Source organism: Megascapheus bottae, chromosome 10, assembly GCF_031878675.1.
Source record: "Megascapheus bottae isolate mThoBot1 chromosome 10, mThoBot2.hap1, whole genome shotgun sequence".
In the NCBI taxonomy this organism is placed as follows: Eukaryota; Metazoa; Chordata; class Mammalia; order Rodentia; family Geomyidae; genus Megascapheus; species Megascapheus bottae.
In genome coordinates, this window is record NC_143518.1 from 37,316,466 (window position 1) to 37,546,905 (window position 230,440).

At 50.1% G+C, this 230,440-nt stretch overlaps 11 protein-coding genes across 23 annotated transcripts; 7 read left to right on the top strand and 4 right to left on the bottom strand.

Annotated features, from left to right (window-relative positions):
• Positions 1-4,755: 4,755 nt before the first annotated feature.
• On the bottom strand, positions 4,756-24,915 carry Ntrk1 (neurotrophic receptor tyrosine kinase 1). 2 transcript variants are annotated; one of them, XM_090340707.1, is made up of 17 exons: positions 24,707-24,915; positions 21,205-21,279; positions 20,870-20,941; positions 19,344-19,412; positions 18,085-18,224; positions 17,793-17,935; positions 15,035-15,167; positions 12,578-12,904; positions 12,171-12,188; positions 11,960-12,015; positions 11,597-11,699; positions 10,989-11,135; positions 10,508-10,638; positions 10,175-10,347; positions 8,506-8,746; positions 7,903-8,061; positions 4,756-4,990 (listed from the first exon to the last, which is right to left on the bottom strand). In XM_090340707.1, the coding sequence occupies exons 1-17, from the start codon at positions 24,913-24,915 to the stop codon at positions 4,805-4,807; spliced, it is 2,382 nt and encodes a 793-aa protein (XP_090196833.1). In that variant the 3' UTR covers positions 4,756-4,804. The 2 variants fall into 2 exon arrangements, with proteins under 2 accessions (XP_090196833.1, XP_090196832.1); XM_090340706.1 differs by lacking the exon at positions 12,171-12,188.
• A 2,074-nt stretch (positions 24,916-26,989) lies between these two features.
• On the top strand, positions 26,990-43,132 carry Insrr (insulin receptor related receptor). Its single transcript, XM_090340708.1, has 22 exons — positions 26,990-27,322; positions 30,329-30,880; positions 32,710-33,013; positions 33,111-33,253; positions 33,459-33,603; positions 34,591-34,805; positions 35,061-35,187; positions 37,018-37,256; positions 37,581-37,748; positions 37,870-38,065; positions 38,404-38,445; positions 38,524-38,744; positions 38,988-39,124; positions 39,209-39,371; positions 39,531-39,636; positions 40,217-40,269; positions 40,460-40,689; positions 41,198-41,308; positions 41,444-41,603; positions 42,132-42,261; positions 42,416-42,550; positions 42,826-43,132. The coding sequence occupies exons 1-22, from the start codon at positions 27,217-27,219 to the stop codon at positions 43,064-43,066; spliced, it is 3,924 nt and encodes a 1,307-aa protein (XP_090196834.1). The 5' UTR covers positions 26,990-27,216; the 3' UTR covers positions 43,067-43,132.
• A 15,420-nt stretch (positions 43,133-58,552) lies between these two features.
• Positions 58,553-68,398, top strand: Sh2d2a (SH2 domain containing 2A). Its single transcript, XM_090339847.1, has 9 exons — positions 58,553-59,057; positions 59,694-59,854; positions 60,578-60,765; positions 62,133-62,222; positions 62,421-62,589; positions 64,560-64,709; positions 64,906-65,184; positions 67,329-67,496; positions 67,945-68,398. Exons 1-8 carry the CDS (start codon positions 59,024-59,026, stop codon positions 67,470-67,472), a joined length of 1,215 nt encoding a protein of 404 aa, XP_090195973.1. The 5' UTR covers positions 58,553-59,023; the 3' UTR covers positions 67,473-67,496; positions 67,945-68,398.
• A 6,481-nt stretch (positions 68,399-74,879) lies between these two features.
• Positions 74,880-105,142, bottom strand: Prcc (proline rich mitotic checkpoint control factor). Its single transcript, XM_090340709.1, has 7 exons — positions 104,118-105,142; positions 89,570-89,617; positions 86,364-86,930; positions 79,737-79,832; positions 79,213-79,356; positions 77,168-77,233; positions 74,880-75,322 (listed from the first exon to the last, which is right to left on the bottom strand). Exons 1-7 carry the CDS (start codon positions 104,583-104,585, stop codon positions 75,236-75,238), a joined length of 1,476 nt encoding a protein of 491 aa, XP_090196835.1. The 5' UTR covers positions 104,586-105,142; the 3' UTR covers positions 74,880-75,235.
• Positions 105,143-114,858: 9,716 nt separating this feature from the next.
• On the top strand, positions 114,859-124,673 carry Hdgf (heparin binding growth factor). Of its 2 annotated transcripts, none has more exons than XM_090340710.1 (6): positions 114,859-115,252; positions 122,726-122,802; positions 122,948-123,086; positions 123,714-123,899; positions 124,149-124,366; positions 124,544-124,673. In XM_090340710.1, the coding sequence occupies exons 1-6, from the start codon at positions 115,166-115,168 to the stop codon at positions 124,548-124,550; spliced, it is 714 nt and encodes a 237-aa protein (XP_090196836.1). In that variant the 5' UTR covers positions 114,859-115,165; the 3' UTR covers positions 124,551-124,673. The 2 variants fall into 2 exon arrangements, with proteins under 2 accessions (XP_090196836.1, XP_090196838.1); XM_090340712.1 differs by lacking the exon at positions 114,859-115,252 and adding an exon at positions 115,837-115,930.
• Positions 124,674-128,204: 3,531 nt separating this feature from the next.
• On the top strand, positions 128,205-132,211 carry Mrpl24 (mitochondrial ribosomal protein L24). 6 transcript variants are annotated; one of them, XM_090340723.1, is made up of 6 exons: positions 128,205-128,252; positions 129,789-130,029; positions 130,109-130,204; positions 130,392-130,495; positions 131,102-131,232; positions 131,532-132,211. In XM_090340723.1, the coding sequence occupies exons 2-6, from the start codon at positions 129,847-129,849 to the stop codon at positions 131,666-131,668; spliced, it is 651 nt and encodes a 216-aa protein (XP_090196849.1). In that variant the 5' UTR covers positions 128,205-128,252; positions 129,789-129,846; the 3' UTR covers positions 131,669-132,211. The 6 variants fall into 6 exon arrangements, with proteins under 6 accessions (XP_090196849.1, XP_090196851.1, XP_090196848.1 ...); XM_090340725.1 differs by lacking the exon at positions 128,205-128,252 and adding an exon at positions 128,276-128,384 and having other exon boundaries at positions 129,820-130,029; XM_090340722.1 differs by lacking the exon at positions 128,205-128,252 and adding an exon at positions 128,277-128,389.
• Positions 132,212-132,299: 88 nt separating this feature from the next.
• On the bottom strand, positions 132,300-141,522 carry Mettl25b (methyltransferase like 25B). 4 transcript variants are annotated; one of them, XM_090340714.1, is made up of 8 exons: positions 141,373-141,522; positions 137,908-138,032; positions 137,552-137,744; positions 136,508-136,570; positions 136,136-136,279; positions 134,541-135,022; positions 132,886-133,070; positions 132,300-132,621 (listed from the first exon to the last, which is right to left on the bottom strand). In XM_090340714.1, the coding sequence occupies exons 1-8, from the start codon at positions 141,439-141,441 to the stop codon at positions 132,500-132,502; spliced, it is 1,383 nt and encodes a 460-aa protein (XP_090196840.1). In that variant the 5' UTR covers positions 141,442-141,522; the 3' UTR covers positions 132,300-132,499. The 4 variants fall into 4 exon arrangements, with proteins under 4 accessions (XP_090196840.1, XP_090196839.1, XP_090196842.1 ...); XM_090340713.1 differs by lacking the exon at positions 141,373-141,522 and adding an exon at positions 140,870-141,330; XM_090340716.1 differs by lacking the exon at positions 137,908-138,032 and having other exon boundaries at positions 137,552-137,659.
• A 92-nt stretch (positions 141,523-141,614) lies between these two features.
• Positions 141,615-149,850, top strand: Isg20l2 (interferon stimulated exonuclease gene 20 like 2). 3 transcript variants are annotated; one of them, XM_090340717.1, is made up of 4 exons: positions 141,615-141,714; positions 142,327-143,295; positions 147,284-147,484; positions 148,732-149,850. In XM_090340717.1, the coding sequence occupies exons 2-4, from the start codon at positions 142,480-142,482 to the stop codon at positions 148,843-148,845; spliced, it is 1,131 nt and encodes a 376-aa protein (XP_090196843.1). In that variant the 5' UTR covers positions 141,615-141,714; positions 142,327-142,479; the 3' UTR covers positions 148,846-149,850. The 3 variants fall into 3 exon arrangements, with proteins under 3 accessions (XP_090196843.1, XP_090196844.1, XP_090196845.1); XM_090340718.1 differs by having other exon boundaries at positions 141,637-141,714; positions 142,296-143,295; XM_090340719.1 differs by lacking the exon at positions 141,615-141,714 and adding an exon at positions 141,758-141,822.
• Positions 149,851-164,546: 14,696 nt separating this feature from the next.
• Crabp2 (cellular retinoic acid binding protein 2) lies at positions 164,547-170,497 on the top strand. Its single transcript, XM_090339848.1, has 4 exons — positions 164,547-164,738; positions 168,887-169,065; positions 169,265-169,381; positions 170,033-170,497. The coding sequence occupies exons 1-4, from the start codon at positions 164,669-164,671 to the stop codon at positions 170,081-170,083; spliced, it is 417 nt and encodes a 138-aa protein (XP_090195974.1). The 5' UTR covers positions 164,547-164,668; the 3' UTR covers positions 170,084-170,497.
• Positions 170,498-186,513: 16,016 nt separating this feature from the next.
• Nes (nestin) lies at positions 186,514-195,879 on the top strand. Its single transcript, XM_090340727.1, has 4 exons — positions 186,514-187,403; positions 188,349-188,473; positions 190,263-190,336; positions 191,336-195,879. The coding sequence occupies exons 1-4, from the start codon at positions 186,621-186,623 to the stop codon at positions 195,514-195,516; spliced, it is 5,163 nt and encodes a 1,720-aa protein (XP_090196853.1). The 5' UTR covers positions 186,514-186,620; the 3' UTR covers positions 195,517-195,879.
• An 8,404-nt stretch (positions 195,880-204,283) lies between these two features.
• On the bottom strand, positions 204,284-216,295 carry Bcan (brevican). The gene is made up of 13 exons (XM_090340728.1): positions 216,191-216,295; positions 215,227-215,601; positions 214,747-214,921; positions 214,345-214,472; positions 213,318-213,611; positions 211,724-211,957; positions 210,283-210,909; positions 207,288-207,398; positions 206,644-206,802; positions 205,952-206,034; positions 205,494-205,638; positions 205,058-205,248; positions 204,284-204,651 (listed from the first exon to the last, which is right to left on the bottom strand). Exons 1-13 carry the CDS (start codon positions 216,279-216,281, stop codon positions 204,556-204,558), a joined length of 2,709 nt encoding a protein of 902 aa, XP_090196854.1. The 5' UTR covers positions 216,282-216,295; the 3' UTR covers positions 204,284-204,555.
• Between the last annotated feature and the right edge of the window lie 14,145 nt (positions 216,296-230,440).

The window sequence follows — 230,440 nt, forward strand, 5'->3', positions numbered from 1 at the left end:
GCCTGGGAAGGCAGGTAGAGCACCACAGGACAGATAAGTGCCGGAGGGAGGGGCAGGGGGAGCTCTGGCTGCAGGTCCCAGCCTGGAGCTGATGGATGATGGGCTGGGGGGACTTGACTCTTAGGAGTGGGACCATTTATTCTCCCCCATGTGAACTCTCATGTATGCAAACGTGCGTGCATGCACACATACACACACACACTCTCTCTCTCTCTCTCTCTCACACACACACACACACACACACACACACACACACACCTTAAAGCCAAGTGCAGTGAGCTACTAAAACCCAGCCTAGGACATCCACCCCTGATCTCCACTCCCTCTTCCCCTTCATTTTCAGAGCCCTAGCCCCAACGTTGTGTCTCCATATGCCCTCGCTTAGGCAGACCTGGACAGACAAACTTTCACTCTAGGATATGAGGTAGGGGCTCTATGAGGTTTTCATGCCCCCTTCCAAACATCCCCCTCCCATGTACCCCATTATAAGGCCAAGAGAGCCTGGAGACTTGACAATCGATATCCGTCAAAGATGAAGATGCTAATAACTTTATCCCCTCTTGTCCTCCAACTCGCGCCTACATTAGCCTTGACCACAGGCCCCAGGCAACTGAGACCCGCTGTGGGAGGGCCTGGAGTTGAGTAACCCCTTCAGATCCAGGTGGGAAGTAAGAGGGTTGACAACAGGGAGGACTTCCTGGCACTGAGGAATGGGAGGCCACAGGGATGAGGGATAGAAAGCCTTGGAATGATATTTTCCATTCCCATATCAACACTACCCAGGTCTGTAAGGATTTGTGACCCAGAAGTACCCTGGGTAAGGAGGGGCAGGGGTCCTTATCTAATCACTGAGTGCTGTCCAGTGGAGGACTGAGCAGAGAAGACAGTGGGATAGGATGGCTCTGGCCCTGCCCTCTTCACAGCACCCTAAACTCTCTCTCATGGAGGTCTCATGGGCAGCACAGAGTCTCAGAGCCCACAATCCCCTCCTCAGCTCACCTGCTCCCCTCAGAAGCAACTACGCCTCTGCTCACTGCCTGAAGCAGAGAGGAAGAGGAGGAAGAGAAGTGAGAACCAATGTAATAAGAATCAGGAACATTAGTGAGGCACTGGTGGCTCACACGTATAATCTTAGCTACTTAGGAGGGTGAGATCTGAGAGCTGCAGTTTGAAGCCAGCCTGGGCAGGAAAGTCTGTGAGACTTATTTCTAGTAAGCTACCAAAAAAAAGTCAGAAGTAGCTCTGTAGTTGAAATGGTAGGGTACTCGTTTTGAGCAAAAGAAGCTCAGGGACAGTGCCCCAGCCCTGAGTTTAAGCCCCCCCCCCCAAAATACAAATTAAATTAAAAATTTTAAAAATCAGAAACATTTTCACAGTACCTGCTATACAGATCAGGCCTTATCCAAAAGCTTTAGCCATGGGACTTGTTTAAACCTCAGAAGAGCTCTGATAAGTTAGCACTCTCGGGGCCGGGAGTTTGGCCTAGTGGTTAAAGTGCTTGCCTAGCATGCACTAAGACCCGGGTTCGATTCCTTGGTGCCACATACACAGAAAAAAGTGAGAAGTGGAGCTGTGGCTCAAGTGGTAGAGCTTTAGCCCTGAGAAAGCCCAAGGACAGTGCTCAGGCCCTGAGTTCAAGCCAGGACTGGAAAAAAAAAAGTTAGCACTATTATGCCCATTTTATAGATGAGAAAGCTAAGTCACAGACAGATGGAGTAAGTGGCCCAAGTCATACAGCTAGTCACCCAGCCCCAGAATCTAGAAGCTTTACCACCAGGGAATACAGCCCTGTAAGGAGAGGAAAGGAGCTCAGTGGAGTGAGCGGTGGGCTACAGTCTTCTGCTCAAAGGGTTGGATTCGAGACAGGGCTCAAAGAAAAACAAATTGCCTGTTCTTTCATATCAGGGCTCTTCTGTATCCCGGGCTCTCCTCCATTTTGGCCATGTCTTACTCAAGCGGTGCTGGGTCTTGGCTGCTCTGCTCTGAGTTGCTGTGCTGTTTATCCTGACCACTCAGCGGAACCCTGGCTTGCCTGTCTGTCCTACTGTGTATCTCTTCCCATTACTATGCAAGCCGAGCCCTTGCTGATGGCTGTCACATCTGGGGTGCTCTGAGAGAGGGTGTACACCGATGCTTGGTGCAATGGAGCCACCAAACTCCCTGCTGGGGGTGCCTAGTGGCTTGACACAGTCAGGATCCCCAGGACTTGGCTCCTCTGGGGAGAAAGCCCCCACAGGACAGCCTGTGGAGCCAGGAATGAGGCAGGACAGGCTCTCTCCTGGGGAGACCTGGAGGCCCGGGCAGGCACAGGGAGGGGCATCTCCCCTGGCAGCCCCAGTGCCCAGTCTGCCCGTTCCTGGAAGCTGAATGTGAACAGATGATCTGCTCTGATCTCCTGTCGGGAAGCCAGCCCTGAGGGAGCAGGGCAGGAAGGAGACAGAGACAGGGAGAAGCTCAGGGTTCTTTAGAGAGTCAGCCCCACGGAGCCCAGAACAAGGTTTACTTTAACTGTGTGAACTCCTTTCAATACTGAGCACCCCTGAAGAGCCATCCCCCCCCCAGCCTTTCTGAGACTCACTTTTCCAAACCGCTCAGCCCTGCCTGAGAAGGAGGGGTGGAGGGAGATGCCCAAGCCAGGTCTGGGGGACCCAGATGGCCCTTCACACAGCCTCAGGTCCTGCTCCTGCTCCCAGCCCCCCAGGGTTCTCAGGGGCCCCATTCCATTGATCCCCTGTAGCCATCCATCTCAGCTGGCGCTCAGCCCCTGGGGGTGCGGAGGGAGCAGGGTGGGAAGCTAATGGACTTGGCACAGCTAGGAGGTAATTAACAGGGAGGGGGCAGGGGCCACGACAGGATAGGAGGCACCGCCAGTGACAGAGGCGATGGGGAGGGGACACTGAGTCGGGCTGTGTGTGGTGGGCCAGGGTCCCTGGCAGTGTACACACCTGTAAGCCCATCACGAAGGGTACCAGGGCCTTCAGTCACAAGCCAGCAGGGTGAGCGTGGCTACCCCTGAGCCCCAGCACAGGGCTCCAGGTCCCTGTGGCCTGAAGGGATTGGCATGGGGTTCCAGTCCCTGGATCAATGAATGCTATCCAGTTCCTTCTCCCATGCTCTCCTGGAATTTCCCTTGATCCCAAAATTCATTCCCAGAGCCCCTCACATCACCTGCCCAGCTTTTCCAGCCATGTCTCCCGCTGCGGTCAGGAGCCTCTGAAGCTCTTACCCTTGACCTTGGAAACATTGCAGATGCCCAGGCAGGTTGCCACTTCACCTCCAGTACTTCAGCAATGACCCAGATCCTGCCCAGTATGAGCGAACCCCCTATGTCTCTCCCCACAGAGCTTCTCTGTCTGAAGGTATCCTCCATCCTTACTCGGATGAGAGCCTCAGGGGGCAGAGGCAGTGAGGCCTTCAGGAGTCCAGTCCCGCCAGAACCCACAGCTGGCTATGCAACCAGTCAGCCATCTCAGTCTTTCCCTCTGTCCTTTCTGCCTACCTGGGTCTTTATCTCTCTCCCCCTCTCCTTTCCCGATGCCTGCCTGGCTCCATCTGAGAAACTCCCTCCAGGCTGTCTGGAGCCCCGTCCTCCTCTCTCTCTTCATCTGTGCCTGGCCTCACCTGTGGGATCTGATCCTCTACACTCCCACTGCCTTAATCACAGGGTGGAGCAGTGCCCCCTACCCCAGGGAAGGAGTATGGCAGAAATGGAGGTGGGGATGGGCGGGGGGGGGGGGGAATCTGTAAACTTGGCCCTTCCGGACCAACTCTCCACCCTCATCAATCAGCCTGCTGTGCTGGGTTAGATCTCCATTAACAGTAACCAGCCTGGACAAGAGGCAGGCACACTGCCGGGCTGGGCGTGGGGTGATAAGACCAGATTGGATCATGGCTGGGAGGGGAAACTGGGCACCCAGGGATGTGAGACAGCTGCAAGGAGCCTGGGGAGCGGTGGGTGGAGGCATGCGTTATTGCAGGAGCTGGGCAGGTGATTGGAAGTGATGGGGCTGGAGCTGGTAGTGGGGGAGCCACTCTGCCCTGGCTTTGGGTTGGAGTGCAGCCTTTGGGGCTGGGGTGGGGAGGGAGAAACAGGAGGTGACAGGGCTCCTGTCCCCTGATAAGATGGGCCTGGGAGGACCTTAGTGTGACCAAATCTTCAGACCACTCAGTTAAGGTCACTGCAGTGCTCAATAGTGAGGGGCGTTCCCTCGGGAGAATGGGACAGGGCCATGCCTCTGGCATTAGGAAACAGCCACCTTGCCCGGTCCTGGCCTCCAGGGGCTAACTGCAAAGTGTAGAAGAGGGGAAGGAACAGGAGTCTTGCTTCCTTCTGTCCTTCATGCTCTCTCATCCATTAGTTTCACAGTATGCTTGCTCGGTCCTGGGCACACAGGACAAGAAGACTCACCCTACTGCTGTCATCCTGCCCCGCCCCCAGGCCCCTACTCCACCTGCCCATGGCAGGAACAGCTCCCTGAACTTGAAGCTGACTACAGCCATGCTGTAGGGAGAGCTGGGGTTGAGAAGCCCAGAGAGAATCCCCCCTTACCTGAGGCCCAACACCCCAATCCCAGAGTGACATCATCTCAGGAATCAGCAAGAGACACAGCCAGGGGTAATAAATATAATTGCTATGATGGAACGTGGCCTAGAGCAGCAGGAACGTTGTCCATTCCCAGCACCCCCACCTGTCCCCTCCACATGCTAGGGGCGAGTTAGATGCTTTGAGATCACCCTGGGGCTACTGGGAGCTAAGGAGGTAGCTGAGGACAGGCCGGGAATAATCCAGTTTCTGTCCCGGCCCCTAGCCCAGGATGTCCAGGTAGACAGGCGGTGCCTGGGCCAGGGCTTGCAGCCGGGCGTGCACATGCTTGATGCTGTGACGCTGCTGGGGTTCCCGCTGCCAGCAGCCTCGCATAATGGCGTACACCTCTGGTGGACAGGCACGTGGCCTCTCCAACTCCCGTCCCTGCGTGATGCACTCGATCGCCTGCAGCCATGGGAGAGACAGAGCAGACACACTAGGCAGGAGCAGAAGAGGGAGGCCAGCTGCACTCTGGTCCGCCAACCTCTGTGAGCAACAGCAACATCCTTCCTCTCCCGCCACCGCCCCCATGTCTCCAAGCTGGTCTGGACCCTCTCACTACCAGTAGTTTAATATACCTAGCACACCCCAAAATGCCTTTCGGTCCTGACACTGAGAAGTTGAAACTTGGGGGCATAGTTTCCAGAAGGCTGGAGTTAGACCCCAAGAGGTGTCAGGTGGGGATGAGGAAGAGGAGGCCCCAGGACATCTGCCAAGTCCATCAGCTTCCTGTGAAGGGCCATGAGGTGTGGAAGGGGTCTCTGCCTCCGCTCCAGGAAGGAAAAAGAAAATGAGGCAAAAGTGCAGTAAAACACCTTAAAAGGATGGAACACCAAGCCAGGCAAGGTGGCTCACACCTGTAATCCTAGCTACTCAGGAAGCTGAGCTCTGAGGATCACAGTTCAAAGCCAGCCGGGGCACTAAAGAATATGATACTCTTATCTCCAGTCAGTCACTAGAAAACAGGAAGTGGCCCTGTGGCTCAAGGGGGTAGGGTGGTAGCCATGAGCTGAAGAGCTCAGGGACAGTGCCCAGGCCCAGAGTTCAAGCCCCATGCCCATGACACACCAAAAAGGAGGAGGAGGCAGAAGAAGGAGGAGGAGGAGGAGGAGGAGGAGGAGGAGGAGGAGGAGGAGGAGGAGGAGGAGGAGGAGGAGAAGGAGAAGAAGGAGGAGGAAGAGGAGGAGGAGGAGAAGGAGAAGAAGGAGGAGGAAGAGGAGGAGGAGGAGAAGGAGAAGGAGGAGGAGGAGGGGGGAGGAGGAGAGGGAGAGAGAGAGGGATAGGAGGAAGAAGGAGGAGGAGGAGAAAATGGAAGGCCAGCTGGGCACTGGTGGCTCAGGACTATAATCCTATCTACTTAGAAGGCTGAGATCTGACGATGGTGGTTTGAAGCCCGCCTGGGCAAGTAAGTCCATGAGACTCCTCTTTCCTCCAGCTAACCGCCAGAAAACTGGGAATGGAGCTATGGCTCAAAGTGGCTCTGGCCTTGGGTAAAAAAGCTCAAGGACAGACCCTGAGTACAAGCCCAACAACTGACCCCCTTCCCCCAAAAAAGGGTAGGCTTCTATTTTAAAGTTCAAAGGACTTCTACTTCCTTCTCCCTTCTGTGGGTCCCACTCTGTGGAGATCCCCTAAAAAGCAACGGTAGCCCAGAAGATTAAAGTTAGACTCCAAGAAGGACCACTAGAGCTGCTAAAGGGATTCAAAGAAGAAACAGTGCAGATAAATGATTGGAGAAGGAGCCTGGTGCCTCGTCCCCCTTCTTTCCCCTCCCCATTAGAGGACTTGGTTATGGGCGGCACTAATTCCATTCCTTCTCTCAGTGCTTGAGAAAATTAAAATCTATAACCCTCTCCCCCACCCCACCAGCCTCCAGGGAACAGACTGCATTAGGAGGAGAAATGGAAACTGACAGCTGCGAGCCAAGGAGGGGGCTGGGGAGCTGCTCTGGGAGAGGGAACACCTGGGGCCTGCTTTGACTTCTGGCTAACCAGGAGCGCAGGAGGAAGGGGCAAGACCCAGAGTCCAACCTTCAGCCTTCCTGTTGCAGAGGCAGGCCATCTTTCCCATGCCCCTCCCTCCCACCTCTTGGTAACATCTAGTAGCTCAATAAAATGCCAGGAATTGAGGCCTGGACTCTATTTACAACATGCTTTGCGATTTACCAAGGAACCAGCTGAGCCTGAACTTAACATGGTCAGTGAGGGAAGGATTGGGAAAGAAAATAGGGGAGCTGGATACTGTGGCTCACGCCTGTCATCCTAGTTACTCAGAAGGCTGAGATGTGAGGATCAAGGTTCACAGCCAGCCTAGGTACAAAAGGACCTGAGACTCTTTTTTTTTTTTTTGCCAGTTGTGGGCTTGAGATCAGGGCCTGAGCACTGTCCTTGGATTTTCTCAAGGTTAGAGCTCTATCACTCGAGCCTCAGCACCATTTCTGGCTTTTTTCTATGTATGTGGTACTGGGGAATCGAACCCGGGTCTTCGTGCATGCTAGGCACGCACTCTACCACTAGGCCAAACTCCCAGCCTGGACCTGAGACTCTTTCTCCAATTAACCTCTAGAAAACAGGAAGTGGGGCTGTGACTCAAGGGTAGGGCGGTAGCCTTGAGCTGAAGAGCTCAGGGATAGCACCCAGGCCGAGTTCAATCCCCATAACCCACCAAAAAAAAAAGAGGGGAAGCTGGGCACTGGTGGCTCATAGCCTGTAATCCTAGCTACTCAGGAGGCTGAGATCTGAGGATGGTGGTTCAAAGCCAGCCCTGTGAGACCCTTTTCTTTTTTTGATCATGGGGCTTAAACTCAGCCTGGGTGCTGTCCCTGAGCTCTTCAGCTCCAGGCTACCACCCTACCCTTGAGCCAAGCCCACTTCCCCATTTTCTAGAGGTTAATTGATTGGAGATAAGAGTCTCAACTCCTTTTGTACCTGGGCTGGCTTTGAACCTTGATCTTCAGATCTCAGCCCCCTGAGTAGCGGTGCTAGAGTTTAAAGTGATAGGGCATTAGCTCTGAATGACAAAGCTCAGGGATAATGCCCAGGTCTGGAGTTCAAGTCCCACCACCCACGCCCACCCCACAGAAAAAAGGGGGGAAAGGGGGAGGGGAGAAAGGGGGAAGGGAGGGGAGAGGAGAGGAGAAGAGAGGGTGGAGGGGAGGGGAGGAAAGGGGAGGGGAGGGGAGGAGAGGAGAGGAGAAAGACCAGGGCTGTGGATGGGGAACAGGAGTGACTTCCCTGAAAAAGGCCCCCTCCACCATATCCCCACCCCCACCCCCGCCCCAGAGGGGCAGGAAAGACTAGCGATGGACGGGGGCTGACCTCGGTGTTGGAGAGCTGGTACCAGGGCTGCTTGCCGTAGGTGAAGATCTCCCAGAGCACCACGCCGAAGCTCCACACGTCGCTCTCGGTGGTGAACTTGCGGTACAGGATGCTCTCGGGCGGCATCCAGCGGATGGGCAGCATGGTGCGGCCTCCCACCTGCAGGCGGGCCCATGCCATGTCGCCTCCAGGCGGCGCTCTCCAGAGCAGCCCACTCAGCCCAGCCCAGCCCAGCCCAGCAGGGCCGCTTCTGTCCCTCCTAGGGGATTCAAAGCCAGATCCCAGATCCCAAACCGGGCACCAGGGCCTCACATCCTGTAATCCTAGCTACTCAGGAAGCTGAGATCTGAGGTTCACGGTCCAAAGGCAGCCAGGGCAGGAAAGTCTGTGTGTGACACTCAGCTGGAAGTGGAGCTATGGCTCAAGTAGCAGAGGGCCTTGAGCAAAAAGAAGCTCAGGGACAGTGCTCAGGCCCTAAGTTCAAGCAACAGGACCAGCACCAAACAAACAACAAAACAAAACCCAGATCCCAGAGGGTCTCAAGGACAAGGAAGACATGCCTGGCAGGGCAGGTGTCTGTGGGAAGGCGTGGGAGACGCTTACGCGGTAATAGTCAGTGCTGTAGATATCTCTGCTCATGCCGAAGTCCCCGATCTTGACCACTAGACCCTGGCCCACCAAACAGTTGCGGGTGGCCAAGTCCCGGTGCACAAAGTGCAGGCTGGCCAGGTACACCATCCCTGCTGCCACCTGGCTAGCCACTGCCAGCAGCTGCCCGAGGCCCAGGGGACCAGGAGCCACATCCTCCCCACCAGCCAGCAGTTTGGCATCTGGTCCATGGGACCTGAGTGGGAAAGAGAGAAGGGAATGGATGGGCTGAGGGGACATTCCCCCTCCCGCCCCCCGCCACACAAATACACTCAAAACCCAGCAGAGGAAGGGAATCCCCAGAGCTGGGCATGGTAGAAGAGGAAACTCGGGAAGAAATGAAAAAGGGAAAGAATGAGAGCAGCTGTCTGGGGGTTGGGATTGGGGTACCACAACCAGGGCTTCAATCGGAAAGAGCTTATACCTGCACCCTCTTCCAGCCCAGACAGGAGGAGCCACCGTTCCCAGCCCCTCCTCTCCTGCAATGAGCATTCAGTCTTCCAGACACATTTACAAGCCATCATGATTCCTTTCTCTCTCAAAGTGCCACTCAGCCCTTCTCCCACAGCCAGGAGCCCATTTGGGGGGCTCCCTGGCCTGCATCACCCAAGACCAACGCTGAGCCTGAACTAATGATCAAGAAGATGGTCTTCTTCCTGGCTTTCCCCCAGCTCGAACTCCTCTGCCAACCTACCTCCCTTATCCCAGGGCTAACCTCACCAGCTCTCTAGCAGTCCTGATTCTCTTAGGGTCAGCTCAGACTAGGAGTCTATCCTTGCTGAGCTCTGTAAGTATGACCCATCACTCCCCAAGGGGATGCTGGATACAGTGACAACCGCATCTTTCTTTCTCATCCACAACCACAACCCCATACTGTCTCTCCTCCTCCTGGCCAAGAAAGTCGAGTCAGAAAGAAAAGTTACTTGACAAAGAAGACCCAGGAAGTAAGTGGCAGCTGATTCCAAACCCTGACCCACTCTCGAAGGAGACAACCTCCAGGACAAGGACACAGTGAGGACAGCAGATGACTACCACAGGCCAGGCCTGGCTGACAGAGGTGAGTCCCACTCCCTCCCCACAGATCATCCAGGAAACAAGCGCATTTCTTAAAATGCTAGTTTTGTCCGAAGCCAAAGAAATGAATTGTGTATAACTTCCCTCCGATATATTGTCTTATGTTCTTGGAGCCTATGAAAAATAAAGAAGTATATCACTGAGCAAAACACACATGTACAAGCGTGGAGAAAGTAGTCATCTACAGGGCCAGTTCCTGCAGGCCAGGCTTCTACAGCAAGAATGCATGTGTATGTGCGTGCACGCGCGCACGCACACACACACACACACACACACACTTGCAAAGCCCCCCCATCCCGAAGTGGCAGTTCACAGCCTGAGCTACAGCAACCTGTTGAGGCTAACACTGTGTCTTTGCAGGGACTGTCCCCACAGTCACACACCTGTCTCCTCTCCCATGTTCCTGGATGCAGGAATAGTGCCTTCCCGATCCTGGTTAGGGGGACCCATCATCCTCAATGTCACAGAAAACAGGGACATGCTTTGAGGAAAGGGATGACAGGCTCAGACCAAGGGGCCAAGGGTCAGCACCAGGGCCAGGTGGCCATACCGGAGGAAATGATTGAGGTCCCCATGTCGCATATACTCAAAGACCATGAGCAGTGGGCGGCCCTCGGTGCAGACGCCAAAGAAACGCACGATGTGCTGGTGTCGGAGCGTGGTGAGCAGCTCAGCCTCGCGCTGGAAGTCTTGTCGGGCGTTCTCAGACACCTCTTTCAGTGCCTGGGGACAGGTGCAGGGCCAGGACTGAGCAGAAGGTCCTCCATTCTCTCTAACCTGGGAGCCCTCAGTCCTGCCTCAAGTCGCAGCAGACTTCCTGCTCAGGCATGGTAGTAGAATGGTCCTGACATGGTAGCACTCTGGGAAGAGGCAGAGGACTCACCTTGACAGCCACCAGCATCTTGTCCTGCTCAGGCAGCAGGCTGTGGCATTCAGCAAGGAAAACCTTCCCAAAGGCACCCTCACCCAGCTCCCACTTGAGCACGATGTCCCGGCGTTTGAAGTGATGGACACCTGGGAGGGGCTTGAAGGTGAGAGGGAGCCCCCATCTTGGGTGGGGTGGGGCTGTGGTAAGGGCAGGACTGGATACTGGGTCTGTGTGCTGCACAAGATGCCCAGCCAAGGGAAGGGCTGGGGGCTGGACTCCCAGTCCTTCCCCAAGCCCCATGTCATGATATGGGGGCACTGGGTAAGGGCTGCTTGCTGCCTGAGGAAGATTCGTCATAGCTGAGATCAGGACTGGGACAGACAGGCAAGGGAGGGAGGGAGGGAGGGATTCTTAAGACCGGGGCTAACATAGGGGTTTCTAAATACATGCAAGTGCACACGCCCACCCTTGCCCTTGACATAGTGTGACCCCTCACAGGCATCACTGAAGTACTGTGGGTTCTCGATGATGTGGCCTTGAAGCCCAGAACCTTTGCCCTCAGTAGGGGAAAGAGAATTGCCACCCAATGTCATGAAATGTAGGGACATGGCCAGCCCATCTTCTGGAGCCAGCACAGCAGGGCCTAGGGAGAGACCGTAGAGGGAGGTCAGAGCCTAGACACCCATCTTGGCCCTTGCCCATGCTTACCTGCAAAGTGCCAGACCAACCCCCACACCTTCTACTGTGCAAGAGAGGGACAGAGGAATTAGGGAGTGAGACAGCAGGAGTCGGGGGAGGGGAGGTAGCAGGGCCTCTCTATGACTGGCTCTTATCCAACCCTTGGCCTCATGGGCAACAAAGAACCCCCACCCCCAGTCCCCTACAGACCTCCCAGACCCACTTAATGTTTGACTACAATCCAGCCACCAATTAGCAGCTGCTACCTCTGAAACTACCCCCACACCAGCCCAACACACACACACACACACACACACACACACACACACACACTAAAACACCATGTGAGCACAGGCCTTCCCCAGACGTCAAGAAAAGCCAATAGCAAACAGCCAGACAGGACAGACAGACAGACAGACAACTTACGGTTGATCCCAAACTTGCTCCTCTGTCCACATTTGTTAAGCACAAGGAGCAGTGCAGAAAGAAACAGGCAGGCAAAGACAGCCAAGCCCACAGCCACCGAGACCTAAAGGCAGGGTTAGATCAGAGGCTTTTACCCCTTACTTTCCCACAGCAAACCATCTCTCCATCCTTCCATCCTGCATGAGCACCCAGAGCCACGATCCCTGATCTGCCACCTGCTCCTCCCGGACACCCGAGCCTGCCTATGAGGACACTGGACAGACTAGACCAGATTTGAGTGCTCTCCTTGCTCTACCCAGAAATAACCCACAAATGAGCCTCCTGTCTGACCGCCTCATTCCGAAGTGATACTCCCATGCTCACCCCAAAAGGTGTTTCATCCTTTTTCTCTACTGGATCTCTAGACGTGCTGTTAGTGTCTGTGGAGACACAGGGCAGGAACTTGGGGCTTCTTCCAGCAACTTCCTTCCCTGGTCCCAAGCTAGTTTCTCAGGGACCTGGTCAGTTGTCCCCTTGGTCCCAATCTCAGCTCCAAGGACCAGATATAACCTTCCCTCCAGCCCAGGCTACTCACCCACTGGCGAGAAGGAGACTGCAGTGGGAGGGAGGAGAGAGAGAGCAATCAGATGGAGGAGAAAAGCAAGTGTAACCCCTGCCCCTCTGGGACTCACCCCTTCAGGGGATGGAAGGAATAGGGAGAATGCCCTTTTCCAGCTGGACTCTGACCCCTTGATACATGGCTCTCTCTTCAGCCAGCCTCAATGAATGGGGTAGCTTGGGATTCCCAAGTCCTGAATCTGGGGAAATGGAAGGAGGCCAGCACAGAGCTAGACACCAGTTCCAGTCTGTCCAGGACCAAGCACTCCAACTTCCAGGGTCAGAGTCAGAGAAGGAAAGGGACCAGTCCTCCCTGGACACCTGGCTCTCCACCCCAAGTGCCACCCAGGAGTGGGGAAGCAGGGTTCAGGGTGGCTCTCGCACCGGGGATAGGGTCCTCGGGGTTGAACTCAAAAGGGTTGTCCATGAAGGCAGCCATGACAGAGGCGGACGCCTGACCATAAGGGTTGACAGCCACCAGGGTGTAGTTTCCATTGTTGACATGAGTAGGCTGGTTGAGACGAAGGCAGCCATGCTGCACTGTCTCGTTGGTCGGTGACTCCAGGAAATGGGTGTAGATGAAGCTGGTCTCATTGAGCGTGGAGCCATTGAAGAGCCAGCGGAGGGAGGGTGCCGGCTGCCCATCCACAGAGAAGGGGATACACCATTGGTGCTGCCTCACTGCAGTACTTAGGTGCACACTGGCAGGGACTATGGGCAGAGGACAGCTATGAGTCAGGGGATAATTGGAGGGAAAGGGACGGGAGGGGAAATATGGAGATCAGAAATGAGGAGGTCAGTTCAAGAAAAGCAGGTCAGCCGGTTCTAAGAAACTTACAAAGAGTGACATTTGCAAGAAAGTTGATGGTAAATTGTAAATAAATCTGGCAGCAGGTATACAAAATTCAGAGGCTAAAAGGATGTAAGTGGTAGGCCCAAAATAAATTATAGAAAAATAAATTGTAGAGAAAGTAGAGAACCAGCTTATGACAATTAAACATGGAGTCTTTGGGATACAGGATCTGGAAATGTTGAATGTAATCAAGTTTGAGAAGATGAGACGGAGACCTAATCATTACATATGTGAAAGGTATATATTCTATAAAGGTCTTACCCTCCCCCCGCTCCCAGTCCTGGGACTTAAACTCAGGGCCTAGGCATTGTCCCTGAGCTTCTTTAGTTCAAGGATAGCACTTTACACTTACACGTGAATTACAGCACCACTTCCAGCCTTTTCTGTGTATGTAGTACTGAGGAACCGAACCCAGGATTTCATGTATGCTAGACAAGCACTCTACCACTAAGCCACATTCCCCACTAGTGTGTATGGTTTATGTACATTTTTATGCATATTCCACAACAAAAGGAGGCCACTATAAAACAGAATATCTACAGGGTATGATGGCCCCAACTCTGTAATCCTAGCTACCTGGGAGGTAGAAATTGGGAAATCTCAGTGTAAGGCCAGCCCAGACCACCGTCTCACGTCTCCATCTTAACTAATGGCTGGGCACCTTGGCATTTGCCTGTCTTTCTCATCCATGTGGAGAAACAAACAGGAGAATTTTGATCCAGGTGGGTATAACCATAAACAAAAGACACTCTCTCGTAAAACAATCAGGATACACAAGGCTTATGCTTATAATCCTAGCTATTTTAGAAACTGAGAGCAGGAAAATCATGGCTCCAGGCCAGCCTAGGCAGAGAAGTTTGTGAGATTCTATCTCAAAAATAACCAGCATAACCCAGCGCCAATGGTTCATGCATCTAATCAGAGGCTGAGATCTGAGGATTGGGGTTTGAAGTCAGGACAGTCCAGGATGTTCTTACCTCCACTAAACTAGCGAAAAGGCTAGAAGTGGAGCTGGGGCTTAAAGTGGTGGAGTGTTAGATTGAACAAAAGGGAGCTCAGGGACAGTCTTAGGCCTTACATTCAACCCCAGGAAGGGGGGGGGGGTCAAACAAACAAGTAAATCATCGGCATAAAACAACGCTGAAGGCATGGTTCAAATGGGAGCACTTCAACTCAGCACATTTGAGACCTTGAATTCAAACCTCAGTACCAAGGGACAGAGACAGAGAGAAAGAGAGGGGAAAAGAAAAGGGAGCCTGCAGATTTAATGTAAGATTTGTTGGAAGTAGTGCTGTGGCTGCAAGTGGTAGAGTGCTAGCCCTGAAGTAGGGTGAGCTCGGGATCAGCAGCATCTAGGCCTGACTTCAAGGCCCATGATCAACCAAAAAAAAAAAAAAAAAAGATAATTTGCTGGCAGATTTAGTCTAGATAACAGGCCAGGATCAGAACTCTTCAGGAGAGAGGAATGCCCTGTTTTAAAACTAGAATGCAACTCTTGGATTTTGAAAATCTTTCCTGGAAGTCTAAGCCCTAACTCGTCTACCCACAAACAAATGCCAACTGCCAACTGGAAATTCAATTGTTAGCAGTGTTAGCAGTGACTTGTTTTGAACTGGTCATTCCCAAACCTAGAATAAAATCGTAAATGACAAAGAAAAACATGCAAACAAATCAGGTGATGGGGCCAGGGCCCTGAGGGGCAGCGTGAGAGGCACGTGAGTGCAGTGGGGACAGCCAGGCAGCTGGTGCTGAAGGCCTCAGGTAGCAAAACTTGGGCAGAGGGCCAGAAAGAAATCTATCTCTATCCCTCTGGCCTTGATGGGCCCTCAGGACATCCCCCAAGGATCAGGTTTTCATGGGAATCTGGAAACAGCTGGGAGGGAGCAGCTGCGAGGCTGTACACCCGTTCTTCCCTCCAGCCTCCACCCTCCTTCTAGGGGAAAAGCCAGGAGAGGGGGTGTAGCAGCCCTCCAGTCGTGAAGACTTACAGGAGACGTTGACCTGGACAGAGATCTCAGCCCGTCCCGCATCATTCTCTGCCCAGCATGTCACATTCTTCCTGTTGAGGTCACTAGTGACATTGGTCAGCATCAGCTGCAGAGATGGCAGATCTCCAGATGTCTGGATCAATGGAGAAAGGGAAACCAAGAAGGCTTTCAGTGGCTTGGGGCCAGAGGCCAGAGCCTGGACTGTGTGCGTGCACATGTATGTATATGTGTGTGTGTGCACATGTGTGCATGTAGGTTTGGGGGTGGTGTCTAGGTGGACACTAACTCCAGATTGAGACAAGAGGAGGGCTGGGGAAGGGAATGGAAAGGGGGAAAGGGAGTGGGAGGGGACAGAACAAAGAATTGCCTCCTCCTTTATAGTCTGTAGACCACCTCTTTGGATTATTGAGTGATCCAAGAAATCCAAGGCATAGACAATAACATGAACATAGGCCCCAAAGACCCCCAAAACAAAACCACCCATCTGAGGAGCTACCCCAAAGTATCATATTCACTCAAAGAACCAACCAAATAGAACCTTGCCTCCTGGTTAATTGTTTCATGCAGTTCTAAGAAACATAGGCTCAGCCCCCAAAATGTGAGAAACAAAAGAGATGAGGTATGGCTCAATGGCGCATGTCAATGTTTATAGCTACTCTGGAGACATAGGTGCCAGAGTCTCAGTCCAGGTTAGCCTGGACAAAAACTTAAGTCTCTGTTGGAAAAACATCTAAAGCAAATATGATTTGGGATGGTTCAAGTGGCAGATCACCTCTCTAGAAGCATAAGAGGCCCAAATGCAAGTACTAATACCACCAAAAAGAAAGGAGAGAGAGGGTGGTGGTAACAGGGTGTCATTAAGCAGCAGGCAGCACCTATGTGCCTTTGGGCACATAGACAGTGAGTGAGGCTTAGAGAGGCTAGGTGAATCAGCACTGAAGATTAGATCACATTCGGATTCTCTTCCTAAGAAACCATGGTCGCATCACATATAAATTAAATGATAAGACCTTAAGAAAACTATGGGGGAGGGGGTGTTCTACAAGAGGAATGGAAAAATCTTTATGTATTTTTAAAGCTGTTTTTATAACACAGTTAAAAATGTTCTAATGGATATGTGTCATTTATCTGGAAACTGCACAAATGTAGAGTCCCCTAAATACATGTAAGAGGAGAAGGAGTTTTTCTGAAACTCCCCTGGAAGATTCCAGAAGAGCTCCCTGGCCTTCCACCTGGGCTCCCACAGTGGTTCCCTCTCCTCCAATCAGGAACCAGGGGCTGCTTCCCAATTCTTCCTCCCCTGAACCACCAGGGTGTCCTTCCTCTCCCGACTAAGGAGACCAGCTTCTTTTCCTTCCACGTAATCCACTCACAGTGTGATTTCTCTATAGGAAATTTCATAAACAAATGTAAATTTCCCCAAGAGACAGTCAAAGTCTGGGGTTTCCCAAGCAGGCAGCTGGAGCAAGGCATCTCCACACCAAACCCTGGCCTCGGCCTCCATCCCTTTCCATCATTCCCTGGCAGCAGTCTTGAAGTCTTGAGTAGTAGAACTCCCCAGGGCCACGGTCCCTCCACTGTGTCTAGAATCCCTTGCTCAGGGCTCCGGCGTTCCCTCTTCTGACATCCTCAGCAATTCTGGATGTGACTCTCCTCCCAAAGCCAACACCCACTGAACACCAAACCTCATCCCCTTGATCTACTCTCTGGTCACTGGGTGTCTACTACAGGTGCAGCCAGCTTTAAGGGTGGGCACAGCTCAGTGTCAGAGCTTAGTGAGTTTGGGAAGAAGGCCTTCTGTAGTCAGCTTGGCTGCATGGAGCTGCTCACAGCCAGCCTGTGGACAGAGGCAGAGCCTGGGAAGGTGCCCAGAAACATGTCTGGATAACAGATAGAGGCCAGAGAATGCCCAGAGGCAGACAGGACCTCAGAAGGCCATCATGTCCACCTCCTCAGTTTGCTGATAAGAAAAACAAAGTGCAGGCAGTTAAGGGATTATTTTCTTCCCTAAAGTCACTAAGAAGTAATTAGAGCTGGAAGCAGACCTGGGCAGACTTTACTAATGTGTTCAGCACACACCCAAGAGAAGCCTCCTTCTAGCATCTCCAGGAAAAGGCTCCAAAGGCCCCTTGGAACAGGCCCTGGATGCAGGGCTACAGATATAGCAGCCCTTCCTGGACCTCAATTTCTTGATCTAGAAAAGTGTAGGTGAATCCCAGTGGCTCACATCTGGAATCCTAGCTACTCAGGAGGCTAAGATCGTAGGATCAGAGTTCAAAACCAGCCCAGGCAGGAATGATCATGAGCTTCTTACTTCTAACTGATTATCAAAAGCTGGAAGTGGAGCTGTGTCTCAAGTGGTAGGTAGAATACTAGTCTGGAGCAAAAAATGCTAAGGGGTAGCACCCCGACATGAGTTCAAGCGCCAGTACTGGCACAAAGGTAAAAAGAAAAAAAACAAGAAGAATGTATGGGAAGGGTGGTCTGTTAGGTCCCTTCCAGCTCCAGCATGAATGGTGACCCCCCACCCACCCACCTACTACAACCTTCTGTTTCCAGAGGACTTCCCTGAGGGATCCAACAGAGCTGGGCCAGCGCCCTCCCTGGGGTTTTGTGTGTGTCTTGAGCCACTCCATGCTCACTCTTTCTCTCTGTGGTTCCTTATGTGTTCTGTTATTTCTCTTCCCTGACTTTGTCCCCTGCACCCCGTCTTTTGTGGAGTAGGGGGTGGGCAGTGAGAGCATGCGTGGTTTCTCACCATCACTGTAGCTGTGCCCTCTAGCTCGGTGAGGATCCAGCCAGCCTCCTGCGGCCCCAGCCCAGACACATGGCACTGCAGCAGGACATCGTCCCCCACCTCCACGGAGGTGTTCGGCATCTGGACCTTCAGGGTGGGCACACCTGGCCACCAAGATGCCATAGGAATCTTGAGTTAGCTAGGCATTGCCCCAGAACCCCACCCTGGACCTGTTTCTTCCCCTACCCTCCTGCCATGTCCCCAGGCAGGCAGCCCTCTTCGCCCACCCCCTGGTTATTTACCCAGCACCTACCACAGCTGGTGTTGTGCCTGAAGGTGAGGGACCTGGCACACTGTAGCCTCTGGGCATGCAGTCTGCCCAGCCCCTCCTCTTCCCAGCGCTGAAGCCAGTGCAGGCCACAGGAACATTGTAGAGGGTTTCCCGACAAGTCTCTGGTGGGCATGAGAACACACCAAGAGAGTCAGGGAGAGATAGATGTGGGGACAGAGGAGCCAGAGAGATTCAATGCATGGGTCAGATGGCAAGGATGGGGATGGCAAAGGGGCAGGGCTACACAGGACAGGCACCTGTCACAGACCCAGTCCTTAAACTTCAGTAACTCAAACAAGTAAATGTGCAAAGCCAGACACCAGTGGCTCATATCTGTAATCCTTGCTCCTCAGGAAGCTGAGAACTGAGGATCGAGGTTTGAAGTCAGCTCAGGTAGGAAAGTCCATGAGACACTTACCTCCAATTAATCACCAAAAGGCTGAAGCAGAGTTGTAGCTCAAGCAGTAGAGTACCAGCCTTAAGCTAGATAGTTAAGGGACAGTTCCCGAGCCCTGAGTGCAAGCCCTAGTACTGGCAAGCACACCAAGGAAGGAAGGAAGGAAGGGAGGGAGGGAGGGAGGGAGGGAGGGAGGGAGGGAGGGAAGGAGGGAAGGAGGAAAGAGGGAAGGAAGGAAGGAAGGAAGGAAGGAAGGAAGGAAGGAAGGAAGGAAGGAAGGAAGGAAGGAAAGAAGGAAAGAAGGAAGGGCAAGAGGAAGGGGAGGGAGGGAAGAAAGGAGGAGAGGAGGGGAGAGGAGGGGAGAGGAGAGGAGAGACCCAGTGAGGGCTGCCATATCCTGGTTTCCAGCAAAACCCTCGGCGTGAGGAGCAGGAGGAAGAGAGCCGGCCCTCTGACAGTGAAGTAGGCCTTCCGTGCACACACAGACCACTGCTGCCCCCAACTCAAGTGTGAGTTGCCTTGAGGCAGCTGTGCTGTGCCTGATACAAATCCAGTTGGCCTGTGGTCAGCTCAGCTGGGACCTCACACCAGCACCCTGCCTTTGGCCACACAGGGTCAGCCATCCAGGCTAGCTCATCCCAACCCAACCGAGCCCTGAACACTCAGGCCAGCAACCCTTTTCAGCCGAGGTGGGCAGTCTGTTTTAATGGGGTACATGCACATAGTTCCCAGTGTCCCAGACACACAGACCCCGGGGAGACTGCCCACCGCCCAGAGACACGAATGCACACAGGACCACACATGCCACATCAGCCACCCCTGCCCAGGGAGCCCCCACACTCACAGCTCCTGTAGGGAGAGACCCTGCACTGTTTTCCAGGACAGAGACTCCAGAGCGTTGAAAGACAGATTCCTGTGGAAGCAGCAGACCCCTGTAAGCCTCCAACCTCACCGTGACCCAATAGGAGGGAGGAGCCAGGAGGAAGTTCACACTCAGGCCCCCTTCCCACCACCAAGAACTCCAGCCGGGGTGGGAGGGAGGAGAGAATGGGGAAGGGGAGGGGCTGGGAGGGGACTAGGAGATGGCTCTGTATTTTGAGTCAGGTTCAGGCAGGTAAACCTTTTTGAGTCTGCTCCTCTCCCTGGGACAACAAGGGTTAACCCCACTTAACCCCCTCCCCAGACCCCAGGGAGGAGATGTAGAGGAACAGCCGGTCCCCCTCCCCCATCCTCCAGCCCCAGCTGGCAAAGTGCTGAGGCCACAGCTGGGGGAGGGGCTCCATCTGTACTCCCCCCCCACCCCAGGAGGAAAAGGGCCTAGCTCCCACACGCCTTTGCCCCCTGCAGGACAGACCACAAGGATGGAAAGTACTTCCTCAGGTCCCCTCCTCCTCCTCCTTCCTGTGGCTGCACAGAGCTGAGGAAGTTCAGGCAGAACAAAAGACCCCAGAACCGTAGCTCCCTAGTTACAGTAAGAGCCCCAGCTTTGTGCCACACCCAGCTGTCATGCCCCGGACCTGGGGTCCCCCTCCTTGAAGCTGTGACTGCTGGGTTGGAAAGGCACCACCACACAAGGGCCAGACACACTGCTACTTTAGAGCTGGGTGTGATTTCACTTATTCCCATCACTTGCAGCTGTGTGGTCTCCACCCAGAAATATAACCTCTCTGATTCTCATCTATAAAAATAGGTACAGCACCATCTGGTACCAGGTTGATTGTAAAGAGACTCTGACATAGGAATTGTGAAATTATCACTGAACATACTACATTTTTTAGCCTAGTTTGTAGTCAGTGATGCAATAGTGTTTCAAGCAAACCAAACTTGTTAAGTTGCTGGACCCGGTTTGAACAACTAGGCCATCTCGCTAAGAGGGGCTTCTTCTATGAAAGAAGAGCTGACATTCAGCAGGCCAACTGGGGTTGCCAGGGACTCTAAAGTGTTACCAGCTCACTCTACATTACACTCTGTCCTCGACAGGACAGGTAGCTGTGATGAGTGGCAGACAAGGTTACCTGTATTTCCAGGCTAGCTCAGGCCTGGTCCTTTCCAACTAGAAGGGCTAGAAGATGAACTGCTGGCCAGAACAGGGGAGTCCTGCTCCCATCCCTCACTCCTGGAACTAGATTGTGCATTTGAACTTCATGCAGATACCAGGATGATATCCATGAGCTAAGTTCCTGAACTGTGGGACATGGACTTGAGACAGGAGGACCTGGAGGGAGCACTGTCCAAGGGATACAGGCAGAGACAGTTCCCTGACCAAACTAGAGCCTTCTTTAGAACAGTCCCTCTGGGAAGGTCAAGACCATCAGCAGTCTAAATCTTAGGGTCTTTCCCACTTCTGTCCCACCCAGCCTGGCCACTCACAGGTGACTGAGTCGAGGAGTGAAACGGAAGGCATCTGGAGCCACAAAATGCAAGCCACTCTTCACGATGGTGCTGCAATGGGTACAGGAGGATTCTGAGTACCTGCCCTCTCTACTAATCCCAGCACCAAGTCCCCAGTGTTGGGTTCTGCACCCCTCCCTGACCCCTTAGTTCCCATAACCACCCTGGACTCCTCAGACCTCTGACCTTCCTGACTACTCCAGCTCCCAGTTCTCAGCCTCTCATTTCCTCCCAGACCTTATGACCCTCCCAGACCCCCACATTTGGTCCTGGCCCTCTGCCCTGACTCAACCGGCACACACTCAGCCCCTCACAGATTTCTCAGCTCCCCCAGGCCCTGAAGATCACTGAGCTCCAGGCGCTGCAGATTCTGCTGGTTCTCCACGTAGCTGTAAGGAGAGAGGATGATAAGCTAGCAGTCACGCCCATATTTTAGCCCCCTCCAAGCCCACCACCTCCTTCACAACTTTTCTTTCTTTCTTTCTTTCTTTCTTTCTTTCTTTCTTTCTTTCTTTCTTTCTTCCTTTCTGCCCGTTCTTCCCTACTTTCTGCCTTCCTTTTTTTTTTTTTTTCTAGGAGGGGCCAGGCCTTAGCACTGTCCCTAAGCTTATTTTGCTCAAGGCTAGTGCTCTACCACTTGAGCCACAGTGCCACTTCTGGCTTTTTCTGAGTAGTCTTTTGGAGATAAGAATCTCACAGACTTCTTTGTGTGGCCTTGCTCTGAACCACAATCCTCAGATCTCAGTCTCTTGAGTAGCTAGGATTATGGGCTTGAGCCACCCGCACATGGCTTTCTTCATAATTATACATGTACATGTGCAAGCCTGAACATACATGCACCATTCACACACAGACCTGCCCGTGTATGCACATGCACAATATGGTTATGCATACATGTACATATATGCACAATACACCTCCTCATAAGTCACACCTGCAATGCATCCTCACACTCCTGTGTATTTGCACATTCCCACACACTCCTTGCACTATTTGCCCACCAAGCATGCATACACACACAGGGGCAAAAACACATGCACAGAGATGCTCTTGCTTATGTGTGTTCACACAGATACATGCTCCTATGCCCACATATAGGCAAAGCACAGCTATACTTCTCACACGCACACACAAATATAGGTGAGAATGTGTACACATCTGTTCATAAACACACACAAGACTGTTCTCAGCTTGCGCAAGCTCAACAGTGGGCACTGGCATTCACAAAGGGGGCCCCTCACCACTGCCACTGTCCCACTCATCCCAGAAGATCCCTGTGGTCCTGTGAATGTGTGCTTCCAAACACCTGCTCAGGGGCCACATCTGGGCTCACTCACACAGACACACAAATACACTCACACAAAACACCCCAGCCTCTCTACCCTCTGAAAGCCTCTGGCTCCTCCCCACACCCAAGCAGCAACCCTTAATCACCGCCCCCCCCCCACCATGTCTTTGCAGAGCAAGCAAGAAGTATGGAGACTATCAGTCAAGGACTCCCCCCTCCCCTACACTACCCCCACAGGGGAGCCAGAAAGGGAAGGGGGGCAGGGAGAGTGTGAGGGGGAGGGAGAGAGGAGGCCAGGGTCTGGCTGCCTATTCAGTGCTTGATGTGGAAAGGCTTAGTGGGGTGGGGAAAGGAGGGCAGAAAAACAGTGAAACAGAGAGACAGGGAGAAAAAGAAATGGACAAGAATAGAACTGGCAGGCAGAGACAGGGAGAGAGGGAAGGCAAGAAGATAGGGAAAAGCAGTCGAAGAGACAAATAGAGGACCAAGAAAGCAAGACAGGGAGATCAAGGAAAGAAAGAAAAGCAAGCAGGCACTGGGGAAGGCAATGGCCTGCCTAGCTTCTGGATCTGGCATATACAGAGTTCCTAAGAATTCACTCCCCTACGGTGGCATGCCCTGTGCTCCCCTCCTCACCCCCTCTCTGTGCATGCTAGGGACCCTGTGTGCTTGCTCGTGCCCCCCGCTCTTTCTTTCTCCCTTTCTCCCTCCCTCCCTCCCCCCTGGGGCTTTCCCTAAATAGGAAAGGGAAAGAGGGCCAATAAAAGTGACCCCTGAAAATAAAAGTGACCCCTCATTGGCCTCCTCCAGCCCTGGTCCCAATAGGACAGCCAGGTATCTGGCCCTCAATCCCTTGAGGCCTTGGGGAATAGCATCTAGTGACTTTGAGGGAGAGCAGGTCCCTCCCTGTTCTGGTCACCCTCCAGCTCTTGCCCAGAGGATTCTACACTATAGGGACCGAGGGAGATGGTAAGAAGGTGGTAAGGGTATATTCGAGTGAGCTGTCAGGCAGCATGCTCAAAGCTGCCTCATTCGTTTGGATTCATAATTAATCTGTCTGTTCAAGTCCATTATCTCCTTGTTAGCTCTGCGGGTGAAGGATGGGGGAGACAGCTGAAGGGGAGGGAGAAGACTGCAGGAGGTGGTAGGGAATCAGGAGGCTACCCCACCCTGCAGGGACATCTCAACTCATCACCTAACTAGTCTTCAGAGCCCCAGAACTCTTCACTTCCCCAGTCCCTAGGCCAGAATCACTTGAATTTTGGAAATTAACTGGGAAATGAAAACACTGATGGGGCGTAGTCAGAAGCTTGGACCCTAGGGTGAAGCCCAGGGTGAGGAATGGACAGAACCATAGACGACGACAGGTGGGCTCTCCGGGCCCCCTTGTGTGTGAAAATCTAGGCCCAGACCAAGACGAGACCCATCACTTCTCTTCCTGGTCTCCCTAGGGCCATTAGAGAGAGATACTCAGTACCTTCCCGTTAATTACCCTAAGATGTTCAAGTAACTCAGTGCCAATTATTGCAGGCTTCTCCAGTAACTTCCAGCCAGTGATAGCCCCCACCTTGGACTCTTTCTGGCCATGTTATTGCATGAGGCTCAGGTTCCTGATCCACCTTCTACAGCCCAGAGCACAGGAGGGGGATTTTTCTCTCCTTTTTAGGAAGTCTTGCTGGCCCCACCAGCCAGACAAAATACTCAGTATTTTGTAACCATCATCATGTGACACTTGAGTTTGAGTACTTTTAGTTCAGTTATTGCAGCAGCTAAAACATGCTTAAGTATTTTGTAAGGATTTTTGTTTTTTTTTCGGAATGTCAGAGTACTGCAGAATGCTGGAGGCTCTTTCTAGCTGCGGACCTGGAGATAGGAGGAACCTCTCCCAAATAGCCCAGACTCCCAGACTCAAGCAGGGACACCATCGTACAAAGAAAGGTGGGGGTAGGGAGAGAGAAGGTGGGAGTCAGCCAGCGGCACTGCACACATTCCAATCAAGGAGACCTGGAGGCAAAGAATGGTGGAAATGGGGCTAGGACAGCTCAACTCCCAAGCTAGGGCTCCTCGCACCTCCCACCCATCCCAGCTCAGTTCAGGTTCATGGGAAGAGCTGGGCCCACTGTAGGAGACTGATGTCTCCACAGAAAAGGGAAAAGACAGTAAAGGTGCCACACTGAGTGGTTCTCCCAGTTGATCATTCCCCTCCATGGGGCAGACATGGGCTTCTAGAAGAGTCCCCAGGAGGCGAAGGGGAACCTTCTGGATGGCTGGACTGTCTCAGATTTGATTGACAGAGATTCACCCTCACTCTCCCTCAAATCAGTGTTCTAGCTACTCTGGAGTTCCACAGAGACTCCCCGGCGGTGACAGAGGGACTTGCCGGTTTGCCCAGATACCACCAAAGTCTGCGCGATGCCAACCTTGCCGCGCCCACCCCTCCAGACCCAGCAAGCCAGCAGCGAGTGCGCGCCCTCGGGGCAGGGCTGTGCCCTCCTGTCCCCGCGTCTTCTCGCCCGATGGACACTCACAGATCTGTCAGATTCTTGGCGCCCAGCAGTTGGAGGCTACTCAGGTTCCCAGCCTGGGTGCAACGCAGCCCCGAGGGACCAAAGGGGCAGCAGACATCGGGGCAGGATGCGGCGCCTGCAGATGCCAGCATCAGCCAAGCCAGCAGGCTGCCCGGCACTGTGGCCCGGCGATGCCAGCCCAGCTGCCCGCGCCGCTGGCCTCGCAGCATCGCGGCGGCGCGCGCCTCGCTCGGGCCGGGCGGCCGTCCGTCCGTGCGCTCCCAGCTGCCGCGGCCGCCGGGCCTCCAGCGACATGTGCGCAGGGCGGCGGTGTTAAAGACCCAGCCGCCAGGAAAGGGCGGAGCCAGCGGTCCCCGCCCGGCCCCGCCCCGCCGGCTCGGGCCCCGCCCCAACTCCTGAAGCCCCTAACTCTGCCCTCTTCCCTTTCTAGGGCTCCCACCCCCAGTGCCAGCTTTCTGTCCCAATATCCCCGCACCTCCAAGAGTCATGAAAGGGCCGCAACAGAACGCCTTGGGAGTGTCTTAGGGGGCTAAGGAAGCTGGGAAGTTGGTACTCCCCCCCCCCCCGCCCAAGTAAAACAGCTGCATTTTTAGGTTAGGGGCTAGGGGAGGAGGGGAGATGAATGAGCCGGGGAAAGGTTGCGGTCCAGGTCATCCTACCCAATCCCCGGCCTCGCCAGGCGCTCGACTGAGGGGATGTGCGTGTCGCTTGGGATAAACTAGGCGGAACACTGTGGACTTCGGCAATAGAAGGAAGAGGACGGCCCAACAGGACCAGAAGCAGAGCCTGGGAAGGAAAACAAGAGCTGAGAATCAGAAGAGGTGATCCAATTACGGCCCGAGACCCGGGAGCCGAGGCCTCTCTGTCCAGAAGAGACCACAGGGTGGCGCTGGGAGCCTGCACGCCGCGGTGTGCGCGCTGGGCCGGGGTCCGGCAGGCGGGGGCGTGGTCCGTACCCCAACTGCGCGGCGCCTCAGCCCTAGCGTCATCTCCGACACTGGTCAGCCAGCGCGGGGTGGCAGGGGGTTGGCCGGGGCGGGGGGCGATGCTCCAGAGCCGAGTTGGGCCAGGCGGAGCAGAGCTGGCATCGATCGCCAACCTGACAAGAGCATCGATTTCTGCGCAGAGAAATTAATAGATCTTCTCTTAGCTCTTCGGACTCAGGAGCCGCCCGCGGGTGGAGCGAGGGACGGGGTCTGGCCTCGAAGGCTGAGCACCTGGAAAGCCCCGGGATCTCCGGCCCCCCTGCGCACCAGAAGGGGGAGCAGGTGCCAGCCCCACCCACACGCGGGCCTTGTGGCTGCGAAAGTCCCCCCGTGAGTCTCTAGCAGAGGAAGGAAGAGAGGTCCCGCAGCGGGGTCTCTTGGAGCGCGCAAGAGGAGACCTTCCAGGATCACACGCGGTGCTCTTTCCGCCAGGGTCTCCAAACGAATGGTCTCCCCCAAATGCCCAAAGCAGGGAGAGAGGCACCAAGCAGCCTGAATTCAGGGAGGTGAATGAACAAAGACGGAAGCCCTTTTCACGGGGATCTCGACCCGAATCGAGGCAGTTGGCGGGGTCTGAGCCTTGCGCCACGGGGCCACGGAACAAGGTGGCTCCCCAGCGGCGACAGGAAACGCTGTCTATGCTCTCTCTGGGTCCACACGATTGGAAGTTACCCCGCAGGTGCTAAAGCACCTGTTGTTGGCAGAATGTGGAGTCAACCACTGCTCCCCCGGGTGATCCCCGCGCTGGCTTGTCCCTCTGCGGTACAACTCCCCAAATCCACGACGGAGCCTGGGTGGGCAGTGGGGATGGGAGAAGACCCGCTTTAGCCAAGCAAGGTTAAGGAAGCTCAGTTCTTGGCTTACCCTCCCCACCCCCTTTCCAGTATCTCGCCTTATTTCCCCCAACAAGACCTGTTCCCCATCCGCCCCCCTCGCCATCTCAGTTATCAGGCTAAATATTTTGGCTTGACAGGGTGGGCGGAGAGAACTCAGAGGTCGGTGCAAACCAAATCCGTTTAGAACTGGGGGTGGGGAGGGCCCAAGCTGGGCGCGGCCCCGTGAACCCGCCCCGGAAGATCCCGAAGGGAGCGAGGCGGCTGGCGCCTAGCAGCCTGCGAACCCCTGGGGTCCGGGAGACGCGCTCTCCTCCAGTTCGCTGCGCGCCCCAGGAGCCCAGCTGTCATTCCCTGGGGTGGTCCTGGGGGCTTCCGCTCCCTTCCCTCCCCGGGGATTGCTTTTTGCTCTGAACCCTGGGTCCGTTTCTCTGAAGGCTTTCTCGGTTCTGCGTATGGGTCCTCATCTTTCTCTGTCTCTGGATTTGCACCGAGTCGGTTCCCAGCTGCCTGATACTGACTCGGTGTTTTTGTGCTCCTGGTTTCTTTGCTGTCCCTTGCTGACTCGGTGTGGGATTCCTAATCTCATCACCTGGGCTCTTCCCCTCCTCTCTGAAGCCTAGACCTCTGTAATCCCTGATTGTCTGTCAGACCCTTCTTTCTGGAGCCACCTGGAGAGAGCCAGTACTGGATGCTAGCCAGGCCTGCGACCATGGCAATACCCAGTCTGTGGCCCTGGGGAACATGGCTGCTTATGATCCTCCTCTCCTTGGAATTTGGCCTGAACACGCTAGAGGGTGAGTCCCCAGCACTGTCTCCCCATTTTCCTCCCATATGGCTGAGATACCAAATAACAGAGGCTTCTGCCAGAAACTCTTCTACTTTTTCTTCACTTCATCGTGAAGACTGAAGTTGGCTCTCTAGACTTCCCATTAGGAAGAAGAGTTCATTCTTGCCCACATAAAGGCATGGGTTTTCCCTCCTCCAGCTCCCTAGAGGTGAGGACTTGAAAACCAGGGGCTGAATAAATGTCCTCAATCTGATCCTGCCTGTGAAACCATAACTAGGTAAAGTCTAAATGAGAATCCATAAAATTGAAATAATGACCTCTAAATGAGGCTGTGAGACTTTTAGAGGTCATTTCTAGGGCCACTTGAATGGAAATGGACAAGACAGGGGCCAGTAGCCAGGAATCAGGCATCCTTAAGTAAGTGAACCTATTGTGTAGACAGAAAACAGAGACTAAATCTCGAATGTGCCCTGTTCCATGTTTCCACCCTTGGGCCTCATCTACTGGTTTGAGGGAGAACTTGCTTTTCCTCCAGGCTTGAGTGCTTCTCCCCAGATAGACATGGGATGTGGGGACTGGAGAGGGGACTTGGGAGAGAAGAAAACAGAGGGGAGAGAGTGAGAGGGGGAAGGATTTGTGGCACCCCCTTGCCTGATTCTACATTAAGGGCGCTCAGGAATCCAACACTCTGTGCCTACCTGAGGGGTTTTATGATGTCCTTCAAACTGGGGCTTCCGAGGGCAGGGCAGAGTCTCCCCTTCGTACATAGACAGAGAAGTGGTACACATAGACTGAGGTAGGGAGTGCTTCTGGAAGGGTAGGGGGGCTTCTGGAGCGGGGGAGGCTTTGCCTACAAAAGCACAGTGCCCATCCCACTGGCCTCCCTCCCATGTCCTTCCCAGGCTGGGCTAGGACACACCACTGCAGATGCCAGGCAGTAGCATGGTTGCCAGGATCTCATAGCACAGCACGTCCCTGGGGGAGGAAGGGGTTAGTATTTGGTCAAGGGACCCAGATGTTGGTTCCCAGAGTTGCTCTGCCTAGAGCTGTGTTCTAGGGGAAGGCAAGAGTTAATTTGCCAAGGTCTTAGATTTGTTTTTCCAAATGACTCTCATCAGGGGAGCCCTGGAGAGGCCAGGGCATGATGGGAAAAGGGAGCCTGAGAGAACCCCCCATCTGCCTCGCAGAGACTGATTGGCCTTTGTGGAGGGAGATAGAAGTGTTTTCTCATTCTCTCCCTCTTTTGTGAGTCTGTGTACCTGCTTGGGTAACACACACACACACACACACACACACACACACACACACACACACACACACACAGAGCTTACTGGGTAGAAGATAATTCAGGACAATGGGAGAGCCCATTGTCCTCCATGTTCTCCCAACACTGGGATTCCCAAACTATTAGGGAATAGACCTGGATGATATAATGTGTGTGTGTGTGTGTGTGTGTGTGTGTGTGTGTGTGATGTTGCTAGAGGGTCAGGTGGGAAAGAAGAGAGCAAAGAACAGACAGAGGCTCAAGATACTAGACCTGAAAGTCAGCCTGAGGAATCCAGACTTGCATCTTTCTTAATGAGGAACCTGCAAAGGCCCCTTAGGAGCAAATGTAGCAAGGCATCCAGCCCCCACAGGGGAGTCATCATAAAGAGAAAGACAAGTGAGCAGGCACTCTAAGGCTTAAGGAAGTTAGACACATCTGAGTACCCAAGGGGAGTGGATTTGGGATCCAGATGTCCATGGTCCACAATTCCTGGGTGCCCAGTAGTTCTGAGTCTTGATTGGACAATATGGGAGATGCGAAGCTGACCCAGAGGGGGCCCTAGCCTCCCTGGGAGGGGTGGTAGAGAAGTACACAGAAGTGCTTGGGGAGAAAGCTAGAGGTGTTCTTGCAACCAGTGCTGCTGGACTATATGCACTTATACCCAAATGGGGAAGTTACTAACTCAGTACTAGAAGGTTAGGAAGGAAGAGATCCAGCCTTTGAGGTTTCTGCAAAGGTTCTGAGAGGCTGGACAAATGAGTGAGGACCACCTTATCTACATTACACACACACACACACACACACACCAAAAAAAAAAAACACCTGGGAGACTGAAATGGGAGCCGCTGGCAATGGGGCACCACAGTTTCCCTCTGAGAGGAAAATAAATGCAGAGACCAGCCACCTAGCTCTCCTGAGCCAGTGACAGAAGTAGAGCACCTGAATCTCAGTGCTCACTACCCTGTGTGCCAGGCATTATACCAGACTCTAGAATACAGCATTCTACAAAGACTGGTGCCCTATGGCACTTACAATAAACAAAATAAAATCATGTACTGACTAGTATTAGGAGTTCTGGGGAAAATAAGTAGGTGGGAAGTAGGTAGGTTCATAGTTTAAGACAAAATGGCGAGTGAAGGCCTCACTGAAAAATGTCTAAAGGAGGAAAGGGAAGGACTTCTAGCCAGAAGGAAAAGAAAGCACAAAATACCCTGAGCCAGGAATTAGGCTGGCTTGTTTGAGGACCAGTGAAGAGGTCAAAGTGGCTGAAGAATGAAAGAGAAGGGACAAAATTAGAGCCATAGCTGGACACCAGTGGTTCACACCTGCCATCCTATCTACTCAGAAGGCTGAGATTTGAGGATCCTGACTTGAAGCCAACCCCAGGCAATCAAATCCCATCTCTAATTATCTGAGGGGGAAAAAAAAATCCAGAAGTGGAGGTGTAACTCAAGTAGCAGAGCTCCAGCCTTGAGTGAAAAATTTAAGCAAAAGACCTAAACTCTAAATTCAAGCCTCAGCACTGGCGCGCATGCACACACACACACACACACACACACACACACACACACACACACACACACACCCTAGATTTCAGGACCTCCTAGGCTATAGTAAAGGCGGATTCCCTGTATTGGTGATCTACTGCCAGGTGCTGCCTCTCCCCCAAAGCTGACAGGGTGGGGTGGTGACAACACTTAACCTGGGTGGTACTTCCTCACGAATGCGTGCCACTTGTGCCTACAGTGTGCCCCAGCCTGGACATCCGCTCAGAGGTGGCAGAGCTGAGGCGGCTGGAGAGCTGCAGCGTGGTAGAGGGCCACCTGCAGATCCTGCTCATGTTCACCGCCACGGGGGAGGACTTCCGAGGCCTCAGCTTCCCACGCCTCACTCAGGTCACTGACTACCTGCTGCTCTTCCGTGTCTATGGCTTAGAGAGCCTGCGCGACCTCTTCCCCAACCTAGCAGTGATCCGAGGTGCCCGTCTCTTCCTGGGCTATGCACTGGTCATCTATGAAATGCCACACCTGCGAGACGTGGGACTGCCGGCGCTGGGGGCAGTGCTGCGTGGCGCTGTACGAGTGGAGAAGAACCAGGAGCTTTGCCACCTCTCCACCATTGATTGGGGTCTGCTGCAGCCTGCCCCAGGTGCCAACCACATTGTGGGCAACAAGCTGGGCGAGGAGTGTGCTGACGTGTGCCCTGGTGTGCTGGGTGCAGCTGGAGAGCCTTGTACCAGGACCACCTTCAATGGGCACACTGACTACAGGTGTTGGACCTCCAGCCACTGCCAGAGAGGTGGGTGCTGGGATAGAACATAACTGGGGGCCAGAGGGAGTCAGACAAAGTGAGGCTGGGAGAGCTCATGACAGGGCATTGCTTTTTGTTTATTTGGTTTTTATTTATTTGTTTATTATTTTTGTTGTCCATCACGGGGCTTGAACTCAGGGCCTGGGCACTTTTTTTTTTTTTGGATCATGGGGCTTGAACTCGGCCTGAGAGCATTGTCTCTGAGCTCTTCAGCTCAAGGCTACCTACCCTACCCTTGAGCCAAGCCCCACTTCCCATTTTCTAGAGGTTAATTGGAGATAAGAGTCTCAGGTCCTTTTGTGCCCAAACTGGCTTTGAACCTAGATCCTCAGATTTCAGCCTCCTGAGTAGCTAGGATTACAGGCGTGAGCCACCTTGCCCAGCTTTGGGCACTTTTTTTTTTTCCCTAAAGGCTAATGTTCTACCACTTTGAGCCACAGCTCCACTTGTGGCTTTCTGGTGACTAATTGGAAATAAGAGTCTCATGGACTTTCTTACCCAGGCTGGCTTCAAACTGGGATCCTCAGATCTCAGCCTCCTGTAACTAAGATTGCAGGCATGAGCACCCAGCACAGGTGCTGATTTTTTTTTAATTTTCATAGGATGCTATGAGGCTGGACTGATTTTTTTTCCCATTTCATAGAAAAGGAAACTGGGGCTCAGGAAAATCAACTCATTGTTATAGCATATGGCAGCCAAATCACAAGACAGCATCAGGTAATCATAGAGTAGGTAAAGGTGGGCTTGGCAAGACAGTAGGCACAAGTGGACAAAAGGCAATGGAAGTAACAGTGGGGACAGTGGGTACTTAGCTACTTAGATGGCTTGGCTTCAAGTCTCAGCTCTGCTATTTACTATGTTCATTCGACATATCTGTGCCTCAATTTCCTCTTCTGTAAATGATCACAGAGTCATTATAAGAAATGACTTGGTACACGGTAAGGGTTCTGTGTTCTCAGTTACAGCAACTTCATCACAGGCAAACCCAGGGTGATGTGGAGGTGGGCACCAAGGGCAAAAAGAACTAGACAGGTAAGAGCAGATAGTGAAATAGGATCTTGTTTAGGAAGGAAGGCACACAGAATCAGAAGGAAGCAGGGGAACGAGGGAGGACAGGAAAATCTTTCAGAAGGTAGGAGCATATCTAGGCCCTCCAACCTACTAGGAGTCTTTTCCACAGGCCTCTCCCTCTCTCTTGCTCCCAGAAGTCATCTCCTGTCACCCCCACCACTTCCATTCTAGGCAGGAGAGTAACTGGATCCCTGCTGTATCTGTGGGGCCCACCTCCCTCGTGCTGTCCTGTTGGCTGTAAACACAGCTGTGGCAGGTCCTCTCAGACCTCTGGTGTACAGTGTCAACAGGCTCCAGCTGACCCCTGTCCCGCAGACATCCAGCCACCCTAGCAACTGCTAGGGTGGGGTTGCTTTCTGCGCAGGGCAAGGGAGCTGCTGAAGGAGGCACTTTGGGCAGGGGCATAGGTAAAATGACCAAGAATGGCCCTGCCTCCACAGGCTCCCAGGCCTACTTTACCCTGGGTCTTGATGCTCAGGGAAGGCCAGCTGACTCACCCTGGCACCATGCCCAATGATGTAGATCTACACAGGACAGCAGGCTGATGGGCAAGGTCACTGGTCAATCCTGAGAACAGTAGGCACGGTGGGAGGTGGAGCTACAGAAAGGAGCCACAGCCATTTTGCTCAAGAGCCCCTGTCTGAGGGAAGCAAGAGTGCGCAGCCACTGACATCTCAGTGCACACTGAGTGTCCCTGGAAGGACCCTGGGACCAGGACCAGGGAACATCTCCAATCTAATCCACAGTGTGTCCCTGCCCCCGTGGGCTGGCCTGCACCACGGGGGGTGAGTGCTGCCACACCGAATGTCTTGGAGGCTGCAGTAGGCCAGAAGACCCTCGTGCCTGCGTAGCCTGCCGCCACCTCTACTTCCAGGGCTCTTGCCATGGGGCCTGTCCTGCAGGCACCTACCAGCACGAGTCCTGGCGCTGTGTCACAGCAGAGCACTGTGCCAGCCTACGCTCTTTGCCCAGCCGTGCCTCCACTTTTGGCATCCACGAGGGTAGCTGCCTGGCCCAGTGCCCCCCAGGATTCACCCGTAATGGTAGCAGGTGAGCAAAAGGTGGGGAAATACCCTTGGGTCAGAGGGAAGGACGGAAGACACCCACACAAGTCCAAGGCTCATGCTATCTGCTTGCCTTCCACTAGCATATTCTGCCACAAGTGTGAGGGACTGTGCCCCAAAGAGTGCAAGGTGGGCACCAAGACCATCGACTCCATCCAGGCAGCACAGGACCTGGTGGGGTGCACCCATGTGGAGGGAAGCCTCATCCTCAACCTGCGCCAGGGCTGTCAGTATCCACTCCAGAGCCACAACCCTCTCCTTGGCCACTCTCTCCATCCCAGCCACTCCCCTCGCAGGATGGGCCCATCACCTCTTCACCTCACCTTAACTTCCACCCCGGAGTTTTCCCTTCCCTGCCTTCCCACCCCACCCCCCATACCCGAACCCCTCCCCTGAGAACCTATCATGTTTCCTGCTTTTCTCCTCCTCAGACAACCTGGAACTGGAGCTGCAACGAAGCCTGGGCCTAGTAGAGACCATCACAGGCTTCCTCAAAATCAAGCACTCCTTTGCTCTTGTGTCTCTGGGCTTTTTCAAGAACCTCAAACTAATCCGAGGAGACACCATGGTGGATGGGTGAGCATCGGGCTTCTGACTAGCTCCTTTTCTGATGGGCTCTGGAACTAGCTGTGTGACTGGATGAGATACCTAACTTCTTGGTCCACAGGTTTTTGCCATCCGCAAAATAGGGCTACACTAATTCTGCTTCCTTCTTAGGATTGTTGTAAGTAGCACCTAAGTCCTTACATGTATGCACTTAAAACAATGCCTGCAGCCAGGCGAGGTGGCTCACGCCTGTAATCCTAGTTACCTAGGAGGCTGAGATGGGAGGAGTCCGTTCAAAGTCAGCCCGGGCACTAAAGTCTGTGAGACTCTTATCTCCGATTAATCACTAGAAAACCGGAAATGGCTCTGCGGCTCAAGGGGTAGGGCTGTTGGTTTGAGCTGAAGAGCTCAGAGACAATGCCCAGGCCCAGAATTCAAGTCCCATGACTGACAAAAAATAAAATAAATAAAAATAAATGGCTGGAGCACTGGTATATACAATAAAAATCAAGGTCACCTATGAGTCTAGGAGGATGGGCTGTAACACTTATCTGATCTGAGCTGATCTGAGCTGCAGCCTGAGACTGGCTAGGCTTTGCCGCCCATCCTACCACCTACCAGTCAAGGCCTACCCATAATATAGGCATAGTTTTAAAAATAAAAATGACTGTTTAAAATGACCATCAGTCAGGTAGTTTCCTGTGTGGCTTCTCCTGTCTCCTTGCACATTATCATGTACCCTAGCTGACAAGGGTGGGTGTCATTCTTCAGGCACATAGCAGGAGGTTAGTTACATCAAGATGATAGAAGGAAAGGCTTGACACCACTTCACCAGTGGAGACACCAGAGAGCGTGGGTGACTTACTGGACATCATACTCCTGATCAGTGGACGGGGAGGGGTGTCTGAGGCCCCCACTCCCATGTACTGGACATGGGTGATCTGCACAGTGGCTGGCACAGTCCCTCCCGAAGGAGCCCATAAGCCACCCCCTTGCCGTTCCCCTGCCTTCCCCCAGGAACTACACCCTGTACGTGTTGGACAACCAGAACCTTCAACAGCTGGGGTCCTGGGTGACCATGGGACTCACCATTCCTGTGGGCAAGATCTACTTCGCCTTCAATCCACACCTCTGCTTAGAACACATTTACCGACTGGAAGAGGTGACTGGGACTCGAGGCCGGCAAAACAAGGCCGAGATCAACCCCCGAACTAATGGAGACCGTGCTGCCTGTAAGACCCCACCCCCCCAAAAAAAAATCCCAAACTCAGAGTGAGCAAGCACGGTTGGTCACAATGTGACTCATCTGGGTGCTCACGATACAGTCACACACAACAAAACATGACAGACCCATGTACCTAGGGGAGGGGACACTTGAAGAAGATAGCTTCTTCAGAGGTGGCTTTGGGGACAGGAAGCCACAGGGCCAAGGTGGGGGCTGAAGCATGTGAAGTGGTAGCAGGTGTTCACCCACGGATCCCCTCCAGGCCAGACTCGCACCCTTCGCTTTGTGTTCAACCTGACGGAGGCGGATCGCATCCTGCTTCGCTGGGAGCGCTATGAGCCACTGGAGGCCCGGGACCTGCTCAGCTTCATCGTCTACTACAAGGAGTCGTGAGTAGTAAGGGGTCACAGTCATCAACTCAGGACCAGCAAAAGAAGAATCCAAACTCTTTAAGACTCAAGGAGCTTAAGGGCGGAAGCCAGTGCCCAGGGCTACAGGGCCCACATCTGGCTGTCTCCCCTCATTTTTAATTTTTTGCTCCTTTTTGCCTCAGTTTCCCCTCACTAAGTGAAATGAAGAGGAGAGTCAGGGCTTGTAAAAGCCCAGGAGAGCATTCTTCTGGGAAGGCTTGGCTAATGAAAACTCCAATTCACTATGTTAATGTTCCATACTGACCACATGCTCCAGCCCAGTGGCGGTTTGGGGAGTGCCCACTAATTTGGCCAGTTTTATAAGCAGCTCTGCCAGCATTTTATTAAAGCCCAAGGAAAAGAGGGAATTGGGATCACCAGGGACCATCTGCTATTCTTTGGAGAGAGTGAACTGACCCTAGCAAGAGAGATAGTGATTAGACCACAAGAAGGACTTTTCCAGATGCATGCATGGCTAGGAATCAAAAGGAGATTTTTTTTTTTATGAGTAAGAAATAGATTTTGGAGTCTGGGAGGGCAGAAGGGAGGAGCACTATTAACAGAAGACAGAAGATAGGGTCCCCTAGCTTAGGAGCACTTCCTGTGAGCTCAAATTTGGGAAGTCTTGGTTGACCCCTAGCTCAAGACCTGAGAGGGTGGAGGAAGAAAGTCAGTGGTATAAGGCTGACGCTGATAGCCTAGGGTCTTCCAGGTCTCAACGGTAGGAAAAAGGTATAGCACGGGGAGATTGTCAATTAGGTAAATATTCCCTTGCAGTTTCTGATTTGGTTAGCCCTAAGTAGGATCTGTGAGTTTGACTTACTAAAATCTCTCAGCCCGCCTCATCTCTCAAATGCCAAATGTTAAAAAGCTGTTTAAGGGTAACTAAGATTTAACAATTAGTATTCATTCAGTATTGTCTTATCCCTGCTTCTGGGTCCCAGCAAAAGTCTGCAAATCTAACTGAGCCTTCAGTTCACTGTCCCCATCCCCTATGACCTCCCTCAAGCTCTGTGCTTAGCTCAGGATGAATTACGCATGCGCGTGCGCGCGCGCGCGCGCACACACACACACACACACACACACACACACACACACACACACCCTACCTCCCTCCAAAGAGACTGGTATCATCTGTGTAATGTCTCATGGTCTTGCCACTTTAATCTTCCCCAGGAACTAGCTCCCCACCCCTTCAAGCCTGCCCTTGCCTTCGCTCCCAGGCAGCCAGCACAGGTTGCCACAGTTCATTTCCATGAAGCAATGGGCTCTGGCTTTGGGAAATCAGGACATGTCTGAGAATTGTTGAAAGCTAGGAATCCTCTCTCCAGAAAATCCCACATGGGCAGAACCAAGCTTATAGTCTGAGAGGCTCATAGGCCTCCAAAACTTAAGTATGGGCCTGGTTTAACACTGCCCTTGTGAAGAGATGGATCTCTTGGTTCTTCCTCCAGGAGTGATCCCACTTGAGTTGATTAGAATAACCTATTACCTGTTACCCCTAGAAAGGGGACTCCTTCACACCCACTTCCTAGGTTTATTTATACAATTCTTTTTCTGTTCACCAAGACTAAAACTCAATACTTCCTACTAAGGTAGAGGAGATTTTCATCACAACTTTGGTTAGCAGTAGATATCACAGGGCCTACAGGGTCTGGTATTAGCTGAAATTACTGCTTTCAGAAGATAACAGAAGATGAGTAGAAGCTAGGATTGGCAACAACAGTCTTGAAGGCTCAGAGAGACAGGAGATGCTAAAGCTTAAGATGGGGCTGAGCCACTCCTCATCTCTGACGGTGGCATCTTCAGTCCATTCCAGAATGCCACCGAACATGTGGGTCCAGATGCTTGTGGAACACAAAGCTGGAACCTACTGGATGTGGAGCTGCCTTTAAGCCGCACCCAAGAACCCGGGGTGACTCTAGCGCCCCTCAAGCCCTGGACACAGTATGCAGTGTTTGTACGGGCCATCACACTGACCACCGCCGAGGACAGTCCCCACCAAGGAGCCCAGAGCCCCATTATCTACCTCCGAACCCTGCCTGCAGGTAGGCTGAAGCATTTGAAGGGGGTGTACATTTGGATTCCTGCATCCTAATGAGAGTGGGGGGAACCCAGGAACAGAAGCTGGGGCTCTGAATACCCGACTTAGAGCTTAGGAGGTCAGATACTTCAGTGCTAGAAAGAACGGGCATTGGCCTATGGTGAGTGAGGGTAAGAAGGGAATACTGGTGTCTAGGGAGGGAAGGAGGAGGTCACCTATTCCTCAGAAGGGAGTGGGGAGGGTGGACCCACATGGAGAGGGGCTCCTTCCCAGACCGTGTTTGGAAGGGAAGTCTCGCCCCTGAGTTGTACCCTCCTCACACCCTCAGCGCCCACCGTGCCCCAAGATGTCATCTCCACGTCCAACTCTTCCTCCCACCTCCTGGTGCGCTGGAAGCCACCGAACCAGCGCAACGGAAACCTGACCTACTACCTGGTGCTCTGGCAGCGGCTGGCAGAGGACGGTGACCTCTACCTCAATGACTACTGCCACCGTGGTGCGCGGGAGGAAGCCCAGGCCAGAGGGATGGGTGGCGCCCGGCCAGAGTCGGTGGGAGTCGGAGGTGGGGGGGGACGGGGGGAGGGAGGAGGGTAGAACACTTCTCTATTTTCTTCCAGGTTTGCGTCTGCCCACCAGCAACCACGACCCCCGCTTCGAGCGCGAAGATGGAGTACTTGAAGCTGAGACTGAGCCGGGCTGCTGCCCTTGCCAACACTCACCTCCTAGGCAGGCCCTGCCCCCGCTGGAGGCGCAAGAGGCCTCGTTCCAGAAGAAGTTCGAAAACTTCCTACACAATGCCATCACCATTCCCAAGTGCGACCTGGCACACACACGGGGGCGGGGGGAGCATGGGCGGGACCTGGGAGGGATGGGCCGGGGGTGGGGGAGGGCCTGGGAGAAATGGGGGAGGGCCTGGGAGGAATGGGTCTGTGCGGGAGAGGCATTGTGGGCGGGGCCTCGCTTGTGGGCGGGGACTCGGTGTGGGCGGGACTCGGTGTGTGGGCGGGGTCTGGAGCGGACCTGTGGGGGCGTGGCTTGGTGGGCGGGCATTGTTCGTGAGGGCGGGGCCTTGCTGGGATGGGTTTGGTCTAGGGGCGCCCAGGAGGTGCTTTTCCAGTCCAGCCTGATAGGGGCCCCCCTGGCCTTCCCAGATCCCCTTGGAAGGTGACGTCTATCAACAAGAGCCCCCAAAGGTGAGCCTGGATGGGACCAGGCACTGAGGGGAGAGGATCTGGGGATGTGGCGCTGGCGCTGACTTATGCCTCACACAGGGACTCAGCGCGGCACCGCCGGGCCTCCGAGTCTCTCAGACTGGGAAGCAACAGCTCGGACTTTGAAATCCAGGAGGACAAAGTTCCCAGGGAGCGAGCGGTGCTGAGTGACTTGCGCCACTTCACGGAGTATCGGATCGACATCCACGCCTGCAACCACGCGGCGCACACCGTGGGCTGCAGCGCGGCCACCTTCGTCTTTGCCCGCACCATGCCCCACAGTGAGTGGCTCACAGACGCGCTCCCCATCCCCACCACTGGCCCACAGCCCTCGGCCCAATCAGAGCTCTAACTGTCGGGTTTGATCTCCAGCTTGGATCCCCGAAGCCTGGCTTTGCTCTCACCACCCCGTTCCCATAATCCCACAGCCTCAGAAACCTCCCAGTTTAGCCCAGTTTCTCTTGGGTGTGAACTTGAGAGAGAGAACTGCTTGTGGCCTGGTTGCCGGATGTCCCCTTCTGCAGGAGAGGCTGATGATATTCCAGGGAAGGTGGCCTGGAAAGCTGCGAGCAAGAACAGCGTCCTCTTGCGATGGATTGAGCCACCGGACCCCAATGGACTCATCCTCAAGTATGAAATCAAGTACCGCCGCCTGGGAGAGGTAAGCTTCCTAGGACACCTTCTACCCCGTGCCTCATGTTTGCCGGCGTCCTCATCCCAGCCAGCTGTTCTGTGCTATCCTCAGGAGGCCACAGTGCTGTGTGTGTCCCGGCTTCGATATGCCAAAGTTGGTGGGGTCCATCTGGCTCTGCTGCCCCCGGGAAACTACTCTGCTCGAGTTCGGGCCACCTCGCTGGCTGGCAATGGATCCTGGACAGACAGCATCGCCTTCTACATCCCCGGCCCAGGTACAGAGACTCGCAGCTTGGAACAGCCCCATCCGACTGCACAGCCTTCCTTCCACCTCAGTGCTGCACCATTCTCTTCTCCCAGTGTTGGAAGATAAGCATTCCTTACTCTCTGCCTTTTCCATCTTTGACCCTTCCCTCTGCTTCTCTGACCACCAGAAGAGGAAGATTCCGGGGGGCTGCACGTCCTCCTCACCGTCACCCCCGTTGGGCTCATGCTGCTCGTCATTCTCGCTGCCCTGGGTTTCTTCTATGGCAAGAAGAGGTGATGATAAGTTCCTGGTTCCCACCGCTGCTCTCTCCCTGAGACTTCATCCTAGGGTCAGTGCAGTCACAGGTAGATCAGACAACAGAAAGGACTTCCTTAGAGGATGAACTCTTGCCCTGGGAATGACATGGACGTGAGCTATCTCTCAGCAAGGGTGCCAAATAGCCTGCTTAGACTGGGGCTTCCCTTGATTCCCATATCTTGAGAAAACCCTCCATCCGATGCCCTGAGCCCAAGCTGACATAGTGAAACTGGTGCTGCCAAAGAAGGGGAGAGGCAGGGGAGACTTCCAAACGAACACCAAGACAACTGGTGTCAACTCCCTCTGCAGCTGAATCTAGGAGGGAGGAGACAGAACCCTGATTCACTGAGCCCCAATGATTACCGGAGGGGCAGGGACCCCTCTACTGCTGTGTCTGCCTACATGCAATCTGCCAGTCCCAGGACTAAAACCAAGAACAGCTTAAGGCTCCACAGGACTCCCCCTGACCAGGGCCGGGGTTAGTCTGTAGCCCTTCTGGAGACAACCCTTCCTTCCTGGGGACCTTTTCAGTCTGACCCCTTGTCTCCATTGCAGAAATGGCACCCTGTATACCTCTGTGAATCCAGAGTACTTCAGCGCCTCTGAGAGTAGGTCTGGGGGGTGGGTGGATGGGTGGTGTGGGAAGGGAGATGAAAGCAGAGGAGAGGAGGACTTCCAGCAGACCTTCTTGGAGAAGGGGGTCTTTGGGACCAGAGTGCTTCACAAGAGGAGGCAAGAAGAGGGTAGAAGCATGAGAAAGAGTGCCATCCTTGTCTCTCGACCCCCACCCTCTCTCAGTGTATGTTCCTGATGAGTGGGAAGTGCCTCGAGAGCAGATCTCCATCATCCGAGAGCTGGGCCAAGGCTCTTTTGGGATGGTCTATGAGGGACTGGCGCAAGGACTGGAGGCAGGAGAGAAAGCCACACCAGTGGCCCTGAAGACGGTGAATGAGCTGGCCAGTGCACGGGAACGTATTGAGTTTCTCAAGGAAGCTTCTGTCATGAAGGCATTCAAGTGTCACCATGTGGTAAGGAAGGTCAAGGGCATTATCAGGACAGCATTAAGGATAAAGATCATATGGCAAGAAGGAAAATGTCAGAGATGAGACCAAGATTTCATCAAGGTCAGAGTTGGCACTGTGGTTAGGATCTTAATTGGGGCAGAGCTCATGATTAGTGTGAGAGTTAAACAGGGCAGAGGTCAATTAGTTAGGGTTAGAGTTAAACAGAGTCATGGTAAAGTCATGATCTGAGCTGAGATCAGTCATGGTTGAGTCAATATTGAATGTCCAGGATCATGATTGGAATCAAGCTCAGAGATGGGTCAAGCTCATGACTGTGATAACAGATATCTATGGTCAAGGTTATAAATGAGGGTCAGGTTCACAGGTAGGTCAGGATTAGGGTTACAGTCATGGTTGCAGAAAAGGTCATGGTGGCTCTGAGTCAGGTAATGGTCACAGGAAGTCAAAGTTTTGGCCATGTAGGCCAAGAGGAAGCAGGTAGAACTACAACCAAGCTCTCTGTCTATCCTAGGTACGTCTCCTGGGTGTGGTGTCTCAGGGGCAGCCAACTCTGGTCATCATGGAGTTAATGACCCGTGGGGACCTCAAGAGCCACCTCCGATCTCTGAGGCCGGAGGCAGAGGTGGGAAGCAGGGAAACCTTGGGCCAAGAAGCAGGGAAGTTGGAGAAGACTTGGGCACTATGAGAAAGGGAATCAGTCCTTGTGCCAGGACAACCTTTAGGTTCCTTCTTCACCAGTCTCTTCTCTTGGCTTCAGAACAACCCTGGGCTACCACAGCCAGCACTGGGAGATATGATACAGATGGCTGGTGAGATTGCAGATGGTATGGCCTACCTTGCCGCCAACAAGTTTGTGCATCGAGATCTGGCAGCCCGCAACTGCATGGTGTCCCAGGACTTCACCGTCAAAATTGGGGGTACAGAGGGTACCAGACAAACAAGGGCAGCCTGAAGAATAAAGAGACTCCCCAAAGCTTGGCATAGGAGACTTGAACCTGCACTGCAGATCTGTCCCTAATAGCCTGTGAGAATTGTGCCAAGTCCCCCTCATATCTTAGTCTCCTTGTGCCCCCACCCTTTTTCTTGTCAGTCCTGGGGCTTGAGCTCTGGGCCTAGGCGCTGTCCCTGAGCTCTTCACCTCAAGGCTAGTGCTCTACCACTTTGAGTAACAGCACCACTTTCAGTTTTCTGGTGGGTTAATTGGAGATAAGAGTCTCACGGACTTTTGTGCCCAGGCTGGCTTTGAACCATGATCCTCAGATCTCAGCCTCCTGAGCAGCTAGGATCACAGGCATGAGCCACCGGCACCCTGCTCTCTGAAGCCCTTTGAACCCTCACATTTCTGGATGCGTGGTGACTCTGGAGATCGAGAAGGTTGGGAGAGGCGCTCTGGTGGGGCAGGAGGTGGTGTGTGACTCCTACTCTCCTTCCTCCTCATTTTCTAGACTTCGGGATGACTCGGGATGTGTACGAGACAGACTATTACCGCAAGGGTGGGAAGGGGCTGCTGCCTGTGCGTTGGATGGCCCCTGAATCCCTCAAAGATGGAATCTTCACCACACACTCCGATGTCTGGTGAGGCCTCATTGGAGCAGAGGGCTCCAGGGATTGGAGGTGGCAACTGGAGAATGACCTAAGACATTTCCCTCCCTGAGGCAGTAGGGAGAGTAAGCAGTGCACTAAGCAGCCTAGAGGATGCTGGACTCAGGCTGTCCTGTGCATCCTCTAGGTCCTTTGGTGTGGTACTCTGGGAGATCGTCACCTTGGCTGAACAACCCTACCAGGGCCTGTCCAATGAGCAAGTGCTCAAGTTTGTCATGGATGGCGGCGTCCTGGAGGAGCTAGAGAGCTGTCCTCTTCAGCTGTGAGTCATCTCTGACGCCTCTCCTGCACTCTTGTCTTGCTCAAGCATAGCCCTGAGATTCTGGCCCACCTCCTCTGATGCTTCTAACTCATTCACCTCCAGCCATGGGCCCCCAATTCTAAATTCCTACTACACTCCCCATTTACTCCCCTCTGACACTCCCAGACTTAAAACCCCATCACACACACACACACTCGCTGACTGTTCCAGTGCAGGAGACAGGGGTTGAACACTGGGGCTTTGGACCCTCTTTCACGGCCCTGCACACCCACCAGGCAAGAGCTGATGTGTCGATGCTGGCAGCAGAGCCCGCGCCTACGCCCGACCTTCATCCACATCCTGGACAGCATACAGGAAGAGCTGCAGCCCTCCTTCCGCCTCCTTTCCTTCTATCACAGCCCAAAGTGCCAGGGGGGCCCAGCCTCCCTTCTGTCTACCGATGCAGAGCCTGACTTCCCTCCAGCCTCCAAAGAGGCTCCAGATTGCAGCCCCCAAAATGGGGGTCCAAGGCACTGAAGTTCCCCCCTCCCAACCAACTGGCTTCTCATGGGCAAATAGAGTCTGCCCTTGTGACCATGAGATGTCCAGATGTCCAGGCTCTACCCCTTGTCCTATACAAACAGGACAGGACTGGGGCAGAGAGTAGAGGCTACAAAGGGGAGGGACATCTACTCAGATTCATATGAGGAGATCTCTCAGAAGTCTGAGTTCATGAGAAGGCTGTGCCCACAGCAGTGGCATCCTTAGACAGTGCCATCAGAGTGACAGACCTGCTCAGAGTAAGAGAAGGCTATGCACCCTGGGGGAAGGATCAGGAGGAACCCAGTGCCTGAATCTCTGGATCTCCTGTGGACATCTGCAGCTGTCATCTATTAGAAACCAGATGAGCAATCAGAGGCAGGCTGGACCCTCTCCACCCACATGGGGATCGCCCACTGAACCAGCTTTCTAAGCTGTCACACTTCAGAGGGTTAGAGAAAAGCCAAGGCCCTGGGCAAGCAAGTTCTAGGCTGGGCCTGGTGGCCCTGCTTCAGTTCTTCCTCTTCCCTCCCCCCTCCCAGGGACCCCTAAGCTTGGTGCTTCTCCTTCCTCTTCCCTAGGGGCATCCCTTGGTACATATTCTCCCCTCCCCTTTTTCCAGTCTCCCCTTAAGATTAGCCTTGGATCATTAAGTCCTTAAGAGCCTTGTCTTCCTTCCTCCCCTCGCTGACCCCATCCCTCACCACCCCACCTCTCATGGGAAGACTGGAGAAGACACAATAAATGTGGAGGTCTGTTTGTACCCTGGTCCCTGGCAGCCCATTATCTCTCCATCTATATGGCATTGACACTGGATGAACTTCCTCTCTTCCTCCTTTGGGACTTGAGGTGCTGACCCTAAGGCAGCAATACAGGATAAATACACTGCTGCCACACACCACCTCCACGAGGACCCCAGCAGCCCGGGGTTGCCATGGCAGTGAAGTGTTGCTATTATCTCTCACTCAGAGCCAGAAATGGTTGAGCCCCTCAGGGGCCCCTAACAGAACCAGCCAGTCCCTTGTACCACATTTTTATTTTCACTGCTATATCTGACGTCCGGGCAGGCATCTCCTTCCCTAAAGTCACAGGACAGATTGTGTGTGTGTGTGTGTGTGTGTGTGTGTGTGTGTGTGTGTGTGTGTGTGTGTGTATGTGTGTGTGTGTGTGTGTGTGTGTATGTGGCTTGAACTCTGGGCCTGGGTGCTATCTCTGAGCTCTTTGGGTCAAGGCTACTGCCCTACCCCTTGAGCCACAGCACCACTTCCAGTTTTCTGGTGGTAAATTGGAGATAAGAGACTCACGAACTTTAGTGCCGGGCTGGCTTTGAACCACGATCCTCAGATCTTAGCTTCCTGAGTAGCTAGGATTACAGGTGTGAACTACCATGCACAGCTCAAAGGACAGATTTTAAGTGGACAATATAGGGTGGTGAGGGATACTGGAAATATCACCTATCTCAGCTAACTGTCCCTCAACGAAAACAGGACACATGCCAAAGCAGGGTTGCATCCGGCTCCCTTTGATTATTTGGGGAAGCTGGAATCTCAGCTTCTGTACTATGCATAGATATGCCTTTGAAAGGTATTAAGATGATTTGGGAAGTTATTATTCTGGCTCTTTATGTCAAGGCTGGGACATCTGATGGGAAGAGAAGTAGAATGGCATTAAACCTTGGGAAAGGGGTTTTGATTGTGTGTGTGTGTGTGTGTGTGTGTGTGTGCGCACAAGTACACTGGGAATAGAAGTACCCAGGGCTTCTCCCATGCTGGGGACACACCATACCATGGTGCTACACTACTAACTTGCCAGAGTCTTTTAGTTTCCTGTATCCAGGTCCTCAGGACCATGGCAGCAATGCTTCCACACTGTCACATGCATTGAACATCCTTGCTCACTGCATTGAACATCCTTGCTCACTCCAGTGAGCAAGCATGAATTTCAGGAATCCATCTCTACCACAGCACTACTCTGTTATACTGAAAGGGTCAGAGTGGACAACAAAGACCACCTGTGTGGAGCCACACCCCTTCTCTGCCCTGGTCCTGGGCTGTACTGGTGGCTGAAGCAACGCTGACCCCTAATGGTCCTCAGTAGAACTGCAGCTACCAGAGAGCCACATGGTGGAGGTGGGAGGTGGTTCTAACCTCATCCCCATTGCTGTTGTTGGTCTCCTCCAGGTGTCCAGGAAAAAGGGAGTGGGAAGACTACATAAAAGCTTCTGACCACACACACACACACACACACACACACACACACACAGAGGCATATCTGCACATGCGCATTAGGGCAAAATACAGAGATGGGTCAACCCCCAACCTCCAGTGCTATATCTCACATGCTTAGGAAGTGCTGGCCACCAGAGTACAGGGGAGCTGTAGGAAGGGACTGAAGGCTGAAGAAAACAGCTTTGTCAATGCACTACCTCAGGGCATCTGAGGTGGTGGCTGATTTAAGAAGAGCTTAAGATTGAGTTATAGTAAAACTAGGAGACAAGCTCTACTGCTATCCATGTCCTAGAAAAGAGTGAATTTAACAAACTAGCAAGCTAGCTGGAGGCTGGAGTATAGAAAGGACTTCCCTAGTATACAAGGAAGCTTTGTGGAGGGAAAACATCTCCCCTCGGGGCAGTCAGAGACAGACAGTAGGTGGATCTTGGAGGGAAGGATGTTCCCCTGCAGCAAGGGAAACACGTAGAAGCACCTTTTTGACTCCCTTCTCTATTCCAGATGCAGACAAAAGTTAAAATTAAACTAATAGCCTGGAGCTGGCTAGAAATTGAAGTATGGAATAGAGACACCATAAAGAAACTGAAACCTTGTGACAAGTTCCTTGCCTATGCAGAATGGTGGTCTCATTGACCATTTCCTATAGGCTTGTGAACAACTGATATATTTTTGCAGGGATAGGGACACACTGGAGACCTGCAGGGAGAGACGGGGAGAGACTCAGGGAGAGGGGACAGGTTGCCTGAGATTAGCAGAGCTGTGTCCGGAGCCAGGCCTTGGTGGAGGCAGAAGCAAGTTGGGGTACCCACAGCAACACTTCCAGCCACTGTGGCTCCTGGCTGTCACTGCATAGGGGATGAGAGGGACACAGAAACATGAAAGAGCAGCATCTACCCCTACTCTTGGTGGGGGAGTGTCTCTTGCCTCCTGTCTCCCCTCTACATGTACACTGTTCCCCCCAACTCCTGGGGAGCTTAGATGGAGGGCACCGTCCTTAGATGCCCAACCATGGGTCAATGCTAGAAGAAAACGGTCCTCCCTTGACCTAATATGGACATGCTGTGGAGCTTCCTCTCCTGGTCTCTCCAACTTCCTGCTAGGGGATAGGCATATGGCCACCAAGCCACACAAAGGCCTTCTTCCTTTCAATCAGAGGTTCCTATGCATAACACTTCAGGGGGATACTTCCTGCCCCCTACACACCCAGTAAAATGGGAGTTTTGGGTTCCTCTTACCTCAACCACATTAATAACCCCCCACACCCCCTTTCACACTCTTTGCCCAGGCGTCAGAACACTTGAATCATCTCCTGATCATCAACATGACATTGAGACATTCTAGGTCATAGTGAATGACCAGGAAGGTGGCATCAGTGCCCACTGGAGAGAGTGAAAGAGGGGCACATGCCAAATCTGGAGTCCGGGTATACCGGGGAGGTCTGGCTAGGATGGTTACAGACTAAGGATCAGATGACAGGAATATCTGCAGAGCTGAGGGTACTTAGTCAACCCTGGGTACACAGTAGGAGCTGAGATCAGGTTCTCATCTCAACATTAGCAAAGCTCTTCAAATGTGTTATAGCAGCCATGTGCCACTGGCTCATGTCTATAATCCTAAGCTATTTGAGAGGCTGAGATAGAGGGGATCACACTTTGAAACTAGCCTATACCAAAAAGTTTTCAAGAGGCTGGGAGTTTGGCCAGTGGTTGAGTGCTGGCCTAGTATGCACGAAGACCAGGGTTTGATTCCTTAGTACCACATATATAGAAAAAGCTGGTGGCCAGGCACAGTGGCTCATACCTGTAATCCTAACTACTCAGAAGGCTGAGATCTGAGGATCAAGGTTCAAAGCCAGCCCGGACACAAAAGGACCTGAGACCCTTATCTCCAGTTAACCCCTAGAAAATGGGAAGTGGGGCTTGACTCAAGGGTAGGGTGGTAGCCTTGAGCTGAAGAGCTCAGGGACAATGCCCAGGCCCAGGATAGGGTGGTAGCCTTGAGCTGAAGAGCTCAGGGACAATGCCCAGGCCCAGGATAGGGTGGTAGCCTTGAGCTGAAGAGCTAAGAGACAGTGCCAGGCTGAGTTCAAGCCCCATGATCCACAAAGGAGAGAAAGAGAGAGAGGAGAGAGAGAGAGAGAGAGAGAGAGAGAGAGAGAGAGAGAGAGAGAGAGAGAGAGAGAGGAAGAGAGAGAGACAGATAGACAGAGACAGACAGAGACAAACACAGAGACAGAGAGAGAGAGAGAGAGAGAGAGAGAGAGAGAGAGAGAGAGAGAGAGAGAGAGAGAGGAGAAAAAAGGAAAAAGAAAAAAGCTGGAAATGATTCTATGGCCCAAGTCATAGAGCTCTATCCTTAAGAAAGTCCCAGGCCTTGAATTCAAGCCCCAGGACTGGCAAAAAAAAAAAAAAAAGTTTCCAAGACTACTCATCTGCTAGCTTCATGCAGTGGCATGTGCCTTATCATCATAGCTACAACAGGAAGCCTAAAATAAGTGGATAGTCCAGGCATGCCCCAGGCAGGAAGCAAGACTATCTCAAAAAAAAAAAAAAACCCACAAAGCTAATAAATTGGCAAGGGAGCTAAAGAAAGACTTCTCAGAAGAAGAGGGGCAAGAATGGCAAAGAAACATGTGAGGAAACAGTCACCATCAGTGGCCATAAAGGAAATGCAAATCAAAACAACTCTGAGATTCCATCTCACTCCAGTTAGATTGCCCAATATTGTAAATTTGAACAACAAGTGTTGGCAGGGATGTTGGGTAGCAGGGAGGAACTCTACGGCACTGTTGATGGGAATGTAAACTAGTACAACCACTCAGGACAGCAGTCTGGAGATTCCTCAAAAAATGAACATAGGCCTTCCCTATGACCCAATCATACCACTTGGCTTCTACCCTGAGTGACATGCGCTAGGATATGATCAAGACACCTGCATGCCCCGTTCATTGCTGCACTCTTCACAATAACCAAGATATGGAAATAACCCAGATACCCCAATATAGATGAGTGGATCCAAAAAATATGGTACCTATACACAATGGACTTTTACACATTGATTAGAAAGAATAAAATAATGTCATTTGCAGAGAAATGGATGAGACTTGAGCAAATGAGGTGAGCCAAGCTCAGAGAGACAAACGGTGTACATTTTCTCTCATATGCAGAAGCTAGATCTGAAATACACTGGGACATAATAAATTATGCAAGACTCTAGGCATGCACCAACAGTGATACCAAAGGAAGATATTCTTAGTAGAACAGAAAGGCATAATGCTTATGTGCATCTAATAGTACAAAATAATATTTATCAAATGAAGTCCAGGAAAGGGAAACAAGAGTTTCTTTCTCTTCCTTTCTTTCTTTCTTTCTTTCTTTCTTTCTTTCTTTCTTTCTTTCCTTTTGATGTTTTATTTTTGTTATTGTTTCCTACTTGTTTGTTCATGTCTTTGAGAGTGTAATAGAAGGTACAAAAGGTGAACAAATTAGCAGTGGTGGCAGGGAGTTTGGCCTAGTGGTAGAGAGCCTGCCTAACATGCACGAAGACCAGGGTTTCATTCCTCAGTACCACATTCATAGGAAAAGCCAAAAGTAGCCAGGCGCAGGCCCAGTGGCTCACGCCTGTAATCCTAGCTATTCAGGAGGCTGAGATCTGAAGATCAAGGTTCAAAGCCAGCCTGAGCACAAAAGGACCTGAGACTTATCTCCAATTAACCTCCAGAAAACAGGAAGTGGGGCTTGGCTCAAGGGTAGGATGGTAGCCTTGAGCTGAAGAGCTCAGGGACAGCGTCCAGGGCAGATTTCAAGCCCCATGACCCACCAAAACAAAAAGAAAGGAAGGAAAGAAGAAGGAAGGAAGGAAGGAAGGAAGGAAGGAAGGAAGGAAGGAAGGAAAGAAAGAAAGAAAGAAAGAAAGAAAGAAAGAAAGAAAGAAAGAGCCAAAAGTGGTGTTCTGGCTCAAGTAGTAGAGCTCTAGCCTTGAGAAAGCCCAAGGACAGTGCTCAGGCCCTGAGTTCAAGCCCAGGACTGGCAAAAAAAATATTAGCAGTGGTATTCACTGGACACTATTGAAAATGAACTATACAACTTCTGAGTGAGATTGGGAGGGAAAAACTGAAATAGAACAAAGAAGGTATGACATCGCCTGAAAAGAAATGTACTCTTATCTTGGTGCCAGTGGCTCACACCTGTAAACCTAGCTACTCAGGAGGCTGAGATTTGAGAATCACCATTTAAAGCCAGTCCAGGAGACTCTTATCTCCAACCACTCAGAAAAAGCCAGAAGTAGGACTGGGTGTTTGGCTTAGTAGTAGAGTAGCACACACTAAGACCCAGGTTCCATTCCTCAGTACCACATACATAGTAAAAGTTGGAAGTGGTGCTGTGGCTCAAATGGTAGAGCTCTATTGAAAAACCCAAGGACAGTGCTCAGGCCCTGAGTTCAAGGCCCAGAACTGGCAAAAAAAAAAAAGCCAGAAGTAACACTGTGCCTTAAGTGATAAAGTGCTAGCCTTGAACACCAAGAGACTTGGAGACAGTGCCCAGACCTTCAGTTCAAGCTCTAAGACTACAAAAAAAGAAGGAAGGAGGGAAGGAAGAAAGGAAGGAAGGAAGGAAGGAAGAAAGGAAGGAAGGAAGGAAGGAAGGAAGGAAGGGAAAGGGAAGGGAAGGGAAGGGAAGGAAGGGAAGAAAGGAAGGAAGGAAGGAGAAAGAAAGAAAGAAAGAAAGAAAGAAAGAAAGAAAGAAAGAAAGAAAGAAAGAAAGAAAGAGAGGCCCAAAGATCCATGGGGTGGGTGTTCAGTGTGATTGTGAAGGGGTGGGGGTAGTTATTGGGCTTGCATGTCTGAGTTCCCCTAACCCATTTGTCTAATACCTCCGAAACACTGCCAAGAACTTTGCTGACTGAGTAGGTATTCCAGCCCAAGCTGGAATATGGCCTCATTCCACTAGGAAGGACAGCATTGGAACAATGTGGCCTCCCTCCCTCTATCTGTTCTCACTACAAACGGGGGCAGGAGGCACAGGACAAGAATAGGGCACTTGCTGGGCAATGATGAGCTCCAGAGTCCTACGACGAAAGCAGTGGGGGATAACTCAAGTGTACAGACTGTCCTCCCTGCCTCCCTCCACCTTTCCTTCCTCCACAGCTGGCCTTCTTATGTGGCCTTCCACAGAACAGGATGGGGGTATGAGAGAGGCTCTAAGGAGGGAGAGGAACACAAAGAAGAAATTAAAGAGACCCTTGAGTAGCTATGTGCCCGTGGTTCATGCCTGTAATCCTAGCTACTCAGGAGGCTGAGAGTTAAGAATCCTGATTCAAAGTTTGGGGCTGGGAGTTTGGCCTCGTGGTAGAGTGCTTGCCCCTAGCATGCTCAGGTCCTGAGATCAATCCCCAGGACTGGGAGGAAAAAAGCCCCAGTAGGAAAGTCTGTGAGACTTTTTTTTTTTTTACCAGAGTCTGGGCACTGTCCTTAGCTTTCTCAAGGCTAGGGCTCTACCATTTGAACCATAATACCACTTCCCACTTTTTCTGTGTTTGTGGTATCATGGAATCAAACCCAGGGCTTTGTTCATGCTAGGCAAGCACTCTACCTCTAGGCCAAACTCCCAGCCATGTGAGACCCTTATCTCCAATTAACCACCAGAAAACCAAAGTGGTAGAGCACTACTAGCCTCCAGTAATAATAATAATAATAATAATAATAATAATAATAAATTTAAAAGCTCAGGGACAACACCCAAATCCTGACTTCAAGCTCTACAACTGACAAAAAACAAAAACAAAACAAAAAAAGAAAACAGCCAAGTGAGAGTATGAAACCCTGAGTACAAGTACCCAGATACACACTTATGAGACAGACAGAGAGAGAGAAAGTGAGAGAGAGAGGGAAAGTTAGTAGACAGGGGCCTGGCTCTACTTGGGGTTTATACACAACAGGACTATCTCAAACACATTCTCCAACAGCATGTTTTTTTTGTCTATAGTCTGGCATGAGATAAAGTCCATATTCTCAAATGTAGGAGTAGCAGCATGTTTTTGTAACCCCATGATGTGTCCCAGCTGGGGAGACATAAAACAGGCAGAGAGAGTAAAGAAGATATTTTCCAGAGATTCCCAGCAACTCAGGATTTACCTCACGGGAAGCTGACATCTCTGTGTTTTAAGCTACAGAACACAAGGGGAGGGCCCAGTGCCAGGAGCAGCCTCCACCTGCAGTGTCTCTCACATACACCAAGTTTGGTTTGCCTCCCCTTTCCCTGCTTTCTCTCACCCTCTGCTCAACTTCTTCCAAGTGTGAGTATGGACTGCTGCACTGTGTGTGTGTGTGTGTGTGTGTGTGTGTGTGTGTGTGTGTGTGTGTGTGTGTGTCTGTGTCTGTGTCCATGTCTGTGTCAGTACTAAGGTGTGAACTCAAGGCCTGGACATTGTCCTTTAGCTTTTTTGCTCAAGGCTGGCACTCCACCACTTGAGCCACACCTTGACTTCTGGCGTTTTGTTAGGGAGTGGGGGGTGGTTAATTGGCAATAAGAGTCTCACAGACTTTCCTGCCCAGGCTGGCTTTGAACCATAATTCTCAAATCCCACCTAGGATTTCAAGGATAAGCCACTATTACTATTTGTCTCTGGATGCCCCTCTCCTGCAGTCTGAAACAAAAGGACTGCTCCCTGTGTCCCTCTCCCACCCCCATGCTTCTAGCTGAGCTGTCAGCCTAAAGTACCTGCGTTTCCCCACCTAGGTATCTCTCTGCTTCCCTGCCTTATTTATCTTTGTATTCCTAGAAACCATCCACCATCACATACATTATAGGTTTCCATAGATGCTGAATGAATTAATGATAACAAACCAGCTAGGAACAGAGAGTGGAAGAAAGAAAATCCATCTTGAAATCCAATCCTGAACTGAATGTTAATCGTTTGTTTGTGCTGTTATTGGTGATTTGTTTTCCAGTCCTCAGTTCACTCATCTGTCCAACAGAAAGTCCATCACACCCCTCGTCAGCCTGACCAAGACACCTGAAGGGCTGCTAGCCCACCTTCTCCTGGAAGGAGTCAGACCACATCTGAAGACCTCGGCCCCTGGGGCTGCACCAGCAAGTTTGCAGCTCACACTGCAATGACTCCTTTGTAACACAGAGTCTACCCTTTGGACAGTGCTGGAGAAGGGAAGTGGGACCCCTTATGTCTTCCATCCCCGCTAGCCCTCCAGCTCCATCCCTTAGTGTCTTCTGTAAGATCTCGGATTCCTGAAAACACTTGCATTCCTTTGGCTCCTCTGGTACTCTCAGCATGTTGTGAGGGCAGAACACCCAGAGCTACCTGGATTCTCTGAGGTGCCTTGAGATCACCGGGATCTTCTATATTTCTTCACTTGTTTCCTTTCCCCATTGCCTCCAGGAAGTTCTGGAGTCTCACTCTCAGGTCTTAAGGAAGCTCTCGCTCATCTCTCTAGATTCTGGGGTCCCTAGATCTCTTTGTGAATCCCCTCTGCCCCCTGAAGGCACTACCAGCTTCTGAATCACCTGTGAGCTCAGCCACCTAGAGCAGGGGTCCAGCTGCTTCTGCTGCCTCTGTCCTCGTACCAGTGCTGCCTCCAGCCAGCTCTTTTCTCAGTAATTAATACTAACAACACATTTGACCTGACACCAAAGTACCCATAGCAGGGTAGAGGAGAAAAGTAGGGAGGGCATCGTGATCAAACACAGTGTGTTCTTACCAGGGCTTCAGGAGACCCCTACCTCCCAGTCTGCACCAGGACACCTGGTAAGTTGGACATAAAAGTTACTTGAGGGGCGGGGAGTTTGGCCTAGTGGTTAAAGTGCTTGCCTAGCATGCATGAAGACCCGGGTTCGATTCCTCAGTACCACATACATAGAAAAAAGCCAGAAGTGGTGCTGAGGCTCAAGTAGTAGAGCTCTAGCCTTGAGAAAATCCAAGGACAGTGCTCAGGCCCTGAGCTCAAGCCCAGGACTGGCAAAAAAAAAAAAAAGCATTGAAAAGGCTGGGTGCCAGTACTTCATGTTTTTAATCCTAGCTGCTCAGGAAGCTGAATGTGGGGACTGCTGTTGAAGGCCACCCCAAGCAGGAAGGTCCAAGAAACTTACCTCCAATTAATCACCAAAAAAGGCCAGGAGTGGAGCTGTGGCTTATGTGGTAGAGCACTATCTTTAAGCAAAACCCAGGTCCTGAGTTCAAGCCCCAGGACCAACACACACACACACACACACACACACACACACACACACACACACACACACACACACACAGAGGGAGGGGGGAAAGAGAGAGAGAGAGAGAGAGAGAGAGAGAGAGAGAGAGAGAGAGAACATTGAAAAAGTAATATGCAAGGGTGCTTTACCCAGATGTGAACTCCAACATAATAAAGGTGAGTTTTTATTTTCTTTTGTATGCCTTACCCCCAGTATACTTTCCACCAGTGTGGGCATAGAATCTATGCTGACTGAACAGATACAGTATGGCCTAAGCTGATCAGAGAAAAACATTATGTGGAATTGAAAACATCACTGCTGCTTTCAGTGCTGTCGCGGGGGTGTTAGGATATCTCATGACCCTGGCAAAGCATGCCACACGGCACCAAAAGCCACATGCAGACACTATGGTTGTACAGTCTGTTGTGGGTTGAAAGGGTAGGGGTTGGGCTGTTTGGGTTAGGAAAATGTCCTAGATTCTGATTTCTTAAAGCTTTGGCCTGGTCTTCCGGGGGAAATTCCATTGCAGTAATCACTAAGTCCTTTCAAAGTCTTCCTCCCCTTCTGCTCTCCTCTACTATGTTTAGCATGAAATGATTCTGAGGGAAAGAAGTGAAGCAGATCTACCCATCTGTAGGAGGTAGTCTCTAACCCCTGTGGGCGGTTTTAGCCAAGTTTTGAGATCTGAAGGCATACCACCTGGTTCTAATCCCCACTTCTTTCTTGCCTGTGTGACCTTCCTGAATCCCAGATTCTCTGTGATAGAATAATAACGGCAATCTCCATCATGGGCCATTCTTAAGTATGTGAGTCCATGACTGTTCTGCATACAGCCAAATGGCTGCTCATGGCAAACGCTCAGGGTACAATGGCTAGACCTCCTTCCATCAACATAGCCCTGAAGCTCCAAAATGGAAGACCCAGGCTCATAGTGTGACTGTAGCCAAGTCTCTTGACCTTGACCTCAGTTGTCTCACATCTCTTAGTGCCATATGATCCCCAAATAAGGGAAGACAGTTATTTATCAAACAATAAAGTGGTTGTGCAACATAAGGTACAAATAAATGCATTTGTCTTGTTCCCTGAAAGCATAGGGTAGGATCAAAAATACATAGAATGTGGGGCCAGGAGTTTGGCCTAGTGGTAGAGTGCTTGCTTGGCATGCACAAAGAACCGGGTTTGATTGCTCGGTACCACATACATAGAAAAAAGCCAAAAATGGTGCTGAGGCTCAAGTGATTGAGCTCTAGCCTTGAGAAAGTCCAAGGACAGTGCTCAGGCCCTGAGCACAAGCCCAGAACTGAAAAAAAAATACGCAAAATGTTACCTGTGGGGGCCACTGTGTGTGCTCCCCTTGCTATGTGGGGCACAGTTCTCTGGTTCCTTTCTTTGATACATGCTTCCAAAAGCCCAGGTTGGAGCTTGCTGCAAAGACCAGAATGGTGCACATGGTGTTTCCTAGCACTGAGAGAGAAGCACAGGTTTACTTGGCTTTCCTGGGTTTTGGAGGCAAAGGATACTAGACTTGCTTCAACCCAGTTTTCGGAGTAAGCAGAAGGCTGCAGGTTCAAGTGAAGCTTATAACAGTTCAGAGCTATGATGCAAACTTCCCTGCCTTGCAGATCACGTGATCCTGCATGTCCTGTGGAGCTAAAAATAATTGCACTGGAGAAAGGTGGTATGTGGAGTCTTTGGCAAGCCCCAGTGAAGAACTGAAGCGTATGCGCTAAGACCCTGGAACAAGGTCATGTACTCTATGACAAAGAATATGCTTAAGAACAGTTAGTAGGGCCAGGAATGTGGCTTAGTGGTAGAGTGCTTGCCTAGCATGCAGGAAGACCTGGGTTCATACACAAAGAAAGCTGGAAGTGGTGCTGTGGCTCAAGTGGTAGAGCACTGGCCTTGAGAAAGCCTAAAGATAGTACCAAGGCTCTGAGTTCAAGCCCCAGGACTGGCAAAAAAAAAAAAAAAAGCCCTAGGCATGGTGCTATATACCAATAGTCCTAGCTTCTCAGGAGGTAAAAAATAGAATGAAAATCTGCCACAAAGCCCTAGGCAAAAATTTATGACATAAGCTGGGTGCCAGTGGCTCACAGCTATAATACTAGCTACTCAGGAGGCTGAGATCTGAGAATCACAATTCAAAGCCAGCCTAGGCACAAAAGTCCATGAGACACTATTTTGCCAGTCCTGGGGCTTTAACTCAAGACCTGAGTACTGTCCTTGAGCTTTCTCAAGGCTAGTGGTCTACTACTTGAACCACAGCACCACTTCCAGCTTTTTCTATGTATGTGGTACTGAGGAATCGAACTTGGATCTTCGTTCATGGCACTCTACCATTAGGCCAAACTCGCAGCCCCTGAGACTCTTATCTCTAATTAACTACCAGAAAACTGGAAGTGGCTCTTTGGCTCAAGTGGTAGAGCACTAGTAATGAACTAAAGAACTCAAGGACAGCACTCAGGCCCAGAGTTCAAGCCCCATGACTACCCCCCCCAAAAAAAAACCTCTAGTCTTACATAGTACAAAAGGTTAAACTCTTTGAACATTGACAATAAAAACCATTTCTTCCAGATCAGGTGTTACGTATATTTCTTCCCTTTGCTAGGGTATCGGTTGTTCCCTCGTTCTCTCTCATCTTCTCCATCCCATCATCACCCTTGCACTATTTAGTTTCTTTTCATCAATGTCTGTGCCACTGATGGTCTTGCTACTGCACTTAGTCACCTGCTTACCAATGTGTCTGTGCCCTCCTCTCATCTTTCCATGTATGAGATACCCAAATATACAGAGACATCTAATAACAATAAAGTAGATTAAAGAGGGGTTGTTTGTTTCCTTTTCTTTGGGATCCTTGACATTCTGTATATTATTTTGTGTACTTATGAAAAGGTACTTGTGTCTTAAACTTTTGTGCTTTTCTCCTGTGATTGTCTTCTTTTGATTTTATGGGGTATGGGGCAACTTAAGTCCTGTTTAGTTTGTCATGTCTTATCAAGTTTTAGCCCGAATACCCACATATCAGGGAGGCCATGTGCCATTTGTCTCTTAGTTCTTGGCTTATCTCACTCATCCATTTCACAGTGAATGCCATTATTTTAATCTTGTCTGGTGGCTATGTAAAATTCCATTACATATAGGCACCACACTTTTTTAATCCATTCATCTGTAGTGGGGCATCTGGGTTGTTTCCATCTCTTGGCTATTGTGAACAGTGCAGCGATGAACATGGCTGTTCTTATCATAACCTGGTTCATGTTGCTCAGGATAGATGCCTAGGAGTGGTATGGCTGGGTCGTAGGGAAGGTCTATGTTTAGCTTTTGTTGTTGTTGCTGTTGTTGTTGTTTTGCCAGTCCTGGGCTTGGGCTCAGAGCATTGTCCTTGAGCTTTCAAAAGGCTAGAACTCTACCACTTGAGCCACCACTTCTGGCTTTATATGTGATACCGAGGAATCGAACTCAGGTCTTTGTGAATGGTAGGCAAGTATTCTACCACTAGGCCAAACTCACAGTCCCTATGTTTAGTTTTTTTTGTTGTTTTTTTTTTTTTTTTTTGCCCCCTTTCTAGCTCAGGCCCCGCTCGCTCCGGCCCTGCTCGCTCTGGCCCGCTCGCTCTGGCCCCGCTCGCTCCGGCCCGGCCCTGCTCCTGGCTTGCTCTTGGCCCCGCTCGCTCCGGCCCGGCCCTGCTCCTGGCTTGCTCTGGCCCCGCTCGCTCCGGCCTCGCTGGCTCTGGCTCGGCTCGCTCCCGCACGCTCCGGTCCTGCTCGCTCCGGCCCCACCACAGTGCAGTAGGGTTCCTCTTTCTCCACATCCCCATCAGTATTTGCTGTTGTCTGTGTTCAGAATATTGGCCATTCTGATTGGGGTAAGGTGGTATCTCAAGTTTGGCTTTATTTGCATTTCCTTTATGGCCACGGGTTATGAGCATTTCTTCATATCTTTATGGGGGGGTGGGGGGGTGGCACCTGCCAGTCCTAGGGCTTGAGCTCAAGCCAGAGCACTATCCCTGAGCTTTTTCAGTCAAGGCTGGCACTGTACTGTTTGAATCACATCTACACTTCAGGATTAGCTGGTAAATTCAAGATAAGAGTCTCATGGACGGGGTCAGGAACTTAGCCTAGTGGTTAAAGTGCTTGCATAGCAAGCACGAAGACCCGGGTTCGATTCCTTGGTACCACATATATAGAAAAAAGCTGGAAGTGGTGCTGAGGCTCAAGTGGTAGAGTTCTAGCCTTGAGAAACTCCAAGGACACTGCTCAGGCCCTGAGCTCAAGCCCAGGACTGGCAAAAAAAAAAAAAAAAGAGTCTCATCGAGTTTTGTACCCAGGCTGACTTAGAATCACACTCCTCAGATATCAACCTCCGGCCCAGGTAACATGACAGGCACAAGCCACCAGCATCCAACCACCATCCACTTTTGAGACACTGAAAGATCCTGGCCAAGCTACTTGACTTCTCTGAGTTTTAGTTGTTTACCCTTCTAGGAAACGAGGAAAATGTACCCAGTCTCCTTCCCAGTTTTAAAGGTCAAATGAGAGAGAAAAATGGAATTGGTCTTTTTTTTTTTTCCCAGTGGTGGCAATGATGGTTCTGGGCACCATACTCTTTAGATAGGTGCTTTACTGCATAGCCACATCTCTAGCCCTGTTTTGCTATTTTGGGGGCCCTGCTGCTGGACCATGATCCACCTATTTCACACTTCCTGTTGTGACAGGAAGTGTATACCACAATACTCAGCTTCTTCTCTTGAGATGCTTGGGCTTTTCTTCCCAGGCTGTCCTGGAATCATGATCCTCTCCATCATAGCCTCCCCGTCAGAGGTGGGATGCCAGGCAGATGCACCATGCCTGAGACTTGATCTTCTGATGTGGCAGTGGGTATTGGGGGTTGAGGACACCTGCACCAGCATTGTCAACAAAGACTGCTAACGGAGCTGATGCTGATATGAATCTGCTTATTTGGAGGAAGTGCTCCCTTCCTCCAAGATTGCCTGGGTTTGCTCCACCTAGCTCTATTATCGGCTTGTGGTTGAAGGGCAGGCCCTCTTCTCTCTTAACTCATCTCACAAATCTCATATGACCTCAAAAGGTCCTTCCAGAAGTCTGACCCACATCCGGCTTCTCCCCTACACCTTCTTTCTTCATGTCTTCTCCAAGCACAATCCTAAATACGGGTCTTTAAGAAACCCTGGGTAACTCACAGAGTTTATCTGGGCTGAAGTGGTAGAAGAATTTTAAATGAAAAAGGTCAGAAAGCAGGGACGACTTTCCAACATTTAACCAGAGTGACACAAATACTCATCACCGCCATACCACCACCACCTTCAACTGTCTGGCTTCCGGGAGTGGAACAATGATCTTACAGCTTTCCGTGACGTGGGTCTGCCGCTGGAGCCAAGGCTGTGGGTGAAGTGACATTTCCTGTCCCTAGGGGCTGGGGTGAGAGGAGAGATGGGTTGCTGAGTGTGTATATCTTTCCAGAGTGCACACACCCTGCCCTGGGACCCTTATGCTGCCCTCATGGAGTTTCCCCTGGCCCAGATATGCCCTCAAGGTGAGTATGAAGTTCTAGAAAATGAGTAGGAAGGGACCCTCCTCCACACCCCCCCTACACCTGATCCTGAGATCCCACTTCAGGGGTGGGGAACCTACTCTAAGTTAGAGCTGGCAAAGCTGACTGGCAAGACATCCACCACCCCGTTCCTCTCTGTGTCCCCTTGTCCCTCCTTCTGAAATCAGTGGTGACCAGATGCTGAGTCTTAGAAAGAGGATGCAATGAAAGTGGGGGAGAAGTTGGCAGGCAGAAGCTCCCAAGCCAGGAGAGAGGCCTGGCCTGAAGACCTCTACCTCTCTGTGGGATGTTTTGTTTTGTTTTGTTTTGTTTTTTATAGGGGGCGGACTGGAGGGGGCAGCCTGATTCCCAGGCTCTTCTTGCTGGCGCTCTGTGTCCCTGACAATCTCTCTCACAGTGTCAACCCCTCTGCGACACTTTGGGTTCTTAGTCCTCCATCCTGAGACCCCTCCCCTTCAGCCCTCCTGCCTTTTCTCCTGCTGTCCTGACTTTCTCTCCCCCACCAAAGGAATACCAGGGCCACTCTGAGCATAAAGGTGGGGAGAGGCAGAGAAAGAGGGGGGCGGGGGGGGCCAGTCCCTCTCTAAGAGGCCCCAGTAACTTCCTTTGTGCTAACAGGGAGACATGAAGTCCCCTCCCCAACCTTCAGCACCTTGCAGTCCATGGATTTGGCTCGCAGAAGCTGCCAGGGTCTGAGCTCAGCCCCTGAGCCCAGACAGCACATCCTGAAGGCCGAGGAGACTCGACGCAATCCCAGGGCCCCCACTGTTCACACTGAGGTAAGGAGGAATATGAAGGGTGGGGTATAGCTCCCTTCCGCACTCCCAACCCTCTCATGGGTAAGGATGTGCACAGGGACACAAGTCACAAAAACAGAAAGTAGGGGTGTTCACGACACAGAGGCGAGGAGAAATGGGAGTGCCTCCTCCCGCTGCTAGGATGCCCACTAACTCCTGTGATCAGAGGAGCAGGGCCCAGAGTACTGAGTCCCAGAAGATTACCCATTCTATCCAGTGTATTCCAGGCCCCATCTTAGCCACTCACTCACCTACGTATCCAGAACTTTCCCTATAACCAACCCAGACAGCCTGCCATAAGAGAAGTCGTTGTCATACAGCCTGTGGGTGGCTTCCTGCGCCATCCTTTCCTCTGTCTTGCTAGGAAGGAGATCCTTGATCTTCTGCACATCTGGAAATCCTTGATCCTTGTTGCCCATGCCCACCCCCACCCCCACAACTCCTCAACTTAGCAGCTCACTGCTCATGCCTTGAAGGCCCTCCTGGCGGAGGGCAGGGGGAGGAGAGTCCCTGGAAAACAAACAGCTGGAGTTGAAGAACAGATTTAAGTGAGCAACCGTGGGAAGGCCTTACTGGGTCATTCTACCCTAAAATAGGCCAAGGGGCTAGGCATGAGGGTAAGAAGGCGGCAGCTGGCTCAGAGCCAGAAGAGGCTCTGATTATGGCTGTTTCTTCCAGCTTGACCTCTCTCTCTCCTCTGCCCAGGCAACTGCCCAGGCCCCAGGGGCTTCCTCCATTCTGAGGGATGCTGCGAGGCATGAAGAAGTACCTGGAGAAGAAGGCAGCCTGTCCCTGCAGGCAGAGACCCTAGCTTGGTTCCAGAAGACCCAGGCCCCCTGGCTCCTGCAGCATGGGGTGGCCCCAGCCTGGTTCCATGGCTTCATCACTCGGAGGTGAGACACAGAGGAAGATAGAGGCCACAGAGCACAGGAGCAGGTCCCAGGCCTGCAGCCAGGCAGGAGACTGTCCTATCAGCACTCCAATCTCCCAGGCCTGTCACAAGAAGTCACTGGGAAGGCTCCAGCTCAGCTCTCTCTCTGCCTCAGTGTCCCCTCTCTGGGCTTCCTTATGCTACTGCTCAGGCCTCTAGAACCTATGCCCTGCCCTGCCTCCTCTCCTGGTCTTATTCCAGTGTGTGTGTGTGTGTGTGTGTGTGTGTGTGTGTGTGTGTGTCTGTCTGTCTGTCTGTCTGTCTGTCTGTCTGTCTGTGTTCTAGTATGGAGGCTTGAACTCAGGGCCAAGGTGCTGTCCCTTTGCTATTTTGCTCAAGTATAGCATTGTACCACAGCTCCACTTACAGCTTTTTGGTGACTGATTGGAAATAAGAGTCTCATGGACTTTCCTGCACTGGTTGGATCTAACATTCTCAGATCTCAGCCTCCTGAGTAGTGAGGACTACAAAGACGAACTACCACCAGCACTCTCTTCTTCCATCTCTCTCCAGCCCACTCCTCTTTCCCCTCCTCCTTTCCTATCCTCCCTCCCCTCCATTTCTTGTTTGGATTTTTTTTTTTCGGTTGTTGTGGGGCTTGAACTCTGGGCCTAGGTGCTATCCCTGAGCTTTTCAGCTCCAGGATACCGCCCTACCCCTTGAGCCACTTCTGGTTTTCTAGTGGTTAATTAGAAATAAGAGTCCTCACAGATTTTAGTGCCCAGGCTGGGCTTTGAACCGCGATCCTCAGATCTCAGCCTCCTCAGTTGCTAGGATTACAGGCGTGAGCCACTGCACCCAGCTTTTTTTTTTGGCTCAGTCATGAGGCTAGAACTCTGGGCTGGACTCTGTCCCTGATCTCTTCAGCTGACGGCCAGTGCTGTACCAGTTGAGTCACAGCACCACTTCCAGCTTTCTGGTGGTTAATTGGAGATAAGAGTCTCACAGACTTTCATACCTGAGCTGGCTTTGAACCTTGGTCCTCAGACCTCAGCTCCTCAGTCTATTTGTGACTTCAGAAATCTAGAAGCCTAATTACCATTCCTGTGGCTGTAGGAACAGCCCCTGCAGGCTGTCCAGCCAGGGTGAGGTTGCATAAAGATATAGGCCTGGAGGTCTCCCCAGTGGGAACTTCCAGGTCTTATCTATATCTAGGCCTAGAAGTGGGACAGCAATGCTGCTTCTCTTGGCTCTCCACCTCCCAGTAGTCCTCGGCCCATTTGCTTGGGGATAAGGATGTCTAGTGAGAGCCAGGAAGGCAGAAGCTGGGGAGGAGGGAAGAAGAGCCAGAGCACAGTCCCATCATTTCTCTCCATCTCACACACACAGGGAGGCAGAGAGGCTGCTGGAGTCCCAGCCTCAAGGATGCTACTTGGTGCGGTTCAGTGAGAGTGCTGTGACCTTCGTGCTGACCTACAGGTGAGGGTGGAGGGCCATGGCTTGTGGTTAATGGAGGGGGAGGGCTTCTTTCTCAACCTCAGTGCTGACACCATCCTTCCTCGGAGAGGTGGGGAAGTCTCTCCACCTAGGGAGAGAGCCTGGCTCGGGGTGGGCAGGGGCATGCCTTGAGCTGGGTGGCCTAGGGGAGGGGATCTGATCCCAAATGGCCCCCTTTAGGAGCCAGACTTGTTGCCGCCACTTTCTGCTGGCCCAGCTCCAGGACGGACGCCACATAGTGCTGGGTGAGGACAGTGCCCACGCGCGGCTGCAGGACCTGCTGTGCCATTACACGAGGCGCCCACTCATCCCCTATGGGGAGACACTTACGCAGCCCCTGGCTCGACAGGTACCCGCCCTGACCTAAAACCTCAGCTTCTGCCTCCCCCTTCCCTACTTGACATATATGCCCAAGGAGACCCAGCTACATCTCCCTGGCCCACAGGAAAGGGGTGTTGGAGGAGAAAATCAGCCCAGCCTCGCAGCCTGCAGGCCAGGAAAAGGCCCTGTCACACAGTCATATTTCAAAAGTAGGCAATAGTTACTGAGTATCTGAGAGCCAGCATGACTGAGAGGTAGGCCCTGGGAAACCTATGGACCTTACTCTGCAGTAGCTAAGACAATCAGGTAATGGAGACTAAGATACCAGGGGAACAGAGTGCTATTTATCCTAGCAAGAAGCTTTGTCAAGAAGGGCTTCCAGGGGCTGGGAGTTTGGCCTAGTGGTAGAGTGCTTGCCTAGCATGCACGAAGACCCGGGACCCGGGTTCGATTCCTTGGTACCACATACATAGCAAAAAGCCGGAAGTAGTGCTGAGGCTCAAGTGGTAGAGTGCTAGCCTTGAGAAAGTCCAAGGACAGTGCTCAGGCCCTGAGCTCAAGCCCAGGACTGGCAAAAAAAAAAAAAAAAAAAAAAGAAAGGCTTCCATAAAAAAGTACAAGTAGGTCTTGTTGGTTGGTTGGTTGGTTGGTTGGTTTTTACCTGTCCTGGGCTTTAACTTAGGGCCTGAGTACTGTCCTTGGGCTTTCTCAAAGCTAGAGCTTTATCACTTGAGCCACAGCACCATTTCCAGCTTTTTTCTATGTATGCGATAGTGAGGAATCAAGCCCCGGTCTTTGTACATGCTGGGCAAGCACCCTACCACTAGGCCAAATTCCCGGCCCAATCAAATAGGTTTTTTTTGTTTGTTTGTTTTTTGGGTTTTTTTTTTTTTTTTTTTGCCAGTCCTGGGCCTCAGCTCAGGGCATGAGCACTGTCCTTGGGCTTTCTCAAAGTCAGAGCTCTACCACTTGAGCCACAGCACCACTTCTGGCTTTTTTCTATGTATGTGGGACTGAGGAATTGAACCTGGGTTTTTGTGTATGCTAGGCAAGCAATCTACCATAGGCCAAACTCCCAGTCCCTCAAATAGGTTTCTTTGTTAGTTTTTTTTGTGTGCCTATACTGAGGGCTTAAGTTCAGTGTCTCATGCTTTGCTGGAATTTTTCACTCAAGGCTGTCACTCTACCATTTGAGCATACCTCCACTTCTCCAAGCTGGCTTTGAGCCAGGATCCTCAGATCTCAGTCTCCTGAGTAGCTAGGATTACAGGTATGAGCCACCGGTGCCTAGATAAATTCAGGTAGTTCTCTGAAGAGCTACTTTGCATGGTTCTTAGAACTGAGAAAATAACGGTGAACAAAATTACCCAAAATATCCCAACCTTCATGAGGCTTTCATTCTAACAGGAGTAGGAGGAGGGAGATATAAGTAATACAGATAACAAACCAGTAGAGTATAGTATAAAATAATAAGAGTGCTATTAAAAAAGTTATGGGGAGTGATAGGGTTACAGTAATTTCACATATAGAGACATTAAGGGCAGGCACTGGTGGCTTATCTATAATCATAGCTACTCAGGAAGCTGCAGTCTAAGGACTGAAATTCAAAGCCAGCCTGTAGAAATAAGCAGCTTCTCTTCTATGGAAATCAGTACCTATAGTGATCTTCTAGAACTTTTAACCAGGTGCCAGTACTTTTGATTTTTTTTAACAATCATACGTACAAATGGGAGGCTAGGATGGCCCCTACATTCTAGATAAAAATTAAATTCTACACTAATCATAGCCTGTGACCAGAGCTTCCCCTCTCCTTTAGCTCCTGGCCTCCTTACCATCTCGATCATCTTTTCCTTACTCAGAGAATCCAGTCCAGGCCAAATATGTCTTATCTCTTCTCTTTCCCATGATCCTCTTGGACCAGATTGCTTTGTCTTCAGAGAGCCACCTGCCTACCCCCTACCTCCACCCCATGTCTCAGGCCTCCTCCTTTCTAAGCAGACTCCTGACCCAGCTGGGCTTTCCCTAAGGAGTGAAGAATCAAATTCTGGAAGCAAAAGCCAGGACCCCAAACCCCAGCACAACCCACTTATCAGACAGGAGCACGCCCCAGCCCTAGTGCACAAAGAGGGCAGCCTGGAGCCAAAGGAGGTACCATATTGAACTAGAGGGTCTGAGGGAGGGGACAGGGACTGAAGAAAGAAAGGGGATGGGCTACAAACCCAAAGGGAAGAAGCCAGCAAGGGAGGAATGGTGCCCCCAAGGCAGAGAAGAGGCCAAGGTGCTGGTGGGGGGGCCTTTGGCCCTGGCTCAGTTGTTCTCACTGACATTCTTCTTGCCTTTCCAGCCATCCAGGCCCAAGCCTCCCATCCCTGCCAAACCTCAGCTGGCTCCCGAAGTCTACGCAAGCCCCAAGCCACGACCCCGCCCAGCCCTACCCCCTAAAGCCCCCCACCCTATCTACCATGAACCTGATGAACCCATAGCATTCTATGCCATGGGTCGGGGCAGCCCTGGAGAAGCCCCCAGCAACATCTATGCCGAGGTAGAAGGACCACCAGAGACTACGTCCCTCAAGCACCCTGTTCTCCGGAAATGCCAGTCTAAGCCCATCTCAGGAGACCAGGTAAAATAGGGGTTCTGGAAAAGATAAGCCAAGAAGGACTTCCTGAAAGCTAGAATGGGGCAAGTGGTGAGATGTTCAGACAGGATGCTAGGCAGGATGAAGGTTAGAGCCTGCAGTGATAAGGGATGACAACAACCTTCCAGACCCGAGGACTGCCCCCTCTCCTCTCCCTCGACCCAAGCCTCCTCCTCACCCCTCTCCCACATCAACTTCACAGAGAAAATAGAGAACCAGTGCGAGAGTCTCCGTGTGTGCCTTGGCCCTGCCACCCTAGAGAAGAAAAAGTACTTGGGGGTTCTGTGTGTTACCTCAGATGGGGTTGGGGTGGTTCACCCACACTTCTGACTCCTTCTGCACACTTATCTCCCTCTCCTTCCCCAAGTTAAAATGTTTAGGCACACATGTTAGGGTGTGGCATTGTCATGAAAGGTGTTAGACTCACTATCCACGCCCTCTTTCTGCCTCTGTCCCCCCTCCCCCAGGCCCTTCCCAACCTTTTCTACTGGCTGAGACTCCGGGGTCCCCCCAATCCATATCTCTGTCCAAATCTCTCCAGGATAGACAGCTCCCCAAGAGTCCTACAGCCACTCAACCCCCACACAGCCAACACCACTCTCACCCTTGCTCACCAAAATTTTGTCTCTAGCCACCCGGCTATCCAAGCTAAAATCACAGCGCTTCTTCAACATCTCTTTCCTCTTCTCCCTCACTCCCTATGTATCTCCAACCTCTGCTGGACCTCTTCCTTAGTTCCTCATTCCCACAAGTTCCAGCCTCCCTCATTTTTAGTTGGGACTTAGCCAAGAACTTCATTTGTGTGTTTGGCAGAGAGTGGGCACTGGAGTTTGAACTCAGAGCCTTGAGGTCTTACTTGACTTCATCACTCAACGATGGCACTTTACCATTTGAGCCACAGCTCCACTTCTGTTTTGTTTTGGTTTGGTTTTGGCCAGTCTCGGGGCTTGATGAACTCAGGGCTTGGGTGCTGTCCCTGAGCTTCTTTTTGCTCAAGGCTAGCACTCTACCACTTGAGCCACAGTGCCACTTCTGGCTTTTTCTCTTTATGTGGAATTGAGGAATTGAACCTAGGGCTTCATGAGAATGCTAAGCAAGCACTCTATCACGAATCCACAATCCCAGGCAGCTTCTGTATTTTTTTGCTGGTTAGTTGGAGATGAGAGTCATAGGCTTTTCTTCCTAGTCTGGCTTCAAACTTCAATTCTCAGATCTCAGCCTGAGTAGCTAGGGTTACATGAGCCCCAGTGGCCAGCAGAGCCTCTTTGCTAAGTCTCCTAAGCACCAGTCTGGTCCACTCTAACCCAAAAAAACTAGAGCGGCCTTTCTGAAAAGCTGCCTGACCACTTGGGCCCTGCATATTTGGGTGAAGGAGGTTTCTACCTCTACCCCAGAATGATTCACATTTCTCCAAACTCATCAAGTGGCTCATCAATCCCTCTGCTTCTTGCAACTTCCTACAAGCTCATCCTCCTACTACCCCACAATCTTTTAATCATTCTTCCAGACATGCTTACCTTTCTCCTCTGGAAGAACTTCCCTGACCTGACCTGACCTGATCTGCTAACTGACACCTGTTTGGCTAGTACTAACCTGAGACACCCAATTTTTCCCATCTCCTTCCAGCTCCCCATTCCCTTAGCATTAGCTTGGTAGGGCAGAGCTGAGACTTATTCAGCTGTTTACAAAGCACAGATAGACAGGTACTTGGGAATGACTGTTGAATGAATTCTCATTCAACCCTCTCTCTAGGGTTTTAAACTTCCTCTCTGAAAGCCAAAGGCTGTTAGGACCAGATGTTGCTGGGTGTGGTGGCTCATGCCTATAAATGCTAACTATTCAGGAGGCTGAGATCTGAGGATCAAGGTTCAAAGCCAGTCCCGGCACAAAAGAACCTGAGACTCTTATCTCCAATTAACCTCTAGAAAATGGGAAGTGGGGCTGTGGCTTCAGAGGTAGGGTGGTAGCCTTGAGCTGAAGAGCCCAGGGACAGCACCCAGGCCAAGTTCAAGCCCCAAGATCCTCCCCACCCAAAAAAAGAGAAAGACCAGATGTTTTCTCTCTTGAGATGGCAGATGGGCCTATGAGACGGAGAGTAGGAGTGTGACCTAAGACTCTTCTCTCTGCAGAATCCAGGTGGCCCACAGCTGCATTCTGAGAACTCTGCTTCTGGACAAAGCCCTCCCTTGCCCCAGCAGCCCCCACTCCCATGGAGGCACACCCTTCCTCACAGTCTTTCTAGACAGATGTTTCAGGACAGAGGACAGATGTGACTCCCCCTTGGACTTCCTTCTTCAGTAAGTGGAAAGTCTAAACTTGAAACATCAAGTCTATAGACCTTCATACAGACCTAGGTGCCCTTCTCAGGAAATGTGGCTGAAACAACCACAGGTGATCAAAGCCTTCATCAACTGCAAGGATGGCAAAGAGGTGTCATCTTGCATGCCAACTCTAATCCATTGGTTGTGGTTGCCTAGAGGGTTGGCATTGGAAGGATGTTAAGGTCACATCTGAACTCAGCAGAAAAGAGCATCATGATTGATTAGTGATGTCTGCAGTGGATGCAGAGGGGAGAAGCAGCAGTATTTCATTTGCTGGTACTGATAAAGTTCGACTCCCTCACTGTGCAAATAAGGAAATAAAGTCAGAGATAGTGACTTAGCCAAGGTCAAAGACTACAACCTAGACTATACCTTTGTTTAATGCTTAGTTTCTTACTGAGCATGCCCTAACTCTTCTCCACAGGATGTGTCAGAGATTTCTTTAGCAAGAAAGCCGAGCTGCTTTCCACATCCTGGATGCCAGCTCCTCTCCATTGGATACTAGCTTAGCCCTGAACATTAAAAGGTCTGGCTTCCACCAAGAAATCTGAAGATCAGAGGAACAAATGTGGAGTCTGCCTCGTCTTAGGAACACACACTTCCACCTGAAAGTCCCCAGGAATCCAAGGGTTAGGTGCTTGCTGATCCTCTGAGATGGTAAGAATTATGCCAGAAGGCCCTGCTGGCTCTCACTACCCTGGTTTCTCCTCCTGCAGTCTAATTTCCTTGGCCTTCTGAGTTTCTCAGTCTGGGCCCTGATCCAATGCTGCTGTTGTCTGAGGAATGGTTTGGTGAGAACAGATGTTAGAACTTGTTTTGTTGATTGTCTGGCTAATAAATCATCACCAACAATCTCCCCTCCATAGGGATTCAGGTCATCCAGCCTCCTTTTGTCTGTTTCTGACTTTCCCTGTCACTACGGTTCAGAGACTCAGTGGTTCTAAACCACAGAGGGATGAGAATGGCGGGGGGGGGGTGGTCCTGGAAGACCCCTGAACAAGGGTTATACATGTGTTGGCTGAGGGCTGAGAGATACCAGGACAAGGGACACAGGCCTCTGTTTGGAAAGCATTTATTTTTCTAGTTGTGGCAGACTGAGTGGATAATCAATGCAGAGAGATGGGAAATGGTTCAGGGGCAGCTCCTTCACCTCCTCCCCACCCTCTCTGCCAAGCACAAGACTGGGGAAAAGGAAGGTGCCTTATAAGCAGGCATAGAATCCCTTTAGGTATGAGACCCCTAAAATGGCTCCAAGACTTTCATCTTCCTACCCTTTAGAGCTTTTATTTTTGCCAGTCCTGGGGTTTGAACTCAGGGCCTGGGCACTGTCCCTGGGCGTTCTCAAGGCTAGCACTCTACACTTGAGCCACAGCACCACTTCCAGCTTTTTCTGTATATGTGGTACCAAGGAATCAAAGCCAGGGCTCCCACTCAGCCATGCTCTTAGACTGTTAGGCCCTTTGCTCACTCAGTACACCATTCTTTCCCCTGCTCTTCTTATTCTGTTCCCACCCTTCTCTGCCCAGAACCATTCAGGGTCAGAGTTCCACTGGAGAAATCTGCCCTGAGTCTTCTCCCAGACTGGAGTCTTCAGAGCCCTGGCTCTCCAGCCTCATAGCAGAGCTGGCAACAAATGGCTGAGGCAAAGTCACCCATGCAACAGTTCAGTTAAGGTGGTCCACTTCCCCAAGGTGCTCTGCCTGAAGTCAGGGTCTGTCTGACAGATTCTTGCCTCCAACCACTTTCTGGAGGCTGGGGCATTGCCACCATCACCCCTCCCACAGCCTGGCCCTGTGGCTGTGCCAACTCCAATGACTAGCTGTTTCCCTCCTTTCCACTCCAATGCTGATCAGCTTAAGGAGAAATACAATGCTGAGTCAACAGCCTTGGGGTTCCACTTGCTTTGTCTATAGGTCTAAACCCCTCCTGAGCAAGAGGGGAGGATGAAAGCAAGGAGCAGATGGCTCTGCTGAGTCAGGAGGGCTGAAAGCACAATGAAGTCTCAGGCGAGACTCAGGAGTTTTTCAAGGTGGACTCTTTGTGGTGGTGCAAAAAGGATATACATTGGTTTATTGTACAGCAAGGGATGGGATCAGGTGAGAAGCCAAAGGGCTACTCCAGAATTCCAGATATAACAGAATGGCCAGGTGTGGGGAGGAGCAGAGATGATTTTACTAGAGAACAGGGCATGGTGGGATCTAGGAGACTTTACCATTCTTTCTTTTTGTGGGGTGGCAGGATCCTGGGTTGCCATTTGGCAGTATGCTAGCTAGCTGTGCAGCCTCTGGCATGGGAGCCCTTTTCTATGCTACTGTCTGCATGTTCTTTATGAATCAGAGCTCATGCCTGATTTGCATACTGGGTTCCTGAACAGGGAAGACCTATTCCAACTATGGGCTTTGACAAGCAGGCCTGCTGGGTCCAAAAGGAACTTCAGAGACCCATCATAACATTGTTTTTTTCCCAGAGGGAGGGAGAGTTGGTCATGGGGCTTGAACTCAGGGCCTGGGCCCTGTTCCTGAATGTTTTTGCTAGCCATAGCTCCACTTTCAGTTTGGGAGTAGTTAATTGGAGATAAAAGTTTCACAGACTGGGGCAGGGAGTTTGGCCTAGTGGTAAGAGTGCTTGCCTAGCATGCACGAAGACCCGGGTTCGATTCCTTGGTACCACATACATAGAAAAAACCGGAAGTGGTGCTGAGGCTTAAGTGGTAGAGCTCTAGCCTTGAGAAAGTCCAAGGACAGTGCTCAGGCCCTGAGCTCAAGCCCAGGACTGGCAAAAAAAAGTTTCACAGACTGTCCTTCCTGGGCTGGCTTTAAACTATAATCCTCAGATCTCGGCCTCCTGAGTAGCTAGAATTACAAGCATGAGCCACTGGCACCCACCTTCCCAGCAAATTTCTTAGATACCTGAAGAGAAAACTGAGACCCAGAGAGGAGAGGTGACAGAGAGCTGGAGGCAGTCAGGGCCAGGGCCCAGGTGCTGTGATCCCAATCCAGTGTTTTGATACCAAGAGACTCCTGGTAGACCAAAGGATAAGGTCCCAGGCCTGCCGGAAACTCCAGCTCCTGCCCGACCTTAAAATCCAAGGCAGTAAGCTGTGGGTATAGTTCAGTGGTGGAGTTCTGTCCTACCATACACAGGGCCAAAGTTCTACCTCTAGCAATAGGCTGGGGGAGGGGGGGAGGTGATAAAAATCAAGCTGGCAAATCACAACTAGAAGAAATCTACCTCATCCTGACATCACTACTAAGGCCTGGGGCTGCAGTGAAACTTTAAGATGGAGTAGTTGAATAACTTGAACAGAATGGGACTGAACAATTTCTGCTGAGACTTCCCCTTCTCTGAAGACAGATTCTTCATGCTTGGAAAGAGTATTCTCAACGGACTCACTCTTCCCATGGTCAACCTCCCTTCCTTCCTCCCTCCCTTCTCCAAGCAGTGCCTCTCTGGCTCAGTCCACACCCAGATCTACCCGCAGGATGGTCTCTCCCAGACAAGATCCCCTGAGTGGAAGGCTATGCCATAACTGCAAGCATTGCTTCCACAGCACAGTCTAGCTCTCCACCCAGGCCTGGCTCCTGGGGCATTATGGCTCTCCACATCTTGTTCCTGCCCTTTTCATTCCATTGGCTCCTCCAACTAATCTAAGAAACAGTCTCAAGAAGGTCATCTGTGGATTGCACATGGTGGCCCACCATGTAATGCTAGCTATTCAGAAAAGGGCAATGTCAGGAGGATTGACATTTAAAGGCAATCTGGACTCAGTGAAACCATCTTAGCACACAAGCTGGACATGGCAGTGTGTACTTGTGGTTACAGCTCTGGAGTGGGCCACAGCACTGAAGAATCTTGATCTGAGGTAGGCCCCGGGAGCGGGGGGACTTTCTTGAAAAATAAAGCAAAAAGTTCAGTTTAGAGTGCCTGCCTAGCAAGTGCAAAGACCTAAGTTCAGACCTCAGTACCTAAAAAACAAAGGTACCTCTTATTAGGGTCTGGGGAACTAGAGAATTGTGAATTCCCAAACCTCATTCTGCCAGTTGTTACTCTTAGCTACCCCCCTAAAAACAAACTGAGCATGGGGGTGGGTAAAGAGAACAGATAGAATGCATACAACTAGAGAATTCCAACATCCTCACCACTGTCCCCCAGCCAGAGCCCAGGCTCATTCTTCAATAGATTGTGGCTGTGTATGTGCTGATATTGGGGCTTGAACTGAGTACCTGAGTTCTGTCCCTTGCCCTTTTGAGTGCCATTTGAAGGTGGCACTCTCCCACTTGATCCATACCTCCAGCTTTTTACTGGCTAACTGAAGATGAGTGTTATGGATTTCTCTGCCTGGGCTGGCTTCACCCATCTTCGGATCTAGCCTCCTGACTAGCTAGGATTATAGACATTGTGTCTACGAGTACCTGGCAGACTGAGGCTTCTTGGGCAGCAAGCCCAGCACCCAACCAGTGAGCTTTCCCCAGGGGGTAGTGCCAGTAGGAAGGCATGACACTCCCTCATTATGACATTTTCCCATCTTGGTTTGCTTTAAAAGGCTGGTGTCCATAGATCACAGCTTTTTCTACAGTACTACATGCCCAAGATCTGTCCTGATCCCTCTGACATCCCACCAGGATATCTGGATCCATTTCTGACCAAGGTCTTCTTTGTACCTTGGCTGCTGCTGTCCTGCTAGTTTTTAGCCAAATACCATTCTATTGCATCTCATCTCTCTCCTTAATCTTGTCTTCTCTTTCCTACTCATCAATCAGAATGGGTATCTCCAGTAAAGCCTCCCAGTAAAATAACTCCGTTTTCTGATCTGGTAATGTTTCTTTTGGTGGCCAAGAAATTCCAGCTACCAAATAAAATGTCATCTCTGATAAGACTGAAAAATGACTCATAAAAATATGGCTTAAGGGCCAGGAATTTGGCCTAGTAGTGGAGTGCTTGCCTAACATACACGAAGACCCAGGTTCAATTCCTCGGTACCACATGCATAGAAAAACCGGAAGTGGTGCTGTGGCTCAAGTGGTAGAGCTCTAGTCTTGATGGAAGCTCAAGGACAGTGCTCAGTCCCCAGGACTGGAAAAGAAAAAAAAATTGTGGCCCAAGACTACTTGAGAATTGAAGGCAGCATTCAAGAGGATTCAGATATTTAGTCTAATAATAGTCTTCTTACTTCTCCTGATCACAGTGCTTCTAAAATGAGAGGGTGGGAGCTCCTACGGGCAGGGCTGCACCTACAGCACACTAGACCCAAGGAAGCAAGCACTTGTTCATCAGGATCCTGAGTCTTTTGGGTCCTGCTGAACTACCCCATCACCTAAGACACCTAGCAGAGGCAGATCTCAGCTTCCAGCTCTGGCCTTTGGGGACAGTGGACAGTGTCAGTGTGCCCAGAGCTGATGCTCCTTACTAAAGGCTGGCTGGATGCACAGATTTGGACAACCAACCACAGCCTAGCCTGAGTGTCCCCCTGGGATGCAGGAGCCCTGTCTGGCTCCAACACAAAGTAGGTCAGATTTCAGATAAGCGGATGGTTTTCCTGTAAGTGATGAAACTCTCTGGTGTACTTAATGAGAAACAGGCTCCATAACTTACCCAGCATACAACCAGAAGCAGCACGGTGGGATACTTCAGTCTGCCTCATCCTTCTCATCCCCAGGTTCTCCCCAAACCTCTTTAAACTGCCTGTGGCCTCGGTCTCATCTGTTACCACAATGGCTGAACATTAATTCTCTGCTGTTCTCTGCTGCAATGGACACAGGCATCTGGCTCCACTTGCATCTCAGGGTTTAGGCAAGAGTTCCTTCAGCCCTCTTCCCTGCATATGTTTGCACACTTTGTGACCATCCTTACTCAAACAATGCCCTCAGGAAGAAATTATGCCTTCTGCCCTGTCCCTCTAAGCATCACTCCGTTCTTGACACCTCCCGTCCCCAACAAAGTCTAGGAGTCTAGAAGTCACCAGGAGATCTATTCAGCTCCTAAGCTCTATGCTAAGCTCCAGGCCAGCCAGGCTCAATGACATCAATATAAATTGATTGACTTTCTGACAGATATTTTGGGGACAGGTATTTGTTACTCTACTGCTTTTTTTTTTTGGGGGGGGGGGTCAGTCATGGGGCTTGAACTCTGGGCCTGGGTGCTATCCCTGAACTCTTCAGCTCAAGGCTAGTGCTCTACTACTTTAAGCCACAACGTTACTTCTAGTTTTCTGGTGGTTAATTGGAGATAAAACTCACAGACTTTTGTGCCTGGGCTGGGTTTGAACCGAGATCCTCTGATCTCAGCTTTCTGAGTAGCCTGAGTTACCAGCATCCAGCTTTGCTACATGTTATTTTATGTTTAACAAGGCTTTTGTGCCACAGAAGCAAACTCCTGACATCCCTTATCCCCATATTTGGGATCACAGGCCCTCTCTGAAAATCATCTTGCCAAATGAAACCCCTTTATAAAGAGGAGGGGAAGGGGCTGGGAGTTTGGCCTAGTGGTAGAGTGCTTGCCTAGCATTCATGAAGACCTGGGTTCGATTCCTCGGTACCATGTACACAGCAAAAAGCCAGAAATGGTGCTGTGGCTCAAGTGTTAGAGCTCTAGCCTTGAGAAAATCCAAGAACAGTGCTCAGGCCCTGAGCTCAAGCCCAGGACTGGCAAAAAAATAAAAATAAAAAAAATAAATAAATAAAGAGGAGGGGAAGGCAGGAGAGAGGAGGGGAGGAGGAAAAGAATGGGAGGGAAGGGGAAGTGGGGGAAAGAATGAAAAAGAGGAGAGAAAGAGAGGGAAAGATGGAGAGTGAGAAAGAAGAGCCAGGCTTTAGGGTATGGGTCTTGAACTCGCCTGGGCACTTTCCTTGAGCTTTTCTGCTTAAGGCTAGGACTCTACCACTTTGAGCCACAAATCTCCACTTCTGATTTTCTGATGGTTAACTGGAAATAAGTCTCACAAACTTTCTTGCCTAGGCTGGCTGCAAATCTCAATCTTCAGATCACAGCCTTCTAAATAGCTAGGATTGCAGGTATGAGCCATCAGTGCCTGGCTGTGACACTCATTTCCAATTAACCACAAAAAAAGCTGAAAGTAGAGCTGTGGCTTAAGTGGTAGGGCTAGCCTACCACTAGCTCAGGTCAGGGCCCAGACCCTGAGTTCAGCCCTAAGACTGGCACAAAAGGAAGGAAGAAAAGAAGAAAAAGGATCATCCTGCCCCAGATAAAGCTGTGCATACAACTGGATCTTCAACAGCCACAGGCCCAGCTGAAATGGTGGACAGAGAGGAAAAAGCCAAACAATGGTCAAGTGGCTAAAGATAGAGTGAGGAGGTACTTCACACAAACTGAACACTGGGATCTAGGCACAGGACAGGAAGCATCTGTCATACTGAATGTTTTATTTCAACAAACATCCCTGGTTTAAAAAAAAAAAAAAAAAAAGGTGGGGAGAGTTCAACATTTAATCATACCCGCCAGAGAGCAAAACTCCCATCCAAGAACTCAAGAGCCCCTTCAGAGGCATCACTCAAGTCTTTACAAGCTCCAACACAGAAAGGAGCTAAATTTCTAACTGGTTAAGAAAAATCTATCAAATATGTTCCTTCTTGCAGAGGCAAGGGCTGGGTCCTCAGGGAAAAAGGTCCTGGGCTTAGAGCATCTGGGGTCCCGGAGGTGAAGCTGGAGGCCAGGCCAACCGGGCTGGCAGGAGATCCTGGGAGATCAGTTCCAGAGCCCTAGAATCCATATTTGGCTTGGGTCTGACGGCGACTGAGCTTGTTCTCTGACCAGGTGTTCTTCAGTTCCAGCTCCCGCTCCTTAGCCTGTGGAAGGGATGGGAAAATAACATGGGGTTTGTTTGTACTGGGGATGGAACCCACGGTCTTACTCATATAAATCCTTTGAAAGACTTCAAAAAAAATTTTAGCCAGGTGCCAGTGGCTCACACATGTAATCCTAGCTACTTCGGAGGCTGAGATCTGAGGATTGTTGTTCAAAGCCAACCCACACAGGAAAGTCCACAAGACTCTTATCTCCAATTAACCACCAGAAAACCAAAAGTGCAGCTATGGTTCAAAGTGGTAAAGTGGTAGCTTTGAGTGAAAAAGCTCAGGGATAGTGCCCAGGCCATGAGTTTAAGGTCCACAACCACCACCATCCCCACAATTTTTTTTTTTTAGTGGTACTGGGATTTGAACTCAGGGCTCGTCACTTTTGTTTTATTGTTGTTGTTTTGTTTGTTTTGCCAGTCCTGGAGCTTGAATTCAGGACGTGAGCACTATCCTTGGGCTTTCTCAAGACTAGAGCTTTACCACTTGAGCCACACAGCACCACTTCTAGCTTTTTCTATGTATGTGGTACCAAGGAATGGGTCTTCATGCATGCTAGGCAAGCACTCTACCACTAGGCCAAACTCCTGGTCCAGGACTCTTTCACCTTTAAAGCAGGCCCTAGACTACTTCTTTAACAACACCGCCAGACCTTCATCCTATTTTAAACTGAAGTAGAAGACCACATGCAAACAAAGAAAAACCATGTCTAGGGAACTAGCAAAACTTAAGCAGAACAAAAACTCAAGAATCCATATGTTTAGAGATGCAGTTTTGCTGTTGCACTAGGCACAGAGTATGCAGCACCCTAGAAATTCACACCATTTTAATACAACCACTGACAAGGGAAGTAAAAAGATGACAAGGACAATGAAAGCAAGATTTGCTATGGAAATCATGAGCCAGAATGCATACTCCTTAGGATGAGGGCCACAAATGAGTCTCATCCAGATCTATATCTGAGAACATTCCATACAGTGGGCCTCAAGAGGATGTCTAATGAAGCCGGGCGCAGTGGCTCACACCTGTAATCCTAGCTACTCAGGAGGCTGAGATCAGAGGATTGGGTTCAAAGACAGCCCAGGCACTGAAATTCCTGAGACTCTTATTTAAAAAAAAACAAAAAAACAATCTGGGGCTTGAACTCAGGACCTGGGCACTGTTTCTGAGCTTTTTCTTTCAAGGCTGGTGCTCTACCACTTGAGCCACAGATCCATTTCTAGCTTTTTGGTGGTTACCTAGAGATAAAGAGCCTCACAGACTTTCCTGCCTGGGCTGGCTTTGAACCTCAATCCTCAGATCTCAGCCTCCTAAGTAGCTTAAGATTATAGAAGTGAGCTAAAGGTACTTGACTAAGATTTTTAAATTACTAGATGAAGTCATAACTTTATAATCTACTTTAGTCTCTTATTGCTTTGTATATCCAAACTTCCATTTAATAGGGTTTATTCTGAGCATCTGTACTTGCATCTTTTTCCCCCATCCCAGTCGTAGGGCTTGAACTCTTTCAGGCTTTTTCTGTGATTAATTGGAGATAAGAGTCTCACACACTTTCCTCCCTGGCTGGCTTCAAACCGTGATCCTCAAATCTCACTCTTCTGAATAGCTGGGATTATAGGCATGACACTGGTGCCCACCTTGTACAGGCATCTTATGGACAGAAAGAGAGCAGAGGCAGAACAGGATGATGCTGAATGACACATCCCCCCCTAGTGGCCCACACATGTAACTGGAAGCTGATCCTGCGCTTGGGCTACTTTAGGCCAGACAAGGGTTCAAGGCTCATCTTCCCCAAGTTTATAAGGATCCTGCCTGGGCCTTGGCCCTCATTCTCCTCACCTGATGAATCAGATATGTGATCTGGTGTTTCCGCCGCTGCTGACCTGTAGGCTGCTCACCTTTCTTCTGCAAGGGAAGAAAACAGTCCTTAACCCACACAAAGAAAAGCACATTTTTCTCCTTCTAGACACTGTGAGATTAAGAAAAGAGAAACTACCTACCCAGCTTAAATTCTAGGGAAAAAGTCAGCTTGAGGCTGTCTTTATGTCTATACACTTACAAAACAGTTATCTTTATGGCTGTTATTACAGCCATTATGCAAAAAAGAGAAAAAAAGAAAAACCCAAGCTCAAAATACTTGCTTAAAATAACCTACTAATATCCCCCAACAGACTGGAAATATTTTGAGGTCAAGACTGTCTTGTTTCTTTAGTAACTCCACCCATCAGCACTAAGCTCTGGACATTTGAGCCCAGCACCAGCAAATGGTAGACATTTGAGACCGGTTTTATTGCCTGCAATTATTCCAAGACAGTCTAAGTGCCAAGGTACAGGTGATCTTCTGCCTTCCCTCCAAGTCCCCTCATAAATCCTTGTGCCCATCTCCCCCTTAAATATATAACTTTGTCCCCTTCTCCTGTCAGACCTGATGTTTAACCTGACTCCTACATACAGTGCTTCATCAATCACTTTTGTCTGAAAACCCACCACCTCCATTCTAGAAAGTGCCAACAGCGCCCTGGAATTATAAATTCACAATCACTCCACCTCTCTCCAGTTTCTAGAGTCCCTAACCAAATTTAATGCAAATGATTTACTGTCAAAGTCTATACTGGTCTGGGCTTTCATTCTGTGCTTTCTCTATCCTCTGCCAGAGTTGTCTCAAGCTAGAAGCTTCCTCGTCAGCCCCACCCACTCTCAAAACTCCTCTCTAGAGTCTCCTCAGCACTTAGGTAATCAATTCACACTGTAATCATTTACACTCAAGTGTCCTTAAATCTCTTTCCAACTATGCTGTCAAATCCTTAAGGGCAGGGACCATATATTTTTTCCCTTATTTTCTTTTTAAAAAGTGAAAATACAGTTAGATGGTAGGAAAAAAAAAACTGGAGCTGGGAAAACAGCAAATTCTAATTCCTTGCTGTTATTATATGTCATTTAAAATGATAAAGATGATATATACATAAAACATCCAGTGGTATTCCAGGTCCATCATGAGCACTGACAACAGCAGCTATTACTATGTGATGATACTTCTCAACCTACAGTTAGTAGAGCACACTTTCCTAAATGGTTTTTCCAGTAAACAGTGATGGATCTGTGATGATCTAACCACAATCCTTTGCTCTGTCCTGTATGACCGCCAACATTCAGTTAAAACAAACGGCTGGGGCCTAGATGGCCATCTGTGGCCACAGAACAAAGCAAAGCAAATGGGGGGAGGAGAAGGGAATAAAATCCTCGACCTTGGCCTTGCTGGTGCTGGGCTCAAATCCAGGGCTTCCCCACATCCCATCCCTGACCCCACTACCGTGGCAGGCTCAGATACTAAGTGAGGAGATGTTCAGCACACTGAAGAAAACTAGCACAGAAAAGGCAGGAGGGTGGTGGGAAAAGTAAGAGAGAAAGGCATTTAGAAAGATCATAGCAGGTTATATAAATAATGGAGAGAAAGGAGAGAAGAGTTACATGCTTCCAAGCATGCTTCCTAGGCACCCTAAGTCACTTTTATGGCTCTACAGTATCCATGCCTCAAAGATGTGCCAAGCCAGGCCCTCAAGTAACAGGATGGAGAGAGAACATAACTCGAGGGAAAGGGTATAGCAGCTACTGGTATGTCCAATGGAGAGGTACCACAACATATCAGAAGTCTTCCCAGATATAGGCCAGGGACTGCTCCAATCACACAATAATCAGTCTCTACCACCAGTAGTTACACTGATGCCAAATTCTAGAAGGCCATAGCTGTTCCTGTGAGACCCCAGTACCATGGGTAGCAAGTGTTTACTAACGGTGCTGTGACAGTAACAATGAGTGTATAATCAAGACAAGATTTTGCTCTATTGCCTTCTAAGCTGGCTACCCAACAGACCTTTCCCACGTACTTTGCTGAATGATTTCATGGTTTTTTCTTCTGTCAATGACTTGGTCATCCATTGCTGGGCACCACTGAGCTGGTCATCACCTTTGATCTCCACAAAGTTGATTTCCTCCCTCCCTCGGTTCCTCTTGCCCTGCAGCCGCTTAAACTGGAAAGAAACAAAGAGAAAAAATACAGACACAGCTGGGTACCAGTGGCTTATGCCTGTAATCCTTGCTACAAAGGAAGCTGAGATCTGAGGATCACAGTTCAAAGCCAGCCTAGACAGAAAAGACTGAGTCCCTCTTATCTCCAATTCACCCGCAAAGGGAACTGTGGTTCAACTGGTGGTTAACCACTTTTAGACAAAAAAGTTGAGTGAGAGTTCAAGACCCTGAGTTGTGGAGGGAAGGAGAGAAAAAGGAGGGGGGGAGATATGATTGGAAGGCTTTAAGGCATGGAAATTCCTAGTTCAAGGCCAGCTTGGGCTATATTACAAAATTTGTATCTCAAAACAAAAAAAAGATCACGTATGTTTTATTAACTCACTGCTTCATCATCGATGAAGGAGGCATCTGGGGCAATTTCCTGGGGGGGAACCAGAGCCGGGTCCTGGGCAGGATAGTAGCCACCACTGTAATAATCCTGTAGACAAAGAGAAAATTAAAACCCTGAGGACCCAGGGGTGAGAGGTCAAGGTCTGCCCAGAAACAGGACAAACCTCATCAGGGAGGCTCAGGGGGGATTCCCAAACTCCATCATCTCAGATGGACTAGGAAGAGATCAAGGGCCTGCCCTCTAGTTCACCAGTCCTTTCAACTTTGTGATTTGCGCTGGCCAAGCACACAGATACTCTTCAGGCATAAAGGCAATTTTTCCCACTCAAGCAATGTCTTGCTCTTTCAGTTGCTTCCCAATAGTGGAGAAGAGATGGCATGAGCAATGTTATCCTGCTCTCATTCTATTTATGCCCTCCATATGCAGAGATCATCTTTTAATAAGGAAGAATGCAGATCTCTGATATGAAATAAACTGCTACTTAAGTAATACAGAATATATAAAGCTGCTAACAAATTACATTTGTGTTGTCAGACTTTTTTTTTTTTTTTTTTGGTCTGTCATGTACTCTCTCTGCTTGGGCATCGTCCCTGAGCTCCTCAGCTCAAGGCTACAGCTCTATTCCTGGGCCTGAGTATTGTTGTTGAGCTCTTCAGCTCAAGGCTACCACCTTACCCCTTGAGCCACAGTCCTACTTCCCATTTTCTAGTGATTAATTGCAGACAGCAGAGGAAGAACAGGTAGAGGACAGGCCAAAGCCCCTGTGCCCAGCAACTGCTTCTTCCTTGCTGCTACCTTTGCCCAAAACTCTAAGAAATGTCCCTCTAAGAACATCCATCTTATAGTGTGTTAAATGTAAACAGGACTAGGCACTGATGGCTCATGCCTGTAATCCTAGCTACTTAGGAGGCTGAGATCTAAGGATGACGGTGAGAAGCCAGCCCAGATAGGGAAGTCCAGTTAATCATCAAAAAACAAGGAGTAGAACTATGGCTCAAGTGGCAGTGTGCTAGCCTTGATCACAAAGGGGCTCAGGGACAGAGGCCAGGTTCAAGCCTTAGGACCAATACAAAAAAAAAAAAAAAAAAAAAAAAAAAATCACCGTATTTCTTGGTTATTTTTGGAGTTATTTAGTGCTACAGACCAAACTCTGGGCCTCACTTTACCACTGAGCCATACCTTCAGCCCTTTGGTATGCTAGCTAATTTTGAGACAGGGTTTCATTTCCTGTCAGAAAAGAAAAGTAGGGGCCGGGAGTTTGGCCTAGTGGTAGAGTGCTTGCCTAGCATGCACGAAGACCTGGTTTCGACTCCTTGGTACCCCATACATAGAAAAAAAAAGGCAGAAGTGGTGCTGAGGCTCAAGTGGTAGAGCTCTAGCCTTGAGAAAGTCCAAGGACAGTGCTCAGGCCCTGAGCTAAATCCCAGGACTGGCAAAAAAAAAAAAAAAGAAAGAAAAAAGTAAATAGGCTTAATATTCACTACATATAAATAAAATACAAAAATGTATTCCAAGCCAGCAATCATCATGCATTCCTATAACCCCAGGTACTCAGGAGGTAGAGCTAAGAGGCTAGTTTATATAAAGGTATGAAAGAGACCTTATCTGAAAAATAAGCTAAAAAGAAAAGACTAGGGCAGAGCTCAAGTGGCAGTGCACTAAGGCCCTCAATCAATCTCCAGTACCACCAAAAAGAAAAAAAAAAAAAATCCAGGACAATTAAAGTATGTATTTTCTACAGTAGTACTCGTGTTTTACATTTTAACCTTTCAGGGTCAACTAGTCTATCTTAATGCTTTAGCTTGTAAATATTGCCTCAAAGATATCTAAAATTACATAGAGACTCTCAATTTGTCACTTATTTGCTGGATGTAAATAGTGTTTTCTTTCTTTTTTCTTTTGCCAGTCCTGGGCTTGAGCTCTGGGCCTGAGCACTGTCCTTGGACTTTCTCAAGGCTAGAGCTCTACCACTTGAGCCTCAGCACCACTTCCAGCTTTTTTCTACGTATGTGGTACCAAGGAATCGAACCCGGGTCTTCGTGCATGCAAGGCAAGCACTTTAACCACTAGGCCAAACTCCCGGCCCGTAAATAGTGTTTTCTTAGATGAGCTTTTTTCTTCCTTTTTGACAGTACTACTATTTGAACTCAGTACTTCACACTTGCTAGGCAGTGACCTTGCTTTTTGTTGATGTTTTTGGTCTTGGGGCTTGTACTCTGGGCCTGGGGGTTGTCCCTGAGCTCTTCAGGTCAAGATTACTACCCTACCCTCCCTCAAACCAAACCCCACTTCCTGTTTTCTAAGTTAACTGGAGATAAAGTCTCAAGTCCTTTTATGCCCAGGCTGGCTTTGAACCTTGATCCTCAGATCTCTGCATCCACATCTGGAGTAGCTAGGATTACAGGCATGAGCCACCGCACCCGGCTTGACCTTGCTTTTTGATGAATATTTTAGAAATGGACTCTAGTGAAACTTTTCTGCCCAGCTGACTTGAAACCTCAATCTTCCAGATCTCAACCTCAAGAGCTAGACTTACAGGTGTGACCCCCCCCCCCAAATGCCTGTTATCTGCCTTGTTCTTTCCAACAACCACCTAGAAGGGAGATACATTATCACCGATTAGCCAACAGGACATTTGGGGTTATTTTTGTCAGCCATGGGACTTGAACTAGGGGCTTGGGCATTGTCATTGAGAACTTCAGCTCAAGGCTACCGCCCTACCCCTTGAGCCACAATGCCACGTCTGGTTTTCTGGTGGTTGGTTGGAGATAAGAGTCTCACAGACTTAATGCCTGGGCTGGCTCTGAATCTCGATCCTCAGAGAATCTTAGCCTCCTGAGTAGCTAGGATTACAGGTGTGAGCCCCGTGCGGCACTTGTAAGTTTTTTTTACTAGCCTGAGGAGAATAAAAGCAGTGCTTTGGCTCTCACTTTGGGGTGGAAATAGTTCACATAGGCAGTAATCAAGTAGTAATATGAAACTGTATGAACTTGGACACAAGTTTTAACATCAAAGACTCAAAACTTTTCAAAATTTTGGTCTGCCTTCCTGTTATGTTTGGCTATTATGTAACACCCCCCCAAAGCACTTATATGCATAGGGGGTTTGGTTAACAGGTGTTTGGGGATGTTCTAGAGATGCTGAGAAGGGGATCTAGTAAAGTAACTAGGTGACTGGGAGACTGTTCTTAGGGACTGTATCTTATCTAGAATTCTCTCAGCTCCTTCTGCCTCCTCTACCCCATTTTTCTCTCAACTAAAACCTAAAATGAGGCAAAATAAGTATAGTCGTCCCTTGCTATATCATGGTTCACTTATTGCAGCTTCACTGTATCATGAACTTTGCATTTGTTTGAACAGCCGTGGGGCTTGAACTCAGGGCCTGGGCACTGTGCCTGAGCTTCTTTTTTTTTTTTCCAGTCCTGGGCTTGAGCTCAGGGCCTGAGCACTGTCCTTGGACTTTCTCAAGGCTAGAGCTCTACCACTTGAGCCTCAGCACCACTTCCAGGAATCGAACCCGGGTCTTCGCACATGCAAGGCAAGCACTCTATCACTAGGCCAAACTCCCGGCCCCTCCCTGAGCTTCTTTTGCACAACTTTGGCTTTTTCTGTTTTTTTGGTACTGAGGAATCAAACCCAGGGCTTCATGTATGCTAAGCAAGCACTCTATAGCCAAGCCACATTCCCAGCTATATCATGTTTTTTTAAAAATATAAATATAAATAGCGATCCCACAGGAGTATTGTTTCAGAGACCCCTGTGATAGGTGAAAATCCATTAAGTCGCAGTAAGTGAACCACAATATAACTAGAGTCGACTACATAATGCTGTTATTTCACCAATTCTCACCTATCACAGGGACTCTGGAACATAATACCTGTGATAGGTAAAGGATCACTATAATACCCTTTATGTTGTTTTTTTTTAAGGTATTAGTCACATTTACAGATAACTAACACAGAAACTTCTTTCAGAATGAAAATAAGATTTACATGGTATATTCAGAGACTGAAGTAGAAGACTTAAGTCTTCTTCAAATCAGGCAGTAAAATTTTCTTCCCCTTCCCAGTCACAAAGTCAGCCATGCTTCTGCTCAATCACCTGAGTTCCCCAATTCAGAGCTCTTCCCATCTACAGAAGCTTTCACTGCTAGGAATTCTTTCTTAAACCTGCTGACAATTTGACATCATATGCTTTCATTTCTCTGAGGCCACACAAACACACCTGAATTTTTCAAATAAGGTTTGAATAAAACATGTGAATAAGATGTTACAACAACCACTCCTTAAGCCTTTACTATGTTCCAGGCACCACCAGGCTAAGCTAATGAGATTCTCCCAGCAACTCTGTAAGGATGCTATTAAATCCCACCCCACAGGCAAGGAATCTGAGCCTGAGAGAAGCAGTTAAGTAATTTACCTGAATGCATATAGCGTGGGACCCACACCTCACTTCACTCTCAGGACCCACTCACTATCTCTGAAAAACTGTGGTGCCAGGACCTTTCTCTCAAGTAACTTACTTGCCTTAGGCCTCCAATTTGCCCTAGTGGAGTTTCTCACCACTTCCCCATTGCCTCCATGCAATCAATCAGCAATCAATCAACGTTGCAGATTGTTTCCTCCTCAGTCCTATCCCCTCCCACTTTGTTTTCTCTAGACACTCTTTTCCTGTACTAACTGCTATCTAGAAGTCTAACTGAAGTCTGGAGTCCTTATCCTCTGCACTTGAAGAGGCATTCTGTACATCTAAGATCAGAAATGACTGGTTCCTCTCCCATCTTCTCCTTGAACCTCTCACTAACTCCCTTGAAAGGCTTCTTGTTTCAAAATGTTATGGTCTCAGAGCTGGCTACATAGAATAGTGGTAGAGTGCTTGCCTAGCACACATGAAGTCCTGGGCTGGATTCCTCAGTATCACATGAATAGAAAAAGCCAGAAATGGTGCTGTGGACAGTGCCCAGGCCCTGAGTTCAAGCCCCAGGACTGACCCCCCCCCCCCAAAAAAAAGGGCTGAGCACTGGTGCTTCAAAGCTTCAAAGCCAGTCCAGGCACTAAAGTCCTTGAGACTTTATCTCCAATTAACCACCAGAAAACTGGAAGTGGTGTTGTGGCTCAAGGGGTAGATTGGTAGCTTTGAGCTAAAGAGCTCAGGGATAGCACGTAGGCCCAGAGTTCAAGCCCCACAATCAAAAAAAAAAAAAAAATTATGGTCTGGATAAGTGTCCCCAGCATGTAGGTTGTCACCAGATTGTGATGTTATTGGGAGGTGGTAGTGTGAGGCCTAAATTAATTTTGAAGTCCGATGAACTTCAGTAAAAAGTTATTATTAAACAGTCTCCATTTGGTAAAGTTTGAGAAATCCCCTAACTGCCTCTTCTCAGAACTGTAAGATGCTCCATCAGTTGTTTACTCAGAGAGCTAGCAAGGACATTCAAAGGTAATCTCTAGGACTGCAGCTGTGTCCCACAGCTAGCAAGGACACCTAAGACTAAACTTCTATGGGAAACCATAACATAAGAAATTGTAAAATGTCTCTATGTAAAAGTTAACTAAAACATGAGGCTGTGAGAGTGAAAACTAAAACTTGTTTATTCTGTACTATAAAAGCTGTGCTAATTCTGTACTCAGGGCCTCCAAGTGTCACTGGTTTCTAAGGCATGGAGGATCAAGCTTGAGCTTGCTAATAAACAGCTCTTTGTTGCTTGCATTGGTCGTGGACTCTGGTGATCTTTCGGTGGGATTGTGAACTTTGGGCACAATAGTAGAAGGGACGGGGACAATTAGAAGTTAGGTAATTGGACACTGAGACCTCTTCCTCTTCCTGTTTCCTGGCCACCATAAAGTTCCAAAAGCAGTAGCCAGACACAAAACCCAACAGGGTTTTGCAATCATAGGCAATTCATACCTCTAAAACCTGTGCACAAAAAAAAAAAAAAAAAAAAATGCTCTTTTTTTTCTGTTTGTTTTGTTTTTAATCAGTCCTGAGCTTGAACTCAGGGCCTGGGTACTCTGAGCTTTCTCAAGGCTAGTGTTCACAGCACCACATCCAGCCTTTTCTGTGTATGTGGTACTGAGGAATCAAACCCAGGGCTTCCTGCAAACACTCTACCACTAGACCAGCCCCCAGCCCCAACTTTCTTCTTTTTTTTTTTTTTGTTAGTCAGGGGGCTATCCCTGAGCTCTTCAGCTCAAGGTTACCACCCTGCCCTTGAGCCAGCCCCACTTCCTGTTTTCTACAGGTTAATTGAAGATAAGAGTCTCAGGTCCTTTTGTGATAGGGTTGGCTTTGAACCTTTATCCTCAGATCTCAGCCTCCTGCTAGTTAGAAATACAGGTGTGAGCCCCGGCCCAGCTCCAACTTTCCTATTTTTAAGTTGTTTTTTATCTTGCCGCTAAAGGCTGACTAATACAGAGAATAAAGGTGTCACCTATGTGATCCAGCCTGTCAGACTTCAAGATTTGGGAAAATCAGCTCCAGGACAAGATAGTGTATTTTAAGGCCTGAGAGGGATGGGAAAATCAAAACAAATAACACCAGAATCGGTATCACTGGCTCAATTTCTCCCTGACTGCCACGCCTAACATTTCCCAGCTTGCCCTCCATGTCCCCTACCCACCTGATAATAAGCACCAGCAGCATTGGCATCGCCATATGCAGAAAACTGATTGTAGCTGTAGTCATCCCCAGGCTTAGGCATCCAAGGGGCCCCACTAGAGCCAGCTGCCATCTTGAACTCAAGGGGAGCATTAGCTGCATCATCCTGGAAAGCAGGCTCTGGTTCTGTACCTGGAGGCAGCTCTTCAGGGACAGTGGGGACAGGATAAGGGTATGGCTCAACTCCAAGTGGCTCAACCTTGTCAGGGAGGGAGAAAAAGTTCTCAGGAGCTACTTCTTCATCACTGTCATCCTCCTCTTGCGTGATTTGCTTCGTCACCTGAAGGGCAGCACTCTTGGCAGCAGCCTTGATGGCAGAGGGTGATGGAGTGGTGGTTGTGGTACCCACAACAGGAACAAGAGAAGAGGGCTTGGTCTTAGCAGCCAATCTGGACAGCTTTGTATCAGAGGAGCCATCTGAGGGTTTCCGGGAGAAGGCATGGGGCAGGAGCAACCTATTAGTCTCTTTCACAGTCAAGTTTTTAGGTTGGGGAAGCAAGGCAGACAAACCAGTTCCCTCGCCGGATCCCTGGTGAGCCCAAGTATGGGAGTGGCAGAAAAGAAAGATGACAGGTAAGATTTTATGTTACATACTGGCAACACTGAAAAACAAGACTTAACAGTTCTACATTCTAGCCTAAAATCTAACCAGCCACTGTTGCCTTCTTACCTTTTCAAGTTATATGATCTGGGCTTGATCCTCCTGCTTCAGGCCCTCCTTCTACAGTTGCTTCTCCCAAGGAAGAATGCCATTCCTTTTCCCCTCCAATCCAGCCTACTTCCACTCATCTCCATCATGAAGTCTTCCCCAATTCTGTCTTCAACAAGTAAAATGTTCTTCCTCTCCCAATATCCCAAGCCTAGGTCTCTTTCCAACTGGTCATTCACCCTCTCCCCGTGACCTGAAGAGACTTCTCCTTCCTTTGGATTGCTATCCAGGGACAAGAACAAGGCTCTAGCCAAGAGATACCTATGTATGTTACCAAAAAATCCTCCCTACCCTCACAAAAAGACCAATACTAGTAGATGAGCTTGTTAATATCACAGAAAAGCATTGAACTGATCAGTTTATCAGTTAATCCAAACAAAATCTCATCAGAATCTCCCCCAGTTTTGCACTCTATGTGTCTGAACCAGCCCAGCTAACTTAGGAAGTAGTGATTGGAAGAATGAAAGTAGATAAGGTCACTGCACCATCTAGGACCATGACTAGGAGGCCTGGGTTTAGTCTACCTTCACATCTCAGAGCTTCTTCTAATTATTCATCCCTTCCTACCATCTGGAAAACTGCTCTTTTTCTTCTTCTTTTTGTGATGGTCCTGGAGCTTGAACTCAGGGTCTAGGCACTGTCCCTGAGCTTGCTTTTCTCTTCCTTTCTTCCTTCCTTCGTTCTTTCCCTTGCCCTTCCTTCCTTCCTTTCTTTTTTCTTCTTTCTTTCTGCCAGTTGTAGGGCTTGAATTCAGGCCCAGGTACTATCATTGAGCTTCTTTTGCCCAAGGCTACCACTCTACCACTTGAGCCACAGCTCTACTTCTGGCTTTCTTGGTGGCTAATTAAAGATAAGAATCTCATGGGGTTTTCCTGCACAGGCTGGCTTCAAACTACAATCCAAATTTGAGTCTCCTGAGTAATTAGGATTACAGTCCCCGTGCCATTTTTGTTTGTTTATTTTTATTTTTATTTTTTTGTTGGTTGTGGGGCTTAAACCCAGGACCTAGGCACTGTTTCTGAGCTCTTTCACTCAAGGCTAATGCCCTACACCACTTTGTGTCACAGCTCCACTTCTGGTTTTCTGGAGATTAACTGGAGATAAGACTTTCTTACCCAGTCTGGATTTGAACTGTAATCCTCAGGATCTCAGCCCCCTGAGTAGCTAGGATTATAGGCATAAGCCACCAAATGTCTGGCTGCTCTTTACTTTTGAGGTACCTTCTGAAGCAGTCTACTTCCTCCAAGAAGCCAACCTTTATCAGGAGAAATGACTGGTCTCAGCCTCCAGCACCTCGTTTAGTACCTACTATAAACAAGACCACACCGGTTGTCTTTCTAAATTCCATGACCCTTTCTAAGATCACCCAAAGGTAAGTGACACCTTAACAGAATCATGGGAAGGGACAGCTTCAGCATTCTATCTTTGAATCCCCAAACCACTAACTTACAAAAGCAGTGTTTAGACAGGCACTGCAAATGGCTCACATCTATAATCTTAGTTACTTAGAAGGTTGTGGACCAAGGTTTGGAGCAGCAGGTAAATCCAAGAGACTCTTATCTTCAATTAACTAATTTCCACTAGCCAGCAAAAAACTGGAATTGGAGGTGTGACTCAGTAGTAGAGCAAGAAAGCTGAGGGTGAGCTTGAGGCTGGGAGTCCAATCCTTCATACACTGAATGATTGATTACCAGGACAAATACATAACAGCATAGAATAGGAATAAGCTTCGGGGGCCAGAGCAGAGGTACTGTGACCAGGGAACACGGACAGGCCATAGAAAGATTACAAGGTGGAAGCCTTCTACCCTTGATGACAGAAGCACCCAAGAGTACCTACTGCCTGGAGTCTACAGTCTTACACTTGGACTCTGAAGTTAGACTGCCTGACATGGCTTTTAGTTTAGCTCTACCCACTCTGATTGTCTCACCAGCTCTTTAGTTTTATCACAGGATAATACATAAAACTGGAATAATACTAACCTCTGACTGAGGTGGTATTATTGAGAGTAGAATCAGTTGGGTGTTGCTAAAACACTTAGTGCTTGGATCAAAATAAGTGCTATTTAAATGTTTATTTCCAGCTTAAAAATAAGACAGGGGAAAAGATGGGCAATTTTAAAATATAGATGCTTCCTAACATCATTTTGACCAATCTATTTACTCCAACCTCTCTAAATAATCTTTTTACCTGAAATGTAATGAACTGAATTGAGTTATGATCTGTCCCTACCGGGACTGTCCTCCCAGACAGGTTTTAACTCTATCATTCTTAGTTCATGAGGAAAATAAGGGATATGCTAGGGCCTTGTTATAACAGAAACCATCAAAGCAAGACCTTAATAGTCCCCAGACACTTATAACTGCACCAAACCTAACTTGAAAATGGTGGAAGTTTCCAATCTTCCAGGAAAAAATATGGTCAGAGAAAAAAATGGTTTATCAAGTTATCAAGCTTACCTGGAGGACGATTTTCTTCTTTGTAGGTTCATCTTCCTCAGAATCTGACTAAGAGAAAAAGAAATGGAATAAGGCCTCACTGTTCTAGGACAAGAAGAAACATTCACAGTAAATAAATTCAACCTGTATAGGCTGGACAACTAAGGCCCTCCAATCTATGCCCCACCTTTGTACAGAGATAAAGCTACCCATGACCCAGCCAAATAGTACAGCTTTAGAGGATGAGGTACCCAGTCATTCACTCCTCTTCAGATTCCAGAGACCTAGTACTTAGCCTTCTTGGCATCAACTTCTATTCTATTAAATTGAGATTATTTCCTCCCATTTGGTCTTTGGTGGGAAGAAAAAGCTATACCCATTCTCCTATAAACCTGTCCACTAAACGATGAATTGGATTTGTCCCACAATCTTATTCAAGCTAAGCTTCACTTCTAAAACCACTTCCATAGACTACAAAACCACATGGCTGGAGAACTCCAGTGGGATTAAGTGGTATGTTAACTACTCTTCTATGAGGCATTAAAGGTCAAAGCCATTGGAGAAATCCATTCCCTCTACAAGTATGATCTATTGTCTGCCAGACAGAATTGTGCATGTCCAAAAGACAGACAAATAAAGACTAAGGATTTGAGACAAGAGAGAAGGTGAGTGGTGTTATACCTCTGACTCAACAGGACTACTTCTTCCTAAGACATGCTGTCATAATGAAAAACATCTAAAATTTTATTAGCTTAATATCAGTTCCACGGTGACTTCAGGATGAGGAAAGATGCAAGGTACATGAATAGCAAGCTTTAACGTTTTGTTGGTTAAATGACTCCCCATATGAATTCTCCTATCTTACAAGTTCCTTTTTTGGGGGGGAAGGGGAGCTCATAGTAGGGCTTGAGCTAAGGGCTTAGGCTCAATCCTAGAGCTCTTTTGCTCAAGGCTAGTGCTTTATCACTTTGAGCCCCAGCAACACTTCCAGTTTTCTGGTGGTTAATTGGAGATAAGAGTCTCAGGGCTTTCTTGCCCAGGCTGGCTTCAAACTGTGATCCTCAGATCTTAATCTCCTGAGTAGCTAAGATTACAGGTTTGAGCCACCAGCACCCAGCTACAAGTTCCTTTTTGAATTTGTATGCTACAAGGATCCTTCATCATAATTACTGAGAACCTACCATATGTAAGACACTAAAACAGCACAAATAGTTTCTACCAGGTGTCCCAGGTAGGAATTGGGCAACCAGGACCATGTGTACACCTCAAGACTTTGTGTATTATTACCTACACAAAAGAACTTAGAATCCAGTAAAAATAACAAGTATACAACAAACTGCAGTAAAGGGCAGTAAAAGATAAAAACATCAAATGTGATTTAAACATCCCTCAATTAATACTGCCATTATGAAGAAAATGTATAAAAGCTTCTTTAAAAATTGAAAATATGGGCCGGGAGTTTGGCCTAGTGGTTAAAGTGCTTGCCTAGCATGCATGAAGACCCGGGTTCGATTCCTCGGTACCACATACATAGAAAAAAGCTGGAAGTGGTGCTGAGGCTCAAGTGGTAGAGTTCTAGCCTTGAGAAAACCCAAGGACAGTGCTCAGGCCCTGAGCTCAAGCCCAGGAGTGGCAAAAAAAAAAAAAATTGAAAATAGCCAGGCACTGGTGGCTCATATCTATAATCCTAGCTACTCAGGAAGCTGAGATATGATGATATAATTCAAAACTGGCCTTTGCGGACAAATCCTAAAGACTCCTATCTTCAATTAACCATCAAAGAGCTGGAAAATGGAGCTAGGGCTCAAGTAGTAACCTTGAACAAAAAGCTCAGAGACAGCATCTAGGCACCTAGTCCCTGAGTTAAAGCCCTGGTACCAGCACACACACACATACACACACCCCACAAAACAAATAAACAAAAAACAAAGCCCAGAAGCCAGCTGGGTACTGGTGACTCACACTTGTAATCTTAGCTATTAAGAACGCTGAGATTTGAGGATTGCAGTTTAAATCCAGCCTGGGAAATAAAGTCCATGAAACTCCTATCTCTAATTAACCATCAGAAAACCAGAAGTAGAGCTGTGGCTCAAAGTGCTAGAACATTATCCTTGAGCAGAAAAGCTCAGAGACAATGGGTGCAGTGGCTCAGACCTGTAATCCTAGCTACTCAAGAGGCTGAGATCTGAGGATCCGTATTCAAAGCCAGCCCCGATAATACAATACCTACAAAGCTTGAGAGACTCTTATTGCCAATTAATCACTAGAAAACGAGAAGTGGGGCTGTGGCTCAAAAGTAGAGTGGTAGCCTTGAGCTGCAGAGCTCAGAGATAGCACCCAGGCCAGACTTCAAGCCCCATGACACCCCACCCCACCCCAAAAAAAGAAAAGAAAACAGGAAGTGGGGCTTGGCTCAAGGGTAGGGTGGTAGCCTTGAGCTGAAGAGCTCCGGGACAGTGCCCAGGCCCAGAGTTCAAGCCCCATGACCCACTTAAAAAAAAAAAAAAAGCTCAGGAACAACGCCCAGGCCCTAAATTCAAGCCTGTGCTTGGGAGGGTGGAGGGGGCAATAGAAGAAACGTTGCTCAAGTAATAGGGCATCAGCCATAAGCAGAAAAAAAAAAATGCACAAGAGCTTAAGATCCTGAGTTCAAGCCCCAGTAAACACATGTGCATGTACACAGGTTCAAAAAAAAAAAAAACAAAAAACAAAAAACAAAAAAAAAACAACTTAAACTGAAAACAGGGTTAAACACCAGTGGCTCATACCCAAAATCCTAGCTAGTCAGAAGGTGGAAGCTTGAGGCCCATCCAGGCATAAACATGAAGCTCTCATAATCTCAATCAATAGCCAGACATGGTAATGCACACCTAACTAAATAGGTATGATCTTGGTTCGGCCAACCTGAGTATAACACACGAGACATTATTGGAAAAAGAACAAAGGAAAAGGGGCCTAGGGACCTAGCACAAGAAAGAGCAGCTACCTAGTCAGTTCAACTCGTAGTACACCAAAATAAATTAAAATTTTTAAAAAAACTAAAAATAGGGCCGGAAGCGTGGCCTAGTGTTAGATTGCTTGCCTAGCATGCATGAACCCTGGGTTCAATTCCTGGGCACCACATACACAGAAAAAGCTGGAAGTGGTGCTGTGGCTTAAGCAATAGAGAGCTAACCTTGAGAAAGCTCAAGGACAGTGCCAAGGCCCTGAGTTCAAGCCCGAAGACTGGGCCCCCCCCAAAAAAAATAGAGTTGAGGATATAGCTGGGCACCAGTGGCTCATGTCTGTAATTCTAGATACTCAGGAGGCTAAGATCTGAGGATCAAGGTTCAAAGTCAGCCCGGGTACCAAAGTCCATAAGACTCTTTGGTTTTTTTTTGTTTTTTGTTTTTTTGTCTTTTTGCCAGTCCTGGGCTTGAGCTCAGGGCCTGAGCACTGTCCTTGGACTTTCTCAAGGCTAGAGCTCTACCACTTGAGCCTCAGCACCACTTCTGGCTTTTTTCTATGTATGTGGTACGGAGGAATCGAACCCGGGTCTTCATGCATGCTAGGCAAGCACTTTAACCACTAGGCCAAACTCCCGGCCAAAGACTCTTTATCTCCAATTAACCATCAAAAAAACAGAAGTGGCACTCTGGCTCAAGTGGTAGAGCACTAGCCTTGAGCTGAAGAGCTCAGGGATAACGCCCAGACCAGAGTTCAATCCCCATGACCCTCCTCCCCCTCCCCCCCCAAAAAGATAATAGGAAGTGGGGCTTGACTCAAGAATAGGATGGCAGCCTTGCACTGAAGAGCTCAAGGACAGTGCTCAGGGACAGTGCCCAGGCCCAGAGTTCAAGTCCCTCTACCAATCAAAACAAAACAAAAAAAAGAGGCTAAGGTACAGGATAGAGCTTGGTGGTAGAGCACATACTCTGCACATTTAACCCCCCAGCAACATTTTAAAAAACAAGTAAATGAACACTTAAAAAGAGAACTGCAGCCAGGTGAGGTGGCTCACATCTGTAATCCTAGCTATTCAGGAAGCTGAGATGTGAGGATCCCAGTTCAAAGCCAGTCCAGGCACAAAAGACCAGTGACTCTTATCTCCAATTAACCACTAGAAAACCAGAAGTGGCTCTGAGGCTCAAGGGGTAAGGCAGTAGTGTTAAGCAGAAGAGCTCAGGAACAACGCTCAGACTCAAGAGTTCAAGCCCCACAACCTACCCCCCCCCCAAAAAAAGAGAGAGAATTGTCAAGGGCTAGGAGTATAGTCTAGTGGTAGATGCTCGACTGCTCACCTAGCATGCATGCATGAGGCCCTGGGTTCAATTCCTTAGTACCACATACACAGAAAAAGCCACAAGGGGCTCTGTGGCTCACGTGTCAGAGTGCTTGCCTTGACCAAAAAGTATCCAAGGTCAGTGCCCAAGCCCTGAGCTCAAATCCCAGGACTGAAGAAAGGGGGGAAAGGGAGGAAGGGGGGGAGACAGAGAGACAGAGGGGGGAGGAGAGGAAGAGGGGGGGGGAGAGAGAAAGAGAGAGAGAGAGAGAGAGAGAGAGAGAGAGAGAGAGAGAGAGAGGGAGAGAGAGAGATGCCTGCACTCCCATGCCCATGAATGGATAAAGAAAATGTGATGTAAACCCACAATGGGGTACTACTCAGCCAAGAAAAAATGGTAAGCAAACATTACCTCAACATGTTCTATATTTTCTCTGTTCAAACCCCCATTGCCTTTCTTTCTTCTTCCTTCCTTCCTTTCTCTTTCCCTCCCTTCTTTTAATGATTCCTTTTTTCTTTTACTGATGCTGAGGACAAAATTTGGTAATGTTAGGTACCACTGAGTTACACAAGGGCATATACATATAACACAAAGGGGTCTTTAAACCTGAAGATCTAGTTCATCTCCTCTATGGCAGAGCAGAAAGCTCCTCACCGTAGGGTACACACAGGTTTTCATAGTCCTGAGACATCTTTATACTTTAACACCTCATGCAAGAGATCCACTACTTTGAAAACAAATACATTTAAGTCAAAATTTAAGACATGCATAGCCAGGCACTGGTGGCTCATGCCTGTAATCCTAGCTACTCAGGAGGCTAAGTTCTGAGGGCTGTGGTTTGAAGCCAGACCTAGCAGGGAAGTCCATGAGACTTTTATCCCAATTAATCATCAGAAAACTGGAAGTAGAATTGTGGCTTAAAGTGGTAGAGCACTAGCCTTGAGCAGAAAAACCTTAAGGACAGCACCCAGACCTTGCATGCAAGCTTCATCACAGGAAAAAAAAATGCACAGCATATCTTTATTTTCACATTCTATAATAAAAAATGTTTCCAATGTGACAGCAAAGGCAGATATCCTATAGCTGATAGAACTGAAGGCCAGATCAGCTGTAGGAGGAAAATTCAATTTTCTCCTCAAATGTCACAAGTTGTTTTCATTACACTGACAAGCTGAGTTTAAAGTCTGAACACACACACACACACACACACACTTCTCTCTGCCCATCTTCTACTAAGCTTCTACTGAACCCCTGTGTAAGTCATGTATACACACATCACCATGACAGATCCTCTGAAACCCTAAACCATTGCTAGATTATGGCCATTCACCTCTGAGGGAGGGACAGAAATAACTGTTTACCTGTAACAGCTGACAAACAAAGCTTAGAGACATTCAGCACCCACTGAGCCATCACAGAGGAAGCCCAGGGGACTTAGAGATAGGGAAAGACAATGAAGACTAACCCTGACCACTGATCCCAGTAACCTCATCCCAGAACATGGGAACATAGGACTCACTGGTTTACTCTGATGACACTCAAATCACTTTAGGGTATGCTGGTGCCTAACTGGAAACTAACAAGAAGCATAAGTACAAGGAATTAACTGAACTGTTTAGAAAAGAAAATAAATCTTGGTGCCCAGAACCAGAAAGCAGAGATGAGTAATCCCTATGCTAAGAGACGTGTGGTATATCCTCCAATCATCCTTTGAAAGGAAATCAATTCAGCTCCTATCAAAACTGGGCTAGAGGCAACAAGCTTAGCTTAAGCACACAGGATTCAATTAGATACGGAGGTGACACCCTTGAGAAGTCCAGAGTATTTAAAAACCTTTTCCTTTATCACAGTAGAGAATACAACATAAATTTCACTTTCCTTGTTTTGTTTTTTGGTCAGTCATGGGGCTTGAACTCATACATGAGCTGTTTTGCTCAAGGCTAACACCCTACTACTTTGAGCCACAGCACCATTAAAATTTAGCAATTTTAATGTGAACAATTGAGTCGCATTAAGTACACTTAGTGTGTTATGTGACCATCATCACTATCCATTTCCAGAACTTTTTCATCATCTCAGACAGACACACTAAACTCCTATTCTCCCTCTTTCAACCCTGGCACTCCTATGCTACTTTCTGTATCCATGAATCAGCTTCATCTGAGTCCCTCTACAAGTGGAATAAGACAATAGTTGTCCTTTGTGACTACACAGTTTTATTCAATGTCTTTTTTAACTCGACTGTGGGGCTTGAACTCAGGCACTGCCCCTCAAGGCAATCACCCTACCCCTTGAGCCAGAGTGCCAGTTTTCTAGTGGTTAATTGGAGGTAAGCATCTCACAGTCTCTAGTGCCTGGGCTGGCTTTGAACTGTGATCCTCAGACCTCAGCCTCTTGAGTAGCTAGGATTACAGGCATGAGCCACGACACCTGGCTTCTATGAGACTCTTATCTCCAATTAACCACCCCCAAACCAGAAGTGGAGCTGTCACTCAAAGTGGTAGAGTGCAAGCCTTGAACACAAAAATTCAGGGACAGCATCCAGACCCTGAGCTCAAGCCCCATCACTGACCCCCCCCCCCCAAAAAAAAAGGCAGGGGGGAGGGGCCAGAGGCCAGGAGTTTGGCCTAGTGGTAGAGTGCTTGCCTAGCATGCACAAAGACTTAGATTCAATTCCTTGGTACCACATATACAGAAAAAGCTGGAAGTGGTGCTGTGGCTCAAGTGGCAGAGCTCTAGCCTTGAGAAAGATCAAGGATAGTGTTCAGGCCCTGAGTTAAAGCCCCAGGACTGGCAAAAAAAAAAAAAAGAAAAAGAAAAGACAGCAGTGAGCTGGGCAGTCTGTATATTAGAGACAGGCAACGCTAGAAACATAGGAGGCCCAGGTGGAGATTGGGCCTGCTCACAAAGACATGCAATGCATGTGTTTCAGAAATATGAACCAGAGGCTGGGAGCACAGCCTAGTAGCAGAGTGCTTGCCTAGCACGCATATAGCCCTAGGTTCAATTCCTTAGTACGACAGACTCAGAAAAAAAGGGAAATGGTGCTGTAGCTCAAGTAGCAGAGTAATAGCCTTGAGCAAAAAGTGTCCAAGGACAGTGCCCAGGCCCTGAGCTCAAGCCCCAAGACTGGCAAAAAAAAAAAAAAAGGGAGGGGGGAGGAAGAAGTATGAACCAGTTGTGACTCATAAGAAAATATTTCTTCTTGGCCTCACAAGAACCTGAGCCTCAATGGCCACCACTGTCCTCTCTGTTCCAGCTGCCAAGAGTGACAAGACACATACACCCCAAGACTGCTGAGCAAGAACGGAAACAGACATTTTCCATTAAGCAGAGTCCAGTGGGATCTGTTAATCTATCAGAGCCTCATTCCCCATGGCAGCCTTCCTCTTATCTTCCTAGGCTCTGGTTCAGAAACTCCCTCTCCAAAAAGCAATCACTAGCTGCCAGGGCCAGAAGCCAAAGAGGAAATAAAGGTCCAAGAACAGACACCCCACCCCCCCATGGCTCCAAACTCTAATCACTATGACTATTATCCTGATTAGCTAGATTCATCAACTTTGGTCTCAAGCTGATATCTACCCTTTGGTTTGAGCTGCAATTTTCTCCCATTTCTGCACCCTTCAGCTGCACTGCTTTCTGATTTGTGGCTCCTCTGCTTAGTGGTCAGGAGATACAAAGGATAAAACATATTTAGGTTCAAGTACCTCTACTATTTCCCAAACGATATGATTTTTCTTAATCATTTGTTTCCTCCTTAGTAAACTAGAGGGAAAAACCCAGATCTAGAATGAACAGAGAAAGAGTAAGCAAATGCAGTTATTATATTCAATGTGCATTATGTAAAAATGTACTACGTAACTCATGGAGAGGGATGGGAGGGGGAAAAAATGTGGGAGGAAAAAGGAAGTGGTGACTGACTTATGGAATTGTAACCCCTTTGTACAAGTACTTAATTATAAACTATGAAAATTATAGGTGAGCATGGCAGCACATTTTTAAAATACCAGCTATTTGTGAAGCAGGACTGGGAATCCAGAGTTTTTGAACAGCCCATGCAAAGTTCAACTGTGAGACTCTATCTCAAAATAAAAAAAACAATATATGGAATGAAAGGACTAGAAGCTTCTGGGTGCCAGTGGCTCACATCTGTAATCCTACTACTCAGGAGACAGAGATCTGAGGAGCGCAGAGTGCAGTTCAAAGCCAGAGGCAGAAAAGTCTGTAAGATACTTATCTCCAATTAACGATTCAAAAAAATCAGAAGTAGGAGCTGGCTCACGCCTATAATCTTAGCTACTCAGGAGGCTGAGATCTAAGTATCAAGGTTCAAAGCCCGGTCACAAAAGGACCTGAGACTCTTACCTCCAATTAACCTCTAGAAAATGGGAAGTGGAGCTTGGCTCAAGGGTAGGGTGGTAGCTTTGAGCTAAAGAGTTTAGGAACAACACCTAGCCCCAGGGGTAGGGTAGTAGCCTTGAGCTGAAGAGCTCAGGGACAGGGCCCAGGCTGAATTCAAGCCCTATATCACAAACACACACAAAAATCAGAAGTGGAGGGCCGGGAGTTTGGCCTAGTGGTAGAGTGCTTGCCTAGCATGCATGAAGACCCGGGTTTGATTCCTCGGTACCACATACATAGAAAAAAGCCGAAAATGGTGCTGAGGCTCAAGTGGTAGAGCTCTAGCCTTGAGAAAGTCCAAGGACAGTGCTCAGGCCCTGAGCTTAAGCCCATGACTGGCAAAAAAAAAAAATCAGAAGTGGAGCTGTGCTCTCAGCCTCCTGAGTAGCTAGGATTACAGGCCTGAGCCACCAGCATCTGGCTAGAGTACTATTCTTTAGTTTAAAAAAACAGTACCCAGGCTGAGTTCAAGCCCCACGTCTGGAGCAAAAACAAAAAACAAAAAAGCTAAAAAAGCAAAAAAATAACTGGAAATGGAGCCGTGGCTCAAGTGATAGAGAGCTAGTCTTGAGCAAGAAAGCTTAAAGGACAGCACTCAGGCCCTGAAATCAAGCCCAGGACCAACACACACTTATAAAAAAAAGAAGTCAGCTAAGCGTCAGCAAGTGACACTCCTGTCTCAGTAAGAACCTAAAACTTAGTTAAATATTACTAAAAATGATGCAAGTTAGTGAAATCTGTCTCAGAATTTCAAACCCAAATTTCCATTACTGGGGTAAAAAAAAATAGAATGTTGTAGGCAGGAGCATGGCCTAGTGGTATAGTGCTTGCCTAGCATGCACAAAGACCTGGATTTGATTCCTGGCTACCACATACACAAAAAAGCCAGGCTCAAGTGGTAGAGGGCTAGCCTTGAAAAAGAATGGCCAAGGACAGTGCTGAGACCCTGAGTTCAAACCCCAGGACTGGGGGAAAAAAAGAATGTTGTGATAAAATTAATCCAGGCAGCTCTAAATTTGTTTTCTTTCTTTTCCTTTTTTGCTGTGCCAGGGATGGAAGCTAGGACTTGTACACATCCAACAAGCAAACTACTACCATACTCTAAATTTCCAACCCTAAAACTCCAAATGCCTAAGAATGCATTCAAGAAATCTTTTCTGGGAGGAAAAGGATAATCTGTGATTTGAACTAAGGGCCACATTTTGCTGGGCAAGAATTCTGAAGTTAAGCCATGCCTCTAGTCCAAGAAAACTCTTCTAATAGATTTACTGTCCTAAGTAGTATTTTACATAACTGACTTCAAGAGTCTGCATCCTAAAAACCTATGAAATCAACCACTGTAGCCTGAGTTAGAGTAAGAAAGGAAAAGAGAATGAGCATCTCTAATTCCCCACTTAAAGCAAAAGCTTACTAAGGCTGGGAACGATTGTGCCAACCTTACCCAACACTCAGAAGGCTGAGGCAGCTGGATCATGAACCCAAGGCCAACCTGCATATATATTGAGACTCTGTCTCCTATGAAAACAACACAAATGGGATATACCTGAAGGGAGAATTTGGTACTATGTTGATTGCAGATGATTAGATGACTTGATCCAAATCAACCAAAATTCTCTCTTCTGGAAAACTAGAACTGAGACTAGATCATAGCTCAATCTGTACTGATCTCTAAAAGGAAGGAAATAAAAACAAGAAGGAGGTAACTATCTTCTGTCACCATCAATAAAGGCTAAGTAAGGCCTTATGATGCCTATAATCCCAGCTCTCAGGATGTTGAAGCAGGAGGATTCAATAGTCAAAGCCAGTCTAAACTATACAGCAAGACTGGATCTCAAAAAAAAAAAAAAAAAAAAAAAAAAAATCAACTGGGAGAGAGCAAGGGAAGGGGTGACATTGTCTAAAAAGAAATATATTCTTTGGGGGCCGGGAGTTTGGCCTAGTGGTTAAAGTGCTTGCCTAGCATGCATGAAGACCCGGGTTCGATTCCTCGGTACCACATATAGAAAAAAAGCCAGAAGTGGTGCTGAGGCTCATGTGGTAGAGCTCTAGCCTTGAGAAAGTCCAAGGACAGTGCTCAGGCCCTGAGCTCAAGCCCAGGACTGGCAAAAAAAAAAAAAAAAAAAAAAAAAAAAAAAAAAAAAAAAAAAAAAAAAAAATATATATATATATATATATATATATATATATATATATATATATATATATATATATATATTCTTTGGGGCCAGGAGTTTGGCCTAGTGGTAGAGTGCTTGCCTGGCATGCACGAAGACCCAGGTTCGATTCCTCGGTACCACATACGTAGCAAAAAGCCAGAAGTGGTGCTGTGGCTCAAGTGGTAGAGTGCTAGCCTTGAGAAAATCCAGGGACAGTGTTCAAGCCCTGAGCCCAAGCCCAGGACTGGAAAAAAAGAAAAAAGAAATATATTCTTTGCCCGACTTATGTAAATGTCACCTTTCTGCACTTCACCTTTATAATAGCAATAAAAGAAAATTTGTGCTGGGCACCAGTGACTCACATCTATAATCCTAGCTACTCAGGATGCTGAGATCTAAGGGTCGCAGTTCAAAGCCAGCCTATTCAAGAAAGTCCATGAGATTCTGCCCCATCTCCCTCTCTCTGAGCACTATCCTTGGGCTTTCTCAAGGCTAGCATTCTACCATTTAAGCCACACCACTTTGGGCTTTTTCTGTGTATGTGATACCAAGAAATCAAACCCAGGACTTCTCTCATGCTAGGCAAGCACTCTACCACTAGGCCAAGCTCCCCACCCCCCTGGAATTCTTATCTCCAATTAAAAACCAGAAAACTGGAAGTGGCTTGTGGCTCAAAGTGGCAGAGCCCTAACCTTGAACAAAAGAGCTCAGGAACAGTGCCCAAGCCCCAGGTTTACGCCCCAGACAAACCAAACAAAAAGAAAGATCCAGGAGAAAGTGGCCTGAAGAAAAAGATTAACTCAAGTGTCTGGAGTTCTGAGCAGATCCTGTTCCTGATGTCAGGCCCTTCCTAAGGGACCACATGATGCTTTATCACTTCACAACTGCTTGGGACAAAGGCAGAAGGGCCATGGCTAGGAGTGTGGCCTAGTGGTAGAGTGCTTGCCTAGCATGCACGAAGACCTGGATTCCATTCCTCAGTACCACATACATAGAGAAAGCCAGAAATGGTGCTGTGGCTCAAGTGGTAAAGCTCTATCCCTGAGAAAGCTCAGACAGCGCTGAGGCCCTGAGTTCATGCCCAAGGACTAAGAAAAAATAAAAATAAGGTAGAAGGGGGAGGGGATGGGGAAGGGAAATGGGGACAAAACATGAGAAAGGGTATCATTGTGTGAGAAGTAATGCACCTACTAGCTGGTGAATGTAACGGTAACCCCTCTATATATTACCCCAACAATAAAAAATAAAAAAGGCAGAAGGGCCAACCTTGAATCTTCTCCTTCATTCTTCTAGACCTACCCTATCTATCTCCTAGATATGCTTCAGTATCCCCCAGCTCTATCCCGTTATTCCTCCTTCAGCCACCAGCACCTCACAGTGAACCTCACAGCTCTGTTATAAAATAATTCTGGCTCAGCCAGTACAGACTCTGGTCCATAACAAAGCAGAAGACCTCAACACAGTATCCAAGGCCCTTTGATATCTGCCTCTCCAGCCCAATCTCTTACCACCTGTTCCCCATATGCTCCAGACAGAGCCCTTCTAAACCCTTAGCCTCTATTTTTTGGGGGTCAGTGGTGGGGTTTGAACTCTGGGCCTGGGCACTGTCCCAGAACCCTTCAGCCCAAGGCTACAGCTCTACCACTTTGAGCTATAGCACCACTTTCTTTTCTGATGGTTAAGTGGAGATAAGAGTTTCAGGGACTTTCAGCTGGGCATGTTGGCTCACACCTGTAATCCTAGCCACTCAGGAGGCTGGGATCCGAGGATGTGAGGATTACGGTTCAAAGCCAGCCCAAGCACTAAAGACCATGAGACTCTTATCTCCAATTAGCCAACAGAAAACCAAAAGTGGCACAGCGGCTCAAGGGGTAGGGTGGTAGCCTTGAGCTAAAGAGGTCAGGGACAACACCCTGACCAGGGGTAGGGTGGGTAGTCTTGAGCTGAAGAGCTCAGGGACAATGTCCAGGCCCAGAGTTCAGGTCCCAGGACCAACAACAACAACAAAAAAGACTTTCATGCCTGGGCTGGTCTTGAACCACAATCCTTAGGTCTCAGCCTCCTGAGTAGCTAGGATTACAGGAATAAGCCACCAGCACCCAGCTTGGGGATCATTTTCAAAGAGAGCCCTGGCAGAAAAAAAAAACAAAAAACAGTAACTTTCTTATCTCCAATTAACCAACCAAAAACACCAGCCTTAGCTGCATGCTATGGCTCAAGTGTTAGAACACTAGCCTCAAGCAAAAAAGCTCAGGTTCAGCACCCAGGCCCAGCAAAAAAGAAAAAAGAGAAAGAGAAGGAAGAAAGAAAGGAGAGAGAGAGCCTGGCATGGTAGTTCACGCCTGTAATCCAAGCCACTCAGGAGGCTGACATCTGAGGATTGTGGTACAAAGCCAGCCAGCATTGAAGACTGTGAGACTTTTATCTCCAATTAATCACTAGAGGTCAGGGACAACAACCAGGCCCAGAGTTCAAGCTCCGTGACCCACAAAAAAAAAAAAAAAGGAGGGACGGAGGCAGGGAGGAAGGAGAAATATAGAAGGGGGTTGAGGTACTCAAGATTCAGCCAAGCTGTGAATGAAGAGGGGAGAGAACATTAGGGTATCTGGGGGAAGGCAAGTGAAGCAGCAGCCAGTGAGAGAAACAGAAATGACAGGACCCCAGACACAACTGGACACTTAGAGAAAAGCAAAAAGGCTATCCAACATGGGCCAGGGTTAGACTAGTTGAACTCCTGGGGGGAAAGAAAGAACTCCCCACCCTTTCAGTCTAAAACACTCCCTGTTCAGAAGACTCATAGGGTCATGGACTCCTTCAACCTCAAAGCCCTCATCCCTGAAGAGCCCTGGTGGTATTTTTCTACTCCAACATCTAGAAACAACACAGCTGAGCTGCCTCTTCTAGAGATAGATCACAAGCATCCTAATTCACCCAAGCTTGATAATATCCAAGTGGTAAAACTAAGTGGTAAGGAGGCCAGGAGTTTAGTCTAGTGGTAGAGTGCTTGCCTAGCATGCACGAAGACCGGGGTTCAATTCCTCGGTACCACATACATAGAAAAAAAGTTGGAAGTGGTGCTGTGGCTCAAGTGGTAGAGTTCTAGCCTTGAGAAAGTCCAAGGACAGTGCTCAGACCCAGAATTCAAGCCCAGGACTGGCAAAAAAAAAAAAGTAGTAAGGGGCTTGGAATGTGACTTAGTGGTAGAGTACTTGCCTAGCATGGGGGGGAGGGAAAAGAGAGGGAAAGGGGAGAGAGAGAGAGAAAGAGAGGGAGAGAGGGAAAGAGAAGGGGAGAGACAGAGAGTGGGAGAGAGAAAGAGAGACAGAGAGGTGGACCAATGTCCAGCAAATGAATTGCTATGGGGCTTTTAAGAGGCAAAGGACAAGGCTGGTCCAAGATGTTCGGCAAGGACCTGATGCCCACTTCCTCAGACACTAAGTTTCACCTTGCTCTCAGGATGGCAAGAGGGGGAAAGCCAGCCTGAGGAGATGTCAAAGAGGAAACAAGGGTCCCTAGGGTACGGCCTGTCAGTCCTTCAGCATGCAGACCCAGCATCCAGAACGCCGTAAAACCAAACATCCTGACTCCCATTAACAACAAACTTCAGACCAGTTCATCTCCAAGAGGATTCCAGGGGCCTCGAGTCAACCAAGGCGTTTATAAGAAGCAAAATACAGCTAGACGAGTACTTGGTTGCCCAGCTGTGCTCAAACTCGAAGTACATTCGGGGTACCCTCCCTGGATACTCACATCCCCCTTATGTAGCTCCGGCGCTGCGATCTTCACCGGCTCTGTCCTCTTCTTTGGCTTGGGAAGCCCCAGGGGGGGGCCGGCACCGCCGACAGGGGGGGGCAGACTGAGGCCAGGGCCTCGGGGTGACGGTAGCCCCAGTCCCAGCCCCTCCCCAACTCCCGCCGCTTCAGCCGGACTCACACCCGGAGGTGGAGGGAAGCCTCCCAGGCCGAAGGGCAAAGGGGGAGGAGGCTGGAGTCTGGGGTCTCCGGTGGGTGGGGGCAGCAACAGCGGCGGGGGAAAGGCTGGGGCCAGCATCTGGGGGGGCGGGGGCAGCAAGGCCGGACCCTTGGGTGCAGGGAGAGATGCAAACAAGCCACCTAAAGTGGGCCCAGACGTAGGGGCCACCGCCTCCTCTTCCTCCAGCTCCGGCTCTGCCTCATCCGGCTCACTCTCATCGCTGCTGGCGTAAGCAACCAGCGACATGGCGCCTCCCGCCTCTGGGGCGCCCTTGCCGGCAGAAGAGGCCCACTAGAGACCGGGGATACCCAGAGGCCTAGTAGGCCCCGCCGCTGGGCGGGGCGGGGAACGGACAAGCTCGCTTCCTCCCTACTCTTAAGACTATCCGCGGCAGGAGCCCACGGCCACGGGTAGATTTCCACCGAATAACGCTTGCCTCTCTCCACACTTAAGCTCCTAGTCCCAAACAACTACACACAGCTAATGGCCGCCGAGTCACTCCGCCTTCCCCTTGCCTCACCAACACAGGAACTACAACTCCCAGGAAACACTTTGGCCACAACCCCATTCTTCGCCGCAAGGGCCTCAGCGAAAGGCACTGTGGGAATTGGAGTCCCAGAGAAAATTAAGGCCCGCGCAGAAAGACAGGAGGGAAACCCGCCTCTGACGCAAAGGCTCCTGGGATGAGTAGTTTTTTATGGTCGGCGGGCAAGTCCTAGGTAACTACAAGTCCCACCCGTCAACGCGGTAGTAACGGAGGCAAATAGGAAAGCATTTCGGTACTTGGAGTTTTCGAGGGCTGTCCCTGGAGCGCTAAGATTTATGGGAGGTGTGGTATGCTTAGAAAACTGCAAGTGTTGTCGGGATCAAGAGGGAACCTGGGAAGGTGGCGGAGTGAGGAGAGCTTATAGTTTAAAGGGACAGGAGTCTGTAAGGTCTCAAGTCGGCTGGGCCTGGGATTTAGAGTCCCAGGGATGGGTACGAAATGGGATTGCAAACTGGAAAGAAAGAGGGTTTGCAGACCTAAAGATAAATATCTGAAAGCTGCAGGGGAAAAAAAAGGGATGCGAGAGGAAGGGGGCGGTACTGCGCTCCGTGACCTGGGTGGACGACGTCCCACTCACCTCAGCCTGGAGCCTCTGAGATGGGAAGCTGGCAAATCTTGGAAGCCAGGGCCCCTGGAACTCGGGTTAATCCCTCTCAAATCCAGTGAAGAGGCGGGCTGCCGCAGGCTCCTCCATGTCCTCAGAAATCACCTGAGTCCATTCTCAGCGCCTGTAAACCTCACCTATCCCTCCACAGTCGTCCTTTGCATGCTCTTCCGTGGTGCTGGCTGTGTGTTCTTGATCTTGTTGAATCTGGCTCCGTGAGTGTCCTTTGCAGGTATCCATGGTCGTCAGTGTTGTTTTCTAGATCATTCATGTCTGCCTTTCGTAAAGTGTGTTCTGCACCTGCCTTTCTCTGTCCACTTGTAATTTTATCTCCTTTTCTTATCCTGTACCTTCCTGTGACTGAATGCTTTCTTGTCAGCCATGTCTGTGCATGCCCTTTACCTGTTAATCCACCTCCATGGGTTCCACCTGCTTTCAGAGAGCAGAACATTGTATTGATCATCCCATGAAAAAGCTGTTATGATTTGAAGAGAAGGCTAAGGAGGAAGATGAAAATGGTGATGAAGGGTAACGATGATGATCATGGTGAAGAGGATGAGTGTGAGGCCTAAGCTAAAAAATCCTTGGGCTGGGCCAGGTGGCTCATGCCTGTAATCCTAGCTACTCAGGAGTCTGAGATCTGAGGATCAAGGTTCAAAGCCAGCCCAGGCACAAAAGGACCTGAAATTCTAATCTCCAGATTAACCCCTGGAAAACAGAGAAGTGGGGTAGGGAGGTAGCCTTGAGCTGAAGAGTTCAGGGACACTGCCCAGGCCCAGGAGTAGGGCAGTAGCCTTGAGCTGAAGAACTCTGGGACAGTGCCCAAGCAGAGTTCAAGAGCCAAGACCCACAAAAAAAAAGAGAGAGAGAGAGAAAAAAAGAGAGAGAAAGAAAGAAATCCCTCAGCTAGTGGCAAAGCAGACTGAGGAACTACATGGAGAAACTAAACCATCAAGTCCTACCTCTCAGCGATGCATCTTGCACAATGCTGCTTTGGAATCTTCATCCCTCATCCTACATGACAGATATTGGGCAGCTGCATCTCTTCACTGAATCTCATTTTCCTGTTTTGGAAAAATGACTATAGTACTGATACTTCTGTAGGAAGAAGCTGGAGTAAAATGAAGTGTTTGTGCTGTGGAGAGTAGGCATAATCACAGCAGAGCCAATGTTCGGAAATCAGATGCAAGGAGATGCTGGTGGCTCACACCTGTAATCCTAACTACTCTAGAGGCTGTGATCTAAGGATTCAGTTCAAAGCCAGCCCAGGTAGAAAAGTTCCTGTGAGACTCTCATCTTCAGTTAACCACAAAATAAGCTGGAAGTAGAGCTGCTGTGGCTCAAGTGGTGGAGTGCAAGCCTTGAGGAAAGCACAGGGAGAGTCCAGGGCCCTGAATTCAAGCCCCAACACACACACACACACACACACACAAATGCAGTCTGGATAGAGCAGTACAATAGTGTTCAGTGTGTAAGGCCCTGGGATTTCCATCCCCAGTACCTTACAAACAAAACAAAATGAAACAAAAGCAGAATGCAGCTGCATGTGGTAATATGACTCCTATAAATCTTAGCATCCTAGAGGCTCAGTCAAATAGAGTTCAAGGCCGGTCTGGGCTTTATATTTTTAAATTTTATCTCTAAATAAACAAACAAGCAATATGTAATATATCCATGGAATGCTAAAGTCTTTATTTCTTCTAGTAGACAGGCTATATGGACCTTAACCTACAGAGAAAAGAAGATACTAGAAAACTCTGTGGCTGAAATCTGTTCAGAAAATGGAATGATCTGTGGAGTATGTGCCCAGGGATTCCCTCTAGAAACTTCCCAACCAGATAACATTGATATAAATGTTTAGTGGACTAGTACCAAATAGAGGCCCAGAACCACAAGGTTGATTTTCAATATCCCACCACTGCTGGTTTGTTTGTAATCAAAGCCTTAAACAGGCCAGGCTCACCTCCTTAAATCAGAGCAGAGCTGGGCACTGGTAGCCCATATAATCCCAGTTACTTAAGAGGCTAAGATCTAAGGATTATAGCTTCCCAGCTGACCCAGGCACAAAAATTTGAGATTCTTATCTCAAATTAACCAGCAAAGAGGTGAAAGTGAAGGTATGGTTTAAGTGATAAGAGTGCCAGTCTTGAACAGAAAAGCTAAGCAAGAGCTGGAGGCCCTGAGTTCAAGCTCCAGTGCTAGGCACATACAAAATATTTTGAGCTCAGTGACAGCACCCAGGCCCAGAGTTCAAGCCCCATGACCACCCCCCCTCCAAAAAAAAAAAAGGTAAAAAAAATATGGATGTAACTTCAATGATCTTTTTTACCTCCTAAAATGTATTATTAATTACTATTATTTTGCCAGTCCTGGGGCTGGGTGCTGTTGTTGAGCTTCTTTTGCTCAAGGCTAGTACTCTACCACTTGCTTTCTGAGTTATTTATTGGACATAAGGTCTCATGGACTTTCCTGCCCAGGCTAACTATGAACTGTGATCCTCAGATCTCAGCCTCTTGAGTAGCTAGTAATATAGGTATGAGCCATCAGCTCCCAGCTATCAGCATGCTTGATGTGCTTGTTACTAAGCTTCATCCTCAAGTCTCTATAAAAGTTTTTGTTTTTTGTGTGTGCATGCCCATATTGAAGCTAGAATTTAGGGCCTGGGCACTGTGCCTGAGATTCTTTTGCTCAAGGATAGCTTGAGCCAAAGTTCTGCTTCTGGGTTTTTGGGGATTAGTTTATTAGAGACAGGAATCTCAAGGGCTGCTGGGCTTGGTGGCTCACGCTTGTAATCCTAGCTACTCAGGGGGCTGAGATCTGAGGGTCAAGGTTCAAAGCCAGCCCAGGCACAAAAGACCAGAAACTCTTATTTCCAATTAGCCTCTAGAAAACAGGAAGCAGAGCTTGGCTATCTACAGGGCGTAGATAGCCTTGAGTTGAAGAGCTCAGGGACATCACCCAGGCCCAGGGGTAGGGTGGTAGCCTTGAGCTGAAGAGCTCAGTGATAGCACCCAGGCTAAGATCAAGCCCCATTACCCACAAAAAAAAGGGGGGGGCTTTTCTGCCTAGGCTAGCTTTGAACTGCAATCCTCATATCTCAGCCTCCTAAGTAGCTAGGATTATAAGCATGAGCCATTGGCATCCATCTCTCATAAAGTTTTAAAAATTCTTTTTTTTTTTCTTTAAACTCAGGGCCTTCACTTGGAGCCATAAGTTATTTTTCTGGTAGGATTTCCTGCTTCTGCCAAAGCAGACATTGATCTTTGGTCTCCTACCTACACACCTCCAGCTGGGATTAGTGACTTGAATCACCACACCCTGCTTGTTTGTTGAGTCAGTGTCTTAATTTTTGCCGGGAGTTGGTCTCTACTGCAGTTCTTCTGATGTCTACCTCCTGAATATCTGGGGTTACAAGAGTAAGGAGTCTCACTTGGCCACACAGTAAATTTATTTGAAAGTGAAAGGAAAATCTGCTTTTTCTTTTCATATGGTACTGAGGAATTGAACCCAGGGATTCATGTATGCTAGGCAATCACTCTACTGCTAAGCTATATTCTCAGCCCTGTACATTACCTGTATAATAACAATTTAAAAAAATTCTTTTTGCCTGTCCTGGGAACTGAACTCATGGCTTGAGCACTGTCCTTGGGCTTTCCTTAAGATTAGTGCTCTACCACTTGAGCCACAGCACCAATTCTGGATTTTCTATATATATGTGGTACCAAGGAATCGAATCCAGGTCTTGGTTCATGCTAGGCAGGCGTTCTACCACTAGGCCAAACTCCTGGCCCCTTAACATTTTTTAAAGAGAATGGCAGGTTGCCTGTGGTTCATACCTGTAATCCTAGCTTCTTAGGAGGCTGAGATCTGAGAATCACAGCTCAAAACTGGCTCAGGCAGAAAAGTCCCCCTGAGACTCCTATCTCCAATTAACTACTTAAAAACCAGAAGTAGCACAGTGGCTCAAGTGGTAAAGCTCTATTCTTGAGCACAAATGAAGCTCAGGGACAGAGCCCAGTCCCTGAGTTCAACCCCCACAGCCAACAAAGAAAGCCATGAAATAGAATGAGCCACCACACCCAGCTTACCTCCATTCTTCTTGTCTCAACCCAATTTTCTTCTTTTGGGGGAAAAGGATGGGTCACCTGGCCCAATTTTATTTTCTTGTTGTTGTTGTTGTTGTTGTTGTTGTTGTTGTTGTTGTTGTTGTTGTTGTTCTTCTTCTTCTTCTTCTTCTTCTTCTTCTTCTTCTTCTTCTTCTTCTTCTTCTTTTTGCCAGTCCTGGAACTTGAACTCAGGGCTTGGGCACCTTCCCTGAGTCTCTCTGAACTCAAGGTTAGCATTCTACCACTTGAGCCACTGCACCACTTCTGGCTTTAATTGAAACCGAGGAATTGAACTCAGGTTTTTGTGCATGCTAGGCGAGCTCTCTATCACTAGGCCATAGTCCCAGCCCCCAATTTTTTTCTTAAAAGCAGAAACATTACCATTTTGTATGTATTCTTTCAGATATTCTCTATATAATTTTGAAGCAAATGTGAAGATATCTATTTCCTTTACATAAATAATAACATAGTTCATTCACTTCACTTTCCTTTTATTTTGGGGGGGACAGTACTGTTTTCTTTTCTTTTCTTTTTTTTGTTGGTCATGGGGCTTGAACTCTGGGTCTGAGCGCTGTCCCTGAGCTCTTCAGCTCAAAGCTACCACCCTACCCCTTGAACCGTAGCCCACTTCCGGTTTTCTAGTGGTAATTGAAGATAACAGTCTCATGGGCTGGCTTTGAACTGCGATCCTCAGATCTCAGCCTCCGGAGTAGTTAGGATTACAAGTACTGGGTTTTGAACTCAGGCACTCATGACTGTTTGACAAGTACTCTACTACTTGAGTCACAACTCTAGCCCTTCTTGCATTAGTTTATTTTTTAGTCTCCCACTTTTTCCCAGGCTGACATGAACTATGAGCCTCATAATTCTGCTTCCTACGTAGCTAGAATTACAGGTATGCAACACCACTCCAGGTTGTTTACTTTTTCCTCCTTTTTCTACCTCACACCCACAATCCTTACTTTGTTTTACTTAGTAATACACCATGAAACTCTATCATATGAGTACATGTTACCTGAAGTTCTGCTTCATCCCCCTTTTTTTTTTTTTGCCAGTCCTGGGGCTTGAACTCAGGGCCTCAGCACTGTCCTTGGGCTTTTTCCTCAAGGCTAGCATTCTGCCACTGGAGCCACAGCACCAGTTCTGGCTTTTTCTATGTTTATGGTACGAAGGAATCAAACCCGGGTCTTCATGCATGCTAGGCAAGCATTCTACCACTAGGCCAAACTTCCCCCCCCTCTTTTATTTTTCAATCTTGGGGCTTGAACTTAGGGCCTGGTCTCTGTCTCTGAGCTTCTTTTGCTCAAGGCTGGCACTCTACCACTTTGAGCCACAGCTCCACTCCCAGCTTTTTCTGTTTATGTGATACTGAGGAATGGAACCCCAGAGCTTCTTGCAAGCTATGCAAGCACTCTACCAAGAAGCCACATCCCCAGCCTCTTCTCCCCCCCCACCCCCCCCACCCCACCGTATTAAACACTGTACTCAGGGTCTTAGACTCACTCCACTTTCTTGTTCAGCTGGTACTCTGCCATTTAAGTTATATGTCTAGCCCTGTTTTATGCTGGTTATTTATATTTTATTTTTGCCAGTCCTGGGGCTTGAACTCAGGCCCTAAGCACTACTTTTGGGCTTTCTCAAGGCTAGAGCTCTACCACTTGAGCCACAGCACCACTTCCAGACTTTTCTATGTATGTGGTACCTAGGAATTGAATCTGAGTGTTCATACATGCTAGACAAGCACTCTACCACTAACCCAAACTCCCAGACCCTAGTTATTCTGGAGACAGAATGTCACAGAATTTTCTGCCAACTTCAAACCAGTGCCTGAATAGTTAGCCTCTTGAATAGTTAGGACTACAAATATTGCTATTACCGTTCAGTTTAACAGTAATAGTTCCCAATCTTCTTGTGCTGTTGATTATTTTACCAGTCTTAGTGAGACTTAAGTTGCTTCCTTTTGTAAATAATGCTTTATCCATTTCTTCTCACTCAGAAGTGAGTGAAAAAAATACACAAGCATCTGGGCACTGGTGGCTCACACTTGTATTCCTAGCTACTCAGGAGGCTGAGATCTGAGGAGGAATCCTGGATTGAGTCAGCACAGGCAGACAAATCCGAGAGACTCTCACTTCCAATTAACCAGCAAAAACCCAGAAGTGAGATATACCTCAAATGTCAGTGCCATACTTGAGTGAAAAAGCAATGTTATAGCACCCAAGTCGTGAGTTCAAAACCAGTACACATTCCCCCCCCTTTCCCCCCCTTCTCTCTCTCTCTCCTACACACACACATACACACACACAAAGCAAAAAAGGGTACCCCCCCCATCCTAAACCTGCTGTTTAAGAGGATTCCCAGGTGTTCTGTTTGCACACTGATGTCTGCAAAGCACAGAGGGAGACCTGAATCCCTGAGGAGCCAGGCTTCTGTCCGCCTGTGTAACTGACCCTTTGAGGCTCTTGGCTTGGTTGTTAGGGGCAGCTGTGAGTTGGTTGATGATGTAAGGAGAACTTGGATATTAAATTGCAACCATGGCCTGGGAGATTATTGCAACAAAGGGAACCTTGGTTGTATTACTGCAACAGGCATCTGCATGGTAAGCTGAATGAGAGGCCCAAGAGATTTGCTTTAACAGAATTTGTTTTGTGCGTGCATGTGTGTGTGTGTGTGTGTGTTGCTGAGGATCAAACCTAGGGCCTCTTATGGTAGGCAAGTGCTGTCTGCTATTGAGCTATATTCTCAGCTTTGCAACAAGATGCCTTCAAACAAAGGGATGAAATAAGCAGAACTAAGATTTAACTAAATAAGGTGTGCTCTGTTGGAAAAGTGTATAAGTAGGTTACAGAGAATGTTCACATTTACAATACTGACCTGGACCCTAAAAGGAAGCCTGTTGTGACACTTGACTTGTTCTTGAAACTTCAAGGACTTGTGACAAGGTAAGTGCTCTCCTTCCTAACAACAGTAATAACAGAGAACAGGATTAGTCTGACGATTCATGCAATTACAGCAATTGCATTTCATACTGGAATGTACTGTAAACACCAACCATACAAACTAGTTGCTCAGCTGCAAATGTCTGATTTTGCTATAAACCAACAAGTCTATGTCTGAAGGCCTACATGCCTCCTTTATTGCAACAGGATCTTGCAGACTATCCCAGTATGTTAACATTCTAGTATAGTATACTGTGGCAAGGGCCAGAGGGGCTCCTATGATAAGGGGGAAGTATGCTGAGACCACAGTTACATGAGCAAGGCTTAGAGAAATGCACTGCCATGGGCATAGGAACAGCTGCTGTGAGGAACTCAGTCATTCTGTGCTCCTGGTATTGGGAGGAAACCAAGGCTCAGAGAAATTCAGGGAGTTGCACAAGTTTTCATCATTTGTGAAGAGTGAGTAGAAGCTGGGCACGGTGGCTCACGCCTGTAATCCTAACTACTCAGGAGGCTGAGATCTGAGGGTCAAGGTTTAAGCCAGTCTCCGCACAAAAGGACCTGGGACTCTTATCTGCAATTAACCCCTAGAAAATGGGAAGTGGGGCTAGGCTCAAGGGTAGGTCAGTAGCCTGGAGCTGAAGAGCTCAGGGACAACGCCCAGGCCCAGGGGTAAGGTGGGTAGCCTTAAGCTGAAGAGCTCTGGGACAGTGCCCAGGCTAAGTTCAAGCCCCTTGATCCATAAAAAAAAAAAAAAAAAAAAGTGGGTAGAATGTGGAGATGTACCTTTTGGATAGAAAGACACATTTCCTTGCACAGAGATTTACATATGCTTTGAAATAGGATACACCATATTTGTCCTTTAGGGCAACGCACACCTTTACCTAGTCAAATCTAGCTTAATTGCAAAATTTTAAGGATTTGATATGCCAAGATACAAATGTCTGCTTTTTTTTTTTTTTTCTTGGCCAGTCCTGGGCTTAAGCTCAGGGCCTGAGCACTGTCCTTGGGCTTTCCTCAAGGCTAGTGTTCTGGCTTTTTCTATGTACATGGGGCTGATGAATCAAACCCAGGTCTTCGTGCATGCTAGGCAGGCACTCTACCACTAGCCACTAGGCCAACTCCCTGGCCCTTTTTTTTTTTTTTTTGGTGGGTCATGAGGCCTGGTTGCTGTCCCTGAGCTCTTCAGTTCAAGGCTATCTACAGCCCTACCCTTGAGCCAAGCCCCACTTCCCGTTTTCTAGGGGTTAACAGGAGATAAGTCTCAGGTCCATTTGTGCCCAGGCGGGCTTTGAACCTTGGTCCTCAGGTCTCAGCCTCCTGGGTAGCTAGGATTACAGGCATGAGCCAACCGCACCCGGCCCCCAAAGGGTCTACTTTCTAAAAGGATATATAAGGATATCTAGTTTGGTGGATACATACAGTGACAGCAAACACCCGATGGGATTACAGTAAAGTTCTGGCTCCATTGTGATCTAGGCCCAGATGTAGAAAGCACTAGATCAAGGTCTTGACCTTAGGAAGCCCACCCTGACTTCCCCCAGCTCCAGACCCTCCAGACTCCTCCTCCGTCTACAGGTTCTGGATTCGCTGGCCTTCTTTTCCTACCAGAGTTCAACCTTGGCAAGTTTGCTAGGGGAAGCCTGGCTGGTTTTCTAGGCAGCCGCACATTAGACCGACATCTAAAGCGCCCCACGTTAGAAAGCGGCCCCTCGGAACCAGAGACTCCCCGACCCTTCCTATCAAACCCAGGTTTCTCCTCCACCTCCAAGGCCAGCGTGGGGTTCGGATGCCCGACGTCTCCAAAGCCATAGACTGTAAGCACATTGTGGCCCGGAGCTGGAGCGTCGTCCCAACCTCTCCTTCTCCTCTTCCCGCCCTCCGCCCCCCCAGCCCCCCGGGCATCGGGCAAGCTTCCAGGATCCCCAGGTGCCCGGCGAATATTCCCGCACCGGGATAAAGCCCAGCCGCCGGGGAGGCGCGGATCTGAGGGGCCGCGAGGGTGGGCGCCCCGCGGGGCCGGCGGGGGAGGAGCCAGGCCCGCTCCGTCCAGCCTGGCGCCAGCTCCTCCCGGGCGGGCGGGCGGGCGGGCACCCACCGACAGCGGGCACACAAAGCCCGCTCGGTGAGCTCGGCGATCGGCTCCTCGAGTCTGTGTCGCCGCGCGCCGCCAGGCGGCTCCAGGTTGGGCGCCGGGCCGGGGCAGGCTCTGGGCGTCCAACAGCTGCGCGCATCAAACCGCCGCGGGAGGGGGAGGAGGAGGAGGAGGGGGAGGAGGAGGAGGAGTGGGCCGGGAGGAGGGCGCCGGGGTAGGACCGGGCGGGGGGGTGGAGGAAGGGGCCCCGCGCAGAGGAGGGAGCAATTGAATTTCAAACACAAACAACCTCACGAGCGCGCACCCACCGCGCCGCGCCGGAGCGTTGTCTCGACCCACGCCCGCCCCGTCCGTGCGGCGAGCGGGCGGAGACGCCGTGGCCGCGCCGGAGCTCGGGCCGGGGGCCGCCATCGAGGCGGGGGCTGCGCGAGGGCCGGAGCGGAGCGGCGCCACCACCGCCGCCGCCGCCGCACGCGCAAACTTGGGCTCGCGCTTCCTGGCCCGGCGCGGAGCCCGGGGCGCCCGGAGCCCCGCCATGTCGCGATCTAACCGGCAGAAGGAGTACAAATGCGGGGACCTGGTGTTCGCCAAGATGAAGGGCTATCCACACTGGCCGGCCCGGGTGAGCAGAGCGGCCCGCCGCCCCCCCCACCCTGTGCCCCTGGGGTTGCATAACACCGGGGAGGGCGCGGGCGGGCGGAGGGGAGGGCAGGGGTATCCGGGTCCCCCCGGCCCCCTCAAGCCCACCCGGCGGTTATATAATGGAGGCGGGCGCGGGGGGACGCGACACCTGGCGGGTGCGGCGGCGTCGCGTCGAGGCGTGTGCGCCGCGCGGGGCTCCGAGGGCGCGGGGCTCCGAGGGCGCGGGTCACCTCCGGCCCCGCCGCGCGCGCGTGCTGCGTCCCGCCCCCAGCCCCCACCCTCGCCCAGGCTCCGGGCGCGCGCGGTCTGGGGTCTGGGGTGCGTGGGGGGGGGCGGGGGGCTCCCGCTCGTGTGGCTCCTCTGGGACCCCTTGGAGATCCCGGGTTTCCCCTTCGACTGTCACCCTCCTAGCCGCCGCGCCCCCCCCCCCCGCTCCTCCGAAAAAAGAAGAGACTCTTCCTGGGTCCCCGAGAAAAGTGGAGTCCGCGTCCAGCAAACTTTGGTTGGGGACCTCAGGGAGACGTCCGGAGTCGGGGGAGGGGGAGGAGGGGGCGGGAGTGGTCCGAGCCGGCGTCTACCTGCTGCTTGAGAACTCCGGACCACACATCCACCCCCTCAGCTTCACCAAAAGATAACCTTCCGTATGCCATCAGTCCAGGTTAGGACCGCGGGCGGCCGGCAGGGCCCCCGTGTGGGGTTGGAAAGTCAGGTCCAGACCGTCCTTCTGGGGGGGAGGGGGGAGGAAGGGGGGGAGTTGTGCTGCCGCTCCCCCCCCTCCCCCGTGAGCATCTCCCGCCAGAAAAGCCCGGGTCCGCCATGTGGTTAATTCAGCCCGCCAACTGAAGGGCCTCCTCCCTTGCAGCACCTGGCCAGGTGGGAGGGTGGAGCCCCAAAGCCAAGCCCGAAGTGTTTATCACCTTTCCCCTAAAAGGACTGAGCTGGTGCGGTGAGGGAGGTTGGGAGGCCGCGGGTGGCTGGAGGAGAATGGCCGTGCGTGGTGGGCAGCAGTTCAGAGTAGATGCAGAAGGGGCCTTTGGTGTGGGGTGAGGGCATGACTCAGCCCCCGAGAGTGTAGGAGTCCGGTAGAGGGAAATCCGAGGGCAGAAAGGGCAGGAAGGAGAAGTGCCTTGTGGTTTCGGGTGCTCTTGTCGAGTCAAACTGGCCACTCATCTAACCTAATAATACTGCTTCGAGGTTAGGGGACTGCCACAGGCTTACCTGGGTCCTGCTTTAGGGTGTCAAGCAACTAAGAAAGTCTTAAGAAACCCCTTTGCACGCGGTACCCTCTCCTGGGGAGCGTGCCTAACTGTACTTACTGGTTTTGAACTCCTTGTTCCCTGCGATTCAGATGTCATTTAAACCCTGTGCTCTGGCGTGTCAGAGAAGCAGGACTGCTCCTTGTTTTCAGGACCTCAGGAGAGGCTGAGGTGGGACGGTGTGAGGAAGCAGCCTTGTGTGTGCATGTGTGTGGCACCTAAACACTCATGTACTTTACACTGCACCCTTTGATCCCACTGGCTTCTTGGTCCAAATACCAAGATCTGGTGGGCTGAGTAAGAACTGAACCAGGTCTCTGCCCTGATTCTTCCTCCTGGGGATGAGACAAAGTCCAGAGGCTAAGCCCTGAGAAGGAGGTGTTCGCTGGGATGTAGGCTTTAGGGAACCCCTTCTGTGTCTTTTGTCTCTGTAAAGAGACAAAAGAAGTAGGGACACTAGATCTACGGTTGCCCTCTGAGAAAGGCCCTCAAGTTTCTGGTGACCCTGGGATTGGTGATGCCATTGATTTCTTTTCACCCTTGGCCTCCAGAGAGAAGGGTAGAACAGGAGGTAAAGGTTCTTCTGCTGAGGCCTGGAGCTTTCAGATAAAGTTGAGTTGGGATGTCGAGGTCAGACAAGCTCTTAAGGTGATTGGACACCACACTTTGCCTGGCTCTGGCTCTTGATTGTGACAGTTGGGAAGAGGGATACACCCAAAGCAGTTATCTCCCAGATACACCCCCCCCCCTTTGGGTTCCAAAAGAACAAACTTGGCTGTTTCCTTAATATCCTGTGGACTGTCTCAGTCCCTAGGGCAGCAGAGCCTGAGGGGCCCAGGCCTTCCTGAAATGGAAGTGAGCAAAGGGGAGTCTTGATGCTAGTTCCCCAGGGGACTAATAGAACCCTCACTCAGCCTTGATGAAAACAACTGTGTCCTTGCTGAACTGGATAGGAGACCTCAGACACTAGGGCCATGTGGTAACCAGGCCTGCCTGGAGGGATGGATGGTGTGACTCCATCTTAATCTCTTTTCTCTCTTCCTCCTGCCTAACTTTGTGGCAGGACTCAAGGCACTTAAACAGTTAATTTCCAAGACTCCAGGATTTGCCCCCAAGTTCCTTCCTCCTCTCTCCCCTCCCCCCTCCTTGAATTTCACAATCTCAGTAGGATCCCTGAGCAGCCCCTAGACCTCCATCTTCCCTTCCCCCTTCTCTTTTTGCCCCTTGGGCTTGCTACACTTCCCACCCCTAACTGACTGAACTGCTTTCTACCCTGGACTTTCCGGTTCCTGGGTCAGGTCGGCCTGGCCCTGGGTGTGGTGGTCCAACCATGGCTGGCCGCCAGTGTGTGGTTGTCCTCCCCTCTGCCCTCCTACGCACTGGGGCTACTTTGGGTCTGAAGCTCAGAGAGCTACCACTCCCCACCAAAACAATTCAGATCCCTCAGGCCTGATGGAGTGAGAGTAATGACTGGGCCCCAGCCTGAGAAGTCATTTGCCCGGATCCCTGAAATAGTTGCAGAGCCCCCTTCTCTGTTGGCTAGTGCAGGACATGTAGTGACACATGTAAGCAGCACGTCTGGCCCCACCCCGAACCACTTAGCTTGGACATGAAGGCACTACCTGGAAGCCAGATATCAGTATTGGGGCACCAGGCTCCCCTGAGACCTACATCTCTACATCTAGAAAGGAAGGCTCTTCTAATTGCAAGGAAAACACCTATCCTTTGTAGCTTTTGGTATGGAAGTACTCTAAAGAGACATCTCCCCTCCCCCCTTCAATTTTTTTTTCCTAGTTTAAAGGTAAAGAGTACATTTCTTTTTGGACAGTGTCACCCCTTCCCTTGCACTCTCCTGACCTTCTTCCCTTCCTACAGGTAGCTACAGTCAAGGTTGGGGGTGGGGGGACCCTTTTGGGGAAGATGCCCATGTGTCTACGTGCTTTCCTCCACCCTTGTGTGTGTGTTGTTCTGTTTTTAATTTAATTATGTCCAGTCTTTTCCCCATCCTTGGGGCTGGGCAACTGGTGACCTCCTGGGTCTCCTGCCCCACCATTCAGGTTTAGCGATCTTGTGTTTGCTTCCTGTGGGAAGCTGGGGAGGCCAGGTGTTCACAGTCTGCTCCTGGAGAACTCATGTCTTATTTCTAACCCTTCATCCACTCTACACCTTCCTAAGTTTTAAGTTTCTCCTGTTTCTGTCACACATTTATTATGAGTATATTAATGCTTTGACTCTGAGGGCACTGAAAATGCTGAGACCAAAGTTCTGTGCTGCTCTAGCCTTAGACGCTTTCAGCCCCACCAGCCGGTTTCTGTAGATCCACCTAGGAGAGAGAGAGAGACAAGACCTGGGGAAGAGCCTTCATATTGTCCTGTGCCTGGCCCCTAGGATCTCTAAGCCCTTAAGGACTTCATTTTGTTTTGTGCTTCCCCCTCTAAGTGGAAGGTGGGGAGATAGCTGGTAACCAGAGCCAGGTGTCTTGTCCAGCCTCCACTCCTACCCTGATTCCCCAGGTCTGGCTTCCTCAGAGCACATTTTACCCTTCCCCCCACCTCTCCAGTGTCTCCCGTCTTAGTGTTTCTAGCACAGTCCAGAACCCAGGTGTCAGACTCCAGGCTTGGGGGGTGGGGTGTATGTTAGTGTCCCCTCCTCCTCCTAAATCCAGAGAGAGGGCCTGTGAGGGGGGAGGGGAAGTCACATTCCTGGTTGCTGAGTGGCCCCGGGGCGGGGTTGGGTTGTCATAGTGATGGGGATCCTATTTGTGGGGGGAACTGCATGCCTTTCCACCCCCTGCTCCCACACCCCAGCTCTCCTGATATAGGGAGGACCCAATTTGTGCTGGACATTTCAGCGGGGAGGGGCCGGACCTCTGTCCCCAGAGGCCATGGGGCAAGGGGGAGGTGCCCAGAGTCTGAAGACTTCCATGCCTGGGGCAAGATGCCCCTCATGCTTGTGCCCAAGCTCCACCTCCACTCTTGAGTGTGCCTGAGCTCATTCTCATCCACCTATCCTCCCTGTCTCTGCAGGCTCTCAGTGGTCTCCTGACTCACACTATGCGCTAATCACTGCCTTGACTCTCTGTCTCCCCTGCCTGTATCTGGGGCCCCAGTCAACATGGCCACCTGGCCTCTGTCCGGAGGGAAGCTGGGCTGCTGGGCCTGTTGCAAGTGTTGCTGGGAATTGTAGTCCCTAGTCCACAACCTTCTTCTCTGCTTGGTCTGGGCTTCCCAGATCTGATCCGAGGCTCACTAGGCCTCTTAGCTCTATTTTCCTGATCTCAGATCTCAGCATGTCCCACCTTGGACACAAGGGCTCTTCTTGGGTCAGGACAAGTGGGTCAGAGGAATCAAGTCAGATAAAGTTTGAGGCCTTGCCCTCACCATCACTTGCCCTGTTGCTTTGTATAAGTCATTTCTTTCTGGGCTGTTTTCTCGTCTGTAAAAATAAAAGGTTTGGCATTCAAAGTGTTCCCAGAAGCCTTTTGGAGCTGTTTCTAGAGCCAAGAATCAAATAGGGCAGCCTTTGGTCTCATCCTCCACTTCAGTTAGAGCAATATGCTTTTGTGTCTAGACTCATACAGCAAATACTGTGTGCCTACTGTGTGCTGGAGATAAAAGCACACCTAGTCTGGGTATGAGGGGACACTAATCTGTGATCCCAGTACTTGAGATGTTGATATAGAAGGTCTCAAATTTAAGATGCTTGTAAGTTGTTTTGTTTCCTGTTACAGGATTTGAACTCAGGGCCTGAGCGTTCTGGCTGAACCTCTTTGTGCTCAAAGCTAGCACTATACCACTTGAGCCACAGCACCACTTCTAGATTTTTGAATAATTAGAAATAACAATCTCTCTGGGACTTTTTTGCTTAGGCTGGCTTTGAAACACAATCCTCAGATCTTAGCCTTCTGTGTAGCTAGGATTATAGGCATGAGCCACTAGCACCCAATCCTTGTAAGCTTTGTTTTGTTTCCTTTTTTGTTTTTGTTGGTCCTGTGGGTTGACCTCTGGGCCTGGGCATTGTCCCTGAGCTCAAGGCTACCATCTTACCCCTCAAGCCACAGTGCCACTTCCAGTTTTCTAGTGGTTAATTAGGGTCTCACTGTCTTCAGTGCCCGCTGTTTTTAGTGCCCGGGCTGGCTTTGACCCATGATCCTCAGATCTCAACCTCCTGTGTAGCCTGAATTACAGGCGTGAGCCACAGCACCCAGCCCTTGTAAGTTTTTGACTAGCCTGGGGAGAAGAATAAAAGCAGTGCTCTGGCTCTGACTTTGGGCTTAGATCGTCTATATAGGCAGTAATCAAGTAGTAATATGAAACAGTATGAACTTGGAACTGAAGGAGAAGTGCTGGGTGAGTTTTTCCTAGATAGTCGACAGGATCAGGAGATGGGGAAGCTTTCTGGAGGAATGATGAGAAGCTGAGGCTGAGAAGCTGGTCAGGAGTTGGTGACATTGAAGGACAGTGTGTTTGGAACAGAAGCCAGGATCCTGGGAGGAACCCATGATAACAAACATTTGTAGAACATGCTACATGCCGGGTTCAACCATTTAGCTCTCACAGTCATAGGACTTAATTGCTGTGACTTTTTTTTTTTTAAACAGATGAGGAAGCAGGCAAAGAGGTTCAGTAGGTTACCCAAGGTCAAGCACTGTTAGTTTCAGAATTGAGATTTAGACCTTGCCACAGAGGAAGGAAGGTATAATAGCCGGGCGAGGTAGCTCATACCTGTAATCCTAGCAACCTAGGAGGCTAAGGGTAAGATCTGAGGATTACAGTACAAAGCCATCCTGGGCATGAACATGAGACTTTTTTTTCTTATGGGTCATGGGCTGTGAACTGGGCCTAGGCAGGTATCCCTGAGCTCTTTGACTCAAGGCTGTCACCCTCCCCTGGAGCCAAGCCCCACTTCCTGTTTTCTAGAGGTTAATTGGAGATAAGAGTCTCAGGTCCTTTTGTGCCCAGGCTGGCTTTGAACTTGATCCTCAGATTTCAGCCTCCTGAGTAGCTAGGATTACAAGCATGAGCCACTGGTATCTGGCTAAGAACATGGCTATGGCTAAGAACATGGCTATGAAAGAGAGAGAATCTTATCTTTACTCACTAGAAAACAGGAAGTGGGGCAATAGCTCTTCAGCCTTGAGCTGAAGAGCTCAGGGACAGCTCGAGGCCCAGAGCTCAAGCCCCAGGCCCCACAAAGAAAAAAAAGAAAGAAAAAAGGTTTTGTTTTTTTAAAGAGGAAGGTATAATGGAAGAGGATGAAATGCTCAGATCAACTATTGGGCTTGAACTCAGAGCCTGGACCTTGGTGCTATCCCTTAGCTGGGAGCGTAGCCTAGTGGTAGAGTGTTCCCCTAGCATGCATGAAGCCCTGTACCACATACTCAGAAAAAGCCAGAAGCGGCCCTATGGCTCAAGTGACAGAGCAAAAAACGTCCCAAGACAGTGCTCAGACCCTGTGTTCAAGGCCCTGGACTGGCAAAAATAAATAAATAAATCATCATCATCATCTCAGATTCTTCTGGCTTTGAATTGAGTTCCTCAGATCTCATCTTCCGTAGCTAGGATTATAAGAACGAGCCACTAGCTTCTGGCTAAGTTCATACCAACATTTCAAAATTGGGCCAGGGCATGGGGCCGGGAACCTAGTGGTAGAGTGCTTGCCTAGCATGTACAAAACCCTGGGTTTGATTCTTTGGTACCACATACACAGAAAAAGCCAGAAATGGCATTGTGGCTCAAATGGCAGAGCGCCAGCCTCGAGCCACAGGTGTCTGAGGACAGTGCCTAGGCCCTGAGTTCAAGACCCAGAACTGGCAGGGGGAAAAAAAATGGACCAGGGCATGGTGCAGTACAACTGTAATTTCAGCACACCAGAGGCTGAAGCAGGATTGTGAATTGGGGGCCAGCCTGAGCTACATGGACCTTGTCTCAAAAACATACAAGAGATGGCATTGGCTGGACCAGGTGGTAGCAGAGATGTGAGGTTTGGCCAGGACTTGGACATGTTGGGGGAAAGGGTGTGCTTTTCTGATAGGCTTTCGTGTCTGACTGCCAAAAGTGGTTTGCACACATGAGGAATCTCTGGGATCTGCTCCGTTTGGCTTTGCCTGAACTGTCGTGCCTGAGAGGGTGCTGCTCTGCCCCTGACTAAAAACCTCTGGACTCCAGCTCACACTCACTTCCCCCATTTTATCCCAGATTGATGAGATGCCTGAGGCTGCGGTGAAATCAACAGCCAACAAATACCAAGTCTTTTTTTTTGGGACCCATGAGACGTGAGTGAGGGGCTGGAGGGCATAGGGGTGGGACCTCACGGAAGGATTCCTTTGGGGAGAGATGGTGGTGGTGCACTTCCATGTAGGGCTATGCAGCTCATGGGCAGTGAGGGGCTCAAGAGCACAGTCTCCCATCTCTCACCAGGGCATTCCTGGGCCCCAAAGACCTCTTCCCTTACGAGGAGTCCAAGGAGAAGTTTGGCAAGCCCAACAAGAGGAAAGGGTTCAGCGAGGGACTGTGGGAGATCGAGAACAACCCTACTGTCAAGGCTTCGGGTTATCAGGTGAGCTGCCATCTACCCTAGAGATCCCCCTGGGAGGCAGGTGTGACATGGGCTCCTGGGGCCCCAGGCCTACAGTTGACACTTAGCCTTCAGGCACATCAGGGCCTTGGAAATGGTGGGGAGGGGCCTTTTAAAGAGGGGTGGGTTGTCGGAATGAGGTCTGGGGCCACAGTCACATAGTGGCTTAGGGGGCAAGAACAGGATGGAGGCGGTAAGTGAGAGCAGGCTATGTTGGAACAGCAGGAGTATAGGACATGGTCTGGTTCTTTTCAAGAAGGCTTCCAGGAGGAGGTGCTTGTGAGCCGGGCAGGACAAGGCGGGAGGGTGGGGGGCGGGGGTTGGCGGGGAAAGGGTCCCAGCTCCCTTTGGGAGAAGTTGACCCGAGGTTTTGCCTCCTGCTCCAGCCCTCCCCCCTCCTGCACAGAGCCCTGCCTGCCCGGCCAGTGGGTTTACCCTGGGGCTAATCCAACAGAGGTGGGTCTCAAATCACTTGTGAGACTGGGCACCTGGGTGGGGGATGGGGGAGAGGCGGGAAAAGGAAGGAGCGAGTGGCTAAGGGGGTGGCCTGGGTGGGGCCCAGCATGACAGCCCCTCATGCCACTCAGTCTCTTGCCATCTTCGCTGCAGTCCTCCCAGAAAAAGAGCCGTGTGGAAGAGCCTGAACCAGAGCCAGAAGCCACCGAGGGTGATGGCGATAAGAAAGGCAATGCCGAGGGTAGCAGTGATGAGGAAGGGAAGCTGGTCATTGATGAGCCAACCAAGGAGAAGAATGAGAAAGGAGCGCTGAAGAGGAGAGCTGGGGACCTGTTGGAGGTAACTGCCGCCTGCGGGGGGCCGGACCATCCCTGGTGCTTTTCACAGGGCAGAGATTCATCCAGTGTCTAGTTTTAGGAGTCCCCAGGTGAAAAGATGGGATGCAGAAGATGGCATCCCATCTAATAGTGGGCTGGGAAGGACCATCTGTAGGAAAGAGCCCCTGAGGGCTGTAGGAGGGGATGTAAGTAGGTGGCTGGCTCTTCCTCTGTAGCTTCAGCCCACATTCTGTCTGCCAATCGTGCCTAGGATTCCCCTAAACGTCTCAAGGAGACAGAAGATCCTGAAGGTGAGGAGAAGGAAGCAGCCACCTTAGAGGGAGAGAGGCCCCTTCCAGTGGAGGCGGAGAAGAACAGTGCCCCCTCTGAACCAAGCTCTGGCCGGGGGCCTCCTCCAGAGGAAGAGGCAGAGGAGGAAGAGGCCACCAAGGAAGATGCTGAGGCCCAGGGTGTCAGAGATCATGAGAGGTAAGTTGTTTAGTCCAGTGGGCTGCAGGGTCTAGCCGTCCACAGAGAGGAAGAGAAGGGTCAAAATGGTCAGCCTCTTGGGAGGCCGGGTGGGCTCTCCCAGATGACTGCCACTGGCTGGGGCGAGGCCAGGCCAAGGCCACACCATTAATCATTCCTTCCAACCCTCCCCTGCAGCCTGTAGCCACCAATGTTTCAAGAGGAGCCCCTATCCCGTTCCTGCTGCTGTCTGGGTGCTACTGGGGAAACTGGCCATGGCCTGCAAACTGAGAACCCTTTTCCCACCCAACCCGCTCTCCTCTCCACTCACTTTCCCCACTTTTAAATTCAGACCCCTGGAGATTGGTCTGGGCTTCACCTCCAGGTCCCTACACCCTTGTGTGATCTGAGTCAGGGCCACCAAGTCTTCTGCTTTGGGGAATGAGATGAGGCCATTGTGTCCCTTCCTGCTTGGAGCTGCTTCCCAGAGCTTCTCTGCGACACTCCCCCTCCTCCCCTAGTCATTCTGGACCCCTGGGTTGTGATTGAGTAGGCGTGGGAAGAATGGATCTCAAACACATGTAGAAGGACAGAAAGGTGGCATCTCTTGAGCACCTGTCTTGTACTCACACATCTATTTTCCCAGTCGCCTAGATTTGTGGAAAGTGGGACAGTTTGTGGGGGAGGGGGCTCCCTTTCATAAATCCTCAGCAATTGGTAGCACCCATTTTTTTGCTTACCTTGGGAGTTGCAGTTTATCATCAAAAGACTTTGGGGCTTCCAAGTTGTTAGGGCCAAGGACCTGAGAGCTGAGAGCTGACATCACCCATATGGGTGAGGGTGTTGAGCCTCTGTCTCTGGGGCCAAAGATGGTATCACCTGAGGAGACCTGACCCCTAGCTGCCCTACTCCCTCTTCCCACAGTGTTCAAGGCCAGCCTAAAAGTCATATATATATATATATATATATATATATATATATATATATATCACCCAGACGGAAAGAAAAAGACAAATTTTTTAGGAAATGTTTTTAATAAAAGAAAATTACAAAGAAAAAAAAATTACCTTTCTCCAAACTCTTTGTGTGCTCCCATTCTGCTCTTTTCTCCCCATAGTTGCCCCCATTTCTGAGGTGTGCTGGGAGGCTTTCCTTCGGTTTGGGGCTTGACTTTTCCTTTTGTTGCTCAGGCTTTAGTGTTCTTTCCAGTGTCATTTCCCATCCACATGCCCCAACTTGGTTCCCTCAGTGTTGTCACCAGATCCCATTTGTAACCTACTGAGAGAACGGGGAAGTGCCCTTTCCCAGTTTCTTCTCAGTGGTCTCTCTATGCCTCTTTCATTATGCCTCTTTCGTCTCTTGTCTCTCACCCCTGCCCCTCTCTCTTGGGCTCTGATGAAAAGTTGCTGACTGTAGCTTTGGAAGTTTAGCTCTGAGAACCAGTAGATGATTTCAGTTCTAGGAAAATAAAACCTGTTGATTACTATTAATGGATTCTGACTGATTCTTTGGGAGTGGGATATTGGTTAACTGAGGAAGGGGAAAGGGATTACAAATGATTTTCAAATCATCTTCAGAGATTGAGTTAGGAGCATCTGCCTCCTCCAGTCCTAGGCTGTTAAAAAATCCAAAATTCAACACCACTTTAAAAGCCAGATTCTGTATGAGGGCTGTACTATTATAAATCTCACCCTTTATGCTACCTCTCCTCACAACCACTGTTTTTTGGGGGGGTTTTGTTGTTTGTTTTGTTTTTTGCCAGTTCTGGGCCTTGAGCTCAGGGCCTGAACACTGTCCTTGGGCTTTCTCAAGGATAGAGCTCCACCACTTTAGCCACAGCACCACTTCCAACTTTTTTTCTATATATCTGGTACTGAGGAATTGAACCTGGGTCTTAGTGCATGCTAGACAAGCACTAAGCCACTAGGCCAAATTCCCGGGGCCCACAACCACTGTTTTAACATAGCTTCCCCTAGTGAGCATCTGGGCAGGAGGAAGGGGAAGGGGAAAATAAAATCTTTTATTTCGCAGCCCAGAAGGCCATGCAAATAAGTGATTCTCAGTTTTTTTTCTGCTCACAGCTAATACGCGACTGCTTGAGCCATATATCCATACAGCATTTTGCTGGTTAATTGAAGCAAGAATATGGGACTTTCATGCCCAGGCTGGCTGGGGATCTCAGACTCCTGAGTAGCCAGGATTACAAGCCAGAGTAGAGGTACAGAGCATACTTTTTTTTTTTTTTGCTGCTGCTGCTGCTGCTGCTGCTGCTGGGGCTTGAATTCAGGACCTGGGTGCTGTCCCTGAGCTCTTTCTCAGGCTAGTGTTCTACCATTTGAGTAACAGCTCCACTTCCAACTTCTTTGGTAGTTTAGTGGAGAAAAAGTTTCACAGCTGGTGGCTCTTGCCTATAATCCTAACTACTCAGGAGACAGAGATCTGAGAATCATGGTTCAAAGCCAGCCTGGGCAGAGTGCATGCTAGGCAAGCACTCTACCACTAGGCCAAACTCCCGCCCCCATGTCTGATATAGTTTTAGACAAAACTTGGATCCCCAAGAGGCCGCTAACCTTTTAGTGCTAGTTGGATGGGCTGCTTGTCACATGACAAGCCAATTAAGATAGACATTGAGGCCAGGAGTTTGGCCTAGTGGTAGAGTGCCTAGTATTCACCAAGACCTGGGTTCAACTCCTCAGTATCACATATACATAGAAAAGGTCAGAAATGGTGCTGTGGCTCAAGTGGTAGAGCTCTAGCTTTGAGAAAGCCCAAAGGTGCTTTCATTGCTCAGGCCCTGAGTTCAAGGCCCAAGAAAAAGAACTAAGACATGAGAAAAAAAAAAACTTCGGACAAATCTTTCATCTTATTGTTAGGTAGCTTTTTAACTAGTTGTCTTTCTTCATTAGTATCTTTTTTTCCATATATTTTTTATTGTAATTAATATAGGTTTACATTAGATTCACCATATAGAAGGTGCATTACATCACAAACATTGATACCCTTTCTCATGTTTTTTTTTTTTTTTTTGCCAGTCTTGAGCTCAGGGCCTGAGCACTGTCCTTGGACTTTCTCAAGGCTAGAGCTCTACCACTTGAGCCTCAGCACCACTTCTGGCTGTTTTTTCTATGTATGTGGTGCAGAGGAATCGAACCCAGGTCTTCATGCATGCTAGGCAAGCGGTCTACCACTAGGCCAAACTCCCAGCCCCAACCTTTCTCATGTTTTGGTCTCCGTTTCCCAATCCCACCCCCCCCCATCTTGTTTTCTCTCCTTCCCTATCCTATCTCAAATAAACATATATACAATGATTTGTCCAAAGTTTTATCTGCTAGGAGCATGATTGAGGAGTTTATATAAGAGATGAACGATTAAAGACAATTGGGCCCCTTTTCACAGGTGGATGTTTATGGCTAAATCAATCCACTAGAAATTCTTACTGCCCTGTGATGAGAGTGCGAATAAAGGCCAATTGGATGGAATTTCTGTTTGTACTCTCTCAGTGTTGGATTAGATCATTGCAGATTTCCTTCCAGATCTGACATTTTGTGATTAGATCATTTATTAGCATTGGAAGGGTCAGTGTTTCATTTCTGCCTCTTGGAAGCATATGACAGTTTTTTAATCTGCTGTGGCCCTATAAGCAGAAAAGAACCAGGACAGTAATAGCTGCAGTCATGGAATGAGGGCTCTGAACTGGAAGCTACAATCACTTAGAAAATGGAGCCAGCTATGGAAACTACAATTCCCACCGGCCTCCACGCCGCAGCACATGCGCAGCAAAGGTCTCTCCTTGTCAGCCTATCCTGTTTTACCGTCAGTTCCCGACAGGCTTCTGACTTCCTATTTCCGGCCGAACTTCTTGTTTCAGCCTAGCTTTGTAGGTGGACTGCAACTCCCAGCATGCTGGGTAAGTATCGTTCTTGCGCCTCACTCTGCAATTAGACTACATTTCCCAGAAATCCGGGACCGGCAAGGTGGAGCACCGTAAAGCCGAAGGTACGCACGGGTCGTTCTCGAGCGGAGCGGAGCGGGAAAAGAGGTGAGGTCAGTCGGTAGGGACGTGTCGCCGCGCTTGTGCGGTGGTGGGCTCGGGAAGGCACTCGGCTGCCTCCCCTGGGTTTCTGTACACTGGGAGAGTGGAGCAGGTGTGTGCTGGAGATTTCTGGGGCCTGGGGACAGGGTTAGAATCTGGGTTCGCACCCTGAACGGGGTTGGGGCTGTGGCCCCAGGGGCAGATATTGAGCCCCCTTGGCTTGCTCTGAGAAATGAAACCCCCCCTGTGGAAGCAGCGCCGGTCCTCCCACGACGTGGAGGGAACCAGAGAGTCGCGCGGGCGGGGGCGGGGCGCACTCTGGCTCTCCTGGAGCTTCAGCTAGAGAATGAAGGATTTGGAGATCCCCTTTAGCACCCAGGCAGGTGGCTTGGGTCTTAAAATGTGCCTAGTTCCAATCAGGCTGTTCGTCATTCCATCTTTCAGGGGGCCTTAGATAACTTGTCCCTTCCTAGGCAGTGTGAAGACCGGTAATAATGAAATTCCCACCACTTAGTTTGTCACATAGTCTGTATGTAATTTGTTAAATCTGAGTAGAAATACTTAAACTCTTACATTCAACTAATGTTATTGTTTTTGCCCATATTATAATGTATAAAGAAAATCGGAGGGCTGGGAATGTGGCCTAGTGGTAGGGTGTGTGCCTACCATGCATAAAGCCCCAGGATTCTATTCCTCAGTACCACATACACAGAAAAAGCCGGAAGTGGTTCTATGGCTCAAGTGGTAGAGCCCTAGCCTTGAGTAAGAGCAGCTCAGGGACAGTGCCCAGGCCCTGAGTTCAAGCCCCGGGTCTGGCAAAAAGAAAGAAAATTGGAGCTGAGGATGCACTTACACAGCATGTGCAAAGTCCTGGATTTCATTTCTAGGGCGAAGGGAGTGGGAGAGACTCCTTCACTAATGAGATAAATTAGTAATTATTTTCCTTAGAAGGTGCTCATGGTGGGGATGGGAATGTGACTTAGTGGTAGAGCGCTTGCCTAGGGAATGAAGCCCTGGGTTTGATTCTTCGGTACCACATGAACAGAAAAAGCCAGAAATGGCAATGTGGCTCCTCCAGAGAAGCTCAAGGACAACTAGGCCCTGAGTTCAAGCCCCAGGACTGGCGTGGGGGGGGGACAAATTCCAGGAAATGGAAAATAATTATTATTGCTAGTCCTAGGGACTAAACTCAGGGCCTGAATATTGTCCTTGGGCTTTCTTCAAGGCTAATGATCTACCACTTGAGCCACAGCACCATTTCCATCTTTTCTATGCATGTGGTACTGAGGAATTGAACCAGGTCTTCATGCATGCTAGGCAAGCACTGTACCACTAAGCCAAACTCCCAGCCCGGACAGATTATTTTTTCTTACTTTTTTTTTTAAGTTCATTTCCTTCTTTCCTCCCCAGAGCTGACAAAGAAAATTTGATCTTCCACTAGTTAGGTGATTTCTCACAGCCTCCAACCATGCGTCTCTCTGCTCTGCTGGCTCTGGCATCCAAGGCTACTCTACCCCCTCACTACCGCTATGGGATGAGCCGCCCAGGCTCCCTGGCAGACAAAAGGAAAAACCCTCCATGGAGGCGGCGGCGTCCAGTGCTTGTAGAACCCATCACTGATGAGGACTGGCACCTATTCTGTGGGGATACAGTAAGTGCCTCAGACAGAACAGAGTGATTGGGAGGCTCCTGGGCAAGGATCCCTCTCTCATCATCCTATCTTCCCACAGGTGGAGATCCTAAAAGGCAAGGACGCTGGGAAACAGGGCAGAGTGGTTCAAGTTATCCGGCAGCGAAATTGGGTGGTCCTGGAGGGACTAAACACAGTAAGTGACGGGAGATAGGATGCTCAAGAAGTCTGCATTACCCATTCCTCCCCTGCAAGTGCAGCACAGAGTGGCCAGGGGCTGGTTGGTCATCATTTCAGCTTGGGGTGAATGCGCTGAGCAGCAGAGGGATAAGCTACTTTTCACACCTTTGCTGTCTAAAACCTTCCTCCCTTCCCTTCTATAGCATTACCGCTATGTTGGCAGGACTCAGGATCACCCAGGAACTTTGATCCCCAGTGAAGCACCATTGCTCCACAATGAGGTCAAGCTAGTGGATCCTGTGGACAGGCAAGCACATGGGACTCTGGCCAGAGCTTCTTTTTTTTTGGGGGGGGTGGGTCATAGGGCTTGAACTTGGCCCGGGGGCTGTCCCTGAGCTCTTCAGCTCAAGACTACCACTCTACCCCTGGGCCTGTTCGGTGTCCCTGAGCTCTTCAGCTCAAGGGTACTGCTTTACCCTTGAGCCAAGCCCCACTTCCCATTTTCTAGAGGTTAATTGGAGATTAGAGTCTCAGGTCCTTTTGTGCTGGGCTGGCTCTGAACCTTGATCCTTAGATCTCAGCCTCCTTAATAGCTAGGATTACAGGCATGAGCCACACTCACCAGCTCAGAGAGCTTCTTACTCTTGAGTCCACAAAGGTGTTGACCAGAGTCAGAGGTGGGTAGCCCATTTATCTGGTGGGATGGTACAATGGATACTCCCCTGATTTCTACTCCAATTCAAAAAATCTCAGGAGTCCATCTCCTTGACTTGATTCTCTGTAACCCTGATGCAGGGGGAGAGAAACAAGGTGATAACATTGGTCTTTTCAACCACTGATGGCACTTTTGGGTTGGGGGCACAGCACATGCACCTTGACTTTCTAGATCATCCTCACTTTTTCTGTCTGCCAGGAAACCGACAGAGATTGAATGGAGATTTACTGAGGAAGGAGTGCGAGTTCGAGTCTCCACACGATCAGGAAGAATTATCCCCAAACCTGACTTTCCCAGATCTGATGGCATTGTCCCTGAAACCTGGATCGGTGAGGCTGGGGAAAGGCAAGAACAAGATTGGGTAGGAGGGGTGAAAAGATGGTATGCCTACAAGTTGGCAACAGTTAGGTGTGGCGATGCATACCTCCTTCAGTACTGAGGAAGCCAAAGTTTTCAGAGAAGCCTGACCTACATACATATCAAAACCTTGTTCTAAGAAGTCAAGGGCTATAGCTCAGTGTATAGTACTTGTTTGACAAGGACAAGGCCCTGAGTTCTACCCCAACAATTAAAAAAATAAAAAGACAAGTTCGCACCTATCTTAACTATCTCATTTCTCTGTTAACAGATGGCCCCAAGGATACGTCCGTAGAAGATGCTCTAGAAAAAACTTATGTTCCTCGTCTAAAGACACTTGAGGAGGAGGTGATGGAAGCGATGGGGATCCAGGAAACTCGGAGGTATAAGAAAGTCTACTGGTATTGAGCCAAGGAGAGCAGCTTCCTTCTGTTACTTTTATTTCAAAGTTTAAGGCACACCCCCCCCCCCTTCCTCACATACCAATAAAGAGCCCTGAGCCTTGTGTGGAGCTGCTATCTGTGCTGGATCCCCACCATGACCAGGGGTGTGGCCTAGTGGTAGAGTGCTTGCCTTGCATGCACGAAGACCCAGATTCAATTCCTCAGTACCACATACATAGAAAAAGCCAGAAGTGGTGCTGTGCCTCAAGCGATAGAGCTCTAGCCTTGAGAAAGTCCAAGGACAGTGCTCAGGTCCTGAGTTCAAGCCCCAGAACTGGCAAAAAAAAAAAAAGGTTCTTCCCGCCCCAAGGAGCTACTGCAGGAGTTAACGATTAAGGGAAGGCACAATTTTCCTCATGTCAAGACATACCTGGGGGAACATTAGCCAACATGAAGGCAGCCCTCCTAATGGGCAGTCTTGAATGTTTTAGGATGGAAGCCAAAGAGAAAAAGAAGTTCCTCCATGGAGACCCACCCAGGCAAGATCTTCAGCCATTTAGGCCACTTTTATGGAGGGTATGGGCAGTGGGCATGAGACTTGCTGTACCATCTATATAAGTGCCACCTGCACTTTACTTACAGGAATGGAAGAGAAGTAAATGTCTTCCAAGTTTTAATAAAATGAAATCTTCACACAATCTTGCAGTGCACATGGGAATTTAAAAAAGGGATGAAACAGAGAGCCAGAATCCCAACCATGATGCATGTTGCTGGCTCTCTGGGTGACAAGGTACCATTGGCTACTCCCAGTAGCATCTAATTAGGTAGGGTCTGAGGTGAGCCATTCTTCAGGCTGTCAGCTGTCTTCAGTTTCCAGAGCAGAGAAGGCCTGACCCAGGGGCATCTTGGTGGCCACTAAAACCATGTTTCTGGGAGAGAGCTCAGGGCTGAAGATGGGTAGGAGCTCGGCATGGAATCCTAGAAAAAAGGCAGAGCTGATCATCTGGTTCAGCCAATTCCTGCCCAGTCTATGGACACAGCCCCCTCTCCCCATGGGGCAACTTTTGGCTGGACTTGAGAAACATTTTTCCAGGACCAAAGATACTGATGGACCTGGGAAAGTCAACTGTAGGCTGCTTTGATAGGAGCCTGCTTTTTAATCTTCTACCCCACCAGGTGATAAGCCAACTGAGCAAGTTGGGGGACTGAAACTTGAATAAGCTCCAAACTCAGGCCCCTTACCCTGTTCCTGAAGATAGAGCAATCGGTCCAACAGAATCAGCGTCTCCACCAGTGGGGCCATGAGTAGGGCCAAGCTGAAAAAGGCTATCACACGGTTTTCCTGGGCCTGGTGGGCCTGAAGAGCAGCCAAATTGAGTGGCAGCTGGGGGTCTATCCCCACTCTCTGTAGCCCCTGCTGCACATATCTGTGGGGAGAGTCAGCACTCAGTGTTGACTTAGGCACCTTCACCTACCACATCCACCTCCCACTTAACATTTTGCCTGAATCAGATGTATTTAACAAATTATTGAAGAGCGGGGCACCAGTGGCTCACACCTGTAATCCTACTCAGGAGGCTGACCTGATCTCAGGATCATGGTTCAAAGCCAGCCTAGGCACTAAGTCCTTATCTCCAATTAACTACCAGGAAACTGTAAACTGGCACTGTGGTTCAAGGAGTAGAGTCCTAGCCTTGGGCTGAAGAACTCAGACAACTCCCAGGCCAAGAGTTCAAACCCCACAACCAACCAAAAAAAAAAAAAAAAAATCTAAGAGGCAGTATTTCATTTAGTTACTCAGGCTGGGCCAAATTCCTAAGCACAAATGCTCTCCTGTCTTAGTTGGCCTGCTTAGTATAACATTTATTTTCAGTCAAGGTTTCACTCTAGCTCATGATGGCATCAAACTCACAATCCTCATGTTTCAGCCTCCTGAGCGCTGGAATTACAGGTATGTATCATCACACCCAGCCAGCAAGCTTTAAAAAAAAAAAAAAGGATGGTTTCTTTTAACTTGCCTAAGCCACAGGATGCAACAAGGATGTTTCTCTGGTTGTAAACTACCTGTACAAGAACAAACTGAGGGGCTGGGAGTTTGGCCTAGTGGTTAAAGTGCTTGCCTAGCATGCACAAAGACCCAGGTTCAATTCCTTGGTACCACATACATAGAAAAAAGCCGGAAGTGGTGCTGAGGCTCAAGTGGTAGAGCTCTAGCCTTGAGAAAGTCCAAGGACAGTGCTCAGGCCCTGAGCTCAAGCCCAGGACTGGCAAAAAAAAGAACAAACATTATTTTTCATCTAATTTTTCCCAACTACTTAAAACAATTTATTGGTTGTTTTTTTTGTTTTTTTTTTTTTTTGGTGCTAATCCCAGGCTTGAACTTGGGGCCTGGACACTCCCTGAAGTTTTATGCGCAAGGCTAGCACTCTACTACTTAAACTACAGCTCCACTTGGGGTTGTATGTGTATGTATAATATGAAGAGTCTCATGGATTTTCCTGCCTGAGCTGGTTTTGAACCATGATCCTCAGAGCATTGCCTCCTGAGTAGCTAGGATTACAGGTGTAAGCTACTGGCACCTAGGTGCTGCCCCTCAGCTCTACCCTCTATATTCCAAAGCTCAGGCCTAGTACTCAACCATTCAAACTAGCTGCTCTTCCAGCTTTTTGGTGGTTAATTGGAGATCAGTCTCATGGGCTTCCTGCCGAGCTGATGTAAGACAGGGTCTCACAGTATAGCCTTGAATTCAAGATTGTCTTCAAGTGCTGCAGTTACTGGCATGCTCTACCGCACTCCACAAAGAACATTTCTTTAAGAGAAATTTGGAGTTGTGCAAACAAGTAGGGGTGGGCAAGGAATTAGGTTTCTAGCTGGATATTCCCACTCCCAAACCTCACTCTTCTATCTTGAGCTCATGGACTCTGGGGATCCCCTGCACGCCAGGCCGTTGGAGTTCAGGGCAAGCATGGCGGATCACTGTCTCCAATGCTGCTCGATAGCAGTGGGTTCTCAGATCCGGGCGTGCTTTCTGTAGCCGCTCAGCATATTCCTCCAGGGCATGGCAGGCCCCTTCCCGGAGCCTGTAGGGCAGTTCATAGCCAGGCAGCCCAGCTACCCACTGACTCAGTGGGTAGCCACCAGGAGCGCTAAGCTTCATGTAGCAGCAGCCCACTGAGGCAAGGGCCACCACCTCAGGGCAGCAGCAGAAGTGCCTCAGTAAGGCAACACTGAGATCCCCACAGGCATGGAGGCCTGTGAGCAGCAATCGGGTGCCACTGTGCCGAGTGCTCTCTAGGGGAAGCAGCAGCTCTTCACACAGGACTTTGGGATCCACCCACTTAACTACGTGTTGAGGGGAGAATCGCCCTCTTTGGACCACCTGTGGGGAGAGAAAAGAACAAAGACAAAAGGAGGTATGTTTGCTATCCCCAGGCCACCTCAGGCCTTAGGGAGAATCTGTCCTTTGGGTTACTTCCCCAGGAGCACGAGAGAGCTGGGAACAGGAGAGCTGGGATAAATTCTGGGTTCATCATTATTGACTAAGACTTTTGTCTTTGAGATCATTTTCCTTTTTCTCTCTATTATTATTATGCTAGAGATCAAATCCAGGGCCTCATGCAGGCTAGGCAAACATTCTACCACTGAGCTACACAGAAGTTCTTAGGTATTATATTCATTATGAACAAGAAAACCAGGAGCCTGGGGTTGCAGCTCAGGATAAGGATTCCATCCTCACCACTGCAAAGAAAAAGAAAGAAAAGGGCCAAAAAAAAAAAATTCACCTGGTCGCTTCACAATCTGTTGTGAAAACAATCAGTGCAGAAGGAATTTTTTTTTTTTTTTTTTTTTGCCAGTCCTGGGCTTGAGCTCAGGGCCTGACCACTGTCCTTGGACTTTCTCAAGACTAGAGCTCTACCACTTGAGCCTCAGCACCACTTCTGGCTTTTTTCTATGTATGTGGTACCAAGGAATTGAACCTGGGTCTTCATGCATGCTAGGCAAGCACTTTAACCACTAGGCCAAACTCCCGGCCCCAGAAGGAATTTTATAACTAGAAAATCTCTTTAAGGTATGGGGAAGTATTGAGGAAAGGGAGGATATCAGAAATAAGGATGAATCATCTCAAAATAAGAAACTCAGCCAGGTGGAGGCTCATACCTGTAATCCTAGCTACTCAGGAGGCTGAGATCTGAGGATCAGGGTTCAAAGCCAGCCCAGGCACAAAAGGACCTGAGACTCTTATACCAATTAATCTCTAGAAAACGGAAGTGGGGCTTAGCTCAAGAGTAGGACAGTAGCCTAGAGCTGAAGAGCTCAGGGACAATGCCCAGGCCCAGGGGCAGGGTAGGTAGCCTTGAGCTGAAGAGCTCAGGGACATCGACCAGGCTAGTTCAAGTCCTATGACCCCACAAAAAAAGGAAAGAAAGAAAAGAAACTCAGTACCCAATTCCTGCCAAGCTGCTTTTGGAAAGAGCCCTGTAAGGTGACCTACTCTGGGGTTCCTCTTCTCCACTTTTGCCAGAGCCTGAAGGAGCTGCTGGTCCAGGCGCTGGGCTCTCTCTACCAGTCTCTGATCTCCTTCAATGCTCTTCACCATCAGCCCCAGCCCCAGAGACATGAAGCGGGAGAGATGGCCCTGGAATCATGAGAGGGAGAACAAAGACAGCCTATTCAGTTCAGTGTCCTGTTCACTGTCACCCTCCCTCCATCAGAGGCCTAGATAGCTGAGCCCCACAGAAGGCTTAATTTCTGTCCTGCTGGTTTCAGCACTTTCCAGTATCTGCCTCCCTGGGCCTGAGGCCTGAGAACTTACCAGTCCTACCCTTCCCACTCCAAAGAGCAATTATTAGGAAGTCTGGCTCACCTGGCCTGAGCCTACATCCACAACCTGAGTGCAGCCAGTAAGGTCACTAAGTTTCTTCACCAACTGAAAGAGGAGGAAATTAGATCTTGTTAGGAAGATTGGCTTTTTTTTTTTCTTTTTCTCTAAGACCAGGACTTGAACTTGGTATCAGATGATCATTGGCTGGTGATCTACCACCTGAGCCGTGCTTCCAGCCCCATGGCTACTAGATTTTGAATCCAGGAGCAAACAGTCATAATGAAAAAACAGTCATAATGAGGCTAGTAGAGCCAAAGATGGCAGAGGAAGATGGCTTAAGGGTGTTGTAATAGACACAAGAGAAAGAAACATCTAGAGATGTAGCTCAATGGTACAGCATTAGTTTGGCATGCATGAGGCCGTGAGTCCTATTCCTATTACTTAAAAAACTAAAGTTATGGGCCGGGAGTTTGGCCTAGTGGTAGAGTGCTTGCCTCGCATGCACAAAGACGACCCAGGTTCTATTCCTCGGTACCACATACATAGAAAAAGAAGCTGTAAGTGGTGCTCAAGTGGTAGAGTTCTAGTCTTGAGAAAGTCCAAGGACAGTGCTCAGTTCCTGAGCTCAAGCGTGCCCAAGCCAGGTTCAGGCTACTCTGACTGCCCTTCAGCTTGGTGACTCAATCTCCTCCACCAAACATGAGCTCTACCTATGAAGCCAAATGCTGACTACAGAGAAGAGGAAGAGGAATAAGATAGTGATCCAACTGTATGACAGTGGCTTACCCCTATAATCCTAGTGACTTTGAAGGCTGAGACCACAAAAGTCTACAAGATTCCTTTCCAATTAATCAGCAAAATGCTGGACTTGGAAATGTGGTTTAATTGGTAAAGCATCAGCTATGAGCAATAAGCTGAATAAGAGCATAATACCCTAAGTTCAAGCTTTGGTCTTGGCACCAAAAATTAAAATAAGACATTGAGGTCCTCTAGTCTTACATGTGGGACAAAAGGCAAATTTTAACTCATAGGCCTTACAGGGTACTTGGGTGCCCAGACATGGTCTTAACCCAGCCATCTTCTCACCTCTCCTAGCCTCCGGATCTCGTGCTGCTTCTTGGGCTTGACATGTTTCCGGAAGGGAGCTGTCAGTCGAGAGCTCTGGCTAGGGTTCTCCAGGAACTCTGAGGGAGTCTGAAAGCCAGGTGTCCGAGTAAAGGCCAGGGCACAGGCTGTGGACTTCAGGGCCAGTAGGGTAAGCGGCCACACCGACCTGTACCTGAGATAGTCCAGCCCAGGCCACCAGTGAATAGTCCCATCATACCCTGTGTATACCAGTTTACATCCCGGGGGCCTAGAAGACTGTGAGACTCTCTCATCAATGGTTTACTGCAAGGCTCAGTGCCTTGAGCTCCCCAGAATAGGGCCCCTCTAGCCCATACCTGACTACCTCCCCTTCCCCAGGCATTCCCAGCAGCAGTGTGGCCAGTTGTGGTGGGTCCAGTCCATCCAGTGCTGCTTGCCATGAGCAGGGGAGTGTGCCCCACAAGTTGTCTGTGAAAAATTCCTGCAGAGGGGAAAAGCAATCAACAGGATACCACCTACTGCCATTCCCAATCTCCCCACCCCAATCTAAACTCCCCATCTCATCACCTGCCTCTGTCCAGAAGGTGTCTGCTGCTTGAAAAGACCACTAGGTGTCAGCTCTTTTTGCAACCCTGTTCCAGCCTCCCCCAGCTCCCAGGTGGCTGATCCCTGCTTCTCAGAACCGAGACTACATTCTGCATACACATCAGTTCAGCAATGTCTTCACTTACTTTGTGTGTGTTTTCTCCACTTAGCTAAACTTAAGGGTAGGGACTTGTATCTATATCCCTAACACTACTATAAATTACCAGTCAGCAATCTGCCATTACATACGATAGAAACTTGTATATTTTAGTCATTTCTTCATCAGAAATTCTGGGGCTTTAGGTCATACACCAAGTTCTTTTCTAAGCTCAGGGATACAACAAAGACCAATTAACTTGAAAAAAAATTCTTAGGGCTGGGGATAAGCTCAGTGGCAAGTGCTATCTAGCATGTGTTTTAGGCCTTTTTCTTTACAGTCTGCCAGGTTCCAGTGGCTCATTATAATCCTAGCCATTGAGGAGACTGATTTGAGGATCAGGGTTCGAAATCATCCCAGGCAGGAATGTACCATAACTCTTATCTCCAAGGATTCAAAAAAGCCAGAAGTAGGAGTGGGGAGCATGGCCTAGTGGTAGAATGCTTGCCTAACATGCACAAAGTCCTGGGGTCCATTTGTCGGTACCACATACACAGAAAAAGCCAGAAGTAGTGCTGTAGCTCAAGTGGCAGAGCACTAGCCTTGAGCAAAGAGTGTCCAAGGACAGTGCCCAGGCCCTGAGTTCAAGTCCCAAGACTGATAAAAAAAAAAAAAGCCATAATTAGCACTGTGGTTCAAGTGGTAGAGTGCTCACCCTGAGCAAAAGAAGCTCAGGGACAGCCTAGGCTGAGTTCAAGCCCTAGGAATGGAAAAAAAAAAGGAAGGAAGGAGGGAGGGAGAATGGCAGGGAGGGAGGGAAAGGAAGAAAAGGAAGATGCAGTCCAATGGGCAATGGTGGCTCACCTGTAATCCTAGTTACTCAGGAGGCTGTAATCTGAGGTTCAACCTGAGTAGAAAATTCTGAGACTCTTATCTCTAATCAACAAAATGCCAGAAATGGAGGGCCGAGAGCGTGGCCTAGTGGTAGAGTGTTTGCCTACCATGCACGAAGACCTGGGTTCAATTCCTCAGTACTACATACACAGAAAAAGCCAGAAGTGGTACTGTGTTCAAGTGACAAGAGCGCTAGCCTTGAGGAATGCCCAACAACAGTGCTCAGGCCCTGAGTACAAGCCTCAAGACTGGCAAAAAAAAAAGACAGAAGTGGAGCCATAGCTCAAAGGTGGAATAGCAGTCAGTAAGGAAAGTGATGTAAGATCTAAGTTCAAGCCCCAGTATCAGCACAAAATTAAAAACAAAAAAAGTGCAGTCAGTAGCCAGTATTCACTTGATACTTACTAGCACTGTTGTAAACAACTCTAAGAGTACAACTCCAAGAGGCTTGAATTCAGGGCCTGGGCACTGTGCCTATTTTTTGTTTTGTTTCTGCCAGTCCCTGGGGCTTGAACTCAGGGCCCCAACCCAGCACTGTCCTCTGTCCTTGAGCTTCCTCAAGGCTAGTGCTCTACCACTTGAGTCATAGCACCACTTCTGGCTTTTTCTTTTTTGCCAGTCCTGGGGGCTTGAACTTAGGGCCTGGGCACTGTCCTTGGACACTTTTTGCACAAGGCTAGTACTCTGCCACTTGAGCCAGAGAGCCACTTCCATCTTTTTCTGTGTATGTGGTACTAAGGAATCAAATCCAGGGCTTTGTATATGCTAGGCAAGCACTCACCACTGAACCACATTCCCAGCCCTACCAGTAGTTTTTAAAAGTACATTGTATGGGGAGGGAAGGTGAATTATATTTTGGTGTTGAGGATCAAACCCACAGCCTGACTCACGCATTTAGGCAAGTGTTTTACCATTACAGGTATTATTTTAAAAATAGTAAATGTAGGAAGAGAATAAAATCTGGTGGGAATGAAGAGACTGCAGAGACCAGATCATATAGCACCTTACAGATAACAGTAAGGTGTTAGTATTTTATCTAGTCACCCAGGAAACAAGGGGATGCCAAGGTAGTATTCATTTCAAAAGCTGCAAATCTGGTTAAAATAGATTAGAGGAAATTGCTCAAGAAAGATAGGATGTTAAGCATGAGGCAGGATGGTGGCAATGAAGATGGGAGACAAATGAGTGAATGTGGGATCTATTCTGAAGGTAGAACCAAAAAGACTGTTTTTCAAAAGGATGAATTGTGAATAAATGAGGCAAGGAAATGAATTAAGAGTGGCTTCAGAATTTGGGGGGGGGGCTGACCAATTTAATGGATGATGGCGCCATTTATACATTAACTCATTATTCTTCACAATGATTTTTCATTTTATTCTTGGAGAAATCCGAGATAGGAATGGAAAGAAAAAAACTAAAGTAAAACAGTAAAAAAAAAAAAGGCAAGATTGTAGTTCTACACAAGATTGTAAATCTGAACCGTCCACGATACCTAGCATGTTCCTAGCAAAGTTCAATGGACTGTAACCACAGCATAGCTCAAACTGTCCATGCATCATGTTACCTTAGATTTGGGAACGTTAGAAAGACAACCATAAGTATTAGAGAAGGAGTCATTTCAGTTTTAAACCTTTCTGTACAGAGTCTCATAGAAGGGATCAAAAGCTAGCTCCAGATTCTCTGGTCTTGGCCATCTTAACACAAACACCAAAAGCACTCCGCCCACATCCCTGCAGCCTTACGATGATGTAGGCGTCCAGGATGGGACGGTAGAGCGCCAGGACGCGGGTGAGGTTCACAGCTAGCTGTCTCCTCTCTTCGTAAGAGAGGCCCCGGGCAGAGACTCCTGGCATCCCGGGGACACAGCCGGTGGCGCCGGGCTCGAGGACGAAGTAAGCTGGGATCCAGAGCCAGCACCACGCTGGCTCAAGATCCAGGCTGGGCTCAGTGCCGCAGGCCCAATGGGAAGCTTTGAACCCGATTCCCAACGCTGCCTTCCCGGGAAACCACAGCAAGCTTGAAAAATATGAGATGTCGCCGACTCCTCCCTCACACCCATCTGACTAGACAAGTCGTGACTACTCGCGGCGCGAAACTGCCGGCTTCGGTAGGCGGGCGGCAGTGACGCGGGCGTGACGTCATAGAGGTGAGCCGCGGCGCTCCGCTGACGCAGAGAGCGGGCCGGGTCACAAGTCCCACCCTTCTCGTCCGCTCTCCCCACCCACGTACACACGCACACATATACCTCCTTCCCGGAAGTGGGGCGCTGGTGCCCGGTGCGCTGAGGTTCCGACTCCAGGCAGCCACTCCACATTTTCGCGTTGTACCTTCACGGGGCTAGAGGGGCCGGGGAGCGCGTCCCGCCCCCGCCCCCACCCACGCCGCCGCCCCCGCCGCCGCCCCTGCCGCTCCTCTCCCACTCGGAATCATTGGCGTCGCTACCGGAAGTGGGGGGGCGCCGGACGCGCGGGCGCCGTCCCCCAGCCCGTTTCCACCCGCGCTCCTACCGCCCCGCGCCTCGCGGGCGCGCGCTGATTTCCGCATCCGGTTCCGGACGCTTCCGTTCCTAGTAGGGCCGGTCTAAGAGGTAGGTTATTGAGCTTGCCGCGAAGTTCTCCCCTTCCAGAACCTCCGTAGTGTGCTTGTCGGGGTGGGCCTACCTCCATCTCCGAGTCCTCCCCGCCCGGTGCCTCGCGTATGTGATTCAAAGGCCCTTGCTTGGGAAGACTTGGGTGATGTGTACACAGAGGTTGCTCCCACACGTGGAGTTGAGGAAGAGGGGTGCTACTGTCTTCATTTGTGGTGCCAGCATTGTATTCCTGGGTAACCCAAAGGGCATCCACTCTATCCGTGCCCGTCACTGCTTTCTAACAGACTTAGCTGTTCTCCTCCGAGACGGATCCAGAGCTCGCCTATTCGGGTTTTCTAGAACTTGCAGAGTTGAAACTCATTGGCCTTTCGATCCCCAGAAAACTAAGTACACATTTGTCTTACACCTTCAGCCCCTTCGTTTAAAGAAGGCAGGGGAATGACCTCCCTAAGACTTATCTGGCTAGTTGATTGAGGTGCTTAGGAAAACAGGCTTCATATCATTTCAGCCTTTTATCATTTCACTGTTGTTCGTTTCATCTACCTGGGAGGTGGTTCTGATGTTTTTCCTCCTTTAAGTCCTACAGAGTCGTATCTCATATTTCCCCAGGCCTATGGATGCAGGTGCCAGAATCACTTTGGTCCCCACGGTTTTCTCCAGATTCCATGTTGGACAATGGGATTTCACAGAGAATGAGTTCCTCATCCTCCTTCCATACTTAAGCCGTTCTTTCCAACTGCTGTCCAACCATCCATTGTCTTCATGTCTACCATACTCCTAAATCTGGATTTTGGGGAACCTCCCAAAAAGACCGTAGAGGGGAATGCCAAGCACCAAAGATTTGTCAAGAGGAGACGAATGCTGGAACAGAAAGGCTTTCTGAATAAAAAGAATCAGCCCCCTAGCAAGGTTACTAAATTGCACCCAGAACCTCCAAAGAAAGGAGGAGCTCAAAAGGTAGATGGCATTAAGAAGACTCCTCCTTTTCCAAAAAAGAAAACAACTGCCTCCAGCAGTGGATCAGAGAAGTCCCAGGACAAGAAAGCCGCTGTATCTTGGTTGACCCCTGCACCCTCAAAGATTAATTCTGTTGGGGCTAAAATAGATTTGCTGGGAGAGTTCCAGAGTGCCCTCCCAAAGATTAAGAGCCACCCAAATCGCTCCCAGAAGAAGAGCATCCAGAAGAAGGATCCCCAGAAGAATGGCATCCAGAAGAAGGACCCCCAGAAGAATGGCATCCAGAAGAAGGACCCCCAGAAGAATGGCATCCAGAAGAAGCCCTCTCAGAAGAATGCCACACAGAATTCTACCCAAGCTCATTTAGAGAATAAGTGCTCTGGAGCATCACAGAACCTACCAACCAAGATGGTGGCAGTTGACTGTGAGATGGTAGGCACAGGACCGAGGGGACATGTTAGTTCCTTGGCACGATGTAGCATTGTCAACTACAATGGAGATGTACTTTATGATGAGTATATCCGTCCCCCTTGCCCCATTGTGGACTACCGAACCAGATGGAGTGGTATCCGCAAGCAGCACATGGTGAATGCCACACCCTTCAAGACTGCACGGAGCCAGGTGAGAAACATGGGTTATCAGGGTGAGGAGAAGGCCTTTTTCCACAGGAATATCATTCTGGAAATATCACTTCATGGAAAACTGTGGAAGGAGGGAGAGTATAATGATTAAGAAAGCCGTGGGCCAGGAGTTTGGCCTAGTGATAGAGTGATTGCCTAGCATGCACAAAGACTGGGGTTTGATTCCCTATTACCACATACAGAAGTGGTGCTGTGGCTCAGGTGGTAGAGCACTAGCCTTGAGAAAACCCAAGGACAGTATTCAGGCCCTGAGCCCAATCCTAGGACTGGCAAAAAAAAATGGAAGCCTTGCCAGACGCTGATGGCTCATGCCTGTAATCCTACCTACTCAGGAGACTGAGATATGAAGATTACAGCTCAAAACCAGCCTAGGGGGGCCAGGAGTATGCCTAGTAGTAGAGTGCTTACCTACCATGCATGAAGCCCTGGATTCAATTTCTCAGTATCACATACACAGAAAAAGCCAGAAATGGCGCTGTGGCTCAAGTGGTGGAGCATGAGCAAAAGTGTCCAAGGAGAGTGCGTAGGCCTTGAGTCTTGAATTCAAGTCCCAGGACATGTAAAAAAGAAAAAAAAAAAAAAGCCTAGGCAGAAAAGTCCATGAGACTCTTATCTCCAATAAACTACTCAGGAAAAGCCATAATGGCACTGTGGCTCAAGTGATTGAACACTAGCCTTGAGCAAAGGAAGCTTAAAGACTGCCTGGGACTTGAGTTCAAGCCTCAGGACTAGGGGTAGAATACTTCTAAATCCAGTACTGGTGGCTCATGCTTATAGTCCTATTCAAAAGGCTGAAATCTGAGGATTGAGGTTGGAACCAACCTGGGCAAGAAAGTTAATAAGACTCTTACTTCCAATAAGCTACCAAAAAATGATGGAAGTGGAGCTGAGTGCTAGCGTTGAACAAAAAACTCAAGGACAGCGCCCGGACCCTGAGTTTAAGCCACAGAACCAGCATCCAATAAATAAAAAGGTCCTGGGTTTTGCCAATAGTGAAAGTCTGGAAGGTATAGTTAGGTGGTGAAACAAATTTCAGTAGTTAAGACCTGTTTTTTTGTTTTGTTTTGTTTTTGTTTTTTTTTGCCAGTCCTGGGCTTGAGCTCAGGGCTTGAGCACTGTCCTTGGACTTTCTCAAGGCTAGAGCTCTACCACTTGAGCCTCAGCACCACTTCTGGCTTTTTGCTATGTATGTGGGGTACCGAGGAATCGAACCCGGGTCTTCATGCGTGCTAGGCAAGCACTTTAACCACTAGGCCAAACTCCCGGCCCCCTTAAGACCTGTTTTACTGGTGGTTCATGCCTGTAATTCTACTTAGAAGGCTGAGATGTGGGTATTACCATTTGAAGTCAGTCTGGGCATTGAAGAGAATCCTATGTCCAACTAACTAGTAAAAAGATAGGAGTAAGTGGGGCACTGGTGGCTCACGCCTGTAATCCTATCTACTCGAGAGGCTGAGATCTGAGGATCACAGTTCAAAGCCAACCCGGGTATGAAAATCCATGAGACTCCTATCTCCAATTAATCACCAGAAAACTGGCAGTGGTACTGGGTCAAGTGGTAGAGCACTAGCCTTGAGCTGAAGAGCTCCAGGAAAGTGCCTCGCCCCAAAGTTGACTGAAAAAGTAAGGAAGGAAGAAAGACAAAGAGATAGACCTATTTTTAGGTGTTTTTTTTGTTGTTGTTGTTGTTTTGCCAGTCCTGGGCTTGGGCTCAGGGCCTGAGCACTGTCCCTGGATTTTCTCAAGGCTAGGGCTCTACCTCTTGAGCCACAGCACCACTTCTGGCTTTTTGCTACATATGTGGTACCGAGGAATCGAACCCGGGTCTTCATACATGCTGGGCAAGCATTCTACCACTAGGCCAAACTCCCGGCCCCCTATTTTTAGGTTTTGAGTGGGTTTGATCTGGGGACTCACACTGGACAGAAACAGTGGTTGTGAAAGCCAAGGGCATAATTAGGGAACAGTATATATAACCTTGATACAAGGACTGGGCATAGGTTGTATTGTCAATTGCCTGTTGTAAAGGTCTTGAAAGACACCAGGCTACTTATGGGGGTTCTAACCTCACTAACGGATCAAATATTAGTGCTGGATTTAAGAGAATAATTAGGAAGGAGGGGGTGGGGTAGGCTGGTAAAGAAAAATTGGAGAGGGAAGAGATGAACTAGCTGCTCTAGGTAGCCCACCAGGGGGCACCATTGCTCCATTTCTTTGTAATTTCAGGTCCTGCCCTTTCCTTTCTGTGGATTCATTGTGTACCAATCATTCCTTATATGTCAGAACATTTTGCTGGAGAAGGTTGGAAAAGTCTTGACAGGAGGCACCAAAAGGCCCAAACAAGGAGGGGACAGAATATGGGATGGGTCTCAGACAGCAGAATGTTCTACACAAGATAAAAGGAGATGATGAGTAGGTAGTCAGGAGCAACTAAATATTGAGATACTGATGAAAACCACAGGCTCTACCCCCAAAGTAACCATATATTTAATTTGGGACTTCTAGTGCCTTCCTGAAGTGCATCTTTGATTTATGGACTCCAGTCCTATGTGTAAAGCCAGCATCGTAATAAGGTTAATGTAGGTCTGTCACATGAAAGGCGCAAGTTCCATTTATTAGTAAAAGATAAGCTCATCATGGGGTGGGAATTAGCTAGAATGTAAGTAGCTTCAGGGTTATACATAAAAATTACTTGATTTGGGACCAGGAGCGTAAGTGGTATAGTGCTCGCCTAGCGTGTGTGAAGTTGTGGGTTTAATTCCTCAGTACCACATACACAGAAAAGGCTGGTAGTAGTGCTGTGGCTCAGGTGACACAGTGTTAGCCTTGAGCAAAAAGTGTCCAAGGACAATACCCAGGCCCTAAGTGCAAACCCCAGAACTGGCAGAGGTGGTTGCTCACACCTGTAATCCTAGCTACTCAGGAGCTGAAATCTGAGCATCTCTGTTCAAAGTCAGCCCAGTCATAAAAAGTCCATGAGTCTCTTATCTCCAATAATACCACATAAACAGAAATGGCACTGTGGCTCAAGTGGTAGAGTACTAGCCTGGAGCTGAAGAATTCGGGGATAGCGTCCAGGCCTAGAGTTCAACCCCATGACCAACAATAAATAAAAAATTGCTTGCGTTTATTCTGGAAAAGAGAAGATAGATTTCCGAAGACAGAACGCTTGGGCCAAGAGTTTGGCCCAATAGTGTGCTTGCCTAGCATGCACAAAGACTGGGATTTAATTTCTCAGTACCACATATTTGGGGTGCTGGGAGCCAGAAGTGGTACTGTGGTTCAAGTGGTAGAGCTCCAGCCCTGAGAAAACTCAAGGACAGTGCTCAAGCCCTGAATTCAAGCCCCAGGACTGGTAAGAGAGAGAGCCAGAGAGAGAGGGAGAAGGAAGGAGGGAGGGAGAACAGAAGACAGGACACTTGAAGAAGACTTTCCAAAAATGGAGTACATAATGTGGACAATTGAAGCTAGCTTGGCCTAGCTTCAGTGGCTCACACCTGTAATTCTAGCTATTCAGGAGGCTAAGATCTGAAGATTGTGGTTTGAAGACAAAACTTGAGCAGAAAAGTTCGTAAAATTCTTTTTTTTTTTTTTTAACCAGTCCTGGGGTTTGAACTCGGCCTTAGCACTGTCCTTGGGCTTTTTTCTCAAGGCTAGAGCTCTGCCACTTGAGCCACAGCACCACTTCCGGCTTTTTCTGTGTATGAGGTACCAAGGAATTAAACATGGGTCTTTGTGCATGCTAGGCAAGTACTCTACCACTAGACTGAAGTCCCAGTCCAAGTTTGTAAAATTCTTACTTCCAATTAATTAGCGAAAAGACAAATAGAACTGTGGCTCATGTGGTAGAGCTCCAATTTTGAGTGAAAAAGATAAATATGCATTCCCTCCCGCCCCCCAGCCATATTGGGCTTTTAGGATTCAGGAGCTCTCACCTTGAGTCTCTTCTCTTCCATGCCCTATTCTAGATCTTGAAGATACTCTCAGGGAAGATAGTGGTGGGGCATGCCATCCACAACGACTACAAAGCCATGCAGTACTTCCACCCGAAGTCGCTCACCCGAGACACCTCCCAAATACCCCTCCTCAACCGGAAGGCTAACGAACCAGAGAATGTCACTTTGTCTCTAAAGAATCTCACCAAGAAGCTGCTGGACCGAGATATACAGGTATCCTCTCCCAGGTGTTTCGTGTCCCTCCCCCCAATCCCATATCTCTCTGGCATAATGGAGGCTCTTATTGCTGCCTTTCTTCAGGCTCTGATCCCAGAAGTCATATGGCTGTAAAGCTTCAATCAGGATTGTCTAATGGGGGGAATTTTGGACTAAGGATTCATCATCTATACGGAGGAATGGTAATTCCTTGGCTGTACCTCACAGACCATTTCAAATAGTGCATTGGAAAAAAAAAAAAAAAAGCTCTTTTGCCCCTAAAAGAAAAGAAGAAAGGGGCTGGGTGCTAGCCTTGAGCAAAAGAAGCTCAAGGATACACAAAAAAAAAAGTAATCTAGGAGTCAGTGGCTCAGGAGTCTGAGACCTAGAGGATCACAGTTTGAAGCCAGCCCTGGTAAGAAAGTCTGTAAGGGGACCAGCAGCATGGTCTAGTGGTAAAGTGCTTGCCTAGCATGCACAAAGCCCTGGGCTTGGTTCCTCGGTACCACATACATAGAAAAAGCCCAAAGTGGTGCTGTGGCTCAAGTGGTAGAGCGTGAGCCTTGAGAAAGTCCAAGGATAGTGCTCAGGCCTGAGTTTAAGCCCCAAGACTGGCTTAAAAAAAGAAAGGAAGGATGGAAGCAAGCAATCAAGCCAACCAGCCGCCTGTAACATTCACCTCTAATTAACCATTAAAAAAACTAGACTGGAGACATGGCTCAAGTTGTAAAGCACCAGCCACGAGCAACAATGCCAATGAAGCCAGGCACCAGTGGCTCACCCCTGTAATCCTAGCTACTCAGGAGGCTGAGATCTGAGGATCACAGTTCAAAGCCCAGGCAAGAAAGTCCATGAGACTCTTATCTCCAGTTAACCACCAGAAGACTGGAAGTGGAGCTGTGGCTCAAAGTGGTAGAGCACTATCCTTGAGTGTAAAAGCTAAGGGAAAATGCCCAGGCCCTAGGTTCAAGCCCCATGACCAAGAACAAAAGCCAAATGAGATGACAAGGTCGGAGTTCAAGTGTCAATGGGCAAAACAATGATCTGGAACTTAAGACTAATATGATATGTACATCCTGCTCCAGAAAGGCTTGAAGTAGATGGCAGCAAAAGCTATTTGGAGTTAAAGTTCTGAGATGAGATAAGAGGTAGGGCCAGAGTTCTGTCTTGATAGCCCACAAGCTACAGAAGATATAGTACATGTAGCAGGGTGAGGAAGAGTACAATTCTTATGGCTTTATGCTCTTTTCTTCTTCCCTGTTCAGGCTGGGAAAAGTGGACATTCCTCTGTTGAAGATGCCCAGGCCACCATGGAGTTGTACAAGTTGGTTGAAGTCGAGTGGGAACAGCACCTGGCCCAGAATACCCCCCAAAACTAGCAGCTGTAGGAGACAGTATCAAGAGAAACAGGCAGTAGCTTAACACACAGCTCTGTCTGCTTCACACTTGTAGAAGCTGGAATTGTTGGGAGACTCAGCTCCAGAACTTAATATCCATTGAAATTTTACCTCATCTGTTGTGTTCCATGTCTCGTTAAATGTCCATGGAAGGCAGAAGCCTTTGTGTCAGAACCCAGCCTTAAACTGTTCACCTCTCATCTGTGGTGCTAATCACAGGTCCCAGGGTGTTTTGGGACAGTCAAACTTTTTGACTTTGAGGGCAGACATACATAGTTTCTCATACTGTCTTACCACTAGGCTGGCCATGGGTGAGGCCCTATGTTATTTCTTCAAGTGTGCCTTGAATTCTTTGCCCAAAAAGTGATCAAGTAATCCTCTTACCTAAGTCTCCTGAGTAGCTGCAACTACAGGTCCCAGTGTGCAGCTGCAAGTTTGTCTCATTTTATGCTTTTGGTTTTCAAGTAATTAACAGCATCTTTTAATTTTCAGAAGTGTCCGGTTGATATTAGATGAGGTGGTGCATGTCTGTGATCCCAGTTACTTGAGAGGCAGAGGTACTAGGATCCCAGTCTGAGTCAGAGGTTGGCCTCAGCAAAAGCAAAGACCCCCCCATCTACAAACAAGCTAGGTTGGATGCTAGTGGCACACACCTATAATCTTAGCTTCTTAGGAGCTTGAGATCTGAAGGATCATAGTTCAGTAGTCTAGGCAGGAAAGTTAGTAGGACTCCATCTCCAAAATAACTGTCAAAAAAACCAGGGTAGAGGTATGGTTCAATTGATAGAGTGCCAGGCTAGCAAGGAAGGTGTGTGAATGGGACCCCTGGGTTCAGACTCCAGTATTTAAGGGGGTGGAGGGTAGAGATAAAGAAAAAATAAAAACAAAGCAGAAAAGGCTAGTGGTGTCACTCGGGTGGTAGAAGTCTTACCTAGAAAGCACAAAGCTTTTGAGTTGTCTCCATTATGGCAAAAAAAAAAAAGAAAACGTAAGTGTCTTAGCTGGGCACTATAATTGTAAGGTCATATGACAGATTGTTTAAGACACCATCTGCTGACTAGCACAGTGAGACTTAGTTCTCCTTAGAGCATACAAGGCAGTGAGATCAGACTTCTGAATTAGAAAAGCAGTCTCTTACCTAAAGAAATAAGAGAATTTACTTACTTTAGGTTCCACTTGGTGAGTTAAAGAACATAGATTAGCTGCAATGGCTCACGCCTGTAATTCTACCTACTCAGGAGGCTGAGATCTGAGGATCACAGTTCAAAGCCAGCCTGAGCACTAAAAAGTCCATGAGACTCTTATCTCCAGTTAATCATCAGAAAACTGGAAGTAGCACTGTGGCTCAAGCAGTAGGGTGGTTGTCTTGAACTTAAGAGCCCAGGGACAAGGCCCAGGCCCAGAGTTCAAGTCCCACAACAACAACAAAAAAAAAGAACATAGATTATTTGAGTGGATTTTTTTTTTTTATCATTTAACTTGCTAAACCAAACCTCTTAAAGATTCAAATGACTTATTTGATAAATTTTTATGATAGATGTATGGTAGTTTCTTTTTGATTTGACACTGTCACAGGTATTATGGTGCTCTGTAGTTCTGTAAGGGGGTTCCAAGATCTCTGGGTGCCATCAGTTGGACTCCTTGTTTGCTGGTACCAGGAAGCTAATCAGGCATAGTGGTGCATATTTTTAATCCCAGCTGTTTGGGAGACAAAATAACCAGCAGAAAGCAGGGCTGGAGGTATGACTCAAATGGTAAGTCTAAGGCCCTGAGTTCAAACTCCAATACCACAAAAAATAAAGCACTGACCAAGTCTTTTTTACACAAATGGTGCCTTGTTCTCATCTCTCACAGGTCAACAATCACACCTGAAATGACACCCCAAGCCATTTGAGCACCCTCACATACAGGGTGTGTGACCAAGACAGTGAGGTAGAATGAGTCAGTGGGCATGAGGGAGGAGCAGAGCGGGGGAGGAATGGTGCTTGGTGATGCCATGCAGGTCACTGCTGCCAGCTCTTCATTGGTGGCACACACCCTTGTCTTGGCACAGTGAGTCATGGGTTCCCTGTCCAGGATTACCATATGCACTGTCTTCAGACCACAGACTCCGCATGCACATCAGGGCTTGTGCCCTCTTCAGAGGCCAGTCTGGCTCACAGCTGCCAACACTTAGTCTGGTTTTACACCCTACATTGCAGGATCCGTTTGCACAGGCAGCAGTAAGAACTCTAAGCAAGTTTGGTCCTGTGAGGCCACACATGAAATGCCCGTAACTTCTTACAAAGTGGTGCTACTCTTGAAGGCTATACTAAGAACATAGAACATACGTTGAAAACAAGTCTGAGTGGATCATGTGTGTGTGTAAAAGAAAATGAGTACTGGGCTTGAACTCAGGGGCTCCCCTTTAGCTCTTTTGCTCAGGACTTGGGCTTTGCTACTTGAATCATAGCTCTGCTTCCAGCTTTTTTGATGGTTCATTGCTGGTAAATCTTACAAACTTTTTTTTGCCCAGGCTGTTTTTGAGCCACCATCCTCAGATCTCAGCATCATGAGTAACTAGGATTACAGATATGAGCCATCCATGCTGAGACAACAGTAGGTCTTGAATTTTCTTTCCTTATTTTCTCAACTGCTGAAATTGCAGATGTGTGCAACCATGTCCAACTGAATATGTAGGATTCATGCTAGTTAAAACATAGAAACGGAGTGGAGGGGCCAGGAGTTTGGCCTAGTGTTTAAAGTGCTTGCCTAGCATGCATGAAGACCCGGGTTCGATTTCTTGGTACCACATACATAGAAAAAAGCCAGAAGTGGTGCTGAGGCTCAAGTGGTAGAGCTCTAGCCTTGAGGAAGTCCTGAGCTCTGAGCTCAAGCCCAGGACTGGCAAAAAAAAAAGAAAAGAAAAGAAACTGAGTGGACTGCCCATGGCTGATGCCTATATTCCTAAATGCTCAGGAGACAGATATGAGGATCTCTGAAACTAAGCAGACAAATCCAAGAGATATTTAGCTCGAGTTGGCCAGCAAAAAGCCAGAAATGAAGATACAGCTCCAGTGGTAACACCAACCTTGAGTGAGAAAACAAAAGTCCCCAAGTTTAAGCCTCAGTACCAACACACATAAAGTAGCAGATGTCTCTTAGGCTTGCCCCCCTCCTGTTACCAGTACCTAGAAAGGCTTCTAGTTTCTGAGTTCCTGAACTTGTGTTTACCAAGAACTTGGGAAACTGGACCTTGTAGATATTTAACTATCTACTGTCCTCAAACTTTCTGGAAAAAGCCCAGCTTACCCACAAGGGTGCCTAGGGATTCCCTGACTAGTTTCCTTTCTTATCACTGCTTAAGGTTCTGGCTTCATCTACTTCTTGGGCAAACTTCCCTGTGGATTGCTGCCTGAATCTCAGCCAGCCAGCCCTATTTGCTGGGGACACTTGGAAGTAATTATTTGTTGTTGTTGTTCATGGAGCTTGAACTCTAGGCCTGGGTGCTGTCCCTGAGCTCTTCAGCTCAAGGCTTTCACTCTACCACTTGAGCCACAGTGCCACTTCCAGTTTTTTGGTAGTTAATTGGAGATAAGAGTCTGTCAGACTTTTCTGCCCCGGCCAGCATTGAACTGCAGTCCTTAGATCTCAGCCTCCTGAGTAGCTAGAGTTACAGGCATGAGACATCAATGCCCAGCTAGAAGTAATTTTTAATGACATTGATCAGCAAGCTGGACGAAAACTAGGAAATGGTCTTTCCTTCATAGAGAAGCATATAATGTGTTAATGTGTGGCAAATACAAGTCCTTGCCAATAGTGTGCATTCTTTTTTTTTTTTATGCACCAGTCCTGGGCTTGAGTTCAGGGCCTGAGCACTGTCCTTGGACTTTCTCAAGGCTAGCACTCTACCACTTGAGCCTCAGCACCACTTCTGGCTTTTTTCTATGTATATGGTGCTGAGGAATCGAACTCGGGTCTTCGTGCATGCTAGGCAGGCACTCTACCACTAGGCAAACTCCCGGCCCAGTGTGCATTCTTTTTATAGCATTATAAATTGTGTGTGTGTTTGTGCCCTGGCCCATGCACATGTGCTGATGATGGGGCTTGAACACGGGGCCTGGATGTTGTTCTTAAGCTTCTTTGGCTCAAATCTACTAACTGAGCCACAGTACTACTTCCAAATTCTTCTTGAGTAGTTTTTTGGAGGTAAGAGTCTCATGGACTTTCTTGCCTGGGCTGGTTTCATACCTAAGATCTCAGCTTCCTGAATAGCTAGAATTATAGGTGTGAGCTGCCAGCACTCGATAACATTATACATTTTCTAATCCTAAAAGACCTGAGTGAGACAAGGAAAGGCAGTGTGAGAACCAGATCCAGCCAAACATTGGTAGTCTAAATGTTTGTTTATAACAAAGCAGTGTTACGTTGTTGTTTTGGCTTGGGTTTTTTTTTTTTTTGGCTTTTTTTTTTTTGGTCCAAGGCTAGGACATGAACTCATTCCTCATTGTCTAGTGCTTTACCAACTGAGCCATGCCTCCAACTCCCAAAATAGTTCTTCAAAGGTTTAGGGGCTCAGGTATTATGGGATGACACTGCTGGTCCCTCTAGAACCACTGATCTAGCCAAGGTCCCAAGGGAAAAAATCATTTGATTCCTAGTTTAACAGATGATTAGAACTGACAGTATGAAAGATCAACAGAACTGTCATTATGAACTACCCTAAGGCATATTAGCCCAACTTCAAATTCAAAGAGACAAACACCTGTGAATACAGTATGCCAGGTGTTTTTATGAGTATCCCACATCCACAGTAGATAGTCATACAATATTTTACTGTAGTTCACAAGACACTTTCACTTGCCCTGTGCCACAGAACAGCTTAACAGCAGCTCATAATGCATTGATGGTGTTTTTTCAATTTGATGTTGCCACATTATTGGTGACAGTGAGTATGTTGTATTGCTTCACAGAACCTCAATGGTTCTAGTGTCCAAAGCCTGGAATCATTTTCAAAATCGAGTTTTTTGTTTTGGGGTTTTTTTTTGTTTTTTTTTTTTTTTTTGCCAGTCACAGGGCTTGAACTCCGGGCCTGAACACTGTCCCTTAGGCTTTCTCATGGTTTCTGCTCTACCACTTGAGCCACAGCACCTCGTCCAGCTTTTTCTATGTATGTGGTACCAAGGAATATAACCTGAGTCTTTGTGCATGCTAGGCAAGCACTTTACCACTAGGCCAAACTCCCAGCCCCAATTTTTTTTTAAAACTAGGTACTGTCCCTGAGCTGCCTTTTTTTGTGTGTGTGTGGTGCCAGTCTAGAGCTTTTGCTCAGGGCCTGAGCACTATTCCTAAGCTGCTTTTTGCTCAAGGCTAGCAGTCTACCACTTGAGTCTGAGCGCCACTTCTGTTTTTTTTCTGTATATGTGGTACTGAGGAATCGAACCCAGGACTTTGTACATGCTAGGCAAGCATTCTACTGCTAAGCCACATCCCCAACCCCTCCCTGAGCTTCTTTTGCTCAAGGTTAGTACTCTACCACTTGAGCCAAAGCACCACTTGCAGTTTTTTATAAGTAGTTTATTTGGAAATAAGCATTTCTTGACTTTCCTGCCCAGAATAGCTTTGAACTACCATCCCCAGATCTTAGCCTCCTGATTAGCAAGGATTACAGATAAGAGCCACCAGCTCCCCGCTTGTTTTTTTTGTTTTTGTTTTGTTTTGCCAGTCCTGGGGCTTGAACTCAGGGCCTGAGCACTGTCCTTGGGCTTTTTCTTCAAGGCTAGCGCTCTGCCACGTGAGCCACAGCACCACTTCCGGCTTTTTGTACGTATGTGGTACCAAGGAATGGAACTTGGATCTTTATGCATGCTAGGCAAGCACTCTACTATGAGGCCAAACTCCTGGCCCCAGCTTGGTTTTTTTTTGTTTTGTTTTGTTTTTTGCCAGTCCTGGGCTTAAGCTCAAGACCTGAGCACACTGTCCTAGGACTTTCTCAAGGCTAGAGCTCTACCACTTGAGCCTCAGCACCACTTCTGGATTTTTTGTAAGTATGTGGTACCAAGGAATCGAACCCGGGTCTTTGTGCATGCTAGGCAAGCACTCTACCACTAGGCCAAACTCCCGCCCCCCCTCCCCCAGCTTGTTTTTTAAATTGTGTTTTTTGGGTCTTTGCCTTTTTGGTAGTGAGGATTAAACCCAGGACATTAAACTTGCTAGTCAAGCACTTGGTCACTGAGCTACATCCCAGCCATATATTCTAATTTTAACAACAAAACTGAGGTTGATAAAAGGTAAGGAATCACTGGAAACTTGCCTCACACTTGTAATCCTAGCTACTCTGGAGACTGAATCCAGATTCAAAGCCCGTGAGCAGTAAAGTCAATGAGACATCTCCAGTTAACCAAGAAAAGGCCAGACAGAAGTGTAGTTTAAATGGTACAGTGAGTATACCACCAGATGAGCAAAAAAGCCAAGTAAGAGTTCAAGCCCCAGTATCAGCACAAAAATAAATCTTTCCTAGGCCAAATAGCTTGAAGTTAGTGGTACTGGCACTTAGACCTACTGCTCTTAACCACCTACAACCTAACTGTTAATATAAAGCACCTACTCTGTGTCAGGCATTGTGCTAGACACTAAGGGGAATGACATTTGCCCCTGAATTGATTCAGCAGCTAGGAAACTATTATCAGTGTACTGTGGCAAGTGCTACCCAGTCACTGAAGGATTTCAGAGCAGAGAAGAAATGTGAACAGTGTGTGTTTTGCAAAGACAATGCTGGCAGCCAAATGGAAGGTGAACATCGCAAAGGAGGTAGAAGCAACAAGACTTGGAGATCAGGGCATCGGGATAAAAGGCTGGATATTTCTGAGTTAGGGTGAGATGCAGAAATTGTGGCCCAAGGCCAGTCTGGGCAGGGAGAAGAAAAACAAAAGATCCTCTTAAAAAAATTGCTAAAGCTGGGGCCGGGAGTGTGGCCTAATGGTAGAGTGCTTGCCTAGCATGCACGAAGACCTAGGTTCAATTCCTTGGTACACCACATACATAGAAAAAGCCAGAAGTGGTGCTGTGGCTCAAGTGGTAGAGGGCTAGTCTTGAGAAAACCCAAGACAGTGCTCAGGCTCTGAGTGAAAGCCCCAGGACTGGCTTAAAAAAAAATGCTAAAGCTAAAATGGGGAACAGCTGTGAGTGTGGCGTAATGGTAGATTGCATGCCTAGCACACATGGAGCTCAGGGTTTCATTCCTTGATACCATATATACAGAAAAGGCCGGAAGCGGTGCTGTGGTTCAAGGTGGTGGAGCACCTGTCTAGCAGGCTGTGAGAAGAGGAATGTTAGGACTCCTCTTTAGGAGAGAATGAGAATAGATATCGCATGTGAAGGTTAGGTGGTAGTGTGGTGGCAGCGGAGGGAGGAGTGGCCTGATTTAACCTAATGTACACAGAGGGGCTTTGGTGTGGTTTATGATGAACAAGGCTGAAATCTGACATCTTTGACCTTCTTGCCCTTAACAGAGCTGGTCCTGACCTACCAGAGAGAACTCAGGAAATGCATGGAGAACCCAGGTTTTTTTTGTTGCACCTTCTCTTTGCCTATCCCTCACTTCCTAGTTTTGTTATGTGTGTGTTGCTTGTGCTCTTACTACAAACACCATCAGCTCTCTGCCTTTGTTTTTCATAGATTTTTATTGCAATTAATAGAAGGGTTACATTATATTCACCAGATAGAAGGTGCATTACTTCACAAACATTGATACCCTTTCTCATGTTTTGGTCCCCATTTCCCTCCCCCTACCCCGCCTTTTTTTTTTTTTTTTTTTTAAACTAGTCCTGGGCTTGAATTCAGCCTAGGCACTGTCCCTGAGCCTCTTCATGTTCAAAGCTAGTGTGTTACCACTTGAGCCACAGTGCCACTTGTAGCTTTTTCTTTTCTTTTCTTTTTTTGTTTCCTTCTTTCTTTTTTTTTTGTATGTGTGTGTGTGTGTGTGTGTGTGTGTGTGCGCGTGTGCGTGTGTGTGTTTGTGTGTCATTTGTGGGCTGGAACTCTGGGCCTGGGCAGTGTCCCTGAGCTCTTCAACTCAAGGCTACTGCTCTATCCCTGGGCCTGGACGTTGTCCCTAAGTTCTTCAAGTCAAAGCTACCGACCACATCCAATTTCCTAGAGGTTAATTGGAGATAAGAGTCATGGTCTTTAGTGCCTGGCTGGCTTTGAACCGAGTTCATCAGATCTCAGTCTCCTGAGTAGCCAGGATTATAGATGTGAGCCACTGTACCCAGCTACTTGTAGCTTTTTCTAAGTAGTTTATTAGTAATAAAAGTCTCATGGACTTTCTTGTCAAGGCTGGCTTAGAACCGTAATCCTCAGATCTTAGTCTCCTCAGTGGTTAGGATTATAGGTATGAGCTACCAGGGCTGGCTTCTGAACTTTTTTTTTTTTTTGTCAATCCTGGGCTTGAGCTCAGGGCCTGAGCACTGTCCTTTTTTTTTTCTCAAGGCTAGAAACCTATCACCTGAGCCACAGCACCACTTCTGGCTTTTTCCGTGTGTGCGGTACCAAGGAATATAACCCAAGTCTTCGTTCATGCTAGGCAAGCACTCTACCACTAGGCCAAACTCCCAGCCCTCTGTACTTTTTTTTTGTCATTTTTGTTCATTCATAGAGCTTGAAGTTGGGGCCTAGGTGCCATCCCTGAGCCTTTTTGCTCAAGGCTAGCAGTGCTCTACCACTTGAGCTGTAGCTTCACTTCTGGCTTTTTTGGTAAATTATTAAATGTAAGAATCTCACTGATTTTACAGCCTGGCTGGCTTTCAGTTGAGATCCTCCAATCTCAGATTCCTGAGTAACTAGGATTACAGGTATAAGCCACCAGCACCTGGCTCTCTGCCTTTATTTATTTACTTATTTATTTATTTTGCCAGTCCCAGGACTTGAGTGCTGTCCCTGAGTTTCTTAACACTACCTGCTTTTTCTGTTCGTGTGATATTGAGGAAGTGAACCCTGGGCTTCATGTGTGCTGGGCATTCTGCCACTAAACCACACTCTCAGTCCTCCACTTTCTTTTGAGATGGTATATGTGATGCTTAGGATTTGGGGAGAGGTGGGAGAAGGTGAAGAGAGAGAAGGGATTTTGAGTATTTTGGTGTAGAAAGACAAGCACAACTTAATCTTCTAGGCCCAAGCAGATTCCATTCTCAAATGCTTAAGCGCAAAAGCTTTGAAGTTGATGCCCAGGACAGCTCATAGAAAAATTTGGCATGGTAGTGGGCCCAGGCCCAGAGCAAATATTGCTCCTAGGATGGTGGCATGATCTTGGCCTGGCCTGTCAGAGCACAACGCAACACAGCAACCCTAGACTACAGTAGCACCCCAAAGGCGACCTTACGTACTTCCATTTGTGGAATCCTGCTTGGTTGCTTCTTTGGATAGGTTCTACAAAAAGGATCTAAATCATAACTGAAGGAGGAAGAAGTAAATGACCGCCCTTGCCCTGGGAGCTGGGAGGGAACCAAGCCAACACCCAGGATCCAAGGAGGCAGAGAATCCAGCCTAGCAGCTCTAGATGCAGGCCTGGTTGACAGAATGAGTAGTTCTTGAGGTTTTCTGATGGGTAAAAGGGTGGAGCTGGGAAGAAAAGGAGACAAAGACCAGGGAAAGAGGGTTGCTCTTAGGCATGCGCGCGCCACACACACACACACACACACACACACACACACACACACACACACACACTCTCTCTCTCTCTCTCTCTCTCTCTCTCTCTCTCTCTCTCTCTCTCTCTCTCTCTCTCTCTCTCTCTCTCTCTCTCTCTCTCTCTCTCTCTCTCTCTCTCTCTCTTCAAGCTACCTTCTCCCAGCTGGAACCAATTCCCCTGGGCTCTTAGAAACTTAATCCCTGGAGGTAAGGGAGTTTCTGAGGAGACTTGGCCCACAGGGACCACCAGTGTCCCACAAGCAGCACTGGTGAGCTCTGATCCTGATGAGTGTCCTGGCCCTGGAATGTCTCTGTCTCTAGGCCAGTGGGAAAACTGACTAACCAGCAATCCAGAGCATCTGGAAACCTGGCACTCCTAGTGTCAGCTCTGGGATTTAGGAGCATGAGAGACCATGATGGGGGCTGGCAAAATCAGGAACTGCTGGCTTCTTTGATCCCCTACCCCCCAGACATGTTCCTGCGGATCCCTGAGTTCCAAAGCTCCTGCCTAGATGGCTTAGCCTAGGTTGGTAGAGGAATCCTAGGCAGGGGGAGGGTGGGGACTCCATCAGGGCCATGTGCATCCTCAGAAGTGGCCTTTGCAGTCCAGACAGGCTGGGGCCCCTGGCGGCTGAGAGGTGAGAGGGGGAGGCGGGGAGATTGTTCAGCTTCTTTGACAGCTGACATTTTCCAGAGCTCATGCCCGCAGGGGAAAGGAAATCAGAGCTTCCCACCTCACACATCTTTTTCCCATTTTGTTCCTGCTGCCTTGCCCGGAGAGAGCTATTAGGTCTAGGTAGTCTGGGGCCTCTCCCGCCTTCCAGCTTGCCCGCCCAGTTCTCTAGCCCTTTTAGGAGGAGGGGTGGGAGTGGGGGTCATGGGAAGGACAAGGCCCTAGCCTTGTTCAGACCAGACTGAACTCATATCCCTTTTTATCCTTGCCAGTTTGAGATGGCAAGAGTGGGGCAAAAAATTTGGGCTGGTTCCTTAATTTTGCTCAAATTCCCTCTGCATCTTGACTGTTGAGTGTTCAATCACTGATGCCAAGGAAAGGACCTGGGGCCACCAGACCTAGAAGGGCAGTGAGAAGGGCCCTGGGTTTGGGAAACTGGGAACTCCAGCGTCCTTGGAGCCACCAGGACAGCTGGTTTCCATGGGCCTGGGAAACTACTGGTTCATTGTCTTCAGAAAACAACAGTATTTGGAGTCTTAAAAGGAAAGGGATGGCTGGGAATGTGGCTTAGTGGTAGAGTGCTTGCCTAGCACACATGAAGCCCTGGTACCACATAAACAGAAAAGCTAGAAGTGGTGCTGTAGCTCAAGTAGTTGAGTGTTAACCTTGAACAAAAGAAGCTCAGGGTCAGTGCCCAGGCCCTGAGTTCAAGCCCCAGTACTGACAAAGAGAGAGGCAGAGGGAATGGAAGCCCCCAAAAGCCCTGTTTGACCTTCCAGAAGCTGGCCTATCAGCCCCTCGTAGCCAACTCCCAGGACAGTGAGTTCAATGGTTCCCACCCAGAACCCCAAACCCCCCTCAGTCTCTTCTTCTCTGAGACTTTTGTCATCTTTGGGCCTCTCCTCTTTCCTTCTTTGCTTCCTTCGTTTCTTCCCTCCCGCTACCTCCCCCCAGGCCTGGGTGTTGTCCTTGAGCTCTTCAGCTCAAGGCTACCATCCTACCCTTGAGCCACAGTGCCACTTCTAGTTTTCTAGTGGTTAATTGGAGATGAGTCTCATGGACTTTTTAGTGCCCAGTCTGGCTTTGAACCATGATCCTCAGATCTCAGCCTCCTGAGTAACTAGGATTACAGGCATGAGCCACCGCCTCACTCTTTTCTCTTCCTCTTTCTCTCTTTCCTCCCCGCCCCCTTTCTCTCTCTTTACCTCCCTAGAACTCAGGGCCTGGGCACTGTCCCCGAGATTCCCAGATCCCACCCCATTTCAGAGGGCAGAAGAGGTTGTGGTGTCTGGAGTGTGACCCATTGCCCAAGCCCAGTGCTGTCAGGGAAGCAGCAGGGCTGGAGACTGAGCTGCAGGGTGGCATTGCCCTTGCTGAGGGACTGAGGGAAGTGCAAGCCAGGTGGTGTGAGTGGCAGAGTGGTCTGGCTCTGGGAACATAAAGCCCATGAGTTTAACTGCAGGTCACAGTCTCCATCCAGGGGACTGGGCCTCAGTCCAGACATGTCCTCAGCCAGTGCATCTCCACCTCCTTCCTCCCTCTCCCCTCCCTGGTTCAGCCAGCCCAGCCCAGCCCTGAGGACAGCGTTGGCAGCTGGAGCTGGGAACAGAATGGCAGAGCCAAGAACAACAGAGGCACTGCCTGGGTGCTGTGCAGACCCTATCCAGTCTGACGGCAACCCCTCCAACCACAGCCAGCCTTCTCCCAGACTGTGGTCCTGACCCTGCTGGGCCACACCTATTCCCTATACCACACCCTAGGTCCTCCCTGGCTTTGAGCCCATCCGGGTTCTACTTCCACTCTTCCTAGTTCTCAGGGTCTCTCCCTTGCACTCTTCCTTCTTGTACTTCCTTCTTGCTCTCCCTTGCTTCTGGGAAATAGATTGCTTCCTTTCTAGGTCTTGCATCCAGTCTCCCAGCTTGCACTTTCATTACTAGAAGCTTTTTCATAGTCTTTAATTTCCATCTATCTTGCTGCTATGGTAGTTTCTTTTGGGGGACAAATCAGAGCCTGGTTTTCACATTCCAGAAGGCTGGGTCCCCTACTTGGCACTGGGCGAGGGTATGAGCTCCCCTCTACACTGAGGGTGGAGCAGTCTGTAAGGCAAAATGTTATATCTGTGCTCAGAATCCTGAGGAATGGGGGCGGGGGTTAGGAAATACAGCAGTCCTGCCCCAGCAGCCCCCAGCTCCTCTTCTCCCCACCTATGTAACAAGTCCTAACTTCTTTCCTGGCCTCTGCTGAGCAGTAGAACTCCAGGTGTCCAGCCCCACCTGGCTTTCATTTCTATCTGAGTTCCAGCCAACAAACCCTCTGACCTGGCAGAGGCAATGATACTGCACGGGTGAGGTTCCCTATGAGTGCTGACATTGGCTAGAGAATCTCCCTGATTCTCTCCTGGGGCTGCCATGAGGCCCCTATCCTGGACTATGTGGTCACCCCTCCCACATTCAGTCTCCAGGAAGTGACGGAGAATGGCAGGGGCGTCCACGCTTCCAAGCCCTGCACCCCCCAAATTGTGCAAATTGTGCATAAAGCTGGACCCTACCCATCTTCATTCCTGCTGTTGCAAATCCAGCCACTTTACTCCTCCCCACATCACAATAGAACAAAACCCCAGAATGTTCCCTAACGATCCCAAATGTGTTGGTTTATTGCTAGTCCACACAACCCCCACCTCGCTTCATCTCCCCCAGCTTCTCTGGTTAACTTTGCACTCTTCCCCCACCCCAGGCTCCAAATTCCTGGGGTAGTCCCTGGAGGGTTATGATCAAGGCCCCCTAAAAAGGGAGAAGGGGTTTCCCGGGGCAGATCTGCAGCAGATTTGGTCATAATTAAAAGGCCAGCGACACTGGGAAATTCTTTCTCCTTAGTGATCCCAGCGGGAAATTAAAGCCAGTTGTTTGTAACTGAGTGGCTGATGTTAGCAAAACTCCTCCCCATTGCCTGGCTCCTATGTCCCCAGGCCTGCTCCTTGTCCCTAGGACCCCACTCATTTCCAGTTAGCCCTCTCCTCTCCCACCCTTCACAGAGTACCTCTCCTGTGCACCCTCCATCCCCACTGCTCCCCTGGGGTAACAAGACTGGCTGCTAGAGCTGAGACTTTCAGCCCCAGCTAGCCAGCTGCTCCGACCCTCACTCTCCTTCCTCAGTAGTGTTGGGGTGCGGGGGCCTGAGCTCAGGCCCAGAGCTGCCAAACCGCAAACACATCTGGAAAGAATTCCTCTTCCAGTCCCACTTCCCTTTGTCTTTACTTCTGTCTCTTTGGAAATCTTGCCCGGTCGGCTGATAGGGGGAGTGAGGAAGCAAAAGGAGGGGGGCTTGTCTCCCACCTCGGGGAGCCCCCTCCCCTTCTCGGCTCCAACCTCCCCAATGTTCTTGGCTAGGCTGCGATACCTGTGCTTTTCCTGACCTAGCATCAAAGGACCAAATAGGGTTTCTCCCAGGCTTGGTGCCCTCCACCCTGATAACCAGCCTTGGGTGAGGTGGTAACCTCGACCCCAAGGTTCAGGCATGCGCAGGAGAGGACCTGCCCTGGAGCAGGAGAGATGCAGTGTGAGCAGGAGACTGGATTTTTCGGGGCAGGGACTCCAGAGGGCCGAAGCGGAGGTGGACATATTGACCCGGGCTGGAGAAACAGAGGCGGCGGGAGTCGAGTTTCCGTCGTGTTCCCTCCTCCAGCCTCTCCGCATCCCTTTGGCCGGGAGCCGGATTTCACTGTCAGAACCTAATCCCTCTCCCATTACCTACAGCGACGCGGAGCCGGGGGAGTGGGGGAGGAGCTGCCGCGCCGGCCACCCCGGCCCCGAGCTCCCCCTGAGCGCCTTCTCCCACGGCCCCCTCCAGGAGCCCAAGCCCCCAGACCGCATTTCCTCGAGACCCGGGTCCTCAAGCCCAGCGCCCTCCTCCAGCCCGGCGGGTTGACTGGCCCCATCCCCCCCCAGCACTTTCCCCGCTCGGCCTGCGCTCCCTCCCGCCCCGCTGCCAGCCCGGCTGCCTTCGTGGGTTACCCACCCCAGGACTCAGAGTTCCCTGCGCCCCGAGGCCCGACCCCGGCCCTGTGCGGCCTCGACGCCGAGGCTAGGCTGCCCCCGCGCCTCCCCAGCGCCGCAGGCCCCCCCCCACCCCCGAGGGGCCCCAGCCTCGGAGGGCCGACGCCGAGGCCGGGGAGCCGGGGGCGGGGCGGGCGGCCGGGCCACGTGCTCGGTGGGCCCCGTGGTGCTGACAAGCGGGGACGGTTCTCCCCACTCCCGCTCCGCATTCCGTCCTCTGCGGTTTCCGGCGTCGGGTCTCCAGGCGCACCTCGGAGGCCCGCCGCCCCCCCTCCCCCGCCCCACCATCTCCACTGGGGTCCGGCTCATTCCCATTCGGGACTCGGCGGGAAGCTGGGCCCTCCCCCACCCCACCCCTTTTATCTCCCACTTCAAAGCCTCTCTCTCCGCCGGTTTTACGGCTCTGGATGGCGACACCTGAGACCCCGCTCCGCTCCCTCTCGGGCGCCCAGCCTCCCCCACCCCGGTGGCGGCGCCGCGCGGGGCTCCGCGTCCTTCCCCGCCCCGCCCCCGGAATCCGGGGAGCCGAGCCCGGAGAGGGGGTAAGCGCCTCCATAAAGAGTCGGGTCAAGGGGTCGGCTGTGACCTCTGCCCGCCCCAGCCTCGCGCCCCTGGGCTCCTGCTTAACCCTTCCACGTCCGCCCGGCGCCTGCAGTGAGATGAGTGGCCTTGGGTGGTTCTCTGGAGTCCACGGGGACTCCCCGAACCCCACACCCGGGTCGGGTGTTGGGGGGATTGTCATCCCAGGAGGGGGCGCTGTTGCCTCGTGTACGCGTCGGACCCCAGCACCCCAGGCTCCCTCGGCTTCTGAGTTCGGAGCTGTCCCATCCTGTCCGGTTCCGGCTCCCGCGGAGTCCGGGCTCGGCTGCGGCGCGATCTAGATCTGGGGTTCACTCCAGTCTCCAAGGAGTCCGGTGCACCGAGTCAGGCTGGAGACTACTAGGGGGTTGGCAAAGCGTGACCCCGTGGCTCACCCTGCAACACGTGAGACCCCAGCCTCCCGGCCTGGCGCCCGACCCCCTCCTCTCTCAAAGGCGCAATTCGAGGGCGCGCGACCCATCCGGTTCCCCATCCACCTACTGGCCTGAGACAAGGCCAGCTCGGCTCTCAGAGACCCTTAGGCCCACAAATGGGACTAGAACCAGAGACGGGGTGAGGGGGGCTCCGGAGAGACCCCCAGGTGGGGAACGGAGGCGGAGCGGGAGGCGGGGCCACCTCGCTCCTGGGCAGGGGCGGGCCGGCTCCGAGTATAAAAACTGCCCGCGCGGGAGCCCAAGCCAGCTTTGGGGTTGTCCTCCACCGTGTCTTAGCTCCTGAGTCTCAAGATCCTGCAGAGGCAGCAACAGTGTAGTTTCCAACTGAAGGACTCAGTGTCCAGTGCTCCAGCCAAGGGATCGCCATCCACACCTCCACCATGCCCAACTTTTCTGGAAACTGGAAGATCATCAAATCAGAAAACTTCGAGGATATACTCTTAGAGCTGGGTAAGGAGGATTGTGAGCGCTCAGGAGGGGCAGTGGGGAAGCTAGGATCCTTGGAAATGGAGAGATAGGAACGACCAAAAAAAAAAAGAAAGAAAGAAAGAAAAAAAAAAACCAAATCAGCAGGAGGGAGGGGGATGGCTGGAGCCTGCATCTACAAAGGAGAAATGGACCAGACATCTGGGTCCCGAAACACTGGACTTGGACGCCTAAAATAACTGCTTTTTCCAATGGGGCGCCCACCAGTGCCAGCTCTAGCGGCGTCTCGGAGCCTGGGAATCAAGTAGAAAGCAGAAGCACGAGGTTGGTCTCAGGAGCAGGATGGTCAGTTCCAGAGCCTGGACCTGCTGGGCAGGGCACCTGGCTCTCTGCTGCTGGGAAAGTTTCTACTCAGGCCAGGAACCTGAGTCCTTACTCTGCTGATTCCTTGGAAGACATTCCAGCTTTCTTCCTGTGCCCCCAGCAGTAACTTAATCCCTGGGGCAAGGTCTTTACCCTCCAGCCCGGCTCCACCCACAAGGTGGTCCAACGCCAAAGCATCTCCTCCCCATTTCTTCTCCCCTTCTGCACTTTCCATTTTCTTCTCACTTTCCATTTTCTTCTCACTACCCCACCCCACCCCCATCTGTGAGACAAATATTTTCCTATTGCAAGCAGCTCCAGAGTCCTAAAGTCACTCTGGATAATTATCACTTTCTTGGATTTCAACAAATGTCTTTGTGTGAAAACCCAATTCTTTAATTTCCAAAAGCCTGGGTTCCCAGCCTCCCTTTCCAGCCAGAGACCAGCTGCAGCTCAGCTGGGTGTGTGAGTCCATGGTTGGGGAGGTGGGGGAAGGAGGGAGGAGCTGAATCCACCCAGACTGCCTTTTGTGCTTGTAACTTTCTTGGCCCACCTATTTATTGCTGCTGCCTCCTGGGGTAGAACTGGTCTGGAGAGTCTGGTAAAGAGGGGAGCGCCTGGACTTAGTGACTGGGGAAGAGATAGGGAAGATTATAGACCTCAACAAGTGGAAACAGCCTAAGCCTAACTATGGCTGTACACACTTGTGCATGAGTGCGTGTGTGTGTGTGTGCACATGCGTGTGTGTGCACCCACACATGCTTGGAAAAATCAGAGTCTGTAGAATAACTCTGAAAAGTGCAGTGAGGGAGCAAGGATTTCTGTCTTTCCGCTCTCTGCCTGACATCTAACCACACTACTTCTTACAGTCATGTGAATCTTTCTTGCTGTGCCCTTGCTGAAATGGAAGATCAAAGGGTAGAAATTTTCCTTTTAGGAAATCTATTGCCTCTCCCTTCCCCAGCTGTTCTGGATTCTGCCCTGAGGTGGTGGCCTGGCACCCCCCCAGACCCCAGCTGGAAAGTAAGAGCCAACTCTGCTGTCTATCTTCAGGCTGTTTGTTCTCTCTGCAGGGTCTCTCAGAGCCACGTGCCCTCCTCAGGCCCTGCTAAAGGGCAGATTGAAAACAGACACAGTAGACAAACACTGTCCTGAGTCAGCCAAAGCCTCTGAGCCAGGCCTCCAGCTACACAGGCACCAGGGGCTGGCTAGAAGATGTGGTCTTGCCTCTGCAGACAGTCCCTTCTTACTCCTAATCCAATTTCTGTCTTCCCTGTGGTTTGGAGTGCTTGGTAATGGGGGTGGGGGGGGGATACATATTCCCTCTAGTGATAGCCATGGAACACACTGCATCTTTCTATTCCTATCACTGGAAAGATGGATGCTAGATAGCAGGATGGACTTCCCAGGAAGGAAGAGTGAAGGCTTCTTTATCTAAGAAGTCTAGATGTGGGGTTCTGGGGCTTCTGAATGGCAAGGCTTTTTCCCTCTCACTTCTATTTGGAGTAGGATGATTCTGCTTTAGTGCTGAGGGAAATGAGGGTTTGTTTCTCTAGGAACCCAGACCTGTAGGAGGTCCAGGAGTTTAGCCAACTCAGCCCTCCTCTTTTCCCTTATCCTACTAGTGGTAGGAAGGTGGAACACAGGCAACCTGACTGTCCAGGAGAGCTCCCTCCTGCTTTTCCTGCCAGAGAGATGCTGATCATTTCTGCCTACGCTTCATAACTGGGAGCAAAGAAGGGGTCTAATCTGGGAAAAGACGCAGGGTAGGGCCAGGAGCGTAGCCCTGGTAGTGCTTACCTAGCATGTGCGAAGCCCTGGGTTTGATTCCTGGGCAGTACATATTCAGAAGAAGCCAGAAGTGGTGTTGTGGCTCAAGTGGCAGAATGCTAGTCTTGAGCAAAAAGTGTCGAAGGACAGTGCTCAGGCCGAGTTCAAGCCCCAGGACTGACCAAAAAAAAAAAAAAAAAAAGACATAGGGTACCAAGAGATTGAATCCACAGAGGCTGAATGAGATGGCTGTTCCTTTGAAAGGGAAGGGGCACAAGAACCTTCTAGATGGACTGGTGAGCCAGAGTATAAGCCCTAGCTCTGCCTTTTTCTTTCTTTTTCACTTTGTTGTTGTTATTAGTCATAGGGCTTGAACTCAGGGCCTGTGCTCTGTCCCTGGGTTTTTGTGCTGAAGGCTAGCACTCTACCACTTTGAATTGTTTGGGGAAAAAAATCTCACATAGATGGGTACTAGTGGCTCACACCTATAATCCTGGCTACTTAGGAGGCCACGCTCTGCGGATGGCAGTTCAAAGCCAGCCTGGGCAGAAACTCTGATCTCCAATTAACCACTCAAAAACCAGAAGTAGAGACTGTGAGACTCTTATCTCCAATTAACAACTAGAAAATGGGAAGTAGCACTGTGGCTCAAGGGGTAGGGGGCTAGCCTTGAGCTGAAGAGCTCAGGGATAGTGCCCAGGCCCAGAGTTCAAGCCCCATGACTGACCAAAAAAAAAAAAAAATTAAGAGGAAAAGCAGAATAGAGCAGAGCCTCAAATATATATCAACTTACATAAAATATATGCACATGTGGGCCTGGGAATGTGGTCTAGTGGTCAAGGGCTTGCCTAGCATATACAGGGCCATGGGTTCAATTTCTTGGTACCACATACACAGAAAAATCCAGAAGTGGTGCTGTGGCTCGAGTGATAGAGTGCTAGCCTTGAGAAAGTTCAAGGATAGTGCCTAGGCCCTGAGTTCAAGATCCAGGACTGGTAAAAAAAAATGCACATGTAGATAGAACACAGATTATTCCTGGAAATGTGTATGACAACATATTAATGGCCACTGGACACTTTTAGATATTTTTTTTTGCACATTTGGTGTTTAGATCTTTTCCAATAAATGTTTCTCTTTTTTCCAAACACACACACACACAACAACAACAACAACAACAGCAACAAACAGAAGTGGAACAGTGGCTCAAAGTGTAGAATGCTAACCTTGTGCAAAACAGCTCAGGGTCAATGCCTAGGCCCTGAGTTCAAGCCCTACAACTGACAAAAAAAGAAAGCCTCAGACTTCGCTACTCAGCTGGCATCAAACCATGATCCTGAGACCTGAGCCTCCTGAGTGGCTAGGATTTACCGATATGAGCCACCAGTGTCCAGCTCTTTTTCACTTTTTTTTTTTTTGACAGTTCTGGGGCTTGAACTCAGGGCCTGAGCACTGAGCACTGTCCTTGGTTCTGGGGCTTGAACTCAGGGCCTGAGCACTGAGCACTGTCCTTGGGCTTTCTCAAGGCTGGAGCTCTACCACTTGAGCCACAGTTTTTTCTATGTGCTACCAATTAATCAAACCTGGATCTCTGTGTATGCTAGGCAAACACTCTACTGCTAGGCCAAACTCCTAGCCCCGTCTTTTTCAGTTTTTTTTTTTGGAGGTGGGTTCATGGGTCTTGAACTTGCAGGTGTGCCCTGCACATGGGCATAAGGAAAGTCCTAGTGACAAAAGTTCTCAAGCCAGGATAGGTGAAAGGCCAAACCAAGGTAAGACGAGACATGCCCTGTAGCAGAATATTAGTTGGGTGGAGGATGAGCAAATCTGTCCCTGAGAATTCTCAGAGTGAAGAGGTAGGGCCCAGAACCAGGAGCAGGACTTCTAGGGGACAGGGCTCTGGGTCCCTCCTCCCTAAACCCATCACCGTTCACACCACTATCTCCTTCTAGGTTCTTTCTTGCTGCCAATGGCAGCACCAGTAGGTCTGCTCAAGCTGGCTTGTGGCAGAGTGTGAGACAGGTGTTTCCCCTCTCCCCCAGGGGTGAACATCATGCTGAGGAAGATTGCCGTGGCCGCAGCATCCAAGCCAGCGGTGGAGATCAAGCAGGAAGGGGACACGTTCTACATCAAAACCTCCACTGCCGTGCGCACCACAGAGATTAACTTCAAGATTGGGGAGGAGTTTGAGGAGCAGACTGTGGATGGGAGGCCCTGCAAGGTGAGTGCCAGGAAGCTTCCCTCCTGGTCCTAACATCCATTACCCTGCCTCTCACACGCCACCGTCCAGCTTTCCTACATGCTTTTCTCTATTCCCTATGAGAAAGTCCCTGAGAAACAGCACTTGGTCTGTTCTTTTCCCACTCACTTGCTTGGCCTCTATGATGGGTTCAGCTCATCTGGCCCCCTCTCCCTTACAGAGCCTGGTGAAATGGGAGAGTGAGAACAAAATGGTCTGTGAGCAGAGGCTTCTGAAGGGAGAGGGCCCCAAGACCTCCTGGACCAGAGAACTGACCAATGATGGAGAGCTGATCCTGGTGAGTCCCACCCATCCTTGCCACTGGCAAATCCTTGCTACCCTTGTCATTTATCTGGGAGGATTCAAGGTGCAGGAGGTTCAAGAGCAGCATGGCTGCTCTTCCCCTCCTCTTGATCAGGCTAATTGGATACGACTAAGCCATCTATCTCCTATCCCATGAATTAGAAATTGCATCTCTTTACAGACATAAAGGATCTGCCTGCAATCCCAACTACTCTGAAGATGGAAGTAGAAGGATTGAGGTCTGGGGCTACCCCAGAAAAAAAAAATGAGACCCTGTCTGAAAAACTATAAGGACTGGAGACATGGGCTCCACTGGGAGAACGTTAGATATGTATGTGCAAAGCCCTGAGCTCAGTCCTCAGTAACACTAAAAATACAAAAAGAAAGAAAGAGAAAAAAAGAAAAAAGAAAAGAAAAAAAGAAATTGGGGTTCTTTTTATGTAGAGAAGACATATACTGGGCGGGTCTCCCTTGGCTTGGCAAAAAGAATGGGCTTTTGCTTGCCATCTCCAAGTATCATTGGACCAGTTCTTTCCTGTTTGGACCTGGAGACCAAGTGTATGCCTCCATCCAACCCTTCTCCCCCAAAGTCAAGTGCCATGTCTCCCCATCCCATGACCTCACACAATTACTTCTGTCCTTCCAGACTATGACAGCAAACGACGTTGTGTGCACCAGAGTCTACGTCCGAGAGTGAGCAGCTGGGGTCCAAGAGCCACCAGAAACCAACCTAACTCCCCCACCCATTGCTTCACAGTCACATAGCCTCCATTTTCCCTTCCACACCCCTCTTGTAGGTCAGCTTTCCCTTTCCCCCTTCACTCCTTGAGAGTCACTGGGATACCTCTTGTAGGGATATTTGTTCTTTGACCATTGTCCCCCCTTCTCTTATGCCACACAGAGAAGGGCAGATTGCAAGATCCCAGACCACACCCTTCTCCCATCACTCCCCCCACCCCATGCCAGCAGTCTAGCTCCACATCAGCCTGAAGTGGGGTTTCTTCTTCTTTCCTCCAAAGAGGTTCTGAATAAGAAAGACTGTCTCTGGTTTCTATTCCTTGACTCTGTAGTCTCCACAATTTAGAATATTTATTTGTTAATTTTATTAAAAATGTTAAAAAAAAAAAAAAAAGTTCTGGCTCATTGGGCAGGGAAGGCTAAGCAGTCCAGTTTAGCTTTGCCTGAAATGCAGTGTGAAATCGTGAACTCATTCACACTCACCGGCCGGGAGGCAAACATTGCCTCCTCGTCCTCTGACCAGCACCCTTCCGTCTATGCCGAGTGTATCAGCATCACCTCCCTTCCTCTTTTCCAGCCCCTCCTCCCCTGAGCCCACATCTCCTCCTCATGGTCTCTCAAGTGCACTCGCTCTGGAGGGAAAGTCTATCTTCTGTCTTTTCCAGTGTCCACACCATATTCTCCTCTGATTGTCCCTACTCTCTTCCAGCCTCAACCTCCAGCCAGGTGCCCTCCACCTGGCTTTGGCCTCCTACATGGTTCCAAATGAGTTCATCTACACCCACTGGCTAGCCTGGCTCCTGACTGGGTCTCTGGGCAAGAAGTCTCCTTCCTTTCAACACCCTGTCTGTACTGTCCTTCCTCCCTGTCCCCACATGCCCCTGGCTTCCAGACCTTCCAGGCCTCTTGGGGTCCTGCCACCTTCCCCCAAGCCTCTCCACCTAGGTCGACACTAAGTTTCCCCAAATTCCATTATGATCTCCCTCAAACGGCCCTTCCCCCCCGCCACTGTACTAGTCCTGTCCTCAGTGCCGACCCGGTTTGCTGGTTCTGCGGTCCCAGGATGACATGACAGTGAAATGAACACAGGTGTAGAAGAAGAGTTCAAAACCTGATTCCGCCACTTATGAGTTGTGTAACCGCAGGCAAATTCCTCAGCTTCTCTGAGCCTTTGCTTTTGTTTTGGTGCTGGTATTGGCACTACCCTTTAGCTTTTTCACTCCAGGCTAACACTCTACCACTTGAGCCACAGCTCTATTTCCAGCTCCAGATTTCAGTTTCCTAAGTAGCTAGGATTACAAGCATGAGCCACCAGCACTGGTTTTGTTTTTCTTTTTGACAATAATATTTCACAGTATGTATATATGTCATATTTTCTTTATCCATCCATTGGTTTTTAGACACCTCAGCTGATTCCACAGAATTATAATAAACAGGGTCTATTGACTAATTTTTCTCCAGAAATAGGCCAACAAGGGATATAGAAGGGTCTCATAGGTAGGTCTGCTACTATGATTTTTTTGGGGGGGGGTCTGCTTTTGGATTTTTTTAAAATGGAAATCAGCTGGCTTTGAATCACTATCCTCAGATCTCAGCCTCCTGAGTAGCTAGGATTACAGGCATGAGTCTCCATGCCCGGCTACTTCCAGCTTTTTGGCAGCTCCAAAAGATTAGCCCTTAGATCTCAGCCTTCTGAGTATTTAGGACTACTGGCATGAGGCACTGGCACCTGGCTGATTTTCATTTCTTTCATGGCTAGTAATGTTGGACATTGCATCAGGCATCTATCTATTAGTCCTTTGCATTTCAAGAGGGCCTCTTTGAGTAAAGGAGTTGGAGGCCAGTGATACAGTGAGAACTTAATTTCAAAGAAAAAAATAGATGGTTATACTTTTCTGATATACTCTACAATTTTTCTAGGGAGATACCTCAAAACAAATTTTATGGGAGCCAGGTGTGGTGGCTCACACCTGTAATCCTAGCTACTCAGGAGGCTGAGATCTGAGGATCAAGGTTCAAAGCCAGTCCAGGCACTAAAGACTGTGAGACTCTTATCTCCAATTAACTACTAGAAAATGGAAAGTGGGATTATGGCTCCAGGGGGAGGGTGGTAGCCTTGAGCTGAAGAGCTCAGGGACAGCACCCAGGCCCAGAGTTCAAGCCCCATGACCCACCCCCCCCTCAAAAAAATTATGGGAACAGTAAAGGGCCTGGAAGGGGGTGGGCCAGGACCAATGCTGTGCCTCAGTGCTACAGCATATGCCTGGCATGTGCAAAGCCGTGGTTCCTTTCTGGGCACAGAAAAACATAAAATAAAATCAAACAGGAAAGAAAACACAAAAGAACCTCTCTATGTCCACAATAAAGTCTGAGCTGTTATTAGAGACCCTTTAAGACATGGCTTTAAGCCAAGTGCTTGTGGTTCACACATATAATCCTAGCTATTCAGGAAGCTGAGATCTGAGGATCATAGCTCAAAGCCATCTCTGGCAAGAAAGTTTATGAGACTCTTACCTCCAATTAACCAGCAAAAAGCAGGAAGTATAGCTGTGGCCCAAGTGATAGAATGCTAACCTTAAGCAGAATCTAAGGAACAGCTCCTAGGCCCTAAGTTCAAGCCCCAGTACCACGTCATACAAGCACACACAAATCCTGACCTCTCCTACTTCCTGTGTTTTGCTACTGCAACAGGCTTACCCGCCTCTCCACCCATTAGCACTCAATGCTTCTCCCAGCTTAGCTTCCTGCATAGCCTGAAGCAGCCTCTCACTCCATCAGCGTCTGTACTGACAGTCCCTGGTCATGCTTCATGGCCTCTGTGGCAGGTGAACCTCCACTCCCTGCAAGGCCAGGGTGCCGGAGGCTAGGACTTCCCACTTCTTCTCCAGGAGGGGGTCTCATGCTTTAGAGGCCAGAGGCCCAGGGCTAGAGAGAGAGGGGATCCAACTTGGAAAGTGAGACACCCCCTCCCTCCCCCCCCTCCCTCTCTGAGCACAGGGTGGGGGAAATGAGGAGCTCTTCCAATTACTCATCCAACTGTTGTTTTCCAAGAGCCTCCTGAAGGAACTGGACACCTAGCTAAGTTCTGGGAACACAGAAAAGAGCAAAAGTAAACAAGCGCTCCAGCCTTATGGGGCCTGTGGGGAAATAAACCTTTATTATGGAAAGATGGAACCTTGGAAAGCAAGTACCCTTAGGAGAAGGGAAAGGAGGAATGGTAGAGGGTGAATGATTTTGTAAGATATTGAAAAAATATATAGGGAACCAGCTTAGAGAATGAAATGAAAGCTATTGATCAATGTGGGGGTTGCTAGTAGGAAGAGGCTGAGCTAACAGGGAGGGTGAAGAAGATGAAGCACTGGTAAAACGGATTGTTTGCAATTTTGACAATAGAACAGTGAAACCTGTTGAAAGTGTTTTGGGGAAGGGAGAAGCAGAGAAGGGAGAGTGATAGAGGAGCTAAGATGGACTGGAATGCATTGTGAGCATGTGTGAGAATGCAACAATGAACCTTCCATAATAGTGTACACTAAGAAAAAATACACCACTAACCACATAATTGCTTATTATGGTGTTATGGTTATGGAGGGAAAGTATAACTGGGAGAAACAGAGCAAACCTTGTTTCGAGGGGTCTTGGACTCAGGTCCTTTCAATCTCAAGCTGTCATTCTGCCATTTGAGCCACACTTTCACTGGTTAACTGGAGTTAAGAGTCTCTTGAATTATGTCTGCCTTATCTGGCTTTGAATCACAATTCTAAGAACTCAGACTCTTGAGTAGCTAGCATTATAGGCCACCAGTTCACAGGGCAGAAAGGGACTGAGGTGCTAGGAGAAGAGGTGTTTAGAAAATGTGGGGAGTGGGCCAGGAGTGTGGCTTAGTGGTAGAGTGCTTGCCTAGCATGCATGAAGCCCTGGGTTCAATTCCTTGTTACCACATACACAGACAAAGCTGGAAGTGGTACTGTGTCTCTCAAGAGGTAGAATGGTAGCCTTGAGCAAAAGAAGCTCAGGGACAGTACCAAGGCCCTGAGTTGAAGCCCTAGGATTGGGGGGGGGGGGGAGTGCTGGATGCTGGTGGCTCAGGGCTGTAATCCTAGCTACTCTGGAAGCTGAGATCTGAGGATCGAGGTTCAAAGCCAGCCAGGGTAATTAAGTCTGTGAGACTCTTATCTCCAACAAACTACTCAGAAAAAGCCGGAAGTGGCTCTGTGGCTCAAATGGTATCAAGCACAGAGTCACAGGCAAAGGCTGTAACACACAGGGCTGGGAGGGGTTGGGCAGACCTCATGGCAGGAGTGTAATTAGGCTGGCTGGCTGGTCAATTAATCACTAGAAAATGGGAAGTGGGGCTGTGGCTCAAGGGTAGCCTTGAGCTAAAGAGTTCTAGGACAAAGCCCAGGTCCTGGAAGGGCGATAGCCTTGAGCTGAAGTGCTCAGGGGCAGCACTTGGGCCCAGAGTTCAAGTCCCATGACCCCCACCCCCACCCCCCAAAAAAGAAGCACCAGAGGCTTTTTGAAACGGGGTAGCATTCCTTAGTATATTTAGGCATTATCTTTGGCTGCCAGGTGAAGATGGATTGGTAGAAAAGAAAGTGTGGAGAGTTGCTGCAGGAGGCTGGTGGGATGTCTGAGCAGAGACTGGAGAGAAATGGAGAGAAATATGGTGGCTGGTGCAGAGAGCTACGGATACTTCAAATACGGACTTCTGGAGATGCACAAGGCCTAAATAAGAAGAGACAAGAGAACAGGCTGTTGAGAATGGCCTTGAGGCTTCTGGCTTTGGGCACTGAGAGGCTGGTAGAGCAGTTCTCAGAAATGGAAAAATGAATCCTGTGGGTTGGCTGCAGAGCTGGTTTCTTGTTTGAATCAGAGGCATTCAGCTTCTCCATCTGAGCCCTGGCTTCCTCTCCTCCTTTCCAAGTCATCTCTGTCCACCTCATCTATCTCCCATCCTGGATTCCCAGCCAGATCCTCATCCAGCTTCTTGCCTGAACCTGAGCTGTTCCCTTCCCTCCTTAACCTAGCTCCCTGCTTTTGTTGCCCAGACTCAAGGACCCCAGAGCTCTGTTTGGTCCAGAGCACCATTGGATCAAGGTAATTGAGAAAAGAAGAGAGAGGAGAGTTCTCTCTTTTTCCTGGGAGGTCTCTGAGGGCAGGTGCTACTTGTCCCGGAAGGCACAGGCTGGGCTCCCTGAGAGCACAGCTAAGGCTGTTCCCCTTTTTCCTTACCCTGGGATCTGCTTCTCCAGGACTTGCCTGCCTGCCTGCCTGCCAGAGGTGACAAGGAAGTTACTCATGAGAGGGGAGATTGAATCAGGGAGAGGCTACCTCACCCTGCCACACAACCGTGAGAAAGTTCCTCCAGCTTCCCATCTCTGGGAGGCCTTCTTGGGCCATTCTTCCGTTACCTAAGTCTTTTTTAGTAGTTCTTTTGGGAGAAAATATCCCAAAGCTCCCATCCCTGGTTGGCACCCTCTAAGTTCTACAAGATCTCTGTGTACAGAAGGTTCTCTTCTCTGAGGACCAAACTTCTTCAACTTCAATCCCAGGAGAGGCTGCGACATCTTGGGTAGCAAGCTCGGGAGCTGGGCTGGGACAATATCTTAGAGAAACTGAGGCAGAGGCAAGCCTTCTTCTCCCTGCCTCCAGGAACAAGAGTATGCAGTTGAAAGGCTCATTCATGGCAAACTCATTGAATTCCAGGCACAGATGAGGTCAGAGAAATCCAGGATTCTGTGTCTCTTTGAGGGCAAGGCAACTGAATGCTTATGTGTGGTAGAAGTGCCAGTACCACGTTATAGGAATCCATACAGGAGGGAAATAAAGGAGAGAGAGAGAGAGAGAGAGAGAGAGAGAGAGAGAGAGGGAGAGAGAGAGAGAGAGAGAGAGAGAGAGAGAGAGACCTGACAGAGAGTAAGACACCAGAGAAATGGAGAAAGTCTTGACACAGAGAGAAAAACAGAGATGGAGAAAGTCCTAACAGCGAAAGACAAAGACAGAGAAAAGACACACACAGAGGGAACAAGACAATGAGAAACACAGAAATAAGAAGACACACCCAAAGAGAAAGACCCGAGAGAGACAAAGACCTGCAAGGAGAGGGAGTAAAAGGAGAAGGAAGAGCAAAGGGGAGAAGAGGAAAGGTGTGGGGGGTGACACAGGAGAAAGCCTGCAAGATCCAGACCCTAGACAGCTGAGGTAGTCAGGAAGGGGCAGGAGAGGAAAGAAAGGGCCCCAAAGATAGGGAGTCCGGGGAGAGGAGCTGTGCCAGCCAGGCCCTCTGACCCCAGATTCCAACAAAGAGCTGCCTAAGGGGCGCAACAGACACAGATAGATGGGACCAGGGACTGAGGCCCTTTGTGGCGGAAGGATGAAAGAAAGCAGCAGGACTCAGGGCAGTCCTCTGGGGTCCCCTGCCTCTCCCCTCAGTGACCTCTGGAGCCTCAGTGTTGTTGGGGGCTGGGGAGGAAGGGGGAAGGGGAAAGGCTGAGTCCAACCAGGTGTTTCTCCTGGCTGGGCTACCTGTCCTACCTGGGAAAGTTGAGGGTCTGGGCAGAGAAGGGGTGGGAGACCAGGACAGCCCTTCACCTTGGTGAATACCCACAAAACCAATCAGACCCAGGTACACAAGGGGCATGCACCAAGCCAGGAGGGTCCAGCACAGATGGATGAGAACAGGGGTCCCCAAGCCAGGTCTTCCCACTACTTGGGGCCTGGCACTGTCCTCCTGACCTTTTGGCTTCCTCTTGCCCTGTCCCCATTGGCGCTGCCAGCTGAGAAACCAGTTCTGTTCCTGCCTTGGATAAGAATCTCTGGGCTGGGCTCTTCCCAGCCGGCTGCAGAAACCTGGCAGGCCGACAGCACCCCGCCCCAGCCAGCAGCCAAGATCTCCCCGACAGGCCCTTCCAGGGGCCCCTGGCCCCTTCTTCATGGTCTCAGGTGCAGCTGTGTGTCTTGGTCTCTCCTACTTCTGGGGAAATCCTGGGGAGCTGTCTCCAGCTCCTTCCTCCCCCAGCTCCTTCCTCCTCCTGTGTCTAACCTCCTTCTCCTCCACAGATTCATCCCAGTCTCTCCAAGGGTCAGCCACCTATGGCCTCCTTGGACTGCTCAAGGTTAGGCATTTCTCCTCCAGCCCTTACTCTATTTCCCACCCACGTTGGTCTGCGCCACCTCTGTCCCTTCCCCCAGCTCCTCACCACTGCTGATCAATGGCCCCCACAGTAGGCTGAACCCTTGCCCAGTCCCTGGCACTGAAGGGGGTCGTGTGAGATAGGGCTGACCCCACGTAACCCCAGCTCCTGGTCTCCTCTGGAGCTATCATTCATTTCCCATGACATTCTGGCTCTGTTCTCATCCTTTGGAGCAGAGCCTCCCACTCCTCCATGAAAGGGACTTTCAAAGGTCATCTCCTCCATTCTGCTTTTCTTTTTTCTTGCTCTCTACTTTCTTTTCTTTTCTTTCTTTCTTTCTTTCTTCCTTCCTTCCTTCCTTCCTTCCTTTCTTTCTTTCTTTGTGTGTGTGTGTGTGTGTGTGTGTGTGTGTGTGTGTGTGTGTGTGTGTGTAGTGCTGCAAACCTGCTTGGTTTGTGTTCTTGGAAGGTGCTAAACCACTTGATTTTTCTTTTCTGGTTATTTTGGTGAGAGGATTGTTGTTTTTTTTTTCTTTTTTGCCAGTTGTGGGGCTTGAAATCAGGGCCTGAACACTGCCCTTGGACTTTTCTCAAGTCTAGAGCTCTACTACTTGAGCCACAGTACCACTTCCAGCTTTTTTTCCTATGTATGTGTTACCGAGGAATTGAACCTGGGTCTTCGTGCATGCTAGGCAAGCACTCTACCACTAGGTCAAATTCCCGGCCTTGGTGACAGGATTCTAACAAACTTTTCCACCCAAACTGGTCTCAAGCACCAATCCTCTAGATCTCAGCCTCCTGAATAGGCAGGGTGAGAGGCATGAATCACCAATGCTGTGGTTTGTTTCTTTGTTTTGAGGCATGGTCTCCCCATGAAGCCCAGCTTGACCTTGAATGTATGATCTCCCACCTCAGCCTCCTGAGCTCTGGGATTCTTGGTGCGTACTGTCACACCCAGCTTAACTTTCCTTCTTCTGTCTCTTCAGAAGATCTGCCTTACTTCTGTCTTTTCCAGCACCCTAAAATCTCAGGCTGCTCAGGCTGTCTGTCCCAGACAATGACAGGGACAGCCAGCTCCCAACTTTCCCCAGGGATCTAGCCACTCACATAGGAGTAAAAAACCCCACAGCAGAGAGAGGAAAATTCTGGAAGTAGGTAGCAGCATCCATTGGGAGCAGTCTGGACTGCCTGGTTCACACTCCCACCCCTTGAAGTGAGCGGGTGTGTCAGGCCGGCTGGGACCCAGCTGGTGACTCAAGCCAGAGCAGCCGGCAACAGCTGTGCGGTCCTGAGCAAATGAGCCCTCCCTTCCTGCTGCCCCTCTGTGGAATCTTAGAAGCTGGAAATTCTAGAACCAGGGAACCGTCCCAGAAGGAAGGGATCTGGAAGATTGAGCCTCTCCTTTGTGTGAGGAAAAACCACATTCAAAAGGGACCTTAAAAGGGGTGTGGCTAGCAGTTGGCAGGGGAGGAGGGTCAACCAGGCAACAGGAAAATCAGGGGTGACATAGGAGGGTCTGCACAGGTTTAGTACAAGCCAGCTATGTCATATGTGTCTCAGGCACCTCCATCTCCTCTTTCTCTGCAGGCAGGGGGTGGGCAACCAGAAGCTCATTTGCGTGGAAAGAAATGTCGGCTTTTCCACACTCTAACTCCCAGCCTGCAGCTGGAGTGGGCAGGCCCTTGTCCTCCCCTGTGAGGCCTGGACAGGTGTGGGCCCTGCATCAGGAGGAAGCTGAGGACAAGGGGATTCTAGGTTTAGCCACAGCTGCCTCGGCAGCAAAAGCAACCCTGCCCTGGCCTTACTAAGGGAGAAGGGATCTGGAAAATTCCTCAGAAGTCCAACCCAGTTCCTCAAGCTCTATCAGCCTCAAAGGAGTCAGGCCAGCCTGTACCAGGTCACTTGCACAGGGCATAGTGTTGTTACTTTTTGCAGGGGTTTGTTTGCTTTTGGGAAGGGGGCAGTACTGGAGCTTGAATTCAGGCTTCTCACTTTCTAGACTTGAGCCATGCCTCCTGTCTGGCATCTTGCTGGTTAATTGGAGATGGAATCTTTTAGACTTTTCTGCCCAGGCTGGCTTTTTGAATTTCAATCCACCAGCTCTTGGTCTCCTGAGTAGCTAGGATTACAGGCATGAGCTACCAGTGCCTAACTGTCTGACTGCAGGGTTCCCGCCCCCCCCCACCCCCAGGCTTGAGCTCAAGGCCTGAGCACTGTCCTTGGACTTTTCTCAAGGCTAGAGCTCTACCACTTGAGCCTCAGCACCACTTCCAGCTTTTTTTCTACGTCTGTGGTACCAAGGTATCAAACCCTGGTCTTCTCGCATGCTAGGCAAGCACTCTACCACTAGGCCAAACTCCTGGCCCTGTTTGCAGGGTTTTGAGGCTCACTTGGGGTAAGCTGGCTTGGACAAGTCAGCTGTATTTATCCCCTCCACAAATGGCTACTGAGCCTCGAGTAGTGAGCCTACTGGGCCTGACACAGTGTCAGAGATGATGACACTCTGACTCAGCTTTTGTCCATCCTCCCAGCGTCCATCAGGAAACGTGCCTGAGCTCCCACTAAGAGCAAGCCATAGGCTGTGCCCCTCCTTTCCAGAGCCAGGGTGGCCTTGTATGGTAACCATTGTGATACCAGGAGGGCACCTCAGTCACCTTCAGGCTGCCTCCTGGTCCCGGGCTTTTGTGACCCCTCTCCTCCAGCTCTTTCTCATAACTGGGGATGGAGGCTCAATCTTTCACTGAAACCTTCCAGCAGTTGTCCTTCTGTCAACACAGTCCCAACTCAACCTAGAGATCAGCCAAAGGATTGTAGAAAACACAGAAGCAGAAGGGTGAGGTCATCACATGGAAAGCCCCCTGTCTCTCAGGGCATGAACACAACCCAGCAGAGGTTCAGGACTTAGCAAGGAGACAGTCTTCCTCCTACAATCCTTTCTGACTCATTCTTTCCCAAAATGTGTCTCCATTCCCCCTGGAAAAATCATAAACGCTAACTTAAGTGTCTCCTGCTGAAGCTTCAGCTCCTCACCAGGGAGGAAACTCACAGGACAGCCTCCTTGCCTCCAGGGCCCAGGATCTGGAAAGGGGAGCAATGAAGGCATCCAAATAGGAAAGCTGTTTCCATTTCTCTCATATTTCTGTCTTCTTTCCCCCTCGTTCTCTCCCCTTCCTTATTCTCTTCCTAATCCCCCACTCAACTCACAACCTGGCAAGGAGCCAGCATTGTTCCTGCCCGGCTGGCCCTCCCTCTCCTCCTCCTTCCCTCCCAGCCTCTTCCAGCTAGCCCGTGGGGCACCAGCCGGCCCAGTTCCTGCAGCAGCAGCCCTAACTGGGGGCAGGGCTGGTTAGTGTTCCCTCTTACACTGTCCTTTGCCTTTCTAGTCCTCATTGATGGTCCCCTACCCAGCCTGCAAGGATGGGGAGCCTTAGTTTTCCAAATCTCCCCCATTACATTTAGTGTTATCAGCTCAGAAGAGAAACAGAACTGTCCCCAGCTGCCTTAAACAAAGAGCACCCATCCCTAGGATCCCCCTTCTTCCGCGTATTCAGCTTCTCAAGATTGACCCCGTAAATCATTCCCTTAAATTCTCTAATCAGTCCAACACACCCTGGACTTTGCAGGAAGACAGCTGGACCCGGAGGCCCCCCCCCCCCCCCCCCCCCGCCCCCCCAAGACCCATAAATGAAGAAGGAGAGAGAGGCTCCATCTAGTGGTGACTACAGGAATGACACCCATTTTAAGGACTGGACGGAGCCATGGCTCATGTGGCTCTGGGATGAGGCAGGACTTCAGAATTACCCTGAAGGGGGAGAAGTGAACAGGTCAAAATACTACAGTTGGTCTGAGTTCTTGGGTCCCTCTCCTATTTGCTAAGAAAGGGACTGGAGGGTAACAGCCTACTACATCTTCAACATCCCATTGCATTGTCACATCCCACAAATGTAGTAATCCAAACTGGTGTTAATTTCTAGGCCTCCTGCTTTGACCCTGAACACCCGTGAGGATAGTATATGTTGTAGTGCACAGAACCATGGCTGCAGGGAGGACTGGGGGCTGGGGGGGAAGAGGGGAGGGATGGCTTTGTGTAATGCTAGATTGTCAGAGTTCCTGGTGCTAGGGAAGCCATGTGATCCTCTAGCACAGGTCTCAGAAGGAATTAACTCAAGAAAAATAGGATGTGTTCCCGAACATTGCCAACAACAAGGCACTCTCGCCCTCTGGTGGCAGCTGCTCCTGTCCTGGTGGGAATACATTCCCACAGCATGCTTCTTTTTGTTTGGTCCATTTCTTGGACCCACTTCAAAAAGGTCTGGCTGTCCTCTGGTGGCTCATGCCTACAATCCTAGCATTTCAGGAGGCTGAGATCTGAGAATTGCATCTCAGGCAGGGAAATCTGTGTGATTCTTATCTCTAACTAAAAAGCTGGAAGTGTTGCTGCTGTGGGTCAAGTGGTAGAGCAAAAACCGTCTCTGGACAGCACTCAGGGCCTGAGTTCAAGCCCAGAACCAATACAAAAGAAAAAGAAAAGAAGGGGCCGGGAGTTTGGCCTAGTGGTAGAGTGCTTGCCTAGCATGCACAAAGACCCGAGTTCTATTCCTTGGTACCACATACTTAGAAAAAGCCAGAAGTGGTGCTGAGGCTCAAGTGGTAGAGCTCTAGCCTTGAGAAAAATCCAAGGACAGTGCTCAGGCCCTGAGCTTAAGCCCAGGACTGGCAAAAAAAAAAAAAAGGAAAAGACGAGAAAGGCCTGGGACCCTTTAGCTTGAGCCCTTAAGAGTTTAAGATGATTCCCAACCTATCTATTTGTTTCGAAATATTTCATGTGCTTTATCAGTGAAGAAATATACCATAAACTGTAGCTGAATTTGGTAGGCATAAATGATGGCTGTAACTCCAGCTACTCAGGAAATGAAGACAGAAAGATCCCGGTCTGAGGCCAGTCAGAGAAAAAGGATGAAACTTTATTTGAAAAACTAAAATGAGCTGGGTGTGGTGGCTCATACCTGTAATCCTAGCTACTCAGGAGGCTGAGATCTGAGGATCAAGGTTCAAAGCCAGCCCAGGCACAAAAGGACCTGAGACGCTTATCTCCAATTAACCTCTAGAAAATGGAAAGTGGGGCTTGGCTGAAGGGTAGGGTGGTAGCCTTGAGCTGAAGAGCTTAGGGACCGCACCCAGGCCCAGAGTTCAAGCTCCACAACAGATAAAAAAAGAAAGAAAAAGAAAAGAAAAAACTAAAACAAGCCAGGCACTAGTGGCTCACTCCTATAATTCTAGCTACTCAGGAGACAGATTTGCAGTGCTAGTCTTGAGCTAAAAAGCTGAGGGACAGCATCCAGCCCCAAGTTCAAGCACTGCAAGAACAACAACAACAAAAGAAAGAAAGAAACAAATGAGCTACTGGTGATGCTAGAAATGTGCCTAGCATACATGTAACCCTGGGTTGGATTCCTCAGTACTTTATAAACAAAAGAATCTGGAAGTGGAGCTCAGACCCTGAGTTCATGCCAGGCTTGGCATACACACACACACACACACACACACACTACATGTGTACATTTCTAAATAAGACTACAGGGTTTTGAGATTTTATAGACATCTACTGTGTGTGTGTGTGTGTGTGTGTGTGTGTGTGTGTGTGTGTGTGTGTGTGTGTGTATGTGCCAGTCCTGGGGCTTGAACTCAAGGCCTGGGCAAGGTCCTTGAGCTTTCTCAAGGCTAGAGCTCTACCACTTGAACCACAGCACCATTTCTGTTGTTTTTTTTTCTGTGTATGTGGTACCAGGGAATCAAACCCAGGACCAGGTGCATGTTAGACAGGCAGTTGACCACTAAGCCTGTATGTGTTTTACTCTAACTTTATTTTCCCCCTGCTTAACATGACACCCATGAGACTGGTGCATCTTGATAGATTCCCACAGTTGTGCACTGAATCATCATAACTCACAGCAGTAATAAACCAAAGCCCTCATAGCACCCAGATGATATGGGACAACACAAACTCAGGAGGCTGAGATTTGAGGATCACAGTTCAAAGCAAGATAAGTCTGGGCTTACCACCACTTCTGGCTTTTTCTATATATATGTGGTACTGAGGAACTGAACCCTGGTCTTAGTGCATGCTAGGCAAGCACTCTACCACTAAGCCAAACTCCGGGCCCCTCACCTTCGGTTTTTTAGTGGTTAATTGGAGATAAGAGTTTCATGGACTTTCCCCCTGAGCTGGCTTAGAACTATGATCCTCAGATCTCAGCCTCCTGAGTAGTTAGGATTATAGGCATGAGCTACCAGTGCCCAGCTAAGACCACTTTAAATTTATTTGTTTATTCATCTATTATTTATTGGTTGTGGGGCTTGAATTCAAGGACTGAACGCTGACCCAGAGACTCTTTGTGCTAGTGTTCTACCACTTGAGTCACAGCTCCACTTCCAGCTTTTTTTTTCCTGAGTAGTTTGTTGGAGATAAGAGTCTCATAGACTTTCTTGTCCAGGCTGCTTTTAAACCACGATCCTCAGTAGCCAGGAGTATGGGCATGAGCACAGGTGCCTGGCATCTCAGTTCCTTTGCTTGAGATTAGTGCTCTACCATTTTGAGCCACAGCTCCACTTCTGGTTTTTGAGTGGTTAATTGGAGATAAAAGTCTCACAGGGACTTTTCTGCCTGGGCTGGCTTTTTTTTTTTTTTTTTTTTTTTTTTTTTGCCAGTCCTGGGCTTGAGCTCAGGGCCTGAGCACTGTCCTTGGACTTTCTCAAGGCTAGAGCTCTACCACTTGAGCCTCAGCACCATTTCCAGCTTTTTTCTATATGTGGTACCTAGGAATCGAACCCGGGTCTTCATGCATGCTAGGCAAGCACTTTAACCACTAGGCCAAACTCCCGGCCCCTGGGCTGGCTTTTTGAACTGTGATTCTCAGATCTCAGCCTCGAGGATTACAGGTGTGAGCCACCAGCAAGTTCCAAGGTAGGGACAATTTTTAAATTAAGTGACATTATCTACCCAAGTTAAAGATGTATACCCTGTACATGTAACTGGAAAATGACCCCAAGAGAATGGCATGTACAGATCCACTGGGAATCCTGAAAGAGTGTTTACCATAGCTGAGTGCTTTCTTTCTTTCTTTCTTTCTTTCTTTCTTTCTTTCTTTCTTTCTTTCTTTCTTTCTTTCTTTTTTTGCCTGTGTTCTGGCACTATGGTTTGAACTCAGAGCCTCAAATTGTTACTTGGCTTTTTTTTTTTTTTATCCTGGGGCTTGATCTCAGGGCCTCAGCACTATCTCTGAGTTTCTTTTTGCTCAAGGCTAGTCTTCTACCACTTGAGCCACAGCACTGTTTCTGGCTTTTTCTGTTTATGTGATACTGAGGAGTTGAATCCGGCACTTCATTCACGCTAGGCAAGTACTCTATCACTAAGCCACATTCTCAGCCCTCTTACTTAGCCTTTTCAGGCCCACTGGCTCTATCACTTTGAGCCATGCCTCCAGCCCAGGATTTTGCTGGTTATTTTGGCTTTAACCTGCCATTCTCCAGATCTCAGCTTTTTCAGTAGCTAGAATCATAGGCATGAGCCCTGGTACCTGGCCCTGTTGATTCATTTTCTTGTGTTGGGGAGCCAGTCTGGAGCCCAGTCCTGGGGATTGGGAGAGGACTTAGTTCCCACCACCAGAGGGCAGGGTTTGTGCTGGGATCAGATAGCTGCTTAGGGCTGCAATCCACAGATGAAGAAGCTAAGACTCAAAGAGATGCTTCCAGGGCCTGTGCTCTAACGGCCCTTCCACTATGGGTTGGAAATTCAGTCAGCAAACACCCAATGGGAGCTTATCAAGTGCTGTCAAACCAGACATCACTTCCAGCTCCTTCCCTAATGTGGTATCCCGAACTCAGCCCCCTAACCCCAGCTCCGGCCCAGCTCCACCTACTACAGTTATCTTCTATCCCCTTCCGCCCAACAGTTGGGTAGGTGGATGGTGGTGGAATAGACAGGCTAGAGTTTTTTGTTGTTGTTGTTGTTTGTTTTTGGTCAGTCATGAGGCTTCAACTCAGGCTCTAGGTATTGTCCCTTGAGGTCTTCAGCTCAAGGCTAGTGTTCTACCATTTTGAGTCACAGCTCTGCTTTCAGTTGATGGTGGCTAATTGGTGATAAGTATCTCCCGGACTTTCCTGCCCCGGCTGGCTTAGGGCCATGATCCTCAGATCTCAGCTTCCTGGGTAGCTAGGATTAAAGGCACGAGCTGGCTCAGTTTGACTCTTATAAGCTTTTCCCAGATGTGATTTGTGAACCAGCAGGGTGCGTCCTCTGCTCAGAAATTCCCCACACAGGACAGGATGTGGCGCCCTTCTCCTGAGAGCTGGAGAAGTCCCTGCAAATGAGGACTGACTCTCAGTCATTGTGTTCAAGAATGAAAGTGAAGTGGACAAAATGTGCTCAGGTTTAAACATCCCTTCCTGCCGTCCCTCTTTTTCCCAGTGGAGGCAGAGGCAATAGGGTGTTTGTATGCCTTGTACTTATGTCCCAGGAATCAGATATGTGATCTTCCTATCTCCAGGCAGTGTCTCTCCTTCCAGGGTGTATATTCTCTCTTTGCAAAATACAGGACCCTGTCCACCTTCCTAGCAGCCCTTAAGAGTTCCATCGTCACATTTTATGGGTGAGAACCGTGTGTGTGTGTGTGTGTGTGTGTGTGTTGGTACTGGGGCCTGAATTCAAGGTCTGGGTGCTCCCTCTAGCTTTTTCCATTCAAGGCTAGTGCCCTACCACTTGAGCCACAACTCCACTTTGCGTTTTTTACTGGTTAATTGAAGCTGAAACTCTCAGGGACATGCCTCCCCAGGCGGTCTTCCAAGGGTGATCCTCAGATCTCAGCCTTCAAAGTAGTAGGAACACAGGCATGAGCCACCCGCGCCTGGCATGAGGCTGAGTCTTAATTCAGTAGGTGACAGCTCTCTTGGGTGTGCTGACTAATGGTGACTGGCACCCCCTCCAAGGGCCCAATTCTATGACTCGTCCTGGGGGCGGGGCGGGGGGGGGGAAGAGGGGGCTGACCATAGCAACTTCCTCCCTCAGAAAGCCACCACCATTGGGTAGGGTTCCCCAGGGTCTGGCTGATCGTGAGGCTCCATCCTCAGGCCTCCCTAGGGCTAGGCCGGAGCGGCTGAGCTCTAACGGGTTAAAGCCCCGGGCCCCGCCCCGGGCCCGCCCGGCTGGCGGGAGTATGAATAGCGGCGCCGGCTGTGCGGGCTCCCAGTCGCGGCGCTGCCCCCGCCCCTCCCTGCCATTGTCCCCGCAGGTCTTTTCTCTCCGTCCTCAAAAGTTCTGAGCGCCCGCTCCCGCGTCCCGGGTGCGCGCGAGTGTAGGGCGAGCAGGATGGAGGGCTGCCTGGGGGAGGAATCTTTCCAGATGTGGGAGCTCAACCGGCGCCTGGAGGCCTACCTGGGCCGGGTCAAGGCGCTGGAGGAGCAGAACGAGCTGCTGGGCGCGGAGCTCGCGGGGCTGCGCGCACAGTCCGCCGACGCCTCGTGGCGAGCCCGCGCCGACGACGAGCTGGCCGCGCTGCGGGGCCTGGTGGACCAGCGCTGGCGGGAGAAGCACGCGGCCGAGGTCGAGCGCGACAACCTGGCCGACGAGCTGGAGGGCATAGCGGGCCGGTGCCAGCAGGTGCGGCTGGCCCGGGAGCGGATCGCCGAGGAGACTGTCCGCCACCGGCGTGCGGTGGAGACGGAGAAATGCGCCCAGGGCTGGCTGAGTAGCCAGGCTGCGGAGTTAGAGCGCGAGCTGGAGGCTCTGCGCGCGGCGCACGAGGACGACCGCGCCAGCCTCCACGCCCAGGCCGCCTGTGCCCCGCGCGGCCCCGCGCCGCCCCGCGGGCCCCCGGCCCCCGCCCCCGAGGTGGAGGACTTGGCCAGGCGGCTGGGGGAAGCCTGGCGCGGGGCCGTGCGCGGCTACCAGGAGCGCGTGGCGCACATGGAGACATCGCTGGGCCAGGCCCGCGAGCGGCTGGGCCAAGCTGTGCAGGGAGCCCGGGAGAGTCGCCTGGAGCTACAGCAGCTCCAGGCAGAGCGCAGCGGCCTGCAGGAGCGCAGGGCAGCGTTGGAACAGAGGTTGGAGGGTCGCTGGCAGGAGCGGCTGCAGGCCACTGAAAAGTTTCAGGTGAGGAGGTCTCTCATCTTGGTGGTAAGGCCTGGTACTAGGACATCCCTAGAAGGTTCAGAGACCTTCTGGGAAAGGAGTGGAGCCAGGGTGGCTGCTGATTCAGGCAGTCACAGACTCCAGTCAAGGCTAGGAAAGCAGTCCACACTCTCTTGATGGCACCCTCCTTCCATGATGCCCCTCTCGGTCCTCCCCTGTGTCTCCCTGGCCTGCAGCACCTCAGAAGGTGTCCAGCACTTCTTCCTTCAGCCCTGAGGCCATAGGCACGTAGAATGCCCAAGTCCCTCTCAGCCCTCCTCCCTCTCAGCCCTCCTCGGGGGAGCAGGGGGCCCTGGATGAGTGGCCTCCACCCCCCTCTCCCATAACACGGCCTCTCAGATCCCTGGAGGACATTCCAGGGGCCTGGGACAGCTGCTCCCCCTCACACTGCACAGATATGACCAACAGCTGAGAAAACAGCTTCTTGCCTGGGCCAGACAGTGGTCTAGCCATAACCACCTCCCCACTCCTCTCAGAGGGAAGATTCCAGAATATGTGGGAAGTGTGGGGGGAGAGGGGGGAGTGCAGAGCAGGAGGCTGGGATGGGATCCCGGACTTCAGGCCTCTTGGTGGATCATTTTTCCTTCTGCTTCCACTTTCCCCCTTCCTCTCTGTAACTCATCTGTCTAGTCCTTCACATCCTGCTTCCTGTGGGAGCAGAATGAATTCCCAAGAACATGTGCTGCCATTTAATCAGCAATCTCTGGGGGACCCTGGCATGGGAGAGGGATGAAGGTACCCTTCTACATGCATCTGGGGGAACCCAGTGTGGGCTCCCTGGGTGGAGGTGGGGGAGACTGGGAGCTGCTCTGCAGAGAAGTCAGTCAGGGTGCAAGCAGAAAGGAAGACACAGGCGACGCCGCGGTACCTCAGTGCTCCAGTGATTGTCTCTGGCTTGCCCTGCAGCTGGCTGTGGATGCTTTGGAGCAGGAGAAGCAGGGCCTACAGAGCCAGATTGCTCAGGTCTTGGAAGGTCGGCAGCAGCTGGCACACCTGAAGATGTCCCTCAGCCTAGAGGTAGCTACGTACAGGTACGGGCAGACACAGATTTGCGCATGCTCACACATGCAGAGCAGAGATGCCTCTAATGAAGGGAACTGGGGACCCAGCTCCGTTACCTCTGGGTTCTGTGACTATAAGCCAGTAACTTCCACACCCAGAATATGTTCCCTTCCCCACAGCCTATCTGTTTCTCCTTTGGGTTCAGAACCAGATGTTCTTGTGCCCAGGAGACACCGAAAAAAAAAAAAAAGTGATGTTGCTGAGTTGGGAGAAGGTTGAATGTGGGGGCAGGAGAAATTATATTCAGACTCTTCTCCCCAGGGGCTAGAAATCCACAGTCTCTGTGTGTGTCCACTGCTCAACCTGTGTAGAGGTAAGAGCTGGACTGGGTCACTTCCTGGTCCCCTTGTAGCCCACGTATTGTGGAGTCTGATTCCTCTCAAGCCCCAGCGCCATTGGCCCTGTCCAGCTTGCTGGGCACCTTTGCTCATTGCCTTGGGAAAGGCTGAGAGGGGTTGCTGCTTCTCATTGAGGACATCTGCTTTGGGAAATTAGACTGACTACTGATCCAGTGATGGAGCCTGTGGAAAGCACTTCATGACTGTGAGAACCAGGCCACAAGGCGGGGGCCAGGGCTCCCCAGAATCTACTGGCAGAAAAGGCAGAGATAGCTAGACACCAGAGGCTCGCACCTGTAAGCCTAGCTACTCAGGAGTCTGAGGACTAGGGTTCAAAGCCAACCCAGGCAGGAAAGTCCTTGAGGTTCTTATCTCCAATTAACTACCAGAAAACCAGAAGTGGAGTTGTGGCTCAAAGTGCTAGAGCACTAGCCTTGAGCAAAAAAGCTCAGGGACAGCTGGGTGCAGTGGCACACACACACACACACACACACACACACACACACACACACACACATATATATACTAACAAACAAAAGAAAAGGCAGAGATGCTGGGACTGGAGGGGAGGCAGGGCCCAGGGAGGGAAGGTCAGGGAATATCTAGCCAGGGTGGGGAAGAGAGATGCTCTCTTTCCATAAAGGACAGAGCCTAGTGGGCAGGGTGCTGCTGGAGAGGAGTAAGAATACAGCAGTGCCAGCCAGACTCAGAGGTCATGAGAAGTCACCAGAGGAACAGTGCGGGTTAAATTTGTTAAATCCTCCTGTTAGCTCCATAGAGTAGGAGTTCTGACCCAGAGATCTCTATACTCTAAAGTAAAGCAGCTCTATACCCTAAAGATCCCCAAATGAAGGAGCTTTGACCCCAGTGCAAACACTGAGAGGAAGGATCTGCGCAGGCCCTGAGGAATGTAACTATGGTTTTGAGGCATGAAAAGGTTTTGAAGAGAGGGAGTTGAATTCATTTGCTTTTGTGTCACCAGTTCTGGGGCCCAGGGGCAAAGGGGGGCTCCATCCCATGGGAACTGCCTGCAAATTCCCACTTCCTCTGAGAAGCCCCCTTCTCAGACCCTCCAGATGGCTGTGTGGACAAAGGCAGCAATTAGCATAAGAATTGGCCCCCCACCGGGAGGATGAGGTCATTGGCCTGGGATGGGGAGGAGGAGACTAGTCTGAGTGATCTTTGGGTGTGCAGTGGCACTGTGTCTGACTGTGTGGGAATCTGCTTATGTGACTATCTGTGAGGTCCTCTGTGTGTGTGACTTTGTTTGATGTCTGTGGGTATGTGTAACAACGTGAGTTCACCCCACATGGGGCAAATTTTGTGGAATAGGGGTCAAGATGAAGAGGGGGTCGGTAGCACAGGGGTGCAATCTGAGACAAGTCAGCAAGCTGACCCAGCTTTGCTTTCCAACCTCCAGGACTCTGCTGGAGGCTGAGAACTCACGGCTGCAGACATCTGGCAATGGTTCCAAGACTTCCCTTGGCTTCCAGGGTAAGAGGAGGGACCAACTTTACTTTTTTGGGGGGAGGCTGGGCATTGTCCCTGAGCATTTTTGCTCAAGGCTAGCACTTTGACCACAGCTTCACTTTGAGTGGTTAATTGGAAATAAGAATCTCCTAGACTTTCCTGCCTGGGGTGGCTTTGAACTGCAAACATCAGATCTCAGTCTCCTGAATATCTAGGATTATGAGCATGAGCCACAGCACCCAGCTTTCTTTGTTCTCAACAGGGGCAGACGTTTCCTGACACATATCAACCTATGCCTTTTTTTTTTATCCCCCCTGTATGTGCAAGTTCAGGTCGTGGGGCTGAATTTAGGGCCAGGACACTGTCCCTTCATTCATTTGCTCAAGGCTAGTGCTCTACCACATGAACCACAGTCCCCTTCCAACTTTTTGGTGGTTATTTAGAGATAAGAATCTCACAAACTTGGGGCTGGGAGTTTGGCCTAGTGGTAGAGTGCTTGCCTAGCATGCAAGAAGAGCTAGGTTCAATTCCTCAGTACCACATACATAGAAAAGCTGGATATGGTGCTGTGACTCAAGTGGTAGAGTGTTAGCCTTGAGGAAAGCCCAAGGACAGTGTTCAGGCCCTGTGACAAAGCCCAGGACTGGAGAGAGATAGAGGGAGGGAGAGAGAGAGAGAGAGGGAGAGAGAGAGAGAGAGAGGCAGAGAGAGACAGACAGACAGAGACAGAGAGAGAGACAGAGACTCACAAACTTTTCCACCCAGACTGGCTTTGAACTGTCATCTTCAGATCTCAGCCTTCTGGTGTAGCTGGAATTACAGATGTGAGCCACTGGCACGTGCTCCAACCTAGAACCCTTAACTCCTTGGCCCCAACAGCACTGAGCATGCTCTCAGCCCAGCCAGTGTCCCATGCTAGGGACAGCATCCTGGTACACTTTTGTCTGTGTCAAGGACTGCCCTATGGTCCCCCAAAGGACCAAAATATACTGACACTGTTTCTTCCCCCCTCTGCCTTTCTAGACCCCAAGCTGGAGCTGCATTTCTCTGGGACCCCAGAGGGTCGGCGTCTGGGACCTTTGCTCCCTGTCCTTAGCCCAACTCCTCTCCCCTCACCATTGCCCAATACCCTTGAGACACCTGTGCCAGCCTTTCTGAAGAACCAAGAATTCCTTCAGACCCGTACCCCTACTCCCACGCTTGCCAGCACCCCCATCCCAGCCACACCTAAAGCTCCCGGTCCAGCTACCAGTGCAGAGATCAGAGCCCAAGATGCCCCGCTTTCCCTGCCACAGGATGGGAGGCAACAGGTTCCAGAGTCCCTGTGGGCTGAAGCCAAGGCAGATTTCCCTGACAGCATCCTCCCAGGACCAGAGGAGCCTGGGGGTGATCAGCAAGGGGCCAGTGTGGGCCAGTCCCCCAAGGATCAGGCCTCCTCAGTCCCACTCCTCAGTTCTGACAGCCCCAAATTAGAGGCTAACAATGGAGAACCCAGTGAGACTAGAGTATCTAGTGTATTACAAGAAGAGAAAGGGCAAGTTTTGGGACTGGTAGAGAAAGAAGTAGACATAGAGTTCAAAGCAGTGAGTAGTTTACAGCAAGAAACACAGCGAGATGAAGGAGATTTGGATATGAAGGAAATTCAGGACTCCCACTGTCTTTCTGAAAAAGAAACTGTGGAGGTTCTGGGAGAGGAGATTCAAGAGCCACCAATGTCTCTAGAAAACCAGAGCTATAAGACATTAGAGAAGGAGAATCCTGAGTGTCTGAGATCTTTAGAAGAAGAGAACTTACAAGCAATAAAAAGTACAGAAAAAGAAAACCAAGAGTTATTAAAATATTTAGGAGAGGATGTGGAGGCAGAGAGACCTCTAGATAAGGAGGTTCCTGAACTACCTAAGCCTGTAGGAAAAGAGGACATACAAGTATTGCAATCCTTAGAAAAGGAGAACCAAGAACTAATGATGTCTCCTAAAGACAATATAGAGACAGTTTTATCTCTAGAAAAGGAAAATCAGGAATTTGTAGGATCTCTAGACAAGGAGAACTTAGAGATATTGAGAGCTCTTGAAAAAGAGAGCCAGCAGTTGCTGAGATCTCAAGAAACAGAGAACCAGGAGATGCGGAGATCTGTAGCAAAAGAGAATCATGAGTTCCTTACACCTCTTGAAGGTGACAGTCAGGAGATCTTTAGATCTCTAGAAGAAGAGAAGCAGGAACCACTGAAGTCACAAGAAGAAGAGGACCAGGAGATTGTGAGACCCCTAGAAAAAGAGAATCAAGAACCACTGCGGTTACTAGGAGAGGACCAGAGACCTCTAGAAAAAGAAAATCAAGAGCCATTGAGGTCTGTAGAAGAGGACCAGAGGACTGTGAGCTCTTTAGAAAAAGAGAACCTGGAGCCAATAAGAACTCCAGAAGAAGAAGACCAGATAATTTTGAGCCCTCTAGAAAAAAAGAACCAGGAGCCATCAGAGTCTTCAGAAGAGGACCTGAGGATTGTGAATGCTCTAGAAAAAGAGAATCAGGAGACCCTGAAATCTTCAGAAAAAGAGGATCAGAAGATGCTGAGTTCTCTTGACAAAGAGAACCAGGAACCTCAAGAAGAAGAAGAAGAAGAACAGGAAATATTGAGATCTCTTGGAGGAAATACTCCACAGTCACTAAGTGCTCTAGGAGAAGACCAAATGACATTTAGACCACCAGAGAAGGAAGATCCAGAGCCATTGAAATCTCTTGGAAAAGAACAGAAGGTAGATTGGTCTCTTGAAAAAGAGAATCAAGAGTTATTCAAGTCATTGAAAGAAGACAATGTAGAAGTTGTGAGATCTTTTGAAATGGAGAACCTAGAACCACTGAAGACTACCAGAGATGATGACCTGGAAATATTCAAATCTCTAGAAACCCAAGAGCCACTGGGAGCTCTAGAAGAAGTTGATAGGGTGACCATGAAAGCTCTAGAAAAGGACATTCAAGATCCCCTGGGGTCTGTGGATGAAAACCAAGAGACACTGAGACCCCCAGAAAAGGAAAATCAGAAACCAGTGAGCTCTCTGGAGGAGCAGAACCTAGAGACTCTGACATCTCCAGAAGAGGCAGAGAACAAAAGCCAAAGGGATCTAGAAGAGGAAGATAGTCTAGAGATGGGTGAGAAGCAGCAGTCACTCAGGTTTCTGGAAGGGGTGGGACAGGGACTGCCTCAGTCGACAAATCCGCCCAGGTGGGAGGAGATGGACATGGAGGACCAAGTCCTTGCTCAGGCACTCCCGGCTGAGTGGGCTAGAATGGGAAATAAGGATGAGGTAGAACTGGACAGGAGAGAACAGGATAGGAAAGAGGAGGCTGCACAGCAGGGACAGCCACAGCTAAACTTCATGGGGGAAAGCTGGGATTCTGGGAGCTCAGAACCCAAAGAGCAGAAGGTCCCAGCAGAGGGAGTTAATGGGATGGGAGCTGATGAAGGCCTTCAAGACCGTGAGGGTCAACCAGACCATGTGGGGACGTCCCAGGGGAAACCGGAAGTAGGAAAGCCCCCATTGGAAGCAGAAGATGTGGTTGTAGAGGATGACCCAGCCTCCCCAGAGGTGGCCTTGGAGTCAGAGACAGTCAGGGGTGAGTCTGTTGGAGAAGCTGAGGTGGGACTGGAGCAGGAGGTCACTGAGGTTGGGCTGGAGGACCAAGAGCACCTGCCTAGAGCGGAGGTGAGGCAGCCACGTACAGGAGAGGAAAGTTTGGAGACAAAAAGCACACAGGGCCTGGATGGGCCTAGTCAAGACCTAGAGAAGGCAGATGATCTGGAGGTAGTACCTGCTGAACGGCCTAGCACAAGCGGAGACCTCCTGGAGCCTCCCAAGGCCTGGGAGGAGCCAGGGCCTGCAGGCCCTCGGGAAGCTGAGACCTCAGCCCAAGATGGAAGTGACACTCCTCTACCCAGGTCCCCAGGGACAGAGGAGGAGGAGGGTGCACAACCAGTGCGGAGGCCCTCCAGTCCTGGGCCCTTGGAATACTGGCCACCCAGTTCAATCCCAGAAAGTGCTTCTGGGCCCAAGCTCCAGATTGAGGGGTGCCAAGAGGCTTCCTGGGGGGAAGAAGGCCAGGCTGAAGCCCTTGAAAAGGAGTCCAGTCCTGGGGAGGACCCTGGAGAGGGTCTCCAGGAAGAGGAGGAGGAGAGCAGAGAAGAGAGTGAGGCTGATGAGCTGGGGGAAACCCTTCCGGACTCTACACCCCTGGGTCTCTACCTCAGCGATCCTGCCTCCCCTAAATGGGGCCTGGCTGGAGAGCAGAGGCCCTCCCCTCAGGGGGAGGCTGGAAAGGAAAGCTGGGACTCAGATGTCCAAGCCCCCAAGGACCTGGAAGCTCCTCTCTCTGAAGAGGAAGAAGAGGAGGAGGGTGGGGAGGAACCAGAGGATGGGGAGGAGCCAGGCCCTGAGTCTGACCTGTCAGAGGAATTTGAGGATGTAGGGAATGAGGCTTCTCATCTTTCAGAGATCCCCAGACAGGTAGCAGAACCTCTGGGCGAGGTACCCCAATTGCCAGAGCCTGCAGGCTGGGATCGGGATGGGGAGTCTGATGGGTTTGCGGATGAGGAAGAGAGTGGGGAGGAAGAAGAAGAAGATGAAGAGGAGAGGACAGAGCCAGGATCCCAAAGGTGGGGACAAGGTGCCTCTGTGGGCAGCCTCCAGGCCATGGGTACTTCTCAAAGAGGGGACCTCCTGGAGCCTGAGGCAGTGGGTGTCAGTGCCCCCTGGGATGACGGCTTGAGTGGCACTGCAGTTGATGCTCCTGTGACTGCCATGGAGACTGAGTCCCAAGACAGCGCTGAGCCTTCTGGTTCAGAGGAGTCTGACCCTGTTCCCTTGGAAAGGGAGGACAAAGTCTCTGATTCTTTGGAGACCCCCAGAGAGGTGGAGGACTTGGGCCCCGGGGAAGGGGACATCTTCAGTGTTAATGGTCAGGGGCCCAACTTTGAGGAGTCAGAACACATGAATGGAATGGTGGTGAATGGACTCCAGCAGTCCAAGGAAGTGGGACCTGGGACACAGGGCATTCCCGATGGGGACCCAACGCTCCCCCTACAGGAAGAGGAAGGGGAAGCCCAGAAGACACCTTGGGTAGGAACTCCAGTACACCTGGCCCCAGGCAGGTTCCTGAAATTTGCTTCAAGGGAAGCAGATAGAGATTCCTGGTCTTCTGGAGAAGACTAGAGAAAGCTCCTAGGTCAGACAGGACACCCCCCTCCCCTCCCTGCTCAAGGGCAGCACTCCTAACTTAGCATGTTTTGATCTGTGGTTTCTGTCTAAGAAGCCTGGCTGGCTAAGCTAAAATGGAATAACAAACCAGCTCTGTCCAGAGTTAGAGGCTCAGGCTTGCCAGGGACACATCCCACTACACCATCCCAAAGGCTTAAGTCATATGAACCCCTGTAGAACTACGTCTCCTTTCCTAAGGCTCCCAAGCGAGGCACTGCAGCCCCAGCTCTGCCCTGCAGGGCTGTGACCTGGCCTGGCCCTCATCCCTGCCCTGTCTGGCTCATCCCTGCTTGAATAAAGTTGGACCTCCACCTGCAATGTCTGGACTCTTCCCTGACTCAAAGGGCTCACAGTGTTGGGGAGCAATGGGAGACTGGGAGGGGAAGATGGAGAAACTGGTGTGGGAGAGGGACTCACTCTGAAAGGTCTCCTCGGGGAGAGAAAGGTAGACTCCAGCAGCAGCTGGGGAGCCAGGCCAGTGACCTCAGTGCTCTCATCTCTGCTCACAGCACTGATTACAGAGATTAGATCCTGGGTGATCCCCACCCTCTTCCATGGCCCCTCAATGCCGCCAACATAATAATCCCCCTTGTCCCCAAATCCAAACAGTTGTCTGGGGCATGATGACTGCCTGGGCCAGAGCCAGATGAGGGAGGAGGGAAGCTCGCTCTGCCATTGACTGTATGGCCCTAGGTCTTTTAACCTGTCTGAGCCTCAGTCACACATGAAGGAGGCTGGGCTGGGTGACTTGGGGGGCCTCCTGGGGCAGGGGGAGCAGGGAAGAGGCTGGAAGAAGCCTGAGTTCTTCGGCTTAGATCTTCAGTGGGACTTTGTCGTTCCCTCACAGCCTGAAAATGAGAAAGAGAAGAGGGTGTGGAGTGGTGGGGTGAGACCTAGGGAGTGTACTGACAGTGCGTTGAGCCCAGGGTGCTCCCAGCCTTTGCATCTCTTGAGATATCCCCACTTCCTATGAATTCTCTGGGTCCCTGTTTTAGAAAGGGAGGGACAAGAGAGGGGGGATTTCTGGCTTAGGTGGGACTGAAGGCATTGAAGTCAGGATATCCAAATAGAAAGGCTTCCATGGTTAAGCTCCGCAGAAAAAAAGGAGGTTCTGGCAACACTTCTAAATATCCGGGGTGGGGGTGGAATGGGGCTGCCAACTGAATGTTCCACTTTTGGAGAGGATCTCACATCTGGGAGCAGGCTCTTCCTGTCCCTGGGCTCAAGGCTGAGGATTTGGAAAGAAGAAAGGCTGAAATCTCAGCCTGAGAGTCCCCATCAACCTCCCATCCTCTGGCCAAGGAGGGTGAATGCAAGGCCTGCAGTGGCCAAATTGTCCATCAGACCCCCCCAACCTCTCTCTCTCTCTCTCTCTCTCTCTCTCTCTCTCTCTCTCTCTCTCTCTCTCTCTCTCTCTCTCTCTCTCCCTCTCTCTCTCTCTCTCTCTCTCTCTTAGACTGTCCTGGCATACAGACCCTGGTTTATACACACCCCTGCCCTCAAGGTCCAGGGCCTGTCTCTCCTACCCCACCCTCCTGGCACCCCAAGGCTCCTGTACCCACTGCTAACAAGGCCCTGTCTGACCCCATCAAGCTACCAGGCCTGGAGCCAGTGCATTGGCATCCAGGCAAGCAAGACCCACTCGCTTCCCCTCTAGTAGGAACAGAGGCACCCTGTTCCTCCCAGGCCCTTGGGCACATCCATTAGGGGAAGGCCAAGGACAGAGGCTGAGCCTTGAAATGTCTCCTTGTGCCTTCTGCCCTCCTGCCCCTACCTAGGTCCTGTGCTCCCCCGAAGAGTTATCTAAACCCTTGCTGCCAATAATCACAAACAAGGAGGGTATAAGTTAGGCAGAAGTAAGGACTTTCCTAAAGGTAAAATGTCATGGGTGGTTTGGTCTCTTTGGAAGTAATAATCTGTGAATGCAGCAAGAGAAATGAGGACTGGACAGTGACAAGGGATCTTCTGGGTTGTGAGACTATAAATGATTATGTGCACCGGGCGCCTGTGGCGCAGGCCTGTAATCCTAGCTACTCAGGAGGCTGAGATTTGAGGCTCTCAGTTCAAAGCCAGCCCAGGCACTACAAAGCCTGGAGACTCCTATCTGCAATTAATCATTAGAAAATGGGAAGTGGGGCTGTGACTCAAGGGTAGGGCAGTAGCCTTGAGCTGAAGAACTCAGGGACAGCACCCAGACCCAGAGTTCAAGCCCCATGACCAACTAACTAACTAAATAAATAAATGATTATATACTTGTTTTTCATGCCATTGCTAGTGCTTGAACTCTGGGCCTGGGCACTATTACAGGGATAAGTCACCAATGCTCAGCTGTTCTTTCTTAATGGTAATTTACTGAGTACCTGCTATGCCTTACGCATCATGAAGGACTTGAGTTAAGGGAGTGCAGAGCAGGGGACCTGCCCTGACCTAGGCTGGAGGAGTTTGGGAGGGGGCAGCCAGGACAAGCTCCTCTGAGGACCTGAAGGATGAGCAGGAGTGGCCAGTGCAGGAAGGCAGAAGGAAGAGGGGGTAGGGGAGCCAGGAGAAAAAGCCAGCAAGTGCAAGATCCTGAGGCCAAAAGAGAGCCTGGGCATTCGGAGAACAGAAAGAAAGCAATGTGGCTGGAGGGTGAGAATAAGGAAGGAAATCCCAAAAGAGGCTGAAGAGTGACAACAAACAGGCCTTACCTGGAAGCCAGGGAGCCAGGGAACGTGTACTATTTCCTAAGAGAAATGGGGATTCTCCATGGGGAGCAGGAGGAAGGCCACCCAGACGCCACCCCAGTGGTCCTGCACAGGACAAGGAAGCAGTGGGGTGGAGTGGGGATGGAGAGATGTGGAGGGAAGCTGCTGTCAGGATTGGTGAGCCACTGTGTGAGGTGGAGGGGGCAGAGGGCAGCAGGGATTCCCAGGGTTTTGCCTGGACATGGCTGTGCTTTTTTCTGAGGGGAAGAATCCAGTAGGATATTGTGACTTCCAGGAGCAGTACCTTGCCTGAGGCCAGGTCCTCAGGGACCTCGAGAGAGATCAGATTGGAAATAAAAGAGCCAGGGGCCAGAAGAGAGCATGTAGAATGAGACCCCAGGGACTCCCAAATGTGAAGACCATAAGAAGTGCCAAGGAGTAGGAAAAGTGGCCAAAGAGGAGGAGACCTGAGGACTGTGAAGGTTTCAACAGCATCTATTGATGTAGAACTTCAGGAAAACAATTTTTTTTTTTTTTTTTTTTTTTGCCAGTCCTGGACTTGGGCTTTCTCAGGGCTAGAGCTCTACCACTTGAGCCTCAGCACCACTTCCGGCTTTTTTCTAGGTATGTGGTACGGAGAAATCGAACCCAGGTCTTCATGCATGCTAGGCAAGCACTCTACCACTAGGCCAAACTCCCGGCCAAACAAAGATTTTTGTTCCCCTCATTGCCCAGAGCACCTCCTGATGAATGCCTGAGCGGATAGCATTGGTTCAGGAAACACTTATGAATGAATGAAGGACCAGACCACTAGACACACTTATGAGGGTGGAGTCCCTAGGGGAGGGACTGTAGAGGAAGCAAAAGGGACAGCAAACCTCCTCTGCCCCCCCCCCAACAAACACACAGCGGGAGGACAAGTGGGAGGCTATTCTGGGGCCTCCTCTGAGTAAATATAGCCTTTGAGTGGGGTGGGGGCAGGGTGGGGGGCCGGAGGTGGCTTCCTCGGTTTGTTTGGGGCTTTTCCTTATAAGGCTGTGCAAGCTGAGGCGCCTGGGATGGTGAGGTCAGGGGCTATGGCTCCATTCAGCCTGGCCTGACGCTGTCCCCATAGCTGTTGCTGTTGCCAGAGTCTCAAAGGAAATCAAAGCTAAGACTTGGATTCCAGCCAAGGGCACTCAGAGGGTGGCTTCTGAAAGAGCTCCCTCCCTCCCCTCCGCCTTCCTGTTTGTGGCCAAAGGGGAGAGGGCATGCTACCCAGGGTGGGGGCAGATGGTGGCCTAGGCCCCTCACTTCCTGGAGGGTCTTGGTTTTCTATCTGTACCAGAATGGTTAGACTGGATCATTCTGAGGCTCTGGAGAGCTGTCACCCGTGGTCTAACTTCTCTGTCCTGTTGTAGAATCTGCTACTTTTGCTCTGGCCTCTGGATCAAAGAATCTGGGCTTACAGGGATTCTGCCCCCTCTGCACCCCACAGTCACTACCTCAGTCTCTCCTAGGGAACAAACTGCTGCCAGTTGACCCTGTGGTGTCACAGCTGCTGTCAGCAATGCCATCCTCCTCGGGCAGGGATGGAAGAATGTGATTTAATTTCAGCTGGAATGTGCCCTTTGGGACTGCCCATGGAAGAGGAGGGAGTGGAAACCAAGCCAACCGGAGCCTAGGAAACCTGAGAAGACAAGGGGCTTGGAGAGAGGCCCTGAATCTCTCCTAGAGCCCCACCCTCACCCTATAGGGGAGGGCAAAGTTCAAGGTAGGCCCTTGAGCAAGATGGATGGTTGTTAAACTTGAGGGTCTTCCTGAAGACAGGACCCAGAGATCCATTCCTGAGCCCACAGACCCATCTTGGGAAGACAAGATGAGAAGGACAAGCAGCCAGACCCTGGATGGATGGTTAGCCTCAAGACATCTAAGGGACAGAGTAGCATGGGAAAGGGTGGGGGGTGCAGAGGAGGCAGAGAAGGTGGCTCTTTTGTTTCCTCTCATGATCCTGGGATCCCCATCCGTTCCCTTCACCTTATAGGTCTCTGTCCCAGTCTTTCTAACGCAGTATCCCGGACTTCAGGAGACACTGGCCTTTCCTCCAACCTGTCAGCCTCTTCCTTCCAACCCCTTCCCCAAGCCAGGACCTGCTGCCCAAAGAAGTTGCAGTGTGGCTGTCCCCTTGTCTTCTAACTGATCTTTTTGTTTTGTACCAGAACTGGGGCTTGAACTCAGAGCCTGAGCACTGTCTCTTAGCTTTTTCTCTCAAGGAAAGCACCTGAGCACTCTACACTGCCACAGCTCCACTGACTTTGCTGGTTAATTCTCACAGACTTTCCTGCCTGGTCTGGCTTTGAACTTTGGTCCTCAGATTTCAGCCTCCTGAGTACTGAGGATTACAGGTATGAACCACAGACTCCCAGCTTCTCACCGCTGTCCTTGATGCTCTACACTGAAAGGAAGACCCCAGTTCCCCGAGTCTCCAATCCTAGAGCCTTCTCCCCTGGCCTCAGCCTTCTCCCCTTCTAGACATAAACTCCCCTCCTTGGCCCAACCCTCCCCCCTTACTAGCACAGCCACAGCACTCAGCTGTGGCTCCAGAAATAAACCAAGGCAGGTGCCAAGAGGCCTCTGTCGAGGAACCCCCCCTCTACAGCTGTAGACTCAGCTGCTGGCAGCCAAGCCAGCGCCCCTCGGCCCCAGGAAGGGGGAGGCTCCTTGGGAGACTAAATTCTCTTAGACTCCATCTCCTGAGTAAGGAGAGACACTTTTCACTATGAGCCTGACACCACTCAGGGACCTAACCCTCCCTCCTGTCTCTGCTATGCTCCTCTTTTTCCCTGCTATTTTCCCCTCCTGTCTGGCCCTTTCCCAACTCTTAAGTCCCTAGGTCTCTCCAGGGTTACTTCCTGTTTGAGACACATCATTGACAAGGGAATTATGTCAGAGAAAACTTCCGATGGTATATCCCTTGCCAGTGACACTCTGAGTCTTTACATGCTACTTGGGGTCTGTAGAACATGGGCCAGGGGGGCTGTGGGCTGCCCCCCTTAAATATTTCATTCCTAAGTGGTCAACAGCCTTTCTTCTGTTGACAATCCTCTAAATACTGAGGAAGAACCTTCTAGATAAACACAGCAGCACAGGTCCACCCACTCAGTGGGATTCATTTCCTCCATCTTCTCTTCCTCCTCCCCAGCCTGCTTCTCTTCTTTTCCCCCCATTTTCCCTCCTGCTCTATTTCTGCATCTTTCAGTACTTCATGTGTAGGAAGAAACAGGCCTAAGGAAAACCAGACCTGGTGGCAGGGTGCATGTGTGTGTGCGTGGGGGGGGAACCTCCAGTCTGGGGAAGAGAGAAATGGATGGAGGAGTGGGCACCTGGTCCTCACTTGGGCAGAGATCTGACTGCAGACCCCTAGGGAAAGCCCCCTACCCACAAGGGTCTGCCAGGCTGTGCATTTTTGGAAGTCTTTGGGAGCTGCTGTGTCATGGACAGCCAGGACAATGGGGTCCTTTCTCTCCTTGTGCAAGAGACAGGCCCACAGACAGGGCCTCCAGGCTGAGACAAAGGCTCCAGTGAGGCCAAGCAGTGCTGTGGGAGGCAGAGATGAGGGGTGGGGAGGGGGAAGTGGTATGGATCCAAGCAGCCTGGAGCGAAGTGGGGACCTGGTGGGAGTCTCTGGAAGGCAATCTCAACAGCTTCCAGGCCCCTAGACATAGCTCAAGCACCCATCTCATACCCCTAGGCTGGCTCTTCTCTCTCCACAAACATCCCCTGCAACTCCCTTCATCCACTAGAATAGCATACTGCAGGGAACAGCACTCCAGACATTTGAGAAGACTGAGAACTCAACCTCATACCTAAGGCCTGGTCAGAGAGGACAATGGTCAGTTCTGTGCTGTATTCTAGGGGCTCAGGTGAGACCCCAACTCCATCTCCCCAGAGACGTGGTTGATTCTCCATAAGGGACTGAGCCACCTTCCTCAGGGTCTGTCTGTCTCTTTCTCTCCACTTGGCACCCCCCCCCACACACACATACAAACACACACAGCCCTGGGCCAGGGCTTGTATTCTGCAGGTGCTGCTGAGTCATCCTGGACCAGACCCCCTTTCCCCAGGAAGCCCAACAAAGCCAGGAGAAGGCTTCCGTTTCTGGCTTGGCCAGAGCTGCCCAGCAGGTGTGGAGAGGGGAGATTCTAGTTCCAGCTCCTGCCCCACCCCCATCTACCTTTGAGAGTTTTTTCCACCACAGATCGGAGAACTTGAGCCCAAAGTGAGGTAGACTTGACCTGGGGCTGGAACACTACCAAGAAGTTTCTGAGATGTTTCACCTTCTCTTTAAACAGCAATAAGATCCCCAAGGCAGACACGACCCCCTCTTTCTCTTCAGTCTTTTTCTTCAGGCCCCACCTCCAAAGGCTCAGTTTCTTCTTGCGCTCACAGATCTAGCTCAATGCTCTGATATTCATAAAAATGTAAGATAAACTGGGGTTCTACCCTGGTCCCAGCATAGCCTCTTTCCTGTACCCCATTAGGAACAAGCTCCCACCCCCTGGTCATGCTAGACAGCTGTGTCAGGAAGACACAGGTGGAAAGGGCGGAGGTGGTGGTTGAGAGACGGGAATCTGAGTGGTCAACTATTTAGGATTAGCTACGGAGGGAAACTCCTGGGCAGGGGTGGACTGAAAGCACGCCCCAGCTCTTCTCCCGTGGCACCTGTCCTGAACCTGCCCCTGTCAGTCCTGCCATGCTGTCTCTCCAATTCTCTATTGCTCAGGGCTCTGTATCTCTGAATCTATTTCCTTCTTGGTTTTCTCAGGTTTTATGAGTTTGGAGAAGGGGGAAGGAGTAAGAATTGTCTATGTGGACAAACACAATGTAGCAGGCACAAACAGGAAGAGTACATGTGGCAGTGTGCACATGTGCACAGTCTCAGAATGTGAGGCTCAGTGTGTGAGGGTCTGCAACAATGACTCAGTCCCAGCCCTGATGGGAGGACAGGCCACAACCCAATACATAGTTTTGCGCACTATGATGGGCACAAAAGAACTGCGTGCGCCACACACACACACACAGAGTCATTTTCTCTCCAGTTCTGAATGACCTCATCCTCTCTAACCTCCGCTGACTCACAGCTCTCCCTCCCCCCACCACCCACCCCGCCCAGCCCATCCTGGCCGGAAGTCCTATCCCCCCCCAACTCTTTACCCTTTAACTACCCAGGTTCCCCGCCCTAGATGCAACAGAAAGACCACGGCGCCCCCTGGGGGCCTGCTGGGGCTGCACCCTTACACATGCACACACGGTCCTCTCAGAGCCACATGCCTGTGTCCCCAGCGCCCTCTGCTGACCACAGTCTATGAGATCCACAGGTTCTTACCCCGGGTCCAGCCCTCCACAGGGCTGGGGACTCCTCTCTGCCGTTACTTACCTACCTTCTCTACTTCTCTACTTACTTACCTTCTCTACTTCCAGCGTACTCCATGTAGGCCTTCCTGCCAGCAAGACCTCAGGTCTGTGCAGAGCCCCCGGTTCTTCCCTTCACCCTCACAACCTTTCTACTGAAGGATCCCTCAGATGTTCAGAAGAGGAACACCAAAGTGCCTCCCCCCCTATTCTCTCTCCGACCTAGGCCTCTCACTCCCCAGACTGAACTGTAATTGGGCCTGACTCTTGGACACCACATGGCCTTCCAAATATTCAGATGCTGTTCCCGTCTCTGAAGGAGTTCCTTCCTTCCCCGAGTATTTACCAGGCTTTTCTCTGCCAAGCACTGTTTTATCCACTGACATCTTGGGGACTTCTTTGACCTTGGAAACTAATAGATATATTAGATATACATGTATGAGATCTGTCTGTCTGTGTCTGTCTGTCTGTCTGTCTCTCTCTCTCTCTCTCTCTCTCTCTCTCTCTCACACACACACACACACACACACACACACACACACACACCCCAAGTTTGTTTGGGCCCACTTTATTTCTGGCTGGTTTTACTGGCACATCATCCTGCAAACACCAGTGCCCCCTAGAGACACTGGATGGATGGATGGATGGATGGATGGATGGATGGATGGATGGAGAGAGCAATTAAGGCACTTGTGGACTTAGCTGTTGCCCTGAGGGAAAGCCTGAGTCCCAGGTAGGGAAGAGAGAGCAAGGGCTGGGCAGAGCCACCCTGGGTGTTTCCCAGCAGCCCTCAGGCACTGTTGTCTGGAGTCCAAATCCATCCCTCTCATGTTGGCATTCCTGTGATGGGAAGAGCACATAGGGTGAGGGACAGTTGAGGGGAGAGGCAGACCTGGGATTAGAAGTGGAGACCTTGCCCTTAGGGACCAGAAGGCGGTGGTAACAATGTCTTTTGGTGCCCCTGGAGCCTCCAGTGACGTCCTCCGTGGGTCTTCACTGGGTGCACAGCTCGAGCCTGGAGGGGAGAACGCAACTCACACTTCCAGTTCTGTCCTAGGCTCCTCTTCCTGTTTTCTCAGAGTCCATCCTCTGGTCTTTTTTGCTCCTGGACCCCTGACCTTATCAAAAGACTTGTTCTTTTCTTTTTTTTGTCTGAAACCTGAACTCTGATGCTGAAACCTGATGCTTTTGCTTATTGGCTGGTGCTCTACCATACCTGCAAGCCTAAAACGATTGACCTGATTCAGCCCTTCAGAGCCTAGAGGGAGCTACCAGTTTTCAGACATCGGCATAGAAGGGCACTCCAGATACAGCCTACCTCCTTCTCTTTCCCAAACTCACACAGCCAACAAGAGGCAGGGCTGGACTGGAGCCTAGGGCTTCTATTAGCTGGTGGTCCGCACCTCTCTCCTGGTACTCACAGGCCTTCGGGGCACACAGGAGATTTGAGGGGGCTCCCAAAGCCCATTCTCCTGGCAGCGGATCAAAGGCAGGTTGCGCTGGGCCAGTCCTTCCCGGCACCGATATCGAAGCACAGTGTCCACCTCATAGCGCAGCCTTGGGCGTCCAAACACCTGAGCCAGGGGCAGCGCTGGCGGAGGTCCGCAGGATACTGCAGGGATGGGGGACATAGTTAGCAGCTGGGCATCTGGCTGTGTGGAGGATGGTTCCCAGAATCTTAATGGGGAGGGAGAAGAATAGTCACAAGATGATATGAAAGCCAGGGATTCCGAGTGGACCCTTGCAATCTGTTAGCTGTCCCAGGATCTGGAACACACTCCCCTGAGTAGTTTCTATAAACACCAGTCAACAGAACCTCCTACCCTTCCCATCCCTCCCTTCCCTGCCCACTCTCACCCAGCCCCATCTTGCAGGTGTATGACAGGTGGTAGTTGCAAGGCACATCACTCCATTGTCCCTGGTCATGCCACACCATGACCACGCAGTTCTCTCCAGACAGGAAGTAGCTGTCGGGCTGCCCAGGATTCCAATTCTCATAGAGCTAAGACGCAGGCGGGGGAGGGGGAAGAATGACACAAGGTAGGTGGTGAGGGGCCCCAGTCCTGTAAGGGGTGGACTTAAGGGCCTGGGGAAGGGCTGGTAGGACATCCAGGGAGGGATGGAGAGAGGTCTAGGAGACACCCGGAGGTTTTGTGAGAGGGATAGTGGCAGCCAGAGAGAAGAGGAAGGGAGACAAGAAGAAAGGAAGGAGGGAGCAGGGGAAAGAGGTAAGGAGGACAGGAAGGTTCCCCGAAACAGAAGGGAAGGCAGAAGTATTTTGAGAAAGTGGCTTGAGGGTAGCTGAGGCCTCTCACCAGAGGGACACCATCTGACCACAGGAAGTCGCCCTCGATGGTCCTGTCATTGAGCCCAATCCACTGGTACTCCCGGTATCGATCTGGGGAAGAAGTGAGAGTGGGGTGGGGGAAGGAGTGCAGTGAGTGCAGCTGCCAGCAGAGGGCGGCCGCTGTCTGTGACCTGGTGGCATGTAGGCGGCCACAGGGTCCCCAATCCAAATCCAAGCCTTCCTCCATGTGCGTGCGTGCGTGTGTGCGTGTGTGCGTGTGTGTGTGCGTGTGTGTGTTGCTGAGGACGGAACCCAGGACCTCATGCACCCTAGGCAAGCTTTCTACCACTTGAGCTGTATCCTCAGCCTCTTTTACCCACTTTCTGCACAAGGACTAGATAGATGGAAGGCAGGGGTTGGGGATGGACAAAGAAAAATAGTAACCTCGCCAGGAAGCACGGAACGGGGAAAAGAGCAAATTCTTTCAAGAATGGGGTTGAGTTAATCTGATAAAGCGGGGGGGGTCTGAGAAATGAGTGAAGGCCTTGGCTGATACAGGTGCAATTTCCTGCAGACCCCTACCCGTTCGTTCCTTTCCCGAAACCCTACCGCCTTAGCGTGGAGAGAAAGGAAAGAGCGTGCACGGACGCATGCATGGACGGAATAACGAATGCTCCCATTCGCAAGCGGGGGCCCCGTCCCGCGCCGGCCCCCGCGCACTGTTGATGAAGTTCTGTTCCTCCGCCGTGCTGATGCTGGCCAGGTGCGCGCCGTACGTCCGGCACTGGGTCTCCGCCTCCTCCCAGCTCCTTCGTGTGGAAAAGTGCTTGTAGCAGGAGCCCTGAAAGGCGTCCCAGCCGGGGCTGCAGAAGTGGAGGCCTGGCATACACAGGGGCGGGCATCTTAGGCGGAGGACCTGGGAACCCGAGGGGCCTCGGCTCCTGGAAAGGGACGCGGCTCTCTCCAAACCCCGCAGCCGCAGCCGCCGTGGGAGGCGCGGGCAAGGGGCGTGGCCAATGGGAAGGGGTGGGTAGGAGGGGGCTGGAGGTGAGCTGCAGTTCAGGTCTGGATCTCTGTAATCCTCTGTCCTAGAGGAGAGCTGTGCCCTCCTGCCTTCTCAGAGGCAGGGGAAAACGGCAGGGTTGCCTGCTGGACGCCTGGAGTGTGCTCAGCTTTAGGAGTCAATTTTGGTCCCTTTAACAACCCAGGACATTGAGAACAGGGCACAGAGAACTTGCTCCACTTGCCTGAAGTAGGGATTCATTCGTGACAAAGCCCAAACCAGTGACCTCCCTCTCCTTCCGGATCTAATATATTGGGAGTAGGGATAAGGCTTCAGGTCTTTCCCCCCTCAACACACTCACCAACATCGCACAGGTCCCCCCCATAGCCAGGCAAACATAGGCAGCGGACCCCCTCCTCCTCCTCCTCCAAGCAAGTCCCACCATTGTGGCAGGGGTTGGGGATACAGTCACCTGAGGGGAAGAGAAGTGAGGTGGGCAGTGGACGATAGGTCCATCGCCTTAGCCCTCCAGGGGTGAGTCTCGAGGCTACCCCAGTCCTGGCCCCTCTTGTCTGGGAGTTAACAGTTCTCTCTAGAGCCTGGCCCTGGCTACAAGCCAGTCTGGCCCAGAGCCGTTTCCTCCCCTCATTCCAGTTACTCACAGGCTCATCTGTTCACAAGCCACTATCATGCTAATCAGTGCATACCAGTCCAGTAGGGATTGAGAGGAAGAGGTAAGGAAAATCTTCACCTAACCCCACGAGGGAAAGACACCAGGTGTCTCGAGGCCTGGCTCTTCCATCTCACACTGACATGATTCCCCCACCACCATCACCCCCACCCTCCCGGCCCTAATCTTTGTGCCAGTTATGTGCAGTCTAGGTGGGCTGGGAGAATCACCATAGCAACAGTGGATGTGGCCTTCCTCCACCTGATGTTGTCACGGAGCAAGTGAATGCTATTTCTGGTGCCATCCACTGAGCTGAATCTATTGGCCCAGAAGTGATCTAGCTTGCGTTCTCACGCTTTGCCCTGTGCCCTATGTCTGCTCCCTGGCTCAGCTTTCATGCAACCTATTTGCATATTTTTCCCCCTCACCCAGGCTCTTCCCCTTATCAGGCTTTTCTTCCTTGCCTCTATTGTGGGCCTCCTCTAGTTCTCCATCTCGAATCATCTCACTCCTTCCTTCTGGCTCCCTCTCCTCGAGGCAGCCCTCTTAGATTACCCCACTCCCCTAAAGGCCTGCAGTCTGTGGTCTGAATCTGGCTCCATCTGCTAGGCCTTCTGCTTTCTGACCTTCTCTCAGGACTCTGGGGTAGGAAGTGACTGTTGTCAGCTGTGCCTGAAAGCTGAAGGGGCTGTGAGTTGCCACTCCTTTCTGGTTCAGATGACCCAGGGAAAATAGTTTCCTAGATCAACAGTGCAGGTCAGTGCCCTCAGCCATATGGCTAGAGGTGGGAGAGCACAAAGACCTTCAAATCCACCACCTACCCTCAGAAGCCGTGGCAAGGCCCATAATGCATCACTCTGTCTTGGTTGGAAGTGGGGTGGTAGAAAAGCTGGAATGGTTCAAAGAACGCTGGGATGACCTGGCTGTGTTAGGCAAAAGGAATTGTCTTTCCCCTCCTGACTATATTCCTTCCACCAGTTAGTGCTCCTCCCCACCCCAGGCATTCCACGTAGTCAGTTAAGCACCAGCCCGCTCCACCTGAGAGCAGGCATCCTGAACCCATCTCCTTCCTCACGTTTTCCAGCTGCTCCTGTAGGTTCCCCTCTCCTGGTGCAGCCCTCCAAGCTAAAAAACACAGACTCTTCAACTTCATCCTTGGTTCCTCCTCACCCAGGGCAAAGTTTCTGCCCCTAGCTGTGTAGTGTAGGCTAAAGGGCTACTCTTGGAGATTTCTTGTCTTCTTCTCTCCTCTTTTGGGCAACTACTATACACAGCCAGAAAGCTTTCTTTTCTGTCTGCACAGTGGATGGGAGACCTCTGGTTTCTCCTCCAGGTGGATTAAGACAGTGCAGAGACCCCATCTTTATCCTATGTAACATGAATCCCAAGGCCTGGGGAACACATGGGTTTCTAGCCCACCTGGGCAATCTAGGGGTGGACCTCAGTATTTTACCGAGGCTTCCACTAGGATTCTTAACCTTTCATGAGTATGTAGGGCTTGTCTCAGACCCCAGAAGCTTCCCTTCTACCTCCCACTGCCATTTATATCTTCTCCAGAATTAGAAACAGATCCTCCAGATTGAAGAGATTGAACCAATTTCACCAGGGGGTAGATATGTCATTAGTGCAGGGGTTAGTGGGGGTGGGGGGAGGCTGGGGGCAGTGAGTGAGAGTTAGGTACTGTCCTCATGCCGAGAGGAGGGGAAGGACCAGGTCATCTGGATGCTAGGGGCCTGGCGCCATGCAGAGAGCATCGCAGTCACTGCTCCATACAGGAGACCTTACATGGCTCACAAATGACTATAAATGCACACCACACATTCCAGATTGCATGAGGAGAAAGAAGAAGGGAGTACAACTCCCAATCTCCCACAAATGGGCAGATGAGGATTCAGCAATTCAGAGACCTCTTCAGTGAGAGGGAGAGTGTGGCTAGGGGACCCTCAGGGCTGTTAGACTATGATAGGAAAGGTACTGGCTGAATATAAAAAAGAAGAGAGGCAGCAAGAGAAAGACAGGGAAGGAGTCGTGGAGACAGAGAGAAACATCAGCCAGCTGCCATGACACAGTCCCGTGGAACGAGGAGGGCAGGCCGCTGGAGATGGAGACAGGGTGTCAAGGGTTGGTTACGAAGAGGTTTAATAGAGATTTATTTTCAAGGCTTGTTTTCTATGAAACAGTTGAAAAAAAATACTTCACAGAAGTAGTGGCTTAAGGCTCTATGGGGTGAGGGCTGCCTTGGACCCCAGAGGTTAAGGGTGGGGATGGTGTCCCAGGCTTCCCTGAGATACGTGGCTGAAGGAATGTCACGGAGGGTGGAGGAGGAGAAGATGGGCTTGGTCCCAATGAGTACAAGGGCAAGCAGAAGAAGTATGAGGGTACCCTGTGGGCTAGGGTGATGGGGGCCTCACTATGAGAAGTGAGGTCCCGAGGGCAGCATGGTCATCAGTGAGGGTGGAGGAGCTGGAGGGGGGTGAGGTGAGGAATCAGTGCTGAGATGGAAGTCACAGGTGGGGTATCCAACATGGAGCCCCTCCCCCCAGGTAGAGATAGGTAAGAATGAAGGCAAAAGGATAGTTCAGTCTGGGGATGGTGATGGATTAAAGGCCAACAGGTCAGGTGATCCACAGCTGCAGGGAGAGGAAAAGGGGGATGAGGAGAAAGACTGAGCCTTGGGCAGAGTTACCTGATGAGGGGGCCTCAGCCACTCCACCTCGGCTGGCGCTGTCAGTGGGCAGCACCGGCTGGGCCCGTACTGAGGTCCCTGCTGGGACAGTTCTTCCAGAATTCTCTTCCAAGTGGACCTCCAGCTCTGTGGTACCCTCAGGGGCCTGTGTGACTGGAAGCTGGGAAGGGGTATCCTCTGAGCTCCCTGTCTCCTCACTCTCTCCTCGCAGGACCCCAGATAGATCAGGGCCCCCAGTTTTCTCTCCCAGCTCTCTCGCCCCAGCTGGAGTGAAAGGTGGTGGGGATGCTAAGCTCCCCTCCTTGGGAGTAGGCAGAGTCTCCATAGGTGGTCCATGGACCCTTGGAGGCCTGGTAGCTTCTGATTCTCCACTAGGACGTGGCGATGCACCGGGCTGCAGGACAGCCCTTGCCGGTGGGGTTGCCTGGGAGAGCAACTCCTCCATGTCCATGTCAGTGGGGAGAGGTCTGCTGAGCTCAATGGGCCACACCCAAAAGTCCTCATCCTCCACCTCCTTGTCTTCTTCCTCTATCTCTTCTTCATCCTTATAGCTCTCTTCTTCCTGCGATACTTTGCTTTCCTCTTCTGAGGATTCCATGGGTGGCACAATGGATTGAGTTTCAAATTCTAGGTAAAGCACAAACAGTTCAGCACCAGGGACAGCACCCACCAGAGGCCAGAAAGAAGAGCAGGGCAGAAGGGTGAAGGGTGTAGTAGGGTGTAGAAGGGCAGCCGTTGAAGCCAGCACCAATAATCCTAGCAACTCAGGAGGCTAAGATCTGAGGATCACGGTTCAAAGCCAGCTGGGACAGGAAATTTGTGACTTTTTTTTTCTAGTCCTGGGGCTTTTGTTCCAGGCTTGTGCTCTACCATTTGAACCAAAGTGCCACTTCCAACTTTTTCTGAGATTGGAGATAAGAATCTCACAGACTTTTTGCCCATGCTGGTTTTGAACTGCGATCCTGAGATCTCAGCTTTCTGAGTAGGTAGGATTACAGGCATCAGCTACTGACACCCAGCATGTGAGACTCTTATTCACAATTAGCCAACAAAGAGCTGGAAGCTGAGGTGTGATTCAAGTGGTAGAGCATTTTAGCACCGAGCATAAAAGCTTAGGGACAGTTACTCTGTCACCATGGTAGTCTGTTTTGGGTAAGTAAGGCAGAGGAAGAGGGGATATTTCTTCTTCCCACAGTCCATGACCCCTATCATGGAAAAGACCATTAGGCTAAGCTTTTCCTCCCCTAGGGAATTGGGGGATAGAATTTTCTAGAAAGACAACATTTGTGTGTGAGAGAGGAGTCATTTCCTGCCTCCACTGAGCTACTAAGGACAAGAGAGACTCACACCAGCTATGACCCCAGTATCCTCCTGGGCTTGTCCCTTCTGCCCCCACCTTCTCTCAGGTGGTGTCTTCTCTAGAGTGAGGGATGTGAGTTACCTAGGAGGGTCTTTGGGGCCTCCGCTGGGTCTTCTGGGGTGGAGCTTCCACCTCCTCCATCTTCCATGATGGGAATGGAGTAGATGGCCCCACGGGATTCACTCTCCATGGCTTCCTGAGGCAGTTGCAGTTCCTCCAGGGTCTCTGTCACTGTGACAATGGCCTCTAGTCCATCAGAGGCTGGGTCAGAGACTGAGTTGGAGGTCTCAGGCATGGCAGAGGGTTGAGCCGAGTCTGTGGCAGGAGGAAAGTGTTGATGGAAGCCAGGCCCTTCCAGGCCATGGCCTGTGTGTGTGAGGACTGTGGGTTAAACCATCAGTGATGCTGGAATTCTCTTGGTTCTTTCATAGCCTTCCTATAGTGAACCTATCAGGGATTAGGGGGCACCCCAGAAGGTTGCCACTCATTCCTCAAGCATTAATCAAGTGCCTACAAAGGTAATGCCAAGCATTCTTCAGGGTCCTAAGAATACAATGCAGAATAGCTAACTCCCTTCCTTCCATGAAGTTTGCATTCAGAGAGCAAACTTATTCTATAATGAAAGAATTAAGCAGAGCTAGACAACAGAGTGTTGGGACACTACTTTGGAGGGGTCAGGAAGACTCAGGTGAAAGCTATTCCCTGGAGATGATGCGAGCAAAAGCATGAATGGAATAGCCTCAGCATCTCAGATCTTGGGTTTGGATCAGAGCACCAGGATCCGTCACCCCAAGATTCTTGAAATGGAAGGGGATAGATAAACCCCATCCCCCACAGCACAGCTGAAGGGTAAAGTGCAAGAAGAACATTCTGGTTACCCCCGAAGGTCTCAACAATGAGAAACAGAGCAAAGAAAGGGTCTTCTCCTTGGGGATCCATTCCTTTCAGGTACTCAGAAGTTTAAGGTGAATTATGTTGTCCTTTGGGGAAAGGAATATAGAGTGGAAACCAATAAAGCAAATGTGGAATTGAGCCTAGAAAACCCCTGAGAGCTTTCTGTGCCCAGTCAGTAGGACAGGACCACCACATTACCTGCTCAAGTGAGCCTCGCTACACTGAAAACCAGCAATCCTGTCTCTGTGCTACCTCAATCCTCTACTTTTTCCCATTGTAGTCATTCTCTCCTCTCCTTCCCACCTCTGCCCACCCTACTTCTTCCTGCCACATCCTCCAGGAGAAAGTGCTTGGCTCCTAATCTGCACCCAGCTGTCTTTGAGGTTTTGTTCCCTATGGGGGATCTGCATGCATCCATCAGCATTTGGTGGTTAGAAGTCTGACACCTTTAAGATGTGGGTTCTGAAAACTCTCCTGAGAGCCATTAGTGGCATTTGATTAATTAGGAGAACTTGAGCAGATTGTTTATTAGATGCAGAGAATGTCAGTCATCTCAGTTCTGCCAATAAGCTGCAGGAAATGGGAACTTAACAGCCCAATAAGGAGATACAGTTTTGAAACTGGATGGGACAAGCGTAAGACTACTCCCTGAGCCCACACAGCTGAGTGAGACTAAGCCAGGGGATGTGTCTAGAATTAAGAATCCTGAATGACAAAGAGGAACTGGTCAGAACTGGGTCAGGACTTTGAGGACTTAGTCCTTCCTCAAGGTCCCTCTCACCTCTGAAGCAGTAGACATTGAAGCGGCTGTGCTTGTTGGGAAAGCCCGTCTGGTTAGGAAAGAGGAAGAGGGTCTTGACGCCTGGCAGGCCCCCACCACAGCGCTGGCTGGGTGTGATGATAGGGTAGCGCACACTGCCATCAGCCAGCCAGCCTGGGCTGCAACGATCGAGGCCACCGTCCCAGGCTGCATACAGCTGGCCTGTAGTGGCAATCTCTGCTCCCCGCTCCTGGCAGTAGGCCCGTGCCTCTTCCAAGGTCAGCTTGTCTGGAGGGGCACCTAGGAACAGTTCTCCTGGGTGGAGAAGAGGAGCTGGTTACCAGGCAGCGGGTAACCCCTTCCACCTGTACCATCCATCGGACATGGGAAAGCTTCTCCAGGCTCAGTATCCTCATTGATATGGTCTCAGACTTTGCTTAAAGTTTGGGTATAACCTCAAGATGGCTATTACAGACCAAGAGAAGCTGGCTCAGCTTCCTGAGGCTGCAGAGTCATGCAAGAACTGAACAGTAGGTAACAGAACAGTTACATCTCAGTCTCCTGTCACAGGTGAGGCTTTGCTCATGAACTTGCCTCTGTGATAGGGTTTGGAGAAATGGGTACAAATTATCTCCTTACCCCTGCTTGCCCTTTTAAACACATAAGAAACAATGGCAGCTGGGTGCAGCGGCTCACACCTGTAATCCTAGCTATTCAGGAGGCTGAGGTCTGAGGATTGTGGTTCAAAGCCCGCCCCAGCATTAAAGTCTGTGAGACTCTTATCTCCAATTAACTACTAGAAAACCGGAAGTGGTGCTGTGGCTAAAGTGGTAGGGTAGGGGAGGACCATTGCCTTGAGCTCAGGGACTGCGCCCAGAGTCCAAGCCCCATGACCAACAAAGAAAGAAAGAAAAAAGAAAAGAAAGAAAGAAAAAAAGAAAGAAAGAGAAAGGAAAAGAGAAAAGAGAAGAAAAGAAACAATGCGGTCCAGAAGAGGCCCTCCAGGAGAACCAAAGGGCAGTGCTGGAGGAGGAATGACCGAAATCACCATTCAGGTCTTCTGCATAACAGTAGACATCATAGAGGTCATTGGGGTCCACCACGCCATAGTTCCGGACTCCAGGGTAGCCGTCCATGTCGCCATAACAGGCCTCTCGTGGGGTCTGGATGGGATACCTGGGGAGGGAGGAGAGACAGCACAGTGCCTCCCAGGTGGGGAGCTTTCTCATACTGACCCTACAAATCCACTGTCCTCAGGCCGGCCAGCGGCTGATAGGCTGGCGGTCACCCCAGCTTTTCAGGGAAGGTCACCCCAGGCAGGGCCTCACTCATCTTCCTTAGACCAACTTCTTCCCAGAGGTGTGCCCAGCCTTAAGCAGCAGCAGCAGCCTGCGGCACTACCACCACCTCAGAGACCAACGGAAGCCCCTGGTTCCCAGCCGCAGCCCACCTCACAGTCTGGTCGGACAGCCAGCCTGCATCACACTGCTCATAGCCTCCAAGGTAGGCCGCGTAGAGCTGCTCTGGCGTGGCGATGCGAGCTCCGATCCGAGCACAGGCCTCCTGGGCCCCAGCAAAGGAGAACGCATAGCGGGCAGAGCCCTCCCGGTAGAGAAAGACGACCCCTGAGGGGCAGAGAGGTCTCCTGAGCTCTGGGCCTCCCCGCACCTCCTCGTCTCTCCCTTGCACACAAAGGGTAAAGTCTAAATGGCACTCATTCCACCGCACGGGGGCTGAAGGTAATTAGACTGTGGGTAGAGATGGTTCCTCCCGAAGACAGAAAGGGAGGTAACAAAAGCCCGGGTCTCCACCTTCCTTCTCCGACTCAGTCTGTTTCCCCCAGCAGACTTCGGACTTCCAGGGTGGCCCCCCCTCCATCCCTTCCTTCCTCCCCTTCTCCAGGGCCTTCTCTCCATCCTTGCCCTCTCACCTTTGACCTTGACCTCCACCGCATCCCTGCCGTCGTCGATGCCATGCTGCACCTCGCAGCGGTAGATGCCGGAGTCGTTGGGCCGCAGCTCACTCAGCACCAGGGAGACGTCGGTGAGCGATGCGGGGTAGGCGGGCAGCGCCACGCGGAACCGGTAGGCCTCGTTCACCTTGACGCGCAGGCCCCGGGCCACCAGCACCTCCGCCTCCCGGCCTCCAGACAGGAAGGTCCACTTGACCCGCGGAGAGCCCGGCGCGGCCCGGCGGCTGGCCGGCGGCCGCAGGTAGTGGACGTGGCACGGGATGGTGAGGGCGCCGCCCAGCACACCTCGCAGGGGCGCGGCGCCCGCCGTGCGCACGCGGAAGGCGCGGTCCTCTGTGGGCGGGGCGAGGCGGAGCGAGCCGGCTGGTATTCAGCAGACCTTGGCCTAGGCCGCGGCCCCAAGCCCCGCCCCCAGGTCCAGGCCCCGCCCCCGGACCAAGCCCCGCCCCCAGGGCTCCTGCAATCCAAGCTTTATGGATTCTTCGTGCCCAACCCAATTTGTCTTAAGGACCGGTCCCCCCAGACTCTCCCTGGTCTGGTACGCAGCAGAGTCTTCACCCCAGGGTCCTCCAACCAAGGCACCCGTGTTCTCTAGCCTGGCCCATTACGTATTCTTAAGTCTCTTTCTGGGCTTTCCCCAGTTCCACTCCTTTCTGCCCCTAGCTCCAGTCATCCCACTGCTGGGCCTCGTACCTCGTGCTGCTCCCCACGCTACGTAAAACACTTGTCTTTGAGGGTCCCACTACGCCCAAGTGGTCCAGCCCAGACTTTCCACACAGGCCACCCATATTTGTCTCCTTCATTGGGCCGGAAATACATGGTTCAGGTGGAAGGAGAGACCCCTCTGGCACAGGGCCGGAGGATGAGGGATGGGGGAGATAGAAAGCATCAACAGCCTGCTGCCCCGAGAAGGCCTGCTTACCTGAGCTGTCCCCTTCCAGGACACCAGCTAAGGCTGCAGGGACCTGCGTTAGGGCCAGGGTCATCAGTAGGGACAGAAGTAGTGGGGCCATGCTGCAGGCTGATGGAGAGACTTGAGGAAAGATGGGATTAGACTCAGGATGGACTCCTACAGGCCACACCTACATGGGTTCACAGGTATCCTAGACCTGGAAGTTCATTGCCCCTGTTTCAAATCCTTGTCTCCTGGCCATGGAATTTCTCTTCAGACACCTCCCTACAACCCAGAGCCTCCTTCTCCCATAGTAGTCCTCCAGCTTTCCCCACACTGCCCTGCCCCCACTCGGCTTCCTCCAGGAGGGCCTCCTAGACTGAACCCAAGCAACGCACAGATTCTCCCCAGACCACCCCCTCCTCTCCTTCCCCCGCATCATTCCTTATAGGGAAGCTCTCCTCTCATGCTCCAGCATCCTCTACCCCCTCCCTTCTTCCTCTCAGCAGTTCTTTTCTGCCTGGCACGGGCTTTCCCACCGGATCTCCTGGCTCACAAACCAGCTGGGACAAAGCCCCTGTCTCTGCCAGTCTGGCCTCTCTCCAGTCTGTCCCTTCCCCCCAGTCCACCTTTTGTAAAAGCTCTGGGCTGGGGGTGGAGTAAGGAAGGCTGAGAATAAGAAGGCTCACTACTTTCTGCCTCTGGCATCAGAAGCTCTCGGACCCAGAATATTCTTCTGAAGATCTCAAAGTGCTTATACTCTCCTAGGGAGGTGATGTACACACAGAGGGACAATGATTCACAGAGAGGGACAGGGCCAACCCTGGGACTCCAGTACCCTCAACAGGCAAGGCTGCAGAGCTCATGGCTAACATTAACTTTAAGGGCAGGCTAGGCTTGGTAAGCTATAGGAACACAAATCTGCCATAAAACAGGTCACTGATGCAGCAAGAGAGATGGTTAAACTTCCAGGAAGACTTCCTATAGATTAGGCATATTCCCCTTAGCTTCCCTCTCCACCCTAGGCCCATTGTTTGACCTCCATCTTCTCTACCCACTCAGGTGCCTTCATACCATCCCCTCTTTCCTGAGCCTAAACCAATGGAAAGTTCCCTCTTTTCCCGGATCTTTCCTGCCCTTCATGGCTGTAATCTCCAAGGCAAGTCAAAATTGGAGAGGAGGGCGGGGGCCAGATGCTCAGGGCTGCTTTTTGACCTTTGAGAGGAGGGGGCTGTTGGTGGGGCCAAGCCAGAGGGTGCTGCACAGGCTGGGACAGTACTGTCACCTGGGTCAAAGTGAGGACATTCAGAGCAGCCAGTGTCCACCCAAACCTGGGGACTTGTTTTCCAAAGCATCTGTGCTGGGTTAGGGACTGCACAGGGCCTTCCTGGGCCTTGGAGCTGAGGCTGCTCCATAGCCAGGCCCCAGCCCTGACAGGTGGCCCAGAAACCCATATAGTTGGAGCCACTCTGGGGCCAACACTCTGGACCATTCCTTTTACCTCAGTTCTGATAGCAGGGGATTTAGGGAAGAGGGCTTGGGTGCCCTGGAAAGAGGGGAGCAGCCCCTTCATCTCTGAAGTGGGAGTCACTGACCAGATGCTTGTCCTTTCCTCAGGGCGCTGTCTTCCCTCCCCAGTTCCACTGGGGCCTCAGCCCTCAGCTGCAGTAGAGTTCTGGGGAAAGCCATGTGGCACAGGCTCCAGTCCTCACCTTTCCCCCCAACCACATCCATCTCTCTCTGCTGCTCTTCCCTTCCTCAAAGCAGGGCACACTCATCCCTCTGTCCAGTTCTGTTTCCTGCTCCTGCCTCTGGACCTCTGCCCTTGTAACATGTTCCATTTTCATTTCTTTTTTGTCCCTGTCTTAGGGTTTGAATTCAAACCCTGGGTACTGTCCCTGAGCTTTTGTGCTCATGGGTAGTCCTCTACCTCTTTGAGCCACAGCTCCATTTTTTGGCATTTCTGGCTTTTTTGGTAGTTAACAAGAAATAAGAGCCAGGCAGTGTGGCTCACACCTGTAATCCTAGCTACTCAAGAGGCTGAGATTTAAGGATTGTGGTTCAAAGCCAGCCTAAGCACTAAAGTCCTTGAGACTATGTCCAATTAACCACTAGAAAACTGGAAGTGGCACTGTGGCTCAAGGGTAGGATGGTAGCCTTGAGCTGAAGAGCTCAGGGACAGTGCTCAGGTCCAGGGATAGGGTGGTAGTCTTGAGCTGAAGAGCTCAGGAGCTCAGGGACAGTGCCCAGGTCCAGAGTTACAAGCCCCACAATTGGGTGGGGGGGGGAGTTAAGAGTCTCACAGACCTAACTGCTACTCCCAGCTTTGTATCATGAACCTCAGATCTCAGCCTTCTTAGTAGCTAGTATTACAGGCATGAGCCACTGGCACCTGGCTTCAAGTTACTATGTTTTCCTAGATATTCAGGAACTTTCCTCTGGTTACTTCATGGTTCCAATTGACCACAGATGTCTGTCTCCTCTCCCTTCCCCCCCTCTCTATTTTTTCCCAGTCCTAGGCTTGAGCTCAGGCCTGAGCCCTGTCCTTGGACTTTCTCAAAGCTAGAGCTCTACCATTTGAGCCTCAGTGCCACTTTGGACATTTTTCTATGTATGTGGTGCCAAGGAATCCAACCTGGGTCTTTGTACATGCTAGGCAAGCACTCTACCACTAGGCCAAACTCCCAGCCCCTCTTTTTTTAAATGTCAGAACTGGAGATTGAACTCAGGGACTGAGTGCTATCTCCTTTTCTGCTCAAGATTAGTGCTCCACTATTGGTGTCACAGCTCCATTTCCCAGTTTCTGGTGGTTAACAGGAGATAAGAATCTCACAGGCTTTCCTGCCCTGGCTGGCTTTGAACCTGGATTCTCAGATCTTAGCCTCCTGAGTGAGTAACTAGGATTGTAGATGTGAGCTCCTGGCACCTCGCTCCTCACAGCCTTCTCAAATCCAATTTATAGAGCGTGTGTGTGTGTGTGTGTGTGTGTGTGTGTGTGTGTGTGTGTGCGTGTGTGTGTGTGTGTTTGCAGGGCACCTGCCCACAAGCACCTAACACCCACTGTCTCCTGGGGAAGGCCCACCAGCTGGCAGTCCTGTGCTGTTCCACAGGACCTGAGCTTAGCTCTAGGCTTGCTTCACAGGGACTCCCAGCCAGAGCTGGGCTACTGTCCACTTAGAGGCTGGGTGAAGGAATCTACACAATACCAGAGAGGTCTTGGCGCCTGCAGGAATAATTAGTCACATAAATAGTCCTATTTATTGGAAGCACAACTAGCAATACTCTGGGAACATCCAGCTGAGCTGCTGTAGACCCTTCAGTGTTGGCTGCCTTGGGCAGGATGGGGGTTTCAATGTGCAGTCAGCCATGGCGCAGGCACTGGTACTGCCAGGGGGAGGGCGGGTCTTGGGAACCCTAGTCCCCCATCTGACTAGTATTTTCTGGAATTTAAGGGGTGTATGGTCACAGTGGTGCTTGCAAATGGATGCCAATCTCCTGCCTCCTGTCAAGCCCATGGGGCAGAGCTAGTCTGCATCAGGGCGGGAGGGGGGGTGCCTTCTACCTGGCAGTGTCCTGGACACACTAACCATTCCTCTACCCCCACCCAACCCCAGCCAGGCCTCCTACCAAGAACCTCCCAAGAACAAGCTCAACACTGGGGGGGTGGGGGTGGGGGTGAAAAATACTATTCGGTTCTCCTCCAGACAGCGAGGTTAACCAACTTGTCCAAGGTCAAGTGAGTGATAGAGCTGGGAGTCCAGCCTCAGCACAGGCAGGCCGCGGCTGTCCCAGAGCCACCAAGACGTCCTGGAGGAGGGGCTGCTCCCCGCGTCCACATGGGGACTGACCCTGCAGCCCCTGTCCCGGCCCCGACAAGACCAAGACGACACGAGGCTGGGATAGCGGAGCGCAAGGGGAGGTATGGGGACCAAAGAGGCATTCCACCGGCGGGGCGAGGGGCGAGGGGCTCACGGGTACCCGGGTGGGCGTCCGGGGAGAGGGGCGCGCGGGTACCCCCGGGGTAGGCGTCCGGGGAGGGGGGCGCTCGGATACCCAAGGTGGGAGTCCGGGGAGGGGGGGCGCTCGGGTACCCGGGGTGGGCGTCCGGGGAGGGGGGGCGTCCGGGGAGGGGGGCGCGCGGGTGTCCGGGGTGGGCGTCCGGGGAGGGGGGCGCGCGGGTGGCCGGGGTGGGTGGCCGGGGCGCTGCGAGGCACAGGCTCGGGGAACCCCGACTCACCTGCCGCTGGCCGGCCGCCTCCCGCAGGGGCCTCTCCTCTGCGGGTCTCTCGGTCCCGGTCCTGCCGCTGGGGCCGGGACTGCGGCGGGACTGCGCGGGCGCGTGGACAGGCCCGGCCCGCAGGACGCGCGGAAGAGGGCGCCGGCCGGCCGGGCGCCACACAAAACCCCTTTTCTTCCCCCCTGCCCCGCCCTTTTCCCCCGGGCCGCCCCCGCCCCTTGGCCGGGACGTGGGGGGCTCCGCACGGTCACAAGACCGGCTGCCTTCTCCGTGTCCGTTCCCGGCGGTGGCGGCAAGGACAAGCGAAGTAGGACATCGTTCTGGGGATGAGAAGACTTGGAGTAGGAAGGGAGGGCAGAAGGGGCGGGGAGGGAACGCTAGAGGATGATGTTGCAGCTGGAGAAATGCAAGTTAGACCACTGTAGGGACTTCCCATTGGGCAAAAGGGGAGGAGAAAGGATTCACTCACTGGGCAATGGGAGGCTTTGCTCCTGGAAAGAGTGACACCATCCCCGACTCCACAAAATGAGAAGTTCCTTTCTGGAAGCAAGGCAGAGATGTAAATGACCACAAGCACCTGGGGGGGGGAGGGCTCTGATTGGATTTTGCCTCCTGTGGTGCTCCCACACTCTGCACAGAGGAGGAGCTGACTTTGCAGGTAGACCAGGAGGTGAGACCCCAGAAACCTGAGCTACACAGAGCAATAGGACTCTCTAGGAGGTGGAAGGGGTGGGGGTTCGCTAGTGGCACCATGAGCAGACATCACCGCTCAGGCAAACCCATGTGAATAGTGCAGGCGTTGCTGGGAGCCCAGAGAGCCAGCTGGCCAGATCAGGCTGCTGCCTGGTGCCAAGGGGTGGGCCAACCATCAGGGTTCCTCAGCAGCTAGAATACCAATGCTGATCTGCCCTTACCCCCACCCACCCAGAGCCTCCGCTTCTCTTCTTTCCCAGGCTTGCAGTCCTTCCCCCTCACTTTCCTCCTCCCTCCTGAGACTCTAGGCTAAGTCGTGGGAGGGTTGGTGGGGAGCCAGCCAGATGCCTGAATCCTCTCTCCTAGATACCAGGGAGGGCACCAAGAGTAGAGAACGGGGCCTTCGATTCCCAGAAACTCCAGCAGCATCCCCAAAAAGATACCAGTGAAGTGGGGCGTCCAAAATGCAAACATAGCAACCTGTCCTGGGGCTTGAACTCAAGGCCTGGACACTGTCCTTGGGCTTTCTCAAGACTAGCGTTCTACCACTTGAGCCACAGCACCATCTCTGGCTCTTTCTATGTACGTGGTATCAAGGAATCAAACCCAGGGCTTTGTGCATACTAGGCAAGCACTCTACCACTAGGCCAAACTCCTGGCCCAATCAGTTTATTTCTTTTGTTAAGCTATTAACTGATGCCAGCCAGTAGGGAGGGGCCATCTAGGAAGACCCTTTAGCCATGTCTGACCCAGTGCCTGGGGGGGGGCTTATGTCTTTGCTCCACTTAGGTTGTACATCTCAAAGCTGAAAGGTACCCCCACCAGGTCGGTCTCAGCATGGGCACGGTGTCCTGCCTGCCATCATGCCACCAGCTGTGTGGGACCCACCTCCACAGGGCTCCAGGCCAGTCAGTCTTAGCTAGGCAACCAAGTGGCTGAAATTCAATCCCAATGGTGGCTTGAATGTAGCCACAGTTTTTGCTTTGGGGAAACCTAGCGATGACCTGAGAAGGCAGAGACAGTGACCTTCCTTGTCTCTTCCCCTCATGAACAGGTGTGCAGGTGCATGTTTTGTCCAACCTTGACCAAGGGCCCACAGCACCAGGGTGAGGACCAGGCTGGTGGCAGACAATCTGTTCCAAGAGGCAGTCTCCTACTGGGAAAGCAGATGTAGTGAGAACCAACAGCTGAGGCCCTGAAGGGCTCCACAGCCTCAGGTCCCAATCCAGCCTTGCCATGGGCTGTGTGCAGCAGGAGCTTAGCTCCTCTGAATGCCCCCTCTTCTGGACCCTGGGCTGAGTAACAGCTCTGGGTCAGGAGAGTGGCACACCTGGACCACTGGCTGGCTTCTTTTCCTTTGCCACTTGCTCAGGTGGTGGGGCTGAGCTCAGTGTCTCACTCTTTTGGGAGTAGCAAAGAGGACAGGAAGCAGAGAAAATGAGTAATTCCCACCCCAAGGACACCTCCCCTTTCTCTCCAGTCATGGGGCTTGAACTCAGGGTCTGGGTGCTGTCCCTGAGCTTTGTTGTTTAAGACTAGCACTCTGAATCCCAGCACTCTTCCTAGTTTTTGAGTGGTTAGAGATAAGAGTCTCGCAGGGACTTTTCTGTCCTGGCTGGCCTCAAACCTTCATCTATCTTAGCCTCACGAGTAGGTAGGATTACAGACATAAGCCACCAGCACCTGGCTGGACTTTTTTCTTTTCAATCCTTTCTAGCTGTGAAGATTTGTATTGAAGTCTAACCTGCCCTTGGCCCTAGCAAATGCCAATCAAGGACTTACTTTCCAATTCTAGTGAGTGGTTTGCATCTCCACCCATGGCAAGACCCTTCAGGCTGCCTTCCAGAGTTCAGAAAAGGGACCTCTCAGGAAACAGCTGGGAACAGACAAGGTCCATCTGGAAAGAAAGGCAAGAAGCTCTCCAAAAAAACTTCCTGTCCTGATGACAGGGGAAATGTCTCAGCAGCCTTCACTATCTTCTGGATGACGAAACAGACCCAAGGAGATGAAGTGATGTCCTGGAGTCACACAGCCTTGCCTTGGCTGAACAGACAAGGCCTGCCCCCCGCTGCTCAGGATAGAGTCCATTCCAGGTTCCCCCAGCCAATAACTCAGGGGAAAGAAAGGAGGTGGAGAAAAGGAAAAGAGGAGGGAGAGAGAAGGTGGCTCTTTCAATCATAGCCCAGCTGGCAGCCACGCAGCCCCTCCAGCCCACCACCATCTCCCTGGGAAGTTTCCCAGTTTCTCTGGAGGAGAATAATCCATCTCCTGCCTCTTCACACCTTTCAACAGTCCCCATGCGGCCAAAGCCACAGCAATGACCCTAGCTGAAGAACTCTCCAAGTTCCTTCCGCCCAAGCCTCCATCTCACATTGGCCTAAGCCAGTCCTGGTTAGGTTTCCAGACACAGAGGCCACGGTGAGGCCCTGAACTTCCAGACTCTTGAACACACCGCACCAAGGGGGAGGGGCTGGTCAGCCGAGTCTGCACAGGCACCTGGGTCCTATGCCACAGGGATGTGGGAATGGGGCTGGATGCTGGCACAGCTGTGTTGCAGAGAATGCAGGCTTTGATAGCTTCTGAAAGAGGCCAGGAAGCATGGGACCCCCAGCTCAGGCAAGGGTGGGCAGAATGTCTGTGTATGTTAACACAGGGGCTTCTGCAGCCAATGGTGGTGTGGGGGTGAGAGGCAGGGAGCAGGGAGCCAGCAGCAGGTCCACAGGCTGAGCACCACAGGAGATGCATTAGCAGGAAGCCAGCTGTCCCTCCCAGCCATTCAGATCCTGGCAACGGAGGGCAGGCCTGTGGCTAAAATCAGCATGCTCCACAAAAAACCACTGAACGAACCCAGGCCTGGATCCTGAATATGCATATCTGCCTCTGGAGCAAAGTCTGTCGCCCTCACTCCTGCCCCAAGGTGACCTGAAGTCTCTCTCCTGCCCTGATAGCGAACACCTCTTTCCATGGTAAAGTTGTTGGTTTGCTTGGAGCTTGAATTCGGGGCTTGGGCATAGTCTCTTAGCTTTATCACTCAAGGCTAGCACTCTTACCATTTGAGTCACAACTCAAACTCATTAGCTAGCTTTTTGCTGGCTAATTAAATAATCTCAGAAACTATCCTGCCTGCACTGGCTTTGAACCATGATTCTCAAATCTCACCCTTCTGAGTAGCTAGGATTACAACTGTGAGCCATCAGTTCTGATATTGGAACTGTGTGAATGTCATATAATTAAAATACATTTTTTTAACTAGAAAGAAGAAAAGAGAAGCATTTGGCTGTTATGAACTAGCCAGATGCAAGTGGCTCATACCTGTGATAATCCTAGCTACTCAGAAGGCTGAAATTCAGATACTCAAGGTTCAAAGCTAGCTTGGGCAGAAAAGTCCTTAGGATTCTTATCTCCAATTAACCACCAAAAAGCTGAAAGTAGAGGTGCAGCCCAAGTGGCAGAGCGCCAGCCTTGTGTGAAAGAGCAAGAAAATGAGAACCTGAGTTCAAACCCCAGTACTGGCATATACATGCATGCATGTGCGTGTGTGCAGGCACGAGCACATGCGTGTATGCGTGTGTGTGTGCATGCACACACACACACACACATACACACACAATTAATGGAGTTGAGCAGATCTTCTTGGTTCCATAACTCTTCAGTATTCACCTCAACCCATACAAAGGTACCTGCAGCCTGAGGATGGTCTGTCTGCAGAGGCAGGCAAAGCCTAAGTGCAGTGAGTCAGGAAGCACGGGACCTTACCAGGGAGGGGGGGGTATGCCCCCAGAAACAGCCCTCCCTGGGTCAGCTGGGGGTGTTGCTAAATTCATCCCTCCACCTTCTCAGGTGGGGAAAGTCTGGAGCTGGTGCTCCACCAACTCCCAGATGCCCTGCGGATTCTAGTTCTTCAGCCCACAACCATAAGCTTGTTCTGCACCTTTGTTGGATTCTCTTCCCAGTTTCCTTTGCCCTTGGGAATTTTTAGAGCCACCCCATCATGAGGACACATGACACAGCAGCTATCCAAAAGGGTTCGCTGTGATGAAGTGTGAACAGATGCACAGCACATGGACAAGTAGTGCTAGCACATTAGCCTAGCCCCCAAGGAACCTCTCTCTGTGGTGTGCATGCGCGCGCGCGTGCACACACACACACACACACACGCACACACACAGAATGAGGAGGCTTCAGGTCATCCAGAGACTAGCTCCTCTGCAACGTGAGAAAGAATAAATACAAGCAGTCTGAGCACTGTACTGGCTGGTTAATTGGGGCCAGAAAAGAGCAAGATGAGAAGAGTGAAGATAAGGAAGTCTGAGGTAAATGGGATGGCCTCTGGGAATGGCTGTAAGGAGTACAGATCTTTATGCCTTATGTCAGCACAGAATATTCACTGCAGAAGAGGCATTGAACAGCTCAGGGGACAGAAGGACTCTATGGATGACAGCCAGCCTTTGTTCTCCTCCAGGCCAATGTGCACAACAGGCCACAAACGGAGTAGCTGGAGCAGTAGCTTGGAGACTGAACCAGGGCTGCCACCCCAGCTGCCTGTCATCACAGCTGAGCCTACTCCTCTACGGCTTAATGTTCGGCCTGTCAGTTGTGGAGACAGAGACCAGGAGGGCCACATGGTCCCATCCATAAAGGACACCTCTTTTAATGTAGAGGGAGGGCCAGAATGTCCTTGCTGAGATCAGTGCATATTCTGGACGTGGAGTCAGCTGTCCTCACCAAGTGCCCTAGCCAACACCAATATCCCAGGACAGTAATAAAACAACTTATCTTTGAGATCCCACCGAGTATTACTGTTATGCAAGAGGTTCCACTCTGCAGTGAATGAACTGTGGCTGTGGACACATGCCCAGGGCACCATCAGCCCGAGTATCACATCACCTCCAAGCTGCCAGCTTGGTGGCACATTGAAACAGGCACTTCACAGAGCATCTAAAGCTAGCATATCTAAAACTAGCTGCTCAGGAGGCTGAGATCTGGGGATTCAGATTAGAAACCATCCTAGGCAAAGAAATCTGAGAGACTTTTATCTCTAATCAGCAATGAGTTGGAAGTGGAGTTGTGACTCAAGTGGTAGAGTGCCAACCGTGAGTGAAAAAGCTAAGCAAGAGAGTAAGACCTTAAGTTTAAATGCAGTACTGGCACACACACAAAAGGAAAGAAAGGAAGAAAGGAGAGAGGGAGAGAAGTAGTGAGGGAGGGAAGAAAATATATTGACAGAGAGATTTGATCATGATTATTTTGTGAACAGGCGATGTGGTAAAATGAGAGGAGGCTATAACATGAAAGTCTAGATTTTCCATTGAGAAAGTCCCATGAGCCTACACAATGGGTAACGGAGGAGGTAATTGCTGATTACAGAAATCAAGGGCTGCAATAAAAAAGTAAAAATAACAATAATAAAGTAATAATACTATGCAGTTACAAAATTAACAATATGCAGGGCTGTGATAAGAATTAATAGATATGTATCTATGACAAACCCTCAGCTTAATTTTAATTATGTTCTAAAATCTGAGTGCCAGTGATTATATAGAGATTCCTTTCTTGAATATTTGTTTGTTAAATATGTCATTTGAAATATGATATAAAAATCAATGTTAGGGTGGGGGGTGGGGGGGAGGGAAATGGGTACCAAGACATGTGAAAGGGTATCAATGTATGCGAATTAATGCACCTTCTATCTGGCAAATATCATGTAACCCTTTTACTAATTACAATAAAAAATGCAAAAAAATCAATGTTAATAAATTCTTTAATAAAAAAAAATAATGGGCTTGGTACTGGTGGTTCACTCCTGTAATCCTAGCTACATAGGATGCTAAGATCTTAAGATTGTGTTTCAAAGCCAGCCCAGGCAAGAAAATCTGTGAGACTCTTATTTCCAATTAACTACTAGAAAACCAGTAGTACTGTGGCTCAAAGTGGTAGAGTACTAACCTTGATCAAAGAGCTCAGACTCCAAGTTCAAGCCCCACAACTGATGAGAGAAAAAAATTAATGGTATGTTTCTATAGGTAAGTAAAATTGAACTTTTCAGAAATAGAAGCTCCTCGCATAGTCATTTGTATGTTTGTTTATTTTGCCCTACTGGAACCCAGAGCCTTTCCAATGAATGGGCTCTACCACTGAGTCATCTGATGGCCATTTCTTTTCTTTCTTTCTTTTTTCTTTTACAACATTTTAATTCAATGAATCAATCTTGATTCTTGAACCTGACAATAAAATACTTTAAGTAAGACTCAAATGTATTAAAATAAATGATATAGATGTATATTAGGAAAAAAGTAGAGAAGGCAAAAGGTGATTAAGTGATACAGTGGCTTGAGAAAGCAGCATCTTAGTTTATATTCAGCCATTGTCCCAACACAAAAATGAACCTTATGCTTTAGAAGAAGATTAAGGAGCTGGAGACAAAGCTGTGCATAGCTCAGGAAGCCTGCTTGCAGGTTATATGGCTCTTCATCATCTCAATTCTGTTTTTGTTTTTTCTTTCTTTTTTCCAGTCCTGGGCCTTGAACTCAGGGCCTGAGTACTTGTCATTGGGCTTTCCTCAAAGCTAGAGCTCTACCACTTGAGCCACAGTACTATTTCTGGCTTTTTTCTATGTATGTAGTACCGAGGAATCACACCCGGGTCCTTGTACATGGTAGGCAAGCACTCTACCACTAGGCTAAACTACCAGCCCTGCTTCTCTCTCTCTCTCTCTCTCTCTCTCTCTCTCTCTCTCTCTCTCTCTCTCTCTCTCTCTCTCTCTCTCTCTCTCTCTCCCTCCCTCCCTCCCTCCCTCCCTCCCTCCCTCCCTCTCTCTCTCTCTCTCTCATCATTGGGCTTGAACTCTGGGCCTGGGTGCTGTCCCTGAGCTCTTTAGCTCAAGGCTATTGCCTTACCTCTTGAGCCATAGCCCCACTTCGTTTTTTAGTGATTAACTGGAGATAAGAGTCTCATGTTCTTTAATGCCCGGGCCGGCTTTGAACCACAATCCTGAGTAGCTAGGATTACAGGTGTGAGCCACCATACCTGGCCTAATGGCCCCTTCTAATATTTTCTCTTTCTGTCTCTGTGCCCTCCCTCCCACCATGTTTTTTGTTTGTTAGTTGTTGTTGTTGTTTTGGCAGGGTCATGCTATGTACTTAGTTGAACTTAGTTGAGCTTGAACTCAAAATCCTTAGTCCCCTGGTTCTGGAATAAGTCTCTAGCTCCTTTTGGTCTCCTAACCAGGGCTGACAGTGTCCTGTTGAAGAAAAGACAACTCCCTGCTGTTTGACCTCTGTAGTTGGGCTTTCTAGGGCTGTAACTTTATCACAGCCCAGAATTTAGGAATCCCAGGAGGAGGTAGATGGTGGCAAATATGTCCCAAGATCTAAACTCCCCTTCCTTAAGCTTGTGGTGGGCCCCTGGTACTGGTCCTCTAATAGCTTCAATGCTACTGCTTCTAGGTCGAAGTAGCATTGCTCTCTCCTGCCCCCTGTGGATGGGTAGAACATGGCATTGGTTCTGGAGAATGAATTATGAATTTGAGGGATGGGTATTTTTTTCTCAGTTGGAGCTTTTTTTTTGGTTGTGGGGCTTGGACTCTTGAGCTCTTCAGCTCAAGGCTACCACCCTATTCCTTGAGTCACAGCCCCATTTTTGGTTTTGTAATGTTAACTCTAGATAAAAGTCTCACCGTCTTTAGTGCCTGGGCTGGCTTTGAACCTCTATCCTCAGATCTCAGCCTCCTGAATAGCTAGGATTACAGACATGAGCCACCTTGCCCAGCTTTATTGATTGATTGATTGATTGATTGATTGTCAGTTGTGAAACTTGAACTCAGGGCCTGGGCGATGTCCTTGAGCCTCTTTGTGCTCAGGACTAGTGCTCTACCACTTGAGCCACAGCACCACTTCGGTTTTTGAGTGGTTAATTGGAGATAAGAGTCATGGGCTGGCTCCCAGCTGCAATCTTTAGATCTCAACCTCCTGAGTAGCTAGGACTACAGACAAGAGCCACTAGTGCCTGGAGGAGATGAATTCTTTCAAGCAATTAGAACACAATGATTTAGCACTTATTGTCTTGAAAGGCAGCGTTAGCACACGTGTATCAGTGGAACATTCATACCCTTTGCCTAGTCATTACTATCCGCTAGACCAGGCTTTTTATAAGGTAGGTAGAGTGCCTAAACAGCAAATATAGAGTCACACATTGCATAACAACCTCTTGGTCTCAAGGCCAGACCATATATAAAATGATGGTCCCTTTAAGACTATAATATACCCCTCAAAGCGCCTATTGCTTAGTATAGGCATAACTGCAGAGAGGGAAAAGAAGAAAACTGCAGAAGAAAAAGAATGCCCCCTCCCAGCTAAAATTCACACTAGGCCATGCACTGCAGAACTAAAGAAGGAAGGAAAGAAGGAAGGAAGGAAGGAAGGAAGGAAGGAAGGAAGGAAGGAAGGAAGGAAGGGAGGGAGGGAGGGAGGGAGGGGAGGGAGGCACAGCCAGGTACCTGTGGCCCATGCCTAAAATTCTAGCTACTTGGGAAGCTGAGATATGAGTATTGTAGCTAAAAGCCAGCCCCGGGAGATACATCCCTACAAGTCTCATCTCCAATTAACCACTTAAAAACTGGAAGTGGTGATGGGGCTCAAAATGGTAAAGCACTAGCCCTAGCTAAAAAGAGCTCAGGGACAGGGCCCAGACCTTGAGTTCAAACCCCATGACTGAAAAAAGAGAAAGTTCCCACTGAATTGTTTGGCTTTTGCAAACCTCAGCAAACCACTTAAATTATTGGAAAACTTGGGCTCAACACACAAGGTTTCCATTAACAGAGAGGAACATTCACAGGGCATTATCTGTTTACAGGCAGAAAGTCGTTTTCTGAGACAGGGTTCACTGTGTAGCTCTTAGGTAAGCCTTACACTCTTGATCCTTTTTTCCTCGGCCTCCCAAATGCTGGGATTACAGGTGTGTACCACCATGTCTAACCACAAAAGTTATTATTATTATTATTGAAACAAATCAAGCAAACTACCCTGGAAATGTTTCTGAAAGGGACAATTTCTCCCCAGGAAGAACTCAGGGAGCTCCTTCTGGAAGGATCCACAAAAAGCCATTGTCATCACAGAAGATGACACCCCATTCATGCTGATGCCCTGAAGACCTTTAGTGGGCAAGATGTGGCAGTGGGCACAGCCACATTGATGATTCTGACCCGGCACTGGCCTCAGCTAATGTGGTTGTGCCTTCAGTTTTAACAAAACATAAAAGTTAAAAACAAGTAAATTAAATAGAATGGGCAGAGAGTGTAGCCTAGTGGTAGAGTGCTTGCCTACAAAGCCCTGAGTTTGATTCTTCACTACCAT

Bases quoted from the DNA above. Each gene is read 5' to 3' on its own strand.
- Ntrk1 (XM_090340707.1), bottom strand. From the start codon at position 24,915: ATGCTGCGAGGCCAGCGGCGCGGGCAGCTGGGCTGGCATCGCCGGGCC. The intron at 11,136-11,596 runs GTAAGTTGTCTG...GTCTCTCCCTAG, and splicing joins GAGCAAGTTTGGGATCAACC to GCCCTGCTGTGCTGGCTCCA. The intron at 10,348-10,507 runs GTGAGTCCTCTG...ACCTGTCCCCAG, and splicing joins AGATGCTGGTGGCTGTCAAG to GCACTGAAAGAGGTGTCTGA.
- Insrr (XM_090340708.1), top strand. From the start codon at position 27,217: ATGCTAGCCAGGCCTGCGACCATGGCAATACCCAGTCTGTGGCCCTGG. The intron at 34,806-35,060 runs GTAAGACCCCAC...GATCCCCTCCAG, and splicing joins TAATGGAGACCGTGCTGCCT to GCCAGACTCGCACCCTTCGC. The intron at 42,551-42,825 runs GTGAGTCATCTC...CACACCCACCAG, and splicing joins GAGAGCTGTCCTCTTCAGCT to GCAAGAGCTGATGTGTCGAT.
- Sh2d2a (XM_090339847.1), top strand. From the start codon at position 59,024: ATGGAGTTTCCCCTGGCCCAGATATGCCCTCAAG. The intron at 59,058-59,693 runs GTGAGTATGAAG...TTGTGCTAACAG, and splicing joins GGCCCAGATATGCCCTCAAG to GGAGACATGAAGTCCCCTCC. The intron at 59,855-60,577 runs GTAAGGAGGAAT...TCCTCTGCCCAG, and splicing joins CCCCCACTGTTCACACTGAG to GCAACTGCCCAGGCCCCAGG.
- Prcc (XM_090340709.1), bottom strand. From the start codon at position 104,585: ATGTCGCTGGTTGCTTACGCCAGCAGCGATGAGAGTGAGCCGGATGAG. The intron at 79,833-86,363 runs GTGGGTAGGGGA...CTTTGTCTACAG, and splicing joins CTGCTGGTGCTTATTATCAG to GATTATTACAGTGGTGGCTA. The intron at 79,357-79,736 runs GTGAGTTAATAA...GTTTCTTTCCAG, and splicing joins CCTTCATCGATGATGAAGCA to TTTAAGCGGCTGCAGGGCAA.
- Hdgf (XM_090340710.1), top strand. From the start codon at position 115,166: ATGTCGCGATCTAACCGGCAGAAGGAGTACAAATGCGGGGACCTGGTG. The intron at 122,803-122,947 runs GTGAGTGAGGGG...ATCTCTCACCAG, and splicing joins TTTTTTGGGACCCATGAGAC to GGCATTCCTGGGCCCCAAAG. The intron at 123,087-123,713 runs GTGAGCTGCCAT...TCTTCGCTGCAG, and splicing joins TCAAGGCTTCGGGTTATCAG to TCCTCCCAGAAAAAGAGCCG.
- Mrpl24 (XM_090340723.1), top strand. From the start codon at position 129,847: ATGCGTCTCTCTGCTCTGCTGGCTCTGGCATCCAAGGCTACTCTACCC. The intron at 130,205-130,391 runs GTAAGTGACGGG...TCCCTTCTATAG, and splicing joins TCCTGGAGGGACTAAACACA to CATTACCGCTATGTTGGCAG. The intron at 131,233-131,531 runs GTGAGGCTGGGG...CTCTGTTAACAG, and splicing joins TGTCCCTGAAACCTGGATCG to ATGGCCCCAAGGATACGTCC.
- Mettl25b (XM_090340713.1), bottom strand. From the start codon at position 140,980: ATGCCAGGAGTCTCTGCCCGGGGCCTCTCTTACGAAGAGAGGAGACAG. The intron at 138,033-140,869 runs GTAAGGCTGCAG...TCCCCTCTGCAG, and splicing joins TCCTGGACGCCTACATCATC to GAATTTTTCACAGACAACTT. The intron at 135,023-136,135 runs GTAGGTCACCTT...CTCTCCCCACAG, and splicing joins TGGAGAAGAGGAACCCCAGA to GTGGTCCAAAGAGGGCGATT.
- Isg20l2 (XM_090340717.1), top strand. From the start codon at position 142,480: ATGTCTACCATACTCCTAAATCTGGATTTTGGGGAACCTCCCAAAAAG. The intron at 143,296-147,283 runs GTGAGAAACATG...GCCCTATTCTAG, and splicing joins TCAAGACTGCACGGAGCCAG to ATCTTGAAGATACTCTCAGG. The intron at 147,485-148,731 runs GTATCCTCTCCC...TTCCCTGTTCAG, and splicing joins TGCTGGACCGAGATATACAG to GCTGGGAAAAGTGGACATTC.
- Crabp2 (XM_090339848.1), top strand. From the start codon at position 164,669: ATGCCCAACTTTTCTGGAAACTGGAAGATCATCAAATCAGAAAACTTC. The intron at 164,739-168,886 runs GTAAGGAGGATT...CCTCTCCCCCAG, and splicing joins GGATATACTCTTAGAGCTGG to GGGTGAACATCATGCTGAGG. The intron at 169,066-169,264 runs GTGAGTGCCAGG...TCTCCCTTACAG, and splicing joins TGGATGGGAGGCCCTGCAAG to AGCCTGGTGAAATGGGAGAG.
- Nes (XM_090340727.1), top strand. From the start codon at position 186,621: ATGGAGGGCTGCCTGGGGGAGGAATCTTTCCAGATGTGGGAGCTCAAC. The intron at 187,404-188,348 runs GTGAGGAGGTCT...CTTGCCCTGCAG, and splicing joins AGGCCACTGAAAAGTTTCAG to CTGGCTGTGGATGCTTTGGA. The intron at 188,474-190,262 runs GTACGGGCAGAC...TCCAACCTCCAG, and splicing joins CTAGAGGTAGCTACGTACAG to GACTCTGCTGGAGGCTGAGA.
- Bcan (XM_090340728.1), bottom strand. From the start codon at position 216,281: ATGGCCCCACTACTTCTGTCCCTACTGATGACCCTGGCCCTAACGCAG. The intron at 214,473-214,746 runs GTGGGCTGCGGC...CTCCCTCCCCAG, and splicing joins CTGTCCGACCAGACTGTGAG to GTATCCCATCCAGACCCCAC. The intron at 213,612-214,344 runs GTGATTTCGGTC...TTCTCCACCCAG, and splicing joins TTATGCAGAAGACCTGAATG to GAGAACTGTTCCTAGGTGCC.